Below are 288,358 nucleotides of genomic sequence, written 5' to 3' on the forward strand. Positions count from 1 at the left end.
TGGGAACACATCATGATAAGGCCTTGGAGATCCAGGAACCAGCAGCACCATCTCAGGAGCACATCTATCCAGCCACCTGCCTTCAACACATCATTCTGCCTCTCTGGGCCATATTACATGAGAGGAACATTGCTCTGGCTGTAATGTTCTTTGACTCTTCTTGAACGAAGGGTATTAGATGATCTCATCCTGTTGCTCTGCACCGACACATTTAAAAAATCCACTCTCATCCACTAGTCAAGTTTTTTTGACTCTGGACCAGAACTTTTGTCACTGACTACCTGTCCTTTTTCCTATATTTTGCCTTTTCTCCCTTTCTTCCTGTTAGAGGGGCATGTCTCTTTAGTCATATCCTGGCTTCTCTGTGTGTGTGTGCATGAACACGTGTGTGATATTAAAAATATTTAACTACTGGTATGGCACAGAATCCACCAATCAGAATAGATGCTGATCAGTCAGCCTAGCTGTTGGCTGATACCCATATGCTGTCTACTGACCAATCGTGAGACTGTACAACAGTCTGAGTTGACAGGACTGGCCCTTGAAAAGGGAACTTTTCAATTTCAAAATTGAAATTTCAAAAATTTCACAATGCAGAAATTCATTTTCTCCTTAGATAAGACCTGAGTCTCAGGACTATTATCTCACTATGGACTGAACAGAAACTGACTTGATGGTCAATGCTGAGGGCTGACGGACATCTGGCTGGCAGCCACCCTTCCCTGAATCCCACTGATGTCACGTGTGAGGAGTCTCAGAGCACCATGATTTAAGGCAAATGAAAAATACATCCATTTATATTTTCCAAAAGTAATATACTGTCTTATGGTAAAATGAGTCCTGCTTTAAAATTCATAGTTTTACTCCACCTCCTTATATCCAACTACCTTCTAGACTTTGCCTGGATCTTCCACAGGCATCTCAAGCTCAACATGTCTCAATATGTCCCAGTATGACTGGACTTGTCATATGCTCAACCAAATTTGCCATTCTGTCTGTACTCCCCATTTAAGTAAATCGCAATCCAGTGGTGGGGTTTAAGAAATGAATTCTGGGTCAGGCGCGGTGGCTCACACCTGTAATCCTAGCACTTTGGGAGGCCAAGGCAGGTGGATCACTTAAAGTCAGGAATTCAAGACCACCTTGGCCAATATGGTGAAACTCCATCTCTACTAAAAATACAAAAATTAGCCAGGCATGGTGGCACGTGCCTGTAATCCCAGCTACTTGGGAGGCTGAGGCAGGAGAATCGCTTGAACCCAGGAGGTGGAGGTTGCAGTGAGCCAAGATCACGCCACTGTACTCCAGTGTGGGCGACAGAGTGAGACTGACTCAGTCGCAAAAAAAAAAAAAGAAAAGAAAAAAGAAAAAAAAAGAAAGAAAAGAAAAGAAAAAGACGAATTCTGTAGTCAGACTGTATGAGTCTAAATCCTGATTCTTCCACTTAAACTAGCTGTGTAACCTTGCATAACCTACTGAAACTCTCTGTGCCTCAGGTTCCTAGTCTCTAAAATGGAGTTAAGAATATTGTCAACTCATGGAGTTGTTAAGAGGATTAAATGGATCAATTCACGTAAACTGCCTAGCGCAGAGTTATGGACAGTCAGCTCCATAAAACTGCACCATATCCACCCAATTACCCAGGTGAGATACTCAGGAGTCATTCTTCATCCACCTCCCTTTGCGCTATCACTTACTAGTCACCGGCACTGATCGACTTTAACTTAGCACCTCTTGAGTCCATTTCCTGTCCGTTTGCTATCACCTTAGCCCAGCCCACCATCATTTCTCACCTGCTTTCTGCAACAGCCTCCTAACTGGTCCCCCTCCCTTCAGCATTTTTCCCCTCCAGTCTAGTCTCATGCTCTGGCCAGAACATTCTCTCTAAAGTGCAATTCTGATCAAGCCACTCTTCTGTTGAAAATCAATTATTTGCTGGGCACAGTGGCTCATACCTGTAATCTCAGCACTTTGGGAGGCAGAGGCAAACTCCGGACCTGAGGTCAAGAGTTTGAGACCAGCCTGGCCAACATGGTGAAACCTAGTCTCTACTAAAAATACAAAAATTAGCCAGGCATGGTGGCATGCACCTCTAATACCAGCTACTTGGGAGGCTGAGGCAGGAGAATAGCTTGAACCCAGGAGGCGGAGGTTGCAGTGAGGGAAGATCATGCCACTGCACTCCAGCCTGGGTGACAGGAGAGAAATGTTGTCTTAAAAAAAAAAAAAAATCAGTCATTGACTCCTCACTGTGGTCAGGATAGAATGTTACACCTGAGTTGCCAACTGGGCACAGCGTGCATCAGCTCCCTCCCCACACACCGTCCAGCAACTCTCTTCAGCCTCATATCACTAGCCTCACCTCCCATTCTAGACTTTGCTTATTTTATGTTCTTTACAGATCCATTGCTCCCTTTATCAAGATTCCTTCTGCCCTGTCTGAGCCTTCAGAACTCAACTGAGATGTCCCCGATCCAGGAGCAGCTCCCTGAACCCCAAGTCTGGGGTTAAGTATCGCTTCTCTGTGCTACCCAAGCATCAGGATTTATCTCTGTCCTCACACTTCTCCCACTAGTTTATCACGATCTTTTAACTTGTCTGTGTTCTCACTAGACCAGTACCTTCTTGAGGACAGGACTTTTAGCTCTCTATCTTCAATGCTTAGCCCAAGTGTATATATAGTAGGTGCTCAATAAATACTTGATGAATAAGTGGGAGTTTGTTGGGTGGACACTCCTAGAGGGAAGGGAGCTTTTTTTTTTTTTTTTTTTTTTTCCGAGACGGAGTCTCACTCTGTCGCCCAGGCTGGAGTGCAGTGGCCAGATCTCAGCTTACTGCAAGCTCCGCCTCCCAGGTTCATGCCATTCTCCTGCCTCAGCTTCCAGAGTAGTTGGGACTGTAGGTGCCCGCCACCACGCCTGGCTAATTTTTTGTATTTTTAGTAGAGACGGGGTTTCACAGTGTTAGCCAGGATGGTCTCGATCTCCTGACCTTGTGATCTGCCCGCCTCGGCCTCCCAAAGTGCTGGGATTATAGGCGTGAGCCACCGCGCTCAGCTGGGAAGGGAGCTTTTTAAAGGAACTGCAAATATTAATATTTCGGAATAATGGGAGAGAATGGTAAGCAGGTGAAAGACAAAATCAAAGTTTTCAGTAACCAGGACAGGCACTGGTCAGTCAGAGGAACATGGGCAGTAAGTGACCAAAATGGCCATACCAGTGCATAGTGGATATCCGTTCTGCCCATATGCAACTGGCAGGATATAATTCTGAAGACGTGCACGGAGGCCAGTTTATAAAGGGCCTTGTGTGTTTTAAGCTGGACTTGGTACAGTCAGCAGTGGGATACTTCTAAAGATATGTGACATAAGTGACACTCAGATTTGGTTTTAGGAAGATCACTGTGGCCCCACTGTGGAAGGCAAATGAAAGAGAAGCAAGAGGCCGGGCGCAGTGGCTCGCGCCTGTAATCCCAGCACTTTGGGAGGTTGAGGTGGGTAGATCACGAGGTCAGGAGTCCGAGACCAGCCTGGCCAACACAGTGAAACTCTGTCTCTACTAAAAATGCAAAAAATTAGCCAGCCATGGTGGCGCAGGCTTATAGTCCCAGCTGCTTGTAAGGCTGAGGCAGGAGAATTGCTGGAACCTGGGAGGCAGATGTTGCAGTGAGCGGAGAGTGTACTGCACTCCAGCCTGGGAGACAAAGCGAGACTGTCTCAAAAAAAAAAAAAAATTGAATTTTGAGTATCATTGTATCTTGAGCAAGTAACTTATCCTTTTTAGGCCTCAATTTCTCCCTTGATAAAATGGAGATCATGTTCACCATTTTGTCTTTAGGCCCCATCACAAAGCCTGGCACATAAATGCTCGAAAAACAAAACATTTGTTGAATGAATGGGAAGGGGAGAATGTCATCTGTAACTATCTTACAGGATTGTCATGAAGATCAGGGAGATAGAGTTTTAGAAAGGCTTCTGTGGCCAGTGAAATGCTATTCAAGGATTAGCTGATTATCCTTGATTGGCATGTCTTTCCAGCATTTTATATCATATATCTTTTATTTGAGACACTAGTTGTTAAAATTATTCATTGAACTGTCCAGAGGGTCTAATTATTTGGCCCCTCAGCAACTCAGAAGGCTTGGGCTAGCCTCCCTAGATTGGGCTGCTTTTGTGGTACAGTGTCCTGGAGCTGGTGGAGAACCTCCTGACTCTTGAAGTTATTCTCGTTATTTGACTGGCTATGGCCTTAACTTCCAGAGTTAGGGCTTTCTTCCTTAGCTTCGTAGACAAGGGATTTGTTCAATGAAAACCACGTAACTCAGGAGGCCAGGCACAGTGTCTCATGCCTGTAATCCCAGCACTTTGGTAGGATGAGATGGGAGGATCGCTTGAGCACAGGAATTCGAGACCATCTTGAGCAACATGGCGAAACCCCATCTCTACAAAAAATACAAAAAATTAGCTGGATGTGGTGGTACATGCCTGTAGTGCCAGCTACTCGGGAGGCTGAGGTGGAAAGATCACCTGAGCCTGGGAAATCGAGGCTGCAGTGAGCAGGGATTGCGCCACTGCACTCCAGCCCGGGTGACAGAGCAAGACCCTGTCTCAAAACAAACAAACAAACAAACAAAAGACAAAAAGCCCCACATAACTCACCTCCTTGGGAATGAATTTGTTTATTTCTTCCCTTTCTGAGAGCAACATTTGATAAAAGACATGCTAGAATGTAAGAGGCTTGGAGGCCACCAGGAAAAAAAAATGTAGAAAGGTAACCCTATAAGACCTTCAGACTCCAGAAAGTTTTGCATCTATATTCTGCAATGTGTGTAATTTTTAAACTTTCCTTTCCACTTGCTCCAATGTCCTTTAAGATAAAGTGACTCTATTAGGAGATTGGTGTGACTTCTAGAACAAACAAATGACTCTACATCCTTACAAAATGGGTGATCTATAATCCCTCCAACCCCAGCCCCAGCTCTAGAGTTAGATATTCCAGGTTCAGATCTACACTGTTTCACTTACCAGCGAAATGGTCTCGGGAGAAGTTATGAAACCTCCTTCTGCCTCCTTGCTTTTTATCTGTAAAATGGGGTATTAATAGTAGCAAGCTCAAGTGTGAAAACATGATGCATGCAAAACTAATCTATGCTGTAGATTTGGCTGTTTCCCTTGTTGAGGTGGTCACTGGAAAGGGCCATGCAAAACCTTCTGGAATGCTGGTCATGTTACTCATCTGGATGTTGGTTACATGGATGTGCTCAGTTTGTGAAAATTCATCAAGCTCTCTATGGTATGTACACTACTGTATCTATGTTACTCTTTTAATAAAAAGTTTAAAAAATATTCATGTAAAGTACTTGACCATTGGCATATATGGTAAGTTACTGTCAGCCATTATTCTTATCTCCTGCTGAATGATCATCATCTAAGACTTTAACATTATTCCCAAACACAAGGGAAATGAGGAACCAAAAAAAGACATGCTCACCGAAGGCAGGCTTGACTGAGCACTCAGTGGCATGGCTGTTTGCACTAAAGGGTTGGGTAATTTCTAAGTAGATTATTTTGGCTGTTGTCTCTTATGCACAAGAGATTCCCTCTATAAATGCTAGAGCACATTTAGAATCAGTTGCATTTCCAGAATTTCTCTCCTTAGGGGAGTGTCTTATTTGGAAAGGGGACATTAGGGGTTTATTGGGAAGCTGAGTCTGCATAGTACTCTATATAAGATTGAGAAAGGGTCAAATGGCCAAATTTGAATTGGGGTGGAGGTGTGAGGGTGGTGAGGTCGATGGAAGTAAAACTATCTCATGGTGCTGTCTGTTTGGAATAAAGGTCGTGAAAAAGGAGAGGAAAAATCCCAGCAAAACCAAACTGGCATGGCCCAGTGTTATCACAATACCATTAAGTGCAAATGTTTTGACCCAGCACACCCCCAGCAAGGTCATCTCAGAAAAAACTGGGCTTCAGTGACATCTCTTAGCTGCCTTAGAATGACTAAGGTTATTTAAACCTCATGGTTGGTTAATCATTAATGAAGATTTTTGACAAACAAAGTAGAACAAGCCAAGAAAGAAGGGTGGCTAAAAATTAGCCTAGGAAAGGTCGTATTTCTTGCATATGCAGGGATTAGTGTTGCTTTTGTTTCTGGTAACTGTGCAGAATGGAGTTTCAAGGAAATATGATCCTGTTGGGGAAGCCAATGTGTCTCTGAAGATTTTACTTAGGATTCTCCTCCACTGTATTAGTCCATTCTCATGCTACTAATAGAGACATATGCGTGACTGGGTAATTTATAAAGGAAAGAGATTCAATGGACTCACAGCTCCATATGGCCAGGGAGGCCTCACAATCATGGCAGAAGGTGAAGGAGGAGCAAAGGCATGTCTTACATGGCAGCAGGCAGGGCAGCATGTGCAGGGGAACTGCCCTTTATAAAACCATCAGATCTCATGAGACTTACTATTGTGAGAACAGCACGGGAAAAACCTGCCCCCATGATTCAATTACCTCCCACCAGGTCCCTCCCATGACACATAGGGATTATGGGAGCTACAATTCAAGATGAGATTTGGGTGGGGACACAGCCAAACCGTATCATCCACCTTCAGTCATCTGGAGGACTATAGGCCTCCATCACCTTTGCTGAGAAGCCTGCATTCCTGTCCCATGGGGGGGTTTATGTAGGAACAGTGGGAACACCCACATGCAGCTGCTGTATGACCCAAGAGGAAAGGGTGAAGGTCCCAGAGGCTGGAACCTGGACCTGCACAAGAAACAGGTGGGCAGCCCTAAAAGCTTTGATTGCTGCTATAAACTCCTGGACAAGCTCAGAGTTGGGAGGCATCCCCTCTGGGGCCAGGAAGGCAGCAGGAAGGGAGTTTTTCACTAGGGGCAGCTCTAGCTTCAGCAGTGTAGATAAATGCAGGGCTCCACCATTTCCTGAAAGTCCTAAGAAGCAATGAATGATTGAGGGTTCTTTCCCCGTGATTACTGGCTCCCCTAGCTTCCTTGTCATAGGGACCAAATCTCTTCCTCCCACAGTTAACACAGGGCCATGAACCCTATTTAATGTTGAACAGTGCAAAGGTTGGATTTCTTCACACTTTCTCCTCCTTTAAGGCAGCCACCCTGAACTGCTTTCATGGACTTGATGACACCGTGTTCTTTCCTCCGAGCCCAGGCATTTCCCGCTCCCTTTTCCCCCTACTCATCTGCCTAACTCCTATTCACCTTGTAGATCTCTGGCTCGAGCCTGGGTGTGTGCCCCTCCCATAAAACAGTCTTATCATGCCTGGGAGTTTCCAGAAGGCAGAGGGTCAATTTTGTTGACTTATTTCTCTGGTGAATCCTGCATAGTTGGCACTCCAGCAATGAATGTTTATGGAATAAACAGGTGAATAAAAGAATAAAAATTTTCAGTGAATGAAAGAGTTAAAAAAATCATAAAAGGATTTAAAATGGAAAGGCTTGATAGAATTAACAAAGAGGAATGCAGTCACACTAGAGTTTAAAAAGGAGATGGGAAAGGAAATAACTGTCTATAACTCGTCTCATTTTTTTTTTTTTTTTTTTTTTTTGAGATGGAGTCTCCTTCTGTCACCCAGGCTGGAGTGCGGTGGCACGATCTCAGCTCACAGCAACCTCTGCCTCCTGGGTTCAAGTGATTCTCCTGCCCCAGCCTCCTGAGTAGCTGGGATTACAGGCGCACACCACCATGCCCAGCTAGATGGCCAAGCTTGTTTTGAATTCCTGACTTCAAATGATCCACCAGCCTCAGCCTCCCAAAGTGCTAGGATTACAGGCGTGAGCCACCACGCCTGGCCAACTCATCTCATTTTTATGATAACCTTATGAGGTCAGGATTATTATCCCTATTTTACCAGTTAAGAAACTGGTGCTCAGAGAGGTAAGGCATCTTCTTCAAAGTCTCATGACTTGCAAGTAGCAAAGCTGGGGTTTCACCCCTAGGCATTCTGACAACAAACCCAGCCTATTTTAGTAGGCCATGGCACTTGCTCATACAGGTGAGCATTTGGGTAATCATATTTGTCCCCTAAATTTATTGGCATGAAGAGTTAGAAACAGGAATGCTGGGTAACTAAAAAGTGAAAAGAGGAGACAGGAGAAAAGGCTGTATCCAGTCCAATAGCTTAGACCTTGGAATTGAAGTAAAACATTTTGTGGATGTCCCCTGAGTCTCTTTCTATATTTAAACCTAATCCTCCCTTTGACCTTGGGGATTCAGAAATGGTGAATGTGTCAAGGAAAAGGTAGGATAAGGTGAGAACATCTGTATCATCCTACCCAGTAGTTTTGTAAAAAGCTGAAGATGGATTTTGTTTTTAGGGTCATGGTGTCAAAACGTTATTTCATCTAAACAGCCATGCCAAAATGTCACACTTCCTATGACTTAAAAAATCAAATCCAAGGCCGGGCACGGTGGCTCACGCCTGTAATCCCAGCACTTTGGGAGGCTGAGGTGGGCAGATCACGAGGTCAGGAGATCGAGACCATCTTGGCTAACATGGTGAAACCCCGTCCCTACTAAAAATAGAAAAAGTTAGCCGGACGCGGTGGCGGGCGCTTGTAGTCCCAGCTACTCCGGAGGCTGAGGCAGGAGAATGGCGTGAACCCAGGGGGCGGAGCTTGCAGTGAGCTGAGATCGCGCCACTGCACTCCAGCCTGGGCTACAGAGCCAGACTCCCTCTCAAAAAAAAAAAAAAAATCCAATCCAAACAAAAGAAAACAAAACAAAAAACTCAAATACAAAGCCTCAGTGCCCAGAAGGCTTTATAATAAAGAAATCATATAAAAATTGAATATACAAGAAAAATCAGGTTGTTTTCTAACTCTTCTTTCAATTAAGTTCTTTGCATGTTGTCATGACAGACATTTTTGGAATCAAAAAAATGGGGCATTTAGAACCTGGGACAAGGAGTCTTGAGTGTAGACTTTTTTTTTTTTTTTAAGACAAGGTCTCACTCTGTCACCCAGGCTGGAGTGCAGTGGCGTGATATCGGCTCACTGCAACCACTGCCCTCCTGGGTTCAACTGACTCTCCTGCCTCAGCCTCCTGAGTAGCTGGGACTACAGGTGCCACCACCATGCCCAGCTAATTTTTATATTTTTGGTAGAGATGGGGTTTCATCATGTTGGTCTTGAACTCCTGACCTCAAGTGATCCACCTGCCTTGGCCTCCTAAAATGCTGGGATTACAGGCGGCAGCCACTGCGCTTGGCCTTGAGTATAGATTTGAGTCCTATTGCCAGCTGTGTGATCTTGACCAGTCACATATCTTTATCTGTCCTGCCTGTTTCACTGAGTTCTTGAGAGGTCCATCTGAGGTTATGGAAGCCGAACAGCCCAGTGAATCACATGATCATAGTCATTATCCTCATGTGACACGCTATTGGCCTCCTCATTTTGATTGTTAATTCTTTTTCTAAAGAGATCAGTCTAACCTGAATGTGATCCTGCAACTTGAAGACCTTTTGTACTTATTTGCTAGAACAAGAAGATCAGCAGCTCTTGTTGCCCCTAAAAACACTGCCTAATAAGCTGTCATCTTGGGAAGTTTCCTGGTCTGTTCTACCTCTAAAAAGGCCTTTATCCATTTAAGAGGAAGCAGGAAGTTAGAATTCCAAGACATGCAGGTTGGGAGGCCATAGTTCAGGTTCAAATCTAAGAAGGTAAAATTCTTAATCACTGGCAAATCCAAGTGGAACTTTATTCTATTGACAATCCACCACCTTCCCTCCTGTCATCTGATTGGCTTTGATGATACTGTCTGAAGTTAGTGATGATCTCTAGAGAAAAGGAAAGTGTCCTGTTAACCTCGCTATGCACTGTGAAAAGGAGAAACGAGAAGGTTTTGGTTTCAAATGCAATGACCAACATCAAGGTCATCCCAGCACTTTCATGAGACCATCAGAAAACTCAATGTACATCAACTCTCTCCATTTAAAATTCTGCGTGTAAAGCCTTTGGGATTATAAATAAACTTTGGCACTGAGGGTGGTGACAGGCTTTGTCACATCCTATTCCAATCCCGATTTGAGTATTATTTGAGTGTTCAATCTCCTACCACTTGAGCCAAAGTTTGAGGATACTCATAATTCACAATTCAGCTATGTAACCCATCTTTTTTTTTTTTTTTAGATGGAGTTTTGCTGTTGTTGCCCAGGCTGGAGTGCAAAGGCATGATCTCGACTCACTGTAACCTCCGCCTCCTGGGTTCAAGGAATTCTCCTACCTCAGCCTCCCACGTAGCTGGGACTACAGGCACCCACCACTATGCCTGGCTAATTTTGTTTGTATTTTTAGTAGAGATGAGGTTTCACCATGTTGGCCAGATGGTCTCGAACTCCTGACCTCAGGTGATCTGTCCGCCTTGGCCTCCCAAAGCGCTGGGATTACAGGAGTGAGCCACCGCACCTGGCGGATGTAAACCATCTTCAATGGTAGTCCCAAGACAAACACATGACCGTTAACTTGCTGATTTCTCCAACGGAAAATATCGAATTAGCCAATCCTTTCTATGCTGTAAGGGTTTTCCTAATTTTTTTAGAAAAAATAAATCAGTATAAAGAAAACACAATTTAAAATAACGTCTTGCGATTGCTTTAAAGAAAGCTTTATTTACTACATACATCCTAAGAATGTACTGTAAATGGAGCAAGATCTAAATAAAAGCTTTTCAAATATAAAGCAGCTAAAGTTAACTAAACCACTAGCAATGTTTGAAAACAGAACTCTAAAACTTTTTTTTTTACATTTATATAGTTTGTTCTTAACACTAAAAAAAACAAAAGTTCACATTTCAAGTTATAAACTTACCTCAGTAGTGTACATGAAATGGTTTTGAAACAATAGGAACAGATAAGTCCCAGATAGGAGGCTCACTGATACTTAATTGGCCATGTCACCAATGTTTGTTTTTAAGGGAGTTTGGTGGTTGCCATGTTAAGGTATCATTTTTTAAAATTCTTTCTTTCTCTCTTTCTTTCTTTTCTTTCTTTTTCTTTCTTTCTTTTCTTTCTTCCTCTTCCTCTTCTTTTTTGCAAATAATTTACAGGCATATGTAAAATACAGTAAGAATACTGGGTCACAGTTTCATCCAGTGAAACTCTGTGACAATCCTTCACTAGAAGGAGAGTACTTTCTTCACACAGTCAGGGGATGAGGATCTGATCCAAATTACATTTTGTCGAGTCACTCATTCCCACAGATTTGAGTTTGAATGCAGCTTGTGGGGTACATCATCAGGAACATTGCACAATTACTTTATGTCATTTAAAAGAATGATGGAAAGGAATGTTAGCGGTGCTTAAAGGCCTCAGAAGGCACTCAATAATTTTATAGAATAGTTAAATAAATATTGCTTACACATAAAAACTCATCTCAAGATGAGGGGGAAAAAGGCATTTGGGAATCTCTTAATTTAAAACAAAACAAAAGTACTTGCTAAGGGCATGATCCTCTTATGAATCCACAAGAATTCAGCCATCAACAAAAATCCTGTGAGTGGAAAGATTGTATGGATCTCTAACATGACATAAAAACGCAACTGCGTTTTACTTGCTACCTTATTGCACACCTCACTTCCTTGATTGAGCCTTTAAAAAACAATTCCAAGTTGATATTTTTTTTTAAAAAGTAGATGACAATCTTAACGTTCTACTGTATTTTACATTCACTCTGCTAAACAAAAGCCTTTAAACAGGCACAAAACACTGCAACAATACATTAACTTCCTAATAAAACAAACCTTTTTAATAACATTGAAATAAAATGGTTTCATTTTGCATTAAACTACATACCATGAACTTCTCCAACATAAAAGGACTAAAAACAAGCATTAGAAGATATTTACAAACTATCTTTAAACTTCTACAGGTCTCTCCTCCTCCTCCTGGATGTGCACACCCCAATCCAGTTCACCCATCAAGTGCACAGCAAAGGAAGAGAGGCCCATTTAATAAACATAATGTTTCCAACACCCTTGAGGACCATGGACAGTTTTGCAAGAAACATGGTAAGGCAACTAGAAGCATAACTTTCTGCTGAAAAGAGTCTCTGGGGGTCTTGTCTACGATAACATACATTCTTTGTCCCTACAAACTCATACTTCAAAAATGAATAAAAGCATTAGAAATGGCATTAAAGTTTTACATTGGGCAATTAAATAGCTATGCAAAGGTGTCTTATGCAACTCGATTAAAACCTTGTGCTTACTCTGCTACTGAAAATAGCACACGTAGAAGATAATACTTCCCCAACCAAACCAAAACAAAACAAAAAACAACGAAACAACAAACCCCAACAAAAACCCAGGAAGAAGTATAAAAGCCACCAGCTCCTCTATCAGAGCTACTTATCAGTCCTAGGCTTGCCAAACATTGCGGTGGGACAGGGAATCTGGGGAGGAGGGGACAGGGTGAGAGATGGGGGAGTGGGGGCATGTTTAAGGCTAAGGCACATGGAGAATGAGCCCCGGCTAACGGTGGCAAAGGAGAGCTTTCCAGTGTTTGGACTCAGAAGTGCGGCAAGTCTTTTCAATGTTGGCTTAAGGAGAGATCCAGTGTTTAATTTCTTTTAAAAAATAGTACCGCCATGATGATACATGGTAACACCATCAACCCTTAATGCCAGCAGAAATACAGAGGTTTTACTCATTTTAAAATTGCACTTTCCAGTATAACCTTTAAAATAATGCTTTATGTAGTATTTTTAAGCACTACTGTTTGTATCTTTAAATATTGTATATATTTTTCAAAATAGTTCCCCAGCTGCTCAAGTGTGCTTTTTTAATATATAGTTGATATATTATTGAAGGTACTACAAAATAGAAATCTCTGGAGTGCAGAAGTTAAGAAAATAACCTTCATACTGAAAATATATCCTTAAAAAAACAACAACAACAACAACAACAAAAACCTCTATACAAATGTAGTACAGCATACAAATTTTTAAAAGATGGTATGAAGGCACGAACCACTGCAAGTCTTTTGGAAATGAATGAACGTAGGCATGCTAAGTTGAAAATAGTCTTAAAAACCGAGTGAAAACTTCATGTATATAAAATATTTCAGAAATAAATCTGCTAACACTCTTCACTTTCAGGTTGCATGTGTGAATCCTACATGTTCCTTCTTCATCAATAGTCAAGCGTTCCTTCAGTGGTGTTTGTGTGGTCTGTCTTCGTGCTGGTCACCAGCCTCAGTATGTCTGGTAGACGTCGGGGATGGGGACCTGAATGGCAGCAGCAGGGAAGGCCTGAGGTATGTAGCCTGCGTATCCTCCATACACGGCGGCCGCGGCTGCCGCGTTCTTCTGTAGTGTGGCGATCGTGGCTGTAGCTGGAGCAGCCAATGGCACGTAACTGGCCCCGTAGATCCCGGCAGTAGGAATTCTCTGAACGTTTGGAGCCACCGTGTATACTGGAGTTATTGGGCGGCCCTGAGGAGAAGAGACAAAAAGGAGCCTTCCTGAACACGTGTATGTACCTATCATCCATTCATTCAACAAGCCTCTCCCAGAAGACGGGAATACAAAGACACAAAAGCAAGGGAGAGAAAGGCAGAGGGGCGGGCAAATAGCAATTATTGTAAGCAAGTGGGAGAAGAGCCACTGAAGAGGTAAGGTGGAGCTGCATCCTCAAACTCAGTGATGCCACCTTGCGAAAGTGAGAGGCCTGGAAGGCTGAGGGAAAGGTGAAATACAGTTGCCCCTCAGTATCCTCACAGGTGATTGGCTCTAGGACCTCCGTGGATACCAAAATCCTCAGATGCTCGAGTCCCTGAGAGAAAATGGCGTATTTGCATTTAACCTATGCACATCCTCCTGTATACTGTAAAAAAATTTTTTTTCATAGAGACAAGGTCTCACTATGTTGCCCAGGGCTGGTCTTGAACTCCTGGCCTCCAGCAATCCTCCTGTCTCAGCCTCCCAAAGTCTTGGGACCCATACACTTTAAAAATAATCTCTAGATCACTTATAATACCTAATATGATGCAAATGTTATGTAAATAGTTGTTATATTGTATTTTGACATTTGTTTTTTTTTTATTGTTGTATTGTTATTTTTTATTGTCTTTATTCAAGCCACGGTTGGTTGAATCCAGATGTAGAAACTGCGGATAAGGAGGACCTTCTCTGTACTGTATTCCGGAATCTTCTACTTACCATTTCACTCAATCAGTCTATGCCCCAGAGTGAGCTAGAGAAGGCAGCGGAGAATCTACCATCCACACAATTGATTTCACAGTAATTAAAAATCAGTATTTTTCCTTAAACATGGCCTCTAGATACATGCCAGCTGCCTCAACTCATACTTAACTGATGGAATGTGATCTGTCTCAGAGACAGAGAGAGGAACAGACTGTGTCAACTTAGAGAAACAAAATATACTGATCTCCAAAGGGACAGCTTCTTAAGCTGTGACCTTAAAAAATTGTGACCATACACAATTTTCAGCCAATGTGATGGTTTCCATCACCTCCCACCTAAGAGATGACACCATTAATGTATACAAATTGTTGTAGAAGCTTAGAGAAAGAACCAACTAATGGGGAAGTTGGAGAAAATGTCTCAGCAGCGGGGATATTCGAGCTGAGTTTTGAAGGATAAAGAGCAGTTTCCAAATGAGGAAGAAGTGGGCAAGGACAAGCTAAGTAAAGCTGCCTGAACTGTTGACGGCCACCACTGGCTCTAGAAAAGCCCCTGCTACTTCCTTCTGTCTACTTGAAAGTGCAACGTAAGATGTTTTCAGAACAAACAGGAGTATGAATGGGAAGACTGTGGTTCAGTATTTCCCAAAGTGTTTGCCATGGAACTAGTTCTGTGAGATGCTTCATTGAAAAGAGATTCTGAATAAAATAAAACATTCATTTAACAAAATATTTGGTGCACCTCATGAGCCATACAATGCCTGGTAGTAAATGCTGGTATGGTCTCCCTATATGTTAATACTTCTTCAAAATAAACAATTCAGCATATGTGAAATGGTGAATTAAAATAATTATTTCTTCCTGGATTTTTATAAAGGAATTAGCTCTAATTTCTGTTACAAAATTTGCAAATCAGAGTTCCAAAATTGTGCTCAAAGGAACTTAGGAACTTCTAGCCTAAGATTACTTTTTAAAACTATAATCAAATAGTAATTATAATTTATAATAATTTTAATTTATAATTATAATGATAATTATAACAATTAATAACTCAGAGGCTGGGTGAGGTGGCTCATGCCTGTAATCCTAGCACTTTGGGAGGCTGAGGTAGGAGGATGGCTTGAGGCCAGGAGTTCGAGACCAGCCTGGGCAACATGGCGAAACCTTGTCTCTGCAAAAGATACAAAACTTAGCCAGCCATGGCGGTGCGTACTCCTGTAGTTCCAGCTACTCAAGAGGCTGAGGTGCAAGGATCACCTGAGCCTGGGAATTCAAGGCTGCAGTGAGCTGGGATCACACCACTGCACTCCAGCCTGGGCAATGGAAGTGAGACCTTGTCTCAAACAAAACAAAACAAAACAAAACAAAACAAAACAAACCCCCAAACTCAGGCACTATTCTAAGTGCCCTATTTGTATGACAGTATTGAATCATCACAGCCACCAGTAGAGTTGGTACTATGATTATATGGAGTTGTGTGGAAGTGTTAAATGACCTGCACAAAGTGACACAGCTTTTAAGCAATGCAATGTGTGACTCTGGAGCCTGCACTTTTAGCCCTACGTTAACTTGCTTCTTACAACCCTAAACAATGAGTGTCTCATCCGTGACATTTTACAACCAGGGAGAGGAGCTCCAGAACTGGAAAGACTGTGGTTCACAGCAAGACACAAGTCACCTTTTCCACATGTGTGGACGTAGGTTTAATAACCAGTGCAAAAAGGGAGAGGAAACGGCAGGGAAGGCAACATGTGAGAGAGACCTTTCCATGTGCTACAGGACGGCCCAACACCTGGGTTCAGGCTGCCCACTCCAACACCAAGTTTTGCACATAGACATGCACTGGCTTACGGCCTGGAATCAAAAGTAGGTCCCCAAACCCATGGCTTCTCTTTTCATTCGTGTGATGTCCCTTTTATGATAGCATTCACCACACTATAAGGACAAAGCATGCAGAGATCAGGCATCTGACCTCCCAATCCCAATTCTACTCCCGGCCAGCAATTCTGTCTCCTTGCTGGGCCTTAATTTTCTTATCTGTAAAATGAGAATATATGGGGAAGCACTTGGTTTTGCTTTCCATGGTTTCAGTTACCTGCGGTCATTTGAAGTCTGAAAATATTAAACTGAAAATTTCAGAAATAAATAACTCATAAGTTTTAAATTGTGCACCCTTCTGAGTAGTTCCATGAAATCTCATGTCATCCCTCTCCATCCTGCCCGGGACACCAATCATCCCTTTGTCCAGGAAAACGACACTGTCTGTGCTCCATGCCCATGTCACTTAATAGTCATCTGGGTTATCAGATTGACCGTCAAGGAACCCTTATTTTACTTAATATCAGCCCCAAAGTGCAAGAGTAGTAATGCTGGCAATTTGGATATGCCAACGAGGAGCACTAAAGGCCTTCCTGTAAATGAAAAGGGGAAAGTTCTCTACTTAATAAGGAAAGAAAAAAATCCTATGCTGAGGTTGCTAAGAACTACAGTAAGAAAGAAATTTTCTATCTGTGAAATTGTGAAGAAGGAAAAAAAATTCGTGCATAGTATATTATTAGTTTGGTAATATCTGTGTTTCAGGCATCCACTGGGGGTCTTGGAATGTATCCCCCAAGGATAAGGGGGGACCAGTATACAATTGCATTAATACAGCATCATCAAAGAGCAGGAATAAAGAAAAATGCAATGATGGTAGTGGGAGAAACATTTACCCATCTCTAAAAAGTGCCTCTAGCAGGAGAATCGCTTGAACCCTGGAGGCGGAAGTTGCAGTGAGCTGAGATCCCGCCACTGCACTCCAGCTTGGGTGACAAAGTGAGACTCCATCTCAAAAAAAAAAAAAAAAAAAAAAAAAAGTGCCTCTAATTCAGGTGAAGAGTCCCTGCAGTCTTCCCTCCTGTCAAGGAGGAGCAGTTATCCTTGCTCTAACTATACCAAGTGGTGTTGTTAAATTGGCTAAATAGGAACACCCCTGAGCGCCTACAAGGTAGGGGAGGATGATCGAAGGTAGGGGAGGATAAGCAAAGACTGCAAATAAGAACCCTGATGGTGGCCGGGCGCGGTGGCTCACGCCTGTAATCCCAGCACTTTGGGAGGCTGAGGAGGGCGGATCGTGAAGTCAGGAGATCAAGACCATCCTGGCTAACAGGTGAAACCCCGTCTCCACTAAAAAAATACAAAAAATTAGCCAGGCATGGTGGCACGTGCCTGTAGTCCTAGCTACTCAGGAGGCTGAGGCCGGAGAATCGCCTGAACCTGGGAGGCAGAGGTTGCAGTAAGCCGAGATCGCGCCACTACACTCCAGCCTGGGCGACAGAGCGAGACACCGTCGCAAAAAACAAACAAACAAACAAACAAAAAAGACAAAAACAAACAAAAAAAAACCCTGATGGCAACAGCCAGTGCGGACTGATAGGAGACAGAAATAGTCAGGACATGATTATGGTGCCTGGAATTTGGACCTGACCAGAACTCACAGTGCACATGAAAGACAAGTGTTCATGAATTTCTTAGTAAAGGAGAATTAGAAATTATTATCAGAACCACTAAGTACTGCTGCTACGTTATTGTAAATATTTACCGTCAGTCCACAAGTATTATAACTATACTTAGTTGTTATTCTACAGTGTCATTTACAACCAATTCCTCTTTTTGTCTTTCAGAGATCCCAAGTTAAAGAATACTTAATGACATACTGAAAGATAAATAAGCTTCAATTAGTCTGCCCTTTCTGAATAATGCAGTCAAGACTAGCGTTCAGAGTGGGCAAAAGCAAGTAAACAGCATCCTACTGTGGAGGGTCACAGGCCTGGCTCTGTTTCAGAATCAGTGAGGAGCTGTGCAAAATATCAATTCTAGGACCCCAGCCCAGTTTGACTGAATTGGAATCTTCAGGGATTAGAGTCTAAGAATCTCTGTTTTTTAAAAAATGTAGGCAATGGCTCATGCCTGTAATCCCAGCACTTTGGGAGCTTGAGGTGGGAGGATCACTTGAGCCCAGGAGTTCAATACCAGCTTGGGCAACATAGCAAGACTTTGTCCCTACAAATAAAAAAGTTAGCCGGGCATGGTGGTGCGTGTCTGTGGTCCCAACTACTTGGGAGGCTGAGGTGGGAGGATTGCTTGAACCAGGGAGGTTGAGGTTGCAGTGAGCCATGCACTCCAGCCTGGGTGACAGAGTGAGACTGTCTCAAAAAAATCAAAAATCAAAAATCAAAAAAAGTGGCCTGGATAATTCTTTTTCAATTGGATAAGGGATCTTGGGCCTGAGTACTTGTGATTGGTATTCACGATTCACTGCCTCACAGAGAACAGCTTTAACAAGATTTTCTTCTGTTAAATGGATGTCCTCCCTATGTCCTATAAGGTGAAGATACAAAGAAACAAGACACAGTCTTTGGTCTGTAGGAGCTTCATTTTCCTTGGGAGATAGAACACACTGGCAGCCATAGGCCAAGTAATGATGTAGTAATGAGGAGTACAAGAGAGAAAATTTCATGGCCGGGCGCAGTGGCTCACACCTGTAATCCCAGCACTTTGGGAGGCCGAGGCGGGCGGATCACGAGGTCAGGAGATTGAGACCATCCTGGCTAACACAATGAAACCCCGTCTCTACTAAAAATACAAAAAATTAGCCAGGCATGGTGGCGTGCGCCTGTGGTCCCAGCTACTCGGGAGGCTGAGGCAGGAGAATGGCGTGAACCTGGGAGGCGGAGCTTGCAGTGAGCCGAGATCGCGCCACTGCACTCCAGCCTGGGCGACAGAGCGAGACTCCGTCTAAAAAAAAAAAAAAAAAAGAGAGAGAGAAAATTTCTCTAGGAGGTGGATGGGAAAGATTCTATGGAAGAGATGAGAATAAAGAAACCAGGATACACTATGAACAAAGGTGGGGAAGGAGGCCAACATGGTAAGATGAGTTTGGGAAGAGATAGGGGAACAGTGGGAGATATGGTTGGAAGAGAGGATTATGGGCATATTTTGTAAATTTATTTTTGCGACAGGGTCTCACTCTGTTGCCCAGGCTGGAGTTCAGTAGTGCAATCACAGATCACTGCAGCCTTGACCTCAAGGCTGGTCAAGTGGTCCTCCTGCCTCAGCCTCCCCAGTAGCTGGGACTACAGGCATATGCCACCATGCCAGGCTAATTAAAAAAAAAAAATTGTAGAGACAGTGTCTCACCATGTTGCCCAGGCTGGTCCTGAACTCCTGGCCTCAAGTGATCCTCCCATCTTGGCCTCCCTATGTGCTGGGATTACAGGCATGAGCCACTGTACCCAGCACAAAATTTTACGTATCTATACAGATGTTCTCTCTCTCTCTCTCTCTCTACACACACACACACACACACACACACACACACACACACACACACAGGGAGTTAACAATTTTTAAAAAAATCTTCATTGAGCTGCAGTTTGAAATGTGAAAATGTGAAATCACTCCCTGGACTTTGTGTGTCAGCTCTTTAACAATATGAGCTAAAAATTATCCAGTGCTATTTTAAAAAAATATATGCACGATATTATGACACTGTGAAAAATTACACATAATTTTTGCATATTGATTACCACCCTTAATACAATGATATTATTAGGGTAGTACAATTAATTAAAATTTTTTTTTCTGTCATGCTTCAAATTCAAAATGCTTTGTGTCACCCAACCGCATAGCTGTAACAGAGAGCCAGGCACACAGTAAATTCTCAGTGCTGAATACTAAATGAATCCATGTTAAAGAGAGGCTTCACACACAAATGACAATGCCTGCAATAAGAACTCTACCTGGAAAGGTGGTGGCGTTGACACAGTGGGAATGACAGCGGCTGCGGCGGCTGCGGCTGCGGCTGCGGCAGCAGCAGCACTGGCTGGGTCTGGCTGCACAGCAATGGGGCTGATCATGTGCTCCACTGTGTGGATTTTGCCATCTTCAATCATTTTAGGGGCTGGAGCTGCTGGAAACATGGAATACTGAGCCCCAATGGCAGGGATGGCTACTGCAAGAGAAGCAAGAAGGAAAAACAGGTCAATCACTTTCAGTCGCTGAGTAGGGTCCAGCACTTGCTCTAAGATATTTTTTATTTTTATTTTTTTTAAAACTTTTCTTTTTTTTGAGACAGGGTCTCACTCTGTGGCCCAGGCTGGAATGCAGTGGTGCGATCAAGGCTCACTGCAGCCTCAATCTCTTGGCCTCAAGAGATCCTCCCACCTCAGCCTCCTGAGTAGCTGGGACTACAGGTACAGGCCACCTTGCCCAGCTTTTTGTTTTTGCTGTTGTAGAGACAGGGTTTTGCCACGTTGCCCAGGCTGGTCTTGAACTCCTGAGCTCAAGCGATCCAACTGCCTTGGCCTCCCAAAGTGCTGGGATTACAGGTGTGAGCCACCACGCCCAGCCTAAGATATTTTTTAAAACCACGTTTAGAGGTCCTGGGCCTCTCCATACTCACTATTGTTCTCTCAGTACAAGCCATGTACCCAGATGCCTGCTCCCTAGAGGAAGGGATGGGCGGTGGCAGGTAACTCCCCCTGCCTGTTGTGGAAGAGACCCCTAGAGTAAGGCTTTTGCACCAATATTTTCTACTATTTCTACAGAAAAATCACAGTTTGAATCTTATTCTTGATGTCCTACTGAGCAAGAAAGGGCCTCTGACTATGGGAAAACAGGCTTAGACGAAGAAGTAAGATCAGAGGCTTGAAGCCTACTGCCTGTGAGAGTTGGGCCTGCCTGTTCCTTCCTACTCACCTCACTCATTACCAGCCGCACTGCCTTTTTTTCACTTTCACCACTATTTAAGAAACAGGTGCTGTTGAGGGTTTCATTCTGAGAACTCAGACCTGTGTACATCCTCCCCACCCTGTATTTCAGATTTCAACATTACCGATTCAAGGAAAAACACATGGTAAAAAAAATAGCACATTCCCCAGTTTCCTCATGCCCACGCAAAGTAGTGAAGCTGTGGAGTGATTGGCTTTTAGTGGGACCTCCCAATTCAAAGAATTTCTGCAAGTAAAGTCCAAAATTACGATTTCAACCAGAGATTCAAACAGCAGCTATTGAATGTCAAGGTACAGTAAGAAGAGATCAAAAGGAAAAGATATCAGCCCTTTTGTGTGAGTGTGTGTGTGGGGGGCGGGGTGTGTGTGTGTGTGTGTGTGTGTGTTGAAAGGACAAACAAAAATATGAAATGTGTACACAAAGAATCTTTCTATTTCTGGTTTTCTCCAACTGTAGGTACATTTATTCTAAATAGGACAGACTCAATCAAAGGTAAAGAGACAAATGATTGTAAGCTAAACAATGGTACAGCCATTCGATAAAATATACCTAAAACCTTAATCGAATCTTTTACCTGCCTTTCCAACCATATCTTCCACTGGTCTTGTGCCCAGATACTTCACCACCACCCTGGTGCCTCTCCTAAAATACAATGTTCTCATTTTCTGGATGATCAGAAATAGACGCCAACGGATGGGGCCCAGAGAGGGTTGTGAGTTTAAGCTACAAGGGGTTGTATGAAGTAAATGAATTGTTCTGGCTATCAGCCCACAGGAATTTCTACCTCAGGCTCCAGGACACAACTTTACATAGTTAAAGATTATTTAACAGTTCTTTTCTCTTGTTAAACCTTAAGCTACTGTAACTTGCCAAAAGGAGTTCCCTTCTCAACAAGTAGAAGCGACGACTCCCATATCCAGGCTCTATTTTATTAAGTTACAGAGCTGTGGGATCAGTTTTACTTTGCCCACAGTGCCAATGACATTTAAAAGGCAATCTAGTCTAAGGAGTCACTTAACTGCAGAAATTGCAGAATTTTTACACAGGCAAAAAAAAAAAAAAAAAAAAAAAAAAAATCATTACTAGAATCATCAAAAGAAAGTTCAATTGGGGAAATGCTTTTTAACTCTATGAGGCCAATGTGTACCTATGTCCCAAATGCACAGATTCCTTGACTCTATTTTAGCTAGGGAGAGAAGTGTACAATCTCAACCAGAAGAAAATCAGAGTAGCTGGGCTCCAAACAGTTCTTCAACTTCCTCCTGCTGAAGCCAGGAGGGGGTCTGGAGGAGGGTCGTGCCAATTACCCACGGACTGAGCTTTCCATGTGTTTGGATGCTTCTGCAGGGTGCTACGTGAGTTTGTGATAGACTCACACAATGGAGTTAATGTTTTTTGCAGGTTCGGGTCAGAAGACCGGCCTCACATTAGATGGTCATGGGCACTAATGACATTAATAAACAGGTTTGTAGGGCCTGGAGGTGAAAGCTAAGTTCAGGGTCCCTGGCTTGAAATACTTGAGCATCCCTACTCCCAATCTACTGATCCAACTAGAGGAGGAAATGAGTGCTGGAAATGAGAAACCAGGGAATTAGCTGCAAAAATTTTCAGCAAAGGCCAGGTGCAGTGGCTCATGCCTATAATCCCAGCACTTTGGGAGGCTCAGGCGGGTGGCTCACTTGAGGTCAGGGGTTCGAAAACAGCCTGGGCAATGTGGTGAAACCCCATCTCTACTAAATATACAAAAATTAGCCAGGCATGGTGGTGCGCGCCTGTAGTTCCAGCTACTCGGGAGGCTGAGGCAGGAGAATCACTTAACCCGGGAGGTGGAGGTTGCAGTGTGCCGAGATCATGCCACTGCACTCCAGCCCGGGTGACACAGCAAGACTCCATCTCAAACAACAACAAAACTTTCACCACTGCCTTGTCCTCAAGCATTCTTATTTGCTCAGACCATGACAAGGGACAAAAGGTGCTGCTTACTCCTGAAGGGGAATTTTCTGCCCTTCCAAACAACTCTCAGAATGGGGCAATAAGCTCTACCCTCCGACTTCAGATGGTCGGGGCAGAAATAGGCCTGAGTAAGGAAAAGACAGGTTTTACCTGATGGAAGATACAGAAAGCCTCATGTTCTTCCTTTCTTCCCCCTACAACTCTCCTTACTTAGCCACAGACTGAGACAAAACCTAACAATGGGTGACAGCCCTTTGAAAACCTTACTGCATGGCCAGGCGCAGTGGCTCACTCCTCTAATCCCAGCACTTTGGGAGGCCGAGACGGGTGGATCATAAGGTCAGGAGATCGAGACCATCCTGGCTAACACGGTGAAACCCCATCTCTACTAAAAATACAAAAAAAAAAAAAAATTAGCCGGGCATGGTGGTGGGCACCTGTAGTCCCAGCTATTCTGGAGGCTGAGATAGGAGAATGGTGTGCACCCAGGAGGCAGAGCTTGCAGTGAGCCAAGATCACGCCACTGCACTCCAGCCTGGGCGACAGAGCGAGACTCTGTCTCAAAAAAACAAAAAAACAAAAAAAACCTTACTCAGGCAAGTTTGATTTGAACATAGTCAAAGCTACACCATCCCCTGAAGTTCTAGATAAGGAGGTCCAGGGGGTCACTTTATTTTTGCCTTGTCTCTAGCTGCCTAGGAGAAGAGGAACCCCTGTGCAGATGTGAGAGCCTGAAAAACCCTTGGATTCACTTCAAACAGAAGGGCTGGGGTTTATGCTGAATGGGAGCATTCTCAATCTGCTTCATACTGACCTGTACCAGGTTTAATGGCAACTGGGTTGACGGTAGGGATTTCCAAATTCGGCACCAGTTCATATCCTTTTTCTTGCTGCTTTCCTTTCCCTTCATGATATCGGCTATATATACCACGGCCAGCAGAATATCCCCCGAGGTAGGAACCCCTGGGCCCTGGGGCTCTGTTGCCAGCTGCACCTCGCCCTCGGCCTCTTATGCTGCCTGCTTGTAATAACAACACAAAAGATGATCAGCAACCAACAGTGACGGTGCTGGAGGCAGACCTCAGCCCTTGGTTCTCGGCATTTAACTGCCCCAGTCTTAATTGCAGGTGGCTACACCTTTGCTCTTTAATAGGCTGGTAAAGATGCTTCCAACATTCTATTTCAGCCTAGATTTGCATCCTAAGCATGTCTTCTTAGTACAAGAGGCAAACTTGCAGGGTGAGTTTCTAGGATTGTATCTGCAATTTCAGTAAAGAAAAACATTCAAAGACTACCCACCCCCCCCGCCCCCCCCAAAAAAAAAAACTGTGGCCAGGTGTGGTGTCTTATGCCTGTAATCCCAGCACTTTGGGAGGCTGAGGCGAGAGGATGGTTTGAGCCCAGGGGTTCAAGACCAGCCTGGGGAACATGGTGAGACCCTGTCTCAAAAAAAAAAAAAAAAAAAAAAAAATATATATATATATAAAATACATATATATATACTATTAAATAATTTTTTTTAAAGTTAGATTTGGAAGGGGATTTGCTGGTCCACCTTCCTCATTTCATGCTTGAGAAAACAGGCCAGGGGAGATTAAAGTGACTAACTAAAGTCACAGACCCAGTTAATCAGAGAACAGGACCCAGAACCTATGTATCTTATTTTCCAGGTAATGCTGGGTGTCATTATATCCTAATCAGTGATAACAAAAAACAAAATTAAAAATCACGGACTCCACCAACATCTTAAGATTTAATATCACAAGCAGGTTTTAACGTAAGCACCAAGAGAATGGTGGACTAGCCCCTAACCCGGTGGACCTCGGCAAGGCAGAATTCCAGCACTTGCATATTCCTGTGATTTTACCGCTCACCCCAGAACGATCTGTATTTCTATCAGTGCTGCGTAAGTGACGGCCTTCGGTGCCAGGAAAGAATTAGACCCAGAATGCAAACCCAAAAGGGGGGTGGGAGGGCCTTCAGCACCTACCAGCTCAGCAAATGCCAGCCACGGTATCCCTGGTGCCCCCTGCCTAGGAGGCAACGTTCTTGGGGGCCCCACCCAGGAGAAGAGCTCCCACTAACCTTTCACAAAGTAGTCCCTGTTGGGCCCAATGAGCGCGTTGTAGGGGTAGCCGTAGTAGGCCAGTGTGTAGGGGTCGCAGGAGTACACGTAGCTGGGCTGCTGCGCTGCCTCAGCCGCGCCGCCGCCCCTGGCTGCCTTCTGGTAGCGCGAGTACTGCTCCTTGTCCACGGGCTTGGCCAGCGTGACCTCCAGGCACGAGCCCTCCAGCTCAGTGCCGTTGAGGTTGTTCATGGCATGCACGGCATCCTCGCGGCTGGTGAAGTGCACGAAGGCGTAGTCGCGGATCTTCTTGACGCGCTCCACGCAGCCGGGGTTGAACTGGCCGAAGCTCTTCTTGATGGTGTCCTCGGTGGTCTCGATCATGAGGTTGCGCACGTAGAGGATCTTCACGGTCTCCATCACGTCCTCGTCCACGTCGATCTCAGGCTCGGCCCAGTCCACGGCGATCTGGTGGCCCCACAGCTGGATGCGGCCAGGCATGAGCTTGCGGCGAGCCATGGCAGCCGCGCGGTGGCTCTCGTACTCCACGAAGGCGAAGCCGCGGTTCTTCATCTTGTCGGCCGCGCTGGCGTAGACGATCACGTCCAGCACGCCCTCGGTGACCTTGGCGATCTCCTCCAGGATTTCCTCGCGCTTCTTCATCTTGGGGATCCCGCCGATGAAGAGGCGGCAGTTGTCCACGCTGCAGCACACGCCAAGCAGGCGGCCCGGGCGGATCTCGTAGTTGTTGAGCTCACGCACTGCGCGCTTGGCCTCGTGCTTGTGGCAGTACATGACGAAGGCATAGCCGCGGTTCTTGCCGTCAAAGTCCATCATAAGGCGCAGCTCGTAGATGCGGCCCACGGCCTCGAACACGGGCACCAGCTCGTCCTCGTACACGTCGCGCGGGATCTTGCCCACGAAGACCTCGCAGCCACGCTGCGGGTGCGGGCCCTCCCAGCCGGGCGGTGGGCCGCCGTACTTGCGCTGCCCGTTCTCTTGCACCATGCTGTAGCCCGTGCGCTCCATCAGCGCCAGCAGTGCTGCCTCGTTGGGCGCGCCCGCCACGCCCTCGGGCACCTTGGCCGAGGACCCGGCGGCCGAGTCACTGCTCATGGCTGCGGTGGAATCCTCTGCGGTCATAATGTCAAAGGCATCCACAGCTGGCGGAAACCTAGGGAAGCAGAAAGAAGCGTGAGTGGGGAACCGCTGGATCTTGCCTCCTTTGGGTTGTGTTTCGCAGCCTTGCAAGTATGCATTAATAGGCCACGGGGGAGGGGAGGTGGTTTAAATGAGAAATAGGATGGAGGCGTTCTGGAAATGCAGCAGCCCTACATTTGTCTAAAATAGTCAAGTTGTCTTGCAGCAAAAACCAGAAGTGAGTTAGGAGAGAGAAAAAAAAAATCAGAATGAGCAAGTACTTCCATTTCATCAGTACCCCGACAGCTTTGAAGTTTTGCGAAGCTGCTCTCATTTTTGGTAAAAACCTCACGTTCTTTTGCTTCATTCCTGCACCGTTAACTCCGCCTGATTTCCTTGTTATATGGAATTTGACAAACTCCATGTATTTCTTTGGTGAACACAGCTTTCTTTTCTTTTTTAAGGGAGTCTTTTTAATTGTAGGAATGGAAATACAGTGAAGATTTTAAATTATTAAAGAAAACTTTTAGGAACTGTCATTGTATAGAGAGAGCTGTGTATTAAAGCTTTTTACAAGGAAGAAATGAAATGTGCACATTGCCACGGGCTTGGTCCAGGAACTGTAATAAGAGCTAATCTGATTTTGATGGTGGCATTCAGGTAAAATTCTTGGTGTGAAGCATTCAAAGATTTGGAATCAGTCCTTGAAGAGTTAGACTGACTTCAAGCTGGGGGACTGGGAAGCAGCATCTACCTGGTAAACCACACTGTTGTTTTCAGAGAACTGTCACCTGCATTCTCTTAATTTTCTTAACCTCTGTATATGGTACATGGTATTATCTTCAGTCACAATTTGGTCATGGGGAAATAGGCTTAGGTTGAGTAAACTGCCCCATTTCACACAGCGAGTGTCAGCTTGTAGGCAGACTTGATTCCAAGTTTTCTGGCTCCAGATTCCCTGTTTTTTCTTCCAAACCAATGCTGGGCAATAGAATTTTCTATGATGCTAGAAAAGCTGTCACTTGCCACATGTGGCTACTGAGCACTTGGAATGGGGCTAGTGTGACTGAGGAGCTGGATTTTAAATTTTAAGTAAACAGCCACATATCACAGTGCAGGTCTGAACTGTGCCGCCTTCACTTATATGGCCGAGGGTTCTGTGGAAGTGATTCTAAATTATGCAATAAGATTATTACGATGAGCTGCAGACTATACTTCTGTAATGAAAGGCTCCAATTCGCCTTTAAAAAAATGAAATCTATTTCATTTTTTGGACTATAAAAGTATTCAGTTAAATTTATAGAAAGTTAAGAAAAGTACATAAGAAATTATTCCTAATTTTCCTACCCAATGATAGCACAATGAAACTTTCTCATCTGTTTTCTAGATGTTTTCTTGAGGAGGTGGGAGGGGGAAGCCTGGCTTCCTCCTAATTTACATGGTGCTACTTTATGTTATAAGCCTTCCTCTGTATTCTTAAAAATCTTTGTAAAAACATCATTTTTAATGGCCATATAAGGTTTCATCAATTAATTAGAACCCGGAGTATCATTCATTTTTTAAAATTTAGGACTAGGAGATGTATACAAGAATATTAAGGGAAATTTCAAGGATAATAAAAATGAATTTGATCATTGAAGGAAAAAATAAAACTATAATGAAACAAAATAAATCTGAGCTATTTATTTGCCAGATGGCCAAAATAGTCCTTTTGTGGTTAATTTGCTCTAATATCAAGCGGCAGTACAGTTTAGCAGGTAAGTATGTGGCTTCTGGAGCCAGACTGCATATGTTTGTTTGTGAATCTCAGCTCTAATACTTGCTAGTGTTAGCTGCTCCATGCCTCACATCAGTTTCCCTACCTATAAAATCAGAATAATAATAGTATTAACCTCATTAAGTTTAGAGGAGTGAGTTTATACATACACAGCATTTTGAATGGTGCCTAGAATATTATAAATGCTCAAGAAATGTCAGTTATTAATTTCATCCAAACTTTTGAGTAAAATCTTAGACCAATTCTTTCAATTTTAGAGTAATTCTTAAGATAAACATTTTCAGTTCTTTAAAAATATCTGTTACACGTGGCTTCTATTCTTATTATTTTTTTCCTCTTCAAGTGCTTGGAAGCTGGTTTGATGTCTCCAGTTATCATGAAATTTTTTTGTAGTATACTTGGAAAATTAGTTTCTGTAGTTTCAAGTTGAAAAACATTTTTTTTTCTTTTTTTAAAAATAGAGATGGAGGGCCAGGCAGAGTGGCTTGTGCCTGTAATCCCAGCTCTTAGGGAGGCAGAGGTGGGAGGATTACTTGAGCCCAGGAGTTTGAAACCTGCCTGGGCAATATAGAAAGACCTCATTCTCCACAAAAAAAGGAACCAAAAAAAAAAAGATCCCAATTAAAATAGAGATAGAGTCTCACTATGTTACCCCAGCTAGTCTCGAACTCCTGGGCTCAAGTAATCCTCCTGCCTCAGCCTCCCAAAGTGCTAGGATTACAGGCATGAGCCACCACACCCAACCAAGAAATTTCAACATTAAATCTGAACATGAAGACCTTTCCCTTCTTCCAAATGGAAGATAAGGATATATTTTTAAGAGGACTATTTGCATAAACACCCATGTAGTTACAATCTGTGACCTGGGCAGGAAATGCCAGGTACATATATAAATACATAGGAGACAATTCAAGATCTTACCTGTTGTACTGTATACAACATTAACTGACTACAGTCCAAGGGAATAGAACTTATCTCTGCTGAGATAGGTGGAGTTGCCTTCCTGTCACCCTAACTGTACTTTGAAACTACTATTCTACCTACAAAAACAGTCTTACAGTAGTCAGGCTATGGAGTCATTGCCAATTCCAACCCCAATAATATAAGAAAAAATCCTGTTTGCTTTCAGTCTGAAATCTGCTGGTGTCAGTAACACAATTATCTCTACATATTTTAAAATAGCGATAGCTTATTTCTTACATCAATGGGCCAAGAAAAGCCATTCTTCACCTATGCTATCATCTTCTGTAATAAACAAGCCATGTTAGCGACCCTGTTTTTATTTTTACTTTGGCCTCTAGGAAGTTCACGATTGATTTTTTTCACTCCAATTTTAGTAACTGTAGGGGACATTACAACACACTTGCATGTTCATCTAATTTGGGTTATAGTTTCATTTTTTAGTTTTCTTCTATTTTTTCAGTTTTCCCAGTGACATGAATTGAGCTGTTTGTATTATTTATCTTATTGTTCACATGTTCTTATAAACCATGTTGTAATTTTGGAGGAGAAGAATCAATGCATACATACATGCATATATATCTAATTACAGCCAGACATTGATTAATGCAATATCCAAATTTGCTGTGTCTCTTACACCAACTACAAGTATTGCATACCAACAAGTGAGAACCACAATGAGATACTACTTCACACTCATTAGGATAGTTATTATAAAAACAACAAAAAACAGGAAATAAGCATTGGCAAGGACGTGGAGAAATTGAAACCCTCATGCAGTGCTGGTAGGAATATAAAATGGTACAGCCGCTGTAAAAAACAGTATGGTGGTTCCTCAAAAAATTAAACCTAGAATTACCATTTGATAATTCCACTTCTAGGTATATACCCAAAAGACTCAAATAGATACTTGTATAATGATGTTCACAGCAACAGTATTTACAGTTGCCAAAAGATGGAAGCAACCCAAATGTTGATCAATGGATTATGATAAACAGAACGTGGTATACATATACAATGCAGTATTATTCAGCCTTTTTTCTTTTGCTTTTTTTTTAGACAGAGTCTCACTCTGTCACCCAGGCTGGCGTGCAGTGGTGCAGTCTCTGCTCACTGCAACCTCCACCTCTCAGGTTCAAACAATTCACCTCAGCCTCCCAAGTAACTGGGGCTACAGGCGCACACCACCACGCCCAGCTAATTTTTGTATTTTTAGTACAGGTGGGGTTTCACCATGTTGGCCAGGCTGGTCTTGAACTCCTGACCTCAGGTGCTCTGCCCGCCTCGGTCTTCCAAAATGCTGGGATTACACGTGTGAGCCACCGTGCCCGGCTTATTCAGCCTTGAATAAAATTCTGATACATGCTACAATATGGAAGAACCTTGAAGACATTATGCTAATAGTGAAATAAGCCAGACACAAAAGGATAAATATTATATGATTCCACTTATATAAGGTACCTAGAGTAGTCAAATTCATAGACAGAAAGTAGACTAGTGGTTACCATGGGCTGGAGAAAGGGAGGAGTGGGGAATTAGTGCTTCATGGGTGTGGGTGTTTTAATTAGGGATAATAAAGGTCTGGAGATGGATGGTGGTGATGGCAGCACAACAGTGTGAATATACTTCCTGCCAATGAAGCATACACTTAAAAATGGTAAAATGTTATGTATAATATACCACAGTAAAAACAAAATCCTTTAAAAAAAGAGAAGGTTCAGAGATGCAAAAAAGACAAAAATTAGAGTTGATAAAACTAGGATTTCATTAGAGGCCATTAAAAAATGGTACACTGGGCTGGGCACAGTGGCTTACACCTGTAATCCCAGCACTTTGGGAGGCTAAGGTGGGCGGATCACCTGAGGTTGGGAGTTCGAGACCAGCCTGACCAACATGGAGAAACCCCATCTCTAATAAAAATACAAAATTAGCTGGGCGTGGTGGCACATGCCTGTAATCTCAGCCACTCAGGATGCTAAGGCAGGAGAATCCCTTGAACCTGGGAGGCGGAGGTTGTGGTGAGCTGAGATGGCGCCATTGCACTCTAGCCTGGGCAACAAGAGTGAAACTCCTTCTCAAAAAAAAAAAAAAAAAAGGTACACTGACTCAGGTTAACACATTCAAGAAAATCTTATGGCCTACAAGTTTTATTCTCCTTATCATCATGTTTAATATACCATATTAAATAAATTATATGGTGTGCTACTCTACTCAATGAATTCAGATGCCAAACACTTAGATATATTAAAAGATAAATGAGGCTGGGCTCAGTGGCTCACGCCTGTAATTCTGGCACTTTGGGCGGCTGAGGCAGGCAGATTGCTTAAGCTCAGGAGCACGAGACCAGCCTGGGCAACATGGCAAAACCCCATCTCTACAAAAAGTACAAAAATTAGCCGGGCATGGTGGTGTGTGCCTGTAGTCCCAGCTATTTGGGAGGCTGAGGTGGGAGGATCACCTGAGCTCGGGAAGTTGAGGCTGCAGTGAGCCGTGACTGCGCCACTGCACTCCAGCCTAGGCAACAGAGTGAGAACCTGTCTCAAAAACAACAACAACAACAATAACGAAAAGGAAAAGATTTTCAAGTTACTTTGAAAAAGACAACTGTACAGCTAACATGACCCTTCTCTCAAAGATGTAATGAAATGCTTAACTTATTGTCATTATATGTGCTTTAGATTAGCATTGGCAAGCTATGGCTGTGGGCCAAATATGGCCTGCTGTTTGTTTCTATAAATAAAATCGTATTGGAACACAACCCTATCCTTAAAAAAAGAAAAAGAAAAGATAACGTATGGCTGCTTTTATACTACAATGGCAAAGCGAAATAGTTGAGACCCAGACAGTGTGGCTCATGAAGCCTAAGGCATTTACTCTCCGGCTCTGTTGACCCCGGTCTAGGAGATGTGGAAGAGCGCATCCTTGAAGCTCTTGGATTCTGCTTGCTATGTATGATAGTTTTCCTATGCTGAATGATAACTTAATTTCAGGACTAATTTTTAAATTCTAACTGTTTTTTTTTTTTTTTTAGATGGAGTCTCACTCTGTCATCCAGGCTGGAGTGCAGTGGTACGATCTTGGCTCACTGCAATCTCTACCTCCAGGATTCAAGCGATTTATCTGCCTCAGCCTCCTGAGTAGCTGGTATTACAGGTGCGTACCACCATGTCCGGTTAATTTTTGTATTTTTAGTAGAGATGGGGTTTCACCATGTTTGCCAGGCTGGTCTCGAACTCCTGACCTCAAGTGATCTGTCTGCCTCCTAAAGTGCTGGGATTACAGGTGTGAGCCACTGTGCCCGGCCTTAAATTCTAACATATTTTAAAGACAGTGTTGTTTGGCCGGGCGCGGTGGCTCACGCCTGTAATCCCAGCACTTTGGGAGGCCGAGGAGGGCGGATCACAAGGTCAGGAGATTGAGACCATCCTGGCTAACACAGTGAAACCCCGTCTCTACTAAAAATACAAAAAATTAGCCGGGTGTGCTGGTGGATGCCTGTAGTCCCAGCTACAGGGGAGGCTGAGGCAGGAGAATGGCGTGAGCCCGAGAGTCGGAGCTTGCAGTGAGCCGAGATCACACCACTGCACTCCAGCCTGGGCGACAGAGCGAGACTCCGTCTCAAAAAAAAGAAAAAAGACAGTGTTGTTTAGCTGCCTTTCCCCCTCTTCCAAGCTGTTTTCCGTTTAACTCCAATGGCCAAATTTATGAGACATGGAAGAAGAAAATGTCTGATGAAGGTTGTTGGCTCAGCTCCCGACACTTATATATTAATAATTTCTTAAAATTCCAAAAGAGATACAAGAGGGTTTGTTTTCATTCATTCATTCAGCAAATAGTTATTGACCACCTGCTATGTGCCAGATACTGTGCTAGCTATGATGGACCTCGTCCTTGTGGAGCTGACTTCTGAGTTAACTGAACTCAGTTAACTGAATTACGCTTCCAATGCCAAATAGGTGAGAATTGAGGTATTTGTACTCATGATTACTGACCAGAGCCTGCTTCAAAAGGGTCGTACCCCTCACCATTGTTAACATTCGTTTCTGATAAGGCCATAGCTCCCCAAGTTAAAAGCCCATATACCATCAGAATTTTGCTTTTAAATATATCAGGGGTGTCTGGGGACTAGTGTGAAATACCATATCCTGAATGTTGAGATTCTTGCTTGGGGCAGAAGTGTGGACAGAATGAATAATAAGTATACTTCAGAAGGAGAAACTTATCTGTGAGCAAATCAAAATATCTAGATAAATAACACAGAGTTCCCCAGTTTCATCCATTCACCATGTGACAGTTTTAAAAGGGACTGGGCATTCTGGTTTAGGCTTCGTAGCACGTTGAATAAATGCAAGTCTCTAGAGTCAGACAGTCTGAAGTCCAAATCTTAGTTCCTCTACTTCTAGCTGTGAACCTTGAGAAAAGCCATTTAACATCATTAAGCATCTATATTCTTATCTCTAAAATGATGACTATATTAACTAATGTTTACTGAATGCCTATTATGTGATAGGCAGAGTGCTATGCTTGTGCATATTAACCCATTCTAATCCTCACAGTGTCTATATGGGATATTACTAGGGTCTCCACCCTACAGATAGGGAAACTGAGGCACAGAGAGGCTAAGTAGATTCTCAGTTAAAGAGCATCAGAGCTGGTGTGTGAACCCTGGGAGTCTGATTTTCATCATAGGGCTGTGATGAGGATTAAGTAAAATGATTTGTGTAAAGTTCTTAGTGCAGAACCTAGCACTAAGTGATCAAGGAATGTTAGCACAAGAAAATTGAACTTAAGGCTGGGCGTGGTGACTCATACCTTTAATCCTAACACTTTGGTATGCTGAGGCAGGAGAATTGCTTGAGCTCAGGAGCTTGAGACTAGCCTGGGCAACATAGTGAGACCCCATCTCTACAAAAATTTAAAAAATTAGCTGGGTGTGGTGGCGTAACACCTGTGGTCCCAGCTATTTGGGAGGCTGAGGTGGGAGGATCACTTGAGCCTGGGAGGTCAAGGCTGCAGTGAGCTATGATTGTGCCACTGTACTCCAGCCTAGGTGACAGAGCAAGACCCAGTCTCAAAAAAAAAAAAAAAAAAAAAAGGAAACAAGACAATCAAACTTAAAAAAAAAAATTGAACTGGAGGGAGGATCTTGCCCCATGTAGGATTCTGTGTTTATGGGAAAACAGGCAAGAGGTTATCCCAGCCAACTTTAAACCAGTCGGTAGAGAAGCCTAGCCTGTGAGTTCTGGTGGAGACTAGTGTATCAGAGTCTCCCAGATTCCTTTCATAGCAGGTAAGCTGTCTGGCAGTGTGATTCTCCACTGGTGATGTGGCTTATGCATCCATGTGTAAGCCTGTTTCTCACCTAATCCTTGGCTAAAGCACTTTGCAGAAGCTCTCCCAGAAAGAACATGAAGAGACTTGCCACATTGGATGCAAAATGTCCAACCATCTATGTAGATGCCAAATCCCCTGAGGTAGGACCCTCCCAGCACACAGCTATTCCTCCCAACACTAAAAATGCATGAGTCTTCACTGAAGGCTGCTAGCATTAAATAAACATGGCAATATATTTGAAATAAATCATTTACTCACAGTTTTGTATATAAAACAAGCAGAAAAAATATACTTTCAAATCAAGCTATTATTATTCTGAACTAGGGATTTTTGTTATGTTTTAGGGAGAGTTTGAACTTGTTGGGTTAAAATAAAATTTCAAGGCAAACCGGTAAAGCAGACATCATCAAGGATTTGAATTCTCTTTTTAGCGTTGGTTCAGAGTAGCTTTCATTAGGATTTTAACTTTGAACTGGGACATTTTAGAGGGCAAAGGATACCAGTGTACTACTGGGAAATATTTTCAATGTTTACATACCAGTCTTTACCTAGGATCAAAATCATGCATGAGTTTACTCTAGAATTAATAAGACTACCGGTCCGCTGCACTGGCTCAGGCCTGTAATCCCAGCACTTTGGAAGGCTGAGGCGAGTGGATCACAAGGTCAGGAGTTCAAGACCAACCTGGCCAAGGTGGTAAAACCCCATCTCTACTAAAAATTCAAAACAGGCCAGGTGCAGTGGCTCACGCCTATAATCCCAGCACTTTGGGAGGCTGAGGCGGGTGGATCACAAGGTCAGGAGATCGAGACCATCCTGGCTAACACAGTGAAACCCCATCTCTACTAAAAATACAAAAAAATTAGCCGGGCATGGTGGCAGGCACCTGTAGTCCCAGTTACTCTGGAGGCCGAGGCAGGAGAATGGCGTGAACCCGGGAGGCGGAGCTTGCAGTGAGCCGAGATCGTGCCACTGCACTCCAGCCCGGGTGACAAAGCGAGACTCCGTCTCAAAAAAATAAAAATAAAAAAATAAAAAAACAAACAATTAGCCAGGCATGGTGGTGGGTGCCTGTAATCTCAGCTACTCGGGAGGCTGAGGTAGAGAATTGCTTGAACCTGGGAGGCAGAGGTTGCAGTGAGCTGAGATTGCGCCACTGCACTCCAGCCTGGGTGACAGAGTGAGACTCCATCTCAAAATAAATAAATAAATAAGACTACAAGTTAACTTTGGTTCACAGCTCTTGGAGTGTGACTGTGAGAGTGTGTGTGTGTGAGTCTGAGTGTGTGTGTTTGAGTGTGTGTGTGTGTTTGAGATGAGTATGCAATTTGGAATTCTTGGGAGAGCTTTATTTGCTGACCAACTGACAAATTGCAATTTGAAGCTACATACAGTGGGGTACAGTGTCTTCCAATCACTACCTGGAATTTAATTCAGTGGAGGGTTTTAAAATGTGTTAATCCAAGAGATAATTCTATCTCTGTGGTTAGATTTCTATTTTGATGTTCCTTATTCATACCATAAAATTTTGTCCTAATAATCACGCCTTAAGCATGACCTAACACACACAATGCACATAAGAGCAAAGGCTTTGGAGTCAGAGATCTAAGTTCAAGTCATGACTGTGCCACTTACTAGCTGTGTCTCCTCAGGCAAATCACCTTAGTCCCATTTCCACATCTCTAAGATGGTTCTAGTAACAGTACCAGGACTAAGTGACATTTGGCAATGTGTGGCACACAATTTGTTTAAAAAGTTTGGCAATTATTATTATTACTTTAAAGAATGTCACTTAAAAGCCATAGTTTGTGTTTTAGAGAGGAGTCTCTCACAAAAGTTCAGAATAACCTCATGGTTTACAGAAAAATTATTTGATTATTTGGTAAAGGAAGATGTTGCCCCAAACTTGGGGTGAAGGAGGGGGTGGGGTAGGAAATCAGAGAGAAAAACAGTTTCTGCAAAAGGTTTCCAAGATTTGGGCTTACCCTGAGCATTTATCTTACTGCCTTGGTCCAAGTTACCACCACCCAGTAGAATAAACATGGGAGAGGACACGCCCACTCTCGGGCAGGCCCCTGGCACCAGGATGTTTCTATTACCTCAGAGTTTGAAAGTGGAAAAGGAGTTCCACTCAAAATGGAGGCAGAACATGGAATTTACTTGGGAGGCCAAACAATAAGCCGAAGACTTTGAAACACGGGCTCTTTTTTTCTATCACAGGCAGGGACCTCTTGCTATTGAAAAGCATGGCCCTTGGGGCACATAAACATCTCTCCTTGACTCTCCTTTCTTTAGGTAAAATCCTGGGAGGTTGAAGATACAACGGAATAATGACATTCCGGGCTGTGCCTTCTGCCCACCCCTCGCTCATCTGAGAAAGCGTTCATTCATAATGGGTCTTAATTGTGTTGATGATTGTACAGATTTTGTTATGTCAAAGCACATCATTCAATGAATGCTTGTGTATGATAAACAGATGCAAAGCCAAGAGGCTCAATTTTCCCAGGCGTTTCTATCAACACACACCTGAGAATGCGGCCTTTTGCTGTGGGTTCTCAGGGAGGCCTGCTGTGTACTACAAGACAGCTGAAGCCACCCTCCCAAAAGGGGTGGAGTGGGGAGATTTTCTGCAGGGGTTTGGCAGCACACAAATACCAGTTAGGAAACTCATCTTGTTCCCTTTATTTATTTATTTATTTAGATGGAATCTCATTCTGTCGCCCAGGCTGGAGTGCAGTGGCGCGATCTCGGCTCACTGCAGCCTCCACCTCCCAGGTTCAAGTGATTCTCCTGCCTCAGCCTCCGGAGTAGTTAGGACTACAGGCATGCACCACCACGCCCAGCTAAGTTTTGTACTTTTTTTAGTAGAGATGAGGTTTCACCATGTTGGCCAGCCTGGTCTCGAACTCCTGGCCTCAAATGATCTGCCTGCCTTGGCCTCCTAAAGTGCTGGGATTATAGGTGTGAGCCACCGCACCTGGCCTTGTTCCCTTTAAATAAGCATTACTTATACTTTGTCTCAAAAGGTTGATGGGGTAATGCTGAAACCAACAAAAATGAAACCCACAAATTCAGCACACATATGCCTCCCGGGCCAACGTTTTTCCAATCCATGAACAAACAGTAGGAGGGACTTCTAGTTTCACTCCTTACCTTGGCTCCTTTGACCTAAGCCTTTGAGGGATCTGGCAAGGAACAGAAAGGCTGACTGGCAGACACCAGAAAGGAAAAGGAAGGAGAAGCCACAGTGGCTTCTATCATTTAACACTAGCTTGAATTCATACAGTGTTTTGCAATTTATAAAATTCTTTCAGGCTGGGCAAGGTGGCTAACGCCTGTAATTCCAACACTTCAGGAGGCTGAGGTGGCCAGATCACCTGAGTTGAGGAGTTTGAGACCAGCCTGGCTAACATAGTGAAACTCTGTCTCTACTGAAAAAAACAAAAAAAAAAAACAAAAAAAAACCACAAAACTTAGCCAGGCGTGGTGGCATGCGCCTGTAGTCCCAGCTACTTGGGAGGCTGAGGCAGAAGAATTGCTTGAACCTGGGAGGCGGAGGGTGCAGTGAGCCGAGATCGCACTAATGCACTCCAGCCTGGGTGACACATGAGACTCTGTCTCAAAAAAGAAAAAAAAAATTATTTCACATATATATCTAATTACATAAAATCCCAGATTTTGAGCTGCTCAGGGAATATAGGTGTTCTCTAACCCAGGGTTTCTGAACCTCAGCCCTATTGATATTTGTGATAATTCTATGTTATGAGGGGCTGTCTTGTGTGTTTTAAGATGTTTCATAACATCCCTGTCCTCTACCCACTAGATGCAAAAGCCCCCCACCTCCACAATGTTGTGACAACCAGAAATGTCTCCAGACATTGCAAATTTGGGGGCAGGGGGTGTGCATAAAATTGCTTTCTGTCGAGAATTACTGGTGGAGTCTATCTTGGAGCTGTGTAATATGATTATATACTGGCACACATGGTAGGTACTTTTTAAATAGAGAAGAAGTTGTTATTTTCTACAGCCCTCCCTCAACATGGGCCTGGTGTCTTGATCTGGCTCTTATGAATAGTCAAGGCTGGCCGGGCACAGTGGTTCACGCCTGTAATCCCAGCACTTTGTGAGGTTGAGGTGGGAGGATCGCTTGAGCCCAGGAGTTCGAGACCAGCCTGGGCAACATGGCAAGACGCAGTTGCTACTAAAAAAAAAAAAGAAAAAAAAAAAGTCAAGGCTATCAAGACTGAGAAATGTGCAACATTTTTCAAGGGTTTGAGGTAAGTGTCTCTATGATACAATAATACTCATTTAATTTGGTTGAAACACTATCAATTTAATTTTCAAACAAAACAACAACTACCATAAAGGCTTGTTAAGACTGGTTCTGTTGTCTAATTGACTTGTCATCACAGCAAACTTGACAGGCCTGGGTCATACAAACATCACTGCCGAAATCAGTCTAAAGCATCCAACTGTCTCATTTAAATTCAGACCCCGCTGCTACATGGACACATGAGAACTGCTGACAATCTGGTTTTTAAGACTTGGGCTGTTTTCAAATGTCATTACTGGTTTCTTCAATAATGCAATAACCCTTAATTAAAATTTACAGTTTTTTTTTAAAGACATACTATGAATAATCACTGAAAATGGGCTTCTGGGATACAGTCAATTCACTGGTACTAAAGTCAGCATCTGTATAGGTCTGTAGGCAAAAGGCAATGATGTGGTAGAATAAATGATTAAACAATATTTGCATATGAATTGATTTATTCCCTCACTCATTCAAACACCAATTGAGCACTGGCTGCGTACGAGGCTGTGCTAGATGCTTGGGGATACAGTGGTGGCTACTGCATGTTCCTTGGAGTTCACAGTCTGGCAAGGGTAGATGAAGAAGGAAGGGGAGGCCAGGAACAGTGGCTCATGCCTATAATCCCAGCACTTTGGGAGGCCAAGGTGGGCAGATTGCCTGAGGTCAGGAGTTCGAGACCAGCCTGGCCAACATGGCAAAACCCTGTCTCTACTAAAAATACAAAAATTAGCCGGGTGTGGTGGCATGTGCCTGTAGTCTCAGCTACTTGGGAGGGTGAGGCAGGAGAACTGCTTGAACCCAGGAGGTAGAGGCTGCAATGAGCCGAGATCATGCCACTGCACTCCAGCCTGGGCAACAGAGCGAGACTCCATCTCAAAAAAAAAAAAAAAAAAAAAAAAAGAAGGAAAGGGAGGAGACAGAGCAGAGGGAACATTATGAGCAAAGGTGGGCATTTGCAAAAATGCTGGAATGGTCTCGAATAGCTGAAATGTAGGAGGTGGATATGGGGCAGAAGATGAGGCTCAAAAAGAAAATGAAACCAGATTGTGAAGGGCCTAAGTCTCTCACTTTCTGTGGTAGACAGTGGAGAGCCACGAAGCTTTAGCCATGACTAGGAAGTTCAGGCTGAGTCCTCAGTGAAAGAATGAGTAGCTCTTGCACCAAGAGTTTTATTTATTCAGAGGAATAGAAACGATTTTATAAATTTGTTTATGAAGTATTCTGCTAAGCAAGCAGGAGGCCTGAGTAGTGTTTATAAGGGGACAAGAGACCGAAAACTCAGGAATTAAAAGCACGAGATAAACCTGAAGTTCTGTATCTTGTCAGCCTTAGTCTAGCGTCCGCCAGGTCAAATCTACCGTCTATTATAAACATCCGCCTTTTCATAATACATACCACTACTGCAGTTTTTTTTAAGCCTTTTTTCTACAATTAGAATGTAAACTCTGAGAGAGCAGAATTTATGTCTCTTCTTGGTTATCATAAACTCCTCAAAGCTTGACACTTAAAAGACAATAAATATTTGTCAAATAATTAAATGGACTGTGATTTCCTTCTTTTTTTTTTTTTTTTTTTTGAGACAGAGTCTGACTCTGTCGCCCAGACTGGAGTGCAGTGGCTTGATCTTGGCTCACTGCAAACTCCACTTCCCGGGTTCAAGCAGTTCTCCTGCCTCAGCCTCCCGAGTAGCTGGAACTACAGGCACCCACCACTGCACCCAGCTAATTTTTGTATTTTTAGAGATGGGGTTTCACCATGTTGGCCAGGATGGTCTCGAGCTCCTGACCTCGTGATCTGCCCGCCTCAGCCTCCCAAAGTTCTGGGATTACAGGCTTCAGCCACTGTACCCGGCCCATTTCCTTCTTAATAACATAATTAATAGCGATAAATACTTAAAGATTACTTATTTTTGTACAAGGCACTGTGCTAGAAATGGGTGGGAGGGAACATAAAAAACCATATAAGATTGTTCAGCCCTAGGAGGTCACAAAATTTCCTTCAACAAACATTGATTGAGTGCCAAAATGAAGACAGTGGCTTAGTAAAGTGCGCAAGCAAGGACGGACTGTGGGCCAAGACAGACTTCAGGGAATAAGCCAGCTATCACATGTAGCCGAGGATTGAAAATCTGCACATTTCTTGTTTAATTATATTTAGAGACAGATGGAAATTATGCAGCAGTAGAAGTTCTACTTATCCTCTTACACTTAGAACTAATTATGTTATCATATGCCATGTTATTGCCAATGTAATACACAATGATGTTAAATAATTGATTAAGATGATGAAGATGAACTCCATTTTATTGAACATCTTTATGAGTGAGACCTTCTGCTGACTGTCAGCAGTTAGCACCATGAGAGAATTTCAGAGGAGGATACTGTCCCACCCCATGTCTAGTATTTCTGGAGAAGTGGCTGGAGAGTGTATTTCACTTACATGCTAAGAACAGAGCAGCGCTAAAAGAGAATAGCCAGCTTAAATGCAATCCTCCCTACAGGGAAGGAGATGAATTAGAAATAATCTCTCTTGTTCTGTGCTCTCAGAGGTCAAATTTTTTTTTTAAAAAAAGAAAGAAATAATCTCTCCAAGAGTTTCCTTAATGTATGGTTTTAAAACTCCCAAGTTAATGATAGTTAACTATTTTTTTGAACACGTATGTGTAATTTGATTTCTCATGACATTTCTATGAGTGGAAATGTTAAATGTGGGCTCTAGAGTACGGGGTAGACGCCTGCTGGAGACCTGCACATTTGACTCCCTGGCTGTTTTCATAAAGTTTTGTTGGCACATAACCACAGCCATTCGTTTACATATAGTCTGTGGCTGCATTTATGGGGACAATGGCAGAGTTGAGTTAAGTAGCAGCAGAGATGATACGGCCTATGAAATCTAAAGTGTTTACTGTCTGGACCTTTACTGCAAACATTTGCCGACCTCTGCTCTAAAGTCAGATTTCCTGGGTTTGAGCCCCAGCTCTTCAGCTGTGTAGCTGTGTGACACATTGGTAAACTATTTGAAATCCTGATTCCTCATTATCGTCACCTGCAAAATGAGACTAGTGATAATTATCGCTATCTCAAAGCATCACTGTGAGGAATAAATGAGACAGCCAAGGGCTTAGAATGAAGCTAAGTAAGGGTGTGATCAGTGTTAGCTATTAGTGCCCCCTTTTAATTTTTTTATTATTTATTTATTTACTTATTTTTATTCATTTATTTATTTTTTGAGACAGAGTCTCACTCTGTCACCCAGGTTGGAGTGCAGTGGCACCATCTCAGCTCACTGCAATCTCTGCCTCCTGGGTTCAAGCGAATCCTGCCTCAGCCTCTCGAGTAGCTGGGACTATAGACAAATGCCACCATGCCCGGGTAATTTTTTTGTATCTTTACTACAGACAGGGTTTTGCCATGTTGGCCAGGCTGGTCTCGACCTCCTGACCTCAGGTGATCCGCCCACCTCAGCTTCCCAAAGTGCTGAAATTACGTGGTGGCTCACGCCTGGCCATACTGCCCCTTTTTAAAGATCAGGAGATTGAGGGTGTCAAATAACTTGACCCAACTTACAGAATTGAAATGTAGGTCAATCTGATGACAAAGCCAAAGCTCTTTCTACCATGATACTCATTCTTTGCTACTTACTTACTTACAGCAGGTTTAGCAATAGCCAATGTTAACAGGATAAGACCACGATTGGTGAGAAATGGACATTGGCTGATAGAGTGGAAGGAATTTCCAGTACAGACACATGGTAAAGTTGTTGGGAAATCATTACTTTCTACCATCCCCATCGCTTCCCCTCTGCACCCTCCTCACCACTCTTCTAAGCTTTCAAAGAGTTCTGCAAACTGTCCCATAGCCTATTTCTGGCTCTTTGTAAAGGAGTTAACATATTCAAACTATGTTTTTAGACTTAAAAACCTATGGAATTAAATTCTTAAATGGAAATGTTGAAGGACTAGAATTCACATAATCGCAATGTTCAAGTGAGAACATGGGACTGTGATGAGGCAGTGATTCCACGCCCAGGCTCTGGAGCCAGACTGCCTCGCTTCCTATCTCTTGACTGTACTACTTGAAAAACAAATGCCATCACACAAGTCACTTTCTCTCCTTGAGCCTCAGCTTCACCATCTGTAAAATGGTGATAATATTATCATTAACAATGTTGGGAGAATTAAAAAGTACCTGGCTGGTTGGGCGTGGTGGCTCAAGCCTATAATCCCAGCACTTTGGGAGGCTGAGGTGAGAAGCTCGCTTCAGCTCAGGAGTTCCAGACCAGTCTGGGCAACATAGTGAGACCCTGTCTCTACAAAAAATACAAAAATTAGCCAGGTGTGGTGGTTCCAGCTACTCAGGAGGCGGAGGTGGGAGGATTGCTTCAGCCTAGGAGGTTGAGGCTGCAATGAGCCGTGATTGCATCACTGCACTCCAGTCTGAGCAACAGAGGGTAACCCTGCCTCACAGCAAACAAACAAAAAGAAACAAAAAAGAAAAAAGTACCTGGCTACAGTAAATGCTCAAGGCCCTTTGTTATTATTTCAGATGGTCAAGAATAAATGTTTTTCAAGGATCTTCTTTTTGTAGACAACTGTGTAGTCACAGTTTAGAGTCGTAAATTATCTGCCTGGCAAGATACTTTTTAAAATTAAAATGTAAAGAACCTGAGGGGATTCACTCCCAAATGTTTATGGACAAACTGAAAGGGCATTTACACAGATATTACCTTCTACATTTACGTGAGAAAGTGCTTTAAGACACTGTACATGTGAAATGTGTAGTTATAATGGCTACTACTATGTTCTCTTTTATATTTTCTAATTATGTAAGTATTATGTTCTTTTTATCACTACTTTGTATTCCTGCACGGGAGCTTTGTGCCTACCCATTGAATGTAGTAGGCCCTAAATATTGCCTGTTAACTAATTATGGTGTCATATACCATGTTAAAATTAAAATATTACAATTACTGAAGCAGGTTTAAGAGAGAAACCTGGGCATAATATTCTTAGAAAAACTTTATGTGCCAGAAGTTGAATATATGAACTGGTAGTTTGATGCATGATTACTTTTTAATTACAAAAGTCATCTTTAATTGCAAAAAATTCATAATAGTGTTCTTTTAGATAGGAAATTTCCTGTGTTAAGAATATGAGTCAAGTTACTGAGAATTTATAGATATATATTTCCTGTACATACTATTCCTATATATCTATATATACCAACAATACTATACAAAAGTATTAGTCCCATTTTCTTTTTTTTTTTTCTTTTCTTTTTTCTTTTTTTTTTTTTTTGAGACAAGGGCTCTGTCACCCAGGCTGGGGTGCAGTGGCATGATCACGGCTCACTGCAGCCTCAACTTCTCAGGCTCAAGCAATCCTCCTACCTCGACCTCTCAGGCTCAAGGGATCCTCCCACCTCAGCCTCTCAAGTTGCTGGGACTACAGGTCCTCACCACCACGCCTGGCTAATTTTTTATTTTTTTGTAGAGATGAGGTCTCATCACGTTGCCTAAAGTTGTTCTCAAACTCCTGGGCTCAAGCAATCTTCCTGCCTCGGCCTCCCAAAGTGCTGGGATTAAAGGCGTGAGCCAACACGCCCGGCCAGCCTCATTTTCTTGATGGAGAAACTGAGAAGGAGGGTGATCATGTGCTTACTTCAAAATCACAATTAGATAATGGCATATTTGTGATTGTAATTTTATAAAGATGCCTTATCTTTGGGGTGATACTTTATAATTTAACTTCTTTTTGGCAGTAGAGTTGTTTTATATCCAAAACCAAACCAAACGCAGAGAGTCCAAATATAAAAGATAGAATTTAAAAAAATTTTAAAATTTGTGGGGGCCAGGCGTGGTGGCTCACGCCTGTAATCCCAACACTTTTGGAGGCCAAGTGGAGCGGATCACCTGAGATCAGGAGTTCAAGACCAGCCTGGCCAACATGGTGAAATCCCGTCTCTACTAAAAAATACAAAAATTAGCCGGGCGTGGTGGCCTGGCGCCTGTAATCCCAACTACTTGGGAGGCTGAGACAGGGAGAATCACTTGAACCCAGGAGGCAGAGGTTGCAGTGAGTGGAGATAGTGCCACTGCACTCCAGCCTGGGTGACAGAGTGAGACTCCGTCTCAAAAAAAAAAAAAGGCATTTTAAAATTTGTGTGTGAAAGGCTGTTTACTCAGGGTGGAATGTAGTGACACGACCTCAGCTCACTGCAACCTCCACCTCCCAGGTTCAAGTGATTTTTGTGCCTCAGCCTGGGATTACAGGTGCATACCACCACGCCCAGCTAGTTTGTTTTGTATTTTTAGTACAGACAGGGTTTCACCATGCTGGCCAGGCTGGTCTTGAACTCCTAACGTCAAGTGATCCACTGGCCTTAGCCTCCCAAAGTGCTGGGATTACAGGCATGAGTCACTGTGCCCAGCCAAGGGTATTTTTCATTCGTTAAATTTCTTAAATTTTACTATCACATTGGGGATTAAGTTTTAAAAATTTTTCTTAAATTTATGCTCAAACAGATTTAGAAAGTGAACTTTTTGCTGGGTGTGGTGTCCTAGCACTTTGGGAGGCTGAGGTAGGTGGATCACCTGAGCCTTGGAGTTTGAGACCAACCTGGGCAACATAATGAGACCCCACCTCTAATAAAGTCAAATAAAATTAAATAAAACAAAATAAAATAAAATGAAAGTGAACGTTCCCAAACATAAACTTACAGTCATTATAATGGTGTGTGAATGCTAGTCTTTTCCTCCTAATTTGAAACTATATTAGTAGTTTGCAAGTAGTAGTTATATAGTAACAGTATGGTCTATTATTACTGTGTTATATTACACATGAATACATGTACAATATGCACCTTCTGGTGGTATGTCAAATAGTAGTATACAAAAATAACATAGGTCTTTTTGTAAAACAAATGACAAATTGCCTGTCCTGAAACAAAGGCTCTGAAACGGACTGACATAGTCAAACATTAGCTTCAGTTTTAGGTGTGACCTTCTGCTTTTATTTGGTGAACATTAGTCATTTCAGTTGCAACTAGGAAACAATATCTGCTACTATAGAAAAAAACAGATCCTGATTATGTTGATGTCATGTTCATTGACCAGTTATCTTAAGGCAATAATTATAGTAGAATAGCATTCGCCCAGGAATACTCTCAACATCGAAAAAGTCATGAGTTAAAATACTTTCTTCTATAAATGTTTAAGTTTAATGTGGGGTATTTTGGAAGCTAAAAATATTTTCAAAATCAACTATATTTATGACAATATGACCATAGTAGGCTGTTTATGAGAAAATATAAAAAAGGAAGTGAACTTTCTGGTGGGGGATCACTTAAAGACAAAATGCATTAAATACAACTTTAATCCAGAAAATACGTGTTCTTTTTATTCATTGCATTGTTTCAATGTTGTTCCACCTTTCCAGCTCTGGTGATAATTGTTTTTTTTTTCTCCCTTTTCTTTTCTTCCTTTTTTGGGTACACAGTGAAAAACAAAAAAAGATAGCTTAAAAAACAGGTCCTTCTGCAAACATACGGCTAAGGTTAAACTCTAATACCCCATGGCTTGTTTACTTTAAAAATTTGGAAAAGTAAGCACCATGAGTTCATTGATATGAGTAGGAACCTGCGTCATCCTGTGGTATTTGTGAATATTGTGGGCTCTTTTATCAATTTCATTTGTTTCTAAGTCTTTCCAAAGAACTCTATTAGAAATGAGACCATCTGAGACAGGTCCTTTAACACAGAAAAAGTAAAATTCACCTTCTATTATGAAGTGATTTTAGATATTAAAGGCTCTTTCCACTTCTTTATGCATTGTTTGAAATGTCTTAGAAAAGTTAAAACAATAGTGTTTATACTTTATTTTATTAGCTACGCTTGAAGCATTTCAAAGGCAGTGATGCTTATTTTATCCCCAGTGCCTGGCACTGAATGAATGTTTGAATAAAAGAATGAATGGATAGAAGAATGAATGAATGTGCACTGTCTTTTGCAAGAAACATGGTACGACAAAGCTACAAAAAGAGTTTCCTTTTATAACTAACATCCACCAAATTGCTTTGGACATTTTTTTCACGTATCTATTTACTAAGTTTTGTGGGAGAGCTGTGCATGGGGGTGCATGCCTGAAATCCCAGCTACTGGGGAGGTTGAGGTGGGAGGATTGCTTGAGCCTAGGAGTTCAAGGCTGCATTGAGCTATGATTGTGCCACTGCACTCCAGCCTGGGCAACAGAGCAAGACCCTGTCTCTAAAAAAAATTAATAATAAAAATAATTTAAAAAAACTTTTGTGGTTTACCTGCATATAGAACTGGGTACAAATAGTCATACCCAGATACTATCTGGTGGTATTTCTGCATGGCCAAAAGGAGCCCATCAAAGAATGAATAGGCCAGCTTTGGTACAGGAGCTGGCATTTCTTTCTTCTTTCTTTTTTTGAGACAGAGTTTCACTCTTGTTGCTAAGGCTGGTGTGCAATAGTGTAATGGCGCTATCTTGGCTCACCACAGCCTCTGCCTCCACCTCCCAGGTTCAAGCAATTCTCCTGCCTCAGCCTCCCGGGTAGCTGGGATTATAGGCATGTGCCACCATGCCTATAGCTAATTTTGTATTTTTAGTAGAGACGGGGTTTCACCACGTTGGTCAGGCTGGTCTCAAATTCCCAACCTCAGGTGATCCACCCGCCTCGGCCTCTCAAAGTGCTGGGATTACAGGCCTGAGCCACCGCGCCTGGCCAGGAGCTGGCATTTCTAACACATGCCCAGGCATCAGGAATGTCACATGGAAAAGCCACACCAACCCCTAATGGATTATATTGAATGCCAATGTTAATATCCCTTGAGCCGTCTTGGTAAAGTAGGTACTGGCCAGGGAGCTATAAAATTTCCATCACTGTTTTTTTTTTTTTTTTCCTTTTTTCTTTTGGCCTTAACTGATATGCTTAGCTTCTGCTATACTGTCTCAGGAATTCAGTAGAGATTTTATGCCACAAGGAAATAGGCACATAAATGAGGCCTGCCCATGAAGGCAGTTTTTAATCACTCTTTTATTTGAAGGTATTTTGAGAGGCTGCTTATTGCAGTGCTTGAGCTCGAGCTCCTGCATGCCAGAGCTCAACTGCTTGAGTTCAATACCATTTATTAACTGTGTGACTTCAGGTGAGTGACTTACTCTCCCAAGCTTCAGTTCACTCAACTGGAAAATGGGAATAGACCGGGTGTGGTGGCTCACGCCTGTAATCCCAGTTACTTGGGAGGCTGAGGCAGGACAATTGCTTGAACCAGGAAGGTGAAGGTTGCAGTGAGCTGAGATTGTGCCACTGCACTCCAGAGAGGCTGAGGCAGGTGGATCACCTGAGGTTAGGAGTCCAGGACCAGCCCAGCCCACATAGCAAAACCCCATCTCTACTAAAAATACAAAAGTTAGTCAGGCATGGTGGCAGGCGCCTGTAGTCCCAGCTACTCGGGACGCTGAGGCAGGAGAATCTCTTGAACCCCAGAGGCAGGTGTTGCAGTGAGCCAAGATCGCACCACTGCACTCCAGCCTGGGTGACAGAGTTAAGACTCTGTCTCAAAAAAAAAAAAAAAAAAGATACTTATTAAAAGAAGAAGGAAGAGAAGGAAAACCAGTTTTCCCAGTCTCTATAATTAAACTAGGCAGTTAGAGACAATTGGAAATTCTTACAAATTTAAATAAAAAGCACAACTACATTAATTAAAGAAACTCAAGAAATATGCACTTAAATTAAGAATGGAAATGAACAGAAAATACATATCTAGAGTTTCACTGAACCTAGAGTATTTAAAATGAAAAATTCAGGTGTCAGGAAATTTATGATTTCCCAGGTCTACTAAACTCCTGGAACAATTGTTGGCATTTAATTGCTATTCATGTCTCGCGTACTCTGTACTTTCACTGAGTGCACTTGGAGTTAATATTTCAATTAAAAAACTAATACATCAGTAAAAACGCCCAGATTTGAGCTAATCATTTATTCCCAGGCTCACAGGGAAATACTGGATATTCTTCGAGTTAATAAAGTGTGAAATGACTTTAATTATTCAAGGGAAATATAGTATACCAGTCTTGCAAATGGTTTTTTTAGACAGCATGGTCTGTCTTATCCCATCCTACATCAGAAAATTTAATTGGCTTAGTTATTTCCTCTTTCCCAAATCCCTTTTTATGGCAAAGAGAAAATGAGGACCTACAGCAGCCCACGTTGCTGAGGACCTAAACCAGTCCCCGTGAAAACCAAAACAGGGATGGGCTGGATTTCAGTTTGTTTCTCATAGGTTCCGAAGTCAGAGTTTTAAAAGATTTAACAGGCTGGGCACAGTGGCTCATGCCTGTAATCCCAGCACTTTGGAAGGCTGAGATGGACGGATCACCTGAGGTCAGGAGTTCAAGACCAGCATGGCCAACATGGAGAAACCCCGTCTGTACTAAAAAAGAAATACAAAAATTAGTCGGGCATGGTGGCAGGCGCCTGTAATCCCAACTATTCGAGAGGCTGAGGTAGGAGAATCGCTTGAACCTGGGAGGCAGAGGTTGCAGTGAGCCAAGATCGTACCATTGCACTCCAGCCTGGGTGACAAGAGTGAAAACTCCGTCTCAAAAAAAAAAAAAAGATTTAACATTAATTTATTTGGAATTTGGACAGCCAACTGCCAATGTCAAGCATTCCAATGTTGAGAGCCTAATACAGAATCTTGTTCATGTGGGGAGACCCCTGAGACCCTGAGTTGCATTAGCATGGCATACTGTCATCTCCAAGCCCGTCAGAGAACAGCGCCCGTCCAGTGCAGACATTTGAAGCTAGGTGAGGCGGGTTACACAGCCTGGGGAGTCTTTGTACTTTTCAATATTCTCCAAGGGAAGTCTAGACAGACTTCACATTTTGTTAAGTACAGCTAGGTTCTGTCCACAATAAAACAGAACTAGGACAACTGTTTTGGAAACATAGTTAGCACATAATTGTAGCTAATGTTAGTTTTTTTCACTGAAGCAGCATGAAAAGAAATTTGTTTTTGTACAAAAGATGTTTTTATCTTCTATAGCCCACAATTCCCAACAACAGAGTGTCCTCTCTCCTTCCCTCTGCTGCAAATATATGCACCTACATAACACCCACATGCACGTTTTTTTCTAGCCTAAGCCACTATCTACCCCTGCTGTTTTCTTTTTGGGGATTTCTTCAAGCATATTTACAAAACACTTGCTGAGCCCAACTGCCGCCTCACTGCTGTATCCTAGTTACATGAGCCATCAGTTCCCCAAACGCTTGCTTTCACCTGTCTGTTGGGAAACCACCTAAGCCTATACGAGGAAGAAAAATCATTCAGAACAAATGTTGGCTTGAATACTCATGTCGTTTTCTTAACTGCTTGATACAGGCTTTCACCGAGATTTGGTGGGAATCAAAAGTACATCTTTAAAAGAATCCTGGCCTTTACCTTACACTATATATAAAAATAAACTCAAATAGATCAAAGACCTAAATGTAAGAGCTAAAACTATAAAACTTAGAAGAAAATACAGGGGCAAACTTTCATGATATTGGATTTGGCAATGATTTTTTGGACAACCCCAAAAGCACAGCAACAAAAGAAAAAATAGATAAAGTAAACTTAATCAAAATTAATAACTTTTGTGCACCAAAGGACACTGTCAAGAGAGTGAAAAGGAAACCCACAGTGTAGGAGAAAATATGTGCAAATCATGTCTGATAAGGAATTGATATTCAGAACATATAAAGAACTACAACTCAATAACAAAAAGCAAACAAGCTAATTTAAAAATGGTCAAAAAAGTTGAATAGATATTTTTCCAAAGAAGATATACATTATACATCTGCAAAGTTATACATTATACATCTGCATTACACATCTGCAAAGACCCTTGAAAAAATAAAGAAGACACACAGATGCCCCTTAAGGACATGAGAAGATGCTCAACATCATTCATCATTAGGGAAATGCAAATCAAAGCCACCATGATATACCGCTTCACACTCACTGTGATGGCAATTATCAAAAAAACAAAACCACAAGTGTTGGTGAGAATGTGGAGAAACTGGAACCCTTGTGCACTGCTGGTGGGAATGTATAATGGTGCAGCTTCTGTGGGAAAAATATGGTGGTGCTTCAAAAATATAATCATAATAAACAGAAGTACCACATGAGCCAGCAGCTTCTCCTGATGCACAGTGCAAGAAATGAACATAAGTGGTAATAATAAATATTCAGTGAATGAATGTAGGCCTCACATATCTTTTTCCCATAGAGAGATTGAGGTTGGTAAGTAATAACAGATCTGGTGACACTGTCTTCTACTTTAGAGACCTGATATTGGCTAGAGGTGGGGTAGGTAAAGGGGAGGGAATAGGCTTTTATTAGGTTGGTGCAAAAGTGATTGCAGTTTTTGTCGTTACATTTAATGGCAAAAACTGCAATTACTTTTGCACCAACCTAAATATTTTTTGAGTATCTATAAAAATATTTCTGGTTTTAAATCTTCCTAAATTGGTAATACACAGTTTTTACATGTGCCCTGTGAAACGCACATTGTCATATATGATGCGTGGGGATAGGTGGGAAGGTGGGTAAAATTTGCTGTTTCTGAAAGAGTTGGACAATATCAAGAGCTTTACAGTGTTCATTAGTCAATTCTCATTAGCCCAATGATTCCATTTATAGACATGTATAATCAAATACCCAAGCAAAGATTTACATTCAAATCTGTTTACTGCAGTTCTATTTATAATACAATGCAATGAACATAATGGTATAAATTTACACGTAATGTAATAAACACAAATATTCAATGGTATAAAAATGGCCAATAAATTGTGGCATAGCCACAGCTTAGAGTACCTGTTTAATGTTCTCAGCTATTTTAACTTTGCTAAATAATATTTAAAGATATGCGGTAGTCCCCCTTCATCTGAGGAGGACCTGTTCCAAGACCCCCAGTGGATGCCTGAAACCTCTGATAGTAATGAACCCTATATATACTGTTTTTTCCTATACATATTTACATATATAATACATACCTATGATTAAGTTTAATTTATAAATTAGGCACAGTAAGAGATTAACAACAACAATAATAAAATGTAACAATTATAGCAATACTCTACTAATAAAGTTATGTGAGTGTGGTCTCTCTCTCTGTCTCAAAATATCATACTGTATGCCTCTATTTTTGGAATACAGTTGACAACAGGTAACTGAAACCGAGAAAAGTGAAACTGCAGATGGGGGCTGACTACTGTATATGAAAATTAAACAACCAGCCAGGCGCAGTGGCTCACGCCTGTAATCCCAGCACTTTGGGAGGCCAAGGCGGGAGGATCACGAGGTCAGGAGATCGAGACCACAGTGAAACCCCGTCTCTACCAAAAATACAAAAAAAAATTAGCCTGGCGTGGTGGCGGGCACCTGTAGTCCCAGCTACTCGGGAGGCTGAGGCAGGAGAATGGCGTGAACCCGGGAGGCAGAGCTTGCAGTGAGCCGAGATCGCGCCACTGCACTCCAGCCTGGGCAACAGAGCAAGACTCTGTCTCAAAAAAAAAAAAAAAAAAGAAAAGAAAAGAAAATTAAACAACCAAACAAAATCAGAGTAAATACACCATGTTAATTCTGGTTATATTTGGATTGTGGGCTTATGGGTAGATTTTGTTACATTTTTCTATAATTTCCAGATTTCCTTCCATTAGTATACTTTTATAAGAAGAAAAAAATTACAATTAAAAAAATTTTGCTCTCTGAGTCCCTGAATTCAATGGACTAAATCCAAAACCCAGCCTAGGGAACATGAAGACAAAGTACCTATTTTCTCTCACAGGGATTATTGGGCACATCAGGGTCGCCGGCAGCCCCTCCCTGACACACCAATATCTACTGTCTCCACCGTCTGGAGCTATGTGAGGGCTGGGGTCCAAGGTCAGGGTGAAGCTAATCTTCCTCTCATCTTCCCTTCCTAGCACACACAAGATTATCGTCCATAGAATAATCTCACTCACTAGATCCATAGAAAGATCTCAGCTCATGCAGGGCACTGTGGCTCATACCTGTAATCCTAGCACATGGGAGGCCGAGGAGGGCAGATTGCCTGAGCTCAGGAGTTCAAGACCAGCCTGGGCAACACAGTGAAACCCTGTCTCTACTAAAAATACAAAAAAATTAGCTGGGCATGAAAATTAGCCGGGTGTGGTAGCGTGCACCTATAATCCCACCTACTCGGGAGGCTGAAGCAGGAGAATTGCTTGAACCCGGGAGGCGGCAGTTGCAGTGAGCCGAGATCATGCCACTGCACTCTAGCCTGGGTGACAGAGTGAGACTCCATCTCCAAAAAAAAAAAAAAGGAGATCTTGGCTCACTGCAACCTCTGCCTCCTGGGCTCAGTCCTACTTGGAGAAGATTAAATGGTTGTCAAAGTGCTTTTACATATGTTGTGGTTCTTTGGACCGTCATGAATTGGGATGACAGTTATTTTTACCTCATATGACAGGCAAGGAAACAGAAACTTAGAGAAGGTATGAGGATTGATCAAAAATACAAGATACTATCACACTGAATCCTAGTCTAGTTTGTACCAAGAACCCATCCTCGTGTCACACAATCAAAATACAGTCTGACTGAAACATAGTTGACTGGCTGGGTGCTGTGGCTCATGTCCGTAATCCCAGGACTTTGGGAGGCTGAGGTGGGTGAATCTCTTGAGGCCAGCAGTTTGAGAACTAGCCTGGCCAAAATGGTAAAACCCTGTCTCTAATAAAAATATAAAAATCAGCCAGATGTGGTGGTACACACCTGTAATCCCAGCTACTCGGGAGGCTGAGTCACAAGAATTGCTTGAACCTGGGAGGTGAAGGCTGCAGTGAGCCGAGATCACGCCACTGCACTCCACCCTGGGTAACAGAGTGAGACTCTGTCTCAAAAAAAAGAAAGAAAGAAATACAGTTGACCTCTTTTTTGGGAGGTTAAGAGTCAGATTTATAAGCAACACATAGTTATATCTTGTCTCTTAAGTCACAAAGATGTAAAGTGTACAAAGACATAAAGGTTTATATTGAGGGTTCCAAATGACTTATCACATTCTATATTCCACTAACGTTGCCACATGAACACACAACAGGTACACATTGTCTAAGTAGCAGGTATCTTGGTTGATAGGAATGAAAACTTATGTTCTTGCTTAAGTGGAAAGGAAAAGGACCAGAGGAAGTATACTCACCAAAACCACTAATTTGATTTGTCTGGTCCTTTATAAGACGCAGAACGAGAGTATACAGGCAAATTCAGGCAGCTTCCTTGGGATTCCTCTGTTCAATTTTTGCAGTGCCCTTTGAGGCAAATCCTAAGGGTTAAAAAAGAAATGGTTAGAAATATTTTCTATTTCAACATGATTTTCATATGTGCACTAGAAATTGGGGGGGGGGCAGATCCTCTTGCGTAGTTCCTAAGCATAATAATTAGAAACTGGGGGGCCATTTTCTTCAAAAAATGAAATACCATTACTCTAATTATCATGTTCTCTACAAACCAAGTGCAACTGCTTATCTGATTCTTAAAGAAACAAGGAACAGTAATAATAAGAAAATGACCAATTTCTTCCATTTGTGTTTTTCTCTATGCCTTCTTCAGAGTGGGCATGACTTCAAGATGCACATAACGTTTAAGAAGGAATACAGATGTAGCCTATATTTTACACTTATAGACTCACAAAAAGAGGTAGTATCCTTTACAGAAATAATCATATCTAGCCCATGGACTTCCCAGCCAATTTGGGAGCTTATGCTACACATCACTAATAGATCTTCAAACTCTTCCTGCAGGGTCCAGAGAGGGTTCCCAAAACCACTGAAGCAAGTACTCCAGCTATCCACTACCAACCAGAGTTGGTATGAAAGAGACTTACTGTTCTGCCCTAAAATGTAGAGGTAAGACTCTTTTTTTTTTTTTTTTTTTTTGAGATGGAGTTTTGCTCTGTCGCCCAGGCTGGAATGCAGTTGCGTAGTCTCGGCTCACTGCAAACGCCACCTCCCAGGTTCAAGCCATTCTCCTGCCTTAGCCTCCCAAGTAGCTGAGGTTACAGGTGCCCACCACCACGCCTGGCTAATTTTTGTATTTTTTAGTAGAGCTGGGGTTTCATCATGTTGGCCAGGCTGGTCTCAAACTCCTGACCTCAAGTGATCCACCTGACTCAGCCTCCCAAAGTGCCAGGATTACAGGTTTGAGCCACTGTACTCGGCAGAGTCAAGACTCTTTTGAGGATGTTCATTGCATGGAGAGGCCCATGAAAAATATGATTTGGGGGTTTAGAATAATCTTTAATAAGTAATGATATAGGAAATATTCACATGAAAAGAATTTAAAGTTCAAGATAAAGATATTTCAGATGAGGAATTAAAATATATCTTAAGCACAAAACTTTTATTTTTATTTCAATGTGTGGAAATATAATCTGCCTGATTTTCCAAACTACAGAGAGCCCCCATCAAGCCAACTGAAGCTCCAAATAACTTATACAAGATTCAATATGGCACAGTGGTTTCAACACCAGACTGGGAACCAGAAGCCTAGTTTTAAGGCTACCTCTGTCATGCCCAGTTCATTTCACCTGTCTGAGCCAAAGTTTACTCCCATGGAAAAAAAATAATAAAGGAGGCCAGGTGTGGTGGCTCATGCCTGTAATCCCAGCACTTTGGGAGGTGAAGGTGAGTGGATCACTTGAGATCAAGAGTTCAAGACCAGCCTGGCCAACATGGTGAAACCCTATTACCACTAAAAATACAAAAAATTAGCTGGGTGCAGTGGTAGGCGCCTGTAATCCCAGCTACTCAGGAGGCTGAGGCAGGAGAATCACTTGAACCCGGGATGCGGAGGCTGCAGTGAGCTGAGATTGTGCCACTGCACTCCAGCCTGGGCGACAGAGCAAGCCTGTCTCAAAAAAGTTAAATAAATAAAAATAAGAATAAAGGAGTTGGATTACCAATAGTTCTCAACATTAAAAAAAAAAATTGTGTTTGTTTTTTCTTTGTGTTTTAGTTGTAGCACACTTTTTTCCACCAAAAATCTAACTAGTTGCAGAAACAACACCAGTAAAACAGGAGCTGGTTGAAGTATAGGTAGGGGATGTTGTCGGGAGGTGCCCCCACTTCCATCATTCATTGTGTCCCTGTGGAGACACCATAAGACCTTTAGGACTCCATAGAGCACAGTTGGAAACCTTCTGGATTAAATGGCCTTTAATATCACTTATAGCTCAAAATTATTCTGCCATAACTATCTTTATATTGGAATGACTGGGTGCTCAGTGAGATCCATAATGTTATGGGAACACAGCAATAATACTTTACCATGATCTAGTTTTAATCTTGTTAACAATGATCTCCTGAAAGAAAAAAAGCCACACCCTCAAATAAATTACAGAGCAATAGCTGTTAAAATGATTTACGTTTTAATACACATAATCTTTACCCAACTCTGTGAAAAGATAATTCCTGAAATGCTGCATCCTGGATAATACCTAGTAATCAAGATCATAGTGGCTGATAAAAACTATGAAAACGAATGTACAAAGTACAAGAAGGTGTGTCTTGAAATTAATTGTACACTGTCTGGACAATAGACTCCTGCATCTCTCATCTACTAGCTAAGTAAATCCAGACAAGTATATTCAACTTTCCTGAGCCTCAGTTTCCACCTCCATAAAGCAGAAATCATTCCTGGCAGGACTGTTGTGGAGAACAGAGAAAATATTTATAAAGCACCATTCTCGACATATATTATTTGTGCAGAATTTTGAGTTTTCACTCTTTCTGTAATGGTAAAATGTCTCCCTTTAAAATGTAATATCAAGGTAATGAACATGTAAACTCAGCCTCCCACGTAGCTGGGATTACAGGTGCACACCACCACACCTGGCTAATTTTTGTATTTTTAGTAGAGGCAGGGTTTCAGCATGTTGGCCAGGCTGGTCCTGAACGCCTGACCTCGAGTGATCTGCCCACCTTGGCCTCCCAAAGTGCTGGGATTACAGGCGTGAGCCACCGCATCTCGTCAGAACCTTTCTTAAGATAAACCAATTGCCCTCACCCAAGGATGCTAGTACATGGGGTCCTAAAGCTGCCAGGAGACCACCAGGTTGAGAGTCAAATAACTAAGTTCTAGTTCTCGCTTTGCCACCTGAACAGTTTGACCATGGCATGCTACATAACTTTCTGAGCCTCAGGTTGTTACCCGTACACTGAAAAATCACCATTATAAGGATTACACAAGACACAACATTTGAAAGCATCTCCTAAACTAACCATTAGCTCCTGCCTGGACTTCTACAGTAGACTCCCAGCTGGCTTCTCCCTATCCACTCAGGCCTGCTGCAATCAATCTAGGTCTCCTTACAGGCAAAGGGACCGTTTAAAAAATATACAATTTGGTCAGGAGCGGTGGCTCACGCCTGTAATCCCAGCACTTTGGGAGGCCAAGGTAGACAGATCACCTGAGGTCAGGAGTTCGAGACCAGCCTGGCCAACCTGGTGAAACCCCATCTCTACTAAAAATACAAAATGAGCCGGGTGTGGTGGCACACACCTGTAATCCTAGCTACTTAGGAAGCTGAGACAGAATTGCTTGAATCCAGGAGGTGGAGGCTGCAGTAAGCCGAGATCGTGCCAGGCACTCCAGCCTGGGTGACAAGAGCAAAACTCCACCCCCCCAAAAAAAAAAAAAAAAAAAGGAAGCGTTTTATCACCCTTCTGCTTAAACCCCTACACTCTCCTCCCATTGCCCTTAGACTAAGTTTGTATCCTTTGTAAGGCTTGTAAGGCCTATAAAGAGGCTCCACGTCCTCCTCCAGCCTCATCTTGTGTTACTTCCCCCTTACACATGCTGTTCCAATATTTCAGCCCTCACCAATTCCCATCTAGCCAGCTTGCACTCATCCCGAACTTCATTCCTTCTAGAAAGCTATTCCTGCAGCCCCCTGTGATATGCTCCCCCAACATCATATAATCCTTCATATAGCACTAGGTTGAACCATATGAAATTGCTATTTTGTAGGACAAAAACAGTAGACTGTTGGCAATTTTCTTTGGTTTAGCCTTCTAGTAATTGCTGTAATGCTAGTCATCTTGAGTCAGTTTTAAACTCTACCAGGGAAGAATCTAGATCTGACTCATAACTAGAATCCTAGACAAGCCAATAGTAGGCACTTAATTGTTTAATTAGTCTGACATGTTTTTACTACCTTTTTAATGCCAAGCATATAAATTTTATATTGTCATTAATAGTTAAAAATAGTTTTTTGCCGGGTGCGGTGGCTCATGCCTGTAATTTCAGCACTTTGGGAGGCCAAGGTGGGTGGATCACCTGAGGTCAGGAGTTTGAGACCAGCCTGACCAACATGGTGAAACCCCGTCTCTGCTAAATACAAAAAATTAGCCAGGCATGGTGGCGCATACCTGTAATCCCAGCTAAGGCAGGAGAATCACTTAAACCTGGGAGGCGGAGGTTGCGGTAAGCTGAGATCACGCCATTGCACCCCAGCCTGGGCAACAAGAGTGATGCTCCATCTCAAAAAAAAAAAAAAAAAAAATCATGTTTTTCTTCAAATGCTATTGATACATTCCATAGGACTAAAATGAAAAAAATGGAATGAAAAAGAATCACTTTCATATTTTCATTTCTGGCATTTCTGGAAAGCATGAATTCTAGTAAGTGTAATATATATATAAACAAGTATAGAATTTAGCCCACTGGTAAGGTATCATTTATGGATTTTTTTTTAAACGTAAATGTTTTTCACTGCTTGGCAGAATAAAGGAGCTCTCAAAGGAAACCAGATAATTTGGATTTATCCCCTTTTATAGTTTTTGCCATGTGACAGCAAATCAGCTGAAGAAAAAAGATAGCATCTAAAAGAGTGCTAGACTTGAAATGGAGGAATTTTATAAGCTTCCCTATGACATTCAAAAGAAATGCATCCTGAAACATCCCCAAATCACCTTATCCTATGCCACATCCAACGATGTCCCTCATGAAATGAACACAGCCAAGACCAAGTCTAAACCAAATTGAGATGGTACATGTGGTAGGCTAGGTGAACTCACAACCTAAGTAACATAATAATATTAATAATAGTAATGACCATCAACATTCATTGAATGTTCATCATGCACCAGGTATGGCACTAAGCATTCCACATACATCGTCTTATTTAATCATTGCTACAACCTCATGAAGCAAGATCTATGATGCTACTCATTCTGGAGATGCCAGAACTGAGGTATAACGAGGCTGCCCATTTGTTAAGGTCCCTTAGCTGGAAGTGAAGAAGCTGGGGTTCAAACCCCAGGCCTTCTACGGAAGAATCCAATTGCTGCTGCACTCCAATCTGGAAGAGTAGAAAACTGAAATCTGTGCTATAACAAAAATGACAAATGATTCTATATGCATTATATATTACAGCTTCAGAGTCAACATGAGGAGTTAAACCTGAATGGCAAATTCATGAATTGTTAAGGCCTACCAGGTAGGAATTTTTTCAAGAACCCCAATATTCAGCTTTAAACAGTAAATGATATTCTCAACCTAGGTTAGAAATATAGATAGGAGTTCAACTTTTTGGGTGACGAATAGAGAATATCGGATAGGCATAAATATCATGGGCTCAGAAATATCTGGTGTTCTGACTTGTTTCCTAGCTTCTTAAAAAACTATCACACTTTAGAAAGTTTTTGAGGACTCAGAGACCCCACAAAATGAGTAAACAAAACTGCAATTTCACTTTCTACTGCTTAGTTAATAATCTCTAATCAGACAGTTGTTTCCTGCTAACACCTAACAAAATTATCTACCTCTTTCAAATAGCAAAGAAAATGAACATACTAACATTCTTACAGTGGAAATATAATTTTACAAATAAACACAAATTACTGAATCTTTACATATGATTCACAGATGGTGGTGATGAGATTATCATGCCCCTCCCCACTCCGTCTTTGTGCACTGACATTTGACCCTTTTTATAATATGCACCTTGTACCAGTGAAACCTAAGGCACCAGTTAGTTACTCATTAAACTTGGGTGCTGAGGGCTGACTTGTACAAATTACGCTGTTAACTGCCCAGCCTGGCCTCTGTGCAGAAGTGGAAAAAAGCAATCATCATAGCTGTGAAATTCTGTCATATCGGCAGAATTGAACTACAAATTGTAGCAATTCGTACCTGACCTCTGATCTGTGAAGTTAGTCTAAACCTTTGAACCTTAGCTTGGAACCAAGAAGCAGCATTGACTTATACAGGACAAGGTGGCTAGCAAGCGTTCTCCATCATGAATAGTTAACACTGTGACTGTTGGTCGCCCCCCACACCCACCTCCCCCAGAGAGTCATCCAGAGTAAAAGACACAAATAACGATGATCTTGAGAATGGCAGACGTCTTACAAAAAGGCATTTGGAACAAATCTAATACAAGTATACAATTTCAGGATGCAAGTCTTTTTAAATGAATATGTCAAAATAAGAAAATGGAATCTGCAATAACTGAAATTCTTGGATATTTAATACTTTGTGATATGTACATTAAAAAATTTTCTTTACAAATTAGACCAAAGTAGAGTTCAAAACGAAATATTTAAATACATTTTTAATCAAATGGTGCCATCTCTCATTTGTCACATTTTAAAATAAACATATTACCTAATCTCTGTTATAAAATACAAACCCATATTAAGCCACCTTTGGCAAAAAGCAATCAGGGAAAACCAGTTACACTTTTCTTTGAACCCAAACTTATCTTTTGACACTAAATATCAGATGTAGGCTAATAAAAAGTATAAGAATATGCATTTCTCACATATACATTTTGTTGCAACATTGATTCATCATAATGAGAAGGGAGAAGGGTTAAGAGAGAAGAGTATTTTTCTTTAAAAGATTAGCTTCTACTTCAAATGCTATTCAAATTGCTCCATTGCCAGACAGAAATGACTAAAGATTCTACTTCTCTGGTCATTTGAGTTAATATTAAAACAAATTTTGAATAGCATATAAAATATAACTAAACAATTATTTATAATGAAAGTGAAACTAATGTTAATACTTTAAAGCATATAACCTACACCTAAATAATTCCATTTCATAAATTTAACTATTGGTTTGAAAACAATGATAAAAGTCTTCTTATACAAGAACTTTACTCTGAGAGGAAATGTCATCATTGTCAACCTTTATATGCTAATTATCATAAAGCTAATTCCATTAATTTTTCCTTATTTTAATTATCACATCTTAAAATTATATATAATTTCCTTCTCTAAACACTGACTCTGAAATGGCTTTAAAAATCAAATATGGGCAACACTGCTAATAAATTCCTGCTTCTTACCCCATAGTTTAAATAACAGGAAACTATAAAACAACAACACTACTGTGAAGATCTAGATTTTTCAAGCATATAAAGTGAAAAGCTGTTAGAAAAACTGATTTTTTAGAAAATGTTTTTAACTTAAGAATTTTGGTTTTACTGCTGGTAAGGCAGACTGTGCAGCAGTTGAAATTCTTACCAACTTCCAATTTTTTTTGGGGGGGAGTCTTCAATTAAAAAACAAACAATATGGATCATTTGTTTATCTGGTCTGATCTAAATTGCTTTAACCAAACACAATTACCTCTTCTTCTCTTCAATTAAAACAAATAAGGTTTCCCCTACCTTTCCAATCTTGATCTGGATGCGACAGGCTAACTGTAATGAAAGCTTTGCTTAAGCAACCTTCGCTCCCAATACCAGGAGCTGTGTAACTCTGTTATACATGGCACAGGGCTCCTCATTGGTCAACGAAATGAGCTTTGGCCACTTAATGCCTTGGGAGTCATTTGCTAAGGGCACCTGGAATGAGCTTGAGTGGGTGGTACAGCAAGAAGGGAGGTGTTAAAACTGCCACAAAGATAATGCTCAACAGCAACCTGAAACGGAATGGAAACCCTACTGTAACTGATGGATTTGGGGAAGGCTCAAGAAGACAAAAGCTTTGCCACTTCATAGAGGACATTTAACAGAAATATTTTATTCAAACCCAAATAACGACTGTAAGGAAACAAATGATTTTTCAAAGTCCACCATCCTAGAACCAGATAGATGCCCATTACATTTGTACAGCTACATGCAGAGATAAAAAACAATAATGCCCACCTTGTCTAGGCTGTTGGGATTAAATAAATAAATATACGTAAAGTGTTTAGAAAAGCTCCTGGCATATGGAAAGTACTCAAAAAGTGTTACTAGGATTTCTTAGAAATGTTATATTTTTAGCAAGTGTTGCTTTTTCCCCTTCTCATTATATCTGAGGTAGGTAACTTTGGTTAAGTACCCTGTGTCTAAAAGACTGTCAACAATCATGTCTATGATGATCAGTCTGGGAGAAAAAAATAGGAAAAAATTACACATGAACCAAACCCTCACCTTATTTTACTTTATCAGTTTGGAGCTAGAAATTGATTTACTCATAAGAAGTGGAGACAAGTAGAAGAGGCATAGAAAGAAAGAGAAGCAGGCAGTACAGCAGGATTTATGGTAATAAAACCATCTGTACACAACAACAGATCAGGAGGACCTGAGGCACTTAGCTGAGTAAATACACTCCTTTTCAGGCAGTTATGGGATGGAACCTCATCGAAAGTCTCTCTGGAGGCTGAGTTTGTCAGTTCAGGCAATTGGGAGGTTAGAGGAAAAGGGAGCTGAAGTTGCCTGGAGGAGGTCCTGAAAGCAATGTGACTTCTGTGTCCTCTGCATCAGGATTAAAGTGAGCTCTGCGGCACATCAAGAGAGGAAGGAGAAACTCACTCCTCCTAAAACAAAAATTTCAAAAAAATGTGGTCCCCAGTTTTCCCTGAGTCATCACTGTATCATTGTTAAGCTTATTCAGTTAAACCTTAGTAACTGGAAGGAGCCAGAGTTGGAAGTAAAAAGACCAGAATGGGCCGGGTGTGGTGGCTCATGCCTGTCATCCCAGCACTTTGGGAGGCGGAGGCGGGTGGATCACTTGAGGTCAGAAGTTCGAGACTCGGGCGTGGTGGTGGGCTCCTGTAATCCCAACTACTCGGAAGGCTGAGGCATGAGAATCGCTAGAACCTGGGAGGCGGAGGTTGCAGTGAGCCAAGATGGCGCCACTGCACTCCAGCCTGGGCAACACAGTGAGACTCCGTCTCAAAAAACAAACAAACAAAAACGGCCAGAATGACGACAAGAACATTTTCAATCTATTCATCTACGCATATATTTTTAAAAAAGACAGTTTTATTACTCCTAGATAAAATAATAGCTATCGACAGTGACTATAAATTATCAACAAGTTAACATAGGGTCAAAATCCAAAACAAGTCTAAGATTATAACTATGTTAAATATTATATAAAACTAAATCGCTATGTTCTGGCTGAAGGAACTCTGAAGCAGTCAGTTACTAAGGCAGTGTTTTCAAAAACTACTGATTTTAGACAAATTTAAATTCCTCTCGACTACAAATGGGACTCAGAAAGTCTGTTTTTCTATAAGAGTAATTTAGTATATTATATAAGAAAAAGTTCTGGCATGTTTTAAGCATTAGAGAGTATTCTGAGATTGAGGTTTGGTGTGAGTGTGTGCACGTGTGCTCCTATACCAAATGCTAACAAAAAATAACTTAGGCAAAAACATAGGAAATAAACCATCTCAGGATGATGAATTTTAAGACTAAGGGGGTAAGGAGAAAGCAATTTTTCACTGAATACCTGAAAACAACAATTACAATTATGGGCTGCCCTAAACAAAAAATGAGCAAATTTTTCCTGCCTTGGCTTTGAACAAAGTTAATTTAAAAAATACATGCACATAAACACACTAGTTTTAACAAACTCAAAAAATATAGAAAAGTACACAGAAAAAGCAAGTCACCCCTTCTACTGATAGTAAAAGTGGCTCCTACTACACAGCCCTCTGTATAGGCACATGTGCATCACAGTAGAAAAGTCATGCCACGTGAGCCATGTGGCATGTTCTTCTTTTTTTTTTTTTGAGACAGAGTTTTGCTCTTATTAACCAGGCTGGAGTGCAGTGGCACGATCTTGGCTCACTGCAACCTCCGCCTCCTGGGTTCAAGCGATTCTCCTGCCTCAGCCTCCCGAGTAGCTGGGATTACAGCCATGCGCCACCACGCCCGGATAATTTTGTATTTTTAGTAGAGACGGGGTTTCACCATGTTGGTCAGGCTGGTCTTGAACTCCCGACCTCAGGTGATCCACCTGCCTCAGCCTCCCAAAGTGCTGGGATTATAGGCCTGAGCCACCACACCCGGCCACATTAACTTCTGTATAGTTCTGGCTTGCAACAAGCTTAAATCATCCCTGGAGGAGTGATCCTTTGTCTTTTACAAAGCATCTTTGATTTAGAGTAGAGTGACAGCAGGCAGTTCTGAGGTCTGAGGCTGTGGAGAAAAGGAAAAAAAAGTACAGACGCAAAATAGAAGCCTGGGATGAGATAAGCTCTGAGGTAGATGTGGAAAAAGGAGTAAGAAACAGGACTCAGGTCCAGGAGAGGAAGAAATGGAGCATAGTAAGACATGATTATGTGGCCTATTTCAGATAGGATCTATTAAGGCCACTGTGGCATCCTGGTAAGAGAGTTATTATTATTAGTTATTACTTTATTATTTTTAGAGACAGTTCTTGCTATGTTACCCAGGCTGGTCTCGAAATGCTAGGCTCAAGTGATCTGCCTGCCTTGGCCTCTCAAAATGCTGAGATTAGACATGAACCGCCATGCCCAGCCTACTTTTTAGTTTAATTATCTAAAAGCTAAGATATAGCCAATGCAAAGATTATGTGTGTATTTGCTTTTGTATATAGTAGTAGCATATCATTTTCCACAAGTATATTTGACACTATTTAGAATTTCAAGCCTTTGCTGAAACTGTTTATTGTATTAACACATGACTAAAGCATAAAAGAAATTGCACATATGTGTGCACATAGACATTCAGATGGTAGCCTTCACCTGAAAAGGTGTCAAACACTGATAATGAAATCACATAACTGTATTGGTGGTATCAGCAATAATAGTTGGCTAAGAAGCTAATTAACCAGTATTGAAAAACAGATGAAGTATAAAGCAGTATCCACAAGCCTATATGATTAAAGCACCATAGTATTTTCTTTCGGTTAATTTGTCTATTATCCTATTATAGCATCAACAGTCACAGAGAAGGAAGAATTAAACAATGGACATTGTCATATCTGAAATGAGTGCTCCTTATCTGGACATTAGGAAGGATCTGTGGGCTGTCCTTTTAAAATTTAAAATGGTAGGCTGGATACAGTGGCTCATGCCTATAATCCCAGCACTTTGGGAGGCCAGGATAGGAGGATTGCTTGAGCCCAGGAGTTCAGGACCAGCCTGGGGAACATAGTGAGACCCCAACTCTACAAATAATAAAAAAATTAGCAGGGCATGGTGACATATGCCTGTGGTCCCAGCTACTCGGGAAAATTGCTTGTTTGAGCCTGGGAGGTTGAGGCTGCAGTGAGCCATGACTGCATCACTGCATTCCAGACTGGATGACAGAGTGAGATCCTGTCTCAAAAATAAATAAATAAATAAATAAATAAATATAAATAAAATGGTACCTTCTCAATTGGCACCCTTGGTTTATTTACTCATTTTTGTTTTGTGATAGAGTCTAGCTATGTTGCTCAGGCTGGTCTAGAACTCCTGGGCTCAAGTGATCCTCCTCCCTCAGCCTCCCAAGTAGCTGGAACTACAGCTGCACCATTGTGCCCAGAGGTACATCTGTTTTAAAGATTAAAATTATTCATCACCTCCACCTGTAATAAAATAACTATAGCTAACTCCTACATACAGCCCTTGTCCTTCACCAGGCACTGTTCTAAGTGTTTCACATATATTAACACATGCAACCCCCATACATAGGTTGAGGCAGGTACTAGTATCATCTCCATTTTTTTTTTTTGAGACAGAGTCTTATTCTTGTTGCCCAGGCTGGAATGCAATTCTGTGATCTCAGCTCACTGCTACCTCCACCTCTCAGGTTCAAGTGATTCTCCTGCCTCAGCCTCCTGAGTAGCTGGGATTACAGGTGTCCGCCACCATGCCTGGCTAATTTTTGTATTTTCAGTAGAAACAGGGTTTCAATACGTTGGTCAGGCTGGTCTCGAACTCCTGACCTCAGGTGATCCATCTGCCTCGGCCTCCCAAAGTGTTAGGATTACAGCCGTGAGCCACGCGCTCAGCCTCATCTCCATTTTATAGATGAGAAAACAAGAAATAAAGTAATTGGTCCAAGACCAACAGCCAGCAAATAAGTAGTGGAGTGAGGATTCAAACCCAGGCATTCTGGCTCTTAGAGATCACACTTTACCGCCTCAAGCTAAGTAGATAATCTTCTTTCTTTCCTCCTAATTAGCTACCTCTCTATCTACCTACCCATGTTTCACCTTGCTGCTCTGTCAGCCTGCCAGGGACAGGAACTTCTGTACTAACCCAGAAAAACTTTGGAACTTTGAGATGGCATCTTTGGAGCTAGGTAGGAAACCCTTTAATGTTCAATGAATGAAACCATAAGTTAAGAAAGCCACAAAATCTAATTTGAATCTAAAGAGAATTCTCTTTGCATTTTCTCTCTAAGCCCTTCCTCTACCCGAGGCAGCACTCTTCATTAATTCTTAGAAACCTGCTAGATTTTATGGCGATCCCTTTCTGTCTGTCCCTCTAACACAGCAAAATGTAGCATCTGATAAGCTAAGTAATTATTAGTATTTACCTAATAGATTCTGTGGTAGTTTTAACAGACTTCTTAATCTTAAAAAGAGAAAGTTCAGAATACATATTGAATGCTGGTGGAGAGAAGACACCTATTACCAAGTCACATATCATGTGTAACATTATAGCCTTTTCTTCCACTTGTGCTAAGGAAAAGCCAGCTACATTGTCATAATGTGAAAAGTAGATATATTTCCTCCTGAGCCAGGAGGAACAAGGCAGTCAGGTTAACAAGGGCTCAGGAAGTGTGTGGTTTTGCCAAGTATTTTGTGAGTTTTACTCTTTAATAATCAAATGATATTTTAATAATTTCCTCAAAATTGCCACAAAAATCCCCTAACATTCTGGATTTATCAAGTACTATGCTCTTCCATTCCAACTGGTGTTTAAGGAGCACTTTCTATAATATCCCGAGATGTACTCAAGCCCTGGGAAGTGCAGTCAAAGACCTGGATCATATGTTGTTTCTTTCTTTTTTTTTTTTTTTGAGACGGTGTCTCACTCTGTCACCCAGGCTGGAGTGCAGTGGCGTGACCTTGGCTCACTGTAACCTCTGCCTCCCATGTTCAAGCAATTCTCCTGCCTCAGCCTCCAGAGTAGCTGGGACTACAGGTGAATGTCACCATTCCCTGCTAATTTTTGTATTATTATTATTATTATTTTTATGTTTGAGATGTACTCAAGCCCTGGGGAAGTGCAGTCAAAGACCTGGATCATGATGTGGCTTTTTTTTTTTTTTGACGGAGTCTCGCTCTGTTGCCCAGGCTAGAGTGCAGTGGCATGATCTCGGCTCACTGCAACCTCTGCCTCCCAGGTTCAAGCAATTCTCCTGCTTCAGCCTCTAGAGTAACCGGGATTACAGGTGTGTGCCACCATGCCCAGCTAATTTTTATATTTTTGGTAGAGACAGGGTTTTGCCATGTTGGCCAGGCTGGTCTTAAACTCCTGACCTCAAGCAATCCGCCCGCCTTGGTCTTCCAAAGTGTTGGGATTACAGGCGTGAGCCTCCGCGTCCAGCCTTTTTGTATTTTTAATAGAGATGGAGTTTCGCCATGTTGGCCACGCTGGTCTCGAACTCCTGACCTCAGGCGATCCACCGGCCTCGACCTCCCAAAGTACTTGTGATTACAGGCATGTGCCACTGCGCCCGGCCATGATGTGGTTTCTATTAAATTACAGGTGTGAGCCACCGTACCTGGCCATGATGTGATTTCTATTAACTGGGAGCTAATAATCCTCTTGGAGAGATCATTAAATGTCTGATAATTACAACATATAGAATACACAGAAATGGAACAGCATGTGCTATCCAGACAATGGGAGCCACCACAATCAGGTGAAGAGTATTGCTAAGATAGATCAGAGTCCATGGGGAAAGCTTCCTGGAGGAGGTATAACTAGCCTGCATTCCCTTTTTTATCTTATTTTTTTAATTTTTTGAGACAGGGTCTCACTGTGTCGCCCAAGCTGGAGCACAGTGGCGCGATCTCAGCTCACTACAACCTCCGCCTCCCCGGTTCAAGCCATTTTCCCACCTCAGCCTCCCAAGTAGCTGGGACTACACGTTCATGCCACCACACCCGGCTAATTTTTGTATTTTTAGTAGAGGTGGGGTTTCACCATGTTGGCCAGGCTGGTCTTGAACTCCTGACCTCAGGTAATCCACCTGCCTCTGCTTTCCAAAGTGCCAGGATTACAGGTGTAAGCACCTGGCCTAGCCTGCATTCTTATTTACAATTGCATCAGGTTACAAACAGAGGCAATCACAAAATCCTACACTTCAAAATATGTATTCTCTGTATTTGTTTACTTTGTGATTTAAAAAGTAAAACACCTCTTTCCTGAAGAATGTTCCTTATTTCAAGAATTGAGTATTCCTAAAATTGGAACAAACCTTAGACATATTTTATAACCAGCCAAGAAATGGAAATTTTTCAGGAGCTTGATAAGCTAGCAAGTAACTAAATGAGTTATGTGGAGTCTAAAAATCTTTGAAAAGTTTTCTTCTTAAGACCTTGTGGTTCAGTTCTTATTTAAGCCTAGTTACCTGTTCAACATATTATTTTACCACTTTGAAGAGGGAGCTCTTATTTTTTGAAAAATAAAAGTAGATATTCTAAAGAAATTTGAAAGCAATATGGAAATAATTGAAATCATTCGAAAAAAATCAAACACTAAAACTTTAGCTGCGATGGATCTATAAATACTGGTTACGCTATTAATGATTACAGGTGAAATTAGAAACACGAGAACATCTTTAAAAGGTCAACTCCAAGGCTGATCAGTTTAGACGGGATGCTAAAATTAGCGAGGAGTATAAGCTCAGGAAAAAGAACAACATAAAATGCTAGTGAAGCAAATCGTTTCGACCCAATGAGCCTGATTTTCCATGAGCAAATGGTAACTTGGCAAGGCATTCAATTTTGAATTGGTTGCAAGAGTCACTCAATCGTTCAACAATGGCTATTGATCCTACTATGCGTGGCTTTGTTCTAGACCCCGAAGATTGGATGGTGACAGGCAGAGGAGTCCCTGAAGAACAGAACAACAAGAAAGGGGCGGGGTAGCGGAAGCAGAGGGAGCGAGACAGGCAGGGACGGGATGCGTTATAACACCCAGGAGAGGACTTCAAGTTCTCCTTGGCTGATTGGAGGATTCTGAGCAGAGAAGCGCTGTGATCTGCTTTTCTGTTTTTTAAGATCACTGGTGTGCAGCCGGGTGCATTGGCTCACGCCGGTAATCCCAGCTACTCGGGAAGCTGAGACAGGAGAATTACTTGAACCCGGGAGTCAGAGGTTGCAGTGAGCTGAGATTGTGCCACTGGACTCCAGCCTGGGTGACAGAGCAAGACTCCATCTCAAAAGAACAAAAATACAATACAATACAATACAGTACAATACAATACACTATCACTTTTTAATCAACCAATAAGATTAGCTAAAATACTTAATAGTGATTAAGTGTCACACTTCAGTAAAACAAGTATGAAAGCATCAAAACCCTTCTAAAAAAGAAATTGCATAGTGTATTTGAAGAGCCTGGAAATGTTTATTCTTTTTACTTAGCAATGATGTTATTAGAAATCTATCCTTAAGAAATAAGAAAAAAATCATGTTTACATCCAAAGATATTTATCTCAGAATTCTTTATAATACATTGAGAAACAATCCTTATAGGAATGGTTAAATAAATGGTGACACACCAGCCACTAAAAATTACATTTATGAAGAATTTAATGTCATGAGTAAAGGTTCACAATATGTGAGCTTAAGAAAAAAGAGAGTAGAGAAAACTTTATGTAGGGTACAATTTCTACTGATATTAATCAAATGTAGAAAAATATAACAAAATATTGACAGTGGTTATCTCTGGAGAGTAAGAATATGAATATGGGTGATTAAAATACATATGTAATACATGTATGTTAAATATCTGTAACATATATGACTTTGATCAGCAAAATTTTAATGATTTGATAAAACGAACCTATTTGTTCTGTCCCTCATTCTCTCCATTTCGACACATCATTACATTCTGCCAATTCTTTTCTTTTCCTTTCTTCCTGATTTAGTTCAGCACTAACCATGCACAACCTCCCACCCCCACCCGTTGGGTTTCCTAGCTGACACCTTTCCCTGCTAACCATCCTGAAAGCAGTAGGATGAACCATTTTCCTTAGGTATGGTTGGGATCATGTTACTCCCATGAAGGGAATTTGAGGTGATCCTTGGTCATCCGTAACATTGCAGGCTTTTGATCATGAGCTGCAAATCTCTGGTTAACTTATGATGACAAATCACTGCATAATTTCCCTTTGTTCCCTTCAACCTCAACAGATACACAGCTACACACAAAATCTCCAAGACTACCTTCCTTCCTTCTCTATCTACCAGATTCTTATTTTCCTTTGTAACTCTCTTCTAGAATCACCTTCCTCCAAAAGGATTTTTTTTATCCAGGTATCTATCTTTCTCAACACAACTTTACTCACTGCCACACCACTTCAGCATTTCTTCTTTTCTAGATATTTGGCAATTGTGTATTTGTCATTTGGGATCAAATTTGATTCCTGTTTCATCACAACATTGCCTAAACAGCAATGCTTCTGATTCTACATTTGAAAATTAAAGCTTATACACAAAGTTTAAGATTGTCTCTTTTTTTTGTTTGTTTTCTTTTTATTTTTTGTTTTTGTTAAGACTGTCTTTTGTAAAAAAATGTTTGCACAGTTGTCATATGTTTGCATGACAAGCTGATCATGATTCCTTACAAAGTATACCCAAGGTATTTGCTCTCAACCTTTTCTCACCACCCAGTGCACACACACAGAAATTCACTAACATGGGTGCTCAATAATTGTTATTGACAAGAATTCCAAACAGTTGGTCAAATGACTTTTTACTTACAACATGGAGCCATAAGTCATAAGATAATTTAATTTATGAAGAATCATTATGAGATAAAGACTTAAAGCTCAATCTTGTTACCTGTTTGGTGAACAACTCTGGAAAGTCAGGATAAAGGAAAGCCAAGTCGACAGCTGCTGTATCTAAGCAGTAAGAATATGCAGATGGGACCCTCTTCTGTTCTCCTACCATGTTTGTTCCAGGATTCCAATTTGAAATCTGTATGTGCCCCTTGACACCTCAATGCTTTGTCAAGCACCTCATTTCTCTGGCTTTAGTTTTATAGACAAAGAAACCAAATACATGGTGATGGAGCAGCTTATCACAGTATGTTTTTAGAAACACCAATGCAAAAATTACCAGTCCCCAAGTGTCAGGTGAAATTACTATAAGAATTAAGTGAGAATTACTTTGATCTAAAGTATTAATGAAAATGGTAGTGTCAGTCATGATTCTGGATAATTACTCAAATAGACAATTTTAAAAATTGGGACAACACATTAATATGAGAATATACTGTTATAAAGAGAAAATAGGCCGGGTAGGGTGGCTCACTCATGTAATCCTAGCATTTTGGGAGGCTGAGGTGGGCGGATTGCTTGAGTCCAGGAGTTTGAGACCAGCCTGGGCAACATGGCAAAAGCCCATCTGTGTAAAAAAAAAAAATACAAACATTAGCTAGGCATGGTGGCGTGCGCCTGTAGTCCCAACTACTTGGGGGTGTGAGGTGGGAGAACTGCTTGAGCCCGGAAGCTCCAACTGTAGTGAGCCATATTTGGACCACTGCATTCTAGCTTGGACAACAGAGCAAAACCCTGTTTCAAAAAAAAAAAAAAAGAGCTTAGTGTGAAGAGTTTAGAAACTAAATACAGTAGCTAAGGAAGAAACTGATTATTTATCTGAATTTCAAATTGAACTAAACATTGGTCCCAATCACTCTTCCTTTTTCCAAGAACTGAGCATTAAATGGAATTTTAAAACATTTATTAAAACAAAATCAAAGACAAACTACAACTAGGAGTGTGTCATTAAAGAGTCAATTTCCTTAATATGCCAGAGTGCTTCTGTATCAACAAAAAAATACAACACAATACATACGAGCAAAGATATGAGCAGGCAGTTTGCAGAAAAACAAGATTCTATGATGAATAAACATGAAAATAGTTCAACTTTATTCAAATCAAACTTTGTCTGATTAAAATAGATAGAAATCGAAACAGTGAGTCCTACTATATCAGCAAAAATTTTTAAATTTGGGCTAGGTGTGGTGGCTCATGCCTGTAATCCCAGTACTTTGGGAGGCCAAAGTGGGTGGATGACTTGAGGTCAGGAGTTTGAGACCAGACTGGTCAATATGGTGAAACCCCATCACAGATTTAAATGGAAGTTGTAAAATCTTACCCCCAGTAGAGGATCTTTAGAGGAAATGGGGTGAGGGTTGGGTAGAGGGCACATGGATTGAGCAACCTTGACTGTGATTCCCATAAATTTAGAAGTTCAGGCAGGAGGACTTCCCCCATGTAACTATGATTCAACAGAGCACACGTCCTGTTTAATAACAAAGGCATTTATGCAACATTCATTCTATGTCTCTGGGTAATTTATATGTTGCTTGATCTTGGTAATGTGCAAACATTTTTAGCCAGTTCTTAACTGTCAGGTGATCTCTGATTGTTGCTGTTTTCTATAGTTGTTGTCTAGACACTCACAAGGATTCAGGTTTATTTTGGATCCTAAAGTCAAGGCCAGTATTTCTTTAAGACTTACTTAAACTGGAAGAGTCCTAAGATTTCAGTAGACACAAAAAATTATTCTCTGTGCTCCCCCAAGAGGGACAGACACAATGAGCAACCTTAGGATGGTCAAGGGTCATCTGTTAGCTCTTTTAGACTCAGTGGAGCCTTCATGGGGATTGGCAGATGGAACCGAAAGCAACAAAAAAGACCCCAAAGGAATTGGCGTCTTGGGAACTCAGATTTCCTCAAGGACTCCTCCATCTGATGATGTTGGTAATTTCAGCTCTACATCATCATTTCTTTTCTTTTCTTTTTTTAAAGATGGAGTCTCACTCGGTCGCCCAGGCTGGAGTGCAGTGGTGCGATCTCGGCTCACTGCAAACTCCACCTCCCGGGTTCAAGTGATTTTCCTGCCTCCTGAGTAGCTGGGTCTACAGGTGTGCACCACCATGCCCAGCTAATTTTTGTATTTTTTAGTAGAGACAGGGTTTCACCTGGTTAGTCAGGCTGGTCTTGAACTCCTGACCTCAAGTGATCCACCCGCCTTGGCCTCCCAAATTGTTGGGATAACAGGCGTCAGCCCCCATGCCTGGCCTCATCATTTCTTTTTTTATCAAAAACCAGACAGTCAACTAGGCACCCCTCTGTGCTCACCTTTCACGTCCTGGCATAACACTTCATAAGCATAGCTACACAAAGAATAAGAATGGCAAGCCCCAAGTATGAAGAGATAAATCAAATTTAATTGTTATTAATATATTATTGATTATTCACACTAAATTTAGTCTTCCAAAAAAATAAATCCACTTGGATAAAATTCATGTTGATGGATATACCAAAGAAAGCTGGTTATCAATTTATATGCTAATGAATTTTTCTCACTTTTCCCCTATGTATAGCCTAGTATTTTGTAATTTCTCTGCACCTACAGGGCCAGAGGAGGGAAAAAACGGAACGCACATCCTTTCTGTTCTTTAGTGAAGCTTTTGATGAAAGGGATTAATAAGAGCTAGGGGTGAGGGAAAGAAAGAAAGAGAGAGAGAGGCTGGGCACGGTGGCTCACACCTGTAATCCCAGCACTCTGGGAGGCCAAGGCAGGTGGATCACCTGAGATCAGGAGTTCAAGACCAGCCTGGCCAACATGGTGAAACCCAGTCTCTACTACAAAATTAACCAGTGTAGTGGTGCGCACCAGTAATCGCCACTACTCAGGAGGCTGAGGCACAAAAATCACTTGAACCCGGGAGGTAGAGGTTGCAGTGAGCAGAGGTTGCAGTGAGCCGAGATTGTACAACTGCACTCCAGCCTAGGTGACAGAGCGAGACTCTGTCTCAAAAGAAAAAAAAAAGGGCGGGGGGGAAGGGGGAGAACTTGAGATGCTATAAAATGAAAATTAGAACTTTTCAGTGAGTACCATTTTCATAATTTATGGTACTTCCACCCCAAGCATGTCTCAAATTTGTTTAGGAAAATATTTTCTTCTCATACCTTCATTTGTTCTCATATCATCATTGTAATATGGGTGGATGATCAAATAAGCAAGGCCGGCTATTGGTCTGAGAAAAGAGCTCATTTGGAAATAACATCCTGAGCTTTGCAACCGCAGTGAGAAGTGTATCTCAGCACCTGGTAGCAAATGCAGGTGAGGTCCACCCTGGTAGTACATACAGGAGAGTTCATAGAGGTACAAACTAATGGAAACACAACAACAAGCTCTGTAGCTACTTTACATGGAGTTGACTCAGCAAAGGCCCATCTGACCTAACAACAACAACCAGATTAGAATAGTTAATCTTTATTGAACAGTTGTTACCACCAGTTCTGGGTGCTTCACATATGCTATTTCATTTAATCCTCACAACAATCCTATGAGGTACTAATTATCTTTCTGCTATTTTGCAGATGTGGAGACTGAGGCTTACAAAGATTAAGTAAGTGTTCAAAGTCTCACAACTCTTAGGTGGCAGATGTAGAATTCATATCCAGGTTCCCAAACCCCAGAGCCCAAGTTTTTGCCCCAGAATCACAATGCTATATGGACTGCACCATAATGAAAGAGCTGTGTCAACTGTACTCTGTATGCCCCCCTCATGTATTCAGTTTCCCTGTAACTCTGTCCCTAAAGGAGAAAGTTTGCATGTCCTGACTGTTTCAGCATTGGTCACTCATACTCACAAACTGTCCTGTAAAATGGAGCTTGGGGGAATGGAGATAACAGTTAAAATACAGTAAACAATCTAAGCTTTCAGTTTAAGAAGCCAGAAAAAAGAAGGGCAAAATAAATCTGAAACAGATTAAGGAAGGAAATAATAATGATTTAGGTAGGAATAAAGCAAATACAGACTATAAAAACAAAACAAAAGTTGGTTCTTTGAAAAGAGCAACAACATTGACAAACCACTAGCTAGAATGACAAAGAAATGAAAAGACTCAACTTACTAAACTCAGGGATAAGAGAAGTGACAACACTACTGACCTTCTAGAAATGAAAAGGATAGCAAAGAAATACTATGAACAATTATATGCCAGCAAATTAGATAACCTACATGTAGAGGAGAAATTCCTAGAAAGATGCAAAGGGCCAAAATAGACTCAAGAAGAAATAGAATATCTGAATAGACTTATAAGTAAATACGCTGAATTTGTAACATAAAAATTTTCCACAAAGAAAAGCCCAAGAACAGATGACTTCTCTGGAGGATTCTATCAAATGTTTTAAAGTCTAATTACCACCAATCCTTCACAAATTCTTCCAAAAAATAGAAGGGACTAGAACACTTCCCATTGAGGCCAGTATTACATGCATAGAAAATACAGACAAAGATATCAGAAAATGACAAATCAATATGTCTTATGCATATGGACTTTTTAAAAATACACAACTAAATACTAATAAACTGAATTCAGCGACATGACCAAGTCTGATTTAACCCAGAAATGCAAGATAGCTTAACAGATGAAAATCAATCAGTGCAATACACCATATCAGCAAAAGACAAAAACTATACACAGTAATCTGAATAGCTGCCAGAAAAGCATTTGATACAATGCACCAACCCTTCATAACTAAAACACAACATATTAAAGCAGAAGGGAACTTCTTCAATCTGATAAATAACATCTACAAAAAACCCATGACTAATACACTTAATGTGAAAAAGACTGAATGCTCTCCCCATGAAGAATAGCAACAAGGATTTGCACTCTCTCAACTTCTATCTGCAACATTGTACTTGTTTCTAGCCAGGATAAATAGAAAAAAAGAAAAAAGAAAAAAAAAGAAAGAAAGGGGATCCATATGGGAAAGGAAGAAATAAAACTCTGTTCATAGATGACGTAGTCAATTACATGTAAAAAACCTAAGGAATCCATTAAAAAATTATTAGAACTAATAATCAAGTTCAACAAGGTTGCAGGACATAAAAGCAATATAGAAAAATTAATTATAAATTTCTATCTACTAGCAATGAACAAACTAAAATATAAAATTAACAAAGCAATTTCATCTACAATAGCATCAAAAATAATACAAGTGTTAAAACTACAAAACATTGTTCAAAGAAATCAAAGATCTAGGCCATCTATTAAAAATACAAAAATTAGCCGGGCGTGGTGGCACCTGGCCGAGACATAAGAATCACTTGAACCCGGGAGGCGGAGGTTGCAGTGAGGAGAGATCGCGCCACTGCACTCCAGCCTGACAAGTGAGACTCTGTCTCAAAAAGAAAAAGAGAGAAAAAAAAATCTAAATAAATGGAAAGACACTGCTTGTTCATGAATAGAAGACTGAATGCTGCTAAAATGACAATACTCCTCGATCTGATCTACAGAGTCAACACAATATTCCCATCAAAATCTCAGCTAGTTTCTGGGAAAAAAATTGATAAATGGATCCTAAAATTCCTATAGAAATTCAAGGGGCCCAGAATAGCCAAAACAAACTTGAAAAAGAAGAACAAAGCTCAAGGACTCACCCTTCCAGGTTTCAAAATTTACTACAAAGCTACAGTAAACGAGACAGTGTATAGGGTGCAGAAATCTTAGGGGAAAACCATAAAGTGCGGGGAGGGTGGGCAGCGTGGTACTGGCATAAGGATGGCCATAGGACAATAGATTCGAAATGAGAGTTCAGGGAAAAAACCCAAAACATGTATCTGTGGTCAATCGATTCCGGACAAGGGTGCCAAGACTATTTGATGGGAATAGTCTTTTGAAGAAATTATGCTTTAATAACTGGATATCCACAATGCAAAAGAATAGAGTTGGACCCCTAATTCATATCATATACAAAAATTAAATCATTATAGATCAACCACCTCATAAGAGCTAAAACTGTAAAACTCTTGGAAGAAAACATGGGTATAAATCTTCATGACCTTAGCTCAGGTAGGCAGCAGCCTTTTAGATATGATACCTTTCAAATATGATAAACACAGCAATAAAAGAAAAAATAATGAAATTGTCCTTTGTCAAAATGGGAAGCTTTATTTCTCAAAGGACACCATTAAGAAAGGAAAGACAACTTACAAAATGAGAGAAAATATTTGCAGATGTATATTTGATAATAGCCTTGTATCTAGAATATATAAAGAACTCCTACAACTCAATAATGAATAAGACAAATAACCCAACTTAAAGATAGGTAAAGAGTCTGAACAGACATTTCTCTAAAGCTACACACACTCTTTGGTCTCAGCTGCAGAAGCCAAATGACAAAGGGAACGTCATCGTCTGGAAAGCATCGCAATAAGATGCACACGATGTGCCACCGCTGTGGCTCTGAAGCCTACCACCTTCAGAAGTCAACCTGTGGCAAATGTGGCTACATTGCCAAGCGCAAGAGAAAGTGTAACTGAAGTATCAAGGCTAAAAGTTGAAACACCACCAGGACTGATCATATGGGGCGCCTAAAAATTGCACACTGCAGATTCAGGCATGGATTCTGTGAAAGAACAACACGTAAACCCAAGAAGGCAGCTATTGCAACATCCAGCTTATCTTATGAATTTCAGTGATTAGTCATGCCATAAAGGTTCTGGTTTAAAACCTGAACCTGAAGGAAAAAAAAAAAAAAAAAAAGGCTAGGCACGGTGGCTCACACCTGTAATCCCAGCACTTTGGGAGGCAGAGATAGGCAGATCACTTGAGCTCAGGAGTTCGAGACCAGCCTGGGCAACATGGCGAAACCTCATCTCTATGAAAAATACAAAAACATAGCCAGGCCTGGGGGCATGCGCCTGTAGTCCCAGCTACTTCGGAGGCTGAGGTGGGAGAATCACTTGAGCCCCCGAGGTTGAGGCTGCAGTGATTGTGCCACTGCACTCCAGCCTGGGTGACAGAGCGAGACCCTGTGTCCAAAAAAAAGTAAAGAAAAGAAAAAAATAATGAAGTCACACTTTGCGAGAGTGGGAGAAGTATGGCAGATGCTGCCACTTATTACCCTCCACTTCAGAAGGGCACATTTCAAAGGCTCCCGTGACACCTCTCCTGTTCCGATCATTGTTTCCAAGGAACAAAGCTCAGGCATGCACCTGTGGATGCCATGATGTCCATGTTCCATGTTCTCCACTAATTTCACTTCAGACTAGAACCTTATCACTAAAAACCTCACCATGCAGAATTATCTTACAGAGAAGTTTCCTTATGACACAATTTTTATGTCCCAATGGCTGCCTGGCTTTGTGTCCCAGCTCTTTGTTCTCACAGTGAATAGCTTTCCAAGAAAATGCTTCCCTGGTCCCTGTTCACTCAGCACTCCCATCATGACCTGTCTCTGATGGTGTGTGTGTGTGTACGCGCACACACGAGTGTGCAGTGTGATGAGGATGGGAATCAGGGGGCTGGAGCATTGCTTAACTGAGCAATGCATAATTAGCCTCCCTTCCCAGCCTCAGCAGGCAGCAACTCCCCTGCATCTTCCCCTTCCGTTTCCCCTCCTCCATCACCCTCATTATCTCAATGTTGCTTTCCAATATTCCCAAGCAACCAAGCTAAACAAAGCAAACATTAAGCAAAGAAGACAGAAAGAAAACAGGCTTTGGAGTGTGGCACAGAGAAGCTCAAAAACTAGCCCTGTCACTTTCCACTTAGGAACCCCAGGCAAGCCTACGATGTCAACTTTGTCAAATGAAGATCACATAATACCCAATTTTAAGATATATTTATAGGATTCTCCCTATGAGCTGGGTGCCGAGGTTACAACCTGAATGACACATGTAGACTGTCATTGAAAAACTCATAGTGTAGTAGGAGATATAGAAATGCAAACAGATTCCAAGGCAGTGTGATAAAGGCCATGACAGGGGGCATTAAGGAGGCAGGAGGGATTAATTCTCTTCATGGTTGAGAAAGAGGAAGAAGGCATTCTGGGGTGGATGCAAGACTTCAGTAAGACAATGTGTCCACAGAACACCTGGCACACGGTAAGTGCTCAAAGAATGTGAAATTCTTTCTTCACAAAGAGCCCTAGGAGTGCAGAAAATAAAATTTATATGTTTTGGCCTGGCGCAGTGGCTCACACCTGTAATCACAGCACTTTGGGAGGCCAAGGCAGACAGATCACCTGAGGTCAGGAGTTCAAGACCAGCCTGGCCAACATGGTGAAACCCTGTCTCTACCAAACGTACAAAAATTAGCCAGGCATGGTGGTGGGCACATGTAATCCCAGCTACTTGGGAGGCTGAGGCAGGAGAACTGCTTGAACCTGGGAGGCGGAGGTTGCAGTGGCTGGCACTGCACTCCAGCCTGGGTGACAGAGTGAGACCCTGTCTCAAAAAAAAAAAAAAAAAAAAAATTAGATGGGCATGGGGATGCATGCCTGTAATCCCAGCTACTCCAGAGGTTGAGGCACGAGAGTTGCTTGAACCCGGGAGGCAGAGGTTGCAGTGAGCCAAGATCGCACCACTGCACTCCAGCCTGGGCAACAGAGTGAGACCCTGTCTCAAAAATAAAGGATATTAATTATAATAAATTTATTGTATAACAAACTAATGTTGATGTCTTAGGGTTAATATTGTGAATTTCAACTGATAATTCTAACTTTGCCAAAGAACAATGGTCAGAAATCCTTGATTCTTCCTTCAATGGACACATATTTATTGACCCCCTTTTATGTGATACCGGGTAACAGAGACACAAAATTGAACTTACAACAAGTTTACAGATGACTCGAAAAGACAAAACAAGTTCTCAATAATTATAATACACGGCAGAATGGCATGTTGCATTTATCCCCCACCTCCCCAGTCACTGCTTCAGAGGTTTTCTTACTCTTGAAATAAAGCAGTGAGATAATGTTAACATGAGTCCCTTCTGATCAGACCTTTCCTGCACTTCTATGCTAATTTCTAGGACTAGATATTTAGAAATGGCTTCCCCTTGGTGAAAACAAGAAATGATAAAGTTTGTCAGTAGAGACAAGTCAAATACTTAGTGTCCTCAGAGCAATATCTTGCTAAATCTACCACTTAATGAGTGGCTCAGCTGTACAGAGATAATCCGGAGAGTCAGTAATCTGTGGGAGGGCAAGGAACAAGGTGTCATTCAGCTTTGGGGGCAACTGAGTCTGTGGGGTAGGATGTGGAGATTCCTAAATCAGAGATCAACAAAGCACCGCATCGAGGAGAGGGCTCTCAGGTGTAGCCCATATGTGCTTTCTCCTGTGCACTCACCTTCCCAAGTCTACCAATAACAGACCCCTCCAAGCCCCAGAAGCCAGGGACAGGTACAGGTGTGGTACCATGAGGGTGAATCAGAGTCCTTTGGGGGAATTTCTCATCCTGCAGATAAGACTGCTATAGGTTTTCCTCAGGAATGGTAGAAAATAAAACCAACACAGAAAACATATAGAGAAAAACAGTCCTGATGACCAAAGCATGTCATGCTGCATGCTTTGGAATTTCCAGTTAGGTAAATATATATGTATAAATATAATCTGATGCATTCATTTGTCGATTGATTCCTTAAGCTATTTTTAAAATTTTCTTTATTTTTAGAGATGGGAGTCTCACTAAGTTGCCTAGGCTAGTCTTGAATTCCCCAGCTCAAGCGATCCTCCTGCCTCAGCCTCCTGAGCAGCTGGGACTACAGGCACGCCCCACCATGCCCAGCCCTTAAACTATTTTGGATTAGGTTTCTATTACTTGCAGCCAAAAGTTCTGAATTAACAAAGGGCCTCACCCTGGCTCTTCCTTGGTATATATTACTATGGGGATGGGATGACCGAGGTCCCATAGAAATCTCAACTGATCCGTTCTTCCCATCTATTTTTCCAGGTCTCATGAAAAGTTGCCATTTTCCCTCCTCAATTTGTTCCCTAAAATTTTACTCAGCCAGGCATGGTGGCTCACATCTGTAATCCCCTTGGGAGCCTGAGGCAGGTGGATCACTTGAGGCCAGGAGTTGGAGAACAGCTTGGCCAACATGGTGAAACCCCATCTCTGTTAAAAATACAAAAATTAGCCAGGTGTGGTGGCAGGTGCCTGTGGTCCCAGCTACTTGGGAGGCAGATGCAGAGGAATCTCTTGAACCCATGAGGTGGAGGTTGCAGCGAGCCAAGATCACACCACTGCACTCCAGCCTGGGTGACAAGAGTGAAATTTCATCTCAAAAAAGAAAAAAAAAAAAGTTTAGTTTATGACTCGTTCCCTGTACTGAAAAGGACATTTAATAATTTCTACAGAGTTTTTGGGATAACAGAAGAGTGGTGCTAATCTAACATTTCTTTGAAGAGGCATGCTAGCATTCAGACTGAAAATTGACAAAGCACATTGTAATCAAAGAAGGCTCCTCCTGGAGGTTCCTTATTTATAACTTCTGAAAAGTGGTCACATTGTGCGCGCTCTCTCTCTCTTTCCTCTGTAGTAAAAGCTAACAGAATACCCTCACATTCGTGGAGAGAACCTTTTTCACTGATTATAGCTGATTGCCGCTTACATGCTGCCCTGAAAAGCTCTCTTGCCTGTCGATCTCTTGTCTGTGCCTAATGTCCTGACAGTGTTAACTGAGATGGCTCAAAGGACTAAGAAACAACTGATCATCCCCATCTTTCTATTCCCTTTTATTTCATCTGCCTTCTCCTGCTTTCCTCTGAGAAAAAAGGCAGAGAGAAGAGACAAGAGTAAAGAACAAAACCCACAAGGAGGCAACTTGTACAGGAAACTGTGGAAAATCCATAAGACTTTTTGACTAGGGTTGAATAAGATCAGCACCTGTGTTATGTGGGTTATGCAGTGGCTCACTCACAAATCAAGGCAAGGCTACCAGCAGGAGTGATAGCTTCCAAACTGTCACTTGGTCTAAACTATTCTGTATCTTGGCTGGAGAACTTAAACACACACACACACACACACACACACACAAAGAGAGAAAAACCTAGAATCTTTGTAGGGTCCTGGGCCGCAATAGTTTTTAAACGCACCCTCTACCACCACCCCAGCCAGGTGAGTCTAATGTGTAGCCAAGGCTGGAAAAAAAAAAAATCACTTGTCTATGCAGACATTCATATAAACTCTTTATCCAACCATTGCAATTGTTCAGCCAATTTTGGCTATAACCAAAACAGCTACCAACCAAAATGGCTACCTAGGCTACTCTGTTTCCTCTCTACCAGCAGACAACCACAGCGATCACTGTTCGAAGTTTACAGTGTGTCAGGCTGTACTAAGCACATTACATACATAATCTCTAATCTTTACAGCCACCCTGGATTGGAAAGTAGCACCATTCCTGCTTTTAGCATAAGAAACAGAAAAATGTCCAGGCACAGTGGCTCACGTCTGTAATCCCAGCACTTTGGGAGGCAAAGGTGGGTGGATCACCTGAGGTCAGGAGTTTGAGACTAGCCTGACCAACATGGTGAAACCCCATCTCTACTAAAAATACAAAAATTAGCCAGGCGTGGTGGCACATGCCCTATAATCCCAGCTACTCAGGAGGCTGAGGCAGGAGAATCACTTGAACCTGGGAGGCGGAGGTTGCAGTGAGCCAAGATCACGCCACTGCACTCTAGCCCAGGCAACAAGAGCAAAACTCCATCTCAAAAAAAAAAAAAAAAGAAAGAAAGAAAGAAAGAAAGAAAGAAAGAAAGAAAGAAAGAAAGAAAGAAAGAAAGAAAGAAAGGGAAAAATGGAGCTGTTAAAGAATTTGCCCAAGACAAGGTACAGCAATTAAATGGCACAGCAAGATCTGAATCCCAGCTGGCCTTAACTCCCAAGTTCGACCCCTCTCCACTACAAAGATGGTCCCTCACTTCGGTGTGTCTTTACTTCTGGCTTTACTTTTTTCCTGCTTTTGACAAAATCCAAAGTACTTTCAGTTCATATCCTTCTAATATCCTGCCATGTGTACAAATATATGACTATTTAAAAACAAGCAAAGGGCCGGGCATGGTGGCTCAAGCCTGTAATCCCAGCACTTTGAGAGGCCAAGGTGGAGGGTCGCTTGAGCCCAGAAGTTCGAGACCAGCCTGGGCAACATAGTGGGACCCCCTTCTCTTCAAAAAATTAAAAATTAGTTGAGCGTGGTAGTGTGTGGTCTGTAGTTCCAGCTACTCGGGAGGCTGAGGATGGAGGATGGCTTGAGTCCAGGAAGTCAAGGCTGCACTGCAGCCTGGGCAACAGGGTGAGATCCTATCTCAAATAAAATAATTTTTAAAAAATTTTTAAATAAATAAATAAAAATAAAAACTAGCAAAACCCAGAGAAATACTTATAAATTCAAAGTAAGCCTCCCTGGCCAGGCACACTGGCTCTTGCTTGCAGTCCCACTACTTTAGGAGGCTGAGGCAGAAGGATAGCTTGAACCCAGGAGTTCAAAACCAGCCTGGGCAACATAGGGAGACCCTGTCTCTACAGAAAATTAAAAAAAAAAAAATTAGTCAGGTGTGGTGGCACATGTCTATGGTTCCAGCTACTTGGAAGGCTGAGGCAGGAGGATCACTTGAGCCTGGGAGCCTGGCAGGTCAAGGTTTCAGGGGGCCATGATCACACCACTGTCCTCCAGCCTGGACGACAGAGCAAGACTCTATCTCAAAAACAAAACCAAAACCAAAGTAAGCCTCCTTTATTTTGCAAATAAAATGTAAGTGCTTGTTTTATATATATATATATATGTTTATCTAATTCCAGAAAGCAGAGACAAATGTTGAGCGCTGTTAGCAGACCAACTTCAAAATTCTAATGCCCATTTTTAAAATGATCGTACTTCACTGAACAAGCTGGTTCTGCTTAGTTTGATGAATACACAATTGGTTTGGGCCATATAACCAGAGGTGAGCCTTCCAGTAATGCACACCCCAGAATACTGGTTACCTAAAATTGATGCTTCTTTAAATTCCCTTTCCTGAAGATACTTATATTACTGGTAAATTTAGGAATTCCTCTTGGGAATTCTTGAAAAGCAAATTATACTACAGCATTCTATTAAAAATTGTTAAGTATTGGCCTTGGCCAGGCATGGTGGCTCACGCCTGTAATCCCTGCGGGGGGATCACCTGAGGTCAGGAGGTTGAGACCAGCCTGGCCAACATGGGGAAACCCGTCTCTACTAAAAAGACAAAAATTAGCCTGGCATGGTGGTGCTTGTCTGAAGTCCCAACTACTTGGGAGGCTAAGGAACGAGAATCCACCCAGAAGGTGGAGGTTGCAGTGAGCCAATATTGCGCCATTGCACTCCAGCCTGGGCAACAGAAAGAGACTCCATCTCAAAAAAAAAAAAAAAAATTGTTAAGTATGACAATTGATGTACGATGTACTAGCTTTTGATTGCAAGAAGGTATAAGGCATTTATACATAGTGTCTGAAAATACAAGTTTTCACTTCTAACACAATGTATAAATGTGACTGTGATTTGGTGCCTTTATAAACTGGAGGTGTTACAGCCTGACCAACACGGAGCAACCCCGTCTCTACTAAAAATACAAAATTAGCCGGGCATGGTGGCACATGCCTGTAATCCCAGCTACTTGGGAGGCTGAGGTGGGAGAATGGCTTGAACCTGGGAGGCAGAGGTTGCGGTGAGCCAAGATCGCACCATTGCACTCCAGCCTGGGCAACAAGAGTGAAACTCCATCTCAAAAATAAATAAATAAATAAAAGAAGACTTAGCTGAATGGAAAGGGGAGTGATAGATGGCACAATGTAGCAAAACCTTAATAACTAAGAAATCTGTGTGATGGGTATATTGGAATTTGTATTTTATTCCCTCTAAACTTCAATATGTTTGTAATTTTTAAAAAACAAAACCAATTAGTACATACTTACATGAAGACTGCAAAACTCAGAGGGCTAGTCAAAGTTCTCTTAAGGTTTTGAAATAACATTCTGTGATTGATGTAATAGCACCCCTATTTCATTAAAAGTAGGTTAGGATGTAGATTTTCTTTTGTAAAATTAAGGTAAATCTAATTTCAATTTGTTATTAGAATTTTGTTTTATTTTATTTATTTGTTTATTTTGAGATGGAGTCTTGCTCTGTCGCCCAGGCTGGAGTGCAATGGCACGATCTCAGCTCACTGCAACCTCCGCCTTCCGGGTTCAAGTGATTCGCCTGCCTCAGCCTCCTGAGTAGCTGGGATTACAGACACACACTACCACGTCCAGCTAATCTTTTTATTTTTAGTAGAGATGGGGTTTCACCGTGTTGGCCAGGCTTGTCTTGAACTCCTGACCTCATGATCCTGCTGCCTCAGCCTCCCAAAGTGCTGGGACAACAGGCGTGAGGCACCGCGCTCAGCCTGTTATTAGAATTTAAAAAATTAAGTTCTATGACTCCTTGGAATAAATTAGATAAACACAGGTCACAATTGCAGGTCTTAGAACCATTGGGTTAATCATATTATAGAGTATTCACTCACTCATTCACTCAGTCATTCATTCAATAAATGTGTGCTTAATGCCGCTCTTTTGCAAGATCCATAATAATATAATTATAACCCTCTATAAACTTTTTTTAGCATAAAGATAACATAAATCCCTAAAACACCTTTGTATTTGGGGTATCCCAAAGCTACTAGCTGTGCTTAAACAATTCTAACATATCTGGTTGTGACATTAAAAAATAGGCCGGGTGCAGTGGCTCACGCCTGTAATCCCAACACTGTGGGAGGCCGAGGCGGGTGGATCACCTGAGGCCAGGAGTTTGAGACCAGCCTCACCAACAGAGTGAAATCCCGTTCTACTAAAAATACAAAATTAGCCGGGTGTGGTGGTGCATGCCTGTAATCCCAGCTACTTAGGAGGCTGAGGCAGGAGAATCACTTGAACCCTGGAGGTGGAGGTTGCAGTGAGCCGAGATCGTGCCACTGCACTCCAGCCTGGGCGACAAGGGCCAGACTTCGTCCCAAAAAAAAAAAAAAAAGGGGCTGGACTCAGCGGCTCATGCCTGTAATCCCAGCACTTCGGGAGGCCGAGATGGGCGAAATGCTTGAATCCAGGAGTCGAGACCAGCCTGGGCAACAAGGTGAAACCCCATCTCTACAAAAAATACAAACATTAGCTGGGTGTGGTGGTATGTACCTATAGTCCCAGCTATTCAGGAGGCTGAGGCAGGAGAATCACCTGAGCCCAGGAGGTCGAGGCTGCAGTGAGCCATGACTGTGCCTGGGTGATAAAGCAAGACCCTATCTCCAAATATATATATATATAAAACCAACAAGTTTCATCTACTTGACCCTAAACAACTTGCGTTAATTTTGTACTTAATGAATTGGTCATAGGTATAGCCTTGCAGGGATAACAACATAGTACATAAACTTCTGAATTTTACCAAATGAATTAGAAGGTAGTTTAAGTCATTTAAAAAAATGATTTAGCAACTTTTCTTATGCTTTCTCAATACATTTAAAACCTGATTGACTTACCAGATGTTCCTTTAACCACAATTTTTTCAGTAACAAATCTATCACAGAAAACACTGACCATGGTCGTGACATTCTTTGGTTTTCTATCACGTCTCTTACTCAGGTTTCACTTGTTTCTGAATTTCAAATTCTAAGTTTTGAAAAAATATCTGCAAGTCAATATTTAAACTGGCCACTGGCAATGATTATGTTCTTCATTAAGTTCCTCAATGTTAAAAAAAAAAAACAGCAATATAAAACAAGCGATCCCGGGTGACTGAAGTTTTAACTCAGAGTCCAAATGCTGCATAGAAGAGCAGCTGCTGGCTTCATTTATCGTGACGAGTAAAATAAAACATAGGAAAACAGTCGCAGTTTTAATTTAAGCATAATCTAAACTTCAACTTGATCCTTGCAATGTAGCATCATACCTTATGGAGAAACATGAAGACAAAGGTTGTAATAAAATTTGGATGATAAAAAAAGTTGGATGACAAAGAAGATGTGGAAAGCAGAAAGAGGATTGGTATACAAAACCCATTTAGGTTCTGCTGCTCACAGTTCTAACCTCAGAGGGTGGAGAGATACACAGCCCATACTTCACATAGTCAGATGCTGAAAACAAGCATCTAGGCCAGTGCCATCCAACAGAGCTTTCTGTAATGATGGAAACACTCTGCGTCTGCACCATCTAATACAAAAGCCACTGATACGCATGTGCCACGAAGTCCTTGGCATGTGTGTAGTGCAAACAAGGAATTATTTCATTTAATTTTAAACAAATTTAAATAACTGCACTGCATGCAGCTATGGGCTACCATATTGGACAACACAGGTCTGCGTTCACAGGGTAGCTCCTGGACAGAAGAATGAGAGATTTGGGGCAGAGTTAGATCAGTAAGTCTTAGAAATGCTGCACCCACTCTGGTGGAGAAGCTAATCTAACTAATGCCTTTTCCATTGCAATGGTGAGCAGAAGCTTCCAATACACTTTAATACACTATTAGAAATGTGTGATCAACTTTTCTCAAGAGTCAACAGATGCTCAGATAAGAGTGAAATAAAGCTCAGAAACTCAGAAAATAGTGACCCTATTTTCAGTCTTTTAGTTCTTCTTCTCCAGAGGCAGAATTCCCTTTCTGATGCTGACATTAATTACCCACTCAACACCACCACAAGCCCCACAGCGAGGCCCTCAAATGCACACATCTTCTTCCACCTGTCTCCTGCTTGGCCTGCTTGAAGGTTTCCATCCATGTAGACTTGAACATTAACATGGTCTAGAACCTCCATACAGGCCAGTCAGCTCAATAGAATGAATTTACAGAGGCCAAGCTTGAGCATTTTGTAACTGTTTCTGACATATGTCTAAAGCAGGTTGGACTGCCTCACTTCTTGGATGAGAAGGGTGGGTATGTCACATTGGACAAATCACCTGTTATATTGTTTTCATGTTGACACATTTCCCACAGCAAATTTGTTTGATGTGTCCTTGTTATTCTGTTCAAAAAATGGAGTCCGGAACGTCATTTGATGAATACAGCCTGGTCTGAATTGAAGGGAAGTCAAGCATGAAGGAGGAAGTGGACTGAACTCCCTGAATGCTGCTGAGAAATGTTTCCCCAGCTAAGACAGTGTTTTTCCCATCTCTCTGGTAGGGAGGGGTGAGAAGAGGTGAGGAAGAGAGGCCAATGAGTGCTCGTGAATCAGTAAGACTTCAACGACACAGAACTTGAGAACAGTTGAATTTGCTGGGTGCAGTGGCTCAGGCCTGTAATCCCAGCATTTTGGGAAGCTGAGGCAGGAAGATTGCTTGAGCCCAGGAGTTCAAGACCAGCCCGGGCAACATGGGGAAACGCCATCTTTACAAAAAAATTTAAAAGTCAGCCAGGTGTGGTGACATGCACCTGTAGCTCCAGCTATTCAGGAGGTTGAGGCAGGAAGATCACTTGAGCCCAGGAGGTTGAGGCTGCAGTGAGCAGTAATCATATTGCTGTACTCCAGCCTGGGTTGAGAGAGCAAAACCCTGTCCGAAAAAAAAGACGGCTGGGCGTGGTGGCTCATGCCTACGATCCCAGCACTTTGGGAGGCCAAGGCAGGATGATTGCTTGAGGCTAGGAGTTCAAGACCATCCACGTCAACAGAGTGTAACATTGTACAACCCTGTCTGTACAAAAAAAAAAAAAAAAAAAAGAATGGAAAAAGAAAACAGTTGAATTTGTTAAGCCTGGACAGACAGAGGACAGTGTTACATCACAGACTCAGAAACAGTGACTAAAGTCTGACATTTCTATCTTCCCTCCTCCTTCACTTCCTGTCTTTGAAACAAGCACTACAAAGACATGAAATCAGAACCTAAAACTGAGAAGAAAGAAAAACTGTCATAGGAGTATGATGAGTCTGCATTAGGCAAAGGACTCTCCTGACAAGGTGGCCTCAAGGTGGAAGGAGGCTGGGTAGATGCTTTTGGAGGTGCTGATGGCCATTAGTAGGTGGTGGGCATTGGGAAGAGAAGGTGTACTTCACATCATGGATGAGGGGATTATTCATGAGAGGTGATTTGCAGGTTTACCTCTAAGGGAGGACAAGAGTGAAAGAGGAGGAGTGGGTACCAGCAATGCCAGTCCTGGACGTTCTGAAAAGATTCAGAGGATGCCAGTTTGAGAAGTGCTACTAGCGGTGTCCACTGGAAGGTCAAAAAGGTGAAGGTGAAGGGCAGCAGAGACAGTGACTGTGGTTACCCCTCACTGCTGCCCCTCACCTTGGACAGTGTTTACTGTCATTGCCTTGTAGATTTGCCAGCAGAAGGCTTTTAATTACTTCAGTTATTTTTAGAAATAATATGTATTATATGCTGCTTCTCATTATATAAGAAACTCATGGAAAGCATGGAAGAGCCTAAGGGGGGGAGAGAAGAATATATGTAAATATATTACACACACACACAGACATATACACACACAGATACATATATACATACATACACACACACAGAGGTATGGCCAGAGATTTCATATTAAAGACAATAGGGACGCAAAAGAGGACACGGAAATAAGCAAAATTAACAATGAAATTAGGCTGGGCATGGTGGCTCACACCTGTAATCCCAGCACTTTGGGAGGCTGAGGTGGGAGGATCTCTTGAATTCAGGAGTTCAAGGCCAGCCTGGGCAACATAGTGAGACCCCCGTCTTGGAAAAAAAAGTGAAAAAAACATTTTTTTAAGGAAATGGTATACCCTCTCATTATGGGTGGGAATTAGAGTGCTCAGATTCTTCAGGGATGGTTTTCTATTTTGCATTCTTTCTTTGGAACAGTATTAGTAGGGATACTGAGTTAAGCATCTTTAAGGTTCTTGACATACATTGACATGCTGTTTTCTGAATAAGGCATACCTATTTGTGTGGCCACCAGGCATGTATGAGTAAGCTGGGGTCTTTCATGGAAGGGAAATGGTATCTCTCTGTTGTTTCCTTCTTTTTTTTTTTTTTTTGAGATGGAGTCTTGCTGTGTCACCCAGTCTAGAGTGCAGTAGTGCAATCTCAGCTCACTGAAACCTCCACCTCCCAGGTTCAAGAAATTCTCCTGCCTCAGCCTTCCCAGTAGCTGGGATTACAGGCGCCCGCCACCACACCTGACTAATCTTTTTGTATTTTTAGTAGAAATGGGGTTTCACCATGCTGGCCAGGCTGATCTCGAACTCCTGACCTCAAGTGATCCACCCGCCTCGGCCCTCTAAAGTGCTGGGATTACAGGCTTGAGTCACTGCGCCCGACCCTCATTGTTGTTTTAATTTGCAGGTTATTTGTGAGGTTGTAAACCAGTATTTTTCTTTTGTGAATTAGACTGTTTATTTCTACTTCCCTCCCCACCTCAGCTTCTATGATAAGGCCTTGTTAATAGAAATTAAATTAAAAGAATATTGGATTACTTATTTGTGCTGAAAGTCCCACCCACCAAAAATTATCACCATTTAATTTGTCCACCTTCTATTCACATTCCTTATTTTGGTCATGGTTTTTGTAGGGCCTAGATATAAGTCATTTGTGAGTTATCTGCCAGTGGCAGATTCTTTACCAAAGAAGTACTTGGGGAGGACCAAGGACTGCCAACCTCTGAAGACAAAAAATTGTTGTTTGTATTTTGTTTTTCAGAATAAGCACAAGATTCCTTAATTTTCCTTTAGGCAAAGATAAAGATTTTTATCTTTAAAAGATGCTGGGCTATCAGTTAGGCACGGTGGCACATGCCTGTAGTCCCAGCTGCTCAGGAGGCTGAGGTAAGAGAATTGCTTGAGGCCAGGAGTTTGAGGCCACAGTGGCTGTAATTGCACCACTGCATTCCAGACTGGGTGACAAAGCAAGATCTTGTGTCTAAAAAGAAAAAAAACAGGCTGGGCACGGTGGCTCACGTCTGTAATCCCAGCACTTTGGGAGGCTGAGATGGGTGGCTGATCACTTGAGGCCAGGAGTTCAAGACCAGCCTGGCCAATATGGTGAAACCCCGTCTCTACTAAAAACACACAAATTAGCCAGGCATGGTGGTATGTGCCTGTGTTCCCAGCTACTTGGGAAGCTGAGGCTGGGGAATCACTTGAACCCAGTGAGGCGAGATTATGCCATCGCACTCCAGCCTGGGTGACACAGTAAGACTTCATCTAAAAAAAAAAAAAAGTGTAAAAAAAAAAAAGATGCTGGACTAAAATTTATAAGCCAGCATTCCCTGGTATTTAATTTTTCTATATCCAAATCAACGTTATTTCCTAGAATTTAAAAACATATATATTTTTGGCTGGACGCGGTGGCTCACACCTGTAATCCCAGCACTTTGGGAGGCCGAGGCGGGTAGATCACGAGGTCAGGAGTTCGAGACTAGCCTAGCCAACATAGTGAAACCCCATCTCTACTAAAAATACACAAAAAAAATAGCTGGTTATGGTGGTGTGCGCCTGTAGTCTCCAGCTACTCAGAAGGCTGAGACAGGAGAATCACTTGAACCCAGGAGGCAGAGGTTGCAGTGAGCTGAGACCACACCACTGCAGCCTGGGCGACAGAGCGAGAGTCTGTCTCAACAAAAACAAAACAAAACAAAACAAAAAACAAAAAAACTTACTTGTCATTTTATGCAGCAAATAGAGCCCTTATCATATGACAAGTCAATCTTCATTGGGGGTTGGGTGGGCAGTGAGCTGTAACCTACATTATACGATCTTTCTCTGACCTATCTACTATCAAACAACAGCAGTGATGGTACAGACAAATTGCTCTAATACTCTTACTAAAAAATGAAACAGTAGGTATTTATTATGACTTTATAGTAAGAAGCCATTTTATTGGAAAAGCAGAATAAAAGTCTTTGTTTTGTTTCTACTCCAAGTCCAGGTTTGCATTTGTGATTGACAGCAACAGTGCTTACTTAAACAATGGCTAATTTAAATGTTTCACAATCCTCAAGGGAAAAAAATGCCACCTGGAACAATGTTCAATGTCTTGAATTCACTATTAAGTAAGAGTCCAGTTCCGTTCATGTATGCAAATTTCCCTCCAAGGAATCCTGTTCAAAGGGAAGGCAAACTGAGATCTCCTAGACACCCATGATGTGCCAGATACTTTAATATACTGCATATTATCTCAATTAATCCCAACAATAAACACCCATGGTTGGAATCTTTGTGGAAAAGGTAAAAGTTCTATACAGAGAAAGCCACTGCACTGGGAAGGGCAGAGGGCTCCGCTGTTGACTGGCTCTTTCATTCTGTTACACAGGACAAGACCAGCATGAGGTCAACCTTGTGGCAATGGCTTTTGTACTCAACTGGCTTCCAAGTTACCTTCTGGCTGACTCAGTGTCTCTGAGACCATCCTGAGTGCCAGGGACATTTGTACCTACCTTGGGTGCTAGAAACCAGTTGATTCTACTTCTTATGTGACCTAAATACTTTGCTCTTTATTGGAGGAAAAGAATGATTCAGATGGAGCCAAACAAGCAGTGGCTTGAATGCCTCTCTCCAATTTTCCTTCAAAAAAATCTTGGTCAGGCGTGGTGGCTCATGCCTATAATCCCAGCACTTTGGGAGGCTGTGGCAGGCGAATCACTTGGGGTCAAAAGTTCGAGACCAGCCTGGCCAACATGGCGAAACCCCATCTCTACCAAAAACACAGATTCTGCTCTGTCGCCCAGGCTGGAGTGCAGTGGTGCGATCTTGGCTTGCTGCAACCTCCAGCTCCCGGGTTCAAGCAATTCTCCTGACTCTGCCTCCCGAGTAGCTGGGATCAAAGGCATGCGCCACCACATCTGACAAATTTTTGTATTTTTAGTAGAGACACGGTTTCACCATGTTGGCCAGGCTGGTCTCGAACTCCTAACCTCAGGTGATCTGCCAGTCTCCGCCTTCCAAAGTGCTGGGATTACAGGCATAAGCCACTACACCTGGCCTTAAGCACGTCCATAAACTCCACTTTAAAATACATGATTATTGACTCCCAGGAAACTTCTCAGTAATTCTCACTTGAAATTCACCTAACTTTCTTATGATGATTAAATATTTCCTTATGTATACACACTAAAACCTGATCTTAAAAAAAATTCAAAAATTGCTAAATCAAAGTTTTTGAATATATTAATACCATGTGTGTCTGAAAATAACAAGTATTCATAAGCAAAAATTTAAAATTCCAGAGTTAAGGCTGGGCGCGGTGGCTCACGCCTGTAATCCCAACACTTTGGGAGGCCGAGGCGGATGGATCATGAAGTCAAGAGATCGAGACCATCCTGGCCAACATGGTGAAACCCCGTCTCTACTAAAAATACAAAAATTAGCCGGGCGTGGTGGCGTGCACCTGTAATCCCAGCTACTTGGGAGGCTGAGGCAAGGAATTACTTGAACCTGGGAGGCCGAGGTTGCAGTGACCCGAGATCGCGCCACTTCACTCCAGCCTGGGCGACAGAGTGAGACTCCATCTCAAAAAAAAAGTCCAGAGCAAGTCTTATTTTTAAAACAAAACAAATTTGAAGGGAAAAAGAGACAAAATGACCTAAGTAAAAAAGTCGGATGGCTGGCCAGCTCTCCAACAGAAGATAGAAAAGTCTGCAAATTAGCCAGGCGTGGTGGCGCATGCCTGTAATCCCAGCTACTTGGGAGGCTGAGGCAGGAGAATAGCTTCAACCCGGGAGGCGGAGGTTGCGGTGAGCCGAGATCACCCCACTGCACCCCAGCCTGGGCAACAAGAGCGAAACCCCATCTCAAAAAGAAAAGAAAAGTCTGCAGTACATAAAAGCTGAGCCTCAGGAATCGGAGGTGGCGGAGCCTCAACAGCGTTCTGGCATTGTCTTTGCCAGGACGGGACTGCCCTCTGGTGTAACTAACAATTTTCACGTTTTGTTCAGCCTCACTGTAAAGTCATAAAACTTTTCTGATGCTTAGTTTCCTCATGTACAAAACAGCAGCAGTCACCTTCTAGGGTAATTACTGCAGTTAAACAGCCAACATAGAGCACTTAGCAAATACACTCCCAGAAACAGACTTCTTTCCTTCCACCCTTTCAGGTCATAATATTTCCATCCCACCTTAAGATATCACTTAACTTTAAAGAGCTGGCACAGATAGGGAATGATTTTCAGCTCATATAGTCATGTTTTTAATTCCTGAAAATGCTCTGCGTTGTGGTCTGTTCTTACAAAGGAATACTACGCAGCAACAACAGGATAAATTATAACTACATGAAACTATGTGGATGAGCGTCACCGATAAAGGGTTGAGTGAGAGGCCAGATACAAAAGAGTACATACTGTCTGATTCCATCTTAATGAAGTAAGAATAGCCAAAGGTAATCTATGGTGATACAAGTCAGAATGGTGGTTACCTTGGGTTGAGGGGATAATGGGAGGAGAGGCACGACGATACTGAGATGCTGAAAATATTTTGTGCCTTAATCTGGGTGGTGGTTCCACAGGTACATACACATGTAAAAATTCATCAAGCTGTGTACTTAACAGTCATGCAGTTTACTGCCTTTATGTTATACACTTCAATGAATATTTAAAATAATATGTTTTCGGCCAGGCGCAGTGGCTCACACCTGTAATCCCAGCACTTTGGTAGGCCAAGGTGGGCGGATCACCTGAGGTCAGGAGTTCGAGACCAGCCTGGCCAACATGGTGAAACCCTGTCTCTACTAAAAATACAAAAATTAGCCAGGTGTGGTGGCGCGTGCCTGTAGCCCAGCTACTTGGGAGGCTGAAGCAGGAGAATTGCTTGAATCTGGGAAGCTGAGGTTGTAGTGAGCTGAGATTGTGCCACTGCACTCCAGCCTGGGCAACAGAGTGAGCCTCCATCTCAAAAAAATAAATAAATAAATAAATAATAATATATTTTTTTCAAAGTAGTTATTTGATTTAATATTTTCTCTGAATGATAAATTCATTCACTGGTGCTTCATAATTGTAGACATCACTTGTATAGGATATTTTCCAAATAACTGAATTTACTCATGTAAGCAAACACACTATTACTTTCTTGGGTAAAAATATTTCTAAAATGATTTGTACCCTCACTATCATTTTAAACAGAGGCTCCAAAGCACATTCTTCTTGGTGAACCAAGGTTATCCATAGAAATTTACATGTTGGTGACCTGTATTGGCTCATGCCTTTAATCCCAACAGTTTGGGTGGTCTAGGTGGGAGAATTACTTGAGCCCAGGAATTTGAGACCAGTCTGGGCAACATAGTGAGACCCTGTCTCTATAAAATTTTTAAAAAGTAAAGAAACTGGGCCGGGCGCGGTGGCTTACGCCTGTAATCCCAGCACTTTGGGAGGCCAAGGCAGGTGGATCACGAGGTCAGGAGATTGAGACCATCCTGGCCAACACGGTGAAACCCCGTCTCCACTAAAAATAGAAAAAAAAAAAAATTCTCCAGGCGTGGTGGCGGGCGCCTGTAGTCCCAGCTACTGCGGAGGCTGAGGCAGAATGGTGTGAGCCCGGGAGGCGGAGCTTGCAGTGAGCGGAGATTGCGCCACTGCACTCCAGCCTGGGCGACAGAGTGAGACTCCGTCTCAAAAAAAAAAAAAGTAAAGAAACTGGCCAGGTGCAGTGGCTCACGCCTGTAATCCCAGCACTTTGGGAGGCTGGGGGGGGGGGGGGGGGGGTGGGTCACTTGAGGTCAGGAGTTCAAGACCAGCTTGACCAACATGGTAAAACCCTGTCTCTACTAAAAATACAAAATTAGCCAGGCATGATGGCACACGCCTGTAATCCCAGCTACTTAGGAGGCTGAGGAAGGAGAACTGCTTGAACCTAGGAGGCGGAGGCTGCAATTAGCCAAGATAGCGCCATTGCACTCCAGCCTGGGCAACAAGAGTGAAACTCCATCTCAAAAAAAAAAAAAGTAAAGAAACTTACATGGTAGAGCTCAGCTGAGATGGGGCAATAGCTTTGGGGACCATTGCTTCTGGATTGGATGGCAGCAGTTTTACCCCTTTGTTATAAGCCCTATTTCTCACCGTTGTGTGCCTGCCTGTAATCATCCCTGTCCTTCTCATTTGTTTCCTTTCATTCATTTATTCATATATCTGGTACATATTTTTGAACGCGTGGGATATGCTAAGAGCTAGAGATACAGTAGCAAGTTAGACACTTGTGATCCATGACCTAAGGGAACTTAATATTTTAGCAAAAGAGGCAAGCATAAAACAAATACAATGTGTATTTTCAGAGCAAAATTAGAGAACCTCCTTTAGGGGACCTGGGAAGGTCACCTTGAAGAGGTGACATTCAAGAACTGTGAGATGAGACCCTATCCCAGAGTGAGCCATTAGTAAGTACTGACTGAATGAATGAGTCCATGTGTGAATGCTTGCTTGAATGGTCATCAGCCAAGTAGAAAGGAGAAAAGAAAGAGTCGTGATTTATTATGCACTGAGAAACCAGAAATGTTATTGAAAGATGTCTAAACTAAGAGTCAATAGGGGGGCGGGCACGATGGCTCACACCTGTAATCCCAACACTTTGGGAGGCTGAGACGGGTGGATCATTTGAGGTCAGGGGTTTGAGACCAGACTGGCCAACATGATGAAACCCTGTCTCTACTGAAAAATACAAAGAGTCAACAGGCACTGAGTGAGGTACTAATAGAATTTATGGCATTAATTTTGGCTGCTGTGAGGGCTGTTTTATTGCCTTACTTAAGATCTTGAGTTGCTAGACAACTGAAGGATTTTTCATTATCACTGGGCTAACCTATACACATTCAGTTTTTACTTCATCCTGCAAAAAGCAAAACCAGCCACATATGGCCCAAGTGTCTGAAGGTTCCTCCAAGTTGCCCGTGTAGTTCTGACTCCGAGCTCCTACGCATGTGACTTTTCTGGCACAGCCGCCAGAATCACCTTGAAAGGTTGTCACCTACCTGTTCCTTAACAAAGCCATACAGCTCTGTTCAGAAAAGACAGCAGGCCTGCCTCTTAGGCATTATGGCATGTTGTGAAATGCCTTTTCATTTGGGTCCTATTATTGTCCCCAGAAATTTCAGCCTCATGACATTTTACAAATCAAGAAGAACTTGTAGTCTAAAGGATGGAAGGAGCAGATAACAAACAAGAACCCTTGTAGAGACGTTACTCAATTATATGCCTAATACAGCCAACCTGACATAGAAGCATTATTATCATATCACATTTAATAGCAGCAGAGTTTAAAATGCCAGAAACGTTGGCCAAGTTATTCAGGACTTAATGTGATGCATGACTAGATCTGTCAATAAACTATCATGAAACCATAAGAACCCCTAACAGGAGGATCCAACGTAGCCTTTGTTGATCTTAGTTTCTTACAATTCCTCATGGAAATACTAAATCGGGCTGGGCACAGGGGCTCAAGCCTGTAATCTCAGCACTTCGGGAGGCCGAGGTGGGCAGATCAGTTGAGGTCAGGAGATGGTGAAACCCCATCTCTACTAAAAATACAAAAATTAGCCGGGCGTGGTGGCAGGCGCCTATAGCCCCAGCTACTGGGGAGGCTGAGGCAGGAGAATCGCCTGAACCTGGGAGGCACAGGTTACAGTGAGCCAAGATTGTGCCACTGCACTCCAGCCTGGGGGACAGAGTAAGACTCTGTCTCAAAAAAAAAAAAAAAAAAGAAAAGAAAAGAAAAGAAAAGAAAAAAGAAAAACTAAACAAAAAGATTGTACCGAATATGGATTTTCCTAGTGAAATAAAGGGAAACAAGGAATGACAAGTGTCTAGAAATGGTTTGTTTTTAGATTTTTCCCCAGAGTCTTTCTGTTCCTTTGATAAAATTTCAGACTCAACACAGGCTCAATCTACTTTAGAAAGTGTGGTATTGCCAGGCGCGGTGGCTCACACCTCTAATCCCAACACTTTGGGAGGCCAAGGCAGGTGGATCACCTGAGGTCAGGAGTTCAAGACCAGTCTGGCCAACATAATGAAACCCCTTCTCTACTAAAAATACAAAAAATTAGCCGGGCATGATGGTGGGCGCCTGTAATCCCAGCTACTTGGGAGGCTGAGGCAGGAGAATCTCTTGAACCTGGGAGGTGGAGGTTGCAGAGAGCCGAGATTGCGCCACTGCATTCCAGCCTGGGTGACAGAACGAAACTCCATCTCAAAAAAAAAAAAAAAGGCTGGGTGCGGTGGCTTACGCCTGTAATCCCAGCACTTTGGGAGGCCGAGGCGAGTGGATCACTTGAGGTCAGGAGTTCAAGACCAGCTTGGCCAAAATGGTGAAACCCTGTCTCTACAAAAATACAAAAATTAGCTGGAGATGATGGTGGCTGCCAGTAATCCCAGCTACTTGGGAGGCTGAGGTGGGAGAATCACTTGAACCCCGGAGGCAGAGGTTGCAGTGAGCCGAGATAGTGCCACTGCACTCCAGCCTGAGTGACAGAGTGAGACTTCATCTCAAAAAAAAAAAAAAAAAAGAAAGAAAGAAAAGAAAAAAAAGGAAAGAAAAGAAAAGAAAAAGTGTGCTTTTAATGCATGAATTATTTCACTGGTCAGGGTTTCTATTTTGGATTCACATGGTATGGCTCTCTTTCCCTACTTGATAGACTCAAGCAATCTAAGTGCACCTGTGTAACAGGCAATTAGATACAGTAAGTATCAAAATCTTAAAAGAGACATAAGAAAACATTAATCCACTTGTCAAAAGTTACATAAACTTGCAGTGGTCAGAGTAGTGAAATGACTTTCTGCTAAACTCAATTTTCCGATATGCATATAAAAAGATATTAAACCTGCCATGCTTCCAGGGAACTCAAGGTCTTTAACCTCTACAATTGTTAGATTTCTTCCTATTTGCCTGAATATACAAAGCCACAGCGAAGTTTGTCCTGTGGAGGAAATGTCTTCCAATTTTGAAACAATCATTTCTTCCAGCCGTTTTCAAATGACTGGCCACTTCTCAGAAGAAAAAACCCTTGGCTTCTTACTGCAAGCGTCATTGGGCAAAAATATACCCAAATCATGTTCTTTCATAATTGGTGAGCTCTTCAACTTAGTACTGTCCTTGTACAGGCCAAAGATCCCACACCCTTGTTATATTGCCCATTTTATACTGCAACACTTTTCCCCAAGAACTGGCAATTGTAGAAATCTGTTGGAACTATTTTTTTCCTAGATTTTCCTATAACTGTTTGAGTTTTAACTATTAATAACACAGTTACTGCTATCTGTGTGTGGCATATCATTATTACAATTGATCATACATAAACATTTGATTAAGGCTGTAGCTTTATTATATTTTCTACCCACCCAAAAAAGCTAGATTATAAAGACTTAGTATTCCCAAGAAGTATTTATTCATTAGTTTCTCCTAAACCATGACCAGTATAGAAAAAGTCGGTCTCAAGCTCGTCTGTTTCAAAAACACAGATTTGAGGATAAGAGGCCGTTTTAAACTGACTTTTTTTTCTTTTTCTTTTTTGGAGACGGAGTTTCGCTCTTGTCACCCAGGCTGGAGTGCAGTGGCACAATCTTGGCTCACTGCAACCTCCGCCTCCGGGGTTCAAGCGATTCTCCTGCCTCAGCCTCCTGAGTAGCTGGGACTACCGGCGCACACCACCATGCCCGGCTAATTTTTGTATTTTTGGTAGAGACGGGGTTTCACCTTGTTGGCCAGGCTCGTCTCGAACTCCTGACCTCAAGTGATCCACCCACCTCGGCCTTCCAAAGTGCTGAGGTTACAGGTGTGAGCCACCGCACCCAGCCTAACCTGACCTTTAATTTGCTGTTATCTTGTCTAAATTTAACAGAATTGGGGGTGGGGTGGGGGGAAAAAGTTTAAAAGTATTTTCATGAAACCAGAACCACCATTTAGCAAAACCTTTAAATGGAATGAATTCCCGAGCTCACAGAAGTGCAAATCGCAAGGTTACACATTGCCTCCTAGAAACACAGCACCTGGTTCTGAACTCTTTGCTAAAGGATTCTGATTCAGCCCACTGTAAAATCTCAAGCACAAGTAGGTTTTCCACTTACTCTCCATTACACACACGTCCCTCTAGCAAAACCAAAAACAGCATTTGATGGAAGCTAAAGATTACAATTATCCGAGGACTCCGAGCCACTGAAAAATAGAGTTTGCAAAGAAATCCCTTTTGCCCCCGTCTTCCCCTCACCATCCCTGCCCCTTCCGCAGAAGGGAACCCAAATCATATGCAATTTGAAATTTTTAATATGAATTTACTAAAGTAGGAAGCACGTACCTGCTAAGCACCTGGCGCTCTCTTTCCCTGCTTGCTCTCTCCTCCCACACTCTGGCAACGGAATGCCCTTCAAAAACCATGGCTCAGTGCTTTTGGTAAATGTTTTACGAGACACTAAACAGGCTTGTGTCCCACCCTCAGAGCAAACACCACTGAGGGAACACAATATAATGGTCGAAAAGATATCATGTAATGTACAATAATGAAAATGAACAAGCAGGCTCTATTTCCACACTTCCCCTTAAGGGGGAAAGCAATGTCAAACTTTCAGGTGGTGGGGGCAGAGTTGCCGGAAAGGCTCATAGAAATAAACCTTGACGCTGGAAGCGTTAGAGCGATTTTTTTAAAGGTGGCATAACGATAAGCTCATTGTTCTAATCCTCAAACAAGTCTTGGCTTGCTGAGCTGAAAAACTGTCAAAGGCAAGAGTTAATAAAGGGTGGAGTTCACCGGCGAATATGTAGACGCAGTAGCATCTCCACATTGACCACATATTCCTATTTATCAGAGAAAATGCAACTCAAAAAGTGCTCATAAACCATCCTCCACAATAACCAAAGGTACTTCCCATTTTCCATATCCTTCAAGTTATTCACAGTTAAGACCCAACTCTGCTCCAAACCAGAAGTTTTGCATTCCATTCAAGTTAACAATTACAACTGAAGGATAACAGAAACTTGCTGGCACCAAACTATTAGAATGTCAGGTGCCTCCTGGTACCACCAGGGTTAATGAGATAAAGAGAGGGTGCCCAGGGATGATCTATCTGCCTGGTTTTACAGAAACTACCTATAGAGATTGCTAGAGTCTTGGGCCCATGCAAGCAGCACGCACTCATCGGCTACTGGAGGATTGAGTGGGACAGTCTAAGACATGAAAAAGCAGAATTACTTAGCTACAGTCAAGCCCACTCGCTAAAAAGAGACCAAGACCGTCTAGAGAAGAAGCCAGAATTGGCTTTGGTTGCAGAATCACACCCACAGGCAGGATAGGCAAATAAGATAACCCATTCTCTGTCCCCACCCACTCCTCCAATCCCCAAGAGAGTGCTCAGAATTTTGCATTTCCTACCTTTAAAATGTCTGCTGGGGTGGAAACAAAACAAAGCAAAACAAAACTGAACCTAGAATTGAGATCATGTGTTTTCTACACTCCAGCTGTGTGACCTTGAGGGAGTAACTTAACCTCCCTGAGCCCGTCTCCTCATCTATAAAGTACAAATGTCTAGAAACACAGAAGTTATTTCCAAGAACTGACAGCTCTCCAGCTCCAGGAGCCTAGAAAATGGCACAGAGCAGTTCTTGACAGTTTTAAAATGTGAGAAGGGTTGTTGTCATTTTTTGGTCTCCTACCTTATGTGGATGGGTTCCATCTTATTTTCAATGTCCTCCTGTTGCAGAAGCTTCCGGTTAGTCCTGGGACTAAAGGGCAATTGACCTCACTCCTCCTGGGTCTGACTGACTAATCTGTTAGGGTGGGTACCATAAATGACCGTTTTATCTGCCTGCCCGGGGCGTGGCGACAGGGCCTCCCCGCCCCCTAGCCCTGCCTGTCAGCTCCTTTTGCTTTCACAACATTTCTCGTCTTGCCCTCTATCACAGTGAGCTGACCCGCCTCCTAACGCCTCATCCGGGCCTCCCTTTTTCTCTTTTTTCCCTCTCTTCCTCTCTCCTTTCTTGCCTTGCTTCCCTGAGAGGAACATAATGGGTGTTGGGGGAGGGCGATGATTCTCTTTTTCTTTTCTTTCTTTTTTTTTTTTTTTTTGAGACGGATTCTCGCTCTGTCACCCAGGCTGGAGTGCAGTGGCACAATCTCGGCTCACTGCAACCTCCGCTCCCAAGTTCAAGCGATTCTCCTGCCCCAGCCTCCCAAGTAGCTGGGATTACAGGCACCTGACACCATGCCTGGCTAATTTTTGTATTTTTAGTAGAGACAGGGTTTCACCATGTTGGCCAGGCTGGTCTCGAACTCCTGACTTCAGGTGATCCGCCTGCCTTGGCCTCCCAAAGTGCTGGGATTACAGGCGTGAGCCACCGTGCCTGGCCCTCATCATTCTATTTCTCCTTCTACTATTTTATGTGACATATCACACAACCCAGTGCATGGTTTACACAGGTATTATTATTATTCTCGAGATTCAGAGATGCAGAAAGATCCAACAACAGCCCAAGGCCACTGAGCCATTGCTGACAGGCCAGGGGCTGAGGTGGCCTTTCCTGACAGCCCAGGATTTCCCTTAAGCCACTGACCTCCAAAAGCACCTCCTCTCAGAGCCATAAGGCCCCACCTGGTCTAACCTGCTCTCCCCGCCACCTGTGGCATAGTTTCCTCTCAGATCCCTCTCCTCATCTTGCTTCCTCCCTCAGCACGGGCCAGCCCCTTATTCTAATGTTAGGGTTTATCTCACTTGACCTCTTGTCCCTTGCGTGCCCTTCTTTATGCAAACCCAAGAGGAGTAAATCCCCTGCATGCTGGGGAGTAATTACTCCTATCACAGAAGTCTTTCCCATGAGCACCCCTCTTGGGTCACCTGTCTCATTCCACTCTGCATTAGGGTATTTGCGTGTCCTCAAATGCCATCCCTCCCTCCCTCCCCACCTTCCTTCCTTCCTTCCTTCCTTCCTTCCTTCCTTCCTTCCTTCCTTCCTTCCTTCCTTCTTTCCTTCCGTCCTTCCTTCCTTCCTTCCTTCCTTCCTTCTTTCTTTTTTCACGGAGTCTCGCCCTGTTGCCCAGGCTGGAGTGCAGTGGCACAATCTCAGCTCACTGCAACCTCCACCTCCCAGATTCAAGAGATTCTCCTGCCCCAGCCTCCTGCGTAGCTGGGATTATAGTCATGCACCACCACACCTGGCTAATTTCTTTGTAGTTTTAGTAGAGACGGGGTTTCACCATGTTGGTCAGGCTGGTCTTGAATTCCTGATCTCAAATGATCCACCCGCTTCGGCCTCCCAAAGTGCTGGGATTACAGGCATAAGCCACCGTGCCCGACCCTCAACTCCTTTCTAGATCACCAGAACACTCACCTCTGCACCCCCTGGCATGGAGTCCAATGCCTTACTGCTCAGAAATATACTTAAATTTTGATAAAAAAAAGTTTGAAGACACAAAATCTGAATCCAAAACAGTGTTTCAGAGGCATATATTCTACGTACAGTCAGCCCTCAGTGTCTGTGGGTTCCGCATCCCTGAAGTCAACCAACCACAGATCAAGAATATTCAAAAATCTCATGTACCCCATAAATATATATACTACTATGTGCCCACAAAAAATTAAAAATGTAAAAATGTGAAAAGGACGGCTGTGTCTGCACTAAACACATAGACTTCTTTTTCTTGTCATTATTCCCTAAACAATACAGCATAACAACTACTTACTAGCATTTCCATTGGATTAGGTATTCTAAGTCATCTAGAGATGACTCAAAGTATATGGGAAGATATATGTAGGTCATATGCAAATACTGCACCATTTTATATAGAGGACTCGAGCATCCAAAATCTGGGGGGCCTGCAACCAATTCCCCATGGATACAGAAGGATCACTATATAAACAAATGCCAGAATTTGGGGTTTTAAGGTAGTTGCTTTGCTTTTATTTATTTATTTATTTTGTATTTCAATGAGGATGAGAAAATGGGATTATGAAGTCCAGATAGCCAATAAGATAGCCATCAAATCACACCACAAAACAAGCATTGTTTCTTTTCTTTTCTTTTCTTTTCTTTTTTTTTTTTTTGAGATGAAGTCTCACTCTGTCACCCATGTTGGAGTGCAGTGGTGCCATCATGGCATCATGGCTCACTGTAATCTCCACCTCCCGGGTTCAAGCGATTCTCCTGCCTCAGCCTCCTGAGTAGCTGGGACTACAGGCACACACCACCACACCCGGCTAATTTTGCTATTTTTTTAGAGATGGGGTTTCACCTTGTTGGTCAGGCTGGTCTCGAACTCCTGAGCTCAAGTGATCCACCTGCCTCGGCCTCCCGAAGTGCTGGAACTACAGGCGTGAGCAACCACGCCCAGCTGCAAACATTGCATCTCCAGTGCCTACAATAATCAAGTATTTGATATATGACACCTCATTTAATTAAACAGACAGATGAGAGGACAGACTCAGAGAGACTGCCCAAGGATACACAGCTAATAATGACAGATCTGAGAACCTAAGCGGGTCCCAGTTGGAGCCCTTCTCTTTGCCTGAGTCACACTCTCATGCACATGCACACTGTAGCCTACACACCCTACTGCCCAATCAGGGGTGTCCAATCTTTTGGCTTCCCTGGGTCACACTGGAAGAACTGTCTTGGGCCACACATAAAATACACTGATACTAATGATAGCTTATGAGCTTAAAAAAAAAAAAATCCCAAAGGAAGCTTATGAATTTGTGTTGGGCCACATTCAAAGCCATCCTGGACATGCCACAGGTTGGACAAGCCTGGTCTAAATCAAGATCCAGCCCAGGAGTGGTGGCTCACACTGGTAGTCCCAGCACTCTGGGAGTCCCAGGCAGGAGGATCACTTGAGCCCAGAGTTTAAGACCAGCCTAGGCAACATAGTGAGACCCTTGTTTCTATAAAAAAAATATATAAAAAATGATCCAGGCACGGTGGCATGCGCCTGTGGTCCAAGCTACTTGGGAGGCTGAGGTAGGAGGATTGCTTGGGCCGGGACTCCTCACTGTAGTTGAGGCTACAGTGAGCCAAGATCACACCACTGTACTCTGCCCTGGGTAACAGAGTGAGATCTTGTCCTTAAAAAAAATAAAAAATAAAAATCACTTGCATGTATTTTCTGCCAACCTCTGACCAGAACCAGTTCAACTCTGTTTTTCTCCTTCAATCTTTTTTTTTTTTTTTTGAGATGGAGTTTCACTCTTGTTGCCCAGGCTGGAGTGCAATGGAACGATCTCGGCTCACTGCAATCTCTGCCTCCCGGGTTCAAGCGAATCTCCTGCCTCAGCCTCCAGAGTAGCTGGGATTACAGGTGTGCACCACCACACCCGGCTAATTTTGTATTTTTAGTAGAGACGGGGTTTCTGCATGTTGGTCAGGCTGGTCTCGAACTCCCAACCTCAGGTGATCTGCCCACCTCGGCCTCCCAAAGTGCTGAGATTACAGGTGTGAGCCACCACACCCAGCATCCTTCAATCCTTTATCTTGGTCTCCTCACCCTCCTCTCCCACTTCCCTCTACCCTACCCTCCTTTTTTTTTTTTTTTTTTTTTTTTTTTTGAGACGGAGTCTCGCTATTGTTGCCCAGGCTGGAGTATAGTGGCTCAATCTTGGCTCACTGCAACCTCCATCTCCCAGGTTCAAGCAATTCTCCTGCCTAAGCCTCCCAAGTAGATGGGACAACAGGTGCCCGCCACCATGCCCAGCTAATTTTTGTATTTTTAGTAGAGACGGGGTTTCACCATGTTGGCCAGGATGGTCTCGATCTCTTGACTTCATGATCCACCTGCCTTGGCCTCCCAAAGTGCTGGGATTACAGGCATAAGCCACCGTGCCCAGCCCACCCTACCCTCTTATCCCTAATTAAGATAATCTCTACTGCTCACTTTGAAATCTACTGATGAACTCTATTTCATATTGAAGCCCTCCTTTGACCATAAAATCCAACCAAAAAATATGGCTTCTCCCACTTTGGGTAAGCCTTTTATGTTCTTTTTTTTCTGTGATCACAAATTTGTTATTTGACTTTAAACCCTGTAGGTTGTATTAGAATTCCCCGTGTTCTATACGGCACTTGGCACATAAAAGTCTCATGCTGCTCAGAGACTAAATTATGTGTCCCTGAGAAAGGATTGTGCCTTCTGTGCAATAGAAATGTTTTATAATAGCATTTTCCACCTCCAGCCATGTGATTCTAAGTGGAGTTTTTTCTCTATTGGTTTTGGTATGCCAGCATGCAGGTATACCCCTAGAATTTTCAACTGCAGAGCTGCAATAGGGCAGAATAATGTGTCTCTGGGGAGTGCTGCTCTATCGCCCCAGGCCTATTCTAAAGCATCTTTCAGCTGTAGGGGCCCATGTCTAGCCTGAATATCTTTGAGGCTAGTATATATTTGGCCTGCAGAATAGTTTCAGCTTCTGAAAGGGGTTTTGAGCTCCCTTGGACACTAGGAAATAGCAGAGGAGAAAGGAGAGGTAGAGATTTAATCTGGAGCTTCTAAATCTTCTGGAATCTTCCAAGGGTTTAGGAATGCCCATGAATCATACTCAGACCCCTTTAGAGGACTTCAAAGAGTACCATGAATGTGACCTCAGAAACTGCTCATCACCTAGCCAACCTCAACAGATGTGTAAGAAAGGGTCCAGGGGCTCTTGGTGCTTTCCCAAACTGCCCAAGGAAGGAGGGGCTGCAATAGGAGAGGGGAGATCAATCTACGCTGTCCGGTGCTGCCTATCATGGGGACATCAACCGCTAGACCAGCAGTTCTCAAAGTGAGGTCCCTGGAATGCTGAGAGGCTCCACGGTTCTTAATAATACTAACATATTTCCCTTTTACACGGCATTGACACTGACTAGTGATAAAAAGGCAATGGTGGCTAAAACTTCTAGCCGTGTGAGAGGCAGTGCCACCAAAGTATACTAGTAATTGTGGCATTTTTTTGCCACCAGGCATTTGAAGTTGTTCTACCTTTTTTTAAAGCCAATTTTCCTTAAGAATGTATTTGATAACACAGTATTAATTTTATTTTATTTTTTATTTCTTTTTAAAATTTTTTAAATTTTTTAATTTTAATTTTTTTGTTGCTGTTGTTTGAGACAGAGTCTGCTTGTTGCCCAGGCTGGAGTGCAGTGGCACAATCTGGGCTCACTGAAACCTCCACTTCCTGGGTTCAAGTGATTCTCCTGCCTCAGCCTCCCAAGTAGCTGGGATTACAGGCACCTGCCACCACATCCAGCTAATTTTTGTATTTTTAGTAGAGATGGGGTTTCACCATGTTGGCCAGGCTGGTCTTGAACTCCTGACCTCAGGTGATCCACCTGCCTCAGACTCCCAAAGTGCTGGGATTACAGGCATGAGCCACCACATCCAGCCTATTTATTTTATTAAGTCTCAATTCAAGTAGATGTTTTAAAAATATTCTGTGCGATGAAATAGAAAGTATGATAAAGCACTTCTACTGTATACCAAATTACGATTGCTGTCTCAAGGAAAAAATCACTTGAGAGTCACAGGCTACACTACTTGATAAAACAAACTATGATTATTTAGACTTGAATATTTGGCAGACCTTTTCTAGAAAATGAATGAAGTGACCCTGGCACTTCAAAGAACACAACAGACAGTATTGATTTCCAATGATCAAATTCAAGCTTTCAAGCAAAAGTTAAATATGGGGGAACCTGGCTAACTCTGGGTGTACTGCCTATGAGTTAGCTCTGCTGTGCAAGGAGAAGAAAAATAATTTTAAAAAATACAAAAAAAGGAAGAAAAAATTTGGGGGCAACCTGCATTTATCACCACAAGCTTGACTGCTTGCCAGTGATTAAAGGCTTTTCTCATGAGATCAGCTACGACATTAACAAATGTGGATTTTTAAAAATACATACTGAAATGTTTCAATATTTGGAAGATCTTCACAATTCAGTGAACCAATATTTTCCAAATAACCAACCATGATGTTACAGAATCATGCATGGGTAAGCAGTCCATTCAAAGTTCAAGATGGGCCAACCAATTTTAATGTAACAGAGCATGAAAATTTCCTTTTTACGGTTTCAGATTCTGCACGCAACCAACCTTTAAGAAACTACCTCTTGGCTGGGCGCGGTGGCTCACGCCTGTATTCCTAGAGCTTTGGGAGGCCAAGGCTGGCAGATCACCTGAGGTCAGGAGTTCGAGGCCAGCCTTTCCAACATGGTGAAGCCCTGTTTCTACTAAAAATACAAAAATTAGCCCGGCGTGGTGGCAGGCGCCTGTAATCCCAGATACTCGGGAGGCTGAGGCAGGAGAATCTCTTGAACCTGGGAGGCAGAGGGTGCGGTGAACTGAGATTGTGCCACTGCATTCCAGCCTGGGTGACAGAGCAAGACTCCATCTCAAACAAAACAAAATAAAATAAAACAAAAACTACCTCTTGTAGAGTTTGGGTTTAGTATCAAAGAAGAATGTTCACAATAATCCAAAAATTCTACTATAATATTCCTCCCTTTTCCAATTGCATATCTTTGTGAGGTTGAATTTTCTTTCCCTATAGAACTTCAGTGAAAATGACATACCTCAATAGATTGAAGCAGAAGCAAATATGAGCATACAGCTGACTTCTATCAAGCCAATCATCAAAGAGATTTGAAAAAATATAAACGACATGATCTTCTCTTTATCTACTTTTTTTGGAAATATAATTATTTTTCATGAAAACATTTTCATAAAAAATGAGCTTACTATTATTCTTGTTAAAGGAAATTAATATTTTTCTTAATTTTAATTTCTAATGCAGTAAATATCAATATATAGAACCCAAATAAAAGCACTTTAAAAGCACTTTGCGTTTCTCAAAAATCTTTTTTTTTTTTTTTTTTTTTTTACACAGAGTCTCACTCACCCAGGCTGGGGTGCAGTGGTATGATCTCGGCTCACTGCAACCTCTGCCTCCCGGGTTCAAGCGATTCTTATGCCTCAGCCTCCCAAGTAGCTTGGATTATAGGCATGCGCCACTATGCCTGGCTAATTTTTGATATTTTAAGTAGAGACAGTGTTTCACCATGTTGGCCAGGCTGGTCTTGAACTCCTGACCTCAAGTGACCCACCCGCCTCAGCCTCCCAAAGTGCTGGGATTATAGGAGTGAGCCACCACACCTGGCTAATGATTTTTAAGAACATAAAAACAGGGCTAGGCACAGTGGCTCATGCCTGTAATCCCAGCCCTCCTGGCTTGGGCTCAGGAGTTCAAGATCAGCCATGGTAGGCCGGGCGTGGTGGCTCACGCCTATAATCCCAGCACTTTGGGAGGCCAAGATGGGCAGATAGCCTGAAGTTAGTAGTTGGAGACCAGCCCGGCCAACATGGTGAAACCCTGTCTCTACCAAAAATACAAAAATTAGCTGGGCGTGGTGGCAGGCACCTGTAATCCTAGCTACTCGGGAGGCTGAGGCAGGAGAATTGCTTGAACCCAGGAGGCAGAGGTTGCAGTGAGCTGAGATCACGCCATTGCACTCCAGCCTGGGCGCCAAGAGCAAAACTCCATCTAGGAAAAAAAAAAAATCAGCCAGGGTGACGTGGTGAAACCTTGTCTCTACAAAAAATACCAAAAATTAGTCAGGCATAGTGGCATGCACCTGTGGTCCCAGCTACTTTGGAAGCTGAGGTGGGAGGATTACCTGAGCCTGGGAGGTTGAAGCGGCAGTGAGCAGTAATCGCGCCACTGCACTCCAGCTTAGGTGACAGAGTGAGCCCTGTCTCAAAAAAAAAAAAAAAAAGGAAAAGAAAAGGAAAGGAAAACAGGGTTGTCTGATTTCGCAAATAAAACTTCAGGGTGCCCAATTAAACTTGAATTTCAGATAAGAAATGAATATTTTCATATATGTTCCATACAATGTTTGGGAAATACTTGTACTAAAAAATTATTTACTGTTTATCTGAAGTTACAGCCAATTGAGTGCCCTGTATCTTATCTGTCTGTGAAGATGTTCAGAGTCCCCAAAATTTGAGAAACACTGCACTCGGCTATGTCCCTCCCACATGTGCTAAAACACTAATACAAACATTTATTAAGCACCTGCTGTGTACTAGACACAGTGCTAAATTCTCGACATATACAACCTCCTGCCAAATCTCATGTGGCAAGTACTCTCATGATCCCTATTTTCTCATACAAATGAGGAAACGGAAACCCAAAGAAGTCAAGTGAAGCTAATTATTGGTGGAAAGCAAGACTGGAACCCACCAGACTCCAAAATCTCAGCTTGTACCTATTAGGCTTACACTGAACCCTGAATAAATGAGATTTCTAAAGATGGTTGGCTTTTCTGCATATTTTCATCTCACATTTTAGCACATCCATTTCTGTTGCTCATCTTCTCTCTGTTTCACAGCTGTGTGTTCTGCTATCACAGCAACCGTGAAAACCAAGGCTGGAAGTGCCGTGTGTGTCAAGGAATTCTAACCAGAACTGGAATTGGCATTCGGACTCAGAAAAGGATTTTCTCATGGATGCTTTCCTAGGCATGACAACAGCATAGTTCCGGGCTGGGAATTCTAGAATGCAGCAATGGTGCACAGACACCGCTCAGCTCACTGCAGCCTTGACCTCCTGGGCTCAAGCAATCCTCCTGCTTCAGCCTCCTGAGTAGCTAGGACTACAGGCGCACGTCACCACGCTCGGCTAATGCTCATTACTATGAATGAAAAGCCACTGGGAGCCCGGTACTGCGCTAGAATCTTCTTTGAGAATAAGTTGGGAATTTATCCAAATGAATCTGTACCAACCAAAACAAATGCAAACGTTGTAAGCAAGCCAAGGTCCTGTTTTTCACATGATCCTGATCCAGGCCACTGGATATATTTAATGAGCTCAGGCTTGATAGTAAACAAAATAGGGAAAGTAAAATATTTTTATGATCCAGTATGGGGGTAAGGCTATGAATTTCACTGTGTTACATGATTTGCAAATACAAAAATGAATCTGCTTGCACCCAACTAGGGGACCTCCCCTAGTTACCGCTTGCTATAATGAAATGTAGAAAGTGATAAACATGGCCAGGCATGATGGCTCAGGTCTGTAATCCCAGCACTTTGGGAGGCCAAGGTGCACAGATTGCTTGAGGCCAGGAGTTTGAAACCAGCCTGGCCAACATGGCGAAACCCTGTCTCTACTAAAAATAAAAAAATTAGCCAGCTATTTTATTAGTACAAAATATGACTATTAGCACACCTGTAGTCCCAGCTACTTGGGAAGCTGAGGCACGAGAATCGCTTGAACCCAGGAGGCAGGGTTGCAGATCACAGAGTGAGACTGTCACAAACAAAGTGATAAACATAAAAAAAGAGATGCTGGTCTTTCATATTGGCCAGATTTCTTTAACAAAAAGATTCACCTTTCAAACAATTTTTGTTTTGTAAATCTGGATTTTTATTAAGGTGAGGCACACTGGATTATTCTAAAGGCAGTTGTGTATACAGAAGCCAGGGGCGAAAGAACTTCGAAAATAGCCTAGAGGAAAGAATGGGACAAAGAGAGGAAGGGGAAAAAAAGGATAAATAGGGGAAAAAAATGCAAAAACTGGAGTTTTTTGGTAACTAAGAAGAGGTGCATTTTAAAAGCCAAGGCTTGGTAAAAACCTAGGGAATAGGCTTAAGTAGAAAGGAGATTTGGGAAGCTCCAGGGCCCTTGGACACCTGGCAGTGAGCATCAGAAAGAAAAGTAAGAGTTCTTAAGAAAAACCAATCAACTTTGCATTTGCCCTGGGGCTGCCTGGCAGTGCTGCTATCAGAATTCAGATACTGGCCCAGCCCTGGTCTAGGGCCTAAAGTTTGGCTCTTGCCTCTTCATTTCAGTCCCTTTAGCTGCCCATCCAATCTAGATCCCCAGAGTGCTCAAAGGAGAGGCAACAAGAAGAAAAAGAAAAAGAAGGACAAACTGAAATGCAAGCATGGACCTTAGATGACGATTCTCACAGCTCTCCCCCTTCATGGGACCTTCAGAATTCATTCTTGTGAAAGCTGTAAGTCAAGGAGGACACAGCCAGAAACCGTGACTCATCAAATTCCCAAAGCCAAGACCAGAACACACAGACTCTGGATCCAAGGACTCGCTTTCTGCTTTCAGAACACGGGATCCTGCCTACTTTGTAGTATTTCAATACAAAGCTGATCAAGCCGAGGGTCCCCATCTACTCCCCGCCAGCCTGGCTGCCCTTCCCTGTCTTCAGAGTTTTCTAAACCATAGAGAAGATAGAGTTTAATTCCATGGTGTTTGAGTCACAGGACCTTAGAACACTTCAGAAAACGACTGGCCTTAAAAAATGGTTGGGTCTGTACAGGAAAGTCACTGAGTACAGGGGATGGCAAACATTTCTGTCATGGACTAGGTAAATACTATAGGCTTTGCAAGCCATGTGTTTTCTGTTACATATTATTCTTTCATTTGTTTCTTTTTGTTTTTTGTTTTCGGGGTTTTTGTTTTTTGTTTTTGAGACAGGATCTCCCTCTGTCACCCAGGCTGGAGTACAGTGGTGCCATAACAGCTCACTGCAGCCTCAACCTCCCTGGCTCCAGGGATCCTCCTGCTTCGGCCTCCTGAGTAGACTGCAGGTGTGCTTCACTACACTTGGCTAATTTTTTTATTTTATGTAGAGACAGGGTCTCTCACTGTGCTGCCCAGTTTGGTTCTTTTTTTTTTTTTTTTTTTGCAACCTTTTAAAAATGTAAAAACCATTAGCTAGAGGGCCATACATAAACAGACAACAGACCACAGTTTACTGATGCCTGACTTAGAGCAATGGAAAAGGGTTGGCAGCATTGACTGGTGACTGCTGCATGTAGTGAGACTAAAGATAGTACAAAACCTCACCAGGTTTGACGAAGGCAACTACCTCTCCATCTGACTTGCCCAAGTCAGCTATAGCTGTGGCAGAGAATTTAATCCGGAAATGCTAGGCTTATATCTTTGAAAAATTAGATAAATGAAGTTGTTGGTTTTTTGTTTGTTTTATTTTATTTTATTTTTTTGAGACAGTCTCACTCTCTCTTGCCCAGGCAGCCACCCTGCAGTGTCGTGGTGTGATCTTGGCTCACTGCAACCTCCACCTCCTGGGTTCAAGCAATCCTCCCACCTCAGCCTCCCAAGTAGCTGGGACTACAGGCGTATGCCACCACACCTGGCTAATTTTTTTTTTTTTTTTTTTAAGACGGAATCTAGCTCTGTTGCTCAGGCTGGAGTGCAGTGGTGTGATCTCGGCTCACTGCAACCTCTGCCTCCCAGATTCAAGTGATCCTCCTGCCTCAGCCTGCCAAGTAGCTGAGATCACACCTGGCAATTTTTTTTTTTTTTTTTTTTTTTTTGTATTTTTTAGTAGAGACAGGGTTTCACCATGTTGGCCAGGCTGGTCTTGAACTCCTGACCTCAGGTCATCCACCCACCTTGGACTCCCAAAATGCTGGGGTTACAGGCATGAGACACTGCGCCCGGACTAACTTTTGTATTTTTAGTAAAGACAGGGTTTCACCATGTTGGCCAGGCTGGTCTCGAACTCCTGGCCTCAACTGGTAATGCCCGCCTCAGCCTCCCAGGACAAATGAAGTTTAAAATAAGCTAGAATATTTTTTAACCTGCTAGTTTTCATTGTGTCTGTGTGTGTGTTTGGGGGGTGGGGGGGTGTACGTTTTTATTTAAAAGTGAATACTCCATATGTACCACAAAATTCCAAACCTGGAAGAATCTTCCAATATAGTCCAGTCTACAACTGTTTACCCTTGAGGAAACTGACCTGCTTCAGTTAAATGAGATATTCTAAGTCACATGTTAGTTTGCAGAAGAGAAGGGGCCAGAAACTTGTTTTCGTATTTCAAAATTCATACACTTTACTTTAATGGTGCACTGCCCATTAAGTACTAAAAAATCAATTCAACAAATACTTACGAAGTATTTCTTATATATCTAGCACTGGTTAGGTGCACTAAGGTTACAAAATAAATGTAAGCGAAGATTACTGCCCATAGAAATGTTTTGGGCCAGGTGTGGTGGCTCACGCCTGTAATCCCAGCACTTTGGGAGGCCAAGGCAGGCAGATCACAAGGTCAAGAGATCAAGACCATCCTGGCCAAAATGGTGAAACCCCATCTCTACTAAAAATACAAAAATTAGTTGGGCGTGGTGGCACGCCTGTAGTCCCAGCTACTTGGGAGGCTGAGGCAGGAGAATCCCTTGAAACCAGGAGGCTGAGGTTGCAGTGAGCTGAGATCGTGCCACTGTACTGCAGCCTGGCGACAGAGTGAGGCTTTTTAAAAACAACAACAACAACAACAAAAAACCCTTTTGGTCTCTCACTGAGAAAACAAGGCACACACACTAAGCAAATATATTCTTCCTTGCATTGTCATATAACTACATATCTAAAATGGGAGCCACCGTAATCCTAGCACTTGGGAGACCTGAGGTCAGGAGTTCAAGACCAGCCTGGCCAATATGGTGAAAACCCATCTCTACTAAAAATACAAACCCTAGACAGGCATGGCGGCACGCACCTGTAATCCCAGCTACTCGGGAGGCAAAGGCAGGAGAATTGCTTGAACCTGGGAGGTGGAGGTTGCAGTGAGCCGAGATCGTGCCACTGCACTCCAACCTGGATGACAGAGTAAGTAAGACCCTGTTTCAAAAAGAAAAAAACAAAAACAAAAATTAGCTGGGCATGGTGGCATGCACCTGTGGCCACAGCTACTTAGGAGGCTAAGGCAGGAGAATTGCTTGAACCCGGGAGGCGGAGATTGCAGTGAGCCAAGATCACACTGCTGCACTCTAGCCTGGGTGACAGAGGGAGACTCTGTCTCAAAAATAAATAATAAAGAAAGAAATAATAAAACAGGGACATCTCGTATAACTCTGTAATGGTGGAAAGTTTCTGTATCTTTGCTGTTATCATCAGGATAGTAGACAGTAGCCACCTATGTCTATTAAGCACTTGAAATGTGCCACTGGCTACCATATTAAAAATTTTTAATTTTACAGATGTTCCTTGACTTACAATGGGCTACTTTCCATTAACCCCATCATAAGTAAAAAATATCATAAGTCAAAAATGTGGCTGGGCGAGGTGGCTCACGCCTGTAATCCCAACACTTTGGGGAGGCCAAGGTGGGCAGATCACTTGAGGTCAGGAGTTCGAGACCAGATGGGCCAACCATGGCCAACATGGTGAAACCCTGTCTCTACTAAAAATAAAAATTAGCTGGGCATGGTAGCGCATGCCTGTAATCCCAGCTACTCAGGAGGCTGAGGCAGGAGAATTACTTGAACCTGGGAGGCAGAAGCTGCAGTGAGCCAAGATCGTGCCACTGCACTCCAGCCTGTCTGACAGAAGGAGACTCTGTCACAAAAAAAAAAAAAAAAAAAAAAAGGCATCTAAGGTGGGGCATGGTGGCTCACACCTGTAATCCCAGCATTTTGGGAGGCTGAGGTGGGCAGATCACCTGAAGAGCTCGATACAAGTCTGGCCAACATGGCAAAACCCTCTCTCTACTAAAAATACAAAAATTAGCCAGGTGTGGTGGCACACACCTGTAATCCCAGCTACTTGGGAGGCTGAAACAGGAGAATTGCCTGAACCCGGAAGGCAGAGGTTGCAGTGAGCCGAGATTGCGCCACTGCACTCCAGCCTGGGCAACAAAGCGAGACTCCATCTAAAAAATAATAAACAAATAAATAAATGAATGAAAATTAAAACAAAAGTAAATAAACTTCACGATGGATTTTAAGGATCTTAGATCTTTTTTTTTTTTTTTTTTTTTTTTTTTTTGAGATGGAGTCTCACTCTATCACCCAGGCTGGATTACAGTGGTGTGATCTCGGCTCACTGCAACCTCCGCTTCCCGGGTTCAAGCGATTCTCCTGGCTCAGCCTCCCGATGAGCTGGGATTACAGGCATGTGCCACCACACCTGGTTAATTTTTGCATTTTTAGTAGAGACGGGGTTTCACCATGTTGGCCAGGCTAGTCTGGAACTCCCGACCTCAGGTGATCCGCCCACCTCGGCCTCTCAAAGTGCTGGGATTATAGGTGTGAGCCACCATGCCTGGACGATCATGAAGTTTAAAAATTCTAGGTGGAGCATCTTCTGTACTTAATTTTAATTAAATTATTATTATTTTTCTTCTTCTTTTTTTCGAGATGGAGTCTTGTTCTGTTGCCCAGGCTGTAGTGCAGTGGTACAATCTTAGCTCACTGCAACCTCCACCTCCCGGTTTCAAGCAATTCTCCTGTCTCACCTCCTAAGTAGCTGGGACTACAGGCACACGCCATCGCACCCAGCTAATTTTTGTATTTTTAGTAGAGATAGGGTTTCACTATATTGGCCAGGCTGGTCTTGAACTCCTGACCTTGTGATCCACCCGTCTCGGCCTCCCAAAGTGCTGGGATTACAGGCGTGAACCACCGCGTCCAGCCCTATTTTTCTTCTTTTTAATCTGAATTTAAATAGCCATGTGTGGCTAGGGACTTCCGTACTGGACATCACAGGTCTAAAATAATTATTATAATCTGGATGAAAAATATGTCACATTCATTCTGTCACTTTTCCTTCTTTTGCCTATGGCAAAAACCACTATAATCACAGGACTCTTTTTCCTTTGAACATGGGCAGGCTTTCAGAATTCTCCATGCAAGGCGAGGCACGGTGGCTCACACCTGCCACCCTAGCACCTTGGGAGGCTAAAGTGGGAGGATCCTTGGAGCCCAGGAGTTGGGGACCAGCTTGGGCAACATAGTGAGACCTGTTTCTACAAAAAGCAAACAAAATTAGCTGGGCATGGGGGTGCATGCGTGTAGTCCCAGCTACTCAGAAATTGAGGCAGGAGGACTGTTTGAGCCCTGGAGGTAGAAGCTACAGTGAGCCATGATCGCGGCAGTGCGCTCCAGCCTGGGTGACAGAGTAAGACTCTGGAATAAATAAATAAAATAGAATTCTCTATGCAACCATTGTCAATGGCATGGACTTGGTTTACATAAAACGAAACCTGTTTGCCATTCCCGATGCAGATTAAAAAAGGTGACAAAGGTGACCTGGAGAAGGAAGGAGTTGAGGTGAGCTTCAGATGAGATCGGGAGTGATCAGGGTGGTCTGGCCATAGACTAGCTGAGCTTCAAAGGATAACATCTGGAGAGATAAAGAGGAAAGGACAAAGAGTATGGGGTTCTCCGTATAGAGGAGAGTAGCTGCGAAGGAGCTGAATGGAGCTCCCCTGGTCCTAGGACAAGGAGGATGCTGGCCTGCCAAGCAGAGAGGGTTGGGTTGGGTGTGGTTGGAGATAAGGGGATAGGCGGAAGGGTGGGTCTGGGTTATGACTTTGAAATTCCAGGACACCCTGAGGGTTTCAGCAGGAGCCTGGAGAACACATTTTAGAAAGGCAACTCTGATAGCTAGGCACAGATAGGTTGTACAATGGACATGCGCTCAGATACCAGGGTGAAGGCTATGCCAGTAATGATGTGTGTTTTTCCTTTAGGAAAATAAAACTTGTTTATTATGTAAAATGTATAAATCTCAGAAAAGCAGATATAAAAAAATTAAAATCAGATGTCTACCAACCACAGATGACATTTTGATGTGGTTTCTTACAGTTTTTTTCCTCCTTCTCTGGCTAGTGCAGTAATTTAGGAATTAACATTATGACTTGAACTAGGAAGATGGTAGTGCGAATGAAGAGGAAAGGCCGTGAAAGATATCGTTAAGTGAGGCAGGGGGGTGAGGACAAAAGAGAATTAGCTTCCAAAGACAGGAGTTCTAGACCTGGGTATTCTGTGGGGCCTGAACTCCCAGCCTTGGTTTTGCCATACATCAATCTCTCTCTTTTTTTTCATCTTTTTTTTTTTTTTTTTTGAGATGGAGTCTTGCTCTGTCACCCAGGCTGGAGTGCAGTGGCGCAGTCTCAGTTCACTGCAACCTCTACCTCCTGGGTTCAAGAGATTCTCCTGCCTCAGCCTCTCAAGTAGCTGGGACTACAAGTGGGAGCCACCATGCCTGGCTAATTTTTTGTATTTTTAGTAGAGACGGGGTTTCACTGTGTTAGCCAGGATGGTCTCGATCTCCTGACCTCGTGATCCACCTTCCTCAGCCTCCCAAAATGCTGGGATTACAGGCGTGAGTCACCACGCCCGGCATTTTTTTTTTTTTTTTTTTTTTTTTTGAGATGGAGTCTTGCTCTGTCACCAGGTTGGAGTGCAGTGGCACGATCTCGGCTCATTACAACCTCCACCTCCTGGGTTCAAGTGATTCCCCTGCCTCAGCCTCCCGAGTAGCTGGGACTACAGGCATGTGCCACCACACCCAGCTAATTTTTTGTATTTTAGTAGAGACAGGGTTTCACCATGTTGGCCAGGATGGTCTTGATCTCCTGACCTCATGATCCACCCGCCTTGGCCTCCCAAAGTGCTGGGATTACAGGCGTGAGCCACCATGCCTGGCCTTTTTAAAAAATATATTATTCTTTTTCCTTTTTTTTTTCTTTTTAAATATTTTTTTTTCATTTTTTTTTTTTTTTTTGAGACGCCTGGCCCATACGTCAATGTTTTAACCACTTCTTATTGGAGTCTAATTAAAGGTCAGATGAGATTTTTGAGACCCCCTTCAACTAACGTACAGATATGTCTGTGTATATTTAAAGTGAACATCACATATAAATAGAAGTAGTTATCATAACACCACACAAGATCCCTTGATCTCTAGGCTATACCAGTAGCTTATAGCCTCTTGCAATCTGCAAAATTTTAGGGGTAGAGTAATTAAACTTTCTATTCTGAGCAGTGTTACAAAGAGGATCTGTAGCTGTAGTTCACGGGACAGGATATGAATGGGGCAGTGTAAACAGAGAATTCACTTTCAGACAGGACTCCACCAAGCAGTAATAGCTTCTTCCTAGGAGCCAAAAGGTTTTCAAAGCCCAATACATCTTTGAAGACTATAAGAAAAACAATAGTAAAAACAGCTGCTAGGGAATACAGATTATGCTCTCTGAGGCCAGATGCAGTAGCTTACACCTGCAATCCCAGCACTCTGGGAGACCAAGGTGGGCGGTTCACCTGAAGTCAGGAGTTCAAGACCAGCCTGGCCAACATGGTGAAACCCCATCTCTACTAAAAATCCAAAAATTAGCTGGGTGTGGTGGTGCATGCCTGTAGTCTCAGCTACTTGGGAGGCTGAGGCAGGAGAGTCGCTTGAACTCGGGAGGCAGAAGTTGCAGTGAGCTGAGACCGCACCACTGCACTCCAGCCTGGGAAACAGAGCAAGACTCTGTCTCAAAAGAAAAAAAAAAAAAAAAGAAGAAGAAGGAAAAAAAAAAGCTCTCAGGTAGGAAAGAGCAATACAAAGACATTCACCAGGCCAATAAGCAAAAGTTTACACCAGAGGTTATCTATACGTTTTTAAAAAATACTGATTCCTGGGCTCCCCTTCAGACCAATTAAATCAGAGTCTCAGTAAGTGTTGCCTGTGAATTGATTTGTCTTATTTTGTTTTATTTTTTGAGACTGGATCTCAGTCTGTCACCCAGGCTAGAGTGCAGTGGCAAAAACATGGCTCACTATAGCCTCGACCTCCCGGGCTCAAATGATCCTTGCATCCTAGACCCTTGCCACTCCCTCTCCCCAGTAGCTGGGACTACAGGTGCGTGCCACCATGCCCGGTTAATTCTTTTTTTTTTTTTTGAGATGGAGTTTTACTATTATTGCCCAGGCTGGAGTGCAACGGTGTGATCTTGGCTCACCACAACCTCTACCTTCCAGGTTAAAGCGATTCTCCTGCCTCAGCCTCCCGAGTGGCTGGGATTACAGGCATGCACCACCACGCCCAGCTAATTCTGTATTTTTAGTAGAGATGCGGTTTCCCCGTGTTGGTCAGGCTGGTCTCAAACTCCCAACCTCAGGTGATCCACCTGCCTCGGCCTCCCCAAAGTGCTGGGATTACAGGCATGAGCCACCATGCCTGGCGCCTGGCTAATTTTTTTTAATTAATTTTTTTTTTAGAGATGGGGTCTCACTATGTTGCCCAAGCTGGTCTTGAGCTGAAGTGATTCTTCCACCTCAGCCACCCACAGTGCTGGGATTACAGGTCTGAGCCACCATGCCTAGCCTGGTAATTTTTTAAAATTCACAACATGATTGAAACTTGAAACACAAGAAGATGCCCTGGAGAAAAAACAGTTCAAGGGACAGCAGAGCAGCTGGGATCCACACTGTGCCCTTAGCCACCTGGGTTAAGGGTTACAGCAACTTCCTTAGTGATGTGGGAACTAGAGGCCAAAATAGAACCCACCAATACATTTTATAATTGCATATTACACTCCGTATAGTTAAAATTTCAGGGTGTAGATTCCATGATTTTCAATACATCCTTTGGTCATTTTCACTGAACTGTGAGTTAGCGAACTCCTGGGGACCTGGTCAGAATGTCGATGGACATACCTTTTTCTGAGAATCCCTTGGCCCTCTAAGGAGCTGGTAGTTAAAAAATGGAAACTCGGCCGGGTGCGGTGGCTCACGCCTGTAATCCCAGCACTTTGGGAGGCCGAGGCAGGCAGATCACGAGGTCAGCAGATAAAGACCATCCTGGCTAACACGGTGAAACCCCATCTCTACTAAAAATACAAAAAAATTAGCCAGGCATGGTGGCGGGCGCCTGTAGTCTCAGCTACTCTGGAGGCTGAGGCAGGAGAATGGCGTGAACCCGGGAGGCGGAGCTTGCAGTGAGCCGAGATCGCGCCACTGCACTCCAGCCTGGGCGATGGAGCAAGACTCCGTCTCAGAAAAAAAAAAAAAAAAAAAAAAAAAAAATGCAAACTCGCCTCAGACTGACGTAGGTATGTGAGCCAGCTCTGCCATGCATGCACTGTATGACCTTGTGTGAGTTCCCTGTTGTCTTTTAAGTCTGTTTTCTTATTGACAAAATAGGAATCCTAGCCCCTTCTTTAGAGATTATGGAAGAGATCAAATGAGGCTATACAAGTAAAACTGATAATACAAGTAAAAGACTTCCTTATGCCTGGCATATAGTGAACCCTCAGTAAATGTAAATCATCATTATTTTCTTAAGACCTCTAGGGTTCCTTATAACTCCAATATTTTAAGATTCCAAGAATCACTGATTACACAGGTATAGATGAACAAAAATCAGTGGGTACTGACATGCCTAGATTGAAAGGCCTGGTTTGTGTTCAGCACCTTTTCATACCAGCCTGGTATGGTATTTCTTTTTTTTTTTTTTTTTTTTTTTTTTTTGAGACGGAGTCTTGCTCTGTCACCCTGGCTGGAGTGCAGTGGTTCATACCAGCTCACTGCAACCTCCGCCTCCCGGGTTCAAGCGATTCTCCTGCCTCAGCCTCCTGAGTAGCCGGGATTACAGGCGCCCACCACCACATCTGGCTAATTTTTGTATTTTGTTTTTTTCGTTTTTGTTTTTGTATTTTTCAGACGGAGTCTAGCCCTGTCGCCCAGGCTGGAGTGCAGTGGCGAGATCTTGGCTCACTGCAACCTCCACCTCCCGGGGCAAGCGATTCTCCTGCCTCAGTCTACCGAGTAGCTGGGATTACCGGCACCTGCCACCACCCCCAGCTACTTTTTGTATTTTGAGTAGAGACTGGGTTTCACCATGTTGGCCAGGTTGGTCTTGAACTCCTGACCTTATGATCCGCCCACCTTGACCTCTCAAAGTGCTGGGATTACAGGCATGAGCCACCACGCCTGGCCTCGTATTTTTTTTTTTTTCCCCTCATAGAGATGGGGTTTCACCATGTTGGCCAGGCTGGTCTCAAACTCCTGACCTCAGGTGATCCACCCGCCTTGGCCTCCCAGAGTGCTGGGATTACAGGCGTGAGCCACTGCGCCCAGCCGTATTTCAATGCCCACTTCATTCTTTGCTTGAGGTGTCACTTGTATTTTGCTGACCTTGTTCTTAGTTTCAAATAACTCATTTATTTTGCAGACATAGAAATTTTGTCATTCTTTATGAAAGCAATGCGGCTGTTCTACTGCTACTTCTTGGCAGGCAATACCTGCATAGAAACCAATGAGCATGGCTGAAGTGAATGTCAGACATTCTATTTCTGTCTGCCCACGGTGCTGCAACCACTGACACACTTGGGGCAACCTGCTTTACCCAAAGTGCAGCCCGGGATGAGGCCCCACCTCAGCAGAACTTTGATGCATGTCTAATGACTGGCTTGGAGACCTTGTTCTTGGAAACTACAGGGCTGACATTTAAGTATCACCCATGAAATTTGCCTCAAGGTTCAACGCTGACATTAGCTACCAATTTCGGCTTCATAACCTTGGAGTATTCTCTTTGCTTTCTAGAGCATTAAATACCATCCTACAAAGCATAAAGCCATTATTGACCTGTTATTCTGCCAAAAGACACATACACTTTGTTGATGTCCACAATTTTCTTTTTCTTCCTCTATGGTAGGTCCAGACCTCTTCCGTTTAGGTAGACAGGCCTCCTTTTGTAGGCAATTGTCTGCTTCCCTGCCATGTTATTGGTTGAGTCATGGCTCATATTCACCTCTCTGCCTTTGCAGTTTTTGGTGTGTGTGTGTGTGTGTGTGTGTGTGTGTGTGTGTTTTGTTTTTTTTATTGTTGTTGTTGACAGAGTCTCGCTCTGTCATCCAGGCTAGAAAGCAGTGGCACGATCTCAGCTCACTATAACTTCTGCCTCCCAGGTTCAAGCAATTCTCCTGCCTCAGCCTCCTTAGTAGCTGGGATTACAGACACCTGCCACCACGCCAGGCTAAGTTTTTGTATTTTTAGTAGAGATGAGGGGTTTCACCATGTTGGCCAGGCTGGTCTCAAACTCCTGATCTCAAATGATCTGCGCCCAGCCTGCCTTTTCAGTTTTGAAAATAGGTTATCTTGTTTGGCAAATAGCAAGACATCAGAGAGCACACAGACAAAGTAACTAACCACTAGATCTATGAAACTTTTGCCCACATGAATGAACTAATTTTATTTTATGTTATTTATTTATTTTTGAGACAGGGTCTCACTCTGTTGCCCAGGCTGGAGTGCAGTGGCATAATCATGGCTCACTGCAGCCTTGACCTCATAGGCTCAAGCAATCGTCCCACCTCAGCCTCACAAGTAGCTGGGGCTACAGGGATGCACCACCATGCCCAGCTATTTTTTTTTTCTTAAGATAGCATCTCTCTCTGTCTCCAAGACTGGAGTGTGGTGCCTCCATCTCAGCTCACTGCAGCCTTGACTGAGCCTCCGGGTCAGGAGATCCTCCTGAGTAGCTGGGACTACAGGTGCAAGCCGCCACTTCTGGCTAATTTTTGTAGAGATAGGGTTTCACCATTGGCCAGGCTGGTCTTGAACCCCTGGGTTCAAGCAATCTGCCTGCCTCAGCCTCCCAAAGTGCTGGGATTACAGGCGTGAGCCACCATACCTGGCCTAATTTTTAAATTTTTTGTAGAGACACGATCTCACTGTGTTGCCCAGGCTGACGAACTGATTTTAAAAGGGCAAATCATTAAGTTTGGAATTAGCCTTAAACTCACTGCTCTTACACTCTACCAAAAACCATTTTTCCACATATCTGTTTGGGTCCAGAAAGCAGATCTCAGCAACATCTTAGCTTTTACAGGAAGGCTTTGTGATGAAGTCACTGGTTGTCTGTATTCACAATGGGCTAAATGTAAATTCGGCCCAATTACTCTGACAAGTCTTTTTTTTCCTTCTTCTTTTTTTTTTTTAGATGCGATGTCACTGTTTTGCCCAGACTAGAGTGCAGTGGCACAATCACAAATCACAGCTCACTGCAGCCTTGAACTCCTGGACTCAAGTGGTCCTCATGCCTCAGCCTCCCAAGTAGCTAGGACTACAGGCGTGTGCCACCATGCCCAGCTACATCAAGTCTTGGAAAGTTCTTCAGTCTGCATCATAGTGGTAATTATACATTTATGTTTATAAACAGCAAAGGACTTCAGGGTTACTTTTGCGTAAGTTTTCAATACCAGCAGGCTCCATACCTAAATTAACACTGACGTCAAATTTGATCAGAGATCAGGCAGAAGGAAAGAAAAGGGAGAGGTCCAGACAAGAGGGTAGTGAATATACTCCCTGGCAAATCTGGATACAGATGAGAAAAGGGATCCAGTAACTTCTACTGCATTTTCAAATATACCATTACATATGTGAGGTAGGATGCTCTTTTATTGGTATTGTGTTTTTTTTTTTTTTTGAGACAGAGTCTTGCTCTGTCGCCAGGCTGGAGTACAGTGGCACGATCTCAGCTCACTGCAACCTCCGCCTCCCGGCTTCAAGCGATTCTCCTGTCCCAGCCTCCCAAGTAGCTGGGACTAGAGGCGCACGTCTCCACGGCCAGCTAATTTTTGTATTTTTAGTAGAAACAGGGTTTCGCTACGTTGGCCAGGATGGTCTCGATCTTTTGACCTTGTGATCTGCCCGCCTTGGCCTCCCAAAGTGCTGGGATTATAAGTGTAAGCCATGGCGCCCAGCCTTTTTTGTTTTTTGTTTGTTTGTTTGTTTGTTTGTTTGTTTTTTTGAGACGGAGTCTTGCTCTGTTGTCCAGGCTGGAGTGCAGTGGCACCATTTTGGTTCACTGCAGCCTCTGCCTCCTGGGTTCAAGTGATTCTCCTGCCTCAGCCCAAGTAGCTGAGATTACAGATGTGCACCACAACACCCAGCTAATTTTTTTGTATTTTTAATAGAGACAGGGTTTCACCATGTTGGCCAGTCAGTTTCGAACTCCTGACCTCAAAAGATCTGCCTGCCTTGGCCTCCCAAAGTGCTGAGATTACAGATGTGAGCCACTGTGCCCAGCCATGTTTCTTATTAACTAAATGTTTAAATGCTCATTCTTAAACTCTGCTGGGGCCAGGATAGTGTCTGATTTATCTTTGTATCCCTCACACACTTGTTCCAGTATCTTTTATATGATGGTCCTATGTAGATTTAATTTAAATCAAATTAAATTATAGGCCACTTTCCCCTTCTTTGTAGTAAAAAGCTACATTGTACAAAATAAACAGTACCAAGTAATGTGTAATGGAAAAAAAAATCTCTTCCATTTTCAAGTGAAGAAGCAGAAAACTCGTTTTTAGAAGCTGCCTTTTGGGATTGCCTTGAGCAGCCTGGGGTCATTTTGTGACAGTTCCCTACCAGTGGTTGGCCAAGGAAAAGTCAATGTGTTTTAGCTCAGTTGTTTGACCTTTGGGTGTATTTGCTCTTTAGTAAGCATCCCTCATATGGACCACATGAGTTTTACCTGAAGTCTTAATTGGGTTAGAGTCTGCCTTTTTGAAACAACATGATGAGGAGGCCATTTTCCAAAAGGTGTATCTTCTAAGCCAGGCACGGTGACTCGTGCCTGTAATCCCAGCACTTTGGGAGGCCGAGGCAGGTGGATCACCTGAGGTCAGGAGATCGAGACCAGCCTGGCCAACATGGTGAAACACGTCTCTACTATAAATACAAAAATTAGCCAGGCATGGTGGCGGGTGCCTATAATCCCAGCTACTCGGGAGGCTGAGGCAGGAGAATCACTTGAACCTGAGAGGCAGAGGTTGCAGTCAACCGAGATTGTGCCACTGCACTCCAGCCTGGGCGACAGAGCAAGACTCTGTCTCAAAAAAAAAAAAAAAAAAAAAGATATATCTTCTAGTAATTATTAGGTTATTAGGATAGGGATTTTAGGAAAATCTATTTCTAAGAGATCTGTGATTTCACTAAATGAGCTACAATTCCAAAATATGAAGAGCCATTTACCAAAGAAACAATGTCTTCACCAGGCCACGTTTTCCTCCTTTTCAAATGCAACTTGCATTTTCAACTTGTGAGTTAAATAATATCTACCTCTTAATTTATTAACTTACTTGGAATGAAAATCTAGGCTATGATTAGTAGGAAAGGGTAAGGACTCCAAATGTTTTACTATTTTTATTTTACTTAAAGTTCCCATCAGGAGCCCTGTGGTATTTCCTCCTCTAATGTTTCCTACAGATCGCCACCATCTAACTTCAGGTGCCATGTTGATCAAGGAAAATATGCTTGCTGTGGCTTGAGAAAAATCAAGGCCCCAATCTAAACACTTTACATGGTATGTCTCAAAACATCACTATGTACCTCATGAGTATGTACAATTATTATTTGTCAATGAAATAAAATAAAATTTAAAAAAGAAATTAACCAAAAGAGAATATAAGAAGGATGTTAAAATTCTTTGTTAAAAATAAACAGGCTGGGCACGGTGGCTCACCCCTGTAATCCCAGCACTTTGGGAGGCCGAGGTGGGAGGATCACCTGAGGTCAGGAGTTCAAGACCAGCCTGACCAACATGGAGAAACCCCGTCTCTACTAAAAATACAAAATTAGCCAGGCATGGTGGCGCATGCCTGTAATCCCAGCTACTCAAGAGGCTGAGGCAGGAGAATTGCTTGAAGTCAGGAGGCGGAGGCTGCAGTGAGTCAAGATCACGCCATTGACTCCAGCCTAGGTAACAGGAGTGAAACTCTGTCTCAAATAATAATAATAATAATAATAATAATAATAAATGAGGAATAATGGGGAAAAAACCCTACTATTTTTTTTCCTTATAGAACTATATAGGTTTTTTTCTCCTTCAGTTGGGTTTTTAAATTTATATATTTTATTTATTTATTTATTTATTTGGTTTTTTTAATCAGCTAACTTTAAGATTCATTATTTACATTTTGCCAGGAATTTTTCCGTATAACCTAAATGTCAAACTTATTGATATAAATCATATATAATATCCTCATTCTGTTCTTTGTATTGTGAAATAAGCTCTATATAAGGTCATAAAACAAATAAACATCTCAAAGAAAGTCAGGAAATGACCTGGACTTTTTTTGAATCAAGCCAGGCACAGTGGGTCACACTTGCAATCCCAGCACTACGGGAGGCTACGACAAGCGGATCGCTTGAGCCCAGAAGTTCAAGACCAGCCTGGGAAACATGGCGAGACCTCATCTCTATAAAAAATTAAAAATTAGCTGGGCCCAGCTACTCACGAGGCTGAGGAGGGAGAATTGCTTGAGCCCAGGAGTTCGAGGCTGCAGTGAGCCCTGATTGCACCACTGCATTCCAGCCTAGGTGACAGAGCAAGATTCTCTCAAAAAAAAAAAAAAAAAATCGCATCAAATTTACTCATAACTAAGAAATCAGCAAGCTTGAGAAGGCCAGTTCCATGGAATTAGGGTTCCTTTTGTGTATACATGAACATGTGTAAATTTCTGCATCTGTCAGTTCAGTAACTGGCCAAAGGGCCCCAGCTCAGCAGTACTCTTGATAGAAAATGTCAACACAGCTGGGTGTGGTGGCTCACGCCTGTAATCCCAGCACTTTGGGCGGCAGAGGTGGGTGGATTCCCTGAGGTCAGGAGTTCGAGACCAGCCTGGCCAACATGGTGAAAACCCCATCTTTACTAAAAATACAACAAATTATCCGGTGTGGTGGCGCATGCCTATAATCCCAGCTAGTCGGGAGGCTGAGGCACGAGAATTGTTTGAACCTGGGAGGCGGAGGTTGCAATGAGCCGAGATGGCACCACTGCACTCCAACTTGGGCAACAAGAGCAAAACTCTGTCTCAAAAAAAAAAAGAAAAAGAAAAAGAAAATGTCAACACAGAGCACTAAGGTTTGAAACCTGAGAATCTCACACGTTCAAAGCACAAGTAGAGTCAAGTAGCTGGTTCAAGTAGCTGTCTCTGTTCATTCTATTTAAAGCATTATTTTTTAAATCCTGCCTTTGGTGGGAGAATCGTACACATACATTGACTATGTCGATGATCACCTTTCCTGGATGCCATCAAGGATGCAGAGACAAAGAAATGTGGACACATTGTCTGTGAAAACCACCTCTTACTAGAAGCTGATTACCTTCCTTGGGGAGGTAGGTGAGGTAAATTAAGAACATAGATTTGGGGAGAATTCAAAGGATTAGCAGGGGAGCAATACTTGGGCTCTAACTCTAGGGAATAATGCTGATACACAAGGTAAGATTTCTGTCTGAACCACAAAAACAAAAAAATCTGATCATCAGTCTGAAATCAATCTCTTTAAGAGGTTTTAAAGATTCCTCCAGAAATTTGACTAAGTTTTCATTTTACAAGAGACACCTGTTCTCTGAAGCCTCTCCCTCTCCCTTTTCCTTTCCCCCCATAGCTCATGCTATTCCTTGACCCCAACACTCTCTCCATACTGGGCCCCTGCAAAGGCTGTTTAATGTAGCCACTGCCGCCTGTCTCCAATCCCCCTCTGCCTATCCTCCAGGTCTCAGTTAGAATGCCATTCAAACTCCAAGCAACCTTCCCAATAGTCACCTCCTGACCCAGATTATGTTAGGTCCTCTTGTTTTTATTTATTTATTTTTTCGAGATAGGGTCTTGCTCTGTTGCCCTGGCTAGACTGCAGTGACGCAATCTTGGCTCACTGTAGCCTCAACCTCCCAGGCCTAAGCAATTCTCTCACTGCAGCCTCCCAAGTAGCTGGGACCATGGGTGCGTGCCAGCATACCCAGCTAATTTTTTATTTTCCAGTAGAGAATGGGATGACAATTTTTAAATTTTTGTAGAGACAGGTCTCATTATGTTGCCCAGGTTGGTCTTGAACTCCTGAGCTCAAGTGATCCTCTCACCCTGGCCTCCCTATGTGCTGGGATTGCAGGCGTGAGCCACTCTGGCTAGCTTAGGTTTTCTTGTTTTAGACTCTTAACTCCTTACAGTTCTTCATCAGCCCACTCATTACGCTGTTAATGTATTATTTAATATCTTCTGTGACTACTAAAGTAGCCCTGTGGGGACAGCAATCCTTTCTGTCCTAATTACTTCTTAATTATGCTACATCTAGCACAGAGCCTAGCACAGAGCCTGGCACATAGCAGGTGCTCAAAAAATGTTTGTTAATGGATTTACTTGTATCCCTACAGATCACGTACTATCACCTATAGGGTCTCATAACATGGAGGTTTTGCAAATGTTAAAGTCTGTCTCAATCAGGCAAATGTGGCTTAGGGAATCATGCCCATTCTGTGGCATTAACTCTCAAGATGCTATTTTTCTGCACACTTAACATGAACATGGATTTGGACTCTGCTTTCACGGATAAATGAACGAGTCATTCTGGGACATAGCATGGGGCGTTTTCATTGCAAACTCCTATCCGCTGATTGCAGGAGGGGAACCTTGGGTAAGTATCTGATTCTGGGATCTTATGTCTGGAAGGCTGCTTCATTATCTCACATGGGCTGTTCTGAGTGCCAGAGCCCACTATTTACAAGGTCCTTGGGGTGCTCATCTTAAGACTATCATATGAAGTCACCAAAAAAAAAAGTTTTTCTTTCAGTATTAGAAAACTAAATTCTGGCTGGGTGCGGTGGCTCATGCCTATAATCCCAGCACTTTGGGAGGCTGAGGTGGGCAGATCACTTGAGGTCAGGAGTTTGAGACCAGCCTGGCCAACATGGTGAAACCCCGTCTCTACTAAAAGTACAAAATTAGCTGGCATGGTGGCGCATGCCTGTAGTCAGTCCCAGCTACTCGGGAGGCTGAGGCAGGAGAATCACATAAACCCAGGAGCAGAGGTTGCAGTGAGCCGAGATCGTGCCACTGCACTCCAGCCTGGGTGATAATGTGACTTCGTTTCAAAAACAAAAACAAAAAAGGAAACCTAAATTCTTTCTTTGGTAAGCACAGACTTCTTACTAATCAGCTACTCATCAGACTATGCATTTCTTACCCTTAAAAATTCAACCCTCTAAAAAGAAAAAAAAAAAAACATTTGTATTGTGTGAAAAATAGAAGGTAGGGAATACTTAATGCTGGTCATTTGGGGATTATCAGAGAAATGCTGTATTTCACCAGACCTGTTTGCATAAGGTGCACCGAATTTCAGACACGTTAAATTGTATGTGTGAAGGGCGGGGGATGCATTCTAGTTGATGATATGCAGTAATGCTACAGGAAGAACCCACCACCAGACATTTTCATGAAATCAGTATTAAAAGAGTTTCACTGAAATCATTCGAATACACCTCTGTCATTCTTTTTGGCTGTGGGAGTCCTCTGAGGACATTTGTGCTTACAAACATACAGGGCACTCTGGCCTAGTAAATTAAACAAACACAACAACAATACGTTTGTAAAAAGAAAAACAAAGGGGGGTGGCAAGGATTAGCATTTTGATGTCGCTATGTGATGTTCACCCACTTTTCTCCACACCCCCCCCACCCCACTTATGTGCATTTGAGTCATGGTGAAGATGATGCCAACTTACCAAACCTCCTCAGTGAGCCAAGGATTGCTGATCTCTGCTGGGTGACCTGACGCAGAGTCTCCTTCCAAGGCCTCCGTTACCTGAGCTGTGAAATGAAAAAAATAACACTACTGACCCAAAGGCCGGTATTGAGAAGTCCAAAGTTAGTGATCACTAAATGGAACTGGGAGAGGGGGTGAGAAGAGGGAACATGGTGTTTTGCTATTATCACAGGCCGTTGTGTGTGCCTGGAACTACAAGGGAAGCTACATAACCAGGCAATATAGGAAATCTCCACTGGTCACATCATTTTGCCAGCTCTGCAAGACTATTCCGTTTCATATTAATTAAAAGACACTCAAGGAAAGAAAATCTTACTATGACAAAGACAGAAAGGAGAGCCTCATGCCTGTAATCACAGCACTTTGGGAGGCCGAGGCAGGAGCATCACTTTAAGCCCAGGAGTTTGAGACCAACCTGGGCAATATAGTGAGAGCCTATCTCTACAAAAAAATTTAAAATTAGCTGGGCGCCCATGGTCCCAGCTTGTTGGAGGAGCTGAGGCGAGAGGATCACTTGAGCCTAGGAGTTCTGAGGCTGCAGTGAGCTATGATCATGCACTCCAGCCTGGAAAACAGAGTGAGATCCTGTTTTTTTTTTTTTTTTTTTTTTTGAGACGGAGTCTCGCTCTGTCACCCAGGCTGGAGTGCAGTGGCGAGACCTCAGCTCACTGCAACCTCCGTCTCCCAGGTTCAAGCGATTCTCCTGCCTCAGCCTCCCAAGTAGCTGGGATTACAGGCATGCCCCACCATGCCCAGCTAATGTTTTGTATTTTTAGTAGAGACGGGGTTTCACCATGTTGGTCAGGCTGGTCTCGAACTCCTGACCTCATGATCTGCCCGCCTCAGCCTCCCAAAGTGCTGGGATTACAGGCGTGAGCCACGGCGCCCGGCCTGAGATCCTGTCTTTAAAAGAGAGAGAGTCCAGGCGCAGTGGCTCACACCTGTAATCCCAGCACTTTGGGAGGCCGAGGCAGGTGGATCACCTGAGGTCAGGAGCTCAAGACCAGCCTGACCAATATGGTGAAACCCCATCTCTACTAAAAATACAAAAATTAACCAGGCGTGGTGGTGGGCACCTGTAGTCCCAGCTACTCAGGAGGCTGACACAGGAGAATTGCTTGAACTCGGGAGGCGGAGGTTGCAGTGAGCCAAGATCACGCGATTGCTCTCCAGCCTGGGCAACAAGAGCAAGGCTCCTTCTCAAAAATAAATAAATAAATAAAAGAGAAAGAGAGGGAGAGAAGAGGAAATGTATAAAAAGTGGACTAACAGGGAGGGGAAGCTCACAGGTTTGACCAGGTGCTCGAAACTCCACTCTACTGCTTGCTAGCTGGTTGATCTTGGGCATTTTACTCAACCTCTCTGAACCTCTGAGTTTTTCTCATCTAATATGGGCCTAATAGTACCCATTTGTTGGAGACATTGTGACAAGAGATATGAAGCCTTTGGGGCCTAGCACACAGAGAAAATGTTCAATGAAGGGCGGCTATGATTATTATGTTCATTTAAAATTCTTTCTGCAGAGGCACATTAAATTCAAAATCATTTAAATCACGATGAGTTGTGTCAGTTTTAAATGTTCCTTCACCTTGGAAGCCCTCTACAGCTGGCTTTTCTGCCTATACACAAATAATATTCTCTAACAATTCAGTTTCATATTTTTAAGTAAATACTTTTTTTTTTTTTCCAGATGGAGTTTCTCTCTGTCTCCCAGGCTGGAGTGCAGTGGCATGATCTCAGCTCACTGCAACCTCCGCCTCCCGGGTTCAAGTGATTCTCCCACCTTAGCCTCCCAAGTAGCTGGGATTACAGGCATGCACCACCACTCCGGGCTAATTTTGTATTTGTAGTAGAGATGGGGTTTCACCATGTTGGTCAGGCTGGTCTTGAACTCCTGACCTCATGTGATCCACCCGCCTCAGCCTCCCAAAGTGCTGGGATTACAGCAAGTAAATACTTTTGATTAGCTAGGTTCAGTGTAGAAGATTTTATTATACCACTGTTCCACCAAGAATAAATAAAGCTGTGACAAATGTCTCATTCCTGCGATCCCCTCCAAGAAAGACTACAACGTACCTCTTGGATAAGAAAATACTGGGCTATGCTAACTCCTGCAGTCCAGCTCAGTAATCATTTGTTCCAAAGTTCTTCCCAACGCAATGGCCAAATTAACTAAGGTTGAGCTTCTGATTAACATACAGTGCTGGAAGGAACTTTGACCCACAGAAACCTGGCATTTGACTTGCTTCTGTGAGTCCAACCTGTGTCACGAGTGCCTGTTTCAAGGGTAATAAAGGACCTGGCTGTTTGCTTACAGCAAATGGAGGTGGTGCCATGTCATTATACAGCTTTTACCTCTCCTGTCCACCTAACCCTTGGCAAAGAAAGTTTGCAGCCCACACATCAGTTTTTGGAGTGATAGTATGAAAAAGGGTATGGATTTCCAAACTGAAAAGCACCTAAGTTCTACCTGGCATTCTGACTAAATGTTAGCTGCTTAAGAAACATGAATATGGTACCAAGATCAAAGTGACCAGAGTAGAGATCAGGTGTTTGAGCAGGTGCATATTATAACCATCCAAATTGTGCCTCAGTGAACGAACTGCTCTCTCTGCTAGCTCCTGGGTTCCCTTTTAGTGACATGTTATAAAACAGGAATTAGATGCAAGGAACAGACCACAGTACTAGAGAGTTCATGTCTCTTCCTGTTCTAGGATATACAGTGCCCCTCCCTGCCCTGCCAAATTCATAAATTCAAGGTCTAACCCCTAGTATCTCACAATGTGACTATATTTGGAGACAGGGTCTCTAAATGGGTAATTAAGATTAAATGAGGTCACGGGGATGGGCCCTAATGCAATATAACCAGTGTCTTCATAAGAAGAGGAAATTCAGACACAGACAACACAGACCGAGGGATGACTGTGTGAGGGCACAGTGAGTGGGCAGCCATCTGCAAGCCAGGCAGAAAAGCCTCCAGGTAAACAAACCCTGCTGTCACCTTGATCTTGGACTTCCAGCCTCCACAACCATGAGAAAATAAATGTCTGCTGTTAAAGCCACTTGGTCCATGGTATTTTGTTATGGCAGCCTAAACAAAGAAATACACTGCCCCTCCCCACATCCCCCAACCTCATCTCCCAGGACCAGATGAGTTGCAGATGAGTAAGGAGGTCAAGGGCATGATAATCAGAGTGGATTAACTGTGCAATTAAACAGTGGTAAACAGGAGAGCACGTGCTCTATCCAAAGGTATCAAATTCAAAAAACTTAAAATACTATGAGGCCATACAAAAGACGGCTATGGCTTGATGATACCCTTCAGGTTGCAATTCCTGAGCTAAACCATTACAGTATGATATTTAAAAACACCCATTATTAATGCTTCCAACAAATATGAAATGAATACCTCCTACAGGCCAGGCCCTATGCCAGGCAATGGCAATAGCAGTGGTGAATATGTTCACTGCCTTTGTGGTATTACAGTGTGGATAGTGAGTCCAGGTGCTGAGCTGGGCTAGAAATGTCAAGTTGAGAAGACAAAGTCATTGCCCTCCAGGAGGGTACAGATTAGTGGAGCACAGAGTTGGGACGAGACCATTATAAAACAACGTGACACCAGCTCTAATCCACAAGGGGCCCTGGAAGCTGGGAAGAAGATGATCCCATGTCTGTGTCAATCAGGGAACATGTGAGCCAAGTCCTGAAGGATGAATAACAGTTTACCCGGCAGACACGTCTGAAAGACAAGAGGGCATTTTCCAGACAGAACAGTCAGTTCCTGGTGCAGGGACATAAGAGCGTACAGGATCTCTGGAGAACGACAATGAGCTGAGCACAGCCAGGGTGAAGATGGGCAGGGGAGAGCAACAGGACGTGCCGCTGCCAAGGCAAGGAACCAGGAGCCCACATTTGATTGCCGAGGGAGCCATTGGAGAATTTTAATCAGGAAGGTGACATCACCAGAACTGCATGTTAGAAGGATCACTCTGACCACAATGCAGAGGAGGGCTAAAGGCAGGGCGACCTGTCTGGAGACAAAGAAGGCAGGAAACAGGGAAACAGACATAGGGATGCTTGCCGGTCAAGGTCAGTCATCATGGCGTTCAGCTGCAGCCACGGGTGACACTGCCCAAGGGCATTATGTAGGGAAAGAGAAGCCCTGGCTTTTAAATCTGAGTACATATTACTTTTTTTTTTTGAGACAGAGTTTTGCTCTTGTCACCCAGGCTGTAGTGCAATGGCACCATCTCGGCTCACTGCAACCTCTGCCTCCTGGATTCAAGGGATTCTCCTGCCTCAGCCTCCCAAGTAGCTGGGATTACAGGCACATGCCACCATGCCAGTTAATTATTGTATTTTTAGCTGAGACAGGCTTTCACCATGTGGGCCATACTGGTCTTAAACTCCTGAGCTCAAGTGATCCGCCCAACTTGGCCTCCCAAAGTGCTGGAATTACAGGCATGAGCCACTGTGCCCGGCCTGGGTACATATTATTATGATCAATGAGAAAATGAGTTTCTTAAGAAACTTTTAATTTCACTTATCCTCATCAGGAAACTAACCTTACTCATTCTTTTTATCAATCAAAAGCCACACATGACTGTACCTCAGTTTCTTTTTTTTTTGGGGGGGGGGGGACAGAGCCTTGCTCTGTTGCACAGACTAGAGTGCAGTGGCATAATCTGCAACCTCCGCCCCCTGGGTTCAAGCGATTCTCCTGCCTCAGCCTCCCGAATAGCTGGAACTACAGGCACGCACCACCGTGCCCAGCTAATTTTTGTATTTTTAGTAGAGACAGGGTTTCACCATGTTAGCCAGGCTGGTCTCAAACTTCTGACCTCAAGTGATCCACCTGCCTCTGCCTCCCAAAGTGCTGGGATTACAGGCGTGAGCCACCACGCCCAGCCAGTACCTCAGTCTCCCTCTTATTTTCCTCAGTCTGTAAGTAAGGATAATAATAGCACTTCCCTTAGAGGGAGGATTCGTTAAGTTAAATAATACGAGTACGTAGGTGCAATAAATGTTTTTTTTTGTTTGTTTGTTTGTTTGTTTGTTTGTTTGTTTTGAGATGAAGTCTCGCTCTGTGGCCCAGGCTGGAGTACAGTGGCATGATCTCGGCTCACTGCAACCTACGCCTCCCGGGTTCAAGCAATTCTCCTGCCTCAGCCTCCCAAGTAGCTGGGATTACAGGTGTGTGGCACCATGCCCAGCTAATTTTTTTTTGAGACGGAGTCTCACTCTGTTGCCCAGGCTAGAGTGCAGTGGCGCAATCTCAGCTCACTGCAACTTCCGCCTCCTGGGTTCAAGCAATTCTCCTGCCTCAACCTCCCAAGCAGCTGGTATTACAGGCGTGTGCCACCACGCCTGGCTAATTTTTGTATTTTTAGTAGAGACAGGGTTTCACCATGTTGGTCTTGAACTCCTGATCTTGTGATCCACCCGCCTCGGCCTCCCAAAGTGCTGGGATTACAGGTGTGAGCCACCGCACCCAGTAATAAATGTTAAATATAGCAGAAATAAATATTAAAGAACAAATGGGAAATTAATGATTGTTCAGTTAATGACAGTTCTCCCTCTCCATGAATATTAGCCAGAGGATAACCACCACCACAGCCACAAAGGGTCAAACCCAACAGAGTTATCTTGGAACGAAGCTGGGTTTGATTTCCTTGCATCTCTCCCGAATTCTCACATGGTCTCCTACACAAGACCATAAATTTTGTGCAAGATCATTACTTTAAAGTTATAAAATGCTTTGCGTCAGGTAAAATGTTCTCAACGATTAAAGATTAAAGGGGATGTGGGGCCTTCGAAGGGAGACTGACTGCAGAGGGGCATATGAGAAAACTTTCCAGAGATGTTAGTTCCTACATCTTGATTGGGGTAGTGGTTTCACAGCTGGATACATGTGTTAAAAGTCACTACTGAAAATGTGGGAAGTTTATCATATGTAATTTTTTTTTGAGACAGAGTCTCACTCTTGTCGCCCATGCTGGAATGTAGTGCTATGATCTCAGCTCACTGCAACCTCATCCTCCTGGGTTCAAGTGATTCTCCTGCCTCAGCCTCCAGAGTAGCTGGGACTACAGGTGCCCAGCACCATGCCCGGCTAATTTTTGTATTTTTAGTAGAGATGGAGTTTCACCATGTTGGCCAGGCTGGTCTCAAACTCCTGACCTCAAGTGATCCGCCCACCTCAGCTTCCCAAAGTGCTGGGATTACAGGTGTGAGCCACCGCACCTGGCCCTATCATATGTAAATTATACCTTAATAAAGATTGAAGGGACGGAAGATAGAGGAATAAGGGATTCAAGGGGAAATGGGTATTTATATTCCAGAGAAGGAAAAAATAGATATGCATGAAGAAACTCGTCTTAAAACTTTTAATTTCCAAAATCATTCTCTCTTTGAATAGATGAAACTGTCAAGGAATGCAAAAAAAAAAAAAACTTCCTTATGCAAGAAACATTTTGAAAAATTTAGACATCTTCCCCCTCTCATTATCCTGTAACTAACAAACAGCACTTTTTTACCCCTAGGTTCACTGAACAAGCTGCCCTCTTGTGGTTCTGATACATTTCCTGAGCACAAAAGTGGGCTGTTAGGAAGCTGTGTAGGTAGCAAGCCCAGCCTGCCCACAAATATTTGTCAAGGTAACTGAGAGTGAATGTTCTGACCTGCTTCTACACGAGAGGTATACACACATCACTATGGGCTTGGGTCACAGTTATAAAAGAATGAAGAAAATACGGTGGCCACAAAATACATATGGTTCGAGGCTGACAAATTCAAAAGACAATTTAATCTCTGTTTACATTGCTGCTTAATTTTAAGGCCCTTTAGTACATACTTTCACTTTTGCAACGTGGAATCAGCATATCAGAAGCAAGCACGTCTCAAACAAGGTCAGGGCAAAGAAAGCAGAACTGCAAACTCCGATTCTACCATCTGCGAATATATTCAATATTCCCAAGATATCTTTGTACAAAGAAACAAAACAACAAAACAAAGTAAACAAATAGTACCTAATAAAAACAATCCTGCATTTTATTAACATTGGCAAGCAGAATCCAGATCTCTAATAAAATAACAAGCACTTTTAAAAAAGAAAGGAAAGGAGGGAAGAAGGAAGTACACAAGGAAGAGGGAGGGAGGGAGAATCAAATAGCGTACTTTTCTTTTTTTTTTTTTTTTGAGACAGAGTCTCGCTCTGTTGCCCAGGTTGGAGTGCAGTGGTGGGATCTCGGCTCACTGCAGCTTCCGCCTCCCGGGTTCAAGTGATTCTCCTGCCTCAGCCTCCCAAGTACCTGGGATTACAGGAGCGTGCCACCACATCCAGCTAACTTTTGTATTTTTAGTAGAGACAGGGTTTCACTATGTTGGCCAGGCTAGTCTCGAACTCTTGACCTCAAGTGATTCACCTGCCTTGGCCTCCCAAAGTGCTGGGAATTACAGGTATGAGTCACTGCATAGCCACAGCATAATTTTCAAAAGTTACACTAAAAGAAGACAAAAGATGACACAGGCATTGACTCAAAAACTGGAAACATTTTCTCTTCTAGAGAGCAATCCATCTTTATACAAGACCTTGTTTAAAAGAAAAATATGGAGGCCCTAAGACTTTTTTAAAGATAAGGATTTAGGGGCTAGGTGCGGTGGCTCACACCTGTAATCCCAGCACTTTGGGAGGCTGAGGCAGGTGGATCACGAGGTCAGGAGATGGAGACCACCCTGGCTAACATGGTGAAACCCTGTCTCTACTAAAAATACAAAAAATTAACAGGGCATGGTGGCGGGCACCTGTAGTCCCAGCTACTCAAGAGGCTGAGGCAGAAGAATTGCTTGAACCTGGGAGGTGGAGGTTGCAGTGAGCTGAGATCCCGCCACTGTACTCCAGCCTGGGCGACAGAGTGAGACTCTGTCTCAAAAAAAAAATAAATAAATAAATAAATAAAAAATAAAAAGATAAAGGATATAAATAAAAATGGGCTCTGTATTTCAACTATTGACATGTTAAAAATTCATCTAGTCCAGATCCTGCAGTAGCAGGTGGGCTAAATTAATTTGAACCAGGGGTAGACTCATTTCTGTATATGGCTGCCGAATCCACATTCTGATAGATCAGTCTTTCTTTTTAAACACGGTCACGTCACTTCCCTTCTCAAAACCCTCCAATGGCATGTCCTCACACTTGGAATAAAATCCAGAGTCCTTCCCCAGGTTCCCTCTAGGAGCCTGCATAGCGTGGCTTGGCTGTGCTCCATTCCCTGCTGTTCATTCTCCATCAACCTCACAGTGCTGGCTATACCACTGGCCTTCTGGCCGTTTCTTCAACAAACCAGCTCATCCTCTTCTCCTGCCTTGGCACTCACTGTCGCCCCCACCTGGAATTTCCTTTCCCAGCCTTTACACCACCCCCCATCCTAGCTCTCTCCCTGACTGAATTCAGGTCTTTGCTCAAATGCCACCTCCTCCAAGAAGTCTTCTCTGACAACTTTCTTTTCTTTTTTCTTTTTTTTTTTTTGAGACGGAGTCTCACGCTGTCACCCAGGCTGGAGTGCAGTGGCACGATCTTGGCTCACTACAACCTCCGCCTCCCGGGTTCAAGTGATTCTCTGCCTCAGCCTCCCGAGTAGCCGGGACTACAGGCATGCACCACCACGCCCCACCTCTGATTGCTTTTTTTTTTTTTAATATGGAATACTTCGTGAATTGATTATTCTTTTAAAAGAGTTCTCCAATCACCAACCGTATACTCTTTCTTCCTCTTCCCTATCTTTATTTCTCTTCTTTGCTCATATTATTATCTGAAATTGCATTATGTATTTTTTATTTTATTTTATTTTATTTTTGAGACAGAGTCTCACTCTGTCACCCAGGCTGGAGTGCAGTGGCGTGGTCTCGGCTCACTCCAACCTCAGCCTCCCAGGTTAAAGCAATTCTCCTGCCTCAGCCTCCCAAGTAGCTGGGATTACAGGCGCATGCCACTATGCATGGCTATTTTTTGTATTTTTAGTAGAGATGGCATTTCACCATGTTGCCAGGCAGGTCTTGAACTCCTGACCTCAGGTGATCTGCCCACCTTGGCTTCCCAAAGTGCTGGGATTACAGGTGTGAGCCACTACGCCCAGCCAATTATGTATTCATTTTTATCACTTTTCACTATCTATCTGCCCCACTAAAATGTGAGCTCCATGATAAGGGACTTTTTCTTCTTCACCAAGGCACTCCCAGCTCCTAACGCAGGGTCTAGCACTAGTCAATAGTCAATATTTGAGAAATAAAATATCCCCTGGTTGGAGAGATAATAAGACCTTAATCAAACCTGTTCCAACACTTTTACTATCAACAAGCTAAAAAGCCCATGTCCTTTACTTGAATTCAGAGTGCTGAACAGTGGTTGGCCAGCAACCCCTACTAAGAAGTTCTTTGCGATCAGAGACATTTGAAGGTAAAATAGGGCCTTCGTCGTAAGATGAGCCAGCCAGCCCTTTTGTCCTGAAACTGAGTACGCAAGTGCAGAGAAGTTACCTGGTTTCTCCAAGCTCACATAGAAATGGTGAACATCAGGAGACGCGGGACCACTTAAAGGATGCACAGTCCCGTATTCATCTCCGCAACCCCAGGACCCAGCACGGTGCCTGGTGCAAAGAATGCACTCAGTGGAATTGCGCCCAGGGAACGAATGCTCTCTAAGGCCTCATTCAACTGAACTGTACTTCCTCTCATTACTGTCCCAATGATAACTTCCTATCTGAGAACCATTTCCAGTCACTTGAGTCATGCGTCATTTACTTCCTGTCCTCTGTCCTTTTAAAGTGCAGTTTGACAACATACCAGGCACAACAGTAACATCTGGGGGCTGCTTTGCTTCTAACGTAAGTCAAATAGCCCAGCATGGAAAATACCTAGGAAAAAAGTGGGATATGCAAAGCAAACCTCAAAAAAAAAAAAAAAAAAGACAAAAGTTGGTGGGCTGGCCACGGTGTCACAAATGAAGTCTCCAGTGGCTTCATCATAACAAGTAAGTTTACTTTATGAAAGCTCACACTTGCATGGTGCCTTCTGTTCTCAGCACTTTATATATATATGATCTCATTGAATTCTTTCCAAGATGTACATCTCACCTGTAAGAGGCACTACAACTCTGAAAAACCAAGTAATTTTTAGAAATAATTCAGCATTCTTTCTGATTGCTCTAGAGGAAGAAAAAAAATTTTAAAGAAATAATTTAGCAGCAAAATCCGACGCTCTAGTTCCTTCCTCCCTTCCCCCCATCTCTCTCTCCTTTCTTTCCCTCCCTCCCTCCCTTTCTTCCTTTTTTTTTTTAAAGAATCTCCCAGGCTTAAGGGCAGTGGCGTGATCTCGGCTTGCTGCAACCTCCACCTCCAGGGTTCAAGTGATTCTCCTGCCTCAGCTTCCTGAGTAGCTGGGACTGCAGGCACGCACCACAACACTCAGCTAATTTTTGGTTTTTTGTTTTGTTTTTGAGACGTAGTTTCCCTCTTGTTGTCCAGGCTGCAGTGCAATGGCACGATCTCGGCTCACTGCAACCTCCGCCTCCCAGGTTCAAGCGGTTCTCCTGCCTCAGCCTTCCCAGTAGCTAGGATTACAAGTGCCCGCCACCATGCCCAGTTAATTTTTTGTATTTTTACTAGAGATGGGGTTTCACTATGTTGGCCAGGCTGGCCTCGAACTCCTGACCTCAGGCAATCCACCCGCCTTAGACTCCCAAAGGGATTACAGGCATGAGCCACCACGCCCGGCTTAATTTTTGTATTTTTAATAGAGACGGGATTTTGCCATGTTGCCCAGCTGGTCTCAAACTCCTGGCCTCAAGTAATCCGTCCGTCTCAGCCTCCAAAAGTGCTGGGATTACCGGTGTGAGTCACCACACCCAGCCCCTGACTTTCTAGTTTCTAATGAGACTCTCTACAGCCTTCATTTCTTGCAGCATGTCTGAGTGTCCATTCGCTCTGCTGAAGAAATAGTGATGGGTGTGATTAAGGAATACTGCCCGAGATGAGTGGTATTAAGCAACACAGGGTACGTGCAACATATTATCTTTCTAAAATCTGAAATGTTCTGGATTCTAAAACACATCTCACCCAATGGGTTTCCACAAGGATTTCTCATTTACATTAATGCAGAGAAGTAACTTGCCCACATCACACACCTAGTAACTGGCAACGCTAGGACTGCAATCAGGCAGCCTAATTCTGCAGGCCATGCCTGCGGCCGCCACATCATCCTACCTCTCTCATGAATGATGAGAATGTGATCTGAAAGTCCGTGATTCCTCAACTGTTTTTCTGATGTGGGTCCCAGAAATAGAATTCGGAAAGATGAACAGCCAAGGTGGCCTTGTGCTGTCACCTGTGAAGGCAATTTGGACCAGCAATGACACCAGCTGAGTTAGGGCACAGAACAGCTGACTTCCCAGAAGTCATGGCCACTTTTGGGAAAATGGCATCCAGAGGCTTGGAGATCAAAACTTTTGCCTCCTTGAACATCTTCCCCAGGAGCCTCTGGGAAACATTGAGGCCAAACTGCTAAAGACCTGAAAAGATCTTCCTTTTTTTTTTTTGAGACAGAGTCTGGCTCTGTCGCGCAGGCTGGAGTGCAGTGGCGTGATCTCGGCTCACTGCAACCTCTGCCTCCTGGGTTCAAGCAGTTCTCACGCCTCAGCCTCCTGAGTAGCTGGGATTACAGGCATGCACCACCACGTCTGGCTTATTTTTGTATTTTTAGTAGAGACAGGGTTTCACCATGTTGGCCAGACTGCTCTCCATCTCCTGACCTCAGGTGATCTGCCCGCCTCAGCCTCCCAAAGTGCTGGGATTACAGGCTGAGCCACTGCACCCAGCCTAATACATTCTTTTTAAGATTACACTATGAGGTTAAGTAATCTTCATTACTTAATGAAGATTAAGGTGCAGTAGGTCACGCCTGTAATCCCAGCACTTTGGGAGGCCGAGGTAGGAGGATCACGATCACACCACTGCACTCCAGATTGGGTGACAAAGTGAGACTCTGTCTCAAAAATAAAGTAATTGCAGTTTTTGCTATTACTTTTAATGGCAAAAACCGCAATTACTTTTGCACCAAACTAATACATTCTTTTTAAGATTGTACTATGAGGGCCAGACACAGTGGCTCATGCCTGTAATACTAGCACTTTGGGAGACTGAGGCGGGAGGATCACTTGAGCTCAGGAGTTCCAGACCAGCCTGGGCAATATGGCGAAATCTTGTCTCTATAAAAAATAAAAAAATTCACCGGGTATGGTGGTGCACGCCTGTAATCCCAGCTACTTGGGAGACTGAGGTGGGTGAATCACCTGAGCCCAGGATGCAAAGGTTGCAGTGAGCTGAGTTTGCGCCACTGCACTCCAGCCTGGGCAACAGAGAGAAACCTTGTCTCAAAAAAATATATATATATATACATTTACATGATGAGGTGGGATGAAGAGCTGAAGGTGGGGTGTGAGCATGAGAATGTGTGTTGGGGGGCACGTTGGGGGGAGTTGTGCACATATGAAAGTGTACGCTCATTAAAAATTGATATTTCCCTAATGTCCAGAATGCAGAGCAATTATAATTTATGCTTCAACTTTTCTGTCCCCTAAATTCATTATTGGTGGAAGTAAAAGATGCTGATCATTTGGGCCCACAGTGTGCTTACTTGGCTAAGTCCTTGGGGTTACCTCCATTCTTCAGATCTCAGTTCAAATGTCAATTCCTCAGGGAAGCCTTCCCCAATGCCCAAAGTAGACTGTCCCACCCTTTAATTCTCACCCACATCTTGGTGTACACTTTCCCTTTGAGCACTCATCGTGGGTTCTAATTAAATACTCCTGGCTTTCTTTGTTCACTGACTGGCTGTTCCTACTAGACTGTCATTTCCTTGAGGACATCTATATGCTCATCTGTGTCCCCAGCATGAAGCATAGCACCTGCCACATCCTAGTAGCTCCATAAATATTTGTTGAGTTGGCTGGGCGCAGTGGCTCATGCCTGTAATCCCAGCACTTTGGGAGTCTGAGGTGGGCGGATCAACTGAGGTCAGGAGTTCAAGACCAGCCTGGCCAACATGGTGAAACTCCGTCTCTACCAAAAATCCAAAAATTAGCTGGGCATGGTGGTGGGTGCCAGAAATCCCAGCTACTCGGGATGCTGAAGCAGGAGAATCGCTTGAACCCAGGAGGCGGAAGTTGCAGTGAGCCAAGGTCGCACCATTGCACTCCAGCCTGGGCAACAAGAGCAAAACCCCATCTTAAAAAAAAAAAAAAAAATTGTTGAATGAATGAATGCATGAGTCTAGAATTTTACAGTAAAAAATCAGAGGTTCCTCAGCAGACAAACACAAGGCCTTCTCCCACCTCTGAGTTGTGAAATTGTTATTGCCTGGGCAATCCTATTTGGCAATTTATCATATGTTGCTCAGTGACCTGTTATCTTTATAGTTTTGGATTGTTGCTTAATTTTCTTATTCTTTTTTAATGTGTACTCTGGTTAGATCTTGTCTTCCCAAGCAGATTATAAGCACATCTCAGTGTAAATTACATCGTCCTGAATTCCTCAAAGCTCCCATAGTGGAGTTTTGCACCTAACCTTTGTACACTGTTGCTTCATTTTGTGCTTAAAACAGATATTATTATTCTCACTTTTTGCAGATGGAGAAAACTGAAGCTCAGAGAAATAAGTGACTCACAGTTTGTATAAGTTGATATTATAAGTTGATATTTGAAATTTGGGATTTCTCCTCTTAAAATACGGATATCTCATTAACACAGGCTCAGAAATCATTTTTTCTCCCTGTGAACTTTTGGTCTGTCATTTGCTTTAACTTAAACTATATAGAATTCTATGACTTTTAACATTTAGACATTCATTTACTCAATCATTTATTGAATGAGTAAATGTCTAAAAAATATGTACTGAGGCTGGGCATGGCGGCTCACGCCTGTAATCCCAGCACTTCAGGAGGCCGAGGCAGGTGGATCACTTAAGGTCAGGAGTTCAAGACCAGCCTGGCCAACATGGTGAAACCCTGTCTCTATTAAAACTACAAAAAAAAAAAAAAAAAAAAAAAAAAGGGCCAGACATGGTGGCTCATGCTTGTAATCCCAGCACTTTGGGAGGCCGAGGTGGGCAAATAACCTGAGGTCAGGAGTTCAAGACTAGCCTGGCTAACATGGTGAAACCCCATCTCTACTAAAAATACAAAAATTAGCCAGGTGTGGTGGTGGGCACCTGTAGTCCCAGCTAATTGGGAGGCTGAGGCAGGAGAATTGCTTGAACTCAGGAGGCAGAGGTTGTAGTGGGCCGAGATCGTGCCGCAGCACTCCAGCCTGGTCGACAGAGTCAAACTCTGTCTAAAAAAAAAAAAAAAAAAAAATTGGCCAGGCGTGGTGGCAGGCGCCTGTAATCCCAGTTACTTGGGAGACTGAGGTAGAAGAATCACTTGAACCCGGGAGGCGGAGGTAGAAGTGAGCCAAGATTTCGCCACTGCACTCCAGCCTGGGTGACAGAGTGAGGCACCGTCTCAAAAAAGAAATGTGTACTAAGCCCCTCCTATGTTCCAAGCACTGTGCTAGTGATTGTGGTGAATAGGGCAGATCCAGCCTTTATTTTATCCCTATTACAAGGTATTTATCCCTATTACAAGGTATATTACCATGACATAGATAGCACTTGCCCCTCAGTAATGGTTTTTTCTTTAGAGGCTACTTCACCAAGACAGAATATAAGCTAGTTTGGATTATATGGAAAAGCAGCGTTTGCCTCTATTTCTGGCAAATAGAAGGAGAGAGCCTAATAAATATTTTTCAAGTGAGTCTAACATGAAATCAGGCTGTGTTTCTCAAACAATTACAGGTGACAAACACAGAATACAATATGGCTAGCCCATAATGTGGGTGTTATTTCTACAATAACGAATCAAGTGACATGGGTATGCAAGCATCATTTCAGAAACTATACAGAGAAGCTGCATTTTCTCCCTCAAGCCCCAAAGTCCAAGATAATGTCAAATGAGAAAGCCTGAAGCAAACATTGGAGATCTTATCTAAATTTTTTAAAAATAAGACTGTTAAGGAAGAAAAACTGAGGTGTTGTTTAAATATAAAAGATTCTATCTTTGCTCCTGTGGGTGACCAACACCAGGGTAGAGAAAATCTTGATTCAGCAAATATTTTTTGAGTTTCATGAAATATCCCCTCCACCATCCTCTAAGGTCCCGCCCAAATCGGGAAGACTCTTGGTGGTGCAAAAATAGGATTATTGTTGTTTTTGCGAAGTCAGGCCCTTTATTAGAGGGTAGAAAGAACACTTGTTCCTGATTTCTCAACTTCTGATTCCTGTTGGCAGCACATAATATGCCCCAGCCTTGACTCTCAAGCACAACAAACTGCAAATGAAATAGATAAGTCAGTGTTCCTTCAAATCTATACATTACAAGCAGTTTCTAGTGTTTACCTTTTTTAAAATTTTGGCCAAATTACTTGCACTAGCCAGATAGCTGTTAGAGAGATTAGCAAGTAGGTCTGACAATCACTCACCCATAACCACGCACTCACTTTCTTGACATTACTCTCCTATTTTTCCATCCTGACCCTGGCACAATAGTTAAACACCAGCCTGGTCAGCAAAACAGTGTTGTCAAAACACAGCCAAGCTGAGTTTTGACCCACAGAGGTCTGACAGTTGTCAGGAATTTCCTAACATGGCCAGGGTCACTGACAGTTAAAGGTTTCACTGGTATCACCTGCAAAATCTAACTCCACTCCATGAAAAGTGCAGAAAACTCTTAAAATGCTTTCTGTGCTGCCTAAGGTTCTGATTTTAAAACACAGGAGTATGGAAGTTCAGACTTTTGGTTATCTCCACTTTGCCAAGGCACAGGTGTTTGAGGAATGAGCATGTGCATGGCCCAGCACTTTCTTACCACTCTTGGATGATCAAGAGTTCAAAGCAACCTTGCCAGGTGCATTTTTTAAAAAATCTAACCAGAGCTCACAATACAACCAATTCCTTGGATTGAATGAGGACAACTCGGCTCTCCCTGCTCCCGGCAGTGCCAGCCTTTGGTCACTTGCCAGTCCAGGGGAAGCCAGGAGGTGACCTCCCCGACCCTCTCCTGCCTAGTCATACATTCAAAGTTTTCATCTATTTTGTATGTTGCAGCCATCTATGCCCTCTTTGACTGCTGACCACCATAACTAAAAAGTTGCTGCTAGGCTGGGCGTGGTGGCTCATGCCTGTAATCCCAGCACTTTGGGAGGCCAAGGCAGGTGGATTACGAGGTCAGGAGTTCAAGACCAGCCTGGCCAAAATGGTGAAACCCCGTTTCTACTAAAAATACAAAAAATTACCTAGGCATGGTGGCAGGCGCCTGTAATCCCAGCTACTCAGGAGGCTGAGGCAGGAGAATCACTTGCACTCAGAAGTGGAGGTTGCAGTGAGCCGAGATCGCGCCACTGCACTTCAGCCTGGGCAAAAAGTAAGACTCCTTCTCGGAAAAAAAAAAAAAAAGTTGCTGCTATTCCCTTTTCTCTCACTATTTCCCACATTCTTAGCACTGCCTACGTGTCAGGAACTGCATTAAAGGAGACAATGTGTCTGGTTTTTTACCTCCCAACAATCAAGCCTGGTAAGGAACTGTTAAACCCACTTTCAGTAAAGAAGACTGAGGTCCAGAGAGATTATCTTATTAAAAAGTGCCCAAGAGGCAGGATGGGACTTAAATCTTAGCCTTTCTGGGACTATTTTTCCATTGTCTTTTTTTTTTTTTTTTTTTTTTGAGACGGAGTTTCACTTTTGTTGCCCAGGCTGGAGTGCAATGGTGCAATCTCGGCTCACTGCGACCACCGCTTCCTGGGTTCAAGCGATTCTCCGGCCTCAGCATCACAAGTAGCTCGGATTACAGGCATGCACCATTACGCCTAGCTAATTTTTGTATTTTCAGTAGAGATGGGATGTTGACCAGGCTGGTCTCGAACTCCTGACCTCAGGTGATCCACCTGCCTTGCCCTACCAAAGTGCTGGGATTACAGGCATAAGCCACTGTGCCCAACTTCTTTTTTGCTTCTTCTTCTTTTTTTTTTTTTTTGAGACAGGGTCTTGCTCTGTCACCCAGGCTTGAGTACGGTGGTGCAATCTCAGCTCACTGCAACCTCCACCTCCTGGGCTCAGGTGATCCTCCCACCTCAGCCTCCTGAGTAGCTGGAATTACAGGCTTGCACCACCATGCCCAGCTAATTTTTGTATTTTTTGCAGAGATGGGGTTTCGTTATGTTGCGCAAGCTGGTCTCAAACTCCTGCGCTCAAGCAATCCACCCATCTGGGCCTCCCTAAGTGCTGGGATTACAGGTGTGAGCCACCTCGCCTGGCCTCCATTGTCTTAATGTAAGATATCCTTTTATTAGATCAGAAATCTCTGTCCTTCTCTCATTCATTTATTCATTCAGCCAGTCAGTTAACATTCATTAGAGGTCCACAATGCAAGGTCCCCTCAATGACTCAATGACTTGAAACCTGTTTCTCAAATAGCCCATGTGACTACTTACTCATTTTAAAAAGCTATTATTAAATCAATTGCATGTTTTACAATCAGTACGCCATGGTTACAATCCAGGAAACATAGCCCCAAGTGATAATCTGCAAAATCCACTAGATTTAAAGATATGCAAAGTTAACATAAAGAGACCACCTGGTCTGCTGGACTCTAAGACCAGCAGGAGGGGTGGGTAATCAGGCTGTAGGATTAACACGATCAAAGAAAAATGTGTCTCTCAGAAGGAGTGGTCCTCTTTTGGAAGCCTGGAAAAAAGAGGACAGGTGAAAGTTGATCATGCCCACTGAAGCACAGACCAGGAGAGGGACTTCAGAAGGCTTCCGGTCCCAAAGACAAGATCATTCTACCGTGAAATACACTGAGGTTGCATCAGACTAAGGAGGCGGGTGTCATTACATTTTAGACCCCTTCTCCTCCCACTTCCCCCTATTTTTTTTTTTTTTTTTTGAGACAGTCTCACTCTTGTGTCACCCAGGCTAGAGTGCAGTGGTGTGACCTCGGCTCACTGCAACCTCTGCCTCCGGGGTTCAAGCAATTATCCTGACTCAGTCTCCCAAATAATTGGGATTACAGGTGCGCGCCACCACGCCCGGCTAATTTTTGTATTTTTAGTAGAGACGGGGTTTCACCATGTTAGCCAGGCTGTTCTCTAGCTCCTGACCTCAAGTGACCTGCCCGCCTCGGCCTCCCAAAGCATTAGGATTACAGGCGTGAGCCACCGTGCCCAGCCGAAATATTTCCTTTCTGTTTCTGACTACTATTCCCTAGAAGCGAAAACTTGTTTCATTGATAATATATAGCTGCTCAGGAGCTGCATCATTTTTTAGAAGCGACAGCAACAATAAAGAATTCCCTCGAGGGGATGAGTCATTAGGTGAGCATTATGCTCCAAAAGCTGTACCCCCAAAAGGGTCAAGTACAATGACAAAGCAGGGTAAACAGGCTACTAAAAATATCCAAAATGACGGGCCCCATGTGTTGTATTAAACTGGCATTTGTTAGCCCTTGCTAAAAATCAAAAGTATATTTTAGCAATCCCAGCTACTCAGGAGGCTGAGGCAGGAGAATCACTTGAATCTGGGAGGCAGAGGTTGCAGTGAGCCGAGATGGCGCCACTGCACTCCAGTCTGGGCGACAGAGCAAGACTCCATCTCAAAATAAATAAATACATAAATAAAATACATTTTTTAAAAAAGAGTACATTTTAGCATGGTTGATTACTTCAGGGTTGTTGACCATTCAATTAGGCTAGCTCCACAGAAATCTGTTTTGCTTCCTAAATAGCACTGAAACAATGAACACTTTAATGCCATCATGCTTTCTTCTCTTTCCTTTTCCCCATCTTTAAAAAAATGATTAAATGGCTGTAGAAGTGGTAAAATCAAACTCTGTGCTTGTAATTATCCAGAAGGATGACCCATGGCCCACATTCTTAGAATTGTGCCCTCTTAAAACTGCAAAATACCTTAGATATCAGCTAGTTGATCTAGATAAGAAACCTGAGATTCAGAGAGAAAGGTGACTTTCCCAAGGTCACACAGTGGGCCAGTGGTCAGTTGGGGGCCCCAAAGGAAGGCCTTTCCCACTGCACACATGGTTAATACTCACAGAGGGTGGTGTCCACTAAGCAGAGCCTGGGTTTACTTCCCCATGTGCTAAGCTTGCTTACCTCACCCAGAGGGGTAATCAACACCCCTTTCCGTGTGGCTGTGTTACCAAAGCTACTTCTTGAAATTAAGACAAAAGAGCACAAAACTGCAGTGGTACGGCCCCAGGTACACCCTTCAGGAAGGCACATTTACAATGGCAATTGCCCAATGTATTTGAAAGTTATGAAAAATATATTTTATGATAGTCTCTAAAAAGCTAAGCAAAAATGTAAAAAAGAAAGCTATGAAAAATAGCCCAGGCGTGCTGGCTCACACCTTGTAATCCCGGCACTTTGGGAGGCCAAGGCAGAATTGCTTGAGCCCAGGAGTTCAAGACCAGCCTGGGCAACATAGCAAGACACTACCTCTATTCATATAATGTAAAAAACAATTTTTTTAATTATGAAAAATACAAGGTGTAGAGGTTACCACCTTCCATGGACCACAGCTAGACCACGGTCTAGCTTCCCATATTGCAGTGAGGTGTGACCACTGACTATGCTCTGGCCAGTGGATGCAGAGGAAGTGGTGTGTGTCATCATGATGTGACGTGGTCCTGCCCATAAAAATCTACCACACGTTCTCCTCTGGGCTCTTTCCTCTTCTGGCTGACTGGGATGGCAATGCCCAGGCAACCTTGGCCATCATATGATAAAAATGGCAAAGCAGCTGCCAGTCTGGATCTCCAAATGAGTTTATGAAGGTGAGCTACCCCCGAACCTGCACACACACATACCCAGGAAAGCTGCACACCCAGGAAAGCTACTTAAGTAAAAAATAAATTTCTACTGGGTAAGCCAGTGACATTTGGAGGTCTTTATGTTACAGCCACCTAGCCTATCCTAAGGAATACATGGGGAATCTCCAAAGATTAGGAGAAGTATGGCTTTAAAGCAGGAGAAATAAACAGCACAGGCAACACATCTGTTGGTTTATCATCAAACATGAAGCAATAGGAAGGAATCAATAGAATTTGGGGAAGAGTAAAACATACTCATTTAGTCCTTTTAGAATACAAAAAAATCACTGTCTAGCTTTAAGAAAAGTTTATTTATGAGTTACTTTTTGAGACACAGAAAGCCTTTTTCAAAGAGAGGATATTAGAAATGATATTCAAGACCTCAGGCCCTACCGAAAATTTATTTTTTTGCTCAAGTTAATAGAAACCATTCTAAAAGTAAACACCAGTCTTGTGGTCCTCTGAGGCCCAAGGATCCTCAGTGGGAGGAAGGGGCAGAAGCAGGAGTGGCGGAGCTTCTGAGCAAGGGCCCCAGAGGCTGAAGGCCTAGAAGGAGGGCTCTCTTGTGGGTGTCTTGAATAGGTCCGGAAGTGAACGTGGGGACTGAGCAGGGCCTAAGGAAACACTCTATCCAGTCACCTCAGCCTTGGTGAGAACACAAAGAGAATTTCTCCTTGTCTGCAGATGCAACCTTCTTCATTCTGTACTTTATCAAGGGAGGCAATGAATTCAACTAAGCTTCCACAGTGTTTCTGATTTGATCCCAAATGGCATTTTCATTAATGAACTGTGAAGTTATTTTCTCATTCATTCTGAACTCCCCCAGTGATGTTAAGCAGTACTCAGCATGACACTTGATACTACACAGCAGTGTGGTTAAGAGCAGGGGAGCCTCAAGGGCACCAACACGCATCTGCTAGCCAACCTTGGTGCTGGAGCTGGGTCCTTGATGCCTCTGCTGGGCTGGATATTAACCCTTTAGTTGCTGGCTCATGAGCAGGTCCTTGGGTTCCTGGGGAAGGGGCAAGGGAGGCCTGGCTGGTGGTGGTGGACACATAGGAGGCTTCAAGCAGCAGCTCTCCACTAAGAGGCACAGAGGGACTTCCACATTTTAACAACTAGTTTGGCTGTATGTGTACAATTAGCCCTGGTGAAAAGTGCAAGCTTTGGAATTAAGATTTGGGCTCAAATCTTATTCCGTTACAATCCAACTGTGTGAACATGGATAACTACTACTTATATTCTCTGAGCCTTAGTTTCTCAGTCAATGCTAGTCTCCCTAAGTCCCTTCCCCAGCTCATACCATCTTCAGAGCAAGCCCAGGGCACAGGAACAAAGATAGAGAAAAAAGAGAGGATAAATGATAAAGAAACAAAATGGACTGGACCCAGCAGCTCATGCCTGTAATTTCAGCACTTTGGGAGAACGAGGTGGGAGGATTGCTTGACCCCACGAAAGACCAGCCTGGGCAACATAGGGAGACCCTGTCTCTACAAAAAATAAAAAACTAGCCCGGCGTGGTGGCACACGCCTGAAGTCTCAACTACTTGGGAGGCTGAGGCAGGAGGATCACTTGAGCCCAGGAGGTTAAGGCTGCAGTGAACTGTGACTGTGCCACTGCACTCCAGCCTGGGTAACAGAGCGAGACCCTGTCTCAACAACAACAAAAAAAAAAGGAAAAAGATGGACAGAATAAACAGAATAGGAGGAAATGAGGGAGAGCCAAGAGAAAAGAACAAAGCAAAAGAGCAACTTGGTGGAAGTGGCTACACATTATTGAGGAGAACTGCTTCAGGAATAAGTAGGTCAGTGGTAGGGATCACTGCCCAGACTTGACCTTCAGGTTAGCTGGGTGCTCATTCTCACAATAAGTCACCGACCAAAAGCCCTGTATCATGCTGGGGATGAACTGTGGAGTCACCTCTGAGGCCAACATTGTTAAGAGTTAGATGTCTGCTGGGCACAGTGGCTCATGCCTGTAATCCCAGCACTTTGAGAGGCTGAGGTGGGTGGATCACGAGGTCAGGAGTTTGAGACCAGCCTGACCAACATGGTGAAACTCCGTCTCTACTAAAAATACAAAAATTAGCCGGGTATGGTGGCGCGTGCCTGTAATCCCAGCTACTCAGGAGGCTGAGACAGAGGAATCGCTTGAATCTGGGAGGCAGAGGTTGCAGTGAGCTGAGATAGCGCCACTGCACTCCATGCTGGGCGACAGAGCGAGACTCCATCTCAAAAACAAAACAAAAAGAGTTAGATATCTTAGTTTGAATCCTAGCTCTGTCACTTACTAGTGTATGCAAACCATTTCACCTCTCTGTAGCTCAGTTTCTTCATTTGTACAAAGGGGATAATCATAACACATTACCTATGTTCTGGTGGATAATGATAAATGAAATTAACACAGGTAAAGCGCTAAGAGCAGTAGCTACCTCATAAGGAGTGTATGCCTTAGCCACTCTTTATTCTCCCATGAGTCCTCCCACCTCGTCCTCCCAAAGTGCTGAGATTACATGCAGGAGCCACTGGGCCCGGCCCATTCTGTGTCTTCATCATTTATCCTCTCTTTTTTTCTCTATCCTTGTTCCTGTGCCCTGGGCTTGCTCTGAAGATGGTGTGAGCTGGGGAAGGGACTTAGGGAGACTAGCATTGACTGAGAAACTAAGGCTCAGAGAATATAAGTAATAGTGATCCATGTTCACACAGTTAGATTGTAACATAATTAAGATTTGAGCCCAGATCTAATTATTATGAATCGGTGGCACCAAGAAAAGAGCAGTGGAGTCAGAGACATTGAACTCGGGCACTGTCACTTTCTAACAACTTCGGAATTTTAGGAAAGTTACGTAAGTGGCTGAAGCTCAGAGAGGTTACCTGTAAAATGCGATTTTGTTACATTACAACTAACATTTATCGAGCATTTATTATGTGCCTATTACTGCACATACTATATATAAGTTCTCTCATTTAATGTTCACAATACTGTGGAAAAGATTCTATAATTATGACCATTTTCCAGAGGACAAAACTGTATCTTTGAAAAGTTAAGTATCTAGCCCAGCATCATAAAGCCCAGCCATGACTTCAAGCCAGTTCAGTAAGACACCAATTCAGTAACATGCAGTGTGCACAGAGAATAGTCATGCAGTAACTGTTGTCTCTGATCCCAAGATCTTGTAAAGGCATTGAAAGCATGGTTTTTGGGTGGCCCATATAATGGTTTATAGTACAACATACACATTTGAAGAAAGATTTATAATCCAGTGTCCACAAAAACCAAAGAAATGTAGGGCTAGCCTGACAGAATCAAGACCAAGGTTAAGGTATTTTGTTCCCAACATGATTCAGGATGAGGCAAAACAAGAGAGGCAAAAAAATGAAACCCAATGCTTCTATTTTCCAGAGGCCACAAATCTAATATCACAATATCATTGATAAAGTTATGCTTTATATTCCTGTAGAGAGATCTAAAATGAGTATTTACATGTTAAACTACAGCTTCACACTGACCTCTGTTATGATCTCAGAGAATGTTCTAAAGTCCCAAACTGAATAAAATGTACACCTAAGAATCCCAACAATATTCTTTTTTTTAAGAAATGTTGTCTTGAGAGTCGACTGAACCCGGGAGGCGGAGGTTGCCATGAGCTAACATCAGGCCACTGCACTCCAGCCTGGGTGACCGAGCGAGACTCTGTCTCAAAAACAAAAAAAAGTGTTGTCCCAGGCCAGGCATGGTGGCTCACATGCCACCTGTAATCCCAGCACTTTGGGAGGCGAAGGCAGGAGGATCAATTGAGCTCAGAAGTTCGAGACCAGCCTGGGCAACATGGCGAAACCCATTCTCTACAAAAAAAACACAAAAATTAGCTGGGCGTGGCGGCGCAGTGCCTCTGGTCCCAGCTACTCAGAAGGCTGAGGTAAAGGGATTGCTTGAGCCCAAGAGATGGAGGCTGCAGTGAGCCATGATCACGTCACAGCACAGCAGCCTAGGTAACATGGTAAAACCCTGTCTCAAAAAAAAAAAAAAAAAAAGGGTGGTCTCTATCATATTCTTGGATAGGAAGACTCAGCATCTTAAGATGTCAATTTTTTTCCGAATTGACATGAATTTAACATGTTGCCCTCCAAAAACAAAAGCAAACGAACAAAAAAATAGGAAGGCATATTTTAAGTGGGAGAGGAACTAAACAACGCATTTGAACTAGACAAGTTGATGCTAAAGAATTTTCCTAACCAGGAATATTCTGACTGACGGGCCACTAGCACTACCAGATATTAAAACACAGTAGAAGGTCTTAATAGATAGTATAGTGTTGGGAGGCCGAGGCGGGTGGATCACCTGAGGTCAGGAGTTCGAGACCAGCCTAACTAACATGGTGAAACCCCATCTCTACTAAAAATACAAAAATTAACTGGGCGTGGTGATGGGTGCCTGTAGTCCCAGCTACTCGGGAGGCTGAGGCAGGAGAATTGCTTGAAACCGGGAGGCGGAGGTTGCAGTGAGCCGAGATTGCGCCATTGCACTCCAGCCTGGGCGACAATAGTTGAGACTCTGTCTCAAAAGATAGATAGATAGATAGATAGATAGATAGATAGATAGATAGATAGATAGATAGATAGACAGACAGACAGACAGACAGACAGACAGACAGACAGTATAGTGTGGTCTGGGAGGGACATTAATCATAGAACTCAAATTATTTCTACAAAAACAGTTTCAAATACATGATCCAGCATACAGTCAAAGATAACCAGGTGCATGAATACAACATGAGTGAGAGCCAGAAGAAATACAGGAAACAAAATTAAACTCACAGAGAATACCATAGAGTGAAATTATTAGACAGCCTATAAACAACTACGCTTATTATACAAAATGGAGTTTTCTTCAAAGGGCTAGCAGGCCGACAACTGCCTTCTTAAGCACCAACAACTGAAGCCAAAAGAGTAGAATGACAGCATCAGTGTGCCGGGAAACAAACCATGAACTTAGAATTCTATTCTCATTTTTTTTTTTTTTTTTTTTTTTGAGACGGAGTCTGGCTCTGTCGCCCAGGCTGGAGTGCAGTGGTGTGATCTCAGTTCACTGCAAGCTCCGCCTCCCGGGTTCACGCCATTCTCCTGCCTCAGCCTCCTGAGTAGCTGGGACTACAGGCGCCCACCACCACACCCGGCTAATTTTTTGTATTTTTAGTAAAGATGGGGTTTTACCGTGTTAGCCAGGATGGTCTCTATCTCCTGACCTCGTGATCCGCCCGCCTTGGCCTCCCAAAGTGCTGGGATTACAGGCGTGAGTCACCACGCCCGGCTCTATTCTCATTTTTTTTTTGAGATGGAGTCTCGCTCTGTCGCCCAGGTTGGAGTGCAGTGGCGCAATCTCGGCTCACTGCAACCTCTGCCTCCCAGTTTCAAGCAATTCTCCTGCCTCAGCCTCCCAAGTAGCTGGGATTACAGATTGGCTGTGACCACGCCTGGCTAATTTTTGTATTTTTAGTAGAGATAGGGTTTCACCATGTTGGCCAGGCTGGTCTCGAACTCCTGTCCTCAAGTGATCCACCCGCCTTGGCCTCCCAAAGTGCTGGGATTACAGGCATGAGCCACTATGTCCGGCCAAAAATATTTTTTGAAAATAAACATAAACTAATGAGTGAGAGAGTCTGTCACAAATAGACTGCCACTAAAGGATATTCTAAAGCAGCGGTCCCCAACCTTTTTGGCACCAGGGACCGGTTTTGTGGAAGACAATTTTTCCATGGTGGATAGGGGTGAGAATGGTGCAGGGAGAAGTGATGGTTTGGGGATGATTCAAGCACATTACATATATTGTGCACTTTATTTCCATTATTACATTGCAGTATATAATGAAATAATTATACAACTCACCACAATGTAGAATCAGTGGGAGCCCTGAGCTTGTTTTCTTGCAACTAGATGGTCCCATCTGGGGGTGATGGGAGACAGTGACAGATCATCAGGCATTAGATTCTCATATGAAGCCTGCAACCTAGACCCCTTTATGTGCAGTTCATAATAGGCTTTACACGCCTATGAGAATCTAATGCTGCCACTGATCTGTGAGGAATCAGAACTCAGGCAGTAATGTAAGCGATGGGGAACGACTGTAAATACAGATGAAGCTGTGCTGGCTCACCCGCTGCTCACCTCCTGCTGTGCTGTTCAACTCCTGCCTGGAACCCCTGATCTAAAGGGCATTCCTGAAGCAGAAGGAAAATGGACCAAGATGGAAAGTTGGAGAACACAGCATAGAATGAAGAGCAATGAAAATGATAAATTTAAATAAACACTGCATAAAATAATCATGATAATGTTTTAAGGGGTTTTAATAAGAACAAAGAATATCTAATAAATTTCAAATATGTATATAAAGAGAATTAAAATACATGACTAGCATATGAGTCAGAAAGTGGGTAAATGCTAAAGTTATATTTTTTAAAAGACAGACTTCCAAACTAACAGAGGAAACAGTGGAATGATACAACACAGACACCTACATACGAAAATAAAATACTGACGGCTGGGCACGGTGGCTCACGCCTGTATTCCCAGCACTTTGGGAGGCAAAGGCAGGTGGATCACCTGAGGTCAGGAGTTCCAGACCAGCCTGGCCAACAAGGTGAAATCCTGTCTCTACTAAAAATACAACAATTAACAGGGCGTGGTGGTACATGCCTGTAATCCCAACTACTTGGGAGGTTGAGGCAGGAGAATCATTTGAACCTGGGAGGCAGAGGTTGCAGTGAGCCGAGATTGCATCACTGCACTCCAGCCTGAGTGAGAGAGTGAGACTCCATCTCAAAAGAAAAAAGAAAAGAAAAGAAAAGAAAAGAAAATACTGACACATAAGTAGTCAAAACAATGGAATGGGATAGAAAATCCAGATATATGTTCAAGTATATATGGGAATTTAGTAAATGATAAAAGAGGTGTATCATACCAGTAGAGACAGGAACTACTGAATAAGTGGTGTTGGGACAACTAGGTATTCATCTAGAAAAAAATAAGTTGTATCTATACCTTGTAACTCATACCAGGATAAGTCCTGAGTAAATCAAATATTGAAATGCGAAAAATTAAACCACAAAGGTTCTACAAGAAAACATAGGAGAATCTTTTATAATCTGAAATGAGACCTTTCTATTCTGACTCATGATCCAAAAATCACAATAAAAGATGGACAATTCAACTACATAAAATTTTTTTAAAAAAATACAAACCAGGTGGGAGGAGGGTGCGGGATAAAAGACTACACTTTGGATACAGTGGGCACTGCTCGGGTGATGGGTGTACCCAAATCTGAGAAATCACCACTAAAGAACTTATCTGGCCGGACACGGTGGCTCACGCCTGTAATCCTAGTACTTTGGGAGGCTGAGGCGGGCGGTCACTTGAGGTCAGGAGTTAGAGAACAGCCTGGCCAATATGGTGAAACCCCATCTCTACTAAAAATACAAAAAAAAATTAGCCAGGCGTGGTGGTCCATGCCTGTAATCCCAGCTACTTAGGAAGCTGAGGCAGGAGAATTGCTTGAACTCGGGAGGCGGAGGTTGCACTGAGCCGAGATTGTACCACTGTACTCCAGCCTGGGCAACAGAGCGAGACTCCATCTCAAAAAGAAAAAAAAAAGAATTTATCCATGCAACTAAACACCACCTGTTCCTCAAAAACTACTGGAAAAAAAAAACCCCACCAGGTGTGGCTCACCCTGTAATCCCAGCACTTTGGGAGGCCGAGGCGGGTGGATAACCTGAGGTCAGGGGTTCGAAACCAGCCTTGACCAACCTGGTGAAACCCCATCTCTACTAAAATACAAAAATTAGCTGGACCTCGTGGCATCCGCCTGTAATCCTTGCCACTAGGGAGACTGAGGTAGGAGAATTGCTTGAAGCCAGGAGGCGGAGGTTGCACCACTGCACTCCAGCCTGGGTGACAGAGCGAGACTCCATCTCAAAAAAAAAAAAGGCAACGTGGAAGCTCTCAATGTACTGTTATTGAGAAATCTTCAAGATATATTGTTAAGTGAAGAAAAACAAGCTGCACCTAACATTCTACTTTTTGTGGAAAAGGAGAGGAATAGAAGCTCTAAGTGTATTTACTTGCATAGCATTAAAAAATTCCCTAAAGACAGATTAGAAACTAAGAACAGTTGGTACCCACATGTAGTTTATTTGAACAAAACAACAACTTAATAATGAAAGTGGGCCGGCTGTGGTGGCTTATGCCTGTAATCCCAGCACTTTGGGAGACCGACAGCCTGGTCAACATAGTGAGACCTTATCTCTATTTTTTAAATTTAAATAATAAAAATTTAAAAAAATAATAATAATGAAAAGGTCTTCAACATTATGCATTCTTCAATTTTCCTGTGAGCCTCCTTGTTTATTCATTTGAAAGTACAATATATTAAAATTCACCACAAAATTGCAGAAGTGGGCCGGATGCGGTAACTCACACCTGTAATCACAACACTTTGGGAGGCGGGCGGATTACTTGAGGCCAGGAGTTCAAGACTAGCCTGGCCAAAATGGTGAAACCCTGTCTGCTAAAAATACAAAAATTAGCTGCTGGGTGTGGTGGTGGGTGCCTGTAATCCCAGCTAATCGGGAGGCTGAGACAGAAGAATTGCTTGAACCCAGGAGGCAGAGGTTGCAATGAGCCGACATCGCGCCATTATACTCCAGACTAGGTGACAGAGCAAGACTTCATCTCAAAAAAAAAAAAAAAAAAAAAAAAAAAAAAAAAAAAAAAAAAATTGTAGAAGTGTTTTCTATCCCTAGTTGAGAACTGAAGAAGAGAAATCTAACCAGAGAATTTGGTAAGCACATCTTATATGCATTTTTTAAAGACATTAATTCCAGTTATCCCTGGTACTGGGACTGCAGGTGATTTTAATTATCTCCTTTGTGTTCTGTGTTTCTCCAGGGCCACTGTTAATTTTATAATTAGCTCAAAATTTGTTCAAATAAAATAAATATTATAAAGAGAAATTGTCTTCAGTAGTTAAGAAAAGGATGAAATTTTGAGTTTGAGGGTAACTAGGCTGGGCATAGTGGATTATGCCTGTAATCCCAGCACTTTGAGAGGCTGAGGCTGGTGGATCACTTGAGGTCAAGAGTTCGAGACCAGCCTGGCCAACATGGTGAAACCCCATCTCTACAAAAAATACAAAAATTAGCTGGGCATGGTAGCATGTTCCTGTAGTCCCAGCTACTCAGGATAATTGCCTGAACCCGGGAGGCAGAGGTTGGTGTAAGCCTAGATCATGCCACTAAACTCCAGCCTGGGGAAGAGACAGAGCAAGGCTCTGTCTAAAAAAAGAAAAGAAAGAAAGAAAGAGAGAGAGAGAGAGAAAGAAAGAGAGAGAGAGAGAGAGAGAGAGAAAGAAAAGAAAGAAAGAAAAGAAAGAAAGAGAAAGAAAGAAAGAAAAATAAATTTTGACTTTGAGGGTAATGAAAAATTGGAACAGTTTCCTAAGAAAGATAATCATAATTTCCATTTCTGTACAACTTTATAAAATTGTATTAGACATCTTTGGTTTAAATTTTCATTTGTTAAAGGCTATGGTGGATCAGATGACCTTTTGCCACAAAGCTTTCATAGCAACCGAAGAGCAGTGTTTAGAATATTTTTCACTTAAATAATGAGGAAGAACAGGGCTGACTGCACGAGGTGGAAGAATCCAGATTGTGCAAATGGTCTTCCGTTCTGCAGCCTCTCTGCAGTTGTTGTGGGTTATTAGACTTCCGAGATCTAAATATTCTCCCAGAGTGTAGGAAACTCCTCCTAAAGTTTTACATAAAATATAATCTCATTATTTCAGAAATAGACTGGGTAAAACTAGTACCATGAGAAGAAACAAGCTTTTCAGTTAAGACCAAGTTTAATTCTGGTTTTTCTAAGAAATAAAGACTTTTATTTGTTTGATTCCAGAGAACCTCAGGGGACACCCGACTGAGACAAACTGAAAAGTTAGAAGAAAGAATTTCCAGATTCTAAAAATAATTCAACAGAATGACTCTTTTCAGAACGTTAGACAAACCTGTATTCTGTAGGTATGTTTTAGAATTTCATAGGTAATCACAAGATTATAGATGACAGGGAAGATGAAAAAGTCAAGGAAGCTATCAAAGTATTGGAAATGGGCTGGGTGTGGTGGCTCACGCCTGTAATCCCAGCACTTTGGGAAGCTGAGGTGGGCAGATCACCTGAGATCAGGAGTTCAAAACCAGCCTGGCCAACGTGGTGAAATCCCATCTCTACTAAAAATACAGAAATTAGCCGGGTGTGGTGGCATATGCCTGTAATCTCAGCTACTCGGGAGGCTGAGGCAGAAGAATCACTTGAACCCCGGAGGCAGAGGTTGCATTGAGCCAAGATCACACAACTGCACTCTAGCCTGGGCAACAGAGTGAGACTCTGTATCAAAGAAGAAAGAAAAAGCATCAGAATTGGCAAAACTGGAGGAAAAGAACAAAAAATGAAGAGAACATCAGATAGGTTACGAAGATAATCAGTTTGGGTCAATTCCCCTAAAACATGGGAGCTGCCATAGACCCCTCAAGGCAATAGTTTTCAATTGGGAACCATTTGGGTCCCCAAGAAGTTATCTGGCAACGCATGAAGACATTTTTGGTGGTGGGTGCTACTGGCTTCTAATAAGCACAGGCATACTGCTAAACATCCTATAATGCACAGGAAAACCCCTTAAAACAATCCAAAATATCAACTGTGCCAAGATTGAGAAACCCTACATTGAAGAATACTGGCCCTACAGAAACACTGAACAGACACTGTAATTCACAAAGGGAATGTTATTAATACAGCTACCTATAAAGAAATACCAAGGAAGCTGGGCGTGGTGGCTCACACCTATAATCCCAGCTTTTTGGCCTATTCAGGCGGATCACCTGAGGTCAGGAGTTCGAGACCAGCCTGATCAACATGGAGAAACCCCATCTCTACTTAAAAATACAAAATTAGCCGGGAGTGGTGGCGGGCCCCTTTAATCCCAGCTACTCAGGAGGCTGAGGCAGGAAAATCGCTTGAACCTGGGAGGCAGCGGTTGCGGTGAGTCGAGATCGTGCCACTGCACTCCAGCCTGGGCAACAAGAGCGAAACTCCATCTCAAAAAAAAACAAAAAACAAAAAAAAAACTACCAAGGAATAGCTACCTATAAAGAAGTCTCCCCAAGTTAACTGAATACTTAAAATTTGAATACTTAATGGTTTTGTCCTTAATCCCCGTTGGACCACTTTGATAAGGGCTACTGTGTGTCTGAGTGACCAACCCATGCCAGTTTGCCCAGGACTGTCCTGGTTTTAGCACTGAAAGGACAAATGAAGCCATTCTGTCCGCCAAGAGTACAGTGATATTTGGTCATTTGGAATTTTCTCTCTTTTGAAGAGAAACCTCAGATTCCTTCATGGTTTCCTCTGTGCTTGTTCTCACACATTACCAAGCTCCTGAGGCCTGGCTCCAGCAGGGAGAGAAAGGGTCTGATCTCAGAAGTGCTCTCTGATCCAGAGGAAGCCCAGAAGAAATGGGGGCCTGCCAGTGCTGGTGGCCAGGAGGGCATTGTTAACAGCTCATCTGGTTCTGTCGCCACCCAAGGCAGGGTTCTCCTTTGGATCGGACACTGGGGAAGTGTTCCTTCCCTGCAGGCTCACATAGCTTGCTAAGAGGCATCTTTCCTCACCTCCTCCTGGGGCAGTGCCCCAGGCAATGGAATGCATTCCTTGAGAAAGGATCCCTTACATGCTTTCCCTTATCTTTCCCAGATTATGCCCTTTCTTCAGCCTATTTCTTTTTTTCTTTCTCTTTTCTGTTTTTTTTTTTGGGGGGGGGCGGTGGAGACAGGGTCTCCCCCTGTCACCCACAATCATATTTATGCCTGATCAATTTTTTTAAAAAATTTTTTTGTAGAGATGGGGTCTTGCTATGTTGCCCAGGCTGGTCTTGAACTCCTAGCCTGGGCAACATAGCAACAGCCACCATGCCTGGCCTCCAAGCCTATTTCTTACAAAGGTGAAACTTTCTAACTACTACCTAGCCCCTGTGATCAACTTACATAACATATATGAAAGCATTTTGGAAACTGTAAAATATCAGACAAACGTAACATACTAACATCACAATGAGAAATCATTTGTCATTTTTCTTTTTTAAAAGAGACAGGGTCTCACTCTATCGCCCAGGCTGGAGTGCAGTGGCATGATCATGGATGGCTCACTGCAGCCTCAAACTTCTGGCCTCAAGTGATCCTCTTGCCTGAGCCCCTCAGGGTGCTGGGATTACAGGTGCAAGCTCAGCTCATTTCTGTTTTTGAAGTTAGCAACTGAGGGTTGTTTCACTTTCTAGATACTTTAAATTCCCGTGTGGCAGGCACTGTTGTAAACACTTTGCATGTGTTATCTCATATAATATTCACAGAAATCCTGATGATGATGATGATGATGATACCCATTTTATAGATGAAGAAACTGAGATAGGATGACATTAAATAACTTTCCCAGGGTCACAGAGCTGGTGGAGCTGAGTGATTAGATTCAGATAGGCTGGCTCCAAAGTCCATGCTGAATGCTACCTGTGACTCAAGCCAGGAGAAAAAAAGGAGTTGCTCAAATAAAGCGTCCCTGGCAGTAACGAATCATTAACTTTCAGCCCACTCCAAGGAATGGGTGGCCTGAGGGTCACGTGCTAAAGAGGAAACCCTGAGTGAGTCAATCATGAACACATGACTGTTCTTAGTTCCTTATAGGTTTGCTTCCTCAAATAGCCTTCCTGGAGTGCTGAGCCAAGAGATGGATTGGGACCAGTTTCAGTTCTGGGAAAGGGGCTGAACCCCATCTAGCCAATGCCTGCGCCCACGCTTCAGCTCTGTGCATGCTGGTGGCCGAATCTAACACAGGCCACAGGGACTTCCTCAAACTGGGAAATGCCTGCTCATGTTGTCAAGAGTCCTCAGCAACAGCTTGTTTGCCGACTAAACAAGGCTGCCACCTCACACAGGCAGCCTCAGAAAGATCAGGGAGTTAATAGTTACATGAAGACAGCTCAGAGAACAGCTCAAGTGACAGTCCAGACAAATGCAGATCGTATAATGGGTACCTGGTTAGATTCTGTTTAAAAAAAAAAAAAAGGATGTTCCTCTCTGCTATTTATTCCCTGTTCCAATTTTTTTTAAAATCCTGTTTTCCCTTTCCTGATCCTCCCTTATGGTATCTCATACTTAAAAAAAAAAAAAGTCTGGGATAAGCTTATAGTCACAAAGAAACAGGAATGCAACAAACCAGAAACCCAAAGCCCCAAATCTCTGCCTTATCACAGACTGTTTAAAACTCTGGAGTTTTTTCCTACTTCAGCACATATCTCAAGATTAGATAAATGTGGTACCATTGTGTTACTCCCTGGTGAAGAAACCAACAAACTGTCCAATAAAAATTACAGGAAGCTAGGAGCGGTGGTGCGTGCGTGTAGTCCCAGCTACTCAGGGGGCTGAGATGGGAAGATGGCTTGAGCCTAGGAGTTCAAGGCCAGCCTAGACAACACAGCAAGACCTCTTCTCTTAAAAAAAGAAAAAAAGAATTATAGGAGGTCACTGTTGTGGACTAAACTTCTGCAACTAGGGCCCAATAGACCAGACTGAAAATCAAAATGGAGTCACCCAGGCTAAAGTTCCACATCACAAAACAGAAACTAAGTTGTTGTCTGACCTTCTCAGTAATCAGGACGAAGAAATAACGCCAAATTTCTTAAATGGGCCAGTTTCAAATCTTTAATTGGCATAATGAAACTCCCTGCTTTAATCCTTAAAGTAATCTGATGTTATTTTTCTGTTGTTCTGTCTCCTGTTGTCCCATTCCTTACAAAAAAAGTATCTTTGAAACAATTAATATACTTGAAGTTCTTTCCTTCTACTTTATAAAGCCAAGCTCTTCTGCTCGGCTGACTGGAACCCTTTTCCTATAATATGGAAGGAAGTGTTGCCCGATTCTAGAAACTCAAATAAAAGCAATTGAGAACTTTAAACTAAATTTGTTGCAATTTTGTCTTTTGACACATAGGATTTTCCTCCTGACACTTATAGACAATTGTAGAATAAATGGCCTCCCTCTGCCTCCATTTTCTACTTCCATTCATTTTCAGTGTTCTTAGCTTTTTCTTTCTACATGCCCACCACTTAGATTTTATTGTGCTTCCATCTGAAAGCTTTGCTTATGGCCTTTTCTATCATTTTCTCTTCTATCTTAACTTCTAGAGTTATTATGTTACCTAGGACAAGAGATATGACTTCTTACTGCCTCAGTTCCTCATCTGTAAATGGTGCTGTGTAGCAGGGCCTGCTGTAAGGGCTAAGGGGTAATGCACACAAAGTGCTTGGCACAATGCTACACACAGTAGGTGCTCAAAACGTGATAGCAAGCTGGGCACGATGGCTCACGCCTGTAATTCCAGCACTTTGGGAGGCCAGGGAGGGCAGATCACTTGAGGTCAGGAGTTCAAGACCAGCCTGGGCAATATGGTGAAACCCCATCTCCACTAAAATAATAAAAAATTAGCCAGACATGGTGGCGTGCACCTGTAGTCCCAGCTATTCAGGAGGCTGAGGCAGAAGAATCACTTGAACCTGGGAGGCGGAGGCTACAGTGAGCCAAGATCATGCCACTGCACTCCAGCCTGGGCAACAGAGCGAGACTCTATCTTAAATTAAAAAAAAAAAAATGCAGCCAGGCACGGTGGCTCACGCTTGTAATCCCAGCACTTTGGGAGGCCAAGACTGGCGGATCACGAGGTCAGGAGACTGAGACCATCCTGGCTAACACACTAAAACCCCATCTCTACTAAAAATACAAAAAATTAGCTGGGCATGGTGGCACGCGCCTGTAGTCCCAGCTACTCAGGAGGCTGAGGCAGGAGAACCACTTGAACCCGGGAGGTGGAGGTTGTAGTGAGTCGAGATCATGCCACTATACTCTAGCCTGGGTGACAGAGCGAGACCCTGTCTCAGAAAAAAAAAAAAAAAAAAAAATGCAATAGCAAAGAAACAAATTGGATGGGAATGACTAGTTCAGATTCTCTAGGTAAAACTCTATAACTTTAAGGGTAATTATTTAAAAGTTATTAAAATTATAAAAAATAAGATCTGACTTAAGTGGGAACTAGATTACCTATTTTAGGGAGATGATATGAAGAAAATTTACCCATCTTATGGAGGTGGTTCAAATCAGAGCACTTCTCCATACACGAGTCAATCTACATTCCCAAGAAGCTCTGAAGCATTTTTCTCTGTGGGTCTTTGCTGGAGTTATTACATTGAGAAAGTAAACTTTAGGGTAATTTTTTTTTTTTTTTTTTTTTGAGACTAGGTCTCACTCTGTCACCCAGGCTGGACTGCAGTGGCACAATCACAGCTCACTGCAACCTCTGCCTCCCTGGCTCAAGGGATCCTCCTACCTCAGTCTCCCATGTAGAGGGGACCACAGGTGCACACTACCATGCCTGTCTATTTTTTTAAATTATTTTTTATTTTTGTAGAGACAGGGTCTCGCCTTGTTGCCCAGGCTGGTCTTGAACTCCTGGGCTCAAGGGATCTTCCTGCCTTGACCTCCCGAAATGCTGGGATTACAGGAGTGAGCCACCGCTTCTGGCCTACTTTTAGAGGATTTATAAATTCGAATTGGTCTAAGTTCCAACATGCCAAATATCCTGGACCTCTCACCAGTAAAAAATTTTCCTTCAGTTGAACTTGGTTTAGTTAGCAAAGTCAAATGAGTCCACTTCATGGATATTTTCTAAATGTGTTTCCTTATACTTTTTTTTTTTTTTTAACTCTTAGAATCCAAGTGACTCATCTGTGTGCTTGAATCCTTTCCACTGTCTCATCTCCCTCCTCCAGGTTTCTAGTACCTTCTCTTTGTTGTGAAGGATAATCAAACTGAACAACAAAAAGTTTACTTTCCTCATTTGGAACCTAAAAACTTTCTTCTTCCTGGGTCTGAGGGCTCCAAGAATCCTCGAATCAGTTCTCAGATCATTGTGGACACCAGATCAGGAACCTCAGGCACGTGGGAAGGCCAGATAATTAGGAGGGATGCTGAAGAGAAAGCCCGATGACCACAGCATGGTGATGGTTTAAAGGCCTTGAAATTTGGTTACCATCATTCCCCAACCCACCAACCGCCCATGGGCTGCATTCACCAGCACACACTGGCAGCCGCAGCCACCCGTTCTCTTTCCTTTCATTGCTGAGCAAGTTTCCCATATCATTCAGTTAGGCTCAACTCTCACACATATTGAGGAATGATCCCTACCACTGCTCGCACATGAATGGGAAAGGACGTACAATATATAAAGGCAGAGACAGGAGAATTTCAGACAGTGGTACAAGTTGTGAGATAAATAAAGCAGAGGAATGGGACAGAGATTAACAGAGATTGATGAGAGAGAGAAGGCCGCTCTGATATTTGTGCTGAGAGTTGAACAAAGAGACAGGGAGCCTAGCAAGGATCTAGGGAAAGAGCAATCTAGGCACAAACAAGGGCAAACGCCCCGTGGCGGGAACAGGTTTGTTCATTTTGTTTTTGCTTTAATTCCAGGAACAAGAATCTGTGGCTGGAATCTGGTAATGGAGGCAGAGGTGGGAGCACAGAGGTTGGGAGGTGGCCAGAGGTCATGAGCTGAAAAACTCATGAGCCATAGGAGGGAGCTTGGGTTTTATTCTAAAGAAAAGGAGAAAGCTGGGCACCGTGGCTCAGGCCTATAATCCCAGTACTTTGGGAGGCCGAGATGGGAAGGTTGCTTGAGTCCAGGAGTTCGAGACCAGCCTGGACAATATAGTGAGACCTCATCTCTACAAAACATTTAAAAATTAGCTGAGCATGGTGACATGCGCCTGTAGTCCCAGCTACTTGAGAGGCTGAGGTGGGAGGATCCCTTGAGTCCGGGAAGCAGCGGGTGCAGTGAGCTGAGCTCACACCACTGCTTCCAGCCTGGGTGACAGAGCGAGAACTTGTCTCAAAAAAAAAGTAATAATAAATAAATAAATAAAAGGAGAGGTCACTGGAGAGTGTTAAGCTTGCAGGGGGACACTTGGGAAGATGAAGAATGAGAAAGCATCGCATAGAGATGGTTTGTTTGGTTTCCTGGAGGCGGACTTCTTCCAGGTTGATACAATCTACTTGTGAGTGGATGAGAAGGTGGGGGTGGTGGGGGAAGAGGTGAGATTAAATTATCTCTTCTTCAGAAGACAGCTCAGAAACCACAGACAGAAAATGCCTTAAAAGATAACCAGAGAGCCTTCAGGTGTGTGTGAGTGCGTGTGTGAAGAGAGGCTGCAGCCCAGATGTATGGCATCAGTCCTGCAAGAGGGAAAAGAAGTGAAAGGGAGCCTCAGCAGCTCCCACAGTCACAGAGCTCGGGAGCCCAGCTGTCTCCTGAACGCCAGCCCCAGGAGCAACCAGACCTCCCTCCTCCACTCTGTGAGCAGCGCCTCAAGCTCACCATATCCAGTGCTGACCTCATTATCTCCCCCGAACCTGCTTCCCCTCCTCTGCACCCATCTTAACAAGTGGATCGCCATCCCCCAGGTCCCTACACCAGAATCCCGGTTGGCGCCTCTCACTCCTGCTCCTACACTCCCTTCACCCAGTCAGTCACTGAGGCTTACTGAGTCCACTCCCAGAACCCACCTCGAATCTTCATGTCTCATCTCCCTCTTACTATCCCTGCAGCCTATGTCTTAGTCCAAGTTCTTCACTCAGACCCTCACTATAGCTTACTAACAGGTGCCATTCCTAACTCTAGTCCTTGTTGCCAAACTAGTCTTTCCAAAACTAAGATCTGGGCCAGGCATAGTGGCTCACGCCTGTAATCCCAGCACTTTGGGAGGCCAAGGCAGGAGGATCACCTGAGGTCAGGAGTTCAAGACCAGCCTGGTCAACATGGTAAAACCCCGACTCTACCGAAAATACAAAAATTAGCCAGGTGTGGTGGCTCGCGCCTGTAATCCCAGCTACTTGGGAGGCTGAGGCAGGAGAATCGCTTCAACCCAGGAGGTGGAGGGTGCAGTGAGCCAAGATTATGCCACTGTACTCCAGCCTGGGCAACAGAGCAAGACTCCATCTCAAAACAAACAAACAAACAAACAACAAAAACAAAAACTAGGATCTGATGACATCACTCACTACCAATAGTCAGCAAAGCATTCCAGGATCTGTTCCCTGCCTCACTCCAACTCCATCCTTCCGTACTATGACCCCATATGCCATACAAACTTGTCACGTTTCCTGAACACATTCTTCTGGCTCCGGGCTGTTTCATGTGTTGCACTGAGCCCTCTACTGTTTCTTCTTCAACCTTATACCCTACTCTCAACGCCTAGTCAGTTATCAAAACCATTTAATTGTCACCTCCTCTACAAAGTCTAGTCACCACCCTGGTAGAATCCATGTCTCATTACCACCCTTGCCCATGCTGTACTCTCTTCCAACTCTATCAGAGCAACTGTAACATTGCATTGCCCTTATTTATAAACTCTTTCTGCTAGTGAATAAGCACCTTGAAGGCAGCTTAGCACATAGCAAGTGCTCAATGCACACTCAAAAATCAAACTAGTAGAGTAAGTGGAGTGTGCGAAGTACAGAAAAGACAGGGAAAAGGAGCTTCAAGGTTATGGGTTAATTGCAGAATGGGAATACAGAACAAGAAAGAGCAAAGGGAGACAAAAGCAAGGTCAGGCCGGCCAAGCACGGTGGCTCACGCCTGTAATTCCAGCACTTACTGGGAGGCTGAGGTGGGCAGATCACTTGAGTCCGAGAGTTCAAAACCAGCCTCCGTCTCTACTAACACCCTGTCTCTACTAAAAATACCAAAAAAATTAGCTGGGCATGGTGGTGCACACCTGTAATCCCAGCTACTTGGGAGGCTGAGGCACAAGAATCACTTGAACCTGAGAGGTGGAGGTTGCAGTGAGCCGAGATCACGCCACTGCACTCCAGCCTGGGCAACCAAGTGAGAATGTGTCTCAAAAGAAAAAAAAGAAAAGAAAAAAACAGAAGATCAAATCAGATCATTGGGATTAGCAAGCAAGGAGAACAAGCTCAAATAATTTTGACAATAAATATAACTTGCAAGTGAATGACAGCTCTGACAGAACCCTTCAGAGACAACAGATGGTGAGATGGCAGAGAGGGCCTTTGAGGTCAGTGCTGGATACTTTATAATGCCAATAATAATAATAACAATAAAAAGTACATAATCAATAACAATTACCAACAACTGAGTGCTTTCCACATGCCAGGCATTTTACATGAGCTACATCTTTTCTATAAGGTAGTGACCATCACTGTCCCATTTCATAGATGAGGTTACCAAGGCTCAGCAAATTTAAAATATTAGTCCAGGAACAAACAACTAGGAAATGGCAGATACGGAATCAAGCCCAGGTGTGTCAGACTCTAAAACATGAGCTTTTAACCACAATTGCCATAGTGCTTATAGCGTAAAATATTATTTAAATGCTACATAAAGCTATTTATAATTTGATTCATTAAACCATACTGTGAATGATCCTTTTAATCAGTGGAATTGTTTAAAATTCAAAGTTTAGTTTGTGAGACTTTCCGCTGATAAGGATAATTAAATATGTGATGTGATTTGCTTTCAATAAAGTATTAAAGACCCTCTGGGTTTGACAAGCTTTAAAAAGAAACAGGGCCAGGTGTGGTGGCTCACGCCTGTAATCCCAGCACTTCGGGAGGCTGAGGCAGGTGGATCACGAGGTCAAGAGATCGAGACCATCCTGGCCAACACGGTGAAACCCATCTCTACCAAAAATATAAAAAATTAGCCAGGTGTGGTGGCATGCTCCTGTAGTCGCAGCTACTCGGGAGGCTGAGGCAGGAGAATCGCTTGAACCCAGGAGGCAGAGGTTGCAGTGAGCTGAGATCGCACCACTGCACTCCAGCCTGGGTGACAGAGCAAGACTCCATCTCAGAAAAAAAAAAAAAAAGGGAAACAGAAGCTGGACAGGGTGATGCACGCCTGTAGTCCCATTTACTTAGGAGGCTGAGGAAACTCCTCGCCTCAGTAGTTCAACACCAGCCTGGGCAATGTAGTGAGACCCTGCCTCTAAAAAATATTAATTAACTAATTAATTCTTAAAAGCAGAATGGGCCGGGCGCGGTGGCTCACGGCTGTAATCCCTGCACTTTGGGAGGCCGAGACGGGTGGATCATGAGGTCAGGAGATCGAGACCATCCTGGCTAACACGGTGAAACCCCGTCTCTACTAAAAATACAAAAAATTAGCCAGGCGCAGTGGCGGGCGCCTGTAGTCCCAGCTACTCGAGAGGCTGAGGCAGGAGAATGGCGTGAACCCGGGAGGCAGAGCTTGCAGTGAGCCAAGATCACGCCACTGCACTCCAGCCTAGGCGAAAGAGCGAGACTCTGTCTCAAAAAAAAAAAAAAACCAAAAAAACCAAAAAGTAGAATGATTAAATATATTTTGTGATTTATTATAACATAGAATTTGTTTAAAATGCAAATCTACCATCAAACTCTGCATTTTTATTTTTGAGACAGGGTCTTGCTCTGTCACCCTGGCTGGAGTGAAGTGACGCAATCTTGGCTCACTGCAGCCTCCGGGCTCAAGCGATCCTCCTACCTCAGCCTCAGAGCAGCTGAGACTACAGGCACGCACCAACATGCCCCGCTAATTTTTGTGTTTTTTATAGAGATAGAGTTTCACCATGTTGCCCAGGCTGGTTTTGATCTACTGGGCTCAAGCAGTTCTCCTGCTCCGGCCTCCCAATGTGCTAGGATTACCAGTATGAGCCACCGTGCTGGGCTGGTTGTTCACGTTTTAAACTGAACACGTCACACATCATGACACTCCCCCAAGGTAAGCTGGTAAAAACCCTGTGAGCCATGACATGGAAACTTCCATTCCAATCCATCAGACCAGTGTTGTCCATTATAAATGCAATGGGAGACACATATTTGTTTAATTTTCTAGAAGCCACATTTTAAAAGCATAAAAAACAGGTGACAATTTTAATAATATATTTCATTTAACCCAAGATATCCAAAACATTGTCCTTTCAACATGTAATCAGTATAAAAAACTATTAAACTGAGATATTTCATATTCCTTTTTACATTTACGGCACATCTCATTTTGGATGCTAGATTTCAACAGAAATACTTGGTATGTATTGCATAAAATTTACAGTAAAAAAAGTAGATCTGACACACACACACCTACATGTTGCCTCAAATGTACTTACGAGCTTCCCAATAAAGCTGCGTTTAACAAAAAAAAATTTACATGGCTTCAGTTTTTAAATTCAAATTAATTAAAAGATTCAACTCAGTTGCGCCAGCCACATTTCAAGAGCCACAGGTGACTGGTGGCTCTTATATCAGATGGCACAGCTATAGATCATGTGTGTTTGTTTGTTTGTTTTCTAATGCTCAAAATGGAAAGATCAGAAAGCTGATGGAGTCTCAGCTAGTGATACAAAGAGTCTGTTCCAACTAATGGAGGCGCAGTGACCATATCTACAGGTTCCACTAAAGTTGCACAACCTGTGGCTGAAAATTAAGGCAGAGAAAATGACTAGGGGACATTATTAATTCACTACTTTGCTTTTCTAACAGGTTTCATTCGGGGTCATTAAGTGAACACCTAGTCCATGTGACTGGACTACTTAAAGTTTTATCCTCACAAATCCTTGTTTGCAAAATCAAGAAAACTAAGAGGATTAAGTGTTTCCATGTTAGTTAAACTAGGAAAACAGAGTTGCTGCTATTTATTTTAAAACTTTGCTGTCCATAGGGGAAAAAAATGGGTATGGAATGGAATTTGTGAGCCAAATGAAAAAGAAAAGAGGAAAATGAGATCAAGTTCCTTTGAGCCTAATTCATATGGATCTTCCATTTCAGAGCCCCAGAACAAGCTTTCAATCATCAAGAACTATGACTTTCATTGTAGAGGTAAGAAAGCAACGAAATCGCCCCATAAATATTCCTAATTGTTTCAATAGGCTCTAATAAACTGACTTTTAAAGATCTTGTGTAAAGAAAAAGCACATACATTATAACTGCCTATTGTTACCTTGCCTCATACTAGCAGCCTTGATTAGCCAGAGTAACCACAATAGGTGGGGTGTGGTGGGGAGTTTTCAGGGCAAAGCCTCTTAGCACCCATACTTCACAACAAAACCAAAGCGAACCCAAGCAGTCCCACATGACAAAGGTGTTCCGGCACACGATCAAGCATGGTTTATTAACCATGCCCCTGCTATCAGCAGTGTGACTGTGATGGGTCATCCATCAAGCACGGCACATAGGACACAGCATCTGTCATTCACTGCTGATGCCCAGCAGCAAATATCATATCTGGCAAACAGCAAGCACTCTAGACCTATGTGTTGAAAGAGTGGATGAATTAACACATTCTAGGGAACAGAGCAGAGTGGGCATTCTGTGGAAGTCTGGAAGCAGGTAAGCAGGACGGTACTCTTTATCTCTGGCTTCCTCCCCCAACACCAAGCTCCTTCTCTATAAAGTACATTTGATGGTTTCAAAGCTACTCAGCCCGAGTGTTACTAAATGCCCAGCACTATGCAAAACGCCATGGGGCAGAAATCCATAAGAGGGGATACACTTCTTGCAGAATTAACATGTTAGGGAGATAGCATAAATCCCCCCACCCTCACCACACCCCCACTTCACTCTCCTCTGCACTGTGCTGAATGTGAGCATAACTGCATTGGATTCTGATCGGTTCATCCTGCTGAGGTTTGAGGTAAAGAACTCTGTTGAGTCATGGAGGTTGTGTAAGTGTCTTTCCAAAAGATTGTGATAATTCTTACTGTCAAACACCTTGAAAAGAAGAGGTTCCTCAAACCAGAGAAAGAGAGTCTGGAAGGTAAGCCTTTGACCACCAGGAAACAGAAACAGAGTTAGGGGCTTTTCTCCTGGGTGTGGAGTCAGACTTTTTGAAAGCAGGCATGTTGGAGGGTGCTCCTGGGTAAGAAGGGGTTAATGGCAAGGGCTGTTGCAGGGAAATGGGAGGGAGAGAGTAGAGGCAGAGATGAAAACGCCTTACCCTGTTAACCAGAACAGCCATTGCATATTCCGTTCTGGGTTAATTCCACCCCAAGCATCCTAGATCCAGCTTGGCGCTCCATCCACTTTTCAAGTGAGAATGGGACTCCTGAGAACAGGCAGGCAGGGGCAATGGTAATTGATGAGTGCTGGCCAACGAGAAAGTGGCCCTTGGAAACAAGAGTCACAGTGAAGAAGGCAAAGACCCCACCGGTGACCTCTCTCCATTGTGAACTTTCATGAAGGGTGTTTTCTGGGGTTTCCTTATAGAAGACAGTGCACACAGTCACAGTGGGTCAATCCAAGACAGTGGCACGATATGAAGCGGCGGGAGGGGATTCAGAACAGCTGTGTGCAGGCAGCTGCCAAGCATTTCAGACAACGGCATGACCTTGGACACATCACGTGATTTCCTTGGGCCTTAGTGTTCTCATTTATAAAATGAGGGGTTTAGTAATATCCACATTACTAAAGGGAACTTCCTGCTCCGGCATCAGCTACCACCCTAAATACTCAAATGTGTGATACAGGCAAAGGGCTGGAAGAGCCGTGAGGAGGGGTCCACCTGGGGTGCATGGAAAGGGCTTTGTGAAGAGGCAGGACTCTGAACTGGGGCTGAGGAGGAGGAAGATTCAGGCATCTAGAGACAAGCGGGGGAAAACGGGAAGAACAGTTTGAACAGACTCAGAGGCTAGGATTTGGGAATATATGGGGTGCATCTGGGGAAATCCTCACTGCTGACTCAGGAGAGCATATTAAGGGGCCACAGGTAGTGCTCAGGGAGGAACTGTGGGGAAGGGATGGGGGTTAACACTAAGAAGAGACCAGAAGGCCCTGACCACCCTCACTTTCCCTCAGTCTCCAAACATCTATCCATTCAATAAACATTTATGAAGTGCTAGGAGCCAGGGGCAGGGAACACACAGAAAGAGAAAAAGAAGACACTGTAAATATGAAGACATAATAAGTGGAACTGCCCCTTCCTTCTGCTTCTAAGAACCCTTTTCCCCTTGGGGCATGTTTTGGAGTTTAACTTGATTTCACCAAATAACACATTGGAGGAATGGGGTGGGGAATTCTCAGAACCTTTACTTAAAAGGGAAAGACCTTCCAGCACTTTCCTTAACCCTCCTGAGCCTTGGTTTCTCTATCTATATAATGGGCATCATAACACCCCTCAAAGGTAAGAATTACCTGAGTTGGAGAGGTGATGCCACGGTAAATAGGATTGCTAATAAAATGAGACAAGTAAATAGTAATGCTGACATGCTGGTTACTGGTATTTTGACTGTTTTCATTTCAGAGGAGGAAAAAGGACAAAATTGCAGTTCCAAGGAATTATAGTGAGTTGCTCAAGGCAAGGGTGACTAAGCCAGCCCTGAAATGGGGCCTCAGGCTGCCCTCGGCTAGACAACACCATGGGTAATATTGCAGCCTACGTTTCTTCTTTTTGTCAGCAACATGATAGAATCTCTCTTTTGCCTGGCCAGTTCATGGGGCCCTGCAATTCAGAGGACCAGTGGCACACAGCAAACACAAAGCCACAAGGTGTACTGGGGTGCAGCCAAAGACAGTTGCCACATAAAATAAAGGATACGCAGTAAATCTGAATATCAGATAAGCAACCAATAATTTTCATTTGCTAAATATAGTAACCTTAGACCAACAAGAAAGTCAGGGCTGCCTACAGGGTGAGTCCAGCAGGCTTTAGGGGGAACATTCCAGCTTCCCAGGGCTCTATCATTTAAAATGCAACGCGCCTCAACCAAGGTAATCACTCCTGGGCCAGTTTCCCTTTCAGGATTCAAAGTCCCAAAATTGAACACTCAAAGAAAATAATGACAAGGACCTAGAAGGTCCTTACACATGTCTAATTCAAACTGAACCTTTCCTCAATGGAGGACCATCATAGGAAGAAGTGTTAGGGTCAGGGAGCAAGCTATGTTACTCTCTTGAAAACAAGAAATTATGGAGAGCATAAAAGATTTGATTTCTGAAATTCACACAGCAGGTCACTGACAGGGATGAGAGCCTAGAAGGTATGGTGGTAGCTAGACTTCGATCCAGCACACACATTTATTTTAGCTACATCCATCTCCATCTTCTCAGATGCCCGTTGGAGATAGCTGCCTGGTTAGTCTTGGGGTGTAGTAATGAGCCATTACAAGTATAAATTACTTTCTTAGAATGAAGACTCCAAAAAGAGATCCTGAATTTACTGGCCCAAGGGAGGAGACTGTAGCATTAGTTAATAAGCAGGAGCAACAAGGAGAGACATTGGCATAGTTCAGCAACAGGGGCACTGGAATCGTGGCCGACGTGTTTGCTGTTATGTTCTCTTTCAGTCCCTTTTTGTGTGCCATAAAAAACTCTGGGATTTGATTAGAAATTGCTTAAGTTTTAGTTTTAGGGGAAAGAGGTTAGAGGAATAATAGCTAAAGGGTTTCTTTCTTTTTTTTTTTTTTTTTTTTTTGAGACAGTGCAGTGGCGTGATCTCGGCTCACTGCAACCTCCACCTCCTGGGTTCAAGCGATTCTCCCACCTCAGGCTCCCAGGTAGCTGGGATTACAGGCACACACCACCATGCTCAGCTAATTTTTTTAGTAGCGATGGTGTTTCACCATGTTGGCCAGGGTGGTCTCGAACTCCTGACCTCAAGTGATCCACCTGCCTTAGCCTCCCAAAGTCCTGGGATTATAGGCGTGAGCCACTGCACCCGGCCCAAAGGTTTCTTTTTGAAGTGATTAAGATGTTCTAAACTTACTGTGTAAAATGATTGTTGAAATGTTCCCAAACTGTGTGAGGGTTGCACATGCCTGTGAATATACTGGCATCATTGAACTGTACAATGTAGTTTTTATTTATTTATTTATTTATTTACTTATTTTTTATTTTTTTGAGATGGAGTCTCGCTCTGTCTCCCAGAGCCTGCTTTCCATGCTGGAGTGCAGTGGCACAATCTCAGCTCACTGCAACCTCCACCTCCTGGGTTCAAGCCATTCTCCTGCCTCAGCCTCCCAAGTAGCTAGGATTACGAGCACGCACCACCATGCCTGGATAATTTTTTTGTATTTTTAGTAGAGATGGGGTTTCACCATGTTGGCTAGGCTGGTCTCGAACTCCTGGCCTCAAATGATCCACCCGCCTCGGCCTCCCGAAGTGCTGGGATTGCAGGCGTAAGCCACCGCGCCCAGTCTGAACTGTACAATTTAAAAGGGTGAATTGTACAACATATGAATAATATCTTAATAAAGCTGTTTTTATTTTTAATTCTGGCATTTAGGAACATGAGGAGCAACATAAGACACTGATCAAGAACACTAATCATAAGTACCTGGAGGGGCAACAAAGGCAATGAGAGAGGCGGCGGCTTTCATTTCTTCTTTTCTACTTTTGATAGAATCCTGAGCCCAACAATCTTTCACTTTCCCCTTAATGCCTATTAGAAAAAAAAAACAGCAGCTCAAATGTTTCCTGACCTTCAGGCTCATCAAGGTTTGGGGGCTATGATGAATTGAGAAGCCTTTCCCCAAACATTAGGGACAGAAGCCCAGACTCCATTCTAGCTGAGAGTTGCCAGATCAGGGAATAGGCCAGGTACTGAGAAAGTTATTTTGTAACAAGATGGAAATCTAGACGTGTGCACGCCTGTGTGCCTGTGTAACATCTTAAATTTTAAACATTGTCAACTGATTCACTTTTTAAAGATCGGAGCTGGGCATGGTGGCTCACACCTATAATCCCAGCGACTCCAGAGGATGACACAGGAGGACTGCTTGAGCCCAGAAATTTGAGGTGATGGCAGGCCATGATCATGCCACTGTACTCCAGCCTGGGCAATAGACTCTGTCTCTTTTTTAAAAAAAAACAAAAAAACCCCACAAAGACTGGGCAAGACAACAGCGCACAGAAGAGCAAGCAAACATCTTGGGGGCCTCCTATTACCTGTAAACTCTCTATTTGCAACCTCTCATCTTGGACCCCAGTCTCCAAGCCTTAGACACATTGCCTCACCTGGTGAATGACATTGTGAATAAGAGATCAGCTTTTAGCTTTGTTGTGGTTATCTTAAAAAGCAACAGCCCAAAGGGCGGAACAACCCGATATCCATCAACAGGTGAATGAATATACAAAATGTGATATTGTCTGTTACAACAGAATATTATTCAGTCTTAAAGAAATGAAGTGCTGGACATGCCATAACATGGATGGACTGTGAGCATATCATGTTAAGTGAAAGAGGCCAGACACAAAAGTCCATATATTACATGATGACTTTTCTTTTGAGATGGAGTCTCGCTCTGTCACCCACGCTGGAGTGCAGTGGTGCGATCTTGGCTCACTGCAATCTCCGCCTCCCAGGTTCAAGTGATTCTCCTCCCTCAGCCTCCTGAGCAGCTGGGACCACAGGCACCCACCACCATGCCTGGCTAATTTTTGTATTTTTAGTAGAGTCGGGGTTTCCCCGTGTTGGCCAGGCTGGTCTCGAACTCCTGACCTCAGGTGATCCACCTGCCTTGGCCTCCCAAAGTGCTAGGATTACAGGTATGAGCCACCACACCCTGCTGCATGGTTCCACTTATATGAAAAATCTAGAATAGGTAAATCCACAGAGACAGAAAGCACATCAGTGGTTGCCAGGGGCTGGGGGAAGGTGGGATGAGGAGTGACTTCTTAAATGGGGACAAGGGTCTCCTTGGGGGGTGATGAAAATGTGTTGGAAGTAGGTAGAGGTGATGGTTATACCATATTGTCAATCTACTAAATGCCACAGAATTGTATACTTTAAAATAGTTAACTTTACATTATGTAAATTTTGGTCTAAAAAAAGGCAACGACATCTGGGATAAGAAAATCAGATATGTGACCAAGCGTGGTGGCTCACACCTGTAATCCCAGCACTTTGAGAGGCCGAAGTGGGAGGGTTACTTGAGGTCAGGAGTTCAAGACCAGCCTGGCCAACATGGTGAAACCCCATCTCAACTAAAAATACAAAATTAGCTGGGCGTGGTGGCACGACCCTGCAATCCCAGCTACTCGGGAGGCTGGGGCAGGAGAATTGCTTGAACCCAGGAGGCGGAGGTTGCAATGAGCTGAGATCGCACCATTGCACTCCAGCCTGGGCAACAGAGCAAGACTTCATCTCAAAAGGAAAAAGAAAAGAAGAAAAGAAGATATGTGGGGAGAATTTCACAGTTACCCTAATGAGTAATAGGTTCTACCTGAGACAAGGGCTCTCCAGAGCGTCAACAATGCAGTGGAGTTCTCTAGCCTTTTAGAGAGGGCACAGGACACGTACAAGTGAAGACATATGGCAGAAAGAGCACGTAATGCTCAGGAACTGGCAAGAATTTGGTGGGAGGTAAATTTATGTGAAAATGGAACCTCTCAAAGTTAATATATATTTTGGATGCCTAGGAGAGCTTCACCATGGTAATCTGAGAGAGCATCACTTCCCAAAACAATGCTTTACACCTCAGGAAAAATGCTTGTTCATAAATAAAACAATGCTATGCTCATTTATAATAGGAGTCTCTCCATTTCCAGAAGTCCACCATTTCCCATTCAGATTTCAAATGCAGAATCTTTGACCTGTGACTCTGCAAAAACTAGCATCGAAGTAGAGTACAGGGGAATCATCCGTTTGCAATCATTAACTTATTTTCCTCTTATTTACACCACCTGGTATCACATTTACTTTTACTTTTTTTTTTTTTTTTTTTTGAGGCAGGTCTTACTGGGTCGCTCAGGCTAGAGTGCAGTGGTGCAATCATAGCTCACTGCAGCCTCAAATTCCTGGACTCAAGCAGTCGTCCCACCTCAGCCTCCCTAATAGCTAGGACCACAGGCATCCACCTGGCTTAATCTTTTTTTTTTTTTTTTTTTTTTTTAAGACAGAGTTTTGCTCTTGTTGCCCAGGCTGGAGTGCAATGGCATGATCTCAGCTCACCGCAACCTCCACCTCCTGGGTTCAAGCGATTCTTCTGCCCCAGCCTCCCATGTAGCTAGGATTGCAGGCATGTGACACCACGCACGCCGAATTTTTTATTTTTAGTAGAGACAGGGGTTCTCTATGTTGGCCAGGCTGGTCTCGAACTCCCAACCTCAGGTGATCCGCCCACCTCAGCCTCCCAAAGTGCTGGGATTACAGGCATGAGCCACCGCGCCTGGCCAATTTTTGTATTTTTCGTAGAGACAGGGCCTCGCTATGTTATTCAGGCGGGTCTCAAACTCCTGAGCTCAGGCAATCCGCCTGCCTTGGCCTCCCAGTGAGCCACAGCACTCGACCCCTTATTTCTTCTCGTAAAACTGAAATGGCATCTGAACCTTAGTTAGGTTTACTAACGTCCTCATCCAATTTAGAATCAATGCAAACAATTTGGGACATACTTTTTTTTTTTTTTTTTTTGAGACGGAGTCTGGCTCTGTCGCCCAGGCTGGAGTCCAGTGGCACGATCTCGGCTCACTGCAAGTCCGCCTCCCGGGTTCACGCCATTCTCCTGCCTCAGCCTCCCAAGTAGCTGGGACTACAGGCGCCCGCGACCACGCCAGGCTAATTTTTTTTTTGTATTTTTAGTAGAAACGGGGTTTCACCGTGTTAGCCAGGAGGGTCTCGATCTCCTGACCTCATGATCCGCCCACCTCGGCCTCCCAAAGTGCTGGGATTACAGGCGTGAGCCAGGACATACATTTTTATAAAAACATTAAATAATTTTTTAATGTTTTTATAAAATGAAAGCACTGAATAATACCTTCAGTATTTAACAATGAAAGCACTGAATAATACCTTCAGTAGGGATGCCCCTGGAAGACCGCTTTAGAAATACCTGAAACACTGATACACCTGTACATCCCTACCAAGGGAATCACTTAGAAAATCATTTTTCTCGGGAGGCCGAGGCAGGTGGATCACCTGAGGTCAGAAGTTAAAGACCAGCCTGACCAAGATGGTGAAACCCCATCTCTACTAAAAATACAAAAATTAGCTGGACACGGCTGGGCGCGGTGGCTCACGCCTGTAATCCCAGCACTTTGGGAGGCCGAGGCAGGTGGATCACGAGGTCAGGAGATCGAGACCATCCTGGCTAACACGGTGAAACCCTGTCTCTACTAAAAATACAAAAACAAAATTAGCTGGGCATGGTGGCGGGCGCCTGTAGTCCCAGCTACTCGGGAGGCTGAGGCAGGAGAATGGCGCGAACCTGGGAGGCAGAGCTTGCAGTGAGCCGAGATCGCGCCACTACACTCCAGCCTGGGTGACCAAGCGAGACTCTGTCTCAAAAAAAAAAAAAAAAAAAAAATTAGCTGGACGTGGTGGTGGGTGCCTGTAATCCCAGCTACTCAGGAGGCTGAGAGGCAGGAGAATCGCTTGAACCCAGGAGGCAGAGGTTGCAGTGAGCTGAGATTGCGCCATTGCACTCCAGCCTGGGAAACACAGCAAGACCCCATCTCAAAAAACAAACAAAAAAAAACAAAGAAAGAAAAGAAAATCATTTTTCTCTTCTCTACCCCCACCCCCACTTCCACCCACTTCAAATGAGAAAATCTCCACACTGCCCTGTTTCCTCCACCAGCACTGTATAGGAATAAGAAAGACAACAGAAAGCATATTCCGCTATGGTCAGGAATATTTCTCTTAATTTGACGGTACACACGTGAGGCCATTGCACACTGCTTCTCAGACTGGCTCTTTCTGAGATGTTTTGTAAAACAGCATGTTCCAGTGTCTTTCACATCTTTTGTACTGAGATAGCAAATCTGCAAGGAGTGACATTGGACCAAGATAGGAAAAGTCAAGGCCTTCTGGTACGACAGTCTTCCAGAATTGACGACACAGCTTGGTCTCGAAAGCTCTCATTATACGGCTACACATCTTACTGGGGAGGAGCATATAAACTGTCACAGCTACCGGACTCCTCTGCATGACATTCAAGGCCTCGCCTAACCGGACCTCAACCCTATATTCTCTTCTCTCCCTCTATTTCACTTCATTCGTGGTCAAACTGAGCCACTCTCGTCTCTGTTCCCTATATGCAACCTGATATATCAGTTTCAATGCCTTTGCTCATGCTATCCTCATAGCCCAGAATATTCCTGCTCTGAATTCCATGGACCCAAATCCTTGTTTCTCCCTGCCACCTCCTTCAAGAAGCCCTCCTGTCTCCCTCCTTTCCACTCCAATTTCTTTCTGTATCTCTTTTGTAAATACTATCACTCTCTACCTTGATTTTTTACCTAGTAGTACTTATCATTTTCTATGGTTTATTATTTTATTTCACGGGCTCCTTTAAGAGCACCTCGAGGTTGAAGACTGAGTATTACTGTATGATTAATCTTTGTATTCTATCTTTTTTGGCAGGCACCACAGATTGCCATGCAATAGACATTCCTCTCTTCTTTGCTAAGAGAGCTCCAAGGTCTCATAGCTAACAGATGGACTGCTTGGCTTCAAAGCTCTTGAACCTTACCACTATGCTATCAAGCACCCCATGTGCTTAACACTATGCATTCTTCAGCTTTTCTTGGAGGAGGAAATAATCAGTTGAGACAATTATCTCCATAATTCTGGCCTGGGAAGGGGGAATAGCCATCATTAAAGAAACAAGGAAGGGCTGGGCGTGGTGGCTCATGCCTGTATTCCCAGCACTTTGGGAGGCTGAGGCAGCAGATCACTTGAGGTCGTGAATTCGAGACCAGCCTGACCAACAAGGGGAAATCCATCTCTACCCAAAATACAAAAATTAGCCAGGCGTGGTGGCAGGTGCCTGTAATTCCAGCTACTCGGGAAGCTGAGGCAAGAGAACTGCTTGAACCCGGGAGGCGGAGGTTGCAGTGAGCCGAGATTGCACCACTGCATTCCAGCCTGGGCGACAGAGCAAGACTATCTCAAAAAAAAGAGAAAAGAATAGAAAAGAAAAGAAACAGGGAAGAGCTATGATTTGTTTTTGCATAAGAAATGGAAATCACCTTATCAATTCTTTATCATTTATGTTTAAAAGATCAGGCCGGGTGCTGTGGCTCATGCCTGTAATCCTAGCACTTTGGGAGGCTGAGGCAGGAGGATCACTTGAGGTCAGAAGTTCAAGACCAGCCTGGCCAACATGGCGAAACCCTAAACCTTTGTATATTTAGTCTCTACTAAAAATACAAAAATTAGCCAGGCATGGTGGTGTGTGCCTATAATCCCAGCTACTTGGGAGGCTGAGGCAGAATTGCTTGAACCCGGGAGGCAGAGCTTGCCGTGAGCTGAGATCTCATCACTGCTCTCCAGGCTGGGCAACAGAGTGAGACTTCGTCCCCTCTGCCAAAAAAAAAAAAAAGAGAGAGATTATTTGCTCAGTTACTTTTTGCTGGTCTTCATGTATCTATCTGCAGCCAGTGTGGACGCAGCCTCTCTGCACGCAGTCAGTGTTCAATAAGCTAGCATTCCAAGCCACAGAAGACAAGGAAAGCTGCAAGGGAAAGCAATGTGCCTAATCAGAAACATGGGCAAAGCATGCTGCTAAGCTGAGAACTTTCAGGAGCACGGAGGTGACTATCCTTGGAGCTGTTCTTTCTGTCACAGGACAAATGGAATTTGCTAGTTTTGTCGACATGAGGTGGGAAAAGGAAGAGCAAGAGGAAAGAAGCTTAAAGCGGAGGAATAAGATAACATCATTCCGTGGATAGAGGTTGGGAGGAGAGAGGTGGATCATTCCTGATCTCCTGAGACAAGAGAAAAGGACAGGAGAATTCTTAGGTTTAAGGGGGGTAAGAGGTCTTTTATTCACTTCCTGGTGCAGGCACATGTACCTATATGTTGCTCTTTCTCTAGCCAGATTATTTACTCAGTGTAGTGTGTGTGCCTATGCTACACAAGAGGTTAGCAACCATTTTGTAAAGGGTCAGACAGGAAAAATTTTAGGCTTTTTGAGACATACAGTTTGAGTGGCTACTACTCAAATCCTCCATGTTGAGCAAAACAGTCATAAATAGGTCTTTACACTGTGTTCCAATAAAATTGTATTTATGGACGATGAAATTTGACTTTCATCTAATGTCCCAAGTGGCCCAAAAGATTATTCTTCTTTTAATCTTCCTCCCTAACCATCAAGAATGCAAAGCCCCACGCCTTGTGTATGAGTACACACCATATGTAGCACAGGAAAAAGGACGTCCTTGGGAAGGATAATCACTGCATTCAGGGGAGTGGCCACCCCTGAGAAGAGAGAGAGAGAATCAAGTTGAGGGGCACGAGGGGCTTCAGTTATCTCTCCAGTGGTTTATTCCTCATGTTGGTCCCAGATACTGAGGTGTTTGTTGTACCTTTCAGTAGGTCAGAAATAAAACAAATTTTTAAATATTAAGTATTTAAGTATTTAAAGTTTTAGTTTATCGGCCGGGCGCGATGGCTCACGCCTGTAATCCCAGCACTTTAGGAGGCCGAGGCAGGCAGATCATGAGGTCAGGAGCCTGACACCATCCTGGCTAACATGGTGAAACCCTATCTCTACTAAAAACACAAAAAATTAGCCGGCCGTGGTGGCACGCGCCTGTAGTCCCGGCTACTTGGGAGACTGAGGCAGAAGAATCACTTGAACCCAGGAGGCAGAGGCTGCAGTGAGGCGAGATCGCGCCACTGCACTCCAGCCTGGGTGACAGAGCGAGATTCCATCTCAAAAAAAAAATAGTTTTAGTTTATCAAAATACTTCAATAAATAAATATTTATAGGCTGAGGGCAGTGGCTCACACCTGTAATCCCAACACTTTGGGAGGCTGAGGGGAGCGGATCACTTGAGATCAGGAGTGTGAGACCAGCCTGGCCAACATGGCAAAACCCCGTCTCTACTAAAAATACAAAAATTAGCCAGGCCTGTAATCCCAGCTACTCCGGAGGCTGAGGCAGGAGAATGGCTTGAACCCAGGAGACGGAGGTTGCAGTGAGGCGAGATCACGCCACTGCACTCCAGTCTGGGTGACAGAGAAAGACTCCATCTCAAATAAATAAATGAATAAATATTTATATATTCATATAGGTATTAAATATGTATTCATTTAAATGCATACTTTTTGAAATAATTTGATAAATTTAAGTATTTAAAGTTTTAGTTTAATTTTAAATAAAATAAACTAAATTTTAAATAAAACAAAACAATGCACATAAATGTGCCAAGTTCATTACCATTTTTTTGCAGAAATGATTATGTTAGTAAAAGGCATTAAATAAATAAGCAAACAAACAATAGCACCTGCCCATGAAAAGGCTCTTATTTCAGTTTTTGAATCACCATGAAAAATTTTCCTGAGCATGTAGCCAGAAGGAGCAAAGACACCAGCAAAAATGTATTCACCTCTCTAATCTTAAGTCTCTTTATTTCATTTCTGCATTAAAGCATTTTCTGTTTTCTAAAACAAGATCTTTTGGTCAATTTAGCATACCAACTGCTAGCCTAACTCCACAAAATGGAATCTTTTTAAGGCAGGGAGCTATATTAAGTCTCCAACATTTACTTTCTGAAAATTCTTTAGTGTATTATAGCATAGTAGAGTAGTGTGACAAGGATCAAAAGATTAGAAACAATTTCAATTAACTCCTTCTACTAATATACAGAGGACTGACCACTGAATTTTGCCACAATGTCTAATGGGAAATAAAGTGCGCACACAGGAGATTTACCATTGACCCCATCACAGAACTTTATTTATTTATTTATTTATTTATTTATTTTGAGATGGGGTCTCAGTCTGTCACCCAGGCTGAAGTGCAGTTGTGTGATCTCAGCTCACTGCAACCTCCACCTACCAGGCTCAAGCCATCCTCCCACCACAGCCTCCTGAGTAGCTGGGACCACAGGTGCACACCACCATGCCCAGCTAGTCTTTGTATTGTTTTGTAGAGAGAGGGTTTTGCCATGTTGCCCAGGCTGGTCTCAAACTTTCCTGAGCTTAAGCAATCTGCCCACCTCAGGCTCCCAAAGTGCTGGGATTACAGGCATGAGCCACTGCACCCGGCCCCAATCATAGAACTTTAAAATGATGCTTTGTTTCAAAAAAAAAGAAGAGACAAATAAATAAATAGGTGAATTTTTAAAAATAAAATGCTGCTTTAAAGAATAAAAACATCGCAAATGCTTTGCAGGAATGAAAGTCTGAAAATGATGTAATATAGTAAGAGTATAAATTAAGCTATTTTTAAAAAATCCTTTGATTTAGGGTTTCTACATTCTATACTCTATAGTGTCCATCTGTCCTCTGCTCATATGTGTTTAAGCCATAAATGAATTATCAGAAAGTCTTTTATTCTTGTAAAACCAAAAAAAAAAAAAAAAAAAGAGTTGGGGAGGAGGAATCTGTCGTAATTTATTCATCATCCTTGACTTCAATAAATAATTAGTACTGGTAAACATTATTCTATAATTATTAGAAAGAGAAGTCCCTGGCCAGGCATAGTGGCTCATACCTGTAATCCCAGCACTTGAGGAGGCCAAGGTGGGCAGATCACTTGAGGTCAGCCTGGCCAACATGATGAAACCCCAACTCTACTAAAAGCAAATACAAAATTAGTTAGGTGTGGTGGCGCACCCCTGTAATCCCAGCTACATAGGAGGTCGAGGCAGGAGAATGGCTTGAACCCAGGAGGCGGAGGTTGCAGTGGGCTGAGATCACACCACTGGACTCCAGCCTGGGCGATAGAACAAGACTTCGTCTCAAAAAAAAAAAAAAAAAAAAGAAAAGAAAGAGAAGTCCCTAAAGTTCAAATGCCACAAAATAGAGAAAATAAGTTCAGCAGGATTTTCAAATCCAAATAGGTACTTACACTTACCACCCCCAACCCAGGAAAATGGAAACCCATTTAGGTTGATCCTTAGTGTGGCAGATTTAAAATGTCTGTAAACTCTCTGACACTCCTCTCATTGAGAAGTGGGATCCACTCTTTCTCCACTTGAACCTGAGTGGGCTCTGTGCCTGCTTCAACCCAGAAGTGACACTCTTCCAGCTTCCAAACCCAGGCCTGGTAGCTTTGCTGTCCTATCTCTTGGGACACTCACGCTTGGGACACTTTGAAATGTAAGAAGTCCAACCACCCTGCAGGAGAGGCCTTATGGAGAGGCCCTGAAACGTTCCTGCCAAGGTGTCAGGCATGTGAGCAAAGCCATCTTAAATCATCAAGCCTTCAGATGAGAATACAGAAATGAATTAGAAAAAAAAAAAAAAATCCTCAAGCCAGACTAGCCACAAGTTGAATACTACCAACTAACCCCAGGTAATGCACATGTAGCAGAATCTCCCAGCTAAGCTCTGCCCAAATCTGGTCCAAATCATGAGATAGCAGGCACTCAGTGAATATAGGGTGGTTTGTTGTACATCAAGAGATAACTGAGCCCTTGGCATCATTCTAGAAACTACAGATTAAAATACCCCTACACTTTAAATTTTTGGATGAGTGCCTTTCCCACGCCAAAGGAGGGATTTTTTTTTTCTTTTCCTGAGACAAGGCCTCACTCTGTTGCCCAGGCTGGAGTCCACTGGCGCCATCATAGCTCACTGCGGCCTTGACCTCCTGGGCTCAAAGTGATCCTCCCACCTCAGCCTCCTGAGCAGCTGGGACTACAGCCATAATACCTGGCTAATTTTTTTATGAATTTTTTTTTTTTTTTTTTTTTTTTTTGTAGAGACAGGGTGTTGCTATGGTGACCAGGCTGGTCTGGAATGTGTGGTCTCAAGCAATCCTCCTGTCTCTGCCTCCAAAAGTGTTGGCGTTACAGGTATAAGCCACCACAACTGGCCTAAAGAAGGGATCTTAATTGATATTATTCTTGAAAGCAGAGGCCGGGTGCGGTGGCTCAAGCCTGTAATCCCAGCACTTTGGGAGGCCGAGGCGGGCGGATCACGAGGTCAGGAGATTGAGACCATGCTGGCTAACGTGGTGAAACCCCGTCTCTACTAAAAATACAAAAAATTAGCCGAGTGTGGTGGCGGGCGCCTGTAGTCCCAGCTACTCGGGAGGCTGAGGCAGGAGAATGGCGTGAACCCGGGAGGCGGAGCTTGCAGTGAGCGGAGATCGCTCCACTGCACTCCAGCCTGGGCGACAGAGCGAGACTCCGTCTCAAAAAAAAAGAAAAGCAAGCAGAAGTAGGCTTTATAGATGAAAGTTACAAGAAAGAAGATTTCAAGGCCAGGCGCAGTGGCTCATGCTCACGCCTGTAATCCCAGCACTTTGGGAGGCCAAGGCAGGCTGATCACCTGAGGTCAGGAGTTCAAGACCAGCCTGACCAACATGGAGAAACCCGTCTCTACTGAAAATACAAAATTAGCCAGGTGTGGTGCCAGGCGCCTGTAATCTCAGCTACTCAGGAGGCTGAGGGAGGAGAATCGCTTGAACCCGGGAGGCGGAGTTTGCGGTAAGCCAAGATCGCGCCACTGCACTCTAGCCTGGGCGACAAGAGTGAAACTCCGTCTCAAAAAAAAAAAAAAAAAAAAAAAAAAAAAAAAAAGAAAGAAGAACATAAAAAAGATCTTCCTAGTAAGCTTTTCCAGTCACAGCCTCAAGTGCCTCACGGAAATGATGATGTAACCAGCACCGTAAGAATTCAAGGCCAGGACGGAAGCAATGAAGAAGCATAGCAACTGAACCCTCCAAATACCAAGTCAGGAAGACCTGAATCTGGATCTGCTTTGCTATAATTAGCTGTGTGTTTTAGGGCAAGTTGCTTAGCCTTTCTGAGTCTACTTGCTCAACTGTAAAATAGAGACACTGGTAACAGCAATCTCAGAGAACTATAAATGAGTGCCTGGCCCAAGGGAAGTTCTTGGTGCACATGCTTGTCAGATCATGACTATCGCTAATGTTGGAGAGGCATTTCTACATTGGATGGTGTGTCAAACCAGAAAGCCCCGCCGGCCCTGTCCAGATAAAAACATGCTGGATCATTCCATGACCACTCATGGAAAGTTCATGTGCGCAGAAAACTACCTGAACGCAACGGAAAAGATTTCAATGACATCTCAATCAAGTCAATGGCATTCTCTTTTTGTTAGCTTGAGGTTAATTTGTACTTAAGAGCCTTAATTATTTAAGCAGAAAAGCAGCAAAAGAACAATGGATTTAAACTGGCATGCCAAAAAAGCTTCGCTTGCTTGTTTGTCGGCTTGACGTAATTAGTTACAAGGCTTCCATTGTGGATTTATCATGTATACTGTTTGCCACTCTTCCCGCACTGGCCTCCTTCCTCTGCTCTCTGTTCCTGGAAACTACGAGTCCAACTGCCAACCCCAGGTGGCCCCAAGTTGTGGTGAAAAGAACAGGCCTTAAAGGAAATTGTTTCAGTTCAGCCACTTACTAGCCCTTCAATTTAGGGGAAATTAAGAAATCTCTCTGGGTCGGGCGTGGTGGCTCACGCCTGTAACCCCAGCACTTTGGGAGGCCGATGTGGGTGGATAGCTTGAGGTTAGGAGTTTGAAACCAGCCTGGCCAACATGGTGAAACTCTGTCTCTACTAAAAATAGAAAAATTAGCCAAGTGTGGTGGTTGGCACCTGTAATCCCAGCTACTCAGGGGCTGAGGCAGGAGAATCGCTTGAGCCCGGGAGGTGGAGGTTGCAGTGAGTGGAGATTGTACCACTGCACCACTGCACTCCAGCCTGGGTGACAGAGCAAGACTCCATCGAGAAAAAGAAAAAGAAAAAAAAAAGATACTTCACTGTACCTTCCATTTTTCTCCTATGGAGACTGGGAATAATTAATGAACCTCATAGAGATGTTCTAAAGAGGAAACAGAATGACTCCATATGGTTTGAATGTTATAAAACAAAATGCAATTGTTAGTAGTTATTACTTTTAGAGCCAAAACGTAGAATATCGGCCGGGCGCGGTCGCTCACGCCTGTAATCCCAGCACTTTGGGAGGCCGAGGCGGGCAGATCATGAGGTCAAGATATCGAGACCATCCTGGCCAACATGGTGAAACCCCGTCTCTACTAAAAATACAAAAATTAGCTGGGCATGGTGGTGCACGCCTGTAGTCCCAGCTACTTGGGAGGCTGAGGCAGGAAAATGACTTGAACTCAGGAGGCGGAGGTTGCAGTGAGCCGAGATCACACCACTGCACTCCAGCCTGGCGACAGAGTGAGAATCCGTTTAAAAAAAAAAAAAAAAAGGAATATCATAAATCTCAAGACAACTAGCCAAATGGGCAACTGAGAGAAGCAGCTCAGAATCTTAGATTCATTGTTTATTTCTCTGTTTTTTTTTTATTAAGTCAGCTCTTTATTTCTTCCTGAAACAGGAAAAGTTTTTAGTTTTTTTGCAAATCACTTTTATTTTCTTCCCATTTTTTAAAATATAAACTTTTCATTGAAGTATCATATATAAATAGAAAATTCACAAGTTAAGAGAGTACCCCAGGCCAGGTGTGATGGTCCACCATGCCTGTAATCCCAGCACTTTGGGAGGCTGAAGCAGGTGATTGCTTGAGCCCAGGAGTTCAAGGCTGGCCTGAGCAATATAGTCAGATCCCATCTTTAAAAAAAATTTTTTTTTAAAGAGTACTCCTCAGTGAACTTTAACAAACTGAACATAGTACTTATATAGTCAGCACCCCAGAAGTCCTACATATAGTCATCGCCCACCAAAGGTTGACTGCTCTCCTGATTTCTAACACTAGATTCATTTTGTCTGTTTTTGAACTTTATATAAAAGAGATTTTGCAGGATACACCCTATTAGCTTCTTTCACTGAACATGAGTTTGTGGCTTTAAGCACATTTTTGCACACCGTAATAGTTGTTTGTTCTCATTTTATGTAGTATCCCATTCAATGAATAAGCCACAATTTTTTAATTCATCTACTATTAATGGATATCTGAGTTGCTTCCAGTATGGGGATATTTTTAATGGTGCTATTAAGGGCATTGTTAAACTTTTCCTTTGGTGAACATATGTATAAATTTCTGTTGAGTATATAACCTAGGAGTGGAATCACTGGGTTATAATGTACATATATTTTTAGATTTAGTGACTCCTCTTTGGCACTAGGCTTCTTCTCCTCTCCTCCCTCCTCTCCTTTCCCCTCCCCTCCTCTCCTCTTCTCTCCTCTCTCTCCCTCTCTCTCTCTTTTTTTTGAGATAGGGTCTTATTCTGTCACCCAGGCTTGAGTGCAATGGCATGACCTTGGCTCACTGCAGCCTCGACCTCCAGGCTCAAGTGCTACTCCCACCTCAGCCTCACAAGTAGCTGGGATGACAGGAGCACACCACCATACCCAGCTAATTTTTGTATTTTTTGTAGAGACGGGGTTTCACCATGTTGCCCAGGCTGGTCTCGAGCTCCTGAGCTCAAGCAATCTGCCTGCCTCGGCCTCCCAAAATTCTGGGATTACAGGCGTGAGCCATGCTCCCAGCCGGCACCAGGCATTTCAATCAGTGCTGATTTTATGTTCCTGTCCCTGACTCCAGGATCTCATTCCTTCATTCAGTCTCCACACAACCAACCACACCCAGCATAGTGAAAAACAGCACTGATCATGTTCATTTCAAAACATGTTTTGGGAATGCTGCGATCCATAACACTTACCATCACATTCAAGGTCTTCACCCTTTGGCCCTAACCAACCATTTATCCATTCAACAAATAATGTCCCCAACCTTGAGACACCTCACAGTCTGGTAGGGACAAACTAAACAAGTGTCTGTAATATTACACAGGACCTGGCAGAGCCAAGTTCTGGAGGGATCCAGAAGATCTGAGATGCTTTAAGAGAAGTTATTTGAGCTGGTCCTAGCAAAGGATGGATGGAAAGGAGGAAAGACAGAGTAACAATGTGCTGCAATGAAAAAGCATGATGGGCTGGGTGCAGAGGCTCACACCTGTAATCCCAACACTTTGGGAGGCTAAGGCAGGAGGATCCCTTGAAGCCAGGAGTTTAAAACCAGCCTGGGCAACATAGCAAAACTCCATGTCTAAAAAATTGTTTTAAAAATTAGCCAGGCATGGTGGTACCTGCCTGTAGTCTCAGCTACTTGGGAGGCTGAGGAGGGAGGATCGCTTGAGCCTGGGAGTTAAAGGCTGCAGTGAGTCGTGATTGTGCCACTGTACTCCAGCCTGGACAGCAAAGCAAGACCTTGTCTCTCTAAAAAATAAAAAAATAAAAAAAATAAGCATGACGAGTCCAGTCCAGGAATGAGAAAGACACATTTCACATGATTGCCACATGGCTCTTTTTTGTTGTTGTTGTTGTTGTTGAGACGGAGTCTCGCTCTGTCTCCCAGGCTGGAGTACAGTGGTGCAATCTCAGCTCACTGCAACCTCTGCCTCCGGGGTTCAAGCAATTCTCCTGCCTCAGCCTCCTGAGTTGCTGGGACTACAGGTGCACACCACCACGCCTGGCTAATTTTTGTATTTTTAGTAGAGACGGGGTTTCACCATATTGGCCAGGCTGGCCTCGAACTCCTGACCTCGTGATCCACCCACCTCAGCCTCCCGAAGTGCTGGGATTACAGACTTGAGCCACCGCACCTGGTCTTTTGTTGTTGTTGTCATGGTTGTTAAGGAGTTTTGCTCTTGTTGCCCCGACGGGAGTGCAATGGCGCAATCTTGGCTCACTGCAACCTCCGCCTCCCAGGTTTAAGCGATTCTCCTGCCTCAGGCCCCCAAGTAGCTGGGATTACAGGCACCCGCCACCGCGCCCAGCTGATTTTTTTGTATTTTTAGTAGAGACGGGGTTTCACCATATTGGCCAGGCTGGTCTTCAACTCCTGACCTCAGGTGATCTGCCCGCCTTGGCCTCCCAAAGTGCTGGGATTACAGGCGTGAACCACTGTGCCCGGCGCGCCACATGGCTCTTACAAAAGTGCATGAGCCAGCTCTGGGGCTGGAGCACAGACTGAACCCCAGTTTTGAAGGGCCCAGTACAGTGTTCAAACCTCATTCTGTAAGCCCTGATTTCTCCATATGTATACCACACACTGCTGCTTTTAGGTGGCAAATGAGTGGAGGCATTTCATTTTCAAGGTTTGGATAATTTATATGCATATTAGAAAAATACTGGTCTTCGGCCGGGCACGGTGGCTCACGCCTGTAATCTTAGCACTTTGAGAGGCCAAGGCAGGCAGATCACCTGAGGTTAGGAGTTTGAGACCAGCCTGGCCAACATGGCGAAACCCCGTCTCTACTAAAAATACAAAAATTAGCCAGGCGAGGTGGCACACACCTGTAATCCCAGCTACTTGGGAGGCTGAGGAAGGAGAATCACTTGAACCCGAGAGGTGGAGGTTGCAGTGAGCCCAGATCGCACCACTGCACTCCAGCCTGAGCAAGGGGAGCGAGACTCCATCTTAAAAAAAAAAGAAAGAAAAATACTGGTTTTCCATTTAAGAAATGAGATAGTGTTCCACTTTAAGTAAATGGATTTTAGTAAAACAAAAGTGAGTTGATTTAAAGAAAAATATTACCCAGCACTTTGGGAGGCTGAGGCAGGCGGATCACTTGAGGTCAGGAATTCGAGACCAGCCTGGCCACCACGGTGAAAGCCTTTCTCTACTTAAAAAAAAAAAAAACAGCCGGGTGTGGTGGTGCACGCCTGCAATCCCAGCTACTCAGGAGGCTGAGGCAGGAGAGTCTCTTAAACCCAGGAGGTAGAGGTTGCAGTGAGCCAAGATCACGTTACTGCACTCCAGCCTGGGTGACAGAGTGAGATGTCATCTCAAAAAAAACAAAAAAGAAAGAAAGAAAGAAAAAGAAAAATATTAAATGATGATGTAGGTGATATATACATATGGGGAAATTGAAAAGGTAGTAGGGAAATGATTGTTACCGAGAAACTACTGTAGAGAATCAGGGGACTTCTGGGAAATGTGGTCTCGGTAAGAAAAAAAAGAAAAGAAAAACGGTGGACTAGTGGCAGTTTTTAACAAGTGAATGACATGGTCAGATCTGTCTTCCAGATGGACAGCTACTGAGAGCAGAGGACACACAATCTCTGGCCTCATCCATCACTCTCTCCTGCACCCTCTTTGCCCTTTAGCCCCACCTAGACAGTTTCACCGACAGCCCGCCTGGCCCCAAGCCCCTGCTCTGCAGCACAGCTTGGTGGTTGAGAGATGAACTCTGAAGCCACACTGCCTGGATTTGGTCTCTGGCTCTCCACTTGCTGGCTGGCAACCTGGGCAAATTGCTTTACCTCTTTGTGCCTCATTTGCCATCTAGTAGGGTTGTGATGAGGACTGAGGAAGTTACTATTTGTAAAGGACTTGAAATGTGCATGGCATTCAGTAAGTACTGAGATGTAAGTACTAACATGAACATGTGTTACAAGCCTGAGCAACACAGTGACACCTCCTCTCTACTAAAAACAAAAACAAAAGTAAGTTAGCCAGGCGTGGAGAGGCTGAGGTGGGAGGATCACTTGAGACCAGGAGATCAAGGCTGCAGTGAACTATTATTGTGTCACTCTACTCCAGCCTGGGCAACTGAGCAAGACCCTGTCAGAAAAAAAGCCCGCAAACATATGTGTTACTTTAAAATGATGTGTTTTATCTTCCGTAAATCACAACATCTCTTCTACGCTGTGCAAAAATCTATCTATTCAAAGTCCAGGTGAACCCAAACATCCATCAACTGATGAATGGATGAACAAAATCTGGTATGTCCGTACAATGGACTATTATATTACTCAGCCATAAAAAGGAATGAAGTATTGATAGATGCCACAACATGGATGGATCCTGAAAACATATATGCTAAGAGAAATAAGCCAGACATGAGAGGCCACATATCGTATGGTTCTATTTATGCGAGATGTCCAGACAGGCAAATCCATAGTCAAAAAGTTGATTACTGGTTGCCAGGGGATGGGAGAGAGAGAAATGAGAAGTGATTGCTTAATAGGTTTGGACTTTCTTTCCGGGGTAATGAAAATATTCTGGAATAGGGCGGAGCATGGTGATTCATGCCTGTAATCCCAGCACTTTAAGAGGCTGTGGCAGGAGGATCACTTGAGCCCAGGAGTTTGAGACCAGCCTGTACAACACAGTGGGACTCCATCTCTACAAAAAATTTTAAAATTATCCAGGTATGGTGGCACACACCTCTAATTCTAGCTATTCAGGAGGCTGCATTGGGAGGATTGCTTGAGCCTGGGAGATCGGGGCTGCAGAGAGCTGCGGTCACATCACTGCACTCTAGCCTGGGCCACAGAGTGAGACCATGTCTCAAAGTAAAATAAGAAAAAGAAAAGAAAATATTCTGGAATAGATCATGGTGGTTGCACCAACTTTGTGAATTACTAAAAGCCACTGCATTTTCTACTTTAAAATGGCGAATTTTCAGCCAGGCGCGGTGTCTCGTGCCTGTAATCCTAGCACTTTGGGAGGTTGAGGTGGGAAGACTGCCTGTGTTCAAGAGTTGAAGACCAGCCTGGGCAACACGGTGAAACTCCATCTCTACTAAAATACAAAAAATTGGCCAGGCATGGCAGCGTATACCTGTAGACCCAGCTACTCAGCAGGCTGAGGCAGAATTGCTTAAACCAGGGAGGTGGAGGTTGCAGTGAGCTGAGATCACACCACTGCACTCCAGCCTGGGCAACAGAGCGAAACTCCATCTCCAAAAAAAAAAGGTGAATTTTCTAATTTAAAATGGTGAATTTCGCAGTACGCTAATTATATCTCAGAAAAAAAAAATCTAGCCAAAAGATCACCCTTCTTCCCCAACTGTCCCTCCTGTGGGCTCCCTGTTCAATATCACATGCCATGTTATAGTACAGTGAGTTGGACACAAGTGAGTTGTCCCCACATGAGTGTGAGCATCTGAGGGCAGGAAGAGTGTCCTGTTCACCTACAACTCCCCAGAACTCGGCAGAGTGACCAACAGGTACCAAGTAGTTGCTCCAGTAAATGCTCACTGATATAATAAGCAGAGCATTACCATTTGAGGGGAAGGCAGACTTGGAGATTAATTTATTTTCCAAAATGGGCAGGCTCTAAATTACCAACCTGGTAGCAAAGAAACAACTGCCTCTGCTCAGGGGCCCAATCCATATCGAGTATTAAGACCAAGTACAAAATAGCAATAAAAAGCCCTTTCTTTTGTCAATGAGAGTGAAACAAGCTTAGACTCGGATCTCTTTTTCTATCCTGTCAACTAGGCTTGATGATGCTGGACAAACTGCAAATCCTGAACTTAGAGACTGTTGCAGCAATAACCATTTTGACTGTGATAATATCATTCTGCTCAAGTTGGTGTTAGTAAGGCAAGTACAATCCTAAAATTCTGGCATGAAAGGCACACTCTGGGTGAGCACATGTTGTGAAGTAAATGTAAATAGCAGAAATCCCACAAACATGGAACCAATGAATGAAGTTAAATCTTATATGTACATTCCTTAGAGTTGGCCCACTCATCCTGCTGTCATTGCTGATTTGGAAAAACGAGATGACACGAAACATGTGAGTTCTCTGCAGTGTTTGGCTATGTCTCCATACCTCTTCTTTTATTTATTTATTTATTTATTTGATAGAGTTTCACTCTTGTCACCCAGGCTGGAGTGCGGTGGCATGATCTCAGCTCACTGCAACTCCGCCTTCCAGGTTCAAGTGATTCTCCTGCCTCAGCCTCCTGAGTAGCTGGGATTATAGGTGCCCACCACCACGTCCAGCTAATTTTTTGTATTTTTAGTAGAAATGGGGTTTAGCCATGTTGACCAGGCTGGTCTTAAACTCCTGACCGTGATTCACCCACCTCAGCCTCCCAAAGTGCTGGGATTACAGGTATGAGCCACCATGCCTGGCCTGCTAATTTTTTATTTTTATTGTTTTTTTTTTTTTTTGAGACTGAGACTCACTCTATGGCCCACATTGGAGTGCAGTGCCACAATCTTGGCTCACGGCAACCTCCGCCTCCCAGGTTCAAGCGATTCTTGTGCCTCAGCCTCTAGAGTAACTGGGATTACAGGCACCCACCACCACGCCCGGCTAATTTTTGTATTTTTAGTAGAGACGGGGTTTCACCATGTTGGCCAGGCTGGTCTCGAACTCCTGACCTCAAGTGATCTGCCCAACTCAGCCTCCCAAAGTGCTGGGATTACAGGCGTGAGTCACTGCGCCCAGCCATGGCCTTTTTCTTTTTTTTTAGCTTCCATTTTTCTCTGCTTTCTATAAATTATATGCTTTGCCCATGAGACAAAGTCCTTGCCATCTGGTTTCTTCTTGCCTCTTCAGCCTCATCTCTCTCTAGGTTCCGGAATCCCTCTCCAAATGGTAACTAACTACCTGCTTTTCATATCTCTGGATCTCATTTAAGACTCATTCAAGCCAGGCGCTGTGGCTCACACCTGTAATCCCAGCATTTTGGGAGGCCGAGGAGGGCAGATCACCTGAGGTGGGGAGTTCAAGACCAGCCTGACCAACATGGCGAAACTGTCTCTACTAAAAATACAAAATTAGCCGGGTGTGGTGCCGCATGCCTGTAATCCCAGCTACTCAGGAGGCTGAGGCAGGAGAATTGCTTGAACCGGGAGGTAGAGGTTGCAGTGACCCGAGATCACGCCACTGCACTCCAGCCTGGGTGCCAAAAGTGAAACTCTGTCTCAAAATAAAAACAAACAAACAAACAAACAAAAAACCTCATTTAAGAATCATTTCTAATTCTAGAGCCAAATCACCTGAGTTCAACTCCCAGTTCTGCCCTTACTAGCTACATAACCCCAGGCAAGTTATTTAACCTTTCTGTGCCTAGGTCTTCTGTGTATGGGGATCATAATTGTAAGTACTTCATAGTTTTCTTATGCAGATTCAATAAGTTCATCTTCGTAAAGTGTTTAGAACGGGACCAAGCACGGCCGGGCGCGGTGGCTCACGCCTGTAATCCCAGCACTTTGGGAGGCCAAGGCAGGCAGATCACAAGGTCAGGAGATCGAGACCACGGTGAAACCCCGTCTCTACTAAAAATACAAAAAATTAGCCAGGCTCGGTGGCGGGTGCCTGTAGTCCCAGCTACTCAGGAGGCTGAGGCCAGCAAATGGCGTGAACCCAGGCAGCGGAGCTTGCAGTGAGCCGAGATCGTGCCACTGCACTCCAGCCTGGGGCGACAGAGTGAGACTCCGTCTCAAAAAAAAAAAAAAAAAAAAAAGAACAGGACCAAGCACATAACACATGCTATGTGACATGGTTTGGCTGTGTTCCCATTCAAATCTCAACTTGAATTGAATCTCCCAGAATTCCCATGTGGTGTGGGAGGAACCCAGGGGGAGGTAATTGAATCACGGGGGCCGGTCTTTTCCAGACTATTCTCGTGATAGTGAATAAGTGTCACCAGATCTGAGGGGTTTGAGGGGTTTCTGCTTTCACTTCTTCCTCATTCTCTCTTGCTGCCGCCATGTAAGAAGTGCCTTTCACCCTCCCCCATGATTATGAGAGAACTCCCCAGCCATGGGGAACTGTTAAGTCCAATTAAACCTTTTTCTTCCCAGTCTCGGGTATGTTTTTATCAGCAGCATGAAAACAGACTAATACACTATGTAAATATTAAGTATGTTAAAAGTCTTATCTTTATGAGGAGTCCCCTAAACGTTTCCCTCATCCCCTGCTGTGCCTCCTCAGGTTAAACTGATGCTACTGATTCCTATCATAGCATCTAGAAAATTTCATGGGACTCATTTTTAATGCTTCAGTCTCTCTAGGTAAATGTAGGCACAAAATAAATGGTTTTCAATGAATCAATGGATGGATAAATGAATATCTCTATTCTAGAAAGCACAAAAGAGTATTTTATTTTATTTTTGCTTACGTGTCTGATTTAGTCTGTGAGCTTCTCAACAACCCAGAATACTTCTGATGCATTTTGTATCTCCAATGCCTGACACAGAACCTGTATCCACTCAATGAATAAATGGCTGGAGTTGTTGCTACTCAAAAGAAAACAACAACAAAAAACCCACATAGGCCGGGCGCGGGGGCTCACGCCTGTAATCCCAACACTTTGGAAGGCCACAAGGCAGGCAGATCACCTGAGGTCAGTAGTTCGAGGCTAACATGGAGAAACCCTGCCTCTACTAAAAATACAAAAAAAAAAAAATTAGCCGGGTGTCGTGGCGCATGCCTGTAATCCCAGCTACCAGGAGGCTGAGGCAGGAGAATCGCTTGAACCCGGGAGGCAGAGGTTGCGGTGAGCCGAGATCGCACCATTGCACTCCAGCCTGGGCAACAAGAGCAAAACTCTGTCTCAAAAAAAACAAAAACAAAACAAAACAAAACAAACCACCCACATAGAATCATCAAAATGAGTTTTGGAAGCAAACTTGAAATCACTATTCAAGACTTGGGCAAAACCAAAGAGCATCTGAGATTAAACTGGGACATCTTATCCAAGATATCATTGATTATATATATATAATGTATCTCCAATAAGATACATGAGAGGTGTAATAAAATAATCAAGCATTGAGTCTTGGCCTTCCACGCAAGACTCAGGCCTCTTCAGAACAGAAGGATTAAGATGGAGATGGAATAGAATTCAAATGTTAAAAGAATGAAGGGTCAAGAGAGTTGGAATGAAGGTAAATGGGCCACCTGTAGAAGTCTGAAAGTGAGCTTTGGAGGGAAGAAAAGTAAATACTGCTTTAACAAGAAGTCCTGGGGAATCTGAATGAATTAGATCCTGATCATGGATCCATAACATGTGGATGTGGAGAATTAATGGTATCTAGGGTCCGTATCTAACTGATATTCAAGAAGTATAGTTAGATGGCCGGGTGCAGTGGCTCACGCCTGTAATCCCAGCACTTTGGAAGGCCGATGTGGGCAGATCACTTGAGGTCAGGAGTTCAAGAACAGCCTCTACAAAAAATAGCCACGTGTGGTGGCACATGCTTGCAATCCCAGCTACTTGGGAGGCTGAGGCAAGAGAATAGCTTGAACCCAGGAGGCGGAGGTTGCAGTGAACCAAGATCGCACCGCTGCACTTGCACTCCAGCCTGGGCAAGAGAGCCAGACTCTGTCTCTCAAAAAAGAAGTATAGCTAGAAATTCTATGAATGACTTTGTCTAAAATATATTCTCTGAAGTCTGCAGAAACTAGGATGAGCAGTTCTTTAATCTGATCCAACAGGGCATTTGTAGGACTTTTGTGACCTTAAATGAACTGAAATAACACAAAAGGTCATCAGAGAATTTCCAAGCTTCTCAGTACACATCATTTTCCCATTTATTAAATTTGAAGGTATCTTATATTCAGCAAAAATGAGAGCTCATTCAGCTGCATTTTATTTCCACTACAAAGAAGTCAAACCTAGAACCCATGTCAATTTGCAGAGGGATCTTCATTCACCTATGATCTTCATCCCCTAGGCTTTTGTTTCATTTCCTTTGGTTGTAATTAATTTCTTATGGAAACTTAGGTAAACTCAGCTTCTCTCAGCCAGGAACAACTGCAAACACATTTATTTATCTTTCTTCCCCAAATCTACAAGACATCAAATATTGACTAAAAGGTTTCTTCAAAGGAAAGTCAGCCTGGTACACGGAGCTCATTTCTAGCCATCCTTGAATGTTTGCTGTTTTCCCAAAGCTGCTGACAGTCCAGCTATACACCAGCATGTGTTCATTTAATATAAGTGTCTCGCCATGAAGCTGAAAGCACTGTACAATGATTTTTTTTTTTTTTTGCTTTAAATGAAGTCAAGATACAGTCTTAATAAAACATAGGACAACTTCATTTTAACCAAACCTAAACCTTTAAACTTCAGGCATCTTTAGGTCTGAAAAGATTCTACTAACAACTTTCTCAAAGTTCAGCTTTGTCCAAAATACATAAATATCAAGAAGTCCCTCAATAAAAAAAAAAGTATACCAAAACTCTGGGGATATTCTAATGACATTAGTAGCCTCGAAAGAAAAATTCTTAGAATCTGAGAAGGAAACAGTGAAGTGACTGAATCCACAAGAAAGGGAAAAATAAACTATGAAATGACTTTTCTAGCAGGCTGCTGTTAAAACACTTAACATTCCTAAGAACAGAGTTCAGTTCAACTTTTTACTGACCTTCTCCCCTCATACCTTCTTAGACCCTGCATCATCAGAAGAGAGATGAGTTTAACTCATTGGTGATAAAAAACTAAAGAAAGGAATGCTGTTCATGGTGTGTAAGACAGTAGTAACAGGCCAGGTATGGTGACTCATGCTTGTAATCCCAGCACTTTGGGAGGCCAAGGCAGGAGGATTGCTTGAACCAGGAGTTCAAGACCAGCCTGGACAACATAGTGAGATCCCATGTCTTAAAAAATAAAACTTAAAAAAAAAAAAAAAGGACAGTAGTGACTGTGGAGAACAGTCTAGAATTGGGTTTCTCAGCCTCAGCCCTATGGACATTTTGGGCTGGATAATTCTTTGTTTTGAGTGGCTCTCCTGGGCATTGTAGGATGTCCAGCAGTACACCTGGCCTTTACCTACTAGATGCCAGAAGCTCCCAATCCCCATCCCCACTACTGCCTCCCACATTGTGACAACCAAAAACATCTCCAGACATTACCAAATGTTCCTTGGAAGACAAAATCTAGAACCACCAGTCTGGAACCATCCTATATACTAGCAATATTCACTATCTCAGAAGGGATCTGAGAGTTAAGAATCAAATCTGTAAGAACTTTGTAAGATTTGGAACGAGCCATCTAACCCAGCATTATTTCCTTCCTGCGACTTAAAGCCAAGTAACCATCCCCCATCCACCCCACCCCCATCTTCCCTTCAACATCAAATGAACCAGCAGCCTTTTAGTGACTTGAACCATGAAAGTAAAAAGAATTAGAGAAAATTGCAGCTGTGTAAAACATAAGTCAAAGCCTAGACCAAAATCTCCCCTCCCTTCTATCTAATTTTAAAAGAAAGGAAAGTGAAAGGCAGTGAGGAGAAGGGCCATGGCCAAGGTCAATTGTCTGAGGTGATATAAGCCAAGAACAGATCTTGTAGAAGACTGGGTCCTGGTCCAAAGACCTGGTTTTTCCAAACCTGACCTCCTTTGGGAAGCTTTACAAGAGTCTTGGCCAGGTGCAGTGGCTCACACCTGTAATTACAACACTCTGAGAGGCCAAAGGGGTAGGAACGCTTGAGCCCAGAAGTTTGAGACAAACCTGGGCAAAAGGATGAGACCCCCATCTCTACAAAAAAAAAAAAATTAGCCGAGCTGGCATACACTTGCAGTCCCAGCTACTGAGGAGGCTAAGATGGAAAGATCACTTGAGCCTAGAAGGCCAAGGCTGCAGTGAGCCTTGATCATACCACTGCACTCCAGCCTGAGCAACATGGTGAAAAGGACCCTGTCACACACACATACACAAAAGAGTCTCAATTCTGACCACCATTTACCTTGGGCAAGTTACTAGATAGCGCCTCATTTCTACACATGTCAAATGAGGATAATTGTAAAACCTACTTCTCACGGGTGGTTTTGTTGGTTAAATAAAATCATGGCCAGGTACAGTGACTCACACTTGTAATCCCAGCACTTTGGGAAGCTGAGGCAGGAGGATCGTTTGAACACAGGAGGTTGAGGCTGCAGTGAGCTATGATCACACCACTGAACTCCAGTCTGAGCAACAGAGCAAAACCCTGTCTCAAAAAAATAATAATAAAAATAAGAAAACATGCATGGCATACAGTGGGTGCTCAATAAATGTTAGTCATGGCTGGGTGGGCGTGGTGGCTCACTTGAGCTCAAGAGTTCAAGACGTGCCTGGGCAACATGGTGAAACCCTGTCTCTACAAAATATACAAAAAAAAATTGGCCAGGTATGGTGGTGTGCACCTGTGGTCCCAGCTACTTGGGAAGCCGAGGTGAGAGACTCTCTTGAACCCAGGAGGTCAAGGCTGCAATGAGCTTAGATCACTCCACTGCACTCCAGCCTGGATGACAAAAGTAAGTACTGTTCCAGGTACACCTTATACAGCTCTTCACCAAAGTTGCTTTCTTATTAAAAACAGAATTTAGCCAGATATGGTTGCTCACACCTGTAATTCCAGCACTTTTGGAGGCCAAAGCAGGTGGATCACCTGAGGTCAGGAGTTCAAGACCAGCCTGGCTAACATGGTGAAACCCCATCTCTACTAAAAATACAAAAATTAGCTGGGCATAATGATGCATGCCTGTAATCCCAGCTACTCGGGAGGCTGAGGCAGGAGAATCGCTTGAACCTGGGAGGTGGAAGTTGCAGTGAGCCAGGATCACGCCACTGCACTCCAGCCTGGGCAACAGAGTGAGACTCTGTCTCAAAATTAATTAATTAACTAATTAATTGTGAAAACTTCAGGCGCTTCATATCCTTTTGGAAACTGAACCATCTTATGCAAAACGAATAACCACACCATCTGTGGCTCAATTAAGCAATAATAAATACAATTATACCTCATGGGCTCCACTGGTGTTGACATGATATTGGAGAATAAAATGCTACAGTCACTGACAGTTTCTATAGCCACGGTTGCAAAACATTATCTGTCATAGCTTCTTCTACCTCCATCCAATTTTAAAGCTTCATGACTTTTTAAAACATCACTTCTTGGCTGGGCGCGGTGGCTCACGCTTGTAATCCCAGCACTTTGGGAGGCCGAGGCGGGTGGATCACGAGGTCAGGAGATTGAGACCATCCTGGCTAACATGGGTGAAACCCCGTCTCTACTAAAAACACAAAAAATTAGCCGGGCGTGGTGGCGGGTGCCTGTAGTCCCAGCTACTCTGGAGGCTGAGGCAGGAGAATGGCGTGAACCTGGGAGGCAGAGCTTGCAGTGAGCCGAGACCGCGCCACTGCACTCCAGCTTGGGCGACAGAGCGAGACTCTGTCTCAAAAAAAAACAAAAAAATCACTTCTTTGGTCATTGCTTGAGACCAAAATCATTTTATTCCTATGAGTTTGCAAGTATATGCGCAATCATTTTTTTTAGAATAATCTCTGCTTGGGAGGTTGCAGTGTGGTGCTAAAAACAAACGGATAAATCTTCCACCACTATAAGCTCCAAAAGCCCTGTGTGTTGCTCACCCTCATATCCCCAGTTCGCTTTAGATACTAGAAACTCAAAAACTCAGTTTGCTAGAGATACAAATCAGCCTTTCATTATGTGGTTTAAAATGTGCCTGTATCAGCTTTCTAATTTCCACCCACATAATATGCAGAAGAAACACAGCAGACCCTTTTTACAAAGCTTACAAAAGTTAGGTAAGAAACACACAAGAAATACATTTACGTGTTCTAATGGATCCATTTTTATAGTGTCAATATTTACAGCATGAATTTGCATGTCTCTCAGTGGTTATAACTCACAAGGAAATCCACTGTTTCATCTTATATTTTCTTTTTCTTTTTTTTTTTTTTTTTGAGACAGAGTCTTGCTCTGTCGCCCAGGCTGGAGTGCAGTGGCGCGATCTTGGCTCACTGCAACCTCCGCCTCCCAGGTTCAAGCAATTCTCCTGCCTCAGCCTCCCGAGTAGCTAGGATTACAGGCGCCCGCCACTGCGGCCAGCTAATTTTTGTGTTTTTAGTAGAGACAGGATTCCACCATGTTGGCCAGGCTGGTCTCAAACTCCTGACCGCAGGTGATCCACCCGCCTCAGCCTCCCAAAGTGCTGGGATTACAGGCGTGAGCCACTGCGCCTGGCCTCATCTTACATTTTCTTTTATCTTTCTCTTACTTGTTATGTGGGATGAATCTTTGTTCACACAAATTTTTGTTTTCACTATTAAATATATATGGCATTTAAGGCCAGGTGTGATGGCTCACACTTGTAATCCCAACACTTTAGGAGGCCGAGGCAGGCGGATCACAAGGTCAGGAGATGGAGACCATCCTGTCCAACATGGTGAAACCCCATCTCTACTAAAAATGCAAAAAAATTAGCTGGGCATAGTGGTGCGTGCCTGTAGTCTCAGCTACTCGGGAGGCTAAGGCAGGAGAATCGCTTGAACCTGGGAGGCAGAGGTTGCAGTGAGCCAAGATCGTGCCACTGCACTCCAGCCTGGTGACAGAGTGAGACTCCATCTCAAAATAATAAATAAATAAATATGGCATTTAATATTGTAAATTAAGTACATATACATGCTAAATATATTAAATATATTCAGCGTTAAGTATAAATATATACATGTACTTTAAATATATTTATATTAATGTGATTGAATATTAAATATATAATATAAATATTAAAATTTTGGTAAATATATATGATTAATTTGAGTTATAAGTTTGATGACTGAAACTATACTTAAGTCTTTTTTTTAATGTTTGCCCCCAACCCCCTTTCCCCATTACAGTTTCCTATACACCCTAGATACTCAATTAGCATTATTTTGTCATTTGTGGTATAAAAGTAAAGATCACATACTTTATATTTGCCAATGTGGACATAAAGAGAAACACTGAAATACAAAATAGTTGTCTAAAAGAATGTGAAGGGCCAGGCATGGTGGTTCACACCATAATCCCAGTACTTTGGGAGGCTGAGGCAAGCTGATTGCTTGAGCCCAGGAGTTTGAGACCAGCCTGGGCTACATTGCGAAACCCTGTCTCTACAAAAAAATACAAAAAATTAGCCAAGCATGGTGATGCACACCCGTAATCCCAGCTACCTGTGAAGCTGAGGTGGGAGGATCACCTGAGCCCAGGGAGGTCGAGGCTGCAGGGAAACATGATTGTACCGCACTCCAGCCTAGAAAAGAAAAGAAAAAATGCTAGGCAGCCAGGCATGTGATGTGCCTGTAGTCCCAGTTACCCAGGAGGCTGAGGCAGGAGGATTGATTGCTTGAGCCCAAGATTTTACAGTGAGCAATGTCACGCCACTGCACTGCAGTCTGGTGACAGAGTGGCACCTTGTCTCTAAAAATAAAATAAAATAAGAAATACTTTTCCGAAAAATGAATGCTAGGCACTAGAGGTGTCTCCTGCTTTTGCTAGAGGCACTGGATATAAAAGGAGAAACTTCTAGCTGGGGGTAGTGGCTCACACCTGTAATCCCAGCACTTTGGAAGGCCGAGGTGGGCAGATCACGAGGTCAGGAGGTCGAGACCAGCCTGACCAACATGGTGAAACCCTGTCTCTACTAAAAATACAAAAATTAGCCAGGTGTGGTGGCGCGTGCCTGTAATCCCAGCTACTCGGGAGGCTGAGGCAGGAAAGTTGCTTGAACCTGGGAGGTAGAGGTTGCAGTCAGCCATGATCAAGCCACTGCACTCCAGCCTAGGCAACAGAGCGAGACTCCATCTCAAAAAAAAAAAAAAAAAAAAAGGGAAACTTCCAGCATCTCCTTGGGATGTTTGAACAGGAATCTCAGTAAACACACCCAAAATTGAACTCCTGATCTCCTCTACCTGCCTCAAACTTGTTTTCCCCCAGTCTCTGCCATCACAGCCAGCAACACAGATCAGAACCCCCCTTCCTCAGTCCTTCCTCCAGGCCATCACCACATCTTGCTATTTCTGCTGGCCACTGCCGGCCTCAGACTCAGACCATAACAGAGGCAGGTGGGTACACAGAAGACATCCCATGCAGGCCACTGGCTCTCTCCACCATCACCACCACCCCCAAAAATCAACCCCTGGACAGGCGCAGTGGCTCACACCTGTAATGTCAACATTTTGGGAGGCCAAGATGGATGGATTATTTGAGCCCAGAAATTCAAGACCGGCCTGGGCAAAATAGTGAGACCCTGTCTCTACAAAAAAATCAAAGAATTAGCTGAGTGTGATTGTGTGCCTGTAGTCCCAGCTTCTTGGGAGGCTGAGGCAGGAGGATCACTTGAGCCCAAGACTTTAAGACTGCAGTGAGCCATGATTGCACCACTGCACTCCAGCCTGGGTCAGGGTTGTCTTTTAAGAAGTCGTCTTTAATGGCTTTCTCTTAAGCCTGGAGTAACAAAATGCAAACCCTTTTCCATGGTCTTTAGTGACCCACATGCTCTGAGTCTCAGTAATCCCCATAACCCTACCTTGTGCCCATCTCCTCCTTGCTGGGCACTTTGCACTGTTGCAAGGTCGGCCTTCTTTAAGTCCCTCAACATGCCAAGCGTTCCCAGCCTTAGGACCTTCATGAACACTACTCCATCTAGCAAAGATGGACATCTCCCTGCCCATCAAACACCTTCAGCCCCACCTCCCTGGAGGAGCCTTCTCTGATGACCTCACCTATGGGATTCCCACCTACTATTGTGTAGTACCTGTGGGTTCCTGGTTCCTTCAGAACACTAAATCTCATCTCCACCCAACAAAGAAAGTCCCAGAGGGCGGAGAATCTTTATTCACCACTGGGTACTTCGTATCCAGTGTCCAGCACACAGCAGCGGCTCAAACAGCAGTTAAGTCTGTATCTAGGCTAAACACGGTGGCTCACGCCTGTAATCCCAACACTTTGGGAGGCCGAGGCCGCGGATCACTTGAGATCAGGAGTTTGAGTCCAGCCTGGCCAACACGGTGAAACCCTGTCTCTACCAAAAATACAAAAATTTGCCAGGCCTCATAGCTCATGCCTGTAATCCAGCTACTCAGGAGGCTGAGGCAGGAGAATCGCTTAAACCAGGGAGGCAGAGTTTGCAGTGAGCCAAGATCACACCATTGCACTCCAGCCTGGGCGATAGAGTGAGACTCAGTATGAAAAAAAAAAACAAAAAAAAAAACTCTGGGCCGGGCACAGTGGCTCACACCTGTAATCCCAACACTTTGGGAGGTCAAGGCGGGCGGATCACGAGGTCAGGAGTTCGAGACCAGCTTGGCCAACATGGTGAAAACTGTTTCTACTAAAAATACAAAAATTAGCCAGGCATGGTGGCGGGCGCCTGTAATCCCAGCTAGCCAGGAGGCTGAGGCAGGAGAATGGCTTGAGCCTGGGAGGTGAAGGTTGCAGTGAGCCGAGATCATGCCATGGCACTCCAGTCTGGGCGATAAGAGCAAGACTCCATCTCAAAAAAAAACAAAAAGTCTGTATCTGGGCAAGAAAAATAAGTCCTTTCAATGTGTCTAGTTTATAAACCCATTTAATTCATATTTACTGGTTCTATATTTTGGTAAATAATTACCACCAGCTCCCTCTATATAGTATATTACCAAAGACAAGTCTAATTTAACATTTATATGCTATTCATTTTTTCTTTTCTTTTAAAATTTTTTTTTTAATAGAGAAGGGTTTTCGCCATGTTGCCCAGGCTGCTTTTTAACTCCTGGGCTCAAGCAATCCACCCACCTCAGTCTCCCAAAGTGCTGGGATTACAGGCGTGAGCCACTGCACCTGGCCCCCCTATTCATTTCTAATGTCCCATTCAGTGCATATGATAAGAAATAAGATGATTTGCAGAAAGAACTATGAACATTAGCTCTTTGTTTATTAGGCATAATTTGTCTGTGTATTTTTTGAACTCCTCAACAAATTGTGATGATGTCTTCCAAATCAATTTAGAAGGAAAAAAAAAAAAAAACCCAAAATCCAAATAATTCTAAATCAGCCACAAACCATGACTGACAATAGTCGGAAATAACTAAATCCAGGCTCTTCATCTACCCTCAGCAGACTTTATGTACTATTGCCTTTTTTTACTGCAAAGAACCTTCCTGGAGTCTGTACTACCTTCAAGATGGTTTTAGGGTCCCCAAGCCTAGTAGCCACAGGATTCTACCAGCAACTGAGGAAGCCCTTTTCAGTGAATTATGGATCTAAACAAGGCAAATGAACGCAGAGAGGGAACTGTGCCTCCAAAGGCCACGAAAAGCAATTTTGCCAAACCTAGGTAATTGTCCAAAGGAGAGAACGAAGCCAGGGCTAGCAAACAAACGTGACAGATCAGAGAATTGTTTTGCCACTTGGTAAAGGCAAGATCAAGTATTTGTATAAAGGTTCTGGGGGAAAATTAAAGACTCAAACAATGACTCTGGCACTTCCGTTTCATACCAGGTCAAGACAAAAATACCTAATTGAGCTCTGCAACTGAGAACAATCTAAATGGAATCCTGTAGCAGCAATTGGCACTTGTGGAAACCTCAAAGGTGAAAAGAGATAGTTAAGAAAATTTGTCTTGACAGTTACTTTCAGAACAATCATTAATTATAATTAAATGACAGTAGAAAAGGTGATAAACAATATAGTAACATAAGTCAGTCAAGTGTAATTATCTGTAGGGCATGCAATTCACAAAATGGTTCAAAACAGAGGGCTATACATTTAGATGTAAATCACAAAAAGATTGCCAAAGAGGAGGCTCTGATTTGGAAACAGGGAAGCTCTGAAATGGGGAAGTGCTGAAATGATTGCGACATCCCCACATTTGTCCCTGCCTTGCACGTTACTTAGTCATCAGCCTCCATCAAGGACTTGTGGTGGCAGAGAAAATAAACCACAGAAAACATGGCAGCCTCCTGGGAGAGGTCTGGGAGAAAACCCATGCTCATTCAGAAAGGTATGTTCGTGGTTATATTTCGAGTAAAACGCATTCAGTCACGCTTGAAACGTGTAAAAGCCTGTGTGTCTTATTCATTTATTCAACAAGTATTTATGGAGCACCTACTCTGTGGCAGACGCTCCTCTGATGTGCTTGGGATACACCAATGAATGAAGTAGACATTCTAGTCAGGGAGAGACAGATAATAGGTCACACAATTACATAGTATGCTACAAAGCGATAAATACCAGAGAGAAAGCAGGGTAGCGAGACGGAGGATGCGGGCAGGAAGGAGGAATTGCTGTTTTAACCAGGAGAAGGCAGAGCAAAGACTTGAAGGAGGTGAAGGAGTGAAGCATGGAGATGTCTGGGGATGATGGTTCAGGCATCAGGGGCAGCCAGTGCAAAGGCCCTGTGGTATGAATGTGCTGGGCACACCCCATCAAGAAAAGGAGTGTGGTTAAAGCAGAGGAAGTAAGGATGTGCGTGGTAGCAGGTGAGGTTAAAGAGGTGATGGGACTAGAAATAAAGTCATTCACTGGCTTTTGAGTGAGATAGAGAAGCTCTAGAAAGTTTTCGGCAGGGGACTGACACGAGCTGACTTCTGTTTTAAAAGAGTCACTCTGGCCAGGTGAGGTGGCTCACACCTGCAATCCCAGCACTTTAGGAGGCCAAGGTAGGCAGATCGCTTGAGGCTAAGAGTTCGAGACCAGCCTGGCCAACATGGTGAAACTCCATCTCTACTAAAAACACAAAAATTAGCCAGGCATGGTGGTGCATGTCTGTAATCCTAGCTACTCAGGAGGCTGAGGCAGGAGAATCACTGGAGCCTGGAAGGCGAGGTTGCAGTGAGCTGAGATCGTGCCACTGCACTCCAGCCTGGTTGACAGAGTGAGACTCCATCTCAAAAAATAAAAGAGTCACTCTGGATACTGGGTTAAGAAAGGAGTGTGCGGGGAGAGCGGTGAGGACAAAGGTGGAAGCAGGGGAGCAGATAAGCAGATTCTGCAGACGTATCCACCCTTCCGTGACTAGCTCTAGCCAATGGAGAAAGGTCAAGACCTTTCATACATGACCAGGGTGTATGAGAACATGGGTGTTACCATTTAATTTCAGGGTCTGTGTGCCTCCTGCAGTTCCCACCGGAGAAGTGACTCCTAGGTTTCAGGCTGGGCTTGTCCGTATCATATGAGCTGGCAGTTTCTGTTTACTCATTGGCAAACTGACATATACCTTGAGGTAGATCCTGGAGCCCACAATGTGGAGCAAAAAGCAAAGGAGGTCCCTGGGCCAAACTACTGTTTGCACCAAATGGGAAGGGCTAACTTGTTATTGGATTTCTCTTTGCTCTGCAAATAGGATTTCACTAGAGGCAATTCTTCTAATACTTCTTCAGCCACCTGTCCTTCCTCATCTCTTCTCCTAGTAACTAAGAGTACACCGTCAGCCCACCAGAAAAGCCACACTGCTGTGATTCATTGATATTCACCTGATACTGCCCTTTCACTCTTGGATTTCTTGGTTGACCCTCCGTATTTTTTAGAGGTGAGATCTCACTATGTTACCCAGGCTGGAGTGCAGTGGCTAGTCACAGGCGCAATCATAACGTACTAAAGCCTTGAGCGCCTGTCATCCAGCGACGCTCCTGCCTCAGCCTCCCAAGTAGCTGGGACCACAGGCATGAACCACCACGCTCAGCTCTTCACTCTCCCTAATTTTGAGAAAACATACTTTTTTCCTTCTAGTAATGACCTAATAAGTTTTTTCTAATTACGAAAAAATGCACTTTTTTCCTCCTCATCATTGCTTATTGGCAACTCTCAGCCTTTTAAAGGATATTAAATAGCAGACAAAGAGGTATAAACTTGTTTGTTTGTTTTTTGTTTGTTTGTTTTTAGTTGGAGTCTTGCTCTGTCAAGGCTGAAGTGCAGTGACGCAATCTCGGCTCACTGCTACCTCCGCCTCCCGATCTCAAGGGATCTTCCCACCTCAGCCTCCCTGGTAGCTGGGATTACAGGCGTGTACCACCACGCCTGGCTAATTTTTGTATTTTTTGTAGAGATGGGGTTTTGCCATGTTGCCTAGATTGTTCTCAAACTCCTGGGCTCAAGTGCTCTACATGCTTTGGTCTCCAAAAGTGCTGGGATTACGGTGTGAGTGACCAAGCCTGGCCCAGATTAATTTATTTAATCCTTATAATAACCCTGTGAGGTAGGCATTTTACAGTTGGGGAAACTGAGTCACAGAGATTTCTTTTTTAGTTATCCTGCCTAAAGTCACATGTAAGTGGCAGAACTAAGATTGGAACCAAGGCAGCCCATGCTCCTAGCCACTCTGCTATGGAGTGTGAATTTAGTATGAATAGCCATCCTTTCCCTAAAATGTGCATCTTTACTCTAGATAAACCCCTTTTTTTCTCACCACACGACCAAACTTTGCTGATTACCCTGATAACAAACTAGCCCACAGTGCTGAGCTCTCCTCCATGCCAGCATGCTGCAGCCTTTTATAATCTAACTAAATTCTAAGGTAAAGCCATAACCACCTCATTCTTCCCTGGACATGTCTAAAATAGTAAGATCATCCTCATGGAGAAATAGATCATAGGTATTAACTGGTAGTACATAAAACAAAAACATTAGGCCATTGCATTTTCTGTTAATAAGAAGTTGCAGTGCCCCATTAAATTTTCTGTGTCACCAAACCCTCCCAGTTGTAGTTACACAAAGGCAACTTTGTCTTGAGAAGGCTACTGGGAAGATGGGCCTAATCTTGGCAAGGGCTTGGTGTACCGAGAACCATGTTATTATTTTTTAATCAAATGACAACACACAAAAAGAAATATTATTTAAGCCATCTTTTCTTTTTCTTTTTTTTTTTTTTTTTGTTGTTGCCCAGGCTGGAGTGCAGTGGCGCGATCTCAGCTCACTGCAACCTCCGCCTCCTGGGTTCAAGCGATTCTCCTGCCTCAGCCTCCTGAGTAGCTGGGACTACAGGCACCCGCCACTATGCCCGGCTAATTTTTGTACTTTTAGTAGCGACAGGGTTTCACCCTATTGGCCAGGCTGATCTCGAACTCCTGACCTTGTGATCTACCCGCCTTGGCCTCCCAAAGTGCTGGGATTACAGACATGAGCCACCGCGCCCAGCCTAAGCCATCTTTTTAAAAGTCACAGTGCTATTATCATCACCAACTTGGAACCCTAGTTTTTGAAACACAAATGGTTTACCTGAGCTTACAAGGCTCAAATACACATTTTCAGAATAGGAATTAAATTGATCTAAGAGAAACAACACCCAAAAAAACCCTGTCCATTTTGTACTTCTGTACTTTTTGTTTTTCTTGGGGCACGTGAAATGCTTTACAAACATGATTGAGCCAGGTCTCAGTGCTCTGAAAGGTAGATACTTTTTATTATAATTTTAATATGCTGACATTTCCTTGGTCAGGTACAGGCGTCCTGTTCCTGTTTCAGCTGCACAATGCCCTGCATTCATTGTACACTCACCCACTGCCCATTGGTACATATACTTAACTCTTGCTCACCCACATGTGGATTATCCATAGCGTCTGGGAACAGGTTGTCTTCCACCCCAGCTGGTGGATACTCAGGGAATATGAGCAAAACTGACAACTCATTGAAGCAAGGCACAATCAGGAGGCCAAAGCTGTCAGCAACTCCCCTTTCATTCAACGTACACCTACCAGGAACCCACTATGGTCTTCGTGCAGGGCCACCATGTTCATGAGAACCACAAACATATAGCATCCCCAAAGACAAATATCGTGATTTGGGGAGACTGGATGTTGTTTTCTTGATTAATGTGGCTGAGTGTAATCTATAAATAAAGCATACATTTTGCAGAACCAGAAATCTCCTGAGACAAAAAGATTGATATTTTCCTAAAACACAAAGGGTTTTCAGGGTTACACTAGCACTCTGTCTTCTCCTGATGTCATCTCCCTGAAATGGCCTTCAGAAAAGCAGAGATTGTGCTTTTGATTTCTAAAATGACTCCACTCTAAAAGCTTTGATAGGGTGCACCAAAGAGCTACTATAGTCACAATCACTTCTATGTGATCAGCTTATTTATGTATTTTACTTTACAAACACATAAACCACATGCATCTAGACACACCCACAAATCGTTGTTTACATAAACTAAGTTCCTATGATGACAAAAATGGAAGATTCATAACAACCAAAAAAGACGCTGCTATTAAATATGCAAGTTACATAAACCGAGCTGTAATTGTTTTGTTTTTTTTTTCAGGTGTCCTTAAACCACACAGAAAGTAGAGGAAAGGCAGAGAGTGGGAGTATGGTTGAAGGGTTTGTGCCTTTTGTAATCAGTTTACTTTTGGTTTTACCAAGAGATGATATCTTGAATTCATTCAAACTAGTGTCTATTGCAGTACACTAGGAACATCTGAATTACAAAAGGAGAGGAGGAGCCTCCACTTCCCACAGTTGCTAGTTTACGTGCAATCCTTTGAGGGCATTGGTAATCTCCATGTGAGCTTTCTGGTAAATTCCACACTAGGACCACATTCAGAACTTACCTGTTTCTTGGCCATTTATTCCTCTAGACACTCTCTCCCTTTCTACTTTCACTGGAAAATGAAAGTTTTCCTCCCCCACACCTTTTTCAGAGCAAAAGATACGAGAACCTTAAAAGCAGGTGGTCATTGACTTCAAGGGGACGAGATCGCCCTCCCCACTGCCTCCCCCCGATACAGATGCTGACAGAATAGACGGGGAAGCAACTATGAGAGAAACAGAAGCAATCAGAACTCCAGCTCAGACGATCTCAGGAGTTTTACCAACAGGATGATTCAGGACCACACACAAAAAATGGCAGGGTGCCATTTCCCCCAAATCTCTCCAGCATAAGATGGAAACAACAACTTGAGGTGGCAACTGAGCAATTAGTTACTGAACATTTCTATGACAATTCTCTGAAGGCTCCAAAGGCCTCCTATCTTGAAACCCAGGTCATCTCTGCATTGCTATTATTGAAAATCTTTATGCAGTTGCTCTTTGAAGCCATTACTTGGAGCAGTAATGTTGGGACCAACACACACCTTTTATGATATTAAACCAGAAAATCAGCATCATCATTAAGACACAGAGACTGTTCCCAAGAGGGAAAGAAAATATATCTCCTAATCAGGCCAGTAGCTGAAACACTGCAATATAACCTGTAGCTTGGAATCACGGTGACAAGCACTTAAAGCTGCATTTAATGTCTTCATTGTAACTTCATCAAAGTTTGGCACACAAATTCTACCTTTATTCTAAACATACCCTTTTTTCTAAGTCTCATGAATCCCAAACTTAAACCCTCTTCAGAGTTTTTTTTTCCCCAGAATTATGTATCTTCCGGGATAACCTAATCACAGTTTCACTTGAGCCTGGGTCCAATTTTAAGAAAATCTCCCTCCCTTCATGCTTATATCCACTCCCCTGACCTTTTCTGAAAAATCAAGAGACTTAAGATGTGGAGGCGGAAACTTACCGAAATAGCCAAATGCTTTTCTATAGCAATGAAAGCTCAGTCATTTGGGACATGATTTAATCTTGAGCTTCAGAGCAGAATTTGAAAAGCAAATTAAATCCTTTTGTAAGAAAATAATTTCATCTTAACCCAATCTTTTAAAAAATCATTACTTAGAACAGTAAACCAAATAGTCTAATATGAATGTTCTTATCATGTGAGGAAAAAAATGAGTAGTCTTTAACACTAGTTAGAGCAAGTCTATAGAACACGTGTCCAGAAGCATGTAGTTCCCTTGCTTTCTGTCTTTATTTCATCCTCAGTATCACTACTGCTTTGGGCAGAATTCTTTCAAAATTTAATTTAAAGCAGCACAGTGGGGGAATCAAAAATAAATATGTTGACTATTAAAAATATAGAGATTGGTAAAAAAAATGATGATGATGAATTCTCAATCCTACAAACTTCTGTAAACGCAAAAACCAAGAGGAAGATAATAAATCTTTAATAATTGATTGATATTCAGAATATCTTGATCTAATTAATTTAAAGCATGGCCTACCTAGCCAGGTAAAGGACGGCAGAGCTAGGCTTATTTCTTCATTTGACACATACTGAAAGTTAATAATGAAGCTAGGTGCTTGGGAAATTTCTGAGACCCCATCCTTCCAGCATGCAATAATTAAGTCAAAGAGGCCAACAGTGTGTATATCAGAACAAGGTGAAGGGTAAAGCAGACCAGAAAAAATTATTAAAAACCAAACCATCTCCTCCTTTCTTTTTTTCCTTCTGTTTTCCTTTCAGACTGGGTTGATTTTAGTTCCCTCCAAGACTTCAAGTCAGCGCTCTAACAAAGATCATTGTTTAAATTAATAGCAACACAAACTCCCACAAAGTGATCTCTTCTTATGCTCTAGGTTGAGTACTTTGGTTTATCTAGAGGTTGTGTGTTATGCCGCTGACCACCTTTCACCTTTTAGAATCGGCACCTGCAATTCTCAAATGCTCTGGATCTAATTGCCAACCTTTTGAGCTCAAAACTTCGGCAACCCCTTCATGTTGGGTTGTCAACCCTTTGCTTTCCCTCCCCTGAGAAATTCGTATGACCTTGCCTTAAAACTTTTAAAGAATACATTTTTAAATCTATATTCCTGCTAAAGAAAACAGTGAGTCATTAAAATACCACCAGAAAAAAAAAAAAAAAAAAAGGTTTGATTTTTAGTTCAGGTCGGTAATGGCCTGTAAGTACCTTGAAGATGGTATCTTCCTATCACTTATGCCTTGGGACAGTACCCAAGAGTGGCTGAACTTTTACCTAATTAAAAAATGAGTCATTTATTTGAAAAATTCCACTTCCATTTATTTTATCTGATTTCTTAAATATCCGGTCAACTGCTAATTTGTCAGATGTCATAATTCGTCAGTCCTACCCTTTTCTACAGGCTGAATTTTTAATTTGAAATAACTACACCTCTACCGAGTGTTACTTTCAGACGTAAATTACTGCAGGAAGACCCCCCTCTGCCTTGGTTAACACTTAAATGAGATGCCTCCTGTCCAGGACGCTTCCTCAGTCTCACTGTAATAATCTGAGTCTAAAGTCACCTGTGCTTCTGGGCGGTCCAATCACGTATTTTCAAGAGTGAAAAAAAAATCAGTTTCTTTTATGGGAAAAGATTCATCACTACAGGAAACACGATGGGACTGACTGTATATGATTATCTGCCTTCCCAGAGGTTGACCCTTTTAAAACCGTTTTATAAACCCTTTATTTCCCACTAAATATACCCAGAGACAGAAGATGAGTGATAGCATGAGGGATAAGGGCTAAAGAGAGAAGAATAAGAAAAAATATATACACTTCAAAAATTGGGACCCAAATGTAAGATTAAGGGACAATAGTTAGAAGGACTACCAAAAACCACCTTACCTTTCCTTGTTAAGTTTTTGGAGCCGCCCACTTCAGAAATTAACACCATTCACAGCCCAGGAGCAACTTAACACAGCTAGGAAGTCACCTACAACATCTTCTCGTCCGCCTTCTTTTTAATGCAAAACCAAAATAAGGAGTGTCCAGCGACTCCCCACCGCGCCGCTTAAAGCAACAGAGCGTTTTAGGCTTAACTCCCAGGCTCTGGGAATTCCAGTGGGTCAGAATTGCTTAACCTTGGAGACTTGCAGAGAGAAAGTCTCCAGGAGGACCGCTCCCCAAACCCTGGTTTCTCTCTATCCCAAGCTGCACATTCCACAGTGGAAAGCGGGAGCGGCGACCCGAAGGCAGCGAAGTTCTCTCGGGCTCAGCTCCCGAGGCCGGGAGCGCGCGGCGGTTCCACCCGCAGAGCGGCGCCGGGTCCCGGCTGCGTGGGGCGCTGCGCACGGGAGCGCTCAGCGTCTAGTCTGCGGGCCCTTCCCGGTTCCCTTCCTCTCTCCTCCCGCCGCCCGCCCCCTGCCGAGGCCATCCGCCTCACAGTAGCAAGGTTGTCTCTCCTCTACTCCCTTCCCTTAAACTCACCAAACCAGATTTTTACTCCCAACACCGGCAACTTCCCGTAAATCTGCCCTGAAATTTTATCCTGCTGGCTGAGCCTCCCCTGGCTAAAGGCCAGTGCCACATTCCTGTTGTTTTTTAGGAGCGCAGATACCTTTGCTGAAGGTTCAAAGAAAATCGGCCTTGATGGCAGAGACTGGGGGACTTGACCAGACGGACTTCTCTCCCCGCCCCAAAAGTCACATGCCTTTCAGACACCCAGAAGTGGCACCTGCTCCACCTGGGGGCATCTGTCCGAGTCAGACGCTCGGCCCCCTTCGGGCTGTTCCGAGAAACCCAGCCAGAACCACGTTGGAGAAATTAGGAACCTGCTGTTGAATTTCAAGCCGATCGGAACCGCCCTGCTCCCTTTCTTCCCCCCATAAACAAGTCGCTGGACGAGGTGGGATCTCTGCGACCCCCGCGTGCCCGGGGAGAGCTCCCGGGGCGAGCTCCCGGGGCGTCCTTACCTGGGGCCGAGCATGGCTTGGCCGCGCGCAGGCAGGAGCGTCACGCGGACGGGGCCCTGACCTTTGCCGGGGCCTTCGCAGCAGGGCCTGGGGCCTGGGCGCTGCTCGTTCAGAAGTGGCTCATTTTAATGCGCTCTGACCTAGAGTTACGGAGGGTTTCTAGAAAGGGAACAAAAAAACACTGCATTTAGAAACAGCAGCCAAGCCCTCGCTTCACCTTGCCTGCTCTCTGGGGAGTTGGCTCGAACCCCCACCCCATCCCAATTCCCAAGAAACCCAGATGTCCGCAATCCGCGCCCCACCCCCTTCGCCTTACCTGTTTATACAAGAGTTAAGGAGCCTCCCGCATTTCAGTGGAGCGCTAAGCCTGTTTGTAGGCGCGGAATGGGCCAACAGGAATCGAATTCTGTGACTAAACAAACTAGAAGAGGAAGCAGGCACCACCAGGAACCTAAAACAGAGTTGTGATTTCGGGTTGCAGTGTCATTCAGCTGAGGGGAAAGAAAAAAATACCGGGCTACTTTAGTGAAAGAATGTTCCAAAAATGGTTCTTTGCTGGTTGAGTTAACACATGCAAAGAGCTTAGAACGGTGCCTAGCACACAGTGTTAGCTGCCGTTATTGTTGTTGTTATTCTTCTTATTATTATTTACATTATGGCTTTTTTCTGAAGAAGGGGTGTGTGGTCAGAGTTAGACATGGGCTGTAGCCCCAGCATTGCCACTCACCAGCTGTGAGGCCATGAGCAAGATATTTAATCTCTCCCAGCCTCAGTTTCTGGAAGATTCTAACGATGGGATTTTTACAAACAGTTTTCATTCATTGCTGACAGTCTTGAATACAATGGGAAATAAAGTCCCTGTAAAGGGTAGCCAACTGAATTTCATCTCACTTAAAAGTTACAAGATTGACAAGAGAAATGGAGATAAATTTGCCTGCATTCCATGAAGCTCACTAACGGGAAGGAAATTCAGGGCCCAGCAATCACCCATCTGCTGTGCTTAATTCTTATTTGTATTTTGGCACTTGACCTGGCGTCTAACCCTGGGATAGTTACTTATCCCAGACTGGGCCGGACAAATAATGACCCTTGCCGTTTGAAAAGCAGTATGAAAGAGAGGGAAATGATTTTGAAACTCCTCATAAATATTAAAAAGTGATTATTGAAGGCTAAAATGTTATCAGTGCCTCCACCCTTTATCCTCCATTTAACTTCACATTTAAAGAAAGAAATCATAATCCCTTTCCATTAGTGAGGCCCTTTTTACTTTATGGAGCACTTTCACCCTTCTTACTTTATGTGATCCTTACAAAATGATCCTATGAGCTATTTTGTCCCCATTTTGCAGATGAAGACACTGAGATCACACAGGTTAAGTGTAAGTCCAAGGTGGTGAGGCCAGGACTGGTTCTCAGTTCTAGTTAATTTTTTTTTTAAGTTGAAAAATCAAACTGGATTTATTAAAATATATATAAATAACCCTCATTTTTCTTTATTTCATCAGTATTGGAAAGTTAAGTGAAAATTAATTAAAAAGTAGTAGTCCTAAGAGAGAGAAATAAAGGCTGAAGGGGTATCAAGAAAACCATAAATTTAAAAAGCAGCATTTGCCACCTTTGGGAAAAATGATGCCTTAAAACCAGCAAAGCATTCTGGAACATTTTAAATCCTTCTGATCTTTTATCTTCTCATGAGGCAAAATTTAACCCAGACAAATTCAACATTTCCTGTGTTTTAGGTTCATTGTTTGTCAATACCAGCCAGCATGTACTGTGAACAGCAGGCAGTGGGAACTCTCTTAGCTAAGTTCCCTCACCAGACCTAAGGGTTGACGCTGCCAGGCACAAACAACGGCTCCACCCCCTTAAGACAACTAAAAAACCCAGCTCCATATTAGCCTGAAATTTTCTTTTCTTTTCCAGAAGTATCTGGATTATGGCCTCAAAAAAGGCTCGCTGTCACAGACTGTCTGAGCTGAAGGATTCTAGAGGGGACATTCTCGCTGGGCACGGTGGCTCACGCCTGTAATCCCCACAATTTGGGAGGTCGAGGCAGGCAGATAACCTGAGGTCAGGAGTTCCAGATGAGCCTGGCCAACGTGGCGAAACCCCGTCTCTACTAAAAATACAAAAATTGGCTGGGCATGGTGGCAGGCACCTGTAATTCCAGCCACTCGGGAGGCTGAGGCGGGAGAATGGCTTGAACCTGGGAGGTGAAGTTTGCAGGGTGCCGAGATCGCGCCACTGCACTCCGGCCTGGGCGAAAGAGCAAGACTCCGTCTCAAAAAAAAAAAAAAATACATAAATACATAAATAAATTTTAAAAATGATAAAAATAAAAGAAATTTGTAAGTGTGGAGGTCAGTGACTCCAGATGAACTGGAACTGGAGTCAGGGAAAACTCCTGCTTGAGGAGGCTCAGGTTCCACTTCAGGAAGTGAGTCCTCATCTCAAAGAGGGTCAGTTACCCTTTTTCAGATGTTGCCTGCTCCTTCTTCAGTTTTGCCCACTGACACCTATGAAATGGGTATATCCTTTCTTTCTTTTTTTGCACTCCATATCCGCTGGAGAAATGGGTATAATTCTTGTTCCTATTTCTCACTGCCCTCCCCAGGAACATGACAAAAATAAAATAGATTTTTCTAAGTGGCAGGCTATAGCAAAACAAATGTGAACTTTTATGATTTCTTTTTTGTGGCTAACCTTGGCGCCTGTTTTATTATTATTATAATTATTTTAATTCTTAGGCCCACTCCATTTTCCTGGGGCATTTTAGTTTTCTAGACCCTTGTCTTTTACTTTCTGTTTTCTTCTTTTCCTTCTGCCTATGAGGCAATGTTCCGGAGTGAGTGCAAACAGCATGAAAATTAGTTTCCAATAGATTTGAGTTTGAATCTCAATTTTTTCTCTGAGCTATGTGATGTTGGACAAATTGCTTAATCGCTTTGAGTTTTAGTGTCTTCATTTATAAATTAATAACAGCTATCTTTCTGGATTTCTTTTTGTTTGTTTGTTTTTTCTGAGATGGAGTCTCACTCTATTGCCCAGGCAGGAGTGCAATGGCACAATCTCGGTTCACTGCAACCTCTGCCTCCCAGGTTCAAGTGATTCTCCTGCCTCAGTCTCCTGAGTAGCTGGGATTACAGGCGCGCAGCACCATGCCCAGCTAATTTTTGTATTTTTTTTGTTAGTAGAGAGGGGGTTTCACCATGTTGGTCAGGCTGGTCTTGAACTCCTGACCTCGTGATCCGCCTGCCTCAGCCTCCCAAAGTGCTGGGATTACAGGCGTGAGCCACCACGCCTGGCCTTTTTTTTTTTTTTTTTTTTGTGACAGAGTCTCGCCCTTGTTGCCCAGGCTGGAGTGCAATGGTGCGATTTTGGCTAGCTCGAACCTCCACCTTCCAGGTTCAAGCGATTATCCCAAGTAGTGGGGATTACAGGCATGCACCACCATGCCCAGCTAGTTTTGTATTTTTAGTAGAGACAGGGTCTCACCATGTTGGCCAGACTGGTTTCGAACCCCTGACCTCAGGTGATCCACCCGCCTCAGCCTCCCAAAGTGCTGGAATTACAGGCGTGAGCCACTGCAGCACCTGGCCATCTCTCTGGATTTCTACAAGAGTTAAATGAAAGCTAAAATCTCAGCATGGTCCTTGGCACATAGAAGTTACTGAAGAAATGGTATTTCCTTTTGAATCTGGAAAGAAACCTGCTCCACAGCTCACAAAGAATTGTCTTTCCCATGCTTAAGTCTTAGATCAAATAACACTATCTAACACACCCTCATCAAGAGAGGTAAGCCACAATAGAAAAATAACCAGTCATGTGCATACCATTTGCACTCATGGGCATAGCATGTACGTAGCATTTCCAATGATAAATTTATTATCACTCATCACAACTGTGAGAGTTAAATATGGATAAGGCAGGGCTGGGCACAGTGGCTCACACCTGTAATCCCAGCACTTTAGGAGGCCAAGGCAGGTGGATCACCTGAGGTCAGAAGTTCAAGACCAGGCTGGTCAACATGGTGAAACCCTGTCTCTACTAAATATACAAAAATTAGCCGTGTGTGGTGGCGGCTGCCTGTAATCCCAGCTACTCTGGAGGCTGAGACAGGAGAATCACTTGAACCCTGGAAGCAGAGGTTGCAGTGAGCCGAGATCGCACCATTGCACTCCGGCCTGGGCAACAAGAGCGAAACTTCATCTCAGAAAAATAAATAAATAAATAAATAAGTGGATAAGGTACAAAACAGTTGTATCACCCCATGGTTCAGATTAGGAAAGTAAGGTTCTCAGTAGTTGCTATAAGTTGCAGAGCCAAGTTTTATTTTGTTTTTGTTTGTTTGTTTGTTTTTACTGCTTTTCACTATTCCACACTACTGAAACTATAGAGATGGGGTCTCATCATGTTATCCAGGCTGGTCTCAAACTCCTGGGCTCAAGTGGTCTGGCTGCCTTGGCTTCCCAAAGTGCTAGAATTACAGGTGTGAGCCACCGCACCCAGCCTGAACCTAAGCTTTCTATTGTGACTGGTGATTATTTCTCTCAACAGGTATTATTCAGAAAAGAAATCCTTTTTTTTTTTTGAGACGCAGTCTTGCTCTGTCGCCCAGGCTGGAGCACAGTGGTGCAATCTCGGCTCACTGCAACCTCTGCCTCCCGGATTCAAGAGATTCTCCTGCCTCAGCCTCCCAAGTAGCTGGGATTACAGATGTGCACCACCATGTCCAGCTAATTTTTGTATTTTTTAGTAGAGACAGGGGTTTCACCATGTTGGCCAGGCTTGTCTTGAACTCTTGACCTCGTGATCCGCCCACTTCGGCCTCCCAAAGTGCTGGGATTACAGGCATGAGCCACCACGCCCGGCCAGGAAATCCTATTTTAATCCAGAACATGCAGCTTGACCAGAGAGACCTCTCATCCCCACAGTTTCTAAAGCCTCCACTTTCCCCATAGGGTGGCCACACCCATAGAAGCTTGTTCTAAAAAATATTTTTGTTTTCAATTTTAATATTAAACTCCCACTAAATCTAATATGTGCAAATTTAAGACGTTTTATTCCAGGGCACTCTTTAATCCAAAGGATTTAGCCCAGGGCCTACCCCTAGAATGCAGTAGCCAGCCCATAGGATGAGGGAGAGCCATTCAGAACTCATTTAGAAGGGAGTCTGGGCTGTTGGTTTCCGTGCCACACCATAGGAGGGCCCCTGACTGAATTTTAAAAATGTACTGAGTTCACAGAAAAGGGAATTAAGTATAGCAGGGGTTCACTTCGAACATTAATCTCAGAAGCCAAATCCTTCATTTTGAGAAAGGCCTTCAATGCAAGGAGTCCCTTGACCTTCGTTCTTGCACAAATAGCTCTGCCAAAGCCTGTCCCGCTGAGATGGAGGGAGCACTAATGTAAATTATAGGCTCTTAAAGGCCCACTCAAGACCACGGAATGATTTTGTTATGGCAACAAATGCTGTTAATTCCTCTGTATCCCTTTAAGACTTATTCCCTACCAGAGACGATCTGCAGATTTCTTTCTATTTTATAATGGAAAACAGCCCCACCTAAGAAGCCCAATCATTCAGCAATAACTTATCAGAAAAGATTGCCAACATAAAATTGCTAACATTTATTAAGTGCTTACGGAGTATTTGCCAGTCACTGTGCCACACACTTTACATGTATTAACTGTGTAATCCTCACAACAAGCCCATGAGCTAGAGATTGTTGTTAGACCCATTTTATACAGAAAGAGACAAAATAAGTGACATTACTGAGTTCCCACAACTAGAAAGTGGCAGAGTTGGGGTTTAACCCAGACTTTCTGGCTCGTGAACCTGTAACCCTAACCATGGCCTCCACGGCCTCACAAAAAATGCCATATGTGTCCATGATTGTGTTACAAATGTTGTGTGTATTCGAGTAGTGGTATCACTAGTGTCAAGAACACTGCCTGGAACATAATGGGCACTCAACAAGTGTCCATTGAATGAATGAGCAAATGTGGATGTACATTTAAATGTTATGATCTCAATATTGAGAGGTGTGTGTCAAGAAAGGGTATAGCTCATCTAGGATTTGAGGGTTACGAACACATTTGAGAATGATTAAAAGTGTGTTTTCAAAAATATGGTTAAGCCAGGCACCGTGGCATGCAGCTGTAGTCTCAGCTACTCAGGAGGCTAAGGTGGGAGGATTGCTTGAACCGAGGAGTTCAAGTCTAGCCTGGGCAACATAGTGAGAAACCATCTCTAAAAATGTGTGTGTGTTGGGACAGGGAAGGTTAAGGTTTTAATTTGAAATATACTGCAGGGGATGATGATTTTATAGGACAGAATTAACTGCAGATGTGGCCAAATTTACTGACTATAAAATCTACATCAAAATAATGTGAACATTCTTGCCTCTGCTTCTATTATTTTTCTGCTTGGAATACCTTTGTGCCACCATCTGTCTGTCGCCTATATACACTTAATCCTCAAGAACACAGGGCTGTTCTGGGCTGGGTGCGGTGGCTCACACCTGTAATCCCACCACCTTGAGAGGCTGAGGCGGGCAGATCACTTGAGGTCAGGAGTTTGAGACCAGCCTGGCCAACATGGTGAAACCCCTTCTCTACTAAAAGTACAAAAATTAGCTTATAATACCAGCTATTCAGGAGGCTGATGCAGGAGAATGGCTTGAACCCGGGAGGCAGATGTTGCAGTGAGCCGAGATGGCACCATTGCACTCCAGCCTAGGCGACAGAGGGAGACTCAGTCTCAAAAAAAAAAAAAAAAAAAAAAAAAAATTAGCCAGGCAGGGTGGCACCCACTCAGGAGGCTAAGGTGGGAGGATCGCTGGAGCCTGGGAAATCAAAGCTACAGTGAGCTATGATTCTGCTACTGCACTTCAGCCTGGGTGACAGAGCTAGACTCTGTCCCCCAAAAATAAATTAAATTAAATTTAAAATAAATAAAAATTTAAAAAGATCACCATCTGTTCCCACACAAAGAAATAGTAAATGTTTGAGATGATGGATTTGATTCGGTAATTACACTGATTTGATCATTACACACTGTATACATGTATTGAAATATCACAATGTATCCCATAAATATGTACAGTTATTACGTGTCAATCAAAAACAGTAAAGAAAAAAAAACACGCACACACACAGTCTGGAGCCAGATGCCTGAGTCTGAATCCCATCTCTGCCACTTACTGGGTGAGTATGGGCAATTCACTTAGCCATCCAGGGCCTTTAGACTCTTCAGCAGTACCCACTTCCTTGAGAGTATTAGGAGGATTCCACGTGTAACTGTAGGTGCAGTCTTGAGAACAACACCAGACCATTATAAGCCTCATCTAAGTATTTTCTGTTATGATTATTCATCTAAACATCCAGCCAATGTTTCAACCAACATTTTTCAAGCATCTACTATGTGTCAGGTTCTGTGCATCATGCTGAAGGTAGAAAAGTAAATGAGCTGGCCAGATGCTGTGGCTCATGCCTGTAATCCTAGCACTTTGGGAGGCTGAGGTGGGCAGATTACCTGAGGTCAGGAGTTCGAGATCAGCCTGGCCAACATGGTGAAACCCCATCTCTACTACAAATACAAAAAAATTAGCCGGGCGTGGTGGGGGGTGCCTGTAATCCCAGCTACTCGGGAGGCTGAGGCAGGAGAATCACATGAACCCAGGAGGCAAAGGTTGCAGTGAGCCATTGCACTCCAGCCTGGGCAGCAAGAGTAAAACTCCATCTTACAGAGGAAAAAGAGAGAAAGAAAGGAAAGAAAGGAAGGAAGGAAGGAAAGAAAGAGAAAGAGAGAAAAGAAAGAAAGGAAGGTAAGTAAATGAGCTATGGTTCAAGGAAGTTAGGTAAGTAAATGAGCTATGGTTCCTGTCCTCAAGGAACTCATATCTTATGAAGGCAGGTAAGCAACCAGCCAATGGTCATATGGTGTGTAAGCCCAGGATGCTGTGTGAGTAGGTATATATTCTTTGTTTGTTTGTTCTGCTTTTGTTTTTTGTTTTGGGGAGTACTTATATATTTTAACCTAGGCTTAAAGGGCCACACTTGGGGAGAGCTGAGAGTCTTGAAGGTTGCCTACAAGCTAGCGAGGCAAAGAAGAGGAGAAGTGCATTTCAGGTGAGCAAAAATCACCAAGGAACAAAATAAATTGTAGATTAAGGTGTGTAAAGGCAAGGAGTTTTCTATGGCTGGAGGGTTGCATGGCAGTGATGTGAGATGAAATTGAGAGACAGACAGGGGCCAGTTCATGAGGAAAAGTGTCTGTCATGCCAGGGAGTTCAGAAAGGTTTCAAATAAGGAGTGCTGAGATCAGATAGGCATATCCATCAGAGTCCAGGGTAGTGGCAAAGTAGATGGAGAAGAGAGGATTCACGATATATTTAAAAGATGAGAGTCATGGTATCATGGTAAGAGTCAGATAATTGGGGGTAAGATAGAAGACAGCAGAAAATTTGGAGTAGAGATGAGATAATCATTCATTCTGTAAATATTCATTGAACTCCTACTATATCCCAATCACTTTTCTAGACCTGGGGAAAACAGCAGTGAACAAAATAGGCATAAATTCTGTCCTCGTGGAGCTTTCTTCTGTTGGGAGCAGACAAAGAAAAAACAAATAAGAAAAATATAAAGCATGCTTGATGATAGTAAGTACTATGAAGAAAAACAGAGCAGAGAAGGGAATAGAAAAAAAAAACAGAGACAAAATAAAGCTGAAAGCTGATTGCAATATTTCAAAGGTGATAAGGAAAGACTTCCCTGAGAAGGTGACATTGAGAGGAACTAAAGACAGTAAGGGACAGATTAATGCAGATGCTCAGAGGAAGTGTACTCCAGGCAGAGCAAGAGTGTGCTTGGTGCCTTCAAGAATGGCTAGAATGTGAGGCCGGGCGCGGTGACTCACGCCTGTAATCCCAGCACTTTGGGAGGCCGAGGCGGGCAGATTATGAGGTCAGGAGATTGAGAACATCCTGGCTAACATGGTGAAACCCCGTCTCTATTAAAAATACAAAAAATTAGCAGGGCGTGGTGGTGGGTGCCTGTAGTCCCAGCTACTCAGGAGGCTGAGGCAGGAGAATGGCGTGAACCCCAGAGGTGGAGTTCGCAGTGAGCTGAGATTGTGCCAGTGCACTCCAGCCCTGGTGACAGAGCAAGACTCCGTCTGAAAAAAAAAAAGAATGGCTAGAATGCATGTACACCATGGAATACTATGCAGCCATAAAAAAGAGTGATTGGCCAGGCATGGTGGTTCATGTCTGTAATCCCAGCACTTTGAGAGGCTGAGGTGGGAGGATCACTTGAGTCCAGAAGTTCGAGGCCAGCCTGGGCAATGAATTAGTCTCTACAAATTAGTCGGGCATGGTGGTGCACACCTGTAGTCCCAGCCACTCAGGAGGCTAAGGTGGAAGGATTGCTTGAACCTATGAGGTCGAGCCTGCAGTGAGCTGTGATCATGCCACTGCACTTCAACATGGTAACAGAGCAAGACCCTGAAAAAAACAAAAAAAGAACAAGATCATGTCCTTTGCAGGAACATGGATGGAGCTGGAGGCCAGCATTCCTAGCAAACTTAACTCTTTGCCACTGTGTCTGGTATTCTCAACAAATTATCCAGAAAACCACTAGTCATTTATCAGGTTTACCACCAAAAGAGAAACGTATCTGCCATCTCTTTTCTGGTTCAATCATTTTATTTTATAGGTAAGGAAACAGACCTGGAAAGATAAAGTGACTTCTCCGAAGATTAACCAGCCTCTTTCTAAAAGGCAGTGTCAGGACTCAGACATCTGACTCTAAATCAGTGTTTCATTTAGTCTTCACATCCTGCAGGAACAGAACACCAAATACTACATGTTCTCACTTATAAATGGGAGCTAAATAACGAGAACCAGTGGGCATAAAGAGGGGAACAACAGACACTGGGGCCTGCTGGAGGGACATGGGAGAGGATCAGGAAAAATAACTATTGGGTACTATGCTTAGTACCTGGGTGACAAAATGGTCTATACACCAAACCACTGTGACACGAGTTTGCCTGCATTAACAAACCTGCACCTGTATTCCTGAACCTAAAATAAAAGTTAAAAAAGAAAAGGCTTTGGGTGGCTCACTCCTGTAATCCCAGCACTTTGGGAGGCCGAGGCAGGCAGATCACGAGGTCGGGAGATGGAGACCATCCTGGCTAACACGGTGAGACCCCGTCTCTACTAAAAATACAAAAAATTAGCCGGGCGTGGTGGCGGGCGCCTGTAGCTCCAGCTACTGGGGAGGCTGAGGCAGGAGAATGGCGTGAACTCGGGAGGCGGAGCTTGCAGTGAGCCAAGATCGTGCCACTGCAGTCCATCCTGGGCGACAAAGCGAGACTCCATCTCAAAAAAAAAAAAGAAAGAAAAGAAAAGGCTTTGGGAGGCCGAGGCGGGCAGATCACGAGGTCAGGAGATCGAGACCATCCTGGCTAACATGGTGAAATCCCGTCTCTACTAAAACTACAAAAAAAAAAAATTAGCCGGGCATGGTGGTGGGCGCCTGTAGTCCCAGCTACTCGGGAGGCAGAGGCAGGAGAATGGAGTGAACCCAGGAGGCGGAGCTTGCAGTGAGCAGAGATCGTGGCACTGCACTCCAGCCTGGAAGACAGAGCAAGACTCCATCTCAAAAAAAAAAAAAAAAAAAGGAAAGTTTGGGCGCGGTGGCTCACGCCTGTAATCCCAGCACTTTGGGAGGCCAAGGCAGGCAGATCACCTGAGGTCAGGAGTTTGAGACCAGTCTGGCCAACATGGCAAAAGTCCGTCTCCACTAAAAATACAAAAATTAGCTGGGCATAGTGGTGGGCACCTGTAGTCCCAGCTACTCTGGGAGGCTAAGGCAGGAAAATCACTTGAACCCAGGAAGCAGAGGTTGCAGTGAGCTGAGTTGGTGCCATTGGACTCCAGTCTGGGCGATAGAATGAGACTCCCTCTCAAAAAAAAAAAAAAAAAAAGCAGCTAGAAGAGCAGGGCACGGTGGCATATGCATGCAATCCCAGCTACTCAGTTCAGGAGCCTGGGCAACATAGTGAGATCCTGCCACAGTTTAAAAAAATTGGCAGCCAACACAGTGGCTGTGCTTGGGAGGCTAAGGGAGGGAAAGTGCTGGAGTCCAGGAATTCAAGCCTGCAGTGATCCATTACTGTACCACTGCCTCCAGCCTGGGTGACAGAGCAAGACACTCTCTCTTAAAAATAATTAAAAATTTTAAAAATTAAAAAATTTTTGCAAAAATGCATATTAAAAGAAGAGAAAGTGGCCGGGTGTGGTGGCTCACGCCTGTAATCCCAGCACTTTGGGAGGCCAAGGTGGGCGGATAATGAGGTCAGGAGATCGAGACCATCCTGGCTAACACGTTGAAACCCCGTCTCTACTAAAAATACAAAAAATTAGCCGGGTGTGGTGGCGGGCACCTGTAGTCCCAGCTATTTGGGAGGCTGAGGCAGGAGAATGGTGTGAACCCGGGAGGCAGAGCTTGCAGTGAGCCGAGATCATGCCACTGCACTCCAGCCTGGGCGACAGAGCGAGACTCCGTCTCAAAAATAAAAAATAAAAAGAGAGAAAGAAAAAAGAAAGAACAGCTGGAAGGTTTGGGCTGCAGTAGCCAGAGTGGATAGAAATAAGAAATGAGGCCTTGGCGCAGTGGCTTACTCCTGTAATCCCAGCACTTTGGGAGGCTGAGGCAGGCGGATCACCCTGAGGTTGGGAGTTTGAGACCAACCTGGCCAGCATGGTGAAACCCCGCCTCTACTAAAAATACAAAAATTAGCCAGGCGTGGTGGCAGGCACCTGTAATCCCAGCTACTCAGGAGGCTGAGGCACAAGAATTGCTTGAACCTGGGAGGTGGAGGTTGCAATGAGCTGAGATCGTGCCACTGCACTCCAGCCTGGGTAACAGAGCGAAACTCTGTGACACACACACACACACACACACACACACACACACACACACACGAAGAGAAAAAGAAGTAAGAAATGAGGTAGGAAGATAATGGGGCCAAACTGTGTACAGCCTGCTAAGGTTTCTGGTCCATTGTAAGGACTTTGGCGTTTGCTCTGATGGCGTGCAGAGCCATTGAGTAAAATAGTGACCAGTCAGATAGATGCTAGTGGTTTTTTTTTTTTTTTTTAGACGGAGTCTCACTATGTTGCCCAGCCTGGAGTGCAGTGGCACAATCTCAGCTCACTGCAACCTCTGCCTCTGGGGTTCAAGCGATTCTTCTGCCTCAGCCTCCCGAGTAGCTGGGACTACAGGCGCCTGTCACCACACCCGGTTACTTTTTGTATTTTTAGTAGAGACAAGGTTTCACCATATTGGCCAGGCTTGTCTCAAACTCCTGACTTCGTGATCCGCCCGCCTTGGCCTCCCAAAGTGCTGGGATTACAGGCGTGAGCCACCATACCCGGCTGTTTTTGGGGGTTTTTTTTGAGAAAGAGTCCCTTGCTCTGTCGCCCAGACTGGAGCGCAGTGGCGCAATCTCAGCTCACTGCAACCACCGCCTCCCAGGTTCAAGCGATTCTCATGCCTCAGCCTCCCCAGTAGCTGGGATTACAGATGTCCACCACCACGCCCAGCTAATTTTTGTGTTTTTATTAGAAATAGGGTTTCACCATGTTGGCCAGGCTCGTCTCAAACTCCTGACCTCAAGCTATCAGCCTGCGTTGGTCTCCCAAAGTGTTGGGATTAAAAACATGAGCCACCGTGCCCAGACAGATGCTAGTTTTAACAAGGTCACTAGTTCTGAGTGCAGTGTTAGTGCACATAGCAAGGGATCAGAGCAGCAGCAGAGGCACCAGTTTGGACGTCATTGCAGTAGTGCCTGAATTCATCTTCAAACTCCCGAACTTCAAAACTCCCACACATACAGGCCTAGTGAGCCTCATCAGGTGCACCTAGCAGGCAGAAGAATGTCCCGTATGTAGGCACAAGTTTGATGTCTTGGCAGCGAATTGATAGGGCTTGAAGCCAAGAGATCACCCAGAGTGTTGGGTGAACAAGAGGAGGATAGGACTAGGGACAGAAACTGTGTCCTGGCAAAGGGACAAGAGCATATGGAGAAGCTAAGAAGAAAGCGTTAGTCCAGGAAATAATTAGATTCAAGAAGGAAGGTGTGTTTACAAAGTCAACTGAGGCAAACAGTTAATAAGACAAGGATTGAAAATGATCATTTTGTTTTGCAACTGGGAGATAACGGGTGCCCTTGACAAGGGTGGTTTCCGTGGAGTGGTAAGGCTGAGCAGTGACTGGGCAGTGAAGGCGGGAAGACAGCAAGCAAGACAAACTGCTCAACTAATGGGGCCATGAAATGAAGAACAGTGATAGGGTAATCACCATCGGATCAAAGGAGAGCTGGCCTTTTGAGATAAGCATGTCTATAAACTGAAGATAAAAGCCAGTCAGGTAGGATTGGGTGTCTTAGACATGCAGGACAATCATTCATCCATTCATTCACTTGTTCAACAAGTATTCATAATCTATCAAGAGTCAAACACTGGGCATACACAGATAAATAGAAACATGATCCATTCCATCACCTTGGAACTACAGACACGTGTATAACTATACAAGAGTACAAAGTGAGGGGAGCAGTAGAGATGGTTGTAAATGCCAGAAGAATCTATTAATTGTGCCTGTGGGGAAAAAGGGAAAAAGTAAGGGAAAGTTCCTAGAGATGGTAATATTTGGACAGGGGATTATTATTATTATTATTATTATTATTTTGAGATGGAGTTTCTCTCTTTTTGCCCAGGCTGGAGGGCAATGGCGCAATCTTGGCTCACCACAACCTGTGCCTCCTGGGTTCAAGCAATTCTCCTATATCAGCCTCCCAAGTAGCTGGGATTACAGGTGCCTGCCACCATACCCAGCTAATTTTTGTATTTTTTTAGTAGAGACAGGGTTTCACCATGTTGGCCAGGCTGGTCCTGAACTCCTGAGCTTAGGTAATCCACCCGCCTCAGCCTCCCAAAGTGTTGGGATTACAGGCGTGAGCCACTGTGCCTGGCCTTGGACAGGGAGTTATTATTATGTTTTTATTGAAAGAAAAAATTTTAGGCCAGGTGCGGTAGCTCATGTCTGTAATCTCAACACTTTGGGAGGCCAAGGTGGGTGGATCACTTGAGGTCAGGAGGTTGAGACCAGCCTGGCCAATATGGAGCAATCCAGTCTCTACTAAAAATATATTTAAAAATTAGGGTGGGTGTGGCAGTGCGTGCTTATAGTCTCAGGTACTTGGGAGGTTGAGGCAGGAGAATCGCTTGAACCTGGGAGGCAGAGGTTGCAGTGAGCCAAGATGGTACCACTGCACTCCAGCCTGGGTGACAGAGTGAAACTGTGTCTCAACAACAACGACAAAAAATACAAAACATTGCTGGGCGTGAGGCATGAGAATCACTTGAATCTGGAAGTGGAGGTTGCAGTGAGCAGAGATCACGCTACTGTACTCCAGCCTGGATGACAGAGCGAGACTCCGTCTCAAAAAGAAAAAAAAAAATTTAGAGATGGTCTCACTCTGTCACCCAGGCTGGAGTGCAGTAGTGTGATCATAACTCACTGCAGTCTCAAACTCCCGGACTGGACTCAAGCAATCTGCCTGTCTCAACCTCCCAAGTAGCTGGAACTACAAGCATGTACCACCATGCCCAGCTAACTTTTCTTTAAATGTTTTGTAGACATGGGGTCTTGCTATGTTGCCTAGGCTGGTGTCAAACTCCTGGGCTCAAGCCATCTGCCTTCCTTGGCCTCCCAAAGTACTGGGATTGCAGACATGCGCCACCATTCCCAACCTGGACAAGGGAATTAAAAATGAGAAAATGAAGGGTGGCAGGGCATTCTAGCCAGAGGAACCACATGAACAACAATGACAAGATTCGGGTGTGGGGGTAGGGGTTGGGATTAGAAAGCATTTAGTATGTGGTGTGACTGGGAGTGTGGTAAAGTGGCAGGATTTGCAGCTAGTAAGATGGGTTGGAGCCAGGTCCTTAAGAGCTTTGAAAGGAGAATGGGTTTGTTTGTTTGTTTGTTTGTTTGTTTGAGACGGTCTCACTCTGTCTCCCAGGCTGGAGTGCAGTGGTTCGATCTCGGCTCACTGTAGCCTCCACCTCCTGAGTTCAAGCGATTCTCCTGCCTCAGCCTCCCAAGTAGCTGGGATTACAGGCATGTATCACCACGCCTGGCTAATTTTTGTATATTTTGTAGAGATGGGGTTTTACATCCAGGCTAGTCTCAAACTCCTGGAGCTCAAGCAATCCTCCGACCTTGGCTTCCCAAAGTGCTGGGATTACAGGTGTGAGCTACCACACCCAGCTGGTTCTTATTTTTATGGGTGACAAGACTTTGAGCAGAAAAGTGACATAATCAAGGATGTATCTTAGAGAAAAAACCTCAAGCACACCACAGAGGATAGACTGAAGAAGGAACTTGGGAGCAGAGAGATTGGTTATGAGGAGATTGCAATCATCCAGGTAAGAAATGACAAGGTCCACAGAGATGTTGAATGTGGTAACTATTATAGATGATCTCATTCCACTCTTTTTCCAGCGTGCCTTCCTGTACTAAAAGGATGGAAAGCTGAAAGCTACCTTTCCCAGACTTCCTTGCAATCAAAGTTCCAAATGTAATGTATGTTCTGACAAACAGATCCATCTGAGCCAGGTTTAGAAGGTAAAAGCAAGGGAGAGGACAGGTTTCTGGCTGTTTCTCCAGCAAGTACAGGCGTGCACACATAGAATGTTCCTGCAGCTCCATCCCAGTGTGCTGCTCTAGCTTTGTGGGTATTGAGAGAACACAGGGCACCCATCTTTTGCTGGTATGGACCTGGCAGACATAGCACGGCTCTGTTCCAGATGCGGCAGTGGCAGCTTTTCTGATCCCTGAAAAATGAAAGTGGCATGTCCATGAACGCAATAGTTACAGGGGTAGTTTTCTGATTCCTCACATCTCTGGATGGGGCTGATGCAGCAGCTCCCCTGGCAGGCCAGTTCTGTAGTGTTACTATGGACGTCATGCCCAAAGTTCCAGCCAGGTACCTGCTCGTCCAACGACTGTTTAGGACCGGGCACAGTGGCTCACGCCTGTAATCCTACCCCTTTGGGATGCTGAGGTGGGAAGATTGCCTTGAGTTCAGGAGTTGGAGATGAGCCTGGCCAACATGGTGAAACCCTGTCTCTACTAAAAATACAAAAGTTAGCCGGGCGTGGTGGCAGGTGCCTGTAATCCCAGCTACTTGGGAGGCTGAGGCAGGAGAATTGCTTGAACCCGGGAGGCAGATGTTGCAGTGAGCCGAGATTGTGCCACTGCATTCCAGCCTAGGCAACAGAGCAAGACTATCTCAAAAACAAAACAAATGTGTAAGCACCTACTTGCATAAATAAATCCCCTTCTGCTTCAAATAGTTACAGAGTTGCTGGGCGTGGTGGCTCACGCCTGTAATCCCAGCACTTTGGGAGGCTGAGGCAGGCAGATCACGAGGTCAGGAGTTCAAGACCAGCCTGGCCAACATAGTGAAACCCCGTCTCTACTAAAAATACAAAAATCAGCTGGGTGTGGTGACACGCACCTGTAATCCCAGCTACTCAGGAGGCTGAGGCAGGAGAATTGCTTGAACCCGGGAGGTGGAGGTTGCAGTGAGCCAAGACCACACCATTGCACTCCAGCCTGGGCAACAAGAGCAAAACTCTGTCTCAAATATATATGTATATATATATATAGAGAGAGAGAGAGAGAGAGAGTGTATCATTGTGGTTTTCATTTATTTTGTTTTGTTTGTTTGTTTGTTTGAGACAGAGTCTCGCTCTGTCGCCCAGGCTGGAGTGCAGTGGCATGATCTCAGCTCACTGAAACCTCTACCTACTGGGTTTAAGCAATTCTCCTGCCTCAGCCTCCCAAGTAGCTTGGATTATAGGCACCCACCACCATGTCCAGCTAATTTTTGTATTTTTAGTAGAGATGGGGTTTCACCATGTTGGCCAGGCTGGTCTTGGACTCCTAACCTCAAGTGATCTGCCTGCCTCAGCCTCCCAAAGTGCTGGGATTCAGGTGTGAGCCACCATGCCCAGCCTCACTGTGGTTTTCTACAATAAATCTGGACAAGTAGAAGGATTTTCCTTTTCTTCTTTTATTTTGGAGAACCAGCCCAGACAACATAGTAAGACCACATTTCCAAGGTTGCAGCAGTAGGAAGGTCTAGCTCCTTTGAATTCTTTCAACAAATAACAGCCTGGCACTACAAACTTGAGATGGGGACATGTGTTTTCTGTTTTTACAGCAGAATTTAGGGATTTACACAATTGTCATTAAGTGTGTGCCCAAGTGAATTCATTTATCTGTTTTTAAATTTATTTTTAGTTTTTCAGATAAGATCTCACTCTGTCTCCCAGGCAGAAGTGCAGTGGCACAATCACGGCTCATTGCAGCCTTGACCTCCTAGGCTCAGGTGATCGTCCCACCTCAGCCTCCCAAGTAGCTGGAACTATAGGTATGTGTCATCATGCCTACCTAATTTTTAAAAATTTTTTGTAGAAATGAGGTCTCACTATGTTGCCTGGGCTGGTTTCAAACTCCTGGAATCAAGCAATCCTCCCACCTTGGGCCTCCCAAAGTGCTAAGATTACAGGCAAGAACCACCTCGCCTAGGCTGGTGCCCATTTTTTAAAACCAAAAAGGCCTTTAGTAAGACTTAAGATGCATGTGAATGTGCCTTCATTATGGCATTGGTGACATCTGGTTATAGTTAATTCAATGCAAATATTCATGTTCATCTGGATTATAAGCTGCCTCCTGGGGGTGTAGAAACTGCCTTGCTGAGTTGCATTTCCCCAGCTCCAAGTAAAAGTCCATGGGGCAGGACTCAAGGAATGCTTGATGAATGATTGAAGGAAGTTTCTGAACTGTGGCTCAAAGAACACATTTTAGTACTGGCTCTGCTTCAATTTCCTCAGCTATGAAATGAGTTTCCAGGAAATAAGTTCTATTATTCCTTCTTACCTGTAAACATTTTTTGATCCCTAATGGGAAAAGACAAAAGAAATCTTTTTCCAAAGAGCCTCTTATCTAAACATTTTCTGATGTCTAATGAGAAAAGACAAAAAAAAAATTCTTTGCTAAAAAATGTTTAAGTATAGCTGTTTAATGAATTCAGTTTGGTTGTATCTCCAGCACGAGGATGGACTGACTAGACCTCTAGAGATTCTTTATGGACTCTATGATGAGATCTTACTAACTTTCCTCTATCTTGAGGTCTGTGTCAGAATCATTGGGTGTGAGGCCCCATTTTGGTGACTGAGTTGTTTCTGTTTTCCTCTTGTTTACCATCACAATATTTCCCCTTTCCATGGGGATTTTCTGAAAAGGTCACATGGCCACTTCAGAAAGTCGTCCTCTTGTTGAATGACAATGATAGCCTCTTTCTCTGGTTGGCAACCAGAGGCAACCGCTGTCTGAACTAGTCAGAAAGAGGAGCTTAGGCCACTCAGTTGGCTGAGGCCAGAGGGAAAGTCCAGGCTCCTCCGATGACATCAGGGCTGCGGCAAGATGTCTTCCATGAAAATGATGATTCGGCAAAGTTCCACCAAGGCCTTGCTAGAGCAGCAGGGGAGGAAGGAAGTGTCTCCTGGGACCGGCTCAGACTTACAGAGAAGGAGCTCCAAAATATTTCAGAGCATCCTGTCAACCATGCCTCTCCAATCCACTTCCAAAGTGCATACACAAGATAATCTCGTGCCCTTTTGGATCCAAGATAATCCTGCTCTAAGCACAGTAAATAGCTCTGGGTAGAGCTGTGAGTATAAACCAAACTAGCCATCCATCACTCAAATACCTTCTGAGTCCTTGCCCTGTGCTAGACCCTGGGCTGGCTGTTAGACTCAGGATGGTGAGTGAAATCACAATCCACAACTGATGGTCTGGTGGGTACACGTAGGCATACAAAGCTAATACTAAAGTAGCACAAGGGCTCTGCTTTGCCTGGGAGCGCAGAAGAAGGAATGATTCATTAACATCCCCGTAAGTGCTAGCAATTCATCCATGTGGTATACTGGCCAAGGCTGGTGTCTCTGTGTCACTCTGCCTTCCCAGATCACAACCTACTTCTTGCCACTTCAACAAATGGACCATCATTTGTGGTGCTGTTTCCTTTTTTTTTTTTTTCTTTATTGTTTTTAAATTTTATTTTATTTATTTATTTTTTTAAGACGGAGTCTCGCTGTGTCACCCAGACTGGAGTGCAGTGGCATGATCTCGGCTCACTGCAACCTCCGCCTCCCAGGTTCAAGCGATTCTCCTACCTCAGCCTCCCGAGTAGCTGGGATTATAGGTGCCCACCACCATGTCCAGCTAATTTTCATATTTTTAGTAGAGACAGGGTTTCACCATGTTGGCCAGGCTGGTCTCGAACTCCTGACCTCAGGTGATCCGCCTGCTTCAGCCTCCCAAAGTGCTGGGATTACAGGAGTGAGCCACCGCACCGAGCCTGTGGTGCTGTTTTCATGTCTCAGTGCCTTTGATCCATGTAGCAGATGCTGTGGGGCCTCGCTAATATCTGGCTGCATTGACCCGTACACACTGAATACTGCTGCACATATCTACAACTCTCCTGCGGCTTTTCTTTGGCTCTAAGAACACTTAGGCAGGGCAAGCTGGAAGTATCCCTGGAAGCAACTCCCCCCACCCACCTTCTTTGCCCTTCTACTGGATGACTCTGAAACTTGCTCTACATCAACTTCCAGAGCTGCCTGGTGGGACCGAGCTCCAATCGCCCACAGTGGCAACCATCTTGTTAACATGCCATGCCCATCTTCCACTCCCTGCTGCACTCCCCACACCCCTCTGCGGTTTCCTGGAATCATCTCCCAAATTCATTACTGCCTTCAAGTTATTGTTTCTGGGCCTGCTTCAGAAAGGACTCAAACAGAACAGTCACTTCTTTCTCCCATACTTCAGCCCTCATGCCATTTGTCTCCGGCGGCTGAGCTCTTCCTTCTGAAAGGCTCTGTGGACAGTCACCTCTTCTGTGACGCTATTTTTCCTCCACCAGGTTCCACCATCTGCAGTGTGATGGCCTCCCTCTTCCGAGATCCTTGACCTTATCACAGACCTCTCTTCTTCTTTTGAGACAGAGTCTTACTCTGTTGCACAGGCTGGAGTGCAGTGGCACAATCTTGGTTCACCGCAACCTCCGCCTCCCGGGTTCAAACGATTCTCCTGCCTCAGCCTCCCGAGTAGCTGGGATTACAGGTGTGTGCCACCACACCCAGCTAATTTTTGTATTTTTAGTAGAGGCGAGGTTTCACCATGTTGGCCAGGTTGGTCCGGAACTCCTGACCTCAGGTGATCTGCCCGCCTCGGCCTCCCAAAGTGCTGGGATTACATGCGTGAGCCACCACACCCGGCCAACACAGACCTCTCTTAAGATGTGAATCACATAGCACTGTGAGCATCTGTAGGTTTATTTGACTTTGCCTGGTAGGAACTATGACATGCATCTTTGTAAACCGAGGCCCTAGTAGAGTGCCTCATACAGAGTAGATGCCTAATAAATATTTAATGAATGAATACATGACCCCTCTGCTGTGATTTCCTGGCTTTAATTCTTGGGTACACAGTAAGAAGTTGGAAGCCGTGTTCCTGACCCCAGCTCTGGGCCAAGGGGAATTCTTGGTGTGCTTTCAGGAAAGGTTAGGAAATCTCTCCTTCTCCCTCCCATAGGGCTGACTCTAATTGTGATCTTATTGCAGAGAAGAACCTCCCTTTCTAGGCCCACTTGCCCAGGCCATTAGGAATCAATGAAGTAAATTCCAAGGGTGTGAAAATAAGTGAGGCTGGAGGACGGGTGCAAAGGCAGCTAAACTGTGGTGAAAATCTCTGCAGATCAGCCTGAGGCATCTCAAAGATGCCAGGAGTCCTTAAGAAAGCTTTTATCTTTGTAGTTTTTATCACAGGGTGACAGCGAATACCAGCTCTGGTAGTAAACCAAGGGCTGAATAAATGCCCCCCCACAAAAGATAGAATCCTGTAGAGGAATTCCAAACTGTTTGTTGGGTGAGCAGGCAGCTGGTCTTTGGGGAAAGCTGGTTTCAGCTGCTTTTTGTGCTTTGCCTGAGGTGTTATTTTAAAATTTCCCTGCCAGGGAAGACCTGATTCCCTCTGAAGAACCAAGATGAGCAGGAATGGAAGATGCAGGAGGATCCCCTGCCATGTTAGACTTCAAACAAACAAACAGAAACACAAATTCCAGAGCTGGGAGAAGGAAAGTTAGTCTTCCCTGCTGGGTGGAAATGGAAATGAACCAAACAGCCTGGAGTGTAAGAAATGGGGAGTTGGCCTAGGAAAATGAACTCGTGTTTAGCCATGCTGTTAGTAGAAATGAGGAAAGAACCACCGGGCACAGTGGCTCACTCCTGTAATCCCAGCACTTTGGGAGGCTGAGGCGGGCGGATCATGAGGTCGGGAGTTTGAGACCAGCCTGGCCAACATAGTGAAACCTCGTCTCTACTAAAAATACAAAAATCTGCCGGGCATGGTGGTGCACATCTGTAGTCCCAGCTACTCAGGAGGCTGAGGCAGGAAAATCGCTTGAACCCGGGAGGCAGAGGTTGCAGTGAGCCGAGATCGCGCCACTGCACTCCAGCTTGGGTAACAGAGTGAGACTTCGTCTCAAAAAAAGAAAAAAAGAGGCCGGGCACGGTGGCTCACGCCTGTAATCCCAGCACTTCAGGAGGCTGAGATCATCTGAGCTCAGGAGTTGGAGACCAGCCTGGCCAACATGGTGAAACCCTATCTCTACTAAAACCATAAAAATTGGCCAGGTGTGGTGGTGTGTGCCTGTAATTCCAGCTACTCAGGAGGCTGAGGCACGAGAATCACTTAAACCCCGGATCCAGAGGTTGCAGTGAGCCAAAATCGCACCATTGCACTCCAGCCTAGGTAACAGAGCAAGATTCCATCTAAAAAAAAAAAAAAAAGATAACTATCATGGTTTGATTGAGGTCATGTGTTCAAAATAAAAATCATAATAATTTAAAACTCTGTATGGTACTGGGCACAGTGGTGCACACCTATAAGCTAGCTACACACAGGGCGGAGGTGGGAGGATCCCTTGAGCCCTGGAGTTTGAGCCCAGCCTGGGTGACAGAGCAAGACCTGTCTCAAAAAAAAAAAAAAAAAAAAAAAAAAAAGTCTGTCTCCAGGCTGGAGTGCAATGGCATGATCTCAGCTCACCGCAACCTCCATCTCCCAGGTTCAAGCGATTCTCCTGCCTCAGCCTCCCGAGTAGCTGGGATTACAGGCATGTGCCACCATGCCCGGCTAATTTTGTATTTTTAGTAGAGATGGGGTTTCTTCATGTTGGTCAGGCTGGTCTCTAACTCCCAACCTCAGGTGATCTGCCTGCCTCAGCCTCCCAAAGTGCTGGGATTACAGGTGTGAGCCACCGTGCCTGGCTAAAAAAACAAGTTTTATTTTATTTTTGTAGAGACAGGGTCTCTTACTCTGTTGCTCAGGCTAGAGTGCAGTGGTGCAATCATAGCTCACTGCAGCCTCAGGTGATTCTCCCACCTCAGCCTCCTGAGTAGCTAGGACTACAGGCATACACCATGCCCAACTTTTTTCTTTCTTTTTTTTTTTTTTTTTTTTTTGGTAGATTTCTCTGTGTTGCCCAGGCTGATCTTGAACTCCTGACCTCAAGTGATCCTCCTGCCTCAGCCTCCCAAAGTGCTGGGATTACAGGCATAAGCCACTTCACCTGGCCAAAAAAATAAATAAATAGTAAAAGAGGAATTAAAAATGAAATAAATAAATACAGCTCAGTACACGATTCCTATTTTCCTCCTCTGTGCGTTTGTAGACTTACTGCCTTTGGGTGCATTGTGAGGCAGGCATTATGACTGTGGGAGAAAGAAGGGGGAAAGGATCGAGTTTAAAGAGGCCTAACTTTTGGAAAATCTCCCAATTTGGGTTTAGCAGTGTGCTTGGCTTAAAAGGAAGAAAGAAAGAAAAAGGAAAAAAGAAAAAAAGAAGGGAGGGAGAAAGGGAGCCTGCAGGCATGGGATTTAAATGTTCCCACTTCCTAATCTTGGTGAGGACCAGAGAGAGACACCAAAATATCACGGGATTGGCAAGTACTGCCCTACTTTCAATTCAGTCCAAAGCAGGAAGGCTTAGGTATGTCACGAGAAAGCCTCTTGTTACCGCCCTAAGACTAGAACAAAAAAATTGGGAGGAGACTCCCATCTTGAAAGCTGTGATTTCCAAAGAGGCCTTGCTAGTCTTATGACTGATGTGTCTCAAGTGTCACAGTTGTGTAACCCACTGATATTTAAAATGATCCTTGAAGGTGGGGCATAGTGGGTCACGCCTGTAATCCCAGCACTTTGGGAGGCCGAGGCAGGCGGATCACCTGAGGTCAGGAGTTCGAGACCAGCCTGGCCAACATAGTGAAACCCTGTCTCTACTAAAAATACAAAAATTAGCTGGGCCTGGTGGCCTGTGCCTGTAGTTCCAGCTACTCGGGAGGCTGAGGCAGGAGAACCGTTTGAACCCAGGAGTTGGAGGTTGCAGTGAGCTGAGATGGCGTCACTGCACTTCACCCTGGGCAACGGAGCAAGATTCTGTCTCAAAAAATAAAAACTAAAATAAAATCACCCTTGAATCCATCACATGGGATTAAGGAGATAATATACATTCGTTTAAGTAAAAGGATAGAGGAGGGATAGCACTCATGGAAGAGCAAAGGGAAGAAGAAAAAAACCTGGGCTGGAATATTGCACGTGCGGGTTCTAGTTCTGACTCCTCTAGTTTTCCCTTTACTCGTTTGAACTTATTGCGGTAACTTTACCCCCTTTACTCTCCTCTGTTTCATGAAGAAGCTGTGCTAGATAACACCAAAAAGAACTCCCAGCTCCAGAAATCTAAGGGAGTCTTCAGAGGCTGCCAAAGAGATAGGCAATTTATTGTAATTTCAAGCTGTTTGGCTAAAAGATGATGAGTCAGAAATCAATCCAAGAACTATTTGTATTGCTACGCATTTCAAACTCTCTAATTTGAGTTCTAGTAAATGAAAGAGAAAGAAGAAGAAGAAAGATTATGAAGTAAACAGAAATAAGGGAAACAGCATGTAAAATTTTTAAAAAACAAGTATCTTTTTAATAAGTTAAATAACAAAACTACGTACTTTCACTTTTTTTTTTTTTTGAGATGGAGTCTTGCTCTGTTGCCCAGGCTGGAGTGCAGTGGCGCGATCTCGGCTCACTGCAAGCTCCGCCTCCCCTGGAGATTTTACTTCACGCCATTCTCCTGCCTCAGCCTCCCGAGTGGCTGGGACTACTACAGGCACCTGCCACCACGCCCAGCTAATTTTTTCGTATTTTTAGTAGAGACGGGGTTTCACCGTGTTAGCCAGGATGGTCTCGATCTCCTGACCTCGTGATCCACCTGCCTCAGCCTCCCAAAGTGCTGGGATTACAGGCGTGAGCCACTGCGCCTGGCCGAAAACTGGGTACTTGTATTGCACTGAAAGAGTTATTTTGGGTGGCAAGGGCACCCAAAAGAACAGTGGAGGCTGGGCACGGTAGCTCACCCCTGTAATCCTAGCACTTTGGGAGGCTGAGGCAGGCGGATCACTTGAGGTCAGGAGTTCAAGACCAGCCTGACCAACATGAAGAAACCCCATCTCTACTAAAAATATAAAATTAGCCAGACATGGTGGCACATGTCTGTAATCCCAGCTACTCAGGAGGCTTAGGCAGGAGAATTGCTTGAACCCGGGAGGCAGAGGTTGCAGTGAGCCAAGATCACGCCATTGCACTCCAACCTGGGCAACAAGAGCAAAACTCCATCTCAAAAAAAAAAAAACAAAAAAACCCAAAAAAACAAAAAAACAGTGGAAAGGCTTGGGCAGAATTTTTTTTTTTTTTTTTTTTTTTTTTTGAGACAAGGTCTCCCCATCTGTCTGTCACCCAGGCTGGAGTGCAGTGGTGCGATCTCAGCTCACTGCAACCTCTGCTCCCTGGGTTCAAGGGATTCTCCTATCTTACCCTCCCAAGTAACTGGGACCACAGGTGTGTGCCACCACACCCAGCTAATTTTTTGTATTTTTGGTAGAGACAGGGTTTTGCCATATCATCCAGGCTGGTCTTGAGCTCCTGACCTCGATCTACCCTCCTCAGGCTCCAATGTGCTGGGATTACAGGCCTGAGCCACTGCATGATAACCATTATTGTTGCATTAATAATGAATATTGTATAGAACACTTGTATATTGTCATTCGCAGAGTATCTTTTTAAATTTGCTTTATTTGGGCCTGGCTGGTAATTTTTTTTATAGATAAAGATGGGTTCTCACTGTTGCCCAGGCTGGCCTCTAACTCCCGGCCTCAAGAGATCCTCACACTTTGGCATCACAAAGTGCAGGGATTACAGACATGAGTCAGTGTGTTCGGCCCAAAAAAGGCAAATATAAAAGGATACTCTGCAAATGACAATATGCAAGTGTTCTATACGATATTCATTATTAATGCAACAATAATGGTTATCATGCAGTAATAACAACTGTAATGGAAAAAGTTTTAAATGCTCATCATCAAAGTGAATATCTAAACAGGAACTATAAATCATTGTATCGAATGCCTAATCAAACAGGGTTTGGAGGATGATCCCTGGCTAACCAGACATTGGGAGCTTCCGGCATCAGTTTTCATCATTGAATGTCTAAGTTTCTGGGCTCAGAAAAAAGTTTGCATCATCAAAAATGTGGATATGTGAGAAACAGTGCAGAGAAGGTATAGAACATTGTGAAACCTCTTTCTCTGAACAGTTTTAACATCGAAAGTGCCATCTGGCCACGAGGATCAGAAAATAACCAGATTACTAGCTGCCAGATTTTACTTCTGCAAAAAAAAAAAAAAAAATCAAAAGACTCAGTAATCTATCAGTGCAGGAATTCTGGGTTGTGATCAGAATAAAATAGGTGGCAAAATGTTCCTGTGAGTATCAAGGCCAGCAAAGAATCTCTTTGGCCTTTTAGAACTGGACCACGTTAACTTGAAACTGAGTCTCCGTGCAAAGGGATGGGGCATAGCTCCTTCAAAAGAGGATGTGGGTAACCAGACCACTCAAACAGGTGGCATAGTCAGTGTGGGAGCCTTGGTCCCACTGAGGTATCAATACTCATCTGGGGAGCCCTCCTCCTGCCCTGCTAATTACATTAATCTCTTAGATTCCCTTAAAAAGTCATGGCACTTTTCAGGCTGGGCATGGTGGCTCACGCCTGTAATGCCAGCATTTTGGGAGGCCGAGGCTGGTAGGTCGCTTGAGCTCAGGAGTTCAGTCAAGAATGGCTCCAGCAACATGGTGAAACCCCATCTCTACGAAAACATTGAAAATTAGCCGGGCATGATAGCGTGTGCCTGTTTCCCCAGCTACTCCGGAGGCTCAGGTGGGAGAATCATCTGAGCACAGGAAGTTCGAGGCTTCAGTGAGCTGTGATTGTGCCACTGCACTCCAGCCTGGGTGACAGAGTGAGACCCTGTCTTAAAAAAAAGAAAAAAAGTCCTAGCACTTTTCAAATACGTTAGGGACTTTAGAACTTATCTAGCCAAAGGCTTCCATTTCACAGGTGAGGAAAACAAAGTCTCAGAGAGCTAGTCTGAAGGCCAGAGAACTCATCAGTGGCTCAAGCAAAACATGAATCTCCCGCTTTCCATAACAGTTTTCTCTTCACAGTGCTGCTGCCTTCCCCATCCTTCCACCGTTAGTGCTCCCACAATCTTTTTTTTTTTTTAGGCAGAGTCTTACTCTGTCACCCAGACTGGAGTACACTAGTGCAATCTTGGCTTACTGCAGCCTCCACCTCCCAGGGTTCAAGCGATTCTCCTGTTTCAGCCTCCCGAGTAACTGGGATTACAGGCGCCTGCCACCATGTCTGGCTAATTTTTGTATTTTTAGTAGAGACGGGGTTTCACCATGTTGGTCAGGCTGGTAATTTTTGTACTTTTAGTAGAGATGGGGTTTCACCATGTTGGCCAGGGTGATAATTTTTGCATTTTTAGTACAGATGGGGTTTCGCCATGTTGGCCAGGCTGGTAATTTTTGTATTTTTAGTAGAGACTAGGTTTCACCATGCTGGCCAGGCTGGTCTCGAACTCCAGGCCTCGAGTAATCCACCCACCTTGGCCTCCCAAAGTGTTGGGATTAGAGGCATGAGCCACCGTGCTCAGGCTTCCCACAATAATTTTTACTTTGACACATATAGACTTCAATATCACATTCATATGCACCGAGCTATATGGGAGAATATATGTAAAGATTCATGAGTTGTTATGTATAGAGTGCTTAAATTGTGGACATAGAAAATAATATTTCTATCCAGATGCAGTGGCTCACACCTGTAATCCCAGCACTTTGGGAGGTTGAGGCGGGCAGATCACCTGAGGTCAGGAGTTCGAGACCAACCTGGCCAACATGGTGAAACCCCATCTCTACTAAAAATATAAAAAATTAGCCAGGCATGGTAGCGGGCACCTATAATCCCAGCTACTCAGGAGGGCGAGGCAAAAGAATCGCTTGAACCCAGGAAGTGGAGGTTGCAGTGAGCCGAGATCGCACCATTGCACTCCAGCGTGGGCAATAGAGAGAGACTCCATTTCAAAAAAAAAAAAAAATCACTAGGCCAGGTGCGGTGGTTCATGCCCTGTAACCCCAGCAATTTGGGAGGCTGAGGCAGGAGGATTGTTTGTGGCCAGGAGTTTGATACCAGCCTGGGCAATATAGTGACACCTCATTTCTACAAAAGATAAAATAAAAAAATAAAAAATATATAGCAATCATTAAAATGATACATTTTATTATATTTTATTATCAAAAAGTAGTTCTAAAAGCCATATTGCCAATGACAGAGAATGCTGGGGCAGAGTTTTCCAAGACTTTAAGCAGCATATTTGGGTCTGGAGTCTAAACGTCTCAATTTATCAAACATTTGTTGTGCACCTACTGTATACAAGGCTCTGTGCAGGATACAGTGAAAAATGATGAAGCCATAGTCTTCACTCTCAAAGAATAAATGGGAGGCCTCTTCAGTGATAGAAACACAAAGCCAAGAAAAGAAGCAGCTTTTTGGTGAATGATGATCCTAAGGTACCAAAAGGGCATTGGTATATTTTTATTGATTTAACAAACACTTCTGTAACGTGTTCTGTGCCAGGCACTATGTAAGTGCTCTTTATTAGTATGAACATATTTGATTCTCACAAAAATACCTGAATAACCTGAACTGTAGTATTACTATGCCCATTTTACATTTACTGGGCTTTGCCACTTACTGCTGTGTGACATTGGGCAAGTTATTTAACCACAGAGAGTTTAAATAACTTGCCCAATGTCACACAGCAGTAAGTGGCAAAGCCCAGATTCATGCCTAGGCCACCTGGTTCCAGAGTTTGTTTGTAACTACTCTGGAATTGATTTTTTTTTTTTTTTTTGAGATGGAGTTTCGCTCTTGTTGCCCAGGCTGGAGTGCAATGGCCCGATCTCAGCTCACTGCAACCTCCGCCTCCCAGGTTCAAGCAATTGTCCTGCTTCAGCCTCCCAAGTAGCTGGGATTACAAGCATGCACCATCACACCTGGCTAATTTTGTATTTTTAGTAGAGACGGGGTTTCTCCATGTTGGTCAGGCTGGTCTTGAACTCCCGGCCTCAGGTGATCCTCCTGTCTTGGCCTCCCAAAGTGCTGGGATTACAAGAGTGAGCCACAGTGCCTGTCCTGGATTTTCTTTTCTTTTTTTCTCTTCTCTTCTTTCTTTTCTTTTCTTTTTTAACATTCCCACATCACATTTATCTCCTTTTCTTTTTAAAAAAGTCCCTTGTTTATTAATAAATGATGAATCCTCAGAGGGAAAAAAACACAAACAAGGGCTAAAAATGAGACAATTTGGATGCAGTCCCACCTTACTTTTAGAGCCATAGGCTGTCTCCACCTGACCTCAGCCACTTACATGGTTGGGTAACACTGAGTCAGTCACTTTTCTTTGGACTTCCATTTTCTCGTCCCTAACTGGGAAGAATACAATCTGCCCTTCTATAGTATAAGGTTATAATGAAGATGGAAAAGATAACGTGTGTGAAAGTGGTTTTTAAAATTTACATTTGGGAGGCTGAGAGAGTAGTCTGGGAGGTCAAGGCTGCAGTGAGCTATGATTGTGCCACTGTACTGCAGCCTAGGCGACAGAGTGAGACCCTGTCTCTAAGAAAAAAAAAAAGTTATTTATTTGAACAGGTAATGCATGCATACGGATAAAGGACAAATAAAATAAAATGCTACACTGTAAAAAGTCCCATCTCCCTTCCACTCCAATCCCCTAGGCTCCTAGAGGTAACCGTTGGGGATATACGCGCGCGCGCGCGTATGTGTGTGTGTGTATATCCTTTTAGAGATATGAAGCAGGTAGACAAGCATATATGCATATGTACCTTTCCTTTGTCTCTTTTTGCATAAATGATGACATACTATCACACTTTTCTGCCCTTGCTTTTTTTTAGTTACAATGTAATTCAAAAGTGTAACTGATTTCTGTATGTGCTTTTGAATCCACCTAATTCTTTTTAAAAGGCTGTTAATATTCCACTTGTGGATTTGCCAAAATTTATTTAAATTTAAAAAGCCAGGCATGGTGGCACGTGCCTGTAGTCCCAGCTACTCGGGAGGCTGAGGCAGGAGGATCACCTTGAGCCCAGGAGTTTGAGGCTGCAGTGAGCTATGACTGTGCCCCTGCACTCAAGCCTGGATGACAGAGTAAAACTTTGTCTCTTAAAAAAGAAAAAAAAAGAAGGTATGATGATATGTATAACTAGGCCGGGCTCGGTGGCTCACGCCTGTAATCCCAACACTTTGGGAGGCCGAGGCGGGCGGATCACGAGGTCAGGAGATCGAGACCATCCTGGCTAACACAGTGAAACCCCGTCTCTACTAAAAATACAAAAAATTAGCTGGGCGTGGTGGTGGATGCCTGTAGTCCCAGTTACTCGGGAGGCTGAGGCAGGAGAATGGTGTGAACCCGGGAGGCAGAGCTTGCAGTGAGCAGAGATTGCGCCACTGCACTCCAGCCTGGGCGAAAGAGCGAGACTCTGTCTCAAAAAAAAAAAAAAAGATATCTATAACTGTCCTATCTCTAACACACACAGCATGTTATTTCCATTTAAGAAAGGAAATGGAAGATGTGAGTTTTTGTCACAATCACTTTTTCTCAAATGTGGAGAGTTACCGGTTTTCAAAGGTACCTTAGGAAGCCTAGGAGAAGCCCATGATCATTTGTTTTTTTTGAGACAGAGTCTCTGTCACGCAGGCTGGAGTGTAGTGGCACCATCTCAGCTCGCTGCAACCTCTGCCTTCTGCATTCAAGCGATTCTCCTGCCTTAGCCTCCAAGTAGCCAGGATTACAGACGCACTACCACACCCAGATAATTTTTTGCATTTTCAGTAGAGACAGGGTTTTGCCATGTTAGGCAGGCTGGTCTTGAACACCTGACTTCAGGTCATTCACTCCCCTCGACCTCCCAAAGTGCTGGGATTACAGGCATGAGCTACCGCATCTGGCCTCTTTTTTTTTTTTTTTTTTTTAAGACAGGGTCTCACTCTGTGGCCCAGGCTGGAGTGCAGTGGTGTGATCATAGCTCACTGCTGGGACCACAGGTATGTACCACTACATCTGGCTAATTCTTTTTTATTTTTTTGTAGAGACAATCTTTTTTATTTTTTTGTGCATTCATTCTTGATCACTCAACTCATTTAACCAAGTGGTTCAATTCTTCAGAACGTTCCTTTTTCCACTGATAAACTAGGAATAAAAACAATGAACCAACCACAGAAGTTCACCTTTTTCAATCTTGATGCCACCACAGGAACTGGAAGACCTATGTTTGACCACCACCCCCACTCCCCAACCCTTGACTCCTGCCAACCCCCGCCTCACTTACAAACCATATGATTATAGCAGCTGTGAGCAGGAGCAATTTGCCCAGACAGACTGAATTTCCATCTTGACTTAACTTCTTTCTAGAAGTGGAATCAGAAAATACTGTGTAGTCATCTGTGTCTCAGTTTCCTCATCTGCAACATGAGAATACAAATAATAGCACCTACCCATATGATTTTTATGAGGTTCAAATGAGATGTTATGTAACGCATCTCGCACAGTAACTGGCATGTATAGTACAAGTTTAACCAGTGTCAACTATCACCATCATCATCATCACCACCACCACTATCATTATATGACTCTTCTGAGACTTACTTTCCTCCCTTGTAAAATCACGGGTAGCCTACAGACTCCATAACCAGGAACGGGAGTGGTCTTCTCTCTGTTTTGCTAATGAGTAAAATGAGGCAAGTCATGCTAAAATGACAGTTCTCACAGAATGAGAAAAGAGAACCCCTGAAGAAAATGATGAGCTCCATTTTGAAGCAATGGGTCTGCTGTGTTCTTCCTGGCCCCAGACCACACAGGACTCCTGCCTCAGGGTTCACATCAGCAGGGCACCTTGAACCTGCTCTGACAGGCTCCGGAGAGCCAACTGTTAAATTTTCAGAAAGTCTGTAAGCCAGTTGTTAAACACAGCCATTACTAAAATTAAATTATATGAACTTACGATGAAATACATTACACTTACAATGAAGCAATACATATTCAAAACTTATCACTTCCTAATGATTTTATTACAGTTCACTGTGGTTTATGTTTTTAAGGTTACTTACATCAATTGTGTTTGTTTGTTTTTGAGACGGAGTCTCGCTCTGTTGCCCAGGCTGGAGTGCAGTGGCATGATCTCAGCTCACTACAACCTCCACCTCCCAGGTTCAAGCAATCCTCCTGCCTCAGTCCCCACTAGTAGCTGGGATTACAGGCATGTGCCACCATGCCCGGCTAATTTTTCTATTTTTAGTAGAGACGGGGTTTCGCCATGTTGGCCAGTCTGGTCTTGAGCTCCTGACCTCAGGTGATCCACTTGCCTCGGCCTCCCAAAGTGCTGGGATTACAGGTGTGAGCCATCACACCCAGCCTGTTTATTTATTTATTTATTTTGAGATGGAGTCTCGCTCTGTCTCCCAGGCTGGAGTGCAGTGGCATGATCTTGGCTCACTGCAACCTCTGCCTCCTGAGTTCCAGTGATTCTCCCACCTCAGCCTCCCGAGTAGCTGAGATTACAGGTGCCCGCCACGACGCCCAGCTAATTTTTGTATTTTTAGTAGAGATGGGGTTTCACTATGTTGGCCAGGCTGGTCTCTAACTCTTAGCATCAAATGATCCACCTGTCTCGGCCTCCCAAAGTGCTAGGATAACAGGCATGAGCCACTGCACCTGGCCATATTTGAACAATGGAAATTGTTCAACTCTTCATTCAGTGATGTCAGATTAGTAGCTTGAAATCAGCCAGAGTGGGAATATTTACACTGCAGAAATCAGCAAACACTACAGACAAGCCCTTCTGCCTCCCCCAAGCTGGTGGTTAAACATCCACCAGCACACCACTGGCTCAAACCAGCACATGCAGCCAGGGTCTCTTGGAAGAAAACTCCTATTGCTCTCAGAGAGAAGAGTGTGTGGTTATTATCCCGTTGCGCCTAAATCAGGGGCCCATGAAGAAATAGGCTATTAGACATGGCCCTCTTATACTGTTTTCTTAACCAAAGTAAAATAAATAATTCTGAGCCCTTGGCCCACAGCCAAGGTCCTCTCGGGTTCAATTCTTCATCCCCTATTTGCAAGAGCTAATCACAGTGAAGGGTGCACGAAGCAACCGTTCTTTGTGTTCAGAGTGAAATAATGGCTTGTCATCCCTGAGAGTACGAAGGCTCTGTACTCCTCAGTGCAGTGAACACAAATCCCAGTCGCATGGCATCTGGCTTTTTCTTTTTCTAAGTGAATCAGAGTCTTTATGAGTAAACGTTTAGCTTTTTCCTCCACCCACTCTGGCCCAGCCATGACCAGGAGAGTGTTTTTTGTTTTTCTAGTTGAATTGACTCACCGATAGTTTTAGGAGCCTGTTGGTTTGCATGTTTAGTTCTTTTTTTTCCCCCATACCAGATTTGAAACCTAGCATGTTTAGTTTTGATCTATCAGAAGGAGCTGGAATCCTCGTTTGCAAACTCACTGATTATATAGCATATATTTGACTCTGTTTTTGTTTAGAGAAAAAGATACCCACTTCTAAAATAAAGAACTGAGGCCAGGCATGGTGGGTCACACCTGTAATCTCAGCACTTTGGGTGGATGAGGCAGATGGATCACCTGAAGTCAGGAGTTCCAGACCAGCCTGAACAACATAGTGAAATCCCATCTCTACTAAAAATACAAAATTAGCCAGGTATAATAGCGCATGCCTGTAATCCCAGCTGCTTGGGAGGCTGAGGCAGGAGAATCACTTGAACCCAGGAGGTGGAGATTGCAGTGAGCTGAGATCGTGCCATTGCACTCCAGCCTTGGCAACTGAACAAGTCTCCATCTCAGAAAAAAACAAATAAATAAAATAAAATAAAAAACTCAGCCCTGGGCTTGCTTTGTTCTCATAGCCACATAACTTATCCACAAAATAATAATGAGAATCACCAAGGAATATAAAGACTGTCTTTTTGTAAATTAATAAAATGAAGTACGTAACTGGTATACTGTTTCAAGAATAGCCCAAATATATATTTTATATATATAATTTTATTTTTAAAAATTATTTATTATTTTTTTTTTGAGACTGAGTCTTGCTCTGTCACCCAGGCTGGAGTGCAGTAGTGCAATCTCAACTACTGCAACCTCCGCCTCCCAGGTTCAAGCGATTCTTGTGCCTCAGCCTCCCAAGTAGCTGGGATTACAGGCACCTGCCACCACAACTGGCTAATTTTTGTATTTTTAATAGAGACATAGTTTAGCCCTGTTGGCCAGGCTGGTCTTGGACTCTTGGCCTCAAATGATCCACCCAACTTGGCCTCCCAAAGTGCTGAGATTACAGGTGTGAGCCACTGCATCTGGCCAGGAATAGACTATTTTTAAAATTTTATTTATTATTATTATTTTTTATATAAAGACAGGGTATCTCTATGTTGCTCAGGCTGGTCTCAAACTCCTGGCCTCAAGTGAGCCTCCTGCCTTGGCCTCCCAAAATGCTGAGATTACAGGTGTGAGCATTAAATGCTTGGCCTAAAGAGTTATTTTTGGGCAGGTGTGGTGGCTCACGCCTGTAACCCAGCACTTTGGGAGGCCAAGGCGGGTGGATCATGAGGTCAGGAGATCAAGACCATCCTGGCTAACAGGCGGAGCTTGCAGTGAGCTGAGATTGCGCCACTGCACTCCAGCCTGGGCAACAGAGCGAGAGTCTGTCTCAAAAAAAAAAAAAGTTATTTTTAATAAAGATATATATAAAAAATATTGCTTTAAAAGTTTCTTAGACAAGGAATGTATAAAATTGAGTACGTCTCCAAATTCCTATTCTGATATAGCAACTGCTAACAATTACTGAGTTTCTATCATGAGCAGATATTATGCTAAGTATTTTATGTGCATAATTTCATTTAATTTATTGAACAAATATTATTGAGCACTCATATATTGTTCCAGGCAATGTTCTAGACATGGGTGATACTAGCAGGGAATAAAACAGACAAAATCTATGATCTTATAAAAATGGATATATAATAGGTCAGACAGTAATAAGTGCTATAAAGAGAAATCAAACTTGGCTAAAGTGGGGTGAAAAGTACCTTTAGGTGAAAGGTGGCTGCTGTTAATTTGTTATAGGGTGATCAAAGAAGATTTCTGTAATAGGTTAACAGTTTTCTGGGCAAAATTGTTTCTAGACAGAGGACACCGCAAAAAGTAAGAAAATGTTGAACATTTGACTTTCTAAGATAAAATAAGATAAAAATTACTATTTTATGGATGAGTAAACTAAGACTAAGGATTATTCTTTTTTTTTTTTTTTTGAGATAGAGTCTTGCTCTCTTGCCCAGGCTGGAGTGCAGTGGCGTGATCTCAGCTCACTGCAACCTCCGCCTCTAAGGTTCAAGCTGTTCTCCTGCCTCAGCCTCCCAAGTAGTTGGGACTACAGCTGTGCGTCACCATGTCCAGCTAATTTTTGTATTTTTAGTAGAGACGGGGTTTCACTGTGTTGGTCAGGCTGGTCTCGAACTCCTGACCTCGTGATCCACCCACCTCAGCCTCCCAAAGTGCTGGGATTACAGGCGTGAGCCACAGCTCCCAGCCTGACTAAGGATTATTCTTATTATATATTTGCCCATGTCACCTACGTAATAAGAGGGAAAGTCAAAGCACAACCCTCAGACTATTAAGTCTATGCCTTACTCTCCCAAACATCATTCAATTTACTCATCCCAACTAAGAGCTCCTCTTTTAAAAGATTGGCAGAACATAAGACTACCAGGAATTAATTGGTGCTGCTGTCAGTTCTACAATTTACTCTAGCCTTAGGCAAATTACTGACACTTGCTCTTCTCCAGAAACTGTAAAATGGGATTTAGGTAATTAACAACTCAGAACAACTATTTTGAGAACTAATTAGCTAATGGTTACAAAATACCCTGAACATTAACAATAAGAGTGTTTTCATTCTGAGTATCACATTTTCTTCTGAATGTAACTCCAGGTACCTCCATCTTTGCCTGCTCTGAACTTCCACACCCAGGTTCTCCTCAGATTTCTCTCTATTGGCAAAACCAATTAAGTAGATAGTAAAACCAGAGTGCATGTATCATCTTTAAAAAAAATTTTCTTTCAATAGTTTTGGGGGTACAGGTGGTTTTTGGTTACATGGATAAATTCTTTAGTGGTGATTTCTGAGATTTTAGTGCACCTGTCACCTGAGCAGTGTACGCTGTACCCCAAAATGTAGTCTTTTATCCCTCTTCCCCCTCCTGACTTTTCCCCCCACCCCAAGTCCCAAAGTTCATTATATCATTCTTTTTTTTTTTTTTTTTCCAAACAAATTCTCACTCTGTTGCCCAGGCTGGAGTGCAGTGGTACGATCTCGGCTCACTGCAACCTCTGCCTCCCAGGTTCAAGCTATTCTCCTGCCTCAGCCTCCTAAGTAGCTGGGACTACAGGTGTGTGCCACCATGCCCAGCTACTTTTTGTATTTTTTAAGTAGAGATGGGGTTTCACCATTTTGGCCAGGCTGGTGTCGAACTCAACCTCATGATCTGCCCACCTCAGCCTCCCAAAGTCCTGGGATTACAGGTGTGAGCCACCACGCCTGGCCCATTATATCATTCTTATGTCTTTGCATCATCATAGCTTAGCATCTACTCATAAGTGAGAACATATGATATTTGGTATCCATTCCTGAATTACTTTACTTAGGATAATGGCCTCCAGCTCCATCCAAGTTGCTGCAAAAGGTATTATTTCATTCCTTTTTTGTGGCTGAGTAGTATTCCATGGTGTATATATACCACATTTTCTTTATCCACTCATTGCTTGATGGGCAGTTAGGTTGGTTCCACATCTTTGCAATTGTGAGTTGTGCTGCTCCAGATATCATCTTTAACTCCTTTGCCTTCTCCACATACATTTCCAAGTCCTGTTCATTCTACCTCCAAAATGTATCTTGTATCCATTCATCTCTCTCCATCTTCAATCTATTTCAATGCCCCATCATCTCTTGCATGGAGGAGTGTAATAATTGGCTAACTGGCCACCTCTTTTTCCAACTCGCTCCTTTCTTAAGCATTTGCCACACAAAAGCCAGAGTGACCTTTAAAATCAGAAATCACTAGGCATCATTTCCTACTTGAAACCTTTCAGTGATTGCCGGCTGGGCACGGTGGCTCACGCCTGTAATCCCAGCACTTTGGGAGGCCAAGACGGGCAGATCACAAGGTCAGGAGTTTGAGACCAGCCTGGCCAACATGGTGAAACCCTGTCTCTACTAAAAATACAAACAAAAATTAGCCAGGAGTGGTGGCAGGTACCTGTAATCCCAGCTACTCTGGAGGCTGAGGCAGGAGAATCGCTTGAAACCAGAAGGTTGGCTGGGCTCGATGGCTCATGCCTGTAATCCCAGCACTTTGGGAGGCTGAGGCAGGCGGATCACGAGGTCAGGAGATCGAGACCATCCTGGCTAACACGGTGAAACCCCGTCTCTACCAAAAATACAAAAAAAATTAGCCAAGCATGGTGGCGGGTGCCTGTAGTCCCAGCTACTCGGGAGGCTGAGGCAGGAAAATGGCGTGAACCCAGGAGGCAGAGCTTGCAGTGAGGCCAGATCGCGCCACTGCACTCCAGCCTGGGCGACAGAGTGAGACTCCATTTCAAAAAAAAAATAGAAAGAAAGAAACTGGAAGGTGGAGTTTGCAGTGAGCCGAGATCGCGCCATAGCACTCCAGCCTGGGCAACAAGAGCGAAACTGTCTCAAAAGAAAACAACCCTCGGTGATTGCCTATTGCAGACTGAGTACAGCACAATATCAGCTTGGCACAATTCCTTAGCATGGCTAGGGTGACCTCATCCTGTTTTGCCCAAGACTTTCTTGATTTCAGCACTGAAAGTCCTGCATTTCAGGAAACCCTCAGTTCTGGGCAAACTGGGGCAATGGTTCCCCCTAACCATGGCCTTTAAGGCCTCACTCACATGAAGAGCTCCTGCCTGCCTCACAGCCTCACCTCATCCACTGTGCCTTCAATCACTACACCCTCTGCACACTGGCCTTGGTCTGGTTCTAAGGCAGCCCGGCCCTTTCCATCCTCAAGGCCTCGAGGGTTGTGCTTGCCTTTTCCCTTGCCTGGAAGGCTCTTCCCATGGCTGGATTCTTCTCATCCCTTAAAGCTCAGTTTAAATGCTCCAGAAAGGCCTTTCCTGATCTTAGTTAACTCAACAGATCCTATCTGCTATTCTTTATGATATCATTCTTCTATTTCCTGCCTAGCACTTATCACTAGTGAAAAGGAAAACTAGTGAAAAGGAAAAAAAGAACTCTTTTTTTCTATACTCCTACAGAACACTTCTGACAACACAACACATGTCGGGAAAACCAGGTAGGTTTTTCACACGAAGCGATTCACCAATTCTCTGCAGACAACAGCTGGGTGTCCTACAATTTATCTCAATTCTGACACTAACTGTCTGGAGTTAGCACAGACCCCACTGGGGAAGGGCTCAGTCCCATAAGACTACCCTTTGATGCCAAAATGCAAGCCTGGGATTCCAACAGTTTTTTTTTTTGTTTTTTTTTTTTTAGACAGAGTCTCAAAAAAGCCTCCGCCTCCCAGGTTCAAGTGATTCTCCTGCCTCAGCCTCCTGAGTAGCTGGGATTACAGGTGCATGCCACCATGCCCAGTTAATTTTTGTACTTTTAGTAGAGACAGGGTTTCACCTTGTTGGCTAGGCTGGTCTTGAACTCCTGACCTCAAGTGATCCTCCCACCTTGGCCTCCCAAAGTGCTGGGATGACAAGTGTCAGCCACTGCATCTGGCCTAGCCACCCAGTTCTAATTAGTAGTTATCTGCTGTTGTCAAGGCCTAAGTTCAAGGTCTAAATTCATAACCTGTCTCCCTGAGCCTAGAGGACCTTGATTCTGTTGCTCCTGAAACAGCTGGAGTAGGAAGGAGAACAGCTGCTATGCCCAGAAAACTGTGCAGGAACTAGTGGGCTTCCTATACTTCTGACCAACTAACTATAAATAAAGGGTTCTCACAATCCCCTCTTTGGGTTCCATAATTTGCTAGAATGGCTCACGGAACTCAGGAGCACGCTTTGCCTACCATCACCCAGTTCATTGTAAAGGATGCAACTCAGGAGCAGCCAGGTGGAAAAGATGCACAGGGCAAGGTATGAGGACAGGTGGAGCTTCCATGCTCTCCAAACGTGCCACCCTCCCAGCATCTTTTTTTTTTTTCTCTCCAGCCACATACTTTTGACCTCCCAGCATCTTGATGTGTTTGTTCACTCACTTGGAAGGTCTCTGTACCCTGTTGTGTAGGGGTTTTATGGAGGTTCCGTTATGTGGGCATGATTGATTAACTCACTGGCCATTACTGATTGAACTCAAATTTTAACCCTCCGACTCTCCCCAGAGGTTGAACGGTGGGGCCGAAAGTTTCAACTGTCTAATCACAAAGATAGCTCCCCTGACAGCCAGCGCCCCCTCCTTAGGGGTTTTCCCAAAGTCACTTCACGAACTTGTGAAGGTGTAGGCCGGGTGCAGTGGCTCATGCCTGTAATCCCAGCACTGTGGGAGGCCAAGGCAGGAGGACCCCAAGATCAGCATGGGCAACGCAGTGAGACCCTGCCTCTAAAAAATTTTTTTAAATTAGCCAGATGTATTTTAAAATACAGCCAGACATGTGCCTGTAGTCCCAGCTATTTGGGAGGCTGAGGCAGGAGGATTGCTGGAGCCCAGGAAACCGAGACTGCAGCGAGCTGTGATCATGCCACTGCACTCCAGTCTGGGTGACAGAGTGAGACCCTGTCACCAAACAAAAACAAAACAAAAAACTCAGGTATAGTTGAAAGGGGCTTTTTATGAGTAACAAAAGACACTCTTTTCAACTTATCACTTGGGAAATTACAAAGGTTTTAGGAGCTCTGGGCGGGAAATGAGGACAAAGATTAAATATATATTTTTTATTATACTGCAATATCACACTAGTCTTGATTTATTTTCTTTTTTACTTTCTTTTTTTTGAGACTGTCTCACTCTATCACCCAGGCTGGAGTGCAGTGGTGCGATCTTGGCTCACTGCAACCTCTGCCTCCCGGGTTCAAGCGATTCTCCTGCCTCAGCCTCCCGAGTAGCTGGGATTACACATGTGCGCCACCATGCCTGGCTAATTTTTGTATTTTTAGTAGAGATGGGGGGTTTCACCATGTTGACCAGGTTAGTCTCGAACTCCTGACCTCAGGTGATCCGCACACCTCGGACTCCCAAAGGGCTGGGATTTCAGGCGTGAGCCACTGCGCCCGGTCTTGATTTATTTTCCATTTACCTGTTTATTGTCTGTTTCTTATCCCTAGAATGTGAGAGGACAGGGGCCTTGTCTGCATTGTTCACTGTGGTATCCCCAGCACATGACGCAAAACATGTGCTCAGAAAATACTTACTGAAAATACTTACAGAAAATACCTACTTTACAAGCCTCACCTCTACCAAACAACAGGTGAACCCAAGCCCTGGAGGGACAGAGATTAAGGTCTCACAAACACCAGGACATCTGGTCAACCTGGTTCCTCCCAATGCCTGCAGGTGATTGAGAGCTGACCTCAAAGGGACCTCAAAGAAATTCTGGTTTATCTGGAGTTCTAGAGAGGTTAAAGGACTAGCCCTATGTTATACACTCAGTTTACATTTAACATAGGGCTAAAACCAACATTTCCTAATTCCCTACCAACTGAGCTCTAATTTCGAAGTATCTTAGTGTAAGAAGAAATCGCCAGATCCCATCTGCTCTAGTCCCTCCAAACAGCACCCTATCATTACCCGCATTTAAAAGATAAGACATCTGATGCTAAAAGAAGTAAATGACTTTTCCTAGGTCACACGCCTATTGAAAGGCAAGGAAGGACTTCATTCGTTTTGTTTTGTTTTGTTTTGTTTTGAGGCGGAATCTCACTCTGTCACCAGGCTGGAGTGCAGTGTTGCCATTTCAGCTCACTGCAACCTCCGCCTCCTGGGTTCAAGTGATTCTCCTGCCTCCTGAGTAGCTGAGACTACAGGTGTGTGCCACCACACCCGGCTAATTTTTGTATTTTTAGTAGAGACGGGGTTTCACCATGCTAGCCAGGCTGGTCTTGAACTCCTGACCTCAGGCAATCCACCCACCTCGGCTCCCAAAGTGGTGGGATTACAGGCGTGAGCTACTGCGCCTGGCCTGAAGGACTTTATTCTTACACCACACCGTCTCCAGGTTTTTGTTTTTTTGGTTTTTTTTGAGACGGAGTTTCACTCTTGTGGCCCAGGCTGGAGTACAATGCTGCAGTCTTGGCTCACTCCAACCTCCGCCTCTCAGGTTCAAGCGATTTTCCTGCCTCAGCCTCACAAGTAGCTGAGATTACAGGCGTGTGCCACAACGCCTGGCTAATTTTGTATTTTTAGTAGAGATGGAGTTTCTCCATGTTGGTCAGGCTGATCTTGAACTCCCGACCTCAGATGATCTGCCCACCTCAGTCTCCCAAAGTGCTGGGATTACAGGCTTGAGCCACTGCACCCGGCCTTGTCTCCAGGTTTTAATCTTCTGTATTCTAGATTTTGTACAACCATGGAATTAAGTATCTTTCCCATATTAGACCCATTAGCAAATACCCCTGAGAGAGAGAGAGAGATTAGGTGCAGAAATAGCTCAGGAATGCCAAATCATTTAACAGATGCAATGCTTTTGTTCTTGATTCATTAATTCATTCAACAAATATTTGATTCCCTACTATGTGCTGTAAATTATTGTGGATACTGGGAATACAGCAATGAATAAAACAAAACCTCATGCAGGAGAAAGGCAATGACAAACAAATAAACATATTTGTACATCTGAGGCATATCAGGTAGCCAAAGTGCTATGAAGAAGAATAAAGCAGGGGCCGGCGTGGTGGCTCACGCCTGTAATCCCAGCACTTTGGGAGGCCAAGGTGGGTGAATCACCTGAGGTCACGAGTTCGAGACCAGCCTGGCCAACATGGTGAAACCCTATCTCTACTAAAAATACAAAAATTAGCCGGGCACGGTGGCACGTACCTGTAGTCCCAGCAACTTGGGAGGCTGAGACGCGAGAATCGCTTGAACCTGGGAGGTGAAGGTTGCAGTGAGCCGAGATCGTGCCACTGCACCCCAGCCTGGGAGACAGGGCAAGACCCCCTCTTCAAAAAAAAAAAAAAAGAATACAGCAGGATAAGGAGACAGTGACAGGCAGGGAACAGCACTGCTTTAAATAAGTTGGTCAGGGAAAGACACTCCAGTCAGATGCCACTTGAGCAGAGATCTGAGTGAATTAACGACATGAACTAGAGAAAGAATATTCCACGCCAAAGAGAACAGAGGCACAATGGCCCAAGGCAGGCAGGAGTTTAGCATACTCAAGGGAGGGTCCAGAGGTCCTGCGGCTGGAGTGGAGTAAGCCGGAAAGAGGAAGGAAAGGTCACATGAAGAGCTGGGGCCAGGTCCTGATGGTAACTGCTCTTTGGAACTCCTCCTTTTAAAACTGGCATGTCTTCAGGAAGCTGAATATCTACAAAGCTAGGCCTTGGAGAGAAGGCTTTTCCTGAGTATGTTTGTGTGAGTAATTCCCTGTGTTAACAAAGCGCCCCAGGATTTGCCTTTTCTTCCCCTATTTCTTGCTGTTAGAATGTTAATCTGGCTAAATCCATTCAGCTTCACTCGTTTGGAAATCAGTCATCTAATGCTTGTAGCGAAAAAAGGAGACAAGCTAATACATCTCAACAGAGCAGATACGTGGGAGCCACTCCCACAGATCAAGATCCTTGCAGAAACCCAAGCCATTGTTCAGCCAATAGTAAATAAGAATCTGAGTCATTCTAAAACTGAGTAGAAAGCTGAGTCATCCTTCCCTCTATCAAGAGCTTTATTCCTTTTGCATCCTGTGGATCTTGGTTGGTTAACACATTACTGAACGGTGACGTGGGTAGGTCTGTCTGCCTGCATCAAATCCTGCCCTAACCACATTCTCAAGATGGTTTTCACCACATTTACTAAACTTCCTTGAACCTCAGTTTCCTCCTCTGCAGGAGGAGGGTATGAATGCTTTATTAGTTTTCTACTGCTGTGTAATAAATTAGCACAGATCTAGAGGGTAAGAGCTACTCCCACTCATCATTTCACAGTGCTGTAGGCCAGAGGCCCCAGATGGCGTAACCAGGTTTTCTGCTAAGAGCCTTGAAACGCTGAAATCAAGATGTTGGTTGTCTGTGTCCTCACCTAGAGCTCAGGGTCTTCCTCCAAGCTCATCCCTGTTGTCAGCAGATGTAGGTTCCTGCAGTTGTGGGACCGAGGCCTTGTTTCCTCACTGGCTGTCAGCAGAGGCCATTTCTCAGCTCCTTAAGCCTGCCCCCTTCCTCCACAGTGACCCTCTATTCCAAAGCAGCAACTACACACCTAACCCTTCTGACACTTGGAAAACATCTGACTTCTGCTCTCAGCCAGAGAAAGCTCTCTGCTTTTATTCTTTTTTTTTTCTACTTATTTATTTTGTAGAGTGGGGATCTCGCTATGTTGCCCAGGCTGATTTTAAACTCCTGGGCTCAAGTGATCCTCTTGCCTTGACCTCCCAAAGTGCTGGGATTACAGGCATGGGCCACCATGCCTGCCGCTTTCTGCTTTAGCAGCTCATGTTCACCCAGATAATCGCTATTTCTTAAGGTCAACTGTGCCATACAACATAATATAATCATCAGAGTGAAATCTCATCATATTCACAGGTTCCAGAGATAAAGGACATCTTTAGGGTCCATTTTAGACATTCTGCCTACAACAAATGCCTTCCTTGCAGAACTCTTTTGAAAATTAGAGATGATGTATGTGTGTAAAATAGTTGCCAGCTGCTAATAGCTGCTATTACTATAAGAGCCTCTTTGATGCAGGGAGCAACTAAGTAACTGAGCTACTCAGTGAATCAAGTATAAGACCAGACTCCAGGGCCAGGGCTGTGGCTCATGCCTATAATCCCAGCACTTTGGGAGGCCGAGGCAGGCGGATCACCTGAGGTCGGGAGTTCAAGACCAGCCTGACCAACATGGAGAAACCCTGTCTCTACTAAAAATACAAAATTAGCCAGGCGTGGTGGCACGTGCCTGTAATCCCAGTTACTCAGGAGGTTGAGGCAAGAGAATAGCTTGAACTGGGAAGGCGGAGGTTGCAGTGAGCGGAGATCACACCACTGCACTCCAGGCTGGGTAACAGAGCGAGACTCCATCTCAAAAAAAAAAAAAAAAAAGATCAGACTCCAAACAGTCTATGGTAAACACCTATCATCTTTCTTATATTTATGAATATTAAAACAGCATTTCACGCATAACAAGTACACTGTTTTTATTGGAGCATTTATTAATGAGTTGATTCGGAAGTTCACCTTAGACAAAGATTGAGTTCCTCCCCTTTTCTCTGAATACATTATTTCTCTCTTTTATCACATCATTTTGGCAAAGCTGCTGCTTCTTCTTCCTTCTCATGTACTTTGGTGGAGTTCCTTAACACAGGACTCTGCATTTGGCTTTTATAGCACAAGTACTGCTATGATCTGAATTTGGTGACCCTCCAAAATCCATACTGAAATGTCTTTTTCTTTTTCTTTTTTTTTTTGAGATGGAGTCTCACTCTGTTACCCAGGCTGGAGGGCAGTGGCACAATCTCAGCTCACTGAAACCTGCACCACCCGGGTTCAAGGGATTCTTGTGCCTCAGCCTCCCAAGTAGCTGGAACTACAGGCACGAGCCACCATGCCTAGCTAATTTTTTTTTTTTCCAGAGACGAGTCTTACTCTGTCACCCAGGCTGGAGTGGAGTGCAGTGGCACGATCTCGGCTCACTGCAACACCTCTACCTACTGGGTTCAAGTGATTCTGCCGCCTCAGCCTCCCCAGTAGCTGAGACTACAGGCGCCCGCCACCACGCCTAGCTAATTTTTGTATTTTTAGTAGAGACGAGGTTTTGTCGTGTTGATCAGGCTGGCCTGAAACTCCTGACCTCAGGTGATCCGCAAACTTCGGCCTCCCAAAGGGCTGGGATTACAGGCATGAGCCACCACACCCAGCCAAAACTTTAAGGACCAAGAGCTAGACCATAATGTGTCAGAAGACTCTTTTCCCCTCTGCCATGGCAACTGGCAATATTCCAAATAGCTTCTGTTCTTTTAGCCTGGGGGATACCTGTAAATTATAGCATAACACAGTCCACCTGGGACTCTCACAGTGGAGACACTGAATATTTCTATGCAACCTTAAAAATCTCCACAGATTGGCCAGGCATGGTGGTTCACTCCTCTAATCCCAGCACTTTGGGAGGCTGAGGCGGGAAGATCACCTGAGGTCAGGAGTTCGAGACCAGCCTGGCCAACATGGTGAAACCCTGTCTCTACTAAAAATACAAAAATTAGCCAGGCGTGGTGGTGGGTTCCTGTAATCCCAGCTACTCAGGAGCCTGAGGCAGGAGAATCCCTTGAACCCGGGAGGCAGAGGTTGCAGTGAGCTGAGATCACGCCACTGCACTCCAGCCTGGGCAACAGAGTGAGACTCTATCTAAAAATAAAAAATCTCCACAGATAGGTTTATTATTATTCCTGTTTTACAGACTGTGTAACTAAGGCTCAGAGAAGTCAAAGAACGTGCCCATAGTCACATCTAGTAAGTGGTTAAAGCCAAAATTCAAACCCAGACCACTGGATTCCTAAATCTGAGCTTCTAACTATAGCCAGTAAAAGCCTGACCTAATGTAATGGAAATGGAGATGAACAAATGTGCCTAGAAAAGTGAAGTTTTTTTTGTTTTGTTTTGAGATGGCGTCTCGCTCTATAGCCCAGGCTGTAGTGCAGTGGCGCAATCTTGGCTCACTGCAGCCTCCACCTCCTGGGTTCAAGGGATCCTCCTGCCTCAGCCTTTTGAGTAGCTGGGATTACAGGCACCCGCCACCACACCCAGCTAATTTTTCTATTTTTAGTAGAGACAGGGTTTCATGGTGTTTGTCAGGCTGGTCTCAAACTCCTGACCTCAGGTGATCCACCCACCTCTGCCTCCAAAGTACTGGGATTACAGGCGTGAGCCATCTTGCACGGCCCCATTTTTTCTTTATTTCTAAAAATAAAATTTGTTAGACAATCTGGGGAGGATGAGCTAAGGTATGGATTTTCTTTGTATTTATATTGCTTGGGATTCACTGAGCTTCTTGGATTTATTGATATTTTCATCAACTTTGGGAAATGTTGGGCCATTCATTCTTCCGTTATTTGTCTGTCCCATTCTCACTGTCTTTTTTTGGGACATCAGTTACATGTAGGTCTAATATTGTCCTCCAGGTCTCTGAGGCTGTATTAATTTTTTTTCCAATCTTTTTTCTCTGTTTTTCGAATACGATAATTCTTATTGGTTGGTCTTGGGGTTTACTGACTGTTTTGCCATCTTCCGTCTGCTGTTAAGTCTTTCTAGTGAGTTTTGTTATTTTATTTTGCCTTTCAGTTCTAGAGTTTGCATTTGCTTCTTTTTTAGAGTTTCCATTTCTCTGCTGAGGTTCCCTATTTACTCATTAAGATAATATTTTCCTTTATTTTAAACATATTTACATGTGTTCCTTTAATTCTTTAAATATCTTTATTTTTAATTTTTTTTTTTGAAATAGAGATGAGGTTTCGCTATGTTGCCCAGGCTGGTCTCAAACTCCTGGACTCAAGCAATCTGCCAGCCTTGGCCTCTTAAACTGCTGGGATTACAGGCATGAGCCACTATGCCTGGTCTTTTTCTTATTTAGAGACAAGATCTCCCCTGTCACTCAGGCTGGAGTGCAGTGGCACTATCATAGCTCGCTGCAGCTTTAAACTTCTGGGCTCAAGCGATCCTCCTTCCTCAGCTTCCTGAGTAGCTAGGGCAATAGGCACAAGCCACCATACCCAGCTAATTTTTACTTTTCTTTTCTTTTCTTTTCTTTTTTTTTGAGACGGGAGCTCACTCTTGTCACCCAGGCTGGAGTGCAGTGGCGCGATCTCGGCTCACTACAACCTCCAACTCCCTGATTCAAGTGATTCTCCTGCCTCAGCCTCCTGAGTAGCTAGGATTACAGGTGCGCACCACCATGCCCAGCTAATTTTTGTATTTTTGGTAGAGATAGGGTTTCACCATATCTGCCAGGATGGTCTCGATCGCTTGATCTTGTGATCCGCCCGCCTCAGTCTTTCAAAGTGCTGGGATTACAGGCGTGAGCCACTGCGCCTAGCCTTTACTTTTGTTTTTTTAGTAGAGACAGTGTATTATTATTATTATTATTATTATTTTACTTTTTTTTTTTTGAGACAATCTTGCTCTGTCCCCAGGCTGGAATGTAGTGGCGTGATCTCAGCTCATGCAACTTCCACCTCCCAGGTTCAATCAATTCTCCTGCCTCAGGCTCCCGAGTAGCTGGGACTATAGGCGCCTGCCACCATGCCCAGCTAATTTTTGTGTTTTTAGTAGAGACGGGGTTTCACCATGTTGGCTAGGCTGGTCTCGAACTCCTGACCTCAAGTGATCTGCCCACCTCGGCCTCCCAACGTGCTGGGATTACAGGCGTGAGCTACTGCGCCCGGCCATGAGACAGGGTAGTATTATATTTCCCAGGCTTGAATGTCTTTATTTTTACTTTAAAAGATTGATTTTTATTTTTATTTTTTTTGAGACAGAATCTCACTCTGTTGCCTAGGCTAGAATGCATGGTGCAATCTTGGTTCACTGCAGCCTTGACCTCCTGGGCTCAATCAAACCTCCTGCCTCAGCCACAGGCTGGAATCACAGGCCTGCACCACCATACTCGGCTATTTTTTTTCAGTTTTTCATAGAGACAGGGTCTCACTTTGTTGTCCAGGCTGGTCTCGAACTCCTGGGCTCAAGTGTTTCTCCTGCCTTGGCCTCCCAAAGTGCTGGGATTATAGGGATGAGCCACCTCACCTGGACAAATATCTTTATAAATACTGCTTAAATGTCTTCGTCTACTACATCTAATATCTGCGTAGTCTCAGGGTCAGGTCAATTTCTTTGACTACTTTTGTTTTTCTTTATTTTCTTTCTTCCTTCTTTTTTTTCCTTTTTTTTTTTTTTTTGCATGTCTAGTAATGTTTTATGGTAATACTGGACACTACAGCTAATACGTTGTAGAAATTTTGGATTCTGTTATCTTTATTTTTGTTCCAATAGGCAGGTCAGTTATTTCCTGGTCACTTTGAGCTTGCATACGAGTTTTTTGTTTGTTTTGCTTTTAACTTCGTTAGGGTAGATCTTTGGAAATTTCAAGATATTTTTCCAACCTTCGAGCTCTGTTTCCCCTGTGGATTTTGTCAAGGCGTAGTTTTAGGCTTTGTTAGGGCATGTCTAGTGTGGGCCTTCCTCTGGGACAGTCGCCTCAAATTTAGTTTGTATCTGAATCATCTGAAGAGCTATTGTTAGAACATAAATTTCTGGGCTTCTTCTCCTGAGTTTCTGATTCAGTAGGTCTGAAGTGGGGCCCTTGAATTTGCATTTCCAACAGTAACGTCTAACAAATTTCCAGGTTATGTTGATGCTGCTGGTCAGGGGACAACAATTTAAGAAATATTGCTGTAGACCATGATCCTTACTTTCATTTATTTATTTTTTTAAGACAGGGCCTCACTCTGTCATCACCCAGGCTGGAGCGCCGTGGTGTGATCAGGGATCACTGCAGCCTCAATTTCCCAGGCTCAAGCAATCCTCCTGCCTCAGCCTCCTGAGTAGCTGGGACTACAGGCACATGCCACCACACCTGGCTACTTGTAGTTTTTGTAGAGATGGGGTTTCACCATGTTGCCCAGGCTGGTCTCAAACTCCTGAGCTGAAGCTCAAGAGCTCAAGTTCAAGCTTGAGCCCGCCTCGGCCTCCCGAAGTGCTGGAGTTACAGGCGCGAGACACCCGCCCGGCCGTGGTCCTTACTTTTAAGACGTGAACTCTTCGATGTCCCAGATGGATGCCTGGAGTGTCATTAACAAAGTGTTAGAGTGCTTTCCCACTCAGGCTGAGCCATAACTAATGCCCGCCCCCTCCATTGCTGCTTGAACTCAATCTCTGCTTAGCTTCTTCCACCGCACAGAAGCTGGTACCTGGTCATCCTTGGGTAGTCTCACCTTTCAAATGTGCAACACAGCTCTTAACCAAATGCTCAGAGGACGCCCCCACGAGGATTTTTTGGAGTCCTTCCTCTGCAAAGCTCCTGTCTCCAGTGTTCTACCCAGCAGATTCCAGCTGCTCAGCTGCCCGAAACTCTGAACTCTGCCTCCTCAGCTTAGTAAGTTCTCCTTTTCCTACTTGGATGCCAGGAAATTGCCCCCCAGGTAAAGAGCCAGAATGATTCTGGGGCTTAAAAAAGATGAGTTTCTCGGCCGGACGCGGTGGCTCATGCCTGTAATCCCAGCACTTTGGGAGGCTGAGGTGGGCGGATCATGAGGTCAGGAGATTGAGACCATCCTGGCTAACACGGTGAAACCCTGTCTGTACTAAAAATACAAAAAATTAGCCAGGCATGGTGGCAGGCGCCTGTAATCCCAGCTACTCAGGAGGCTGAGGCAGGAAAATCGCTTGAATCCAGGAGGTGGATGTTGCATGAGCTGAGATTGCGCCACTGCACTCCAGTCTGGGCGACAGAGCGAGACTCTGTCTCAAAAAACAAACAAACAAACAAACAAAATGACGAGTTTCTTTTCCCTCAGGGACCAGAGACTTGTACTCTCTCCTGGCCAATTCCTGAAACAGTTGACTAATATTTGGGTTTTTTTGTTTGTTTTGTTTTGTTTTTGAGACGGGGTCTCGCTCTGTCACTCAGGCTGAAGTGCAATGGCACAATCACAGCTCACTGCAGCCTTGAACTCCTGGGGTCAAGCAATCCTCCCACCTCAGCTCCCAAGTAGCTGGGACCACAGGATGCGCAACAGGGTCTCGCTATGTTGACCATGCTAGTCTTAAACTCCTGGGCTTGCCGGGTGCAGTGGCTCATGCCTGTAATCCCAGCACTTTGGGAGGCTGAGGTGGGTGGATCAACTGAGGTCGGGAGTTCAAGACCAGCCTCAACATGGAGAAACCCCGTCTCTACTAAAAATACAAAATTAGCCCGGCGTGGTGGTGCATGCCTGTAATCTCAGCTACTCGGGAGGCTGAGGCAGAATTGCTTGAACCTGGGAGGCAGAGGTTGCGGTGAGCCAAGATGATTGCACCATTGCACTCCAGCCTGGGCAACAAGAGCGAGACTTGGTCTCAAAAAAAAAACACACACACAAAAACAAAAACAACTGCTGGGTTCAAGCAATCTGCCCACCTAGGCTCCCAAAGTGTTGGGATTACAGGGGGGTGTGTGTGGGTGTGTGTGTGTGTGTCTGTGTGTGTGTGTGTTTTAATGGTGGGATGGCTGGTCTTATACCAATTACTACCCCATTATAGCCAAGAGTGGAAGTTCTGGCTTTAGACCTTTGAATTTAAGGAAACTTGGACCATCCAGATAAAGGAGTCTACAAAGAAAAAAGCCTAGAGATAAAGGTTTGGAAGGCATCAGGGCACAACGGTTTGGAAGACCAAGGGCAGAAATCACATAGGAAAGTTATACAAAATGAGAAGAGGGGAGGATCAAAGACAGAATCTTGGGGGAACCACCAGTTTTTCATGGATGAGTGGAAGAAGGTTGGCAAAAGAAACAGAAGGACTGCTCCAACAGTCAAGAGAAGAACCAAATGTTCCAGAAGTCAATGGAGAAGAGGTTTTTAATTTTTTTTTGAATTTTTACTGTTTTCCTCCCCTGTGCTAAAAAAATAGCTTTAAAAATTTTCAAGCAACCTTATGACAATGTGCTGTTATCAGTCCCATTTTATAGATGGAGATAAAGATGATGAAACTCAAAGGTTAAGTAACTTGCTCAAGGTCAATGGAGCTGGAAAGGGCAGAGCTAGGACTTGGATCCAGGCATTCTGGCTCCAATACATCACAATGTACTGCTTCACTCCAAAATAAGACAGGATGGCAAATGCAGCAAGGCTGTCCATGAAGCTGAGGATAGAAAAGTGCTTACTGGGGCCAGACACAGTGGCTCACACCTGTAATCTTAGCACTTTGGGAGGCTAAGGTGGGTGGATCACCTGAGGTCAGGAGTTCGAGACCAGCCTGGCCAACATGGCAAAACCCTGACTTTACTAAAAATACTAAAATTAGCCGGGCTTGGTGGCTCATGCCTGTAGTCCCAGCTACCTGGGAGGCTGAGGCAGGAGAATAGCTTGAACCCGGGAGGCAGAGGTTGCAGTGAGCTGAGATGGCACCACTGCACTCCACCCTGGGTGACAGCGAGACTCCATCTCAAAAAAAAAAGAAAGAAAAGAAAAAAGAAAAGTGTCCATTGGATTAGGCAAAAGGGCCACTGGTAAGCTCAGAAAGAACTCACAGTAATAAACAATAGGTGCTAATTAACTGTTCAACAGGATTGGTTCCTGGCCTAACTGGTCTTTGGGGCCAGCAGGGTGCCATACACATGGCACCTCTCAGCCCTGGCTTGCATCGTCCTCGTTGGAAACTATTCCAGGTTTATGCTCTGAAAAAGAGCAGGCACATTCCCTAATGCCTTCAGGGAAAACAAGACCCAGCGCTCCAGCTTCCTGAAGTGTATAAGAGAAGTGTGACGTGCCTGTTTATAACCCAGCAACTATACTCAGGCATAGACTTAGATGCATTTGAACATATCATCAACGCAATTACCTGCACCCAGATTAGCCTCAGCAAATCTTTAAGCTCTCACAGCTGTCTTCAGGTGTTCAGAGGATTATTATGGAGAGATGTTGATCAGCTGTTCTCCATGTCTCCTGTGTAGAGAACAAAAGGAAAGAAGCTTAAATGTCAGCAAAGGATTTAGATGTAAGTGAGAACTCTGTGAGGCAGGGAGGTCCTGTGTATCCAAGCGTTTCCAACCTTTCTGTCTTATTTAGCTCTAAATATTCCCTTCTCCACCATGCTGCTTCTTATGTTTATCATAACAACGACAATGACAATAACAATAATGGCAAACGCTTATATAGTTCTTACTTTGTGCCTGGCACTGTTACTAAGCTTTTTATTCATATTCATTCAATACTCACAGCAACACGATGACATAAAGACTATTGTCATCCCCATTTTATAGGTAAGAAAACTGAAACAGAGAGAGAGTAAAGAACTGGCCAAAGGTCTCACAGTCAACAAATGGCAGAGCCAAGATTTGAAGCCTTAGGCCAAAGTCCATCATCTTAACCATGACCCTATGTGCTAATCTGGAGATATTGTACTAGAACAGAATTCAAGATAAGGCAGAGCATGGAGAAATGCTAATAAATTGGCATGGAGGCTGTAGTAGATTGTTACAAAATGGCCCTAAAGGAACCATGCCCCTCTGAATTCACCCGTGTGTCCTCCCCTCCCACGCAGGATCCGTACCAGCAAAATGACTCGCCTGAACCACTGAGAGGTGATGGGACTTCAAGCCCAGATCTTAAGAGATCTAGAGCTTTTGCTTTCTCTCTGAGAACCCAACTGCCTTGTAAAGAAGTTCAGGCTGTCCAGCTGTAGACAGCAGCAACGTGGAGAAAGAAGCCTTGAAGGTTGAGTCCACATGGAGGAAAAGAGAGGCATCCCAGCTAAGAGCCAGCACCAGCGTGGCAAAGGAGGCCATCTTGGATGCTTCGGTCCCAGTTGAACTGTCCCAGCAGACACCGTATAGGGCAGAGATGAGCTGGCCAAAATTCTAACTCTAAAAGCGTTGTGGTTTTAGGTCCCCAAGGGTTTTCTTCCTTTTTTTTTTTTTTTTTTAGGGAGAGTCTGGTTCTGTCGCCCAGGCTAGAGTGTGGTGACACAATCTTGGCTTACTGCAACCTTTGCCTCTTGGGTTCAAGTGATTCTCCTGCCTCAGCCTCCCTAGTAGCTGGAATTACAGGCGCCTGCCAGCATGCCCGGCTAATTTTTGTATTTCAAAATGCTGAAATTAGCTACCAGCCTGGATAATTTCAGACCAGCTGTTGCCCAGGCTGGTCTCAAAATCCTGAGCTCAGGTGATCTGCCCACCTCAGCCTCCCAAAGTGTTGAGATGGCAGGCATGAGCCACTGTGCCTGGCCCGTGTTTCTTTTTTATTGTGGCAAAATGTACACAACATAAAATTAACCATTTTAACCATTTTTAAGTGTGTGGTTCAATGGCATGAAGTACATTCACATTGTTGTGCAACCATCACCACCATCCATCTCCAGAACTTTTTCTTTTCTTTCTTCTTTTTTTTTGAGACGGAGTTTCACTCTTGTTGCCCAGGCTGGAGTGCAATGGCGCGATCTCGGCTCACCGCAACGTCTGCCTCTGGGGTTCAAGCAATTCTCCTGCCTCAGCCTCCCTAGTAGCTGGAATTACAGGTGCCTGCCACCATGCCCTGCTAATTTTTGTATTTCAAAATGTTGAAATTAGCCACCATCCTGGCTAATTTCAGACCAGCTGTTGCCCAGGCTGGTCTCGAATTCCTGAGCTCAGGTGATTCACCCACCTCGGCCTCCCAAAGTGTTGAGATTACAGGCATGAGCCACCATGCCTGGCCCATGATTCTTTTTTATTGTGGCAAAATGTACACAACGTAAAATTAACCATTTTAACCATTTTTAAGTGTGTGGTTCAATGGCATGAAGTACATTCACATTGTTGGGCAACCATCACCACCATCCATCTCCAGAACTTTTTCATCATCTCACACTGACACTCTGTACCCACTCACCAGTAGTTCCCCTTTCCCTCCTCTTCCCAGCCGCTGGTAACCACTGTTCTACTTTCTGTCTCTATAAATTTAAGTCAATAAGTTTTAAGGTAGCTTGTTAGGTAGCAACATGTAACTTTACATAGATGTTAATAGGTTTATTTAATGATCAGCTTTTAGAATGTATTAATGTTTTTGTTAGTTTATTAAACACCAGGGAGTTGAAGTATCAGAAACTAATGAGGTGTTCAGAGCAGGTCCCTTTGTTATTTGTACATTTAATTCTCCTGTGTCATGGCCTATAGTGATATAGGTAAGATTATAATTATACTTAACATTGACTTTAATGTAGAGAAGGCAGTTTCACATGTAATATATCACTTATCTTTCACAACAGCCGTGTGAGGTAGAATTATTTTTTTCATTTTATAGATCAAGGGACTGAGGGTCAAAGAGTTTAAGCAACTAGCCCAAGGTCATAGAGTGGAACAGGTTGGTCTGCAACTATTTTTTGATTTCTCCTACTTGGGAAGGGCAATGGAAAGGGAACCCAAAAGACAAGCCAGCAGCTTAAAAGAGGCAATGCAAGCTCTGTCCTTAAAGGGCATCTGCTCCCCTGGGGAACATGTGTCTGCCCAGGGGAAAGTCCTTTAATAATGTACAACACCAACCAAGAGGGCGCCCAGTGACATGTTTTATAGGCTATAACTGGGTCCCATATTAAGAAACAATTTGCTTGGCTATATTTGGGGCAGGAAGAACATGATGAAGCAAGCCAGGTACAGTCCATGAAGTAAAGCCACAGAATCGTGTCTTATTGATAAAAGACACATAAAATCAATTCAATGGGTTACAAGCAACAGGTTTTCCAAACATGAAACAGAGCAGAATTCACTGCAATAGTAAGAGCCAGTGTTTGTCTGTAGGCTTTGTTTCAGTTATATATGTACACACATACATGCACCTCCATAGCCATGTCATTTGGGAACTGGGTCACAAAATGTATTTCTTTCTGTGGATGTTTGGGAAAGCACTTGAAAATCACTGCTTTTGAGCCGAGATCATGCCACTGCGCTCCAGCCTGGGCGACAGAGCGAGACTCCGTCTCAAAAAAAAAAAAAAAAATCACTGCTTTATCCTACTTTGCTCCTGGCCACAGCCTCCTTCAAAGTACAGACATCTCCTGCAGTCTCTAGGGAAGTTTGTGCAAACAGGGTGGAAAGAAGACAAATATTACATTAGCACAAGAACCACACCCTAAAGGCAAGTATAGAATGGCTTCTGATGTTACATGTAAAATTCTGCGCATGTGCCCAAGGTAATACGGCAGAGAGGCATGGTGATACCACGCTGAAAACGATGGGTTAGACACAGAGAAACAAGGCGTCAGTCTCCGTTCATCATCAAATACCTATACTTCCTTGCAACTTTCTGGGCCTCCATTTTCCCCATCTTTAGAATACAGAGATTGGACTAAATCAAAGATTTCCACCAAGAAAAGAAATTCTGGGCCAGGCGCGGTGGCTCACGCCTGTAATCCCAGCACTTTGGGAGGCCGAGGCGGGCGGATCACGAGGTCAGGAGATCGAGACCATCCTGGCTAACATGGTGAAACCCTGTCTCTACTAAAAATACAAAAACAAAATTAGCCGGGCGTGGTGGCAGGCGCCTGTAGTCCCAGCTACTCGGGAGGCTGAAGCGGGAGAATGGCGTGAACCCGGGAGGCGGAGCTTGCAGTGAGCCGAGATCGCACCACTGCACTCCAGCCTGGGTGACAGAGACTCCGTCTCAAAAAAAAAAAAAGGAAAGAAATTCTGAGAAGATTTAGGTCCCTGCTTCCACTTTTTCCCAAGGAAGGCCACAGGGATAGGAGATGCAGAAGGAAAGACTCTCTCCTTTTGTAAAAGATCCAGTTTTTTTTCCTTATATATTTTCGAAGTCACTAGGAATAGACAAGCACTATCTTTGAAAGGTAGCTAATGTACATTTCAAATTTGAGACTTACCTTTAGATCCCCATCCAGGTCCATATGTCTATAGTCATGAACCTCCCATGGCTTTATGTTCATGAAGTAAATAATAAACGGAAATGGTCTATGTGTGACAGTGAAGTCACAGCACCTCCACCACATACACAGTTCCATCCATATAATTATGCTTGTATAGAAAGATACTTGGGATTCCTCAGGAGTTAAAACGACACAGTTGGCTGGGTATGGTGACTCATGCCTGTAATCCTAGCATTTTGGGAGGCTAAGGCAAGCAGGTCATGTGAGCCCAGGACTTTGAGACCAGCCTGGGCAACATAGCAAGATCCCATCTCTTATGAAAAGAAAAATTAAGAATTTTTTTTTTTTGAGATGGAGTTTTGCTCTTGTTGCCCAGGCTGGAGTACAATGGCGTGATCTCGGCTCACCACAACCTCCGCCTCCTGGGTTCAATCGATTCTCCTGCCTCAGCCTCCTGAGCAGCTGGGATTACAGGCAAGCGTCACCACGCCTGGCAAATTTTATGTATTTTTAGTAGAGACGGGGTTTCTCCGTGTTGGTCAGGTTGGTCTCAAACTCCTGACCTCAGGTGATCCGCCCGCCTCGGCCTCCCAAAGTGCTGGGATTACAGGTGTGAGCCACCACACCCAGCCAAAGAAATTTTTTTAAAAAGCACACAAGCATGGTGATTCTTTACCCTGACCTGAAGACATGAACAACTTCTTGTCAGCAGGATTTCAATCCAGGATCCTATGCGGAGGGAGAGAAGCTGGGCCAGTGACCACTGGCAGCTCCTGGACACTAAGAAAATCTCCGTGGCAGAAGACAAGGGAGCCCAGATATTGCCAACAGCCATTGTTTAAAAAGAAAAAAAGAAAGAGTCATAGAGCTTCAGTAACATGGCTCTGCTTTGCCAATATCAGCAGGAAGACAGGCGCAGAGAGATCTGAGACCTTTCCCCATAGACAGTGCCCAAGAAATGTCCCCAAAGCTTGTGCTGGTTGCCAGGCTGGGCTGAATCTGGAGCATTTCCAGGCATACTCAGAGGCCCAAAAGTGACATGTGAACTTAGCATATCTGTTTTCAACCTTCTTCTTCTTTTCTTTCTTTCTTTTTTTTTTTTTTTTGACACAGGGTGTCTTTATATTGCCCAGGCTGGCCTGGCCTCAAGCGATCCTCCCACCTTGGCCTCCCAAAGAGTTGGGATTACAGGCATGAGCCGGCACGCCCAGCCTGTTTGCAATTTAAGAGTAGAAATTGTTTTCATCAAACAGAAAACATCTGTGTCTGTTTGAATTTCAAACAAAGTAATGCTCTTCAGGTCTGATTTGAGCAAATTCATTTTCAGTGGGGAACTCTACATCTTTGTTTAATTTAGGGAGAGTATGAAGGGATTGCTTGAGTTGCTCCATTTTTATTTTCTCATGGGATAGAGAAATGTATGTGATTCAATGGCTAATTTCGTTTCATGGTAGTTTGTGGGTTTTGTTTTTATTTTCGTTTTTATTTTTGTTTTTGTTTTGACAGAGTCTCGCTCTGTCGCCCAGGCTGGAATGCAGTGGTGCAATCTCTGCTCACTGCAACCTCTGCTTCCTGGGTTCAAGTGATTCTCCTGCCCCAGCCTCCTGAGTAGCTGGGATTACAGGTGCCTGCCACCACACCTGGCTAAGTTTTGTTTGTTTGTTTTAGTTTGTTTGTTTTGAGACTGAATCTCACTCTCTGTTGCCTAGGCTGGAGTGCAGTGGTATGATCTCAGCTCACTGCAACCTCTGCCTCCCAGGTTCAAGCAATTCTCGTGCCTTAGCCTCACGAGTAGCTGGGACTCCAGGCATGAGCCACCATACCCGGCTAATTTTTGCATTTTTAGTAGAGACAGGGTTTCACCATGCTGGCCAAGATGGTCTCGATCTCCTAACCTAAGGTGATCCACCCTCCTTGGCCTTCCAAAGTGCTGGGATTACAGGCGTGAGCCACTGTGCCCAGCCTTTTTTTTTTTTTTTGATTTAAATAACTTCTTCAAAGAAGATGCCATTTATAGATTTGAATATTACCCAACTCTGGCCGGGCACAGTGGCTCACGTCTGTAATCCCAGCACTTTGGGAGGCCAAGGAGGGTGGATCACCTGAGGTCGGGAGTTCGAGACCAGCCTGACCAACATGAAGAAACCACATCTCTACTGAAAAAAAAAAAAAAATACAAAATTAGCCGGGCATGGTGGCACATGCCTGTAATCCCAGCTACTAGGGAGGGTGAGGCAGGAGAATCGCTTGAACCTGGGAGGCGGAGGTTGCGGTGAGCCGAGATCGCGCCATTGCACTCCAGCCTGGGCAACAAGAGGAAAACTCCATCTCAAAAAAAAAAAAAAAAAAAAAAGAATATTACCCAACTCTTTGGTTATGATAAAAAGCACAGAAAGGAACAGATTAAAGGGGAAAGTAAGACCAGATTTATTAAAGGGTAGTGAATTATATTATTAAAACCAGTGACTCCTCCCTCCTTCCTTCCAAACTAACCCCAAACTCAGCTTATCTAAGTAAACCAAAGGAAATTTAATCTTAGCCTCTACTATAGATTCAGTACATTCTGGCTGACATTTTACACCCTGTTAGAAATCTGGTTGGCGTCCAAGCACATGCAATAGTAGAATGGAGCAATCATGTAGATAACTATCTCATTTTTCTTTCACTCTGAAACATTGACAATGATTCTTTGTAAAATGTCTCAGGACATTGAAGGAAGCTATCGACAAACATTTTGCAGAAATCTGTCAAGAGTTGATTACTGCAATTTATATAATGTGGAAATTTTATTTCCCAGGCTTCATGTATTGCATGATTAAAACATGCGTGAAAGGAAATGGGTCTCTAGGCTGCCAAACGTATGAGCAACCAGGAGTCAAGGTGCAGGTTTAAAGGGTGGTGTTTTCAGCTCCTGAGAGGACAAAATGATGACTTCAAATGACACAGGCAGAACTACCAGATACACGCTGGTCCCCTCCCAATGTGAGCAAACATTAACTGGCAAAACAGGAGAAATCCATACCTCCCTTCATTTCTCAGAAATCCTTGCAGCCATGCCAGTTTAGGTGGGGAGTACCATGTTGGAGTTCCATGCTGTGTAGGTAGGGATAACACAAACATCTGAAATTCACAGACAAACTCAAGCTCTTATTTTAGCAATTTACTTTCAACTGAATTAGTTTCATCAACTCTGCTAACCAAAAGGGATACTGTAACCAAGGCCTATGTTGTAGGCAGGATTCCACCCTCTTTTCCATTCACATCCTGCAGAAGGAACTACTGAGTCACAAAGTACGTGAATAAAGTTGCCAAGGCCATGGCTCAGTTCTAAGCTGGATGGAAACGCTTTGGAAACTGAACATTGGAGTGCAGTCAGAAGATTTCATTACAGTGTCACACAGCACACCAGGTTTACCTGACTCATTCTCAGAATCAACCACCCAAGGCAATTTTAGATTTTTTCTTTGATAAGTCTCAAGTCTTTTTAATGTGGGGAAGAGACATATAGATAATTTAATTCTACTCACTGTAGGGTTTTTATTTGAGATTTTACCTATGCCCACCTACTCTTCCCCGTATAAACAGTAAACGATTCTCACCACTTCTCTGGATATACACAGTAAAGTCATGCTTGCAAATGACAAATGAACACTAGGGTACTGTCTTGCTCACACTCTTCAACAAGCATAATGACATTTTCTTTCATAACATTGTACTCTAACATGACAATCTTTTTTTTTAATTTCTGAATTTTTTTTTTTTTTTTTTTTGAGGCAGGATCTCGCTCTGTCACCCAGGCCGTTCAAGTGGCACAATCTCTGCTCACTGCAATCTCTGCCTCCCAGGCTCAAGCCATACTCCCACCTCAGCCTCCCAAATAGCTGGAACCACAGGTGTATGCCACCATGCATGGCTAATTTTTGTATTTTTTGTAAAGGTGGGGTTTTGCCATGTTGCTCAGGCTAGTATCAAACTCCTGAGCTCAAGCGATCTGCCTGCCTCGGCCTCCCAAAGTGCTGGGACTACAGGTGTGAGCTACTGCGCTCAGCCTAAAATGTCAATCTTAATTAAACTATTTGCTTAGGTTAAGATTATCTGGAATATATATATATATATATATACACGTGTATATATATATATACGTATATATATATATATATATATATATTTTTTTTTTTTTTTGAGACGGAGTTTTGCTCTTGTTGCCCAGGCTGGAGTGCAGTGGCGCTATCTCGGCTCACCACAACCTCTGACTCCCGAGTTCAAGTGATTCCCCTGCCTCAGCCTCCCAAGTAGTTGGGATTACAGGCAGGCACCACCATGCTCGGCTAATTTTGTATTTTTAGTGGAGATGGGGTTTCTCCATGTTGGTCAGGCTGGTCTCGAACTCCTGACCTCACGTGATCCTCCTGCCTCAGCCTCCCAAAGTGCTGAGATTACAGGTGTGAGCCACCGTGCTCAGCTATGTGCAATATATTTTTAAAGCATTTCTGGATGAACACTTATTTCAAATGAGCGCGCACACACACATACACATACACACACAATCAAAGCAATCTTTTTTCTTTTTAAAGAAAATTCTTTAAAAAGGTGGCCCACAACTGTAATCCCAACACTTTGGGAGGGTGAGGCAGTGGATCACTCGAGGTCAGGCATTTGAGACTATCCTGGGCAACATGGCAAAACCCACTCTTTGCAAAAACAAACAAACAAACAAAAAGTCAATTCTTTTCAGAGCCATAATTTCAAATAGTCACCATGTCTGCATGAATCCATTTTTTTTGTTATTAATATAAATGACTAAAGGTCATTTTCCATAGAAACGCAAAGTCCAGCTGGCCTGGTGGCTCACACCTGCAGTCTCCACTAGTAGGGAGGCTGAGGTGGCAGGATTGCTTGAGCCCAGGAGGTCAAGGCTGCAGTGATCATGCCACTGCACTCTAACCTGGATGACAGAGTGAGACCTCAACTCTGAAAAAAGAAAAAAAAGAAATACGAAGTTTAAAAATGTATAGTGATTCCTTTCCTCACCTCTGTTGAACTTTCATTACTGGGTGAAGAGAGATCATGCTTTCATTTCATCAGGCATTTGAGAGATGCCACCACTATGGTTCTATTCATAAAAATCTCCATGTAGGAATAGTATTGTATAGTTCACAAAGTATGCAGCTATTATCGTCTTATGATCCCTACAACATCCGTGAAAGGCCAGCAGATCAGGAATTCTAATCTCTACTTACAGATGGGAAACTGAAGACGGAAGAGGTTTGCCCAAGGCTGTGGCACACACCAACTCACAAACTGGGATTCAAATCCAGACCTTCTGGTGCCTAATCCACTCTCTTTTCTGTATATTTTGCTTCCCCCTCCCTAGCACTTTCTCCCTGCAAAAAGAAGATATTGATGTTTTGAGACAGACTAAAAATCTCATTTGCCTGTTTCCCCCTCTAAAAAAAAACAAAGTAACTTACCAGGTGTGTTCAATGTAGTTTGCACCTCTGTGCTACAACCAATATAGGGGCATTTATCAACAGGACTGGCATTGTATTTATCAACAGGACTGGCATTGTATGGTGGGGATGAAGTCTATGCAGCCTTTGGGGGGACCTGGCAGCAGCTTCTCTGTTGTGTCCTTGGAGGAGTTCCAGTGCACTGCAATTGGACAACAGCAACCAAATGTTGCTCCCAATCCAGCCCCAGTGGCTCCCAGCTGCCCTGGCCTGCTTTCTCATCTGGTAAAACACAGGAGTTGGGGATGAAAGTCCACCTTTCATTCATCCATTCATTCATTCATCTGCTCATTCCTTCAAATGATTATTGAACACCTAGAGGTGCTTAGGATACGGTAGGGAACAAATCAAAGTCCCTGCCCCCGAGGAGTTTACATTCTAGTGGGGAGAGACAAACTTTAAGCAAGCAAAAAAATACAGGCATTCTTGGAGATTTTGTGGGTTTGGTTCCAGACCACCACAATAAAGTTGATATTGCAATAAAGCGAGCCACATCAATTTTTTGGCTTCCCAGTGCGTATAGAAGTTACTTTGTCCAGATCTATCAGAGGAATCACTGTTGATGCAAGCTTCAGCCCCTTATGAGATCATTTCTTTCTTTTCTTTTTTTTTTAGTCAGGGCCTTGCTCTGTCATGCAGGCTGGAGTGCAGTGGCAATCACAGCTCTCTGCAGCCTCAAACTCCTGGGCTCAAGTGATCCTCCCACCTCAGCCTCCCGAGTAGCTGGGACTACAGGTACTTGCCACCATGCCTAACTAATTTTTTTTTAATTGTAGAGACAAGGTTTCACCATGTTGCTCAAGGCTGGTCTGGAATTCATGGGCACAAGTGATCCACCTGCCTCGTCCTGCCAAAGTGCTGGGATTACAGGCATGAGGCATTGCGTCCTGCTGAGATCTATCTCTTAAATAGTGGGACTTGAAAGTCGAAATTACTCTTGATCCATAGGCTGCAGAATGAAGGTTGTGTTAGCAGGCATGAAAACATTAATCTCCTTGTACATCTCCATGAGAGATCTCGGGTGAATAAGCACATTGTCATTGAGCACTAATATTTCTAAAGGAATCTTTTGTTCTGAGCAGCAGGTCTCAATGGTGGGCTTAAAATATTCAGTAAACTATGCTGTAAACAGGTGTTCTGTCATCCAGGCTTTGTTATTCCATTTATAAAGCATAGGATGAGGAGATTTAGCATAATTCTCAAGGGCCCTACGATTTTCAGAATGGTAAATAAGCATTGGCTTCAACTTCAAGTCGCCAGCTGCATTAGCCCCTAGCAAGTCAGCTTGTCCTTTTAAGATTTGAAGCCAGATATTGACTTCTCCTCTCTAGCTATGAAAGTCCTAGATGGAATCTTCTTCCAATACAATGTTGTTTTGTCTATACTGAAAATCTGTTGTTGAGTGTAACCACCTTCATTGATGATCTTTGCTAGATCTTTTGGATAACTTGCTACAGCTTCTACATCAGCACTTGCTGCTTCATCTTGCACTCTTATGATACAGAAATGGCTTCTTTCCTTCAATCTCATGAACGAAACTAGCAGTTTGACATCTGCTAGTGTCAAACTTTTCCTCTGCAGCTTCCTCTTCTCTCTTACCCTTCATAGAATTGAAGAGAGTTAGGGCCTTGCTCTGGATTAGGCTTTGACTTCAGGAATATTGTGGCTGGTTTGAGCATCTATCCAGATTACTCAAACTTTCTCCATATCAGCAATAAAGTTGTTTTGCTTTTGTATCATTTGTGTGTTCACTGGAGTAGCACTTTTAATTTCCTCCAATAACTTTTTCTTTGCATTCACAATTTGGCTGCAAGAAGCCTAACTTTCGACCTAACTTGGCTTTAGACATGCCTTCCTCACTAAGCTTAATGATTTATAGGTTTGTTTGTTTTTTGTTTGTTTGTTTTTTTAAGATGGAGTCTCCTGTGGCTCAAGCTGGAGTGCAGCAGTGCGATTTTGGCTCACTGCAACCTCTGCCTCCTTGGTTCAAGCTGTTCTCCTGCCTCAGCCTCCCGAGTAGCTGGGATTACAAGCATGCACCACCATGCCAGGCTAATGTTTGTATTCTTAGTAGAGATGGGGTTTCACCATGTTGGTCAGGCTGGTCTTGAACTCCTGACCTCAAGAGATCTGCCCACCTCGGCCTCCCAAAGTGCTAAGATTACAGGTGTGAGCCACCATGCCCAGCCCACTTCTAGCTCTTGATTTAAAGTAAGAGACATGCAACTCTTCCTTTCACTTGAACACTTAGAAGCTGTTGTAGAGTTATTAATTGGCCTTATTTCAGTATTGTTGTTTCTTAGGGAATCAGGAGGCCTGAGGAGAGAGATGGACAGCTGTTCAGTGGAGCAGTCAGACACATACAATATTTACTGATTGAGTTCTCAATTTAATATGGGTAGTTCATGGTGTCCAAAACAATTACAATAGTAACATCCAAGATCACTGATCACAGATCACCATAACAGATATAATAATAACAACAATTAAAATATTGCAAGAATTACCAAAATGTGACACAGAGACCACGAAGTAAGCACATGCTGTTGGAAAAATGGCACCAATAGACTTGCTTGACACAGAGTTGCCACAAAACTTCACTTTGTGAAAAGTGCAATATCTGCAAAGCACACTACGGCGAGGTATGCCCGTAGCATGTCAGCTGGTGATAAGTGCTGTGGAGAACAGGAAAGCCGGGTGAGAGGAAAAGGGGCTGTTCGGGGCTAGAGGTGATCTTATATATGCCAGTTAGGCTGATAACGTGCTGACTACTGACGCTGACATCTGAATGGAGACTTGAAGGAAATGAGGGAAGGAGCCATGAAAATATCTGATGGGAAGAGAATTCTAAGGAGAGGGAACATCAAGTGAAAAGACTCCGCTGCAGGGAGTATTTGGCATGTTAAAGGAATAGCTTAGGAGGCCAGTAGGGTTGGAGCAGCAGGAGGTGGGAAATTGTAGGTGAGGTCAGAGAGATTGTGGGTCCTGGACCTGCAGGACAGCATTAGGCTCAGGGGAGACAGAGGCCCACTGGAGGGCATGGAGCAAGGCAACGATAGAATCTGACTTTTAAAGAATCCTCCCAGCTGCTGTGGTGGAAAACATCTTGGGGCTATGCCATGGAACATGATGGAAATCTACTTCATTCTTGGAAGGTCTTGTATATGACTCAGTTGCCCTCATTTTTTAGGTGGGTTTTTATGCTTCTCCCCAGACAGATTTCCATCTATTTGTTTCCTTTCCAATCATCAGATTCTTTAAAATGCAAAATCTGATTTTGTCATCGTCTCTTTGCGACCCCTAACTTCTTTAAAAAAAAAAACAAAAAACAGGATCTCACTCTGTTGCCCATGGTGGAGTACAATGGCACCATCTCGGCTCACTGCAACTGCCACCTCCTGGGTTCAAGCAATTCTCCTGCCTCAGCCTCTCGAGTAGATGGGACTACAGGCAAATGCCACCACACTTGGCCAATGTTTGTATTTTTGAAGAGATGGGGTTTCGCCATGTCAGCCAGTCTGGTCTTGAATCCCTGGCCTCAAGTGATTCGCCCACCTCAGCCTCCCAAAGTGTTGGGATTACAGGTAAAAGCCACCCAGCCATTGATCCATTTTCTATATTTAAAATCAGAGAGTCTTCCTCCCCCTTTTAAAATTAGGCATATAGAGAATCTATCTTTAGTAGATTAATGATCCATTATCTTAACAGCTGGTATGAGTGTTTACTATGTGGTATCCCCTGTTTAAGGTATTTTGAATGTTTATAATATTACATTTATATATTATTTGATACTAGAACAACTATATATAATATGTCTTTTTGTTGTGGTGGTGATTGTTTGTTTGTTTTTGAAACAGGGTCTCAGCTGGGTGCAGTGGCTCATACCTGTAATTCCAGCACTTTGGGAGGCCAAGGCAGGTGGATCACCTGAGGTCAGGAGTTTGAGACTAGCCTGGCCAACATAATGAAACCCTGTCTCCACTAAAAATACAAAAATTAGCTGAGTGTGATGGCGGGCACCTGTAATCTCAGCCACTCAGGAGGCTGAGGCAGGAGAATTGCTTGAACCCGGGAACCAGAGGTTGCAGTGAGCCAAGTTCATGCCACTGCACTGCACCCTGGGTGATAGAGAGAGACTCTGTCTCAAAAAACAAACAAACAAACGAAACAGGGTCTCGCTTTGTCACCTAGGCGGGAGTGCAGTGACACCATCTTGGCTCACTACAAACTCCACCTCCCAGGTTCAAGCGATTCTTGTGCCTCAGCCTCCCAAATAGCTGGCACTACAGGCGCGTCACTATGACTGGCTAATTTTTGTATTTTAATTTTTATTATTATTTTTTTGAGACAGAGTGTCGCTCTGTCACCCAGGCTGGACTGCAGTGTCGTGATCTCAGCTCCCTGCAACATCCACCTCCTGGGTTCAAGCAATTCTTCTTCCTCAGCCTCCCAAGTAGCTGAGATTACAGGTGCCTATCACCCCACCTGGCTAATTTTTGTATTTTTAGTAGAGACAGGGTTTCGCCATGTTGGCCAGGCTGGTCTCAAACTCCTGACCTCAGGTGATTCACCTGCCTCAGCCTCCCAAAGTGCTGGGATTATAGGCGTGAGCCACTGCACCCGGCCCCAGCCATCAACTTTTCAAAGTCAGTTGCTCTAAGGAAAAAGTCCAGATTCTTTTTTGTGGCCTAAAAGGTCCTGCAAGATTAAGCCCTTGCTCACTTCCCTTTCCTTTGAGCTCTACTCTGTCTCCCTTTTTCTACCCCAGCCACAGTGGTCCTCTTTTGGTGCTTCCCGGTACAATGCCTTCCCCCAGATCCTTTCTTCTTCCTGTTATATTCTTCCCTATGTCTGCATGGTTCATCCCAGTATCCTGTACCTGAGAGCTCCAGAAACTGTTGAATTAGTTAATTCATCAATTACATGTGGTACATAAGTGAAATCACTACTGAATCCATGGTGTGGAGTTATTTCTATTTTGGAAGAAGGCTCCGATTTCACTAATACTGAAATTTCATTTAGTATTATTTTAAATTATTTGAATATATTTTGGAGTGAATATATGTGATATTAACAAACTATGTGATTATATTTTTGAACACCTTTCCTAGATGTTATCATTCTAATTCACCTTGCCACAACATTACAGCATAATACATTACATATCCTCTTCAATATAGGCTTGTTCCGTGAAAAGGCACAGAGGAAACTTAAATGCATATTGCTAAATGAAAGAAGTCAATCCTGGCTGGGCGTGCTGGCTCATGCCTGTAATCCCAGCACTTTGGGAGGCCAAGGCAGGAGGATCACCAGAGGTTAGGAGTTCAAGACCAGCTTGGCCAACATGGTGAAACCTTGTCTCTACTAAAAATACAAAAATTAGCTGGACGTGGTGGGACACATCTGCAATCCCAGCTACTCAGGAGGCTGAGGCAGGATAATCGCTTGAACCAAGGAGGCAGATGGTTGTAGTCAGCCGAGATCACGCCACTGCACTCCAGCCTGGGCAACAGAGTAAGACTTGTCTAAAAAAAAAAGGAGAAAGAGGACAATCAGAAGGCTTCTACTATATGTACAATGCTACATACTGAATGATTCCAACTACATGGCATGCTGGAAAAGGCAAAACTATGGAGACAGTAGGAAGATCAGTGGTTGCTAGAGATTGGGCAGAGGGAGGGAAGAATGAATAGCCAGAGCACTGGGGGGTGGTAGGGCTGTAAAACTATTCTGTATGATACTACAATGGTGCATACATGTCGTTATGTATTCGTCCAAACTAATAGAATGACCCACACCATTAGTGAACCCTAATGTAAACTGTGGACTGTGGGTGATAATGAGGTGTCAATGTAGGTCCATCCATTGTAGCAAATGGACCACTCTGGTGGAAGATGTTGATAATAGGGGAGGCTGTGCATGTGGGGGAGCAGGGGTATATGGGAAATCTCTGTACCCTTCCCTCAAGTTTGCTGGGAATCTAAAATTACTCTAAAAATTGTCTTTAATTTAAAAAGGCATATATATACACATACATACATACATACGTAGGTATACGTACATATATGCATGTATGTATACATATACATGCATATATGTATGTGTATATATATATGCTTTTTAAATTAAAAGACAATAATTATATATATATATACACACACACACATACATATATATGCTTATCATAAATTTTAGTGGGAATTGTTCACCTGTAATGGATTTCCCCATTTTAGTATCTTATTAACAGTCTGGGCATAGTGGCTCACTCCTATAATCCCAGCACTTTGGCAGGCCGAGGTGAGTAGATCACTTGAGGTCAGCAGTTCGAGACCAGCCTGGCCAACGTGGTGAAACTCTGTCTCCACTAAAAATACAAAAAATGAGTCAGGCATGGTGGCGGGTGCCTGTAATCCCAGCTACTTGGAGACTGAGGCAGGAGAATTGTTTGAACCCAGGAGGCCGAGGTTGTAGTGAACTGAGATTGCGCCACTGCACTCCAGTCTGGGTGACACAGCAAGACTCCGTCTCAAAAAAAAAAACAAAAAACAAAAAAACAAAAAAAAAACCAGAAAGATTAGTTCTCTCTGTGTTACCAGAGGTATATTAATTTGTCTAATACTCTGTTGATATCTTTTAAAATTCAGGAGTTGTGCTGTTCAATATGGTATGGTGGCCCAGCCACATACGTGGTTTAAATTTTAAATTAATTAAAATCAGATTTTAAAAATACGCATCCCTCAGTTCTGATGTGAATAGTGGATACCACAAATATAGAACATTTTTATCACTGCAGAGAGTTCTGTTGGACAGCCTACCTCTCACATCTCCCTCCTGATTTGATGTATCTTCTGTTTCTGAGGAGATATCTGCAACAGGGTGACAATGAGTCTGTCAATCACCTTTCTTTCAGTGCCTAGTTTGTGTCAAGCAGTAAGGTAGTAAGAGAGTATCTTATATATGTACTTTTCTTTTTCGAGACAGGGTCTCACTCTGTTGCCCAGGCGGGAGTGCAGTGGTGCGATCTCAGCTCACTGCAACCTCCACCTCCCAGGTTCAAGAGGTTCTCCCACCTCAGCCTCTCAAGAATCTGAGATTACAGGTGCATGCCATCACACACAGCTAATTTTTGTATTTTTAGTAGAGACAGGATTTCACCATGTTGGCCAGGCTGGTCTTGAATTCCTGACCTCAAGTGATCTGCTCGCCTTGGCCTCCCAAAGTGCTGGGATTACAGGGGTGAGCCACTGCGCCTGGCCTTATGTACATATTATCTTATTTAGTCCTCATAGGATTCAACCGTGAGTCAGCTCAAGGAGACCATTCTACAAGATCATTGTAATAAATCAGAAATCTGATGACCATTAACTCAGATTTCCACCCCCATTCCCTACTCAACAGGCAAAATGTAAATTGGGCTACTCTGCCTGTGGGATGGCCCTGCTCTGTCCATGGAGCAGCCAAAAAAAAAAAAAAATATGTCTATATACGTCTAAACATTTTTAAAAATGTAAATTGGTCTCAATCCCATCAGATCATACAGAGCCCTTGAATGCAAATAAAAGATAATTCTTGTTAGTGTGGCATCTGTGTCTTTTCAGAATCTGGAGGGCTTACAAGTTCAATGACCACAGGGCACTAACCCTGAGGCCTAAGGCAGCCAGGGGAGATTCAAATCTGGAGCAAAACAATGCATGGGCCTAGTGTTCTTTACTGAGGAGGACTTTACTCTTTATCATTTAAATTATAACAGCTTTAATCTATCCCTTAACAAAAGGTCTGCTTCAGGAAAGTATACACACAAACATGTATACGTGAGCATACAGACACACACAGAGAGACAAGAACAAGATGAGAGGGGTTTGTTTTTGTTTTGTTTTGTTTTTGAGATAGAGTCTCACTCTGTCACCTAGGGTGGAATGCAGTGGTGCCATCTCAGCTCACTACAACATCCGCCCCCTGGGTTCAAGCAATTCTCCTGCCTCAGCCTCCCAAGTAGCTGGGACTACAGGCCCGCACCACCATGCCCAGTTAATTTTTGTATTTTTAGTAGAGACAGGGTTTCACCATGTTGACCAGGCTGGTCTTGAACTCCTGACTTCAGGTGATCCTCCCGCCTCAGCCTCCCAAAGTGCTGGGATTACAGGGGTGAACCACCGCACCCAGCATCTCAAATGTATTTTGAATTAGACTTAATAAATATATCTATATATGTTGGCCTAATCTTTGGTGGCTAAGAGTAACTGACAGTTCCAAGAGATGCAAAGAACTGCAAAATAAAAGGTGATTCAAAATAACTTCATGTAAGAAATATTTTGAACATTAAAAAATGAGCAATTTATTTTTGTCAATAGGAAAACAGTTTCTCTTCACTCCCACTAACAGTAAATAAATATTTAAGGAATATTGGTTTGAAATAAAGACACTAAATTAATAATACCTGGGATGCTCTCATGTACTAGCTCGGCCCTAGAGATAACTATGTTTACTGCCATTTTACAGATGAGAAAACTGAGGCTCGAAGAAGTTAAGTGCCATATTTCTTGGGTAATCAGTGGTAGAAATTGAAACTTGAGACGAATCTACTCAAGAATTCCATTCTGACTCCCTGTTGGGTAGACTTGACTCTGACTCATCTTTCTCTGATTTTTGTGGTTGAAATTCTGATTGAAAAGAGAATGTTAGAACATCCATTTAAAAACCTGAACTTGTACTTGAAGGAAACAGCTAGGACTTTTTTTTTTTTTTTGATGGAATCTCACTCTGTCACCCAGGCTACAGTGCAGTGGTGCGATCTCAGCCCACTGCAACCTCCTCCTCCCGGGTTCAAGCGATTCTCATGCTTCAGCTTCCCGAGTAGCTGGGATTACAGGCACTGGCCACCACACCTGGCTAATTTTTTGTATTTTTATTAGAGACAGGGTTTCACCATGTTGGCCAGGCTGGTCTCGAACTCCCGACCTCAAGTGAGGAGGTTTTACCAAATTCATTTTAAAGATTATACTTCAATTGATGAAAAACAATTAAATTGCTTTCATTTATTTAAAAACTTACATAGTACTCAGTTCTGCCATTGTAGTGTGAAAGCAGCTACAGAAAATACATAAACAAATTAGCCTGGCTGTGTTCCCATAGAACCTTATTTATGGATTCTGAAATTTGAATTTTATATAGCTTTGCATGCCACAAAATATTAGTCTTCTCTTGATTTTCTTTCAATTTGTAGATATAAAAACTATCTTTAGCCCACTGGCCATATAAAAACAGGTGGTAGGCTGGATTTGATGTTCAGTTCTTAGTTTGCCACCGCTAATTGTAGAGCATGAAATCAAAACCTGGAGAAATGTAGGAGCTTGCCTAAGAATATGGAAGAATAGGACTATGCTCCATTTTTTTTCTGCTTGCTCAGCTTAATGGGTTGTATTCTATTATAAAGAAATAAGTCTGGGAGCGGTGGCTCACGTCTGTGACTTTGGGAGGCCAAGGTGGGTGGATCACTTGAGGTCAGGAGTTTGAGACCAGCCTGGCCAACATGGTGAAACCCCATCTCTACTAACAATACAAAAATTTTCCAGGCATGGTGGCACACGCCTGTAATCTCAGCTACTCCAGAGGCTGAGGCAGGAGAATTGCTTGAACCCGGGAGGCAGAGGTTGCAGTGAGCCACTGCACTCCAGCCTGGGTGACAGAGCAAGACTCCATCTCAAAAAAAAAAAAAAAAAAAAACCAGAAATGAAAATTGGCCAGGTGCAGTGGCTCATACCTGTAATCCCAGCACTTTGGGAAGTTGAGGCAGGAGGACTGCTTAAGTCCAGGAGTTCGAGACCAACCTGGGCAACATAGTGAGACCCTGTCTCTACTAAAACAAGAAAAAAGGAAATGGAAATCATGAAAGCCACAAGAAGATAATTTAATTATCTGTGGGGAAGGGACATCTTAAGGTCATGAGCCCAGGCTATGAATCCTTAATGAAAGCAAAGTCAAAAGGCCTGCCATCATTCCCCCATATGCCTTATCTGTAACATAATGGCAAAAATACAATACACTGTTTCTTTTAGGAATGTTTCCTTTCCTCTGCCACAAAATGTTATACTATTCTTAACTACAAACTCTGCAAATATTAAACTAAAGTGGAAGAGGAGAGGAGAGCAATAGGTTAAATTATTATTATTATTATTATTATTATTGTTATTTGAGATGGAGTCTCACTCTGTTGCCCAGCTGAAGTGCAGTGGTGTGATCTCGGCTCACTGCAATCTCTGCCTCCTGGGTTCAAGCAATTCTCCTACCTCAGCCTCCTGAGTAGCTGGGATTACAGGCATGCACCACCACGCCCAGCTAATTTTTGTATTTTTAGTAGAGACAGGGTTTCACCCTGTTGGTCAAGCTGGTCTCAAACTCCTGACCTCA

At 43.6% G+C, this 288,358-nt stretch overlaps 2 protein-coding genes across 14 annotated transcripts; one reads left to right on the forward strand and one right to left on the reverse strand.

Moving 5' to 3' along the window:
* Positions 1-10,615: 10,615 nt before the first annotated feature.
* RBM47 (RNA binding motif protein 47) lies at positions 10,616-217,448 on the reverse strand. 13 transcript variants are annotated; one of them, XM_063603536.1, is made up of 9 exons: positions 217,307-217,443; positions 216,991-217,149; positions 129,985-130,069; positions 103,941-104,063; positions 53,740-53,862; positions 24,982-26,135; positions 23,711-23,917; positions 19,953-20,164; positions 10,616-13,462 (listed from the first exon to the last, which is right to left on the reverse strand). In XM_063603536.1, exons 6-9 carry the CDS (start codon positions 26,102-26,104, stop codon positions 13,223-13,225), a joined length of 1,782 nt encoding a protein of 593 aa, XP_063459606.1. In that variant the 5' UTR covers positions 26,105-26,135; positions 53,740-53,862; positions 103,941-104,063; positions 129,985-130,069; positions 216,991-217,149; positions 217,307-217,443; the 3' UTR covers positions 10,616-13,222. The 13 variants fall into 13 exon arrangements, with proteins under 13 accessions (XP_063459606.1, XP_008955836.1, XP_003832258.1 ...); XM_008957588.5 differs by lacking the exon at positions 103,941-104,063 and having other exon boundaries at positions 23,711-23,914; positions 217,307-217,448; XM_003832210.7 differs by lacking the exon at positions 103,941-104,063.
* LOC117979950 (large ribosomal subunit protein eL37-like) lies at positions 77,037-79,887 on the forward strand. The gene is given in 1 exon segment (XM_055111296.2): positions 77,037-79,887. A coding segment is annotated over 1 exon segment (306 nt). The 5' UTR covers positions 77,037-77,168; the 3' UTR covers positions 77,475-79,887.
* Positions 217,449-288,358: the final 70,910 nt, after the last annotated feature.

The sequence above is a fragment of the Pan paniscus genome, chromosome 3 (genome assembly GCF_029289425.2).
Source record: "Pan paniscus chromosome 3, NHGRI_mPanPan1-v2.0_pri, whole genome shotgun sequence".
NCBI lineage: Eukaryota > Metazoa > Chordata > Mammalia > Primates > Hominidae > Pan > Pan paniscus.

What these genes read in the sequence shown, in the direction of transcription:
- RBM47 (XM_063603537.1), bottom strand. Translation starts at nt 26,104, where the DNA reads ATGACCGCAGAGGATTCCACCGCAGCCATGAGCAGTGACTCGGCCGCC. An exon ending in CAGGGACTACTTTGTGAAAG is followed by an intron (nt 23,918 to 24,981) that starts GTTAGTGGGAGC and finishes TGTTATTACAAG; the next exon opens with CAGGCAGCATAAGAGGCCGA. An exon ending in CAACGCCACCACCTTTCCAG is followed by an intron (nt 13,463 to 19,952) that starts GTAGAGTTCTTA and finishes TCTTCTCCTCAG; the next exon opens with GGCCGCCCAATAACTCCAGT.